We start from the raw sequence: 288,358 nt of genomic DNA on the forward strand, positions 1-288,358 counted from the left end.
CCCAATCATTTTCCCTTCCACCACTGGAAATGAGGCAGGCATAAAATAGGCTTGTGGATAAGGAAAAGTGTGGAACTATATGTTTGGATAGATATTAATGATTTATTTATTTATTTATTTTTGCTATGGGTGCATCTACTCAACAAAATAAAGTCCACTGTTTTTAGTTTTCAAGCAGCAGTCAAAATAATAGGCATGTGTATGAGCATCAACTAGAAGCACTACAAAATAGACTTAAATGTTTATTTGTTTACTAGCCATCCTCTGCCATGCATTGCTGTGGCCCAGTCTCTGTACATGTGTTTTGTGTGTGTGTATATGTTTGTGTATATATGTGGTTTTGCGCATGCGTTCTAATGTATTATGGTGGTTTTTTTTTTTGGCTTTTTGAGTCTCTTCCACTGTGTTTTCTGGTGTTTTATGAGTGATGGTCACTCGTTGACCTGATAGGTGTATTGTGCCCAAATTTGGTGTCAATTCACCCAGTGGTTTTGAGTTATGTTAATACCACAAACGAACATTACATTTTTATTTATATAGATTTTGTTTCAAGCATTTGTACCCCATCCTTCTCACCCCCACATCCTTATGCATTTTTAATGGGAGCATGTGAGGGTTATCTGGCTGCGACATCTATCACCCCATTGATCACCAGGGTTGATTCGGCTGATCTGGCTAGCTAGGCGGGTGTCCCCTTCCTCCTTCACCGCTCCATGTGTGTCCCTCCCGAATCTGCGTGCTCAGTGGAAGAGGATGACGTCCCAGGTATAGAAGGAGTGTTCTGCGGTCTCCAGTCTTCGGTCCCGGATATACGATAGCTGCACTTTCCTGCTAGAAACGCTAAACAAGCTCAAGGTCCATTTGTAGGAGAATTCTATACAAAAGCCTTCATTTTGCCATTTAACAGTTGCAATTTTACTGTGTCATTGTTGTATGTAATGAAACTTTAACATCCATGGTTTTTGGTATCCTTGGAGAGTCTTGGAACCCAACTCCAGTGAAAAGGGTCTCATTGTATAACCAAGATCCTTCTCTTTCTGGCTCTGAATTCAGGATTCCTCCCTGGATCTGGTACTTGGGACTCAATGATATTACTACTGTTAATAAGTAGCTATATTGATCAGTGAGTTATATATAGTAAAGTGTGACCAGTTTTCCATATCAGCAATTACCTGAAATCAGTCAGACATATTTGTAGAAAAGAAAATGAGTAAAGATTTATTAAATGCAATTAAATTAAGTACTAACTCTCTGAAGTTCTTCCACATTTTCAGCTCCCCAAACTCCAATGTCTCCATTTTGTCTCTTACCTTCATAACTCTAGTTTACCGTATCATTGTATTGTCGAAGACTTTCATGGCTGGAATCACTGGGTTGTTGTATGTTTTTGGGCTATGTGGCCATGTTCTAGAAGCATTCTCTCCTGACATTTCACCTGCATCCATGGCAAGCATCCTCAGAGGTTCTGAGGTCATTATATATCATTATTTCTCCCTTTAACAGCATCTACGTTATATATGTTTTCCATGTTGCACCCATGCCACCCCTCTTCACAGCATTGCCTAACCAGATTCACTCAGCTTCTGTCTTCTCATTCAGTAACACAAATGGCTCAAACCTGTGTGTATATATACAATTTTGAACCATTTGTATCAGTTCAATCCATGATGCCATCAAAATATCTGTCAGTGGAGAAATTTCATAGATCTATTGAAACAATAGCATGAGTGTTGCTTTACCAATTTCTCATTGGTCTTCTCCCATCAGAATCAACTATTGCAATGCCATCTAGTCATCAGATCTGACATAGTCAGAGGGTGACATCTAGTGAGCTACTTAAGAAATAACTAAACCATTTATTTCACTGGATTATGAAGGAAGGAACTGGCAAATCACCTCTGAGTGTTCCTTGCCTAAGATAACTTTTTGGATTTCAAATGATCACTATGTTAACAAGCAACTGGAAGGCTCATACACATAGAGAGCAATTTTGCCAGCTTTTGGGGGATGTGTGTCAAAGTGGCTTAAGACATCCACTGATAAGCTCATGTTTTCAGCAATTCATGGTGACAGGGAAGATGGAAGAGATTAAGCTGGCTAGGCTCCTGCTTTACAGAGGACAGTCCTGAAGGTCTACCAGAGGGCAGTTCTCCTTTTGAAGATGTCCTCAAGTTTTGAATGACTCTTTAGTCTGAATCTGGGAGAGCAGGGTCACCAGATTTTGTCCAATAACAACTATCACCTGAATGACAGCGTGAATAGCTAGGCAGGTTACCCTGTCATAGTTTTCACTATGATGAAGAAATATATTGTATTTGTATCCAAATTATAGCTGAATGGACCTCCCTCACCCAATCTGCTGGGTGGTTCTTAAAGTGGACTGGGGGTGTATTCGGATGAAGAGACTATGGGCCTGAAGTCACTTCTGGATATCCACAGGATGTTCAGGGACTTTCAGCCCCAAAGGTGGTGTAAAACCAGTTAACACATTTTTGTTAGTTAAATCAGGGAGTGTTCTGGAACCTCTATGAAACTTTGGAGAAAGATGAACAGCCAGATCAGTTCCAGTTTGAACATTGCTATCTTGTTTTCCCTGCACTTGGAAAAGGGGGTAGCATTATTGTCCTTTGTGGCTGCTACAAAGGTAATTGTGGCTTTCTAGTGGGGTCCAATTGGGTACAACCCGACTAGATGATTGGTAGTCTGTCCTGTTGCCACAGTGGGATGGGGCTAGTCCTGCACTATATGGCCTATGTAGATGGTCTATATCAGTGGTTCTCAACCTGTGGGTCCCCAGGTGTTTTGGCCTACAACTCTCAGGAATCCCAGTTACTTTACCAGCTGTTAGGATTTCTGGGAGTTGAAGGGCAAAACATCTGGGGGCCCACAGGTTGAGAGGACCACTGGTCTATATGTAGTTACATAGACATAAACAGTTGATACAAGATTCTGGCCATAGTTTTTTTGATGGTTACTTGTTGGTACATTATTGTTGTGCAAGAATGTTATATAAACCTGATTTAATTCTTTGTGTTGATCAGACTCAGAACTGAATATCAGACTATGCATTATGTTTTATCTGTCTAAATATAGGTAAAGGTAAAGATTTTCCCCTGACATTAAGTCCAGTTGTGTTTGACACTGGGGGTTTGTGCTCATCTCCATTTCTAAGCCAAAGAGCCGGCATTGTCCATAGACACCTCCAAGGTCATGTGGCTGGCATGACTGCATGGAGCACTGTTACCTTCCTGCTCAAGCGGTACCTATTGATCTACTCACATTTGCATGTTTTCGAACTGCTAGGTTGGCAGAAACTGTGGCTAACTTTGGAAGCTCACGCTGCTCCCCAGATTCAAACCTGAGACCTTTCGGTCAGGAAGGTCAGCAGCTCAGCAGTTTAACCCACTGCTCCACCACGTTCTTCCCTGTGTAAATACTTAAACACACTAAGCTTCAATTTATTGAATCTAAGGCAAATTTTTTCCTGTAGCAGAGTCGTACCTTATTGTGATGATAGATCTACTGCAAACGATACACCCAGCAATATGATAATGTACATATTTAAATAAAATACTTTTTGAAATAAATAAAAAAATGAGTTTCCATTGCTGAATTCTGAAAGAATAGCTAACCAAACTCATTAAAATATATTAGTATCTGTAACATTTTATAGACCATTAAATAAAATCTATTAAAACATAAAAACTGTCTACAAAACTGAACTGTTCTTACCCTGAGGGTCCCTCTCCTTGCAAACTATTTCAGACAACATGTTAGTGTGAGATTAATTACACAGGTGGTAGCATCATAATGGAAGGGGAAAAAAACACATTGGAGACAACTAGAGAAATAAAATCACAGCTAGGAATACTTTATAAATTCTTCACAATGAAAACTCGATCTAGTGAGCAATATAATGTACATCAAAGGGCAATAAATAATGTTCCTGAAAAGGATGTGGAATATATTTAAGAATAACAAAAAAGCAAGATGCTAACTTTACATAATGTTGTGAGTTATGCTTGATAAATATGAATTGTAAGCAGACTTTGATGCCTTCGGCAGGGAGCCTGTTGGTGCACATTAAGGACTTTGTTTTGGAATATCTCTTGACTTTGCTTATCCCAGTTTAAAGTGTGGGCAATGGGCATGATCATTAGTTTCTTTGAGACTTCTAACAGTTATCAGAAACCACTGGTTTTATTACTTACTGATTTGTTGTTGTTTTTTGTTTTTTTAAAAATGATGGTCAAGTAGGTGCCAGATTGTGCCTCAAATTGCAAGATTATTATTTTTGTGATTTACACTGGTGTGGATGAAGCCAACCCAAAAATCAAATGGTAGACAAGAAGTCCCGTACATTTGGGGGAATGTTGGTGCATTTAGAATTACAGGAAGTGCAGTGGTCCCAGTCCCCAGACAGACAAATAGAAACCATATATATTGATGTGTTCACATTCAGGCATACATATACACTTGATCTCCTGAATTTGCATGATCTTTAGATTGAGCACCAAAAACCACATTCAAATTGAAGCTTGCGTTAGTGTCACATTTGTCATGATACAAAAATATTTTCCCAGGCTGTGTATTTTGTGTTTATATGTGTACATGCATATTATATATATATGTGTGTGCTTGTCTGTATGAATATATGTGTGTATGTATGTGTATATGTATATGTGTGTATATATGTATATTTGTGTGTTCATGTGTATATGTATATATGTGTGTATGTTTTATTTATTTATTTCAAATATTTGTACCCCCAAAAGGGGACTCGTGTGTGTATATATGTTTAACTGTGTGTTTATATGTGTATATTTGTGCATATATATATATATATATATATATATATATATACACACACACACACATACATTCATGTGTGTGTATGAATGTATGCATGTGTATATGTATATGAGTGTATTTGTATATGTATATATGGTGGGGGTTTTTTTTGGTTTTTAAGTATGTTCTGCTGGGGGTTTTTTTGTGTGTGTTTTTGGGTTGTTTTTTTTAGGGGTGATGGACACTTGTTGGATTGTTAGGTGTATTGTGTCCAAATTTTGTGTCAATTCGTCCAGTGGTTTTTGAGTTATGTTAATCCCACAAACGAACATTACATTTTTATTTATATAGATTATTTATTATTATTATTTACAGTATTTATGTTCTGCCCTTCTCACCCCGAGCAAACATTCAATGCCGTTTTTTAAAAAACAACTAGACAGACAATTATACATAGATAAAAGGCTTTCATCCATCTTTCGATATCTTGGAAGGTGTTGTGCTTGGTTCTTGCCACAGGGGGTGCTGTTGCTTCATCTCCCTGCCAAAGAGCTTGTTCATAACTTCCTCCTTTTTGGATTGAATCACCAGCATTCCTTATGGATGCTCAGAACACCTCCCCGCTTTTTAAAAAGTGGTACCTATTTATCTAATCACAATTACTTTCGAACAACTAGGTAGGCTAAAGCTGGGCTAAAGGCCAGGAGCAAACTGGCAGTCTTTCGACTGACAAGGTTGACTACAGCTGGTGGTTTAACCTGCTGTGCTAAAGAATATGTTCTAACCAGTTAGTACATCTAAATCTAGGTTTCCTCAGTTCAAATGTCACGTAAGACATGTACTTAGTACTGGATTTACCATTGTGCTTAGATGTGCTTAAGCACAGGGCCCCATTGGTCAGGGCCCCCATCATCTCTTTTTGCAATGGGTTTTGCTTATTTGGTGCAATTCTAAATTTGAAGGCATTCTGTTTCGGAGCGATTCCAGAATAATAATAGAGTTCATAGTCTTTGGGAGAGTGCCACAAAGTAAGCAGTGTAGGCCTACTGGGCCAACCTCCTTCAGGACCCATATAAGTAAGGGGCCTCATAACTGAACTAGCACAGGGCCAGATTGAGGTACATGCAGAAATTCTAAATGCACTACTGTTGAATTCAGGAAAAGGACTTCTCACTACTTAGGAGCAAAGAATCATTTAGTACAGTGGGTCCCAATCTTTGGTCCTACAGATGTTTTGGACTTCAGCTCCCAGAACCCCCTGCCACCTTGCCCAACTGTCAGGAATTCTGGGAGCTGAAGTCCAAAACATCTGGAGGACCAAATGCTGAGAACCACTGCCTTAATCACTTTAATTAAAGTTTTGTGTGTGTGTGTGACGAGCAACTTGAGAAACTGCAAGTCACTTCTGGTGTGAGAGAATTGGCTATCTGCAAGGACATTGCCCAGGGGATGCCCAGATGATTGGTATTTTTTACTATCCTTGTGGGAGGCTTCTCTCATGTCCCCACATGGGGAGCTAGAGCTGACAGAGGGAGCTCAACCCACTCTCCCTGGATTCAAACCACTGAACTGTTAGTTAGTAATACTGCTGTCACAAGGGTTTGACCCACCATGTCATGGGGTCTCCTTTAATTAAAGTAAAGTAAATAAATAAATAAATGAACTCACTGCCTTAATTCAAATTTCACCTCCGATGTGTGTACATATTTGAAAAAAAATAAGAATCTCATGGTATCTTCAATTTTGAAAAGTACTGAATAATTACTATTTCTGTTACAGGGAAGACTGCAACAGCAATAAGTGAACAAGACTTTAAACCAAGTCTGAAGCCCCTTCCACGCAGCTGTATAAAATCCATATTGAGTTGGATTATATGGCAGTGTGGATTCAGATAATCCAATTCAAAGCAGATACTGTGGATTATGCAACTTGATATATTCTGGGTTATATAGTTGTGTGGAAGGGCCGTCAGACTAGCTCTCATTTGGAAGTTATCCTTGCAATAAAGACTGTCTGTATTTTTGAATGAATGTTTAAGTGGCAATCTCTTTTGTGGTGCCTGTAAGTCGATGCTCTTACACATGCATATTATTTTGACTTCTGCTGGGAAATTAAAAACAGATATAAATGTTTAGTAGTCAGTCATAGTGCATGAATATATTTGTCTTTGTACTAACTGAAGAATTAAAAGGAGGTTGCCTGCTTTGGGAAGGCAGAATTAGAGGAGTTGTATGCATGCTGTGATCCCACAATTACAATACTTGTGGTTACTATTGAACGATCGCAGTGTGCTTCCTCATTCCCTTTGATCAACACACATTTTTCTGCTGCAAAGAAAATGATTGTACACAGCCTTTTCTTCCCCAGATCAAACATCCTCGTTGCCATAGAAACTGCAAAAAGTCAGCCATGGAATTCTAATGGTACAATGGCATGTTTTTGCTAGAAAAATCATTCCTTGCCTGAATTTCTCCTATTCGAAATGCTTTGCTGTGGGAACTGCTTGGTGGGTTTGGAAATAGAACTAAAAATATGAAACTCCAGTGGTAAATGCAGTAGCCTCCCCATCCCCTTTACAATATGAATTTGGTTTTTGTGTCTGAAACAATATGACCTCCAATATGATATAACAATCAAATACCATCACCGATAAACCTGGAGGAAGTATTTTCAGCATTTAGTAACTTCATAAAAACGTAGCTTCCTGGCTTACATTGCATTTCGTTGATTTTAAGATATGCTTTCACCCTATACAAACATCTCTAAAAATGGGATGCATTTTAGAATTGTGTGTGAGAGAGAGTGTATGTGTGTGTGTATATAGAGAGAGTTTTTCTGATGGTGACACTTAAATTAGTGTGCGTCTCAGAATACATGGTGTCTTAGAATCAAAGAAATACGGTAATTTCACAACTGCTAATGTGGTATAACCAAGAATAAGCTATACTATCAACAAGTCTAAAGGAAATAATACAGGCAGTGCCCAAGTTATGAACAAGATAGGTTCGGTAGTTGAATTGGTATGTAAGTCAGAACATGTACATTTTTTTTTAAGTGTAACTTCAGCCATATGAGTTTTGGATAGCATAAGCAAGGGTTAACACACTGTGGCATTTGTTTTGCTGTATCTGCCTCTGTTCAGAAGATTTCGCCTCACTTTCTGTCCCTGTGATAATTGGATTTTGAATTAATTGACTTCTTGTGGAAACAAGAATTGGTGAGAAAGTTTCAGTGGAGACACCTTTACCCCACGATAACTCTTTCAGGAGTAAATTTTCCTTCCAAAGGGTAGATTTCTCTCACTTCCTGTTATCAGATCCCTATTCTTAACTAGGAGTTGTTTATAAGATACATTTTTTATAACTTTGGGACTGCCTGTACACATTGTGAAAACTAATAGGGGATGGTTAGCAGGAGATGGTCAATGTAAGATTTGGAAGGTCATATTTGAAGTCTTCATTAATCCATGAAATTCACCAAGGGTGCATCTTGACAGGGTAGAAAAAATGGTACTGATATGGAGTGGGGCTATTGTGGGTCAGTAGCATTGCCTTAAGCTACACTCTACACATCTGAGCTAGATTGGTAGTTGGATGAAACCTACATTCCATGCCCCTGAAGCACCTTAGTATCTTGATGGTGGCTATAGTGTCAAGCAACACCGGACTTGTTTGGCACTGCTCAGCCATGACCACTGTACATGAAAGTTGAACTGTTTGTCATTCAGCACCTGGAAAGATGATATGCAGAATGATGAAGCACCAGGGGAGAGGAGGAAGGAAGCACTTCACATGAAAGATTGAGGAGGACCATGCTCTGCCCAAGCTGCCTAATCACAGGGAAAGTGGGATGGCATATAATCAACTGTGTCACTTCCGGAATAATTACTAGCCACTCTGGAGTATCCAGTGACATCTGTTAACATGGTTCAAGGCTTCATTCAGCAATCTTGGCCCATGCTAGAGAGAATTCAAACATTTCAGAAGACTCTTCCATCTTCTTGAGGATTCCTTTTCCTTGCCTGGTACAGCTGCTTGATGCCTGATGCCTTTGGAAAGTTTTTTGGTTGTCCATAATCCTATATTTTGTTGTTCACCCAGGATAGGGTTTTCACATTAGGCAAAGTGAGGAAGTCATGATAGGGAAAAAAGATTTCAGTTATTTAAATGGTGACAAATATAATTTTATTTATGGGAATGTGGAGAAGTATTAATGGGTTTTTCTGCTGCCTTTGTGAAAATAGCTTGTCTAATTTTGAGTACTACTTTTCTTATTTGTTTACTTACTGTATTCATATGTGTTCTTTTTTCCAATACATAAATACAGAGCAGCTCAATCCTGTGCTTGATTTGGGTAGGCAGAAGACACAACTTGTTCAGGTAACAGGATTTAGAGGAACTGGGGAACTCTGCCAATGAAAAACATTGGTATATGTATTGAAGGAATGGAGCGCCTACCAACGGGCATTGACTCAGCTCTAAACTTCTAAACCATATGTGAGAGTTCATGGACAACTACCCAAAAAAGTACAATAACAGGTAAGTCACCTGTTGTTCTAAAGCAAGTCTTGAAATGTGGATTGTAGTCCACCATACGACACATTCTCTTGGCATATTCATTTAGACCCTGGAGAGCAATCTGTCCTAATATTCAGAAGACAATCCTCTACTTCAAGGGCTGACCAGTTCCAAGTCCAATTTGAAGATAAAAAAGAGAAGCCTGTCAAAAGGAAGATAAAATTTTCTTTCAGCAGTCAACACTGAGGCACACAAATCCCTGAGTAACAAGATAAGATCTCATCACAATGAATTTTTATTTAAGTTATATTCATATTTTGAAAATAGACTTACAGGTTGAATATTCCTTATCTGAAATGCTCGAGATCATAAGCATTTTGAATTTTGGGCAGGGGGATTTTAGAATATTTGTATTTACATATATGTACATAATGTGATATTATGGAGCTAGGACCTGTCTAAACACAAAATCAATTAATGCTTCATATAGCACATGTATATACAGTGTTCCCTCACTTATCATGGGGGTTCCATTCCAGGACCACCCATGTTAAGTGAAAATCTGCAAAGTAGGGACACCATATTAATTTTAATATTTATACATTATTTTATATGTGTTATATATTATTTTCTTACCGCGCTTCCTTACCTGTCTCCCAGCCCATCCTACAGGCACCTGCCTGCCTTCCCGGCCTCTGCAGACCCCGGCAGAGCCTTCAGAGCCAGGCAGGCAGCAGCAGGCCAGGGAGGCAGGCCTTCCCTGCTGCACCTCAGGTTGCTGCACTTCCGGGGTCCTTGGCCTCCACTGGATGTAAATATTTTCTATTTTCTATTAATATTTTCAAAAACCCACAAAACAGCAATTCCGCTAAAAGCAAACTGCGAAGTAGCAAGGGAACACTGTATACACTGAAGATATTTTATATCCATTATTTCGAATAGCTGTGTGCATGAAACAAAGTTTGTGTACATTAAACCACCAGAAAGCAAAAGTGTCACTATCTCAGCCATATGTGGACAATTTTGGATTTTGCTATGTTTTGGATTTTGGTCCTCTGGACAAGGGCTGCTCAACCTTTATCTTTTTTGCAACCTTTTGCCCCAATTTACTTTCCAGATGTTATGGAGAAGCTTTTTAAAAAAACAAGAAGTGAACAGGTACTTCGGCACACTTACTATCACTTTAAAAAGGTATTTTCTGTCTCCCCGCCCCCCCATGTTCCCTAGGAAGCATCAATGGGAGAGAAGGATTTTGAAATTTCAGTTTGGGAATGTTGCCCTATAGCTTTCCATATTTGCTCACCCCAATCTACATTGGACACTTTTCCTGCTGGTGCTGTCTTGACATGATGACCACAGTTTGGCTCTAGTTATTTCTGTGAATTATACTTGGAAGGAATCGACTTGGGGAAGTCTGTCTTAAGTCCTTCTGTGTGTTATGACTGGAATGGGGATCCATTTGAGGTGTTATTCCATTGGCAAATGTGCTGTGTAGTCATGTGTTTTAAGATAGAAACCTCAAGAACATTTTATTCACAAGCATATTTTGAGAGTGAGAATGGCTGCCACATAAGCGATTTCAAAAAGAACACCTGAAAAAACAAAGACAGAAACACCAAATACAATAAAAAATGAAGTTTTTATTCTTTTGGCTCAACTGTAATGTGGCTTACCGTTCTTTATGGTAATAGCATTTTCCTGCATGCAGTTCACCAACACACAAAGTCAACAGTTTCAGTAAAAGGAGGAATTAACATTTAATTTTTGCTTGTGAATGGAATACAAAAAAAATATATGTCCTGATGTGATCCAATATACAAGTTCGCTACTTGGTTCTTGTGGAGGGGAAAATTATAATTGTGGAACCGCATATAATATTTAGAAGACTTCTAGTGCAGCATGAATCAACAAGAATAAGAATAGTCTATGTAAACAAACACTGGAAAAGATCAAGGAATTTATGAATTAATAAGACTAACTGCTGATGCAGGCAGTGCTAGGATATCAAACAAACCTTTCCCACCACATTTCAATTACAAGTTATAGCTATTTGGAAGCAAGTGCATTTTGGACTCAGTTTGAAAGAAATCACAATAAGATGTGTGCAAAAATACAGTACTAATTAAAAAAGCAATCCAGGAACCTACCATTGTCCCATTCTCTCCTTCCCTGTTATTGTTATTGTTATTATTTCCTACTTTTGTGATGGTCTTGAATTAAAAAGTGCAATGGACAGAAAATAACAACTGCCTGTGACATTGACCTGAAGAACAGTTTTGTTTCATCGTTTATGTACAAAATGCTGAAAAATAAAATCAAATGAGATTTGTACACTATTTATATATATATTTCTTTCCCCTTTAGAAAACCGCTAACCATGTGTTTTGAACAGATTGAACTGCTTTGCAATATGACGTGTACAGCTGGCTACACCCTGTACAATAATGCTCACCTAAAGTTCAAGAGAAGAATAAAACCAGTTAAGGGCAGAGCAAGAAGCATTCCCCTTCCTGCCCCCTCCCACCCCAAACAGATGCAAACTATTGCTCAATGAAATGAGGAAGGGTGGCTGGTTGAACAAATTGTTTCGCTCCTACCACTGACATATGGCTTCCCATATTAGATCTCTGAACAAACCCGAGAAGGAAAAAAAAAGAAAGAAACACAGCAGCGAAGGCGAGATAAACAACATGCTTCAGTGAGAGCCCCCAAACTACTTATAATGGTACAGAATACATCATATTTTCCTGTTCAAGGCTTGCAACCTACACTTAATTGTGGTACATATTTGATGCCCTAACTGTTGTGCACAGGCCATCGATTCCTTTGCTCAAACATGCCCCCTTAGGGTTAAAATAACTATTTACACAGACAGGATTGTCTCATTGACACATACGATGTCAACCTTGCTGAGAGTGGAAGATGGCTAAACAGGAGAAATTAAGAACAAACAGACGAACAAAACATATAAATGCCTGGTATTTCTCCCCCTTTCTTCTGATCGGTTTGGCATCCCAAATGACTGGAAAGCGGGTGCATTTTGTTTCCTGCAGAACGGCATATATCAAGAACACCCCCATCCCATCTGCCCACCCAAATTTTCCATTTAGGTTGCAATCCCTTACACACTTACCAAGCAGTGAGTCCCAATAGACTCAAGGGGCATTTATCTCAGCTCTGGTGACCGAATGGCATATGTATGTTCATGGGAGGAAGGGGGGGGGGCACCTTTGTTGAATAACTGTTGATTTTATGAGACTTACAGGCACATTAAGAATTGTCAGGATGAGACATAAAGATGTACACTGTTATTAAGCACCTCAGAATCTGGAGCCATCCTGAAACATGGAAGTCTTTAAAACTCTTGTGCAAAGAAGTCTTATTTGTTTCCATGCATGGTCTATAAGTGCAGCATGCCTTCATGCAAATCACTTCTGCCTGTACATTACAAGAGAATCAGACAGAACAGCTGGTCCTCGTATTTCCCCAAGACCCTGCACCCACCCGCCCCGAGAACAGAAAACCCATTTACAAAAATAGTCACATATAATAGTAAACAACCTGTGAATTAAAAAAATGGCAACCTCACCAACACCGATTGCTGTAAAAATATGGCAAAAATGTGGCAGTTGGAATGCAAACAGTGGATTACAATTATTGTACTTGAGTGTTTCACATTAAGCACACTTAACCGCTCAGTTTGCACCTCTTGGACTGGTCCCTACAGCCTGGGTAGCCATTTTTCCCTCCCTTCTTCAGCAGTGTCAGCTGGTAATGAAAACAGTAACCTCCTGTCAAACGTGCCACCCTGTTTTACAGAGCGGTGTTTGGATTGGCGAGGGGTCACTGTCTTGTTTAATAGGCACTGACCTTAAGTAAATATCTAACATTTGTATATATATTTATAGATATTTGTGTGTGTGTGTGTATGTGTGTGTGTGCAAAAACAGTCAGTTTGGCATTAACCTCCTGTGGGAGTCCTTTTGAAGTAACCCTCTACTTTCTCAAACTGTAAACGATGTGTCACAAAGAGAACCTTCTGTTTTGCTCATTTTTTACTGTCTCTGCTATCTTTCCCTTTATCTTCTTTTTCTGACTTGTCCTTTTCATATTTCTCTTTGTCAGGCTTTGTAACACTATCGTAGGATGGCGGGGAGGTGGTGGAAGGGGTCATGTCGTTTTTCTCAGGTGTAGAATTCTCATTGAGCTTGTCAATAATCATCTCTTCTTTGATATGGGTGTCACCGCCATCTTTGATTCGATCTTTATTAAAAAGGGAGGAAACTTTTTTAACTTTTTGCCTTAAGAGGTAGCTCCTGAAGGCTCGCTGGATAATGACAGCTGATACTTCCTCTTGCTTTCTTTTCAGCGTGGTGGTGATTGGTTCATAGGAGGCTTTGGAAGGATTGGCTTGCATAAACCGGTCTTCCATTTGTACTCTGAGTAAATCCATTTCCTCACTTTCTCCCAAAACACGCTTTGTAAAGGCAAACAAGATGTCAAGGCAGTGAATCCTGTCCCCGCTTACCATGGGCAGATCCATTGCTATAAGCTGAACTTTGTTTGGTTTTGCTATAAGAAGAGGAGGATCCAGTGAAGCAGCAAAATCTGAGAGTTTACAAAACTCGATGAATTGGGTTGCATCTGGATCAAATTTCTCCCAGACCTCATAGAACATCTCAAAATCATCCTCGCTGAGAGGTTCAGCACTCTCTTCTGTTGCCACACTAAAGTTCTCCAAAATGACAGCTATATACATGTTTACCACCACTAAGAAAGATATGATGATGTAGCTGACAAAGAAGAAAATCCCAACAGAAGGGTTGCCGCAGTCTCCTTTGACCGAACTGCCCGGGTGGTCTATCTCTGGGTCACAGTCCGGGGGCCCACTGTTGAGAATGGGGGCCAGGAGGCCATCCCAGCCTGCTGAGGTGGTGATCTGGAAGAGGCACAGCATGCTGTTGCCAAAAGTTTCAAAGTTGAACATGTCATCAATCCCAACCTCTCTCTTCACGTAGGCAAAGTTGGACATCCCAAAGATCGCGTAGATGAACATGACGAGGAAAAGGAGGAGGCCAATGTTGAACAAGGCAGGGAGAGACATCATCAAGGCAAAGAGCAGAGTGCGGATCCCTTTAGCCCCCTTGATGAGACGCAGGATCCGGCCGATCCTGGCAAGTCGGATCACACGGAACAAGGTGGGCGATACAAAGTATTTCTCAATGATCTCTGCTAGGAACATACCTAGAAATAAAGTTTAAGTAGGTTAGTCAAGATTACACAAACTCTATTAAGTATTTGATTCACTATGTGTAAGGTTACAAACAAGAATGGGAATGTAAGCATATGTATAGGCCCCGCCCCAATGTTCCAAGCACCTTGAAGTAAACACATTCATTTGAACACAGTTGCAGAGTTTTCATCACAGTACTATGATCAAGACATGAAGGTTGGATTTAGTTTGACATGCTTGACAATATTTGGGTCAGGGCTTACATACCACCCCTATCCCCAGTTCATTTTCCATGTATGGTCTTGTAACTAAACATGTAATCTTTGTAAAACTGCAAACTGCAAGTTTTAAAACAGATACTGATCTGTTGACATTTGTAATTAGAAGCTAATTGAAAATTCATTAATGAGGCAGAGATTAATTAAATCCTTGCTCAATATATTAATTGATAGGTTTATATTAACTTTCCAAAATTGTCATTGTCGTATCAATCTTGTACTGAAAATGATTTTTTCTTACCAACTATGGATAAAATTACAACCACAAAATCAAAAATGTTCCAGCCAATGGTGAAATAATAATAGCGGAGTGAAATCAGTTTTAGGACACACTCTCCAGTGAAAAGGATTATGAAGATCAGATTAATTCGGTATAAATTGGTCTCCATTGCGTCAGTTTGGTCATCTGTTTCTACCATCATGGTGACCATGTTAAGGCAGATAAGAATCATGATGCTGATGTCAAAGGCTTGCTTTGTTACAAAGTCAAAAACCATGCCTTGAAACTTGTTCTGTAGATGGAAGAAACAATATATTATTCACCCATCACAATTAACACACACTAGTCCGAGAAAAGGTGTAACATCATTTTTTTTCCTTCAGAAATATTCACCACTTAAATTCTATTAAAGGATATATAGTGTCAACCTCTCATTGCTTCTTCCTCCAATCCAATAATGTAACAAGGCCACGTGGAAAGAAAAGCAATACTGTTGTTAGGCCATATCTACACTTACTTGAATACAACAAGTTAAAGCTCTCTGGAGCTGCTCTGGTGCAGGCTGAGACAATCCCCAGAGCCCTTTAGCTGTCCACATGGTTGGCTGGGACAAAGCTGCATAGGGGCCACTCTCACTACCACCACATTGCCACAAGCAAGATTCTCTCTGGGGGAGGTTTGCTGGCAATGCCACATTCTGGTCACATGGCTTTGTACTCTGATGCTACAGATTGGGCTGGATCCTGTCAGATCCATTTGTCCACAACTTCAAAACTCTGGGAAATAGAGTAGAGAACTCTAGAGCAAATATGAAATTCCCTTCACTTCCAGTGCTCTTGCTGAGAATCCATGCATTGTTTGGTCTTCCTGTAGCAGATGAGCACCGAGTAGACTTTATTTTGGCCAAGTAGACATGGCCTTTGCAATCTTTAGCCTTTCTGTTTGGTTTTCCACTTTCTTCCTGCATGAGCCTAACCTGCAGTCTTCTTTAGTTTTCTTCTCTCCACTCCCCCCGCCCCCCCAAACAGATGAAGCATTTCAGTAAAGTCAATCTTATATGCTTTACAAAGATTAAATTTATTTATTTTCTCTGTTAGGCCATGCAAGGGCCCAGGGTCAGGGGTGGGGTGCGGGGAGTGGGAATAAGTCACCTTCTGCTTTGCCAATTTGAATTCTCTGCTGGATGATAGAAGTACTGCTTCTTGTACTTCTATCATCCTGAGACAACATTGGTACCTGGACAAAATCCATGTGTGGTGTCCTATGTGTCGTATCCCACCCATTACCTGAATGGTACACCCATAATATAAATTCAACCAGGTGTAAATCCTCCTTCAATTATATTCCAACTACAACATGCATTTTAAAAGTGCAAGAAATAAATAATGGGAGAGGAAGTTATCATGAGCTTACTGCTGGCCTTGGTATAGGTTTTTGTGGTTTCTTGGACCCCAATTTCTTCATTGCATTGTAATATTTCTTCTGTTCTTCTGTCATAAAGATGTCTTGACCTCCAAAGTAAAAGGAAGAATGCAAAACTGGTTACAACCAGTTGTGTTTTGTCAAAATAAACATTTTCACATTTATTCTTATTTAATGGTTATCTTCTTTCACTTGACCTCTTGCTTAAGCAACCGGGAAAGACAAAAAATAAGGCAAGACTTTCAGACATATCTGTATCAAGCTACATGATTCATAGTCCCAAGCCCAGTTTTAATTTCTTATAGGTATAGGAACTCACTTATATTACGGTTACTGTTTTGCCCCATTCTTTTGAATGGAGAAATCAGGCCAGTTGTTTGCAGGAATCATTTTTCTTCTGCATAGCAAATAAACTTCAATATACAATTCTGTTTCCACAGTTTGGATCATAAGGCTTTCAATGGGCACTCATTTTTCATTTGCATTCCCTTTGTCACCACGACTAAGGAAGTGAAAATACAACTTTTCTCATAGGAAGGCAAAGAGATAGAAAGCTGGCTCTTTTCTGGAACATGTCCAGAGAAAGGCAACTAAAATGGTAAAAGGTCTGAAAGCCAACTCTAAGTGACTTAGGAAGTTGAGGTTGTTTAGCCTGGAGAAGAGAAGGTTAAGAGGGAATATGAAAACCATGTTTGAATATTTGAAAGGATGTTGTACTGAAGAGAGAGCAAGGCTATATTGAGCATCCACACAGTTCTACTTGGCATATATTTTTCATTATCTGCATTATTTCTATTTCTATTATTTACCTTATTATTATTTGAAGTACAGGTGGGGGGCAGAATTATTTGTAAATACCTGTGGTAAACACATCACAACAGCTGTTGAGTAATCAAATTTATGTTTAGAATGCAGTGCTAGAATACTTATCTTCTTTTTTTGTTGATTGAAATTGTCTATGATGACACCAATAAATAAATTCAAGGTGAAGAAGGATCCAAAGATGATAAAGATAACGAAGTAGAGATACATATACAGATTATCTTCGTAATGGGGCTGCTTTTCCACCTACAAAATAAGCAGACCCTTTAAAAAGCAAAAATACTGAGAGACAGAAAGAAAACATTATCGATAATACAAAAAATGAAAATAGGTAGAAGGAACAGGTCCTATGAAAGCTAAAGGCTTCCATTTACTCCTCAAACAAAGGTGAGTGACTAGTCCAAGATCTCCCAGTGAATTGAATGACTCAGTAGGAACTACAGCCTAGAGTTCTCAAGTCCCAGATTGATGCTCTTGTTGAGACTTGCCAGAGCCTCTTCCTGACCCTGAGAATGAGGCAGGGGAGGTGGAGGATGATGGGTTGTTGCCTATAACTCAGCACCTCCAGTTACGGATAGTGCCAAAAAAAGGCAATTAAGGTTTTCCCAGCGTTTGAAAGATAAACAATGGGATTCCAGGTGTTAGATTGATAGCGTCTCCATGGGAATAAATTCAGTTTCTTAAGTAAGCCCCTTGAGTTGTTCTGTATGAGAGCAACTTTGACTTTTCAAGAGAAAATAGCCTTTTTCATGTTCTCCGGGACAGGAGCTTCTGGTCTTGTTTTCATGTCATGTTTTCTTGTTTGGTATCGGGAATCATGTTTTGGATACAGATCTTTGTCTACATTCTATGGCTTTTTGGTGTTTCTTTAAGTATGGGACTCTGCTGTTTGCTGCATCAAGAATATTATGACTGTAACCTATATTTTGGAATGATTTTTGAAGCCACTATTTGGGATGTACTTCTGCTTTTTATGTAAATTTTTGAAATACTTTCTATTTGGTATTCTGAAATGTGCTATTGAAGTATAGAACACTCTTTTCTTTAATAAACTTTAAAACAGGTAATTAATTCCTGTTGTCTGAGCTATATTTGGCCTAATTAGCTCTTTGTTTTGGGTGAAAGGGGGTCACATAAATGACTGGGCTGCAACAGTTCTAACTACTACCACAACAACATGTGTGCTTTGCATCTGAATGCATGATTTTTCTTTCATCAAAAGCCAGAGTAAACAATCTAATCTGGACCAAGATCTCAACTGGAGCTGGAAGGGAGTAGACTCCAACTCTTTTCCCACTGCTGCACTTCTGACTCAAGATTCGGGATTCTTGTCTAAACTTCATACATGAAAAACCTTTCCATTAGCATTAATTAGCTTCAGGTACCAGGAAGAGAAATCCCTGGAATCAGGAATCAGAACTATAGCAAAGAGGAAATCTCTGCTTAGTAGGGGACTCCATTCCAAACAATTCCATATTAGCTATTTGTGGGGAAAAAAGGGGGGGGGGACCCATTCACTCAGGAACAAACTGTATGGAAATTTACACAACAGAACTAGACTGGAAAAGAATAAATCACTCATGAAATGATTGATGGATGGTATAATAGCTGTTTATGTGAATGTATCACAGTAATATACTTACATTCCGTGAATCCACAGCTGCATACATAATATCCATCCATCCTTTGAAGGTGGCCTGCAAGGAGAACACAGGGGTAATTCCTGTTCTTCAAGGTTAGGATGGCAATTATTTTCACACTGAGGAGCACAAGCAATGATACTATGCGTGTTTTGTGTGTGTCACCTCTTAGGCTCTCCTAATTTTGGTTCCATTCCCTCCTCCCCCAGTTCTTACCACATACAGTAAATTAGAGTTTCTGGAGCCAAACTGAGCAGCTGGAAGCTTCACTTCGCCCTTTCATCTTTCTACTGACTTTCCTGAAGTGATCACGACTATTCCCCAGCTAATTTCTTTCCTCCTCATCATATGAGCACAGCAGAAGTAGTGGCAGCAAGTTGAATGGCAAAAGGAAGTTTTGCCCTGCTCTCACTTCTTCTTTCTGTCTTCATGATTGTCCAGGGTAATGTGATTTTACATTGTAATTCCTGGAATGTATCGTATGTAGGGCAATGATGGAAGGCAAAGGAAAGTAGAGAGGAGAAAAGGGATGACACTCTCATTTCATGACTGCAACCATGGCTCTCATGGTATTGAGGGAAGAGGAAGGGGGTGGGTGCCTTTTTGTTATGTGGGGTTTGAGGAGATGACTGTGGGTTCAGGGGAGAATGGCAAAAGCAGATGGTACAATAGGGCTTCTTCCCACTCATGTTGTCAACACCCAGAAGAGGATTTCAAGGTCAAAAGGGTCAAATTTTGACAGTATTTGGCTCTCCTGCATCTTCAATTTGACCCAAACTTGGTTGAAGTGATGTAGCATCCCAAGATGCATCTGCAAACATGTAATGTATCTGCCTGCTTGCATGCCTATCTCTTTATGCAAGAATACAGTAGTTTCAGAAAGATCAACAACAATATGAAATCAATAACACCTTTAATTCGTAATGTGAATACTATAATATATATTTCTATACAGCGTAATAAACAAACTGTCTAATGATTGTTTTACGTAAGAGTCAAATTAGACACCAAGAGCAAAATTGAAACACATGGCAATGTTAGTCTAGATTGGATATCAGTATGCAAAAGGATCTTGTAGGTGCTACAAAATCCCTTTGTATATAGAAATTAAGGGGGACATGTATTTCCTGCATTTTTGAGGTTTTTCCTTGTTTCTAACAATGAACTTCCCAGAAATAGGTTCCCGTGTTGCCTTACCAATACTCAGCCATGAATCAAAGCACAAAAAATGCAATATATAGCTGGAGAAAAGCACATGCTGCTACCAATTGACAACTTTCACTTGAGCAAACTATTATTCTGGACCCATGCAAAATGTATTGTTTAGTTTGACTTTACTGACACAGTAGAGTGGAAAACCCTATGAGAAACTGAGAACCACATCACACTAGAGCATGGATCCCCTTTAAATCCAGTTTCTGCCTCCTGCAGGATTCTGGGGCTTGTAGTTTCAGGAGGGGCCTTTAAACTGCTCAACCAAAGAAGTCCTGGTCCTCTCTAAACCACAAGCCCCAGAATCCTGCAGGAGGCAGAAACCGGATTTAAAGTGGATCCATGCTCTAGTGTGATGAGGCTGTAAGAGAATACAAAGGCTCAGTCAGTGGAATCTCCAGGGTCATTTCGCATCTTTCAAGAATACAGTTGCCAGGCACAATATGGCTCAAGGCTGTCGCATCTTTAATGGTCATGAAGAAGAAAGTGTTTTATGGGGTGGTTGCTTGCATTGACACATGCAATTTGTTTCAGTGTTGCTCTCGCATGTGCATGTATGTTGCATTTTAATGACTAGAATTCAGGGCTGTGCAGATAAAATGTTTAGATAATTAATCCAATGTGGAACAGTGTGTCTTCTGGAGCCAGGTAGTCCAACTAATTTGTTTGCCTGACTCATCTTAATGGATCTGTTCAAGTAACAACTAAGACCAAGTCCTCACAGTGACAGTGGAAGGTAAAAGTGTATTTTCTCAGCTATCTTTCTTGTAATTCAAAGGATTTATTAAATCTTGGTCTGGAATGGGCAATTAAGATGCAAAATCTTTACAAAAGAAGCAATGGTAAACGCTAACATGATCTTGCTGGCATGGACGGATACAGCTGCCAACAATTTTTGTTTGTTTACTGTCTTTGAATACATAGCAATGGGAACAGACATGATGAATACATGTACTTTAAAATGTACCACCCTACAATTTCTTAATGGTATTTTTTTGAAGGACAGCACTGTTGAAAGAAAACATGAGGTAAGGGTTTTTTAAAATTAAATTTTGAAGAATTTAAGAAGTATAGGCTACTCACTACTTGCAGCAAGGAGAGATAACCAAGTCCCACATTATCGAAGTTGACTTTCACATTTTTCCATCGGGCTGTTTCGTTTCTCTCAATGAGCTCCTCGCATTGAGTCTGATTGTCAACTTCATCGATGCTAAATATTTCCCCCGTTGTGGTATTAATACAATGATAGAACTTGCCAGCAAAGAGGTTCACTCCCATAATGCTGAAGATCAGCCAGAATATAAGACATACGAGGAGCACATTCATGATCGAGGGAATTGCTCCTAAGAGGGCGTTCACCACCACCTACAGAACAAATGGTGTAGAAGGAAAGTGTGAATATTGATGCAAAATAAGCACTGCATCCTTTAAGAAAGTGGGATGATAAAGTGATATGAAGAAGGATTTGTGAAGTGTTCTGATCCTATTCTCATGTCAGAGAACATCAGGAAGCCATTTGATGGAATCAGTTCCCGCAGCTCTCTGAAATCTGGCTGTCTATTTTGATAATATACATAATCCAGGAGTGATTTCCCAAATCACTTCTTCCTTAATTTTTTCAAAGACATCTTCACCATACTGTGATGTTGCTTAACCACATATGCCATGGTTTTCATATGTGAGACATTGGAGGATGTGCTTTAATGACCTGGATGCCTCTTCAGGCCAGCATTTTTTTGTGCATGAGTGCATTTGTTTGAATGTAGCTATGAATTTCACTGGAGTATGTTGGAAATCAGACTATTGCTAAGGGCATGGAAAATGAATTTAATGACTGCATTCTTAAAGGCTGGCTGACTGGTAATTATACACTGATGGACTGGATGAAATAGCATGATAAAGATGGCAAATCTTTGCCATATAATGCAAATAATAAAATATATTTTCGGAGTCCTTAAAACCATTTCCTATACTTGTCTCAATTGTCCTAATAGTCACATTGTAACATGTATAAGCATCATATTGAAGGGGGCAGGCAAGTAACACCAACAGAAAATGGCTAGAAAACCTATTGCCGAGGAGACATTTGCATCACAAAATTCCTGATTTATAATAGCTTTCTAATTTCTGTTGAAGGAAATAATAGTAATACAAAAATTATGAATAAAGGTATTTTGAAAATACACAGGCTTTCCTGAGTTCTTTTGAGCACAAGTCTCTGAAGCAATTTTGATCTAGAGAACTCCAAATTCCAGGCTCAGAATGAACCATGATTTGCTAGAAGTCACTTTCTGGTCTCTGAAGGGCAGGTTAATCTCTGGTTCAGTCCCTAAGATTTCTAGCTGAGGGGATCATAAATAGCAAGTGTCAGGAAAAAATGTTAATCTGCTTGCCAAAGTAAACAACTTTGTCTAGTCTAGTCAGGTTCTTCCCCTGCTTCTTGGCGGGGAGCTGGACTGGATGGTCCTAGAGGTCTCTTCCAACTCTATGATTCTATGATTCTAGGTATATGTCTGCTTTCTATTTTCCTAACATTTATGCTCAATGAGAGCCAGTGTGGTCAGTGCTGGACTGCAGCTCAGGAGACCATAGGGCAGAAATGACTTGAAGGCACATAGCAACAACAAATAGGCTCAGTGCTTAACTCAGCTCTGGCAGATATAAAAAAACAAAATAGGTTCCTCTAAGTATGCGTGACACACATTTCCTTGTCAGTTGCCTCTCTGTGCAAATCTGGAGAGACATTTTATAGGCAAGAGGGGGTAGATTCCACAGAAATTTTTAGCAGTAAGATATAAAATAAATATTCTCCCAGATTTGGCATTTCCTACATGAGCAGATCACCTCCTCCATAAATTTTGCAACAATTTCTGTAGTCAACTGAGAAGGACAATTATTAGGTCATAGATGATTTGCAGAGGAATATAAAGGCTAATTTCCCAGCCTGATTAATATGTTGCCTTGGCAGCCTGTTTCTGTGTTTTTGGAGCTCTGATAACTTAGATGGTATCATGCCGATAACATGCATGGAAACATATGGAAGCTATGGCCACATGGGTCATCCAGATCAAGCCAGTGCCAAGCGTGCCAGATGGAACTGTGGACTGTGAACCACATGATCTGAGTGAATCATAAATTTCCTGCCTGCCTGCCTGCATTACAGATGCTACACAAAATTGACAAAATGGGATTTTGGCCTAAATCTTGGAATGGACTTGAACTGTGGAATGTTCTTTGAAAAATTAACCCCTTTTAGAAATTGCATATGATGATGATTATTATTAAAAATACACATTCACTCAACAGCAAGGATGAGCAACAATACTATTTCATAACTTATTTGTATGTTTTTCTGTCTTCTGAAAACAAATGGGTTACTCATCTTCAGAGATATCATATGGAAACAAACAGTGTAGTATTATTTATTCATGGTATTTGTACACCGCCTTTCTCAATCCCAATAGGGACTCGGGATGGTTCACAGTGTTGGCAACAATTCAATGCCATCGATAAAAAACAGTATAAAACATCAACACTGACCCTCCCCTGATAAAACATTAAACATTATTAAGCACATCACATAAAATAATATCACATATCACACAAAGACATAGCTGTTGTCTATAAACAGTTGTAATAGGCACATGGTTTCACGGCACGTACAGTGACAAGGCTGATGGATTTTGGCCTCTCTATAGTAACTACATAATCAGCCATGTGTTACTCTTTCCACAACCCTGACCTATATTTCCTCTTTTCTGTAGCTATAGCACCCACTTGCAGTATGAATCCTCAGACAAAATTCAAACTGTAAAAGGCTACATATATGTTTATCATCACCAACATGATAGACGGTGTGTGGCACTTAACAGACTTTACATTTAGAAGATACAGTGTAGAACAATGCACATTGTGTTTTTAAAACAAAAAAATGGTTGGTTTTTGGTGAATCCCCCACCCCTTGGTATTTTTAATATTAAGGAAGAATCATATCTCATCTACATTTGGCAAAAAGAAAATGATTTGAGTATAGAATGAAAACAGTATGGAGAAACTCTTGCCATTAAAAGCTCTTGCTATTCTGTCACCTATTGCCTGTAAACCTGGATTCTGGCTCACTGCTCAGTCTGACCCCAAATGCAAATACAAATCCATCTGCAGACCTTGTTGGGGATGTAAAATCAAAATGACTGTAATTTTTATGCAATATTTCAGAAGAAAAATATTATTTTAATAAACGAATCCCTGTAGTTTGGTGTTGTTGTTGTTTAGTCATTCAGTCACTTCTGACTCTTTGTGACCTAATGGACTAGCCCATGCCAGAGCTCCCTGTTGGCCGTCGCCATCCCCAACTCTTTCAAGGTCAAGCCAGTCCCTTTAAGGATAACATCCATCCATCTTGCCCTTGGTAGGCCCCTCTTCCTTTTTCCTTCCATTTTCCCCAACATCATTGTCTTCTCCAAGGTATCCTATCTTCTCCTTATGTGGCCAAAGTACTTCATCTTTGCCTCTAATATCCTTCCCTCCAGTTTATTTATTTATCGTGTCATCAGCAACCATTGTTTTACAATTCTAACAGAGCAAAACAAACACAGAGATTAAAAAGAAAAAGAAAAGAAAAAAACCACACAGATTTTGTAAATTTGGTATTTGGTTAAATGTCCTTTGACCAGTATCTGGCCACTTGGAGTGCCTCTGGGGTTGCCGCAAGAAGGTCCTCCATCGTGCATGTGGCAGGGCTCAGGGTGCATTGCAGCAGGTGGTCAGTGGTTTGCTCTTCTCCGCACTCGCATGCCGAGGATTCCACCCTGTAGCCCCATTTCTTAAGATTGGCTCTGCGTCTCGTGGTGCCAGAGCGCAATCTGTTCAGCGCCTTCCAAGTCGCCCAGTCTTCTGAGTGCCCAGGGGGGAGTCTCTCATCTGGTATCACCCATGAATTGAGGTGCTGGGTTTGGGCCTGCCACTTTTGGACTCTCGCTTGCTGGGGTGTTCCAGCGAGTGTCTCTGTAGTTCTAAGAAAACTATGTCTTGATTTAAGTCGTTGACGTGCTGGCTGATACCCAAACAGTGGATGAGCTGGAGATGTCTCTGCCTTGGTCCTTTCACTATTGGCTGCTACTTCCCGGCGGATGTCAGGTGGTGCAATACCGGCTAAGCAGTGTAATTTCTCCAGTGGTGTGGGTCGCAGACACCCCGTGATAATGCGGCATGTCTCATTAAGAGCCACATCCACTGTTTTAGTGTGATGAGATGTGTTCCACACTGGGCATGCATACTCAGCAGCAGAGTAGCATAGCGCAAGGACAGATGTCTTCACTGTGTCTGGTTGTGATCCCCAGGTTGTGCCAGTCAGCTTTCGTATGATGTTGTTTCTAGCGCCCACTTTTTGTTTGATGTTCAGGCAGTGCTTCTTGTAGGTCAGAGCACGGTCCAAAGTGACTCCCAGGTATTTGGGTGCGCTGCAATGCTCCAGTGGGATTCCTTCCCAGGTAATCCTCAGAGCTCGGGATGCTTGTCTGTTCTTAAGGTGAAAGGCGCATGTCTGTGTTTTAGATGGATTAGGGATCAGATGGTTTTCCCTGTAATAGGCAGTGAGAGCACCTAGAGCTTCGGAGAGCTTCTGTTCTACCATCTCAAAGCTCCCTGCTTGAGCAGTAATGGCACGATCGTCAGCATAGATGAAACTCTCTGTCCCTTCTGGCAGTGGCTGGTCATTTGTGTAGATGTTGAACATGGATGGAGCGAGCACGCTCCCCTGAGGCAGGCCGTTCTTCTGTTTCCGCCATCTGCTTCTCTGGCCCTGGAACTCAACAAAAAAGCTCCTGTTTTGTAGCAGGTTTCCTATGAGGCGGGTGAGGTGGTCGTCCTTTGTGATATTATACATTTTTCTCAGGAGGAGGCGGTGATTCACAGTATCATAGGCTGCTGACAAGTCTATGAAGACAGCTCCTGTGATCTGCTGCCTTTCAAAGCCATCTTCTATGTGCTGGGTCAGGTTCAGCACTTGCGATGTGCAGCTTTTGTCTTTTCTGAAGCCAGCTTGCTGTGGGATCAGACAGGGGTCTATATTTTCCATAATTCTATGCAAAATAAGTCTCTCCAGAACTTTGTAGAGGTGGCACAACAGGGAGATTGGTCTGTAGCTTTTTGGGTCATTACGGTCTTTGCCTGGCTTCAAGATGGCGATGACTCTTGCTTTCCTCCAGATTTTGGGGATCTGACAGGATGCAGTGCAGTTGTTCATCAGCTCCAGCAGCCAGCGCCTTGCTTTGGACCAAAGTTCTTGATTTGTTCCATCCGTAGATCATCCAAGCCAGCTGCTTTGCCATTCTTACATTTGTTGAGAGCCATGTCCAATTCAGTAGATGTAAAGGGTTCATGGAGGTTGTTGTTCTCAATCTCTGGTTGTCTGGCTATTGGTTTCTTTCCTACTTTGGTGGCAAGGTTGGGTTTCCCATTCTTCAAGAGTTGGTGTGCTATCTGATCTGCCTTTATGTTGGCATGGGTATTAGTTTGTGAGGGATCGTTGCTCAGCCGTCTCAGCAGCCTCCACGCCTTCTGGCTGCTCCTGCCCATGTCGACCTCTGTGATCAACTTGATCCACTGTTCTTTCTTGGCTTCAGAGATGGAGGACACAATGCTCTGCGCTGCCTGAAGGGTCTGCTCACTGAATGGGTCTTCGTTGTGGAGCCTGTAATAGTTTTCCAACAAGGCAGCTGTTTCAGGAGTAATGCCCTGGAGGTAGTGGGTTCTGCAGCCTCTCGGTATGGAGGCCCGTGAGCAGGTTTTCACTATTTCAATAAAATGTTCGTATTCCTCAGGGACTGGCGCGACCGATGTGATCATGTCGTCTAACATGTCTGAGAATTTAGTCCAATCTGCCTTTCTGAAGTTGTATCTTCGTTTAAATCGAACTTTCTGAGGCCTTATGGTTGGGAACAGTTGGCATATTATTGGTCGGTGCTGTGTGTTTGGGATTGGTGGTCCCACTGATTTGGTGCATTGCTGTACGATGCTGTCGCTCACAAATAAGAGGTCTGGGTTATAACCTCGGTGCCATCTCCCGCTGTTGTAGGATGGTGGGAGCTTGCTATCATGGATGAGTGATAGTTTGTGCAGTTCAGACCACGACAGGACAGCCTCTCCATTTCTGTCCTCTTGGGCATAGCCCCATACATGGCTATGGCTGTTGAAGTCACCAATTACTACCGCCCTTTGGTGCCTGTCAAAGTTCTCGGGGAAGGAGAAGCAGAAATCTTCATTTGGGGGCTTGTATACAGAGGTGATGGTGATGTTATTAAGCTCTACTGTTATAACCTCGATATTGTTTTCTTCAGTGTTGTGGGCACTGCTGACTTGGAGGCCTGGTTTGACAAAGACAGCACTTCCATACTGCGCATGTGGTCTTTCCGCTACTAGGATCATTCCTGGAACTTTGGGTCGTTTCTGTCGTTCATCCCTGTGTGTTTCTTGGACACACAGCACGTCACATTTCTTATCTCGGCACAGTTCATAGAGCAGTTGTTCTTTGGCAGCTGACATGCCTTCGATGTTGATTGCGATTATTGTCATGGTTGGTCCTGAAAAGGACCGTTGGTTGTTTTGCTTCCTTGTTTGCATGCTTCAAGTCGTCTCCGGTTGCTTCTGGGTTGAGAGAATCGGCCGTCTACGAAGACGTTGCCCAGGGGACGCCCGGATGTCTTGCAATCCTGCGAGGAGGCTTCTCTCATGTCCCCCTCCAGTGAGCAGTTGGGCATTATTTTTTGGAGTATGAACTGGTTGGATCTTCTCGTGGTCTAAGGCACTCTAAGAATTTTCTTCCAACACCACAGTTCAAAAGTGTCTGTCTTCCTTTTCTTAGCCTTCTTTATGGTCCATCTTTCACATCCATAGGTTATTACGGGGAATACCATTGCTTTAACTATGCGGATCTTTGTTGTCAGTGTGATGCCTCAACTCTTTTGTAGTTAGGTATAACTACAAAAACATTTGTTATAAGCTCAGCTTACTCATAAGGCTAAAACTTTTTCAACTTTCTAAAATGCATGTGCTCTGGTTAAAGCATTACAATGACACTTCGGATCATATTGTTTGCCTGTATATGCTTTCATTGTTACTTTTTAAAAAAGTAGTTGCTGATTTTGTCAAATGTTCTGGTGCATTAGCTATAATATTGTAATCTGGTCTGCTATGGGAAGAGATCCATAGGGGTTGAGACCATGAGATACCACACTAGGTGACACCAGCCACTATACTAATTATAGCTCCACTTGTACAGCATAATTCAAATGTTGAAACATTAGCTCAGTTTTCACTGGGCCATTCTGGGAGATTAATTGTGTTGCCCCTCCTCCATGTTTCAAAGAGTAAGTGCCACACTACCAATGAGATTTAAACTGGATCCTCTGCACCTCACATTCTTCATACGTCTTCAAGAAGATTATCTGAATAGTTCTGCTTCATGCATACATCATTTCAAGCTCTTTCATGTATTTTCCCCCTTACCCTCATTCCTTCAAACCGTGACAAGGCTCTCAGAGGTCTCAAAGCTCTTAAAGTCCTAAGCGATTTAATTGCACCAAGCTCAGAGTAGCCCAAGGCATTAGCTGTTAAGCTAATTAAAGAAACCTACACATGAAAAGAGAAAGAGAAAAAGAAAGGAAATTAATTCACTGGATGAGTAAGACCCACCATGCTCCAAAATCTTTGCTATAACTTTGCAGAGATCATTCCAGTTAGTGATGGTTGAAGAATACACACGTTAGAAGGGCATCCTCTGATAGAATCAGGGCAACACAAAAGAAAATGTCCAATTCTTATTACAGAAGTGTTTGAGAATTTTTTTCACTAGCAGCAGTGTAGGCCTAGCTGGTGACTTAAGAAGACTACCTGCAACAAAGCAATATATAAATTGCTGCAAAGGTTAACAAGGCATTATTATTTTACTTTTATAAAATGAAATGACAACCTTTCGTTTAAGGCTACTGGTTCCTTGCTAATAATAATTTTTCGAATGAAGAAAACTAGTGTTATATAAACACGGAGCAAAAGCAGGGTTAAAATTACTTAGGCTAGCCCAAAATATTTTGCTGCTTTAAAAAATGGGCTGCTAATATAGCAGTTGCTCCATGCTTCTTCACAAATGGAAACAGGATACCTCCTCTAACCCAAGAATGTGTTATATTTTGTAATATTTCACTTCAAGTGGCACCAATAAAAGAGAAAATAACTACACATGGCCCAAAGTGTTACTCTTTGAGAGCTGGATCCATTGCCATGTGAGACTAACAGAGTGAATTCAGATATATAAGATGTAAGGCTGCTTTAGGAACACTCCATTTTAGGTATCACCATTAGTAGGCATATCATTAGTATTAGTCCTGTGTCTGCAGAACTTTTCTAGAGTTTCCCAAAGCAGAAGCTCTGATTCATCATCTCTCTCAAACTCTCTTGTGGTGGTTAAGTAGTTTTTGCATTGTATCAATTTGCAATGAGTTTGAACGGTGCTCTATGTTACTCCTGTGTTCCTTTTCTAGAAACTATGGGTTAATAATTTAATCATGACATAGAAATAGGAACAAATGCACCGCTGTATGTTTTAATGAAACACAGGATACATACATCCACAATGAGGAAGTCCAGCCAGCACCAGGCATTCGTGAAATACACCTGAAAGCCATAAGCCACCCACTTCAGAAGCATTTCCAGGATGAAGATGTACGTGAAGACTTTGTCCGCATATTCCAACATGGTCTTGATGGTCTTGCGCTGTTCAATATATATGTCTTCAAAGGCCTGTGAACAAAGGGATAGTTTTTTTCTTTGAATTTTGATATGACTTTCTTGTTAATCCTAAAACCAGGTAGGTTCACATAGAGAAATTCAGTTCTTCAGATAATGTACATCAAAGTTGTATACTGCTTTATAAATCGTAACTAGCACCTTGGATTGTGCTTAGAAATTGAAGGTTAGCCAATGATTTTCTAGTAACTTTTTGAGATCTTAGCAACAATCTACTGGTTACATTCTGGGCCTGCTGAAGTTTCAAAACACTTTCCAAAAGTGTGGATCCTATCACAGCAATCATCTCAAGATGTAAGAAAGACATGTATCACTGGACATGTGCTTTCTTTCCTCAGAGGTAATATTTTCCATATTATAATTATTTTCATTACCCTCTCCTGAACCAATTCCAGTTTGTCTTCAACCCCACATGCTTTTCAAAGTATGGGGTTCAAATATTGGCAGAATACTTTAAATGAGGTCCAATGATTTTAAAATAAAATGGCATGGAAAATATCCTTGGGAATTCATTGTATGTAGATACACCACACTTGGACCCATGTTTTGTTTCATTGTATGTGAACTGCTTTTAGGAGACAGAGGCAGTTCCTCTACCATGTTCATCGCTATGGACCTAATAACATTGGGATATAATCTGTTTATATCAGTATGCATCCCATATTGTTTTTAGGTTTGAATGCATATTGTATTGCGATGGGATGCATATTCTCTTCATCACACCTGATTATTATGGTTCTCATTATTTGAAAATATTGTGCTTTGACTCATCGCACCATGGAAGGCTTGCTCCTCCCAATCCATTCAAAGCACCCCCTACATCACTCTATGACCTTTAAAAAAGTGTAATTGCTAATGGGATGCATACAGATTTTTTCTATCACACACAAAAATAGTACTTCAGCAATGGAAGAATCTGTAGTATTTCAAAAATTTCTGCCCGCCAGTAACCCTTTCCAGCAACGCTTTGGAGACAGATTCCAATGAAATACTGATGGGATGGGGCATTCAAAAGAATTCTCAAACAGTCTTAGAAATGGAAGATTTCCTAATGTGATAAGGTCCTATATCCTAACACACTTTTTTGTTCTACATTTTAATCTGCCCGATCCTATCTTTAAATGAGCAGTATGATATTAGAGGGCTTGTGAAATTATTTCCATATGGTTCACATAATATAAGCTTTAACAGAGAATGACCCTGTACCTTTAATGGGTGTATAAAAGGGCAAATTTCAGCCAAATTTCAGCCAATCACACTTTTTATCTGTAATGCCCCCCCTTTTTTTACGAAGTACAGTGACCCTTTCCAGTTTTTAGTTTGACAGTCCTTGTACAATCTTCTTCCTTATACTGTACTCATGATTTCTATTATAGTTTATAGACAGAGGAATATACTACAAAATTAAAACAAAAAGTGCAAAATGAATTTCAAAATTGAATGTTAAATATCCAAACATTTTATTGTTTAGCGTAAAGATACTTGCAGGGAAATTCCCATGTGGAATTATGGAATCACATTGACCTCCATGATGTTTTTCATGTATTTTCTATTTCTAACACAAAAGCAATTTAAAAATGTAATTAAAAAAACAAGCAAAAATGAATGATGAAACCTCTCTGTTTGATTGGACACAAAATGTCTATTGTGTGAGTAACTGTAAATTTCACCATGTTGGGACAATTTAGATCTCTGCTACCATTTTCCACTCCCTTTAAGGGAGGATGTATAACTGATCCAATATTTATTTTGCTGAAGTGCTTGGAATATATACACACACACACACACACACACGAAGCAACATGGGAAAACTAAATCTCTTTAGCAGAAAAATAAAATGGAGCACCAAACTCTAGATCATTCTAGGGTGGGATTCAACCCTACATGAGGGCCAAATATCACCTCCTGTCATGCATATATCTCAATACTTGATAATAGCACATCAAAATTGATTCATTATCCCATCTCCATGATAAAGAATAGTTTTCAAATGTTCAGAATTACCAGAGCACCACTGCTGAGGAGAATCATGAAGACAATAAAAGTCTCAAACCAATTATGTTCGACTATTTTGTAGCACGTCTTCCGAAGATTCCACCACTGTTTTCCTTTCCCATCTTCAACACTGACTCGACAACACTCGAACTTCCGCATGCAGCCTGGAAAAAGATGGCAGGTGAGTGTCATAGGTGAAGAGCAGAATAGGTTATTCCCCAGCAATAGCTAAAAAATCATTTATACTATAGACAGTCTCATGTAGAATATACTCTTAAGTTTGGTCATATATCTAAAGCCTGACCTGACATGTTATGTGGCAGTGCCTATTAAGCAGCTAAAGGACCAGTTCTTCATTTGGGGGGAAGGGGGATAAACCAATGGTGATTCACTGCTCTCCACCTTGTCTGCTGCTCTTCAAAGATGTTGCTTTGTATTATGGGAGCATATGTAGGACTAAATCCAACATTACCACAGGCAGTCCCCAAGTTACGAACAAGACAGGTTCTGTAGGTTTGTTCTTAAGTTGAATTTGTATGTAAATCAGAACAGGTACATTTTTAAGTGTAATTCCAGTTTTGGATAGTGTAGGGAAGAGTTAGCACCCCTGTGGTGTTTGATTTGCTGTCTGTGACCCTATTCAGAAGATTTCACCTCACTTTCTGTCCCTATGGTAATTGGATTTTGAAAATTTTGGCTTGTTGTGGAAACAAGGATTGTTGAGAAAGCTTCACTGGAGACACCTTTTCCCCATGATAATTCCTTCAGGAATAAATTTCTCTTCCTAGGGATAGATTCCTCTCACTTCCTGTTGTCTCACCCCCATTCATAAACTATGAGTTACTCATAAGTCAGATGTTTGTAATGTGGGGACTACCTGCACTGCCCAAGGAAGACCTGTTGAAATCAGATCAAGTTAAATATGGCTTCATCTAGATTCAACATTTAATCCAATTTGATGAAGTTAGCTAGCTTTGAATTGCAGTAACTAGACACCAAACTTTCACAAAAGCATGCAAAAGAAAGTCCTTAATACATATCAGTGCACTGTGTAATCATGATCCAGGGCTCAGACTGCTTTCAGGATCTCCTGTGTAATCATCTGCCATGCAAAAACATTTTCTTCAATATTGGTTTGAAACTAACTTAAGTGGTTGGTGTAGTTGTATCCAGGATGCTCAAGTTCTACTTGTTTTAATAGGTCGACTCTAGGTCAGACTAAACTGGATTTAAACTTTCATGATCCACCTTGAGCAGTCGACAAAACATCTGGTTTGCACATCAGTGGAGCACTTCGGATATCTACAGAACTCTACATTCTGAGGTCCGATTTCATCCAGTGATGTGGTTTGCACCACAGCACACTAATGCACATTGAGAGCTACATTTCCCCTGATGTTGTTTGTGTTGTGTAGCTGCTGGCTTTTGGAGATACCTTGAAGTAGCATTCAATAGCCAATGTAGATGGGGCCATGTTTTCAGGTCAGCTGCATTGTGTGGACTCCAGCCCACTGCTGCATTATGTTCTGGAGGGCCAGTCTCTAACAGTCTCCGACAGGTCCTGGATTCACCAGCCAATGTTGACATGGCCTCACTCACCTTCAGTAAAACAGGCTTCTGGTTCAAGAGATTCTTCAGGCTCAGCTTCAGGCTGCTCTCCCACTTGGGGAACTCCAACATCCACTGTGCTGCCCTCAGATGAGCTAGTTGCATTCAATTTCTGCAAATAAAGCCCCATACAAAACTGTTAATGATTCTTAAATTGCTAGAGCCCTGGATATATTGAATGCATTCCAAAATGCTCTCCCGTGTAAAATGAGAAGCAGAACCCCTTACACATATATGTAATGCCAGCCTGCTTTCTGTATGTGAGGTTAGAAAAATTAAAAATATTATCCACATTAGTTTTCCTCATGATGTCAAGAATCTCAGTATATTCCATTCAAGGAAACATAATTTTGAAAAAATGTAGCCAAGTCAGTTGAATCACATACAGGACTGAAAATTCTGATTATTTAAAAAATGAAATTATATATAGAGAGCACCATGAATTGCAGCGTTTCCCCAACCACAAACCATGGCTATACCAACTGAAAACTAAAGGATGTATTTTCATGTCTAATGTTGGAAGAATATGCATAATGCAGCAAACTATATTTAACCTTTTATTTCCCATTGACATGAAAACACAAATTATCTGTGTGTAAGTATTTCTGAGTTTCTCTAGTTTCAGAAAGGAAAGCAGCATATTAATTCCAGAGCAAGAGCCATTGTTTTGCATTCTCTTTTGCCAATGCATTTGCACAACCGACTGTGCATTTTATAACTACTTTTTATTCTTAAATGGTACACATATATATTCTCTCAGGACATATTGAAATCCACATATTTGTACCCTGACAATTAAAACACAATGAAAACCTATTTTGCGGTGAAAGGCATTGTGCCAACGATGAAAAATGATGTCATCGAAGCTTCCCACTCATTTATTGACACCGTCAAGCAAAACTAGTGGAATACTGCATCAATAACTGCTGACAATATGAGTACCATAGTGAATAAAAGTAGTGTTGGTTATTGCATTTGGTAGCCTTATACAATGTTATTACCATGTATAACATCATTAAAATGGCTGCATTGGTAAGTTGCTATCTTTACGTGGGGAATGATGTAAGCAGATGGTGAATAATGCATACTTGTGTCAATGTTTAGTATAAAAGATATATTGTTTATGTAACATACCAAACAAATTCATTGGCATTAATCATTGGAATCAAGCTTTTTTTTTTTTAAAGAATTAACCAGCTAAAGCATTGGTTTGATTAAAAATGTACTTTACCAGTTTTGTTCTGTTCCAGTTTGAAAATTCTTTTTGGTTTTAAACAGCAGAAAAATTTGGTTACCATTTGGAATTTTGTTAGGGGAAAAAAAGTGTCTCAGTTGATCCAAGCTATTTTTACCAATTCAGAAGAAGAACCACCATTTCAGTTTATTTCAGGTAGTTTTCCTAAGTTATGTTTAAACTAATTACATTTCTTTCAGTTTGGTTTAATCCATTTCTCTGATGCTCAAAAAGAATTTGTTGATTTGATCAGATTATACCTGCCCTCCCCCTAAAAATATAACATTAGGGAGAAACAGAATTAGATTCAAGGCAATTTTGAGATCATCCTAGTTTCTAGTTTTTATGGGAATCCAAACTTTTGAAACTGATATTACAGGAAATGTAATCTGATTTTTGTATTTGTATGTTATGGCCAATAAACACAAAGAAATTTAAAATTACAGAACAATTATACCCATGTAATAAAAGTAAGGTCATTGGCACCACATAAAGTTCACAGAGATAGGTTATAAAGCATCAAACATTTCTGCATAGTAGTGACAAATGAAAGCCTCAATAATGAACACGTTAAAGCAGTAATCACAGTTTAAAAAAATTACAAGTGACTTTCTTATAACTGTTGAAAATAGCAACCTTCTTCAAGCCTCTACAAGTTGGTCGTTTGTATATAATTCAGATTGCTTACTGCATTGTATATGTATGTATTGGTATGCTGTTTCCTTAAGTCTATGTTGTGCGAGAGGCTGCAGACCCTGTGACCAGATCTGGGACTATTCAGATCTCAGACTTCATTTTAGAAACAGAATGGTTTCAGACTTCAGTAGAAACAGTATGCTTTACAGAAGTCTGGAGAAACAGAATACTTTAGAGACTCTATTTGACTCTCAGACCAGAGAGATGCTTTAGACTTTGGACTGTTAAGACTGTAAGAATGATGCCCAGTGTTATCTGCACAGAGAAACTACTTCAAATCCTATCTGTAACTTGATTGATATACAGTGTACCTGTATGCTGAATCCATGAAGTTTGTAAGTAAACCAACTATCTTATTTTAAGAGAGATTATTTTGTCTCTTGAGAGCATGATATAAACCAAGATGTTTTAAAGGAGAGTAGATGTTTTTGGGCAACTGAAAAGAACACTTCTGAAACTTTGCTATATTTTTGTGCATTGGCATATCTTTCTTCCTAATAGTTCAAAGAGATGTCTAGGTATATCAAATGAAAAACCTAAATTGCCTTGCTTGAGAGCTAGTGGATATTTACCACTAAGGAGAAGGTTGACTCCAACGAGTTTTAACACTTCTCAGGGATTTCCCAAAAGGTTATGGAGACTTCCATTTTCCAAAAATAACTCCATGTTAATTTTTTAAAAATAAATTACTCTAGGTAAAAAACTAAAATTATTTATTTATAACTAATGTTATTCTGTAGGCCATGTTTTGATTGTTTGATGGAAGCTCTATGAATACATTTGTTATTCAAATGGGAGGTAAATTTTCATTCTGGGGAAATCTAGCTTTTTTAGGCAAGTTTCATATGTGTTTGGAAATTTGTGATATACAGCATCGTTTGTGAAAAGCACATACAGATAAACTATTGCCATTTCCTTCCAAATGTATATATAAAAATACTTTTATTCAGTCATCATCTTAAAACCAAGGGACTACATGTCCTTCTTTAATGGCATTATATACTGCAGTTAAAATTGTATTTAGTACATGATCTGTGGTTAAAATCCACTGCAATTAAAGGGCTAGCTTACGATGTGCAGTTACAACACTGAAATGCCAGAGAGCCCAATGGCATAGACATACAGATTAAAATTTAATAATCAATACACCAAGTGAACACAAGTACCTTGAGTATAACTTTCTGTCCCATTCATTCCAATGGAAGGAGCTAGTTCATATGTGCAGGAGAATGCATATGGAATATCCCTATTTTAATCAGTAATAAGAAGTGAATGCCATTCTCCAATCGAGACCCACACCAAGTTATAGAGAGGCAGGTTTCTATCATTTTTCATTATGTAAGCAATCCAAGGTTGTAGGGTTAGTCAAAATGCATAGGCCAATAAGCCATTCAATTGAATGGCTTATTGGCCTATGCATTTTGACTAACCCTGTATAATAAATTAAGGACCATAACTTCCTGACTGCTGATTTTATAATTTCAAATTGTAGAATATTTCGCTTGCATCATTCCATCCTGTGTTTTATACTGTGTTTTATAGCATTAATACTGTTGCAAAAGCAGAGCAAAAAGCCAAAACCATACACACATACAAAAATCGTTAAATCTTTCCCAGAAAATAAACTTGTATTTTTGCTTGATTTTACTTTTTGAAAAAAAAAACGCCTTGTTAGCAAGTGAGTCAAGGAAAAAACAAATACAAATTTGACAGTATTGCTTTTGTTTGATAACTTTTGGAAGAATGTGCAATTCATTCATCAAATTAGTATGTTAGATATTTTGCATGCAAACAAAATGATCAAGCCACTCTACATTCATGTTGGATGGAGGATGAGTCCAAATTTAGCATGTTGAAAATTAAACCTTTCAGGTTTTCTCAATCAAAAATCGTATGGTTCTTGTAATGGATGGATGATGGATGGATGGCAGTTAATAATTATAATCATCATCATCATTCTCTGCATTAGATACTGCACATATACCAAACAGTGAAGAAAAAAAGCACCCAAAGCCTTAAGAGACATATTCAGCCCATTTAGGAAATCTTTGTAATTGAACCTGGAAACTTAAGTATCTTTGTTTATTTGATGAGGCAAGTCTGATAGAAGTATATAACAGAAGGCAGCCAAATATTTCTGCTTTTCATCACAATGGGAATGAGGGTCACCCAGAAAAATATCAGAGACCAAGGACAAGAAGGAGAAGCATGTGAAAGGGTCAGGTGAGAAAGGCTGGAGCACAAAAGTTAGAGAATGCACACAGGATATGCTAGAAGCACTCATTTTTAATCTGCACATTCTTAATTCCAGTTTACATGGGAAAGGGCATATATCAAGTTAAAACTGGTGCCCACATGGCATAAAGGGGTGTACTCCTTTTGGGTTAAAATTGTGAAAATTGGGCTAAGGCAGCTACCGTGACTGCCCTTTCCAGCAACTGCATTCAAAAGCAATCCTTCTGATAGATTATAATGTTTAGAACTTGAAAAAATGAAGAAAATATTGTAAAAATATGGAGAAATCATGTTACACACTGTCTGAGTTTAAGATAATATTAGAAAAGTAATTAGTTTCACTGGGCCCATTTATACAGCACTGGGGCAAATGGATTGTGTAGTGTCCACACAACACACACAGTCCATGTTCGTTATTGCCTTAAAAATCGCAGGATACCCTGAAGCTTCCCTGAAGTTCAAGAGCTTGCCTGAAGTTTGAGCCAGTGAAAACAGTTGGGCTGCTTCCTATTAGGAAACAGACATCTGTTAACATTGACATCCCACTTTCCCTAGACTCAGGTAGTCCAGGAACAGGAGAATAGGGGATTGCATTTACCTTCCTCATTGTTTGGGTCTTTGTAGTGGCCACTGGGCACGAAAATCGTAGTGGTCACCATCTGGTGCCTGTAGTGACAAAAACTGGAGCAACAAGGCAATTGGAAAAGGGAGGAGAGAAAGGAGGGGTGCTCCTCCTTTCTAGCCCTCTCCTTGTCAGTCCGAGCAGTCACCAACACAACTTTTGTGCCCAGTGGTCATCACAAAGCCCTGAACAATAGGGGAAAAATATGAGTGGTCTTGTAATGGTGCTGAAGCCATTTCAGAATGGAAGGGTCATGTGGATGCCATAAAACCACCAGGCTGGCTCAAGGTTGTGCAATTAAGACACCTCCCAGCCCAAGCCTGCTTGACAGTTGGCCATGCTGACCATGGCGATGCTGATCCGCTATTGTAAGCATCACCATTTGTGTCACATGTAGATGGCTCCTAAGATGGTCTACACAGAGCACATGCGAGTAGATCCTGATGGCTTATCGCAGTGGCGGGCAATTGGAGGAGTGGGCCCTGTAGATGTTTATGGATTTCACTTCCAGCATCCCTTTGACATTGGCTGTGCTGGCTAGCAACTGCTGGAAGATACAGGCAAAATAACATCTGGTTGATAAAATCTAATTATAGTCCAGGGGTTAAAAGAAATAGGCCATACTGTATAAGCACAGCAGTCATGCATGCCGGGTGATATAGCTGTATTTCTTACCATTCCTGGATTGTGACTTCCTCTATATTTTTTGAGGGAATGACATGAAAATTATCTCTACCACCTGTTCTTTGCTGGCTTCTGCTCCCAAACAGCACTCCAAATACTTTAATTCAGGTTTACAGCTAGAAATCCTAAAAAAAGTACTGGTCCATTTAAAGGACGGTGGGTTGATCTGAACTCTAGATATTCCTCGTTCTTGTAAAATCAAAATTAGAAATTACAATTACCATATAGAGATCACAGGGAGCTTAACTGTTGCACTATATAACTCTTGATTCTATAGACATTGTTATATTGCCAAAACAATAAAAATAATAATGCAAATGAACAAGTTAACTCCTCGCCCCCAGATTTATCAAACACTTAGAACATAATCCAAACTATGTTTACTGAGATATTTTACTGGGTTCAGCAAAATTTAATCACAATGAAACTTTTTGATTTAAATAGTAAAAACGACAAAAGGCTAGTAGGTGCTTTTAAAATAGTGGAAGGGTTTCTTCCCACATCACATTTTAAGAACTGTTTTGCAGTACAGAACGTTAGTTATAAAAAACCTTCAAGACACATGCCAGAGCAGGAAGATTTTCAAGCAATAAGCTATGGAAAGGACACCACATTTTTCAAAAGACGATTACCATATTAGAATTCAGGTTTTGGTTTGGCATGTTAGATACATCAGAGGATATGCTATTAACAAATAAATAAGTACACTCTGGTCAAATGTTAATACAGTTTTCCAGTATCTCCTATTTTCATATATGAAAAAAATGGTGCGAATAGTTAGCATGATTTGAAAATATTCTCATGCAGGTACATGTCAAATTTGTTATCATGTTTAGCGAACTGAAGCTAGTCATAGGCTTTGGTGGTGAAGGATTTATTTCAGAAAAAATAAAACAAGCCTAATTGATTACATTTAAAATATTTTTTCCAAAAACGAATTGTGCAGATGATTTTCCATAGTTATAAATATTTACATTACCTTCAACCCTTTTCAAATTTAAAAGAAGAAGCAGAAGCAAAACACAGAACATGCCAACAGTCTTCATTTCATTTTTAAAAACTGAAACTCTTTTAGCAATCTAGTATGATGTGGAAATGAAATAGAAGAGATGAAAAGAGCTACTCAAGGAACTGAGAAAGGGAGAAGCCAATACATACAAACTGATTTCAAATGATTTCAGTTAATCATGTGTCTATGGAAAAAAAATTATACAAGTGAAAACAATGCTTCCTGAATTATTTTTTATTATCACGCTTTGCCTGAAACACTATTTGCACCTTTTTCTAGCATTGGAAGACTAGAAACCTTTTTCCTCTTTGGGATGGGACGTGCCAAGCGTTATCAAACAATGCTAATTTGGTCCCACCCTCATTACTCCCAAAGTGGAGAGGAAGCATTGGAAGATGCTTCCTCTGCCACAACAGAGAGGAAAGTGTTTTTTGGCTAGCTCCAATGGAGCTATCCACATTTTCCACTCCTTTTCCCTATATGATGGGGGAAAGGGCAACAGAGCAACACGCATTGCCGCCCTTTCACTCATCTAATGGTGACAGGGACAGGGCACCAACATAATGTGTCCCACCCCGTATGATGGGAGAAGGAGGGAGAGGACGCAGGCCACCATAAGGTGCCCTGTGTGCTTGCTGTTTAGTCAGCACAGCAAGTGAAGAGGTCCTTAAAGATGGTAATGTATTCATTTGTAACCTCAAGGTTGGATTTCTGATATATGCTGTACATAGCGCTACCTCTGAACCAAGTTTGAAAATTCCAAATCATTCAAAATATCACAACAAATTGGTTAAAAGTACACCAAGGCGTACAATATTAAAATAGCTCCACTGGTTGCACTGAGTAAAGTGCAACGTGTTGGTTATAATCTTTAAAACCCTGATTTGGGTCCAGGTTACCTTCAGGATTGCCTTCTTCTATAGAATTTGCCCGATATACTCAGTCATCTTGAGGACATTTACTCCAGCCAGCAAAGATTAAACTGATTACTATCACCCAAAGGATGTTTCATCGGCACCCCCTGGACTGTTAAATGATCTGTTGGAAAGGATTCGACAGCTAAACATGCTTTCTGAATATTATAATAAATTTAAAGATGTGTTTTCTCTGGCAGGCCTACCCAGTCAAGTATGAATTTTAAATTGACATTGTAAAATGTATGTGATTGTAATGGAGATTACTCATATTTTAATTATATGTTTATTCATTTTTAATCTATGTGTTTTAAATTGTTTTATGTATTTTTAGTTATACTATATATTATATTTTAATTTCACTTGTACCCCACCTTGAGCCTTGGAGGAAAGTGGGCAAGAAATAATAATAATAGTTTGATAATAAATATTTTTGACTAAAATGATTAGATAAAAATATTATTCAACCACGGCAACTGGCAGACAGAAATACATTTCTGTATGTTTTTTGCAATTCTGCTGTGGTGGGAACTGTATAGCACATGGACCACCAACAGGGCAAATGGCCTCTTCTGTGGTCCCTTGGGGTCCCCCAATACTTTAAAAAAATTCAGAAAAAATGGAGAATCATACCTATGAATGCTTCCAGTGAGTGCAATTTTCCTACTAATGTTATTCTTTCTTACTACCCTGACTTTTTTTCAAGGGCCCAGCTAGTATTTCTGACATTAGTTTTGTCAAAAGGGGAGAGAATGGCCTGCAGATCTCCAGGGGGTCAGAAATGGAGCAGTTGACTCTCAGATCCAACCAGTTATATGCAGAACAGGCTGCTACACAAAAGGCAGAAGACCACATTGCGCAATGATGCTTTGTGTCTTTGTGTCTTTGACAGAACCTGCTAAGGAGCTGTATATACAGCTCCCCCCACATTTTCACAAAAACCAACATCTTTGATTGAGATGTATGATATAAAGACAAAACTGCAGGTAATGTTGAATTTGTAAACCAACGACAAAGAAATAGCTTGATCTAGTTGGGTTTACAACGAGGATCTAGGTCATAATTTAGCATTGTATTTAATTCATTTTAAAAGTGTAAGTTGCAGCTGAGCATACAAAAAAGCTGGATACTTATGCTTAAAAACTCAAAAATCATGCACAATATTAATTGTTAAAGAGGATAAAGTACAGCCCTGTTTGATTAAGCAATGACTTCTTTAACTCAATGCATTTTGTTTCCTAGCCATATCTAACTAAACAAAAGCTTTCAAAGCTGAATAGATAACAGCATGCACTTTAATGTCTTGCCATAATTAAGTGGTAAGGAACGCAGATAAAGTAGAGCCTGAAATCCTGCAAACATTGGCATTGCCAGTCCTGCCTGGCCATGCTGTGATGCGAGTCATCCGAATCTACAGAGAGCAGCCGTGAAGGTTTCTACAATATTGCAATGGATGGGGAAGGAAGATGGCTGAATAGCATGCAGGCCAGTCAATATATTCATTTAAACAGTGATCATACAGAGGTAGAACTTGGTTAGGTAACCTGTTTAAAATTGGTGCTGCTCGTTGCTCTGTCTGATAAAAAAAGGATCAGAGCTGCATTCTCGAATGCTCCAGCTTGGTTTTAATCCTGCGAGAAGTAAGAATGGTAGGAAAGGAAATTTATGACACAGTATCTCCCGTTTCATCTTTGGATTATCATGTATGATTTACTTATAGATATTACTGCATATCTCTAAGATAACATTGGAAAAGATGTAGTCATTTTCTTATTTAAAAGTGTCTAGCTTAACCCTAAAAAAGCATGCACCATAAAATCTTATGCTTTTATTACCCAATACATAGATTAATTGGAGGTGAATCTGCAGAACCTGCTCTGACTTCTTGCACTAAGATTTTTGCACTGCAATCCTGAAATTCATTTTGAGATCATAAACACATTCAAGACATAGCCTTATAGGTTCAATTGAATATCAGCAGGAAGCAGGAGTTTCATAATCAAAATTTAGAATCAAATGCAATTCAGCTACTTGAGCCAAAGAAATGTTGTAAGATACAAACTTAGGCACATGCAACTGAATTGAAAGAAATTGCTTCACTACTCTCTCTTCAAAGCAGCCACTCCACATAATCTAAACATACTATGTAGAAGAATATGGAGGCTTGCCAAATGGGGTCAACTCTGGTGCAAGGGACTGAAAGTGGATAAAAAAATCCTCCCAAATCTGACCAAGGCATCTCCTGTGTACAGTGGCTAAATATGGAACCGATCCTATTACTCAAATCAACAGTAATAATTCAGATGTTTTCAATCTGAAGACTTCACCTCACAAATTATGGCAGAATTATCTGTTCTCAGAATGAATCTCTCATTTCCCTTGAGAAGACAAAATGTTCATGATGTGAGTTCAAAGCTACAGAATCAAATCAAATTTCTGTCCATTATCAGTGATTATAAAGAACAAGAGTTGTTAGTCTTCAGCGAACTAGCAAGTGACCCTGGAAGATTCAGTCCATGGAATGGCCCCTGCAAATTCCCAGTGGAGACAAGTGGCAGTGGTAGGAGACTTCCTGCTGAGGGTAAGAGAAGTAGTGGTTTGGAGGCCTCACATAATGTCTCAAGTGGTGTGTTGTCCCTTGGGGCAAAAATCTGATGTAACAGAGAGGTTGATAAGACCCATCAAGATTGCTGTCAGCTTCCCCATCCTTTGGGACCATGTGGAAATAATGAATATTTCACAAAGGATTACTAGTCATCTAGATTACAAGGCTCTTGCTAGGAAGCTGAAGACCTTGATGCACAAGTTGTCACTTCATTACTTCTCCCAGATGAAGGATATGATCCAAGAAGGGAGAGAAGAATAATGAAGGTGAATAACTAGATGGTCCTTGTGGTGTCTTCCACCTCTATGATTCTATGAAACCATGCCCACACTATGTATCAATCAAAAGAGCAATCTCAGTATGTTTCAGGGATGACTGGGAGGAAGTGTGGGAACAATTATGTCAAGTTAGTACTCCAGGCACAAAAAGGTTGATCTGTGATTAACAGCTGTATTATAATCTATATAGATAAAGTGATAGTAGAAACACTGCCCAGTTGCAACAACAAAAATGGGCATATAGTCAATTCTGAAATGAGCAGAATGAAATAGCTGAGTTCATCATCTTGCCTTGAGTTTCAGAACCTGGTTACTGGAGGCTAGACAAACCTAGCCTCAGAGCAAAAAGGCCAGATGGATTTTAAAGCAAAAATTCATAGTGGCTACTGAAATCATGCCAAGCTCCACTCCTCCACCTTCCCTCCCTGGATCCCTAATAACCAAGATGAAGGTCGGTCTCAGTATCAAAACACCAGCTGATTGGTCACCAAATTACAACACAACATTTTAAAACAAGATGAGGAACAAGTGCATGCCATTCAGATCATTATCAGTAGAGGATCATACCTAAATAACTCCAAGGGGAATGGTAGAAATTCCTAATTAATATATATTTCCTTCCAAGCCTAGAGCTTGGAAAATTTACATTTTATACTATAACTCCAAGAATTCCCTGGCTATTGTGGCAGTTGTAGATCAAAAATGGTAACTTTTCCAAGCATATCTCAAAAACAAACAAACAAAAACAACTTAGCTACCTGTACAGCAAAAAAATCCAGTTCACTCATGAGTGTCGTTAAGCTATTTCTTTTCACAACTATTCAAGGGAGGATACGCCTAACAAATTACATGATTATTTCCAAGGTAATATCCAAGATAACTTCAGAGCACAAAATACTCAGGGTCTTTACTTACCCAGGTAAGTAAAGGATTGACATGGTATCAATACTTTAGGCTCCAATTATGATGTAAAGGACCTCCCTCTGTGAAGGGATTAGACTTTCATTGTGTCAAATGCAAATATCTGTTCATTCAAATTTTAAAAAGTCAATGTTTTCGGTGTGCTTTCTGAACTGTTTCCTAAAATTAACTTGTAATTAGCATGGCCATGGACATTAGCCACACATAATAACACATGGAAGTGAGATAAAAGAAGGTTGCCACTATCTGCCTTGGCCTAGCACGACAAGCTGTTTCAAGCATAAGCACTTCAAGGAACAATTTGTAATGACTTCCATACAAAATCTCACCAATTGTTACGGTAAAATGAAACAATTTATATTAGTTCAAAGCATGAGTTTGTTGACAGTCCCCTCGAGTAGTCAGCTGGGATTTACTCACACCAAGTGTGGAAAACTATGCAAGGGAGGGAGGCCACCACTCCAAACCAACACGTTTAGTCATGTCTAAAGTGGACAAATCACTTCCAGCCTACTATTTGGCTGATTTGTGCCCAATTTTGTTTGTTTCAGGGTGTGTGTGTGATGAACTCTCAGATGTTAGAAGAAAACTGTTGCATTTCAGGTTGTTTTGGCAGCTTTCAGGCAAGCTTCTGCAGACCATCAGGAGTCTGAGGCTGGGGATTTAGGGTAGGAGTCTGGTGTTGTTCCTGAGGATTCTGGGATTGTCAGGGCAACTGTGGATGTTCAGTTAGAGACAGATTCGGAGGCTGACAGGTCTGAGCTAGCTTGTCCAAGAGAACCAATGTCGGAATTTGAAAGGAATGTGTTAATTGGAGATGTAGAGCAGTGTGACTCCCCTGAGTTAGATAGAAGAAAAGAGATTTGTCAACAAAGACAGATGGTTGAAGGGAGACGCTGTTCTCTCAGACTGTTATCTAAGAAAGGCCCTTCTCAGACTTCTCAAGGAAAAAGACATTATTCTTAAGTATAAATGGGGGTTGATTTGGGTTGATTCTTCAGAGGAATCAACATCTAGTAAAGGGAACAAAGCTTCATGGGCCTTGGATTTTTCTATGTGGTTTTTCATGGTTTCAAGTGTTCTTTATGGTTTCTTGTATTGTTCCTGGATTCAAGTGGCATCATGGATTCATGTAACTCTTTGGATCTTTGTTATGTTTATCATGTACTTTTAATCCTCTGGATTGTTTTGTGTGCCAAGTCTTCAGTTAAAGACTTTGCCATGGCCTTTTGGATTATTGCTTTCAAGTTTTAAAGTTACTTTTATATGGACAATATTTTATATTATTTTAAATGCTTTTATTCTTTTGCTGAAGCTATTTTTGATCTTTAATAAACTGCTTTGCTTATATACTGAACTCTGGAGTATGAGATTGGTTAAAGGGTGCCTTCCCAGCCCTGGTGTGTGACAAAACCACTGCTCTAGATCCTCCAATACAACTTTATGGTATACTGGGACTGAAAGTTAGATAATGTAATGTTTTCGGTCATATCTCCGAGTTCATGTAATTGTGATCCATCTGGGAATGTATCCCTTGAAGTTTCAGGAGTCTTACTGTACACTATTGAAATGTATTGTGGTAAACGTACTTTAAATAGGAATTGCTTACAAGCTATACTTTTACCATTATGAGAACAAATCATGAGACTTAACCTTTTTAATGGTTTGTACTTGTGACTTTCTTGGAAACCACACACTGATGTGCTTTAAGTAGAGAAACAAACACAAAGTCTGTATAATGCTCAATGGTAAGAAGATAGAATATACTTTTGAGTAATAGCTATACTGAATTAAGTATTATTTTCTAGGAGATATGCTGCAAAGTCATTATTTTAAAATTCTGATTTCTAAAATGGTTTTACTAGATTATGTAGCTGCAAAATAATGGTAAGAAAAGCAGTATTAAAAGTTCAGTCAGGCTCATAGGAGAAGAGCTAATACAAAATGACATTTCTGGAGAGCTGGAGCATTTGTTTCTCAACCAACTTTTAAATCAGCATAAAATCAGGGAATTATGTAATAAATAGTTCATGAGTATAGATGGTACACGGCTGATGAAAAGACACTACTTAAGAAACATTCTAAAGCTGATAAGTTTTTGGAAAGGGGAACATGTTAAAATCAATACATTACATATTCCACGGACATTTCTTCTTAATATTGCAACATTTTAAAAAGAAGTACTTCAGAGTTTTAAAGGATGACATAGCAAGTTCACATATCTACAGAAAAATGAATTATAAGCACAGTTCAACTCAATTTTTCCAATCCCATTTATTTCCATGAGATTTGAGCAAGTTACAACTCCTGAACCAAAAGAAACGGGGATATGAAAGATGCAGTCTCAGGCCCCTTCCAAACAGCTGAATAAAATCCTACATTTTCTGCTTTGAATTGGAATATATATGGCAGTGTGGACTCAGATAACCCAGTTCAAAGCAGATATTCTGGGTTATATGGCTGTGTGGTAGGGCCCTTAGTGATATTCACTGTTTTGTGTGATTATCAGCAATAGATTATGCAAGACATTAACATTTTGACAAACCCTAAGTCATCAACATATAAATTAGTGTACATAAAGTTTGCATGATGTGCTTGTTTTAAATGTAATGCTTTTAACCAATTTACATCATACTGGGCAATTGTTGACGATCTCTAAAAACAAAATAACTGAATGGTTCTATAAGTCCTACAGATTTTCCCAAGCAATACATGATCATTAAAAACAGAATAGATTGGTGAATTAATTATGGAAAAAACTAGCATTTAATATGCTCTGAAATGCTACTGTCGATAGAAGATGGGTAAAATGATAAAACTATAAGCTGTTCATTTATTTCGTAAGTCTGTTAGAATAAAAGCCTAGAACACATAAAGTTAATATTAATCTTCACAAAAGTCTCAAAGTATCCAAATGGTCTTAATGAACAATGATGTTAAGAATAATTATCACAATCTACAATACTTTTACATTTATGGTGTGGCATTTATTTATAGAGACTGTAAAACAGTAAAATGTAAGGTCAAAGAGAAAATGTTTAGTTAGCACAGGACATGATTTTGAAGCACTGCAAATATTGTATATAAAAAAACCTACCTCTTTGCTTTCTTCCAGATCTGACTCACTGCTGAACTCCTCGGTGTTTAAGTTTTCAAAATCTGATTCTCCAACCGCAATGGGCACAGTCACAGTAACACTTGGGTTGTTTATGAATGACATGTAATCACTTTCATCAATTATGTATTTTTCCACACTGCTGCCTATGCCACTAGTTGTTCCATTGCCATCTTTCAAATAGTTGAAATCTTTGCCAATATCTACAATGGTATGGTTAGAAATGCAGCTGTCTTTCTTGTTGTTCAGATCCTCAAGAGGTTTGATTTCATCCAAAGCTTTCTGCTTCCTCACAAAAGCCTTTTGGACAAATTCACGTACTTTTCTTTTCACGTAATCGATTCCTCTCTGAATCCTCCCCACAGCAATCTGGAGGTTGTTCATTTCATTGTCATCATCAGTAGCAGCAAGATTGTCTGAACTAAAAGAGCTCAGCAGCAAGGCAAGAAAGAGGTTCAATACCTAGTAGTGGAAAAAGAAGGCAGATGGTTTTTCGTAAGTGACGTAAAATGATAAGAGCTGTTTGAAGAAGTTGGTATATCAGCTTTGGCCCCTTATACACTACCATATAATCCAGATTATCAAAGCAGATAATCCACATTATTTGCTTTGAACTGAATTATATGAGTCCACTGCCATATAATCCAGTTCAAATCCAATAATCTGGATTTTATATGGCAGTGTAGAAGGGGTCTTTGTTTCATGATTACTCTCAGGTCAATGACATTCCATTATATGCTTTTCCTAGTCTACAATCTGAAGGTCCAGTTTGCCATCCTGAATAGCAAAAAAAAAAAAAAAAAAAGGGGGGGGAGTTATGGGCCTAGACCTTTGCTAAACCCTGCAGTAAACAAAGCTGTGCTCTCAAAAGAAAATAGGCCTTTCAGAAATGTGCACTTTCAAAGAGATATATCTGGCAGGACATAGATGCTAGGAGAGATGCAAACAATTATCTATCCTTTGGAGAGATTCTCTACTCACCTGTCCAGTTTATGGAAAAATTGTGTATGTGTGTATATATAAAACAGACTCAGTACCATACAAATGAGGCCACAAATTATTTATAGTAAATCTTGGGCATCTTTTGGGGATTTTTTTTTATTATAGGTGTCCCCTACTTATTTAACTAGTTAGGAACCAGAGCAGTCAAAACAAGAAATCATCAAAATGTGGAAACCTTTGTCATGTTTTGAGTTAATTCATTTTCATTTGAAACATGTTGTATTTCACATGCATTTAAACTTTAATTTGGGTTTAATTTAATAAAAGATGACCGAGCAGACCATATGCATATGGTTTCTGAATATAATTCAAATTGGTTGAAAAAGTGGATGTCAAAAAGCAGGTTATCAAAAAGTGAGGAGTGTCTGGATACACAAATTATTAAAAGGGATGGAAAGTTACAGAATCAAGCAGCAATACAATGTTTGACTTAAAATGTGGATTGAATGGATACATACCACTAGGTTTCCAATAACCATGACCATCATGAAGACAGTAAGGCACATGGTTTGTCCTGCAACCTCCATACAGTCCCACATAGTCTCTATCCATTCTCCACAAAGTACCCGAAAGACAATCAAGAAAGAGTGGAAAAAGTCATTCATGTGCCAGCGTGGAAGCTCACAATCATTTGAGATCTTGCAAACACATTCCTTGTAGCTTTTGCCAAACAGCTGCATTCCAACCACAGCAAAAATGAAGACTATGATGGCCAGGACCAAGGTCAAATTTCCCAAGGCACCGACTGAGTTGCCGATAATCTTTATCAACATATTTAATGTTGGCCAAGATTTTGCCAATTTGAAAACTCGAAGCTGAAAAATAAAAGCACAGTGTTCAATATCAAGACCAGTGTTCATTCAATTTTCATTTAATTTACTAAATAGTTATCTTGGTCTAAAATGGGAAGTTGTCCCTAAGCATTCTTTTTTTACTTCTGTGGTTGTTAAAGGTTATGAAAAGCAGATAATTACTAGTGACTTGGAAAGTGAACACTTGAATCTTATGCACACTTAATCTGGAGAGAAACAAGTTTAACTGGATGATATTGACTTCTTAGTAGAGGTGTGCAATTCAGCCAAAAGGCATGCCATTTCAGGGTTTATTGTCAGCTGACCTCTCAGTCTGTTTACTGGGAAGTTACTTGAATATAAAGGGATGCTGCCGTTTTCATTCAGCCAAAATTTGGCCTGTTGGCTACAATGGGAAAATTACAAGGTTCAGTCCTCAGTCATTTTAAGAGCCTATCTGTATGAAACCTGCTTCACTTTTAGACCCCATTTACAACTGCAGGTCTGCCAAGTTTCAAAACAATTCACCAATCCATTGATCTTTTGGAATTATTTTAATTTTTAACCATAACATATTTTTAAAATAAGAAACATAAGAATGGGTTCTGGGAATTGTAGTCACTGCTTGTGTCCATTCTCAGCCAATCAGAGTGTGGACACAACCAGGTTTTTATTGGCAGAGAAACAGAGAAAGAAACTTCAACTCCCATCATGATCTGAGAGGAACTAAGAGACTTTTCAATGCCCACCCCATGCAAGTGCTGTTGGGAAAGCGAGTTCCCATCAGGGCTGTCTATGAAGATGGAGGAGCCTAGGAAACCTTCCAAAAAGAAATGGACGGGTGTTGTGTCTGCTGGGGAGAAAGGAAAGATGCTGCAATCATCTCTAGGAGCCCCACATAGATCCCTGTCTCAGGTATATTGCAGACTTAACTCCTTCCTCTCCAGGACCCCATAAAATCTGGCTCTCTTAATCCGTTTTGCTGGGTTTTTCAGCTCCCTCCTCCCTGTTCTGTTTTCGGAGATTATATGAAATGGACCACAGAATATTACAAATCATTTTTGTTCCAACTGATTTGGGCCCATATCTACTTCTTAGTAAACATGCATTGACTGTGCTTTCAGAATACCGCACTATTGTCTGCTGATTCATTCATAAGCACTCCAATCCTTAGATAAAATGCAAACATGAGTAGTAAAATAATATAGCATATACATTAATAATCCTATATTATTTACCAGCCTGAAGGATCTCAGGACAGAAAGTCCTTCCACATTTGCAAGACCCAGCTCCATCAAACTCAGGCTGACAATGATGCCATCAAAAATATTCCAGCCTTCTTGAAAATAATAGTAAGGATCCATGGCTATTAGCTTTAGGAACATCTCTGCTGTGAAGATGCCAGTGAACACCTACACACATAAAAGTATGATTTGTCATAATCCCCTGCCACATTCATCAAAACTTGCACTGAGAAGGAGAAAATACAAGCAGCAACATTATTTTTTTTTTAAAAAAAACCTCCAAAAGTGAATTTCTTCATCATGATCTTGAGAAGTAAACCATCTTTTCAGCATTTTAAGGTTATGTTTTTTTTACTAAATTAAAGATCTTACTATGGTGTGGTATACACCAACTTGAGCCTCTGAGCTATAACTTTTATTATGATATAGATATATTTCCTGCTGATTTCAACAGAAGATTTAGGTGCACTTACTTTCCTTTGAAATTAAAAGGAATCATGGTAAGGCATTGACTTCAGCTGGACCTAAATGTGAGTACTTCGTCTGGATGCAGCATGGCAAGTTCAACCAATTTCAGTCATTTTCCAATAAATATTTGTTTTGCTGTACTTTAATCAGCAAATGGGAGACTTACCAAGTTTCCAACAGATAGCACATTATTAAACTGCGGAGTCATTGGGTAATGTTCCATGGCCATAAACAAAGTGTTCAGAACAATGCAGATGGTGATAGCCAGGTCGACAAATGGATCCATCACAATCAAATTAACAACATGCTTTACTTTTAACCAGGAATCACAGCAGTCCCAGATTAAGCACATGTTAGCAAATTTATACCAACATGGAGGGCATTTCTGTCTGGATTCCTCAAGTTCTGAGGGAGAGTGAAAGAGAAATAAGGCATTAAAACATTTCTAGAGTAATCCAGTTAATTCAACACAGAATCACGTTTGAGACCTACTTTCTTCTATAATGTGTATCTATGATTAATTAGCAATCTTGGTGTTCTGAAAGACCATCTTAAGCAAATGTGGTCATAAAAAGTAACTGAATTAAGGGGACAGCAAAATGTAGATGAAATCAGCAAATCCTCCATGTGTTATTTGTGGTTATGCTGCATACTGGACAAAAATTGTTTTTAAAGCCTTCAACAGTTCCCTAAACTGAATTACAATCCTTTATTTATTCTGCCAATATTATACAGGTTCCTGCAAAGCAGCATACAATTTAAACTAAACAATCCCAATTTGAATTCATAGGTTTATCAGGAATCTTCAAGACATTGTAGTTCAACAGGATAGGCAGCACAGAGCTTCACGTGTCCCCACTTGTTTTTGCAGCTCCTGGCTTTCCCTCACTAACAAATTTGCCAGCACTTTTGGTAAATTCTGACACCATTTCAGTAGGAGAAATCTCAAACTTCACCTTTAAAAATGCTATGAGGAATGTGTGCCTTATTTTCAAACTAAGGCTGAATCTACACTGTTTTAAAATCCAGTTTCAGAATGTCGATTAATTGCATTGATTTTGGATTATATGGCAGTGTTGGCTGATATAATCCAGTTCAATGCAGTTAATCATATGCTGAAATTGAATTATAGGGCAGTGTAGATCCAGTCTGAATGGTCCCTTCAGAAGCCTTCAAAAAGCACAATTCATCTTGAAAACAAAACAAATCTTTCCATGTGGCTAGTTTAAACTGTTTTCTTTGCCCCTAGTGCTGTGTTTCATTTCAGTGGTGCCATGCCAACTGGCTATTAGCAATTAGCCTTCTTGCTGATGCTGGGACACTTAGAATAGTTGGTACTTGTGATGCAGAATGCCGCAGGACAAAGATCAAACTTCATGCATATCTACAGAAGCTCTCTGTTCTGACTTAATAGCCCCTCTTCAACCATGTTTTCAGTCCCTTCACATTGGAAATGCTGGTTTTGGGGACAGAAACAGCTGGAGGAGTTGCTGAACTAGACATTTGCTTCACAATCACCAGTGAAACACCCAAATCAAGGGTTTGCTGCACTAAAGCTGCGAGGGTCTATTAGCCAAGAGTGGGCAAAACATAACTCTGGTCACCAGAGATCTCTAAATGAAACTTTGAATTGCCATGCATGCAAAGAACATCAGTGGAAACCAAACAGTAGGTGCAGATAAAGATAAGGAGACATTTAACAATTTGCCATTTTAAAACAGAACTCCAGTATCTCTTCACCAGGTACTGGAAAACTATTAATAGCTTAATTATACTAAAATCTCTCTTTTCCTCGAATGGACCCAGGTCAGTTGACATGGCTGTCCTCCCCCCACCCCTGGAATATTCACATAATAATCCTGTGAGACAGGTCATGCTGGGAAAGACATGACTGGCCAAGAGACACATCATGAGTTTCCAAGTTTTGTGGGGTCTCGAATCCAGTTTTCCTAAGTCTCCGTCTAACACTAGAGACACTACACTTCCTTGCCTCTCAAGTCTACATACCTTCCATTGTGTTGGTGAGTATACTGGCTATGCTCATTGCTCTTTGTCTTGCAGTAGGATCAGAGAGAAAATCCATGGACATATGGTAAGAACTTGATCGTCTTTTCCTTAATTCTGTTTCTGTGGTAGTACCCTGAAAATAAATTAGTTATGAATGTAAAATTGTCACCTTATCTTGTAACTCTAAGATGTACAAACCAATGGTACCATTAATATCCATGACACTTTTTGGACAGGTTTCACAATTCTGGGCATGTGGTAGAGATAAACATTCACATATCTTGTTATTATTATTATTATTTTACCTCTGGCAGAAGTTGACCTGTGGGTGACATAAGAACGGGAGGCCCACCAACTAAGGAAACCACTCCATTGCAGTCAACTGTACTATGCATTTTTCCATTGGCTGGAAGGACAGGCACCATCCTCGATGAGCGACTGGCCTGGCTAATGTTACTGTTGCGCCTCTCGCCATGTCTGTGAGGAACAAAGAGGGAATCTCTTCTGCTTTCGTTGTCTTCAAAGGTGCTGTGCTCATCATCCGCGAAGTCATTCTCTGATCCAATATCCTTTGCTCTGCCCCTGAAGCTGAAAAGACTTGCTCTACTGCTGCGCCTTGGGGAAAACAGGGAGCCACGAATGCTCAGCAAAGACTGCATGGAAATGAGAGAAAGCAACCAAAGGTCAGGAACATCCACAAGTCTCACATGAGAAGAAGGGGAAGAAAATAAATATCCCAGGTCAAATCCCAGACCAAGGGCTGGTTTGAAGCAGAAATGCTTTCGGCCAGCTCCAGACTTTGTGGCTCCTGCAGGTCATACTTGGGAGTAAAACTCAACAAATTCAATGGGACTAATTTTAGCAATGGTCAGTCTACGCCCCAGTAATTCAATTGGTTTACTTAAAATATTTCTAAATAGGTTCGTGACCTTGAAGAGCTCTTTTAAATTTGAACAAAGCCTGGAGTGGATTCACCACCATACAGACACAGGAGCCACTAGACACTATGAGGCAGACTGATGAAGTAGCCACAAGGCAATAGAATCACAAAATCATAAGAGTCGACAGGGACCACAAAGGCCATCTAGACTAACTCCTGCCATGCAGACACACCAACAAAGTACTCTCAACAGATAGTAATTCAACTGCTATTTAAAGACCACCAAAGAAAGAGAACCCAACCTCTTCCATTTTTGGCAATCTGAATCCACTGGTTTGTCTTCTAGTTTCAGGAACAAATGAAAACAGGCTTATTCCATCCTCAATATGTCATCCCTCCAAATATTTAAGAATGGTTACAATAGCTCCTCTTTGTCTTCTCTTCTCCAAGTTAAACATTCCCAGGCAATTCCTCATAAGGCACGATTTCAGATCTAATACCACCTTGCTCATCTTACTCTCAACACGTTCCAACTTGTCACATCCATTCTGAATTATGGTGCCCAGAAGTGCACAGTATTGTAGGCGAGGTCTGATCAAAGCTGAATAGAATTGTACTCTTACACCCCTTGATCTAGACCAGGCATGTGCAAACTTCTGCCTTTTAGGTATTTTGGACTTCAACTTCCAGAAATTCCAGCCAGCTTGCCAGCTGTTAGGAATTGTGGAAGTTGAAGTTCAAAACACCTGCAAGGCGTAAGTTTGCTCATGCCTGATCTCGACACTATACTGTTGATGTAACCCAGATTTGCACTGGCCTTTTTGACACCTGCACTAAATTGTTGACTTATGTTAAACTTGTAGTCTCTTTGGGTTCGGTCCTTGAACCAATAACAAATCCTTGACCAGCTTGTCTGTACAAATATTGTGGCAGACCTTATCAAGATCAAAAAAACTCTGTCACTGATAAACGCACTAAGGAGAGATTAGTTATGTGGGCAAGCAAAGGGGGAAGAGAGGGTACAAAAAAGAACATGTGAACCCAAGATCTGGTTGTATTGTATGAGACCATCATTGGGCACAAAGTGATCCAGAGCCTCATGGCACCAAAATGTAGAAGATTTAGTGGCTTATTTTAAAATAAACACATAAATAAACAAACAAACATACCCAGCCATACTTCTGAATATACATTCAATAGATGGAGGGTCACACATTTTCCAGTTGGCCCAATATTAATTAATATGTAAATAGAACACAACATGGTCTGAATACCTGATGTGGAGAAGAGAATCTTTTCTCATAGGTCAATCTGTTCCCTTCAATTGAGAATCGAAAGCCTTTCCTTCGGATGCTATCCTCCGATTCAGATTTGTGAAATTCATCCTCGTCCTTTTCATCTCCTTCAGATTGTTCTCGCTGTTTCCTCTTTTTCCGTCTGTTTCTCCTCTCTTTTGCACTTTTCGAACTCAGCTTTGATGTGGCTGACGAGCTCTCCGAGAACCCTCCTACACCACCAACGTCACTGAACTCCCGGGATTCATCTGCGGCAGCAGCTAAAGCAGCTGCCTGTTGTGTGAAAAAGTTAAATACATTTAAAATGCACAGTGCTAATCTGTTAATACTATTATTGGAGTTTCTTTTTTAAAAGAAACAACTCTGATGTTCATTACACTAATCCAATGTTCCAAGGGAAGAAGAATGAGCTTACAAAACAATTGTGCAAAGGTTTAAAAATCCAAAGAAACAGTCCAGGACATTGCCAAATTTACCAGAGGATGTCACGTTCAGCTCTGACCCAAGGAATTTGCTGCCTGAAGCAATGACCTCCCTCAGCCTTGCTAGGAACAATAGATTTTTAAAAATCTTGATGTAGCATTCATCTGTATCAATCCTAACCTCATTTCTCTCTCTCTCTTCATCCTTAGGATGCCACCTGAAGCAGGCCACTTCATTCTGCAGTTCTTGCCAAATTTACCCTCAAATTACTAGATTTCACTTGAGGAACACTTCCCTTTTCTAGCCTGCTGAGGAGAAAAGGAAAGTGGCCCATGCCTCCCCGGTGGTACTGGGCATCAGTGTCTAATCCATTCTCTGGTAATTGACAGTCCACAAGGAAAGAAGTGGACACCGAAATGGTATTTGTGTTCTCTTGCTGGACAGGTCAGGCCTATTAAAAGCATGTATCTACATAGAAAAGTCTGAATACTGTCCCAGCAAAATGTAGAAGAATAAGGGGCAAAAATCTCATTACTGCATCTGACCAAGCACCACCATAAAAAGTGCCTGTTCACTAGGTCTGGTCCCACAGCTTGTCCCTTTCAACAGAAAGGGTGAAATGGGGAAAATGTTAAATCTGTAAAGCCAAATTAGAGTCAAGTACAAAAAGCACACTTTGTGATCGGTTATTTCTATTACATATTTTTCTGGAAGAGGCTCATTTTGTGATGGGAGCTTTTGGAGAGTGACCCAGTGAAGAAGGAACAGAGCTCTTACAACAGTTCTGCCTGAAACTTTTGCCTGAGGGGGATTACTTTACAATCATTTCATTCCTGTTCAAATGGTCCTCTCTGCCTCCTATTTAAATATTCTACCAAGAAGTTATCCTGAAATGTTTCAAGTTCAATAATGGTTGATGTTAAAAGCTAAAAGAATCCTAATTCAATATTGTCATGAAATATATTATGTATCTTTGAATGGAATTGTATGAAATGTGTATGAATGGGGCCTAATTGGGCTGAAGATACAACTATACTCAGAAACTGCAATTAAAAGTTGTTGAATGGCTGACATTGATAAGAACTGTGACAATGATTAACTGTTGAACTTTTGGGAAAAACAATGTTTTTACATCTGTTTATCGGAGACAATGGCTCTTTTAAGTTAAGGAAATGTTTAAAAGGTTCCTTATATTAAGAAGGAAGTCAACACAAGGCTGCTTATGTTTGCCAGCACCAATTACAAAGAGTCAAAATCTGTTCAGGACTTGATGGAACCAGGATGTTTCAGATTGGAAAAACATGATGCAACTTTGGAACAACCTCAGAAGAAATGCTTCTATATAAGAGACCTTATTACAATCCAAAAATTGCGACCAGCAGAGGCGCTGTTCATCTGCCATGCTCTATAGAGAGATGGTGTGTGGAGAGTGTCAGATCTACAATGGAAAGCAGGATTCTGGACACTTGCTTGGCCTCCTTTTCTCAAGTGAAGAGAAAGGAGTGTGATTTAGGAAGTATTGTCATGATATGTTTGCGAGGAGTCAGTTTCTGATCCTTGGCATTGTTCTTAGGGAAAGAGGATGCATTTTGGCGTTTTTGTGTTTTGGAAGCTTCAGAAATATTGGAAATCTGGCCTAACCAGGTGCTTCTCCAGGAGGGAGAAAGAATATGGTAATATTTGAATGTATGCATGGTGATGGATGAATATTTATATGGGTAAATGAATGCTAAGTAAATATGTAATTCCCCTTTGTTTGTTAACTAATATAACTGAAGGCTGTTTGTGCATTCAATGTAGTTACATAGAATCTGTATGTCTGTATATCTAAATGTTGTTCTGAAAAGTTCTGATACCCTTTCTCTTACTGGAAAATTGCAATAAAAAGAATCTATGCTTTAAAGTTATTGAAAATTTATTCATAACAATATGATACATCATTATTTTTACACACCATCCCAAATGAGCAGAAAACGAACCTACACATGACTATATTTCATCTTAAAGCTACCTGAGCTTCTTCTTGTTGCTTTTTGAGCTGCTCAAGCATCTGCTGAAACTCTGCCTCTTTCTGCTCAGCTTCTTCCATTGTGGCTTGATTCTGCTCTTCATAGGCCATGGCAACAACAGCCAGGATCAAATTGATCAGGTAGAAAGAGCCCAAGAAGATCACCAGAACAAAAAAGATCATGTATGTTTTGCCGGCAGCTCTCAAAGTCTACAAAAGAAAATAAAGTATACATTATTTTCAAGTGAGAGAGCACATCGCTATTCATGATAAAATGAGCACTGGCCATATTCGTATTAGCAGTGGGGTTTTTTATTCCAAATTAGCATACTGCCATATGTTGCTCACATATGTTGTATCTGGAACCCAGCAGCCAAACTCTGTTTTAATCTATGCAATAAATATGAAGCTACTGTAACCACCACTGCATTGTATATTAATGTATAAATATACAGCAGCTCTTTCCTAGCATGATTCAAATGAACTTGTAGATATCAGATGTAAAAATGTTCAATTGTAATTGTTTTTAAAGCAAGGAAGTGGGGACAGAGGAGATCTCCAAAGAACTGAACCTGGTATATAAAGCCATAGTAAGAGATAAAAGTCTTATTCTTAATGGTACTGCAAATGTAATAATCAGGAATAATCATATCCATGGTAATCCCAAAACAATTAGTTCCCTAGGACAATGGATAAGATGACATCTCCTCCCATTTCATATCTAGAAGCTGACTGAACTGGGAGCTCAAGCTTTCTTCAATACCTCAGAAGTGATAAGATAGATTTCAGTATACTATCTGTGACATGGTAATAGAGCTTATCTTTGTCATAATATATTTTAATCTTTTTTGTAATTACTTCTTGTTTAAGCTGCCCTGAGTTCTTTAAATAATGGACAGGATAGAAATATTTGAATAAATAAATAAATAAATAAAGCAATATGCTTACATTCTCAATGTAAAGGGTTGCTATTCTATCAGCCTTGATGTGATTACTAATCACTCCTTTTTCGTAAAAGTACTCACCAATTGGTAAAGATTTTCCCAGTAGTCCTGAGTCATCAGTCGAAAGAGTGACAAGAAGGCCCAGCTGAAGGTATCAAAACTTGTATAGCCATAGTTGGGGTTTCTACCGGCCTTTACACACATATAACCTTCAGGACATTGACTAGAGAGAGGAAAACAATTGCACCATTATCCTAACAAATGCACACTTTAATAAAAGCTGATACTTCAACAAGTGATGAGTCAGTTGTCAGCAACATCAAAACATGTTACAACTGTCAGCTTATTCTGTGTAACATTTCAAGATAGCCAATAAGAGGACCAAAATGTTTTCAACACTGACTATTGTAACTAAATATCTCTCTCAAATCCTTTTTGTACCCCATTATGGAGGGATGGGTAGCTAGTAGCCCTAAAGCTATTATTGGATTCCAAGCATCGCTCACCACTGGCTATGCTGCCTGGGCTTAAGCTGACTTCCAAAACAACTGTTGAACTACATGTTTCCCAATACTGGTCAACAGAGATATCAAAAGTAAGTCAAAACCATACGTAAGAATAAGGAATTGGGGACAGTGTGGAGATATTACTTTAATGTTCTTTGGGGAACAACATACCATATATTCTTATGTATAAGGTGACATCACATATGAGCTGAAGACATGTTTTGGAGCCAAATTATGGATTTTTATATGACCCGTGGTTAAGTCCAAGGGCATTCTGCGGAGAGGTGAAAGCACCAATACCAAACCATGGACCAGCTGACATGAACATTTCTCCACCCAGGCATTCAATAAGGCCAGCAGCGGTCCCATGACAAAGAGAATTAAGGGAGTTGGAGCATCTTTTAGGTTCTCCAAGGATGGACTAAGCCCTTGCCTTTTGCCACTGTACTCATTGGAGGGAATGGTTCCCTTTTTTGTTAATAGTGAAGATACAGTATTCACAATCATCAGTAGATAAGTTGACCCTAGTTTTGGGGGTTGATTTTTTGAAAAAAAAATCTAGACATATACAAGAATATATAGGGTAATAAATACAGTCCCCTTCATAAATGTTGAGCAGTAGTCTTCTGCTAGAAATATTACAGATTTTAAAGGGAAAATTTAAGTTGTTTCATTTCAATAATAACTGCTGAACCCAATAACTATACAATAAAAATGAAATAAAACATTTTCTCACCCTGCATCGGAGCCATTGCCACATAGCAAAGCATCATTTTGTCCTTCCAAGAAGTAAAAGTTATCTGGTTGGAAAGAAATATTAGTTACTATTCATCATAATTGAAAACAACAATTTAAATGGAATTGACTAATTCAGCACTTGGGAAATGTGATTTTTACAGCCTACAGTTCCCTGAGTTCTGCAGCCACACTGATCAGGGATCATTCAAGCAGTGGGATTCTTGGAACTATCATGCAACCCTCCTTTCCCCACTTTTTTTTAAAGGTTTTGACTAACTAACAAAATAACTATTGAGTGTTGTGGCTCCTTTAAGATTAATATATTTATTTTGACATTAACTCTGATGGCCATCAAAGCCTGCTTCACCAAATATAATTAGTCATGTTTTTGGTACAGTGAGCTAAAGGTAAAGAGGAATGTCACAGTGAATTCATTCTCTTTCTTAGATGCACACCTTACTATGCTGAGTGTGCAGAGAGGTTGATAATAATACTGTCAGAAGACCAGAATCTAGCAAGAGCCTAGGCTCCAGTAGGGTCATCCAAGGTGGAAGACCCGGAGTGGAAACACCAAATGGTTGCTTCAGAAGAAGAGAACTCATTGTTCCACTAGTGAGAGTGATGGAGAAGTTCCAGGGCGGGAGAAGTTGTGGGAGCTCTTTTAGAGACAACAACAGTTAAATCTTCTTCATCTGTATGGAAGAATTATTATTATTATTATTATTTATTTATTTATTTATTTATTTATTTACTTTATTTGTATACCGCACTCTCTCAGCCCGTAGGCGACTCAGTGCGGTTTACAGCCAGGTCAATATACAAAGTGCACAACATTAGCATTTAAAACAGTAACTAAGGCAACTAAATAAATATAACAATACATCAATACATCAATATAACATCAGTACATCCATATAGAAGGCAGTGAAAACCCTCTGATGCAATAATCCAAAATGATACAAGTAATAGTGCTAGGAGATGAGACCCTCAGACAGGCCCGTAGCCAGGATTTCGTTTCGGGGGGGGGGGTGAATTTTTTTCAGGGGGAGTTTCGGGGGGGCTGAGTTTCGGGGGGGGGCTGAGTCTGAGTGAAAGAGGGTCTAGCCTAGCAAACCTTTTGTATCATTACCCCAATACCCCCATGCATATGGGATATATTGAGTATGGTGATCAGATCATGATATGAATAAACATAACAGTTTAAATAATGCACCAGTAAGGCCTTTTCGCGAACCACCATGAGAATTTCGGGGGGGGGGGGGCTGAAGCCCCTCAAGCCCCCCCCCCCCCCCGGCTACATGCCTGCCCTCAGATCAGAAGGTATTCAATCAGCTACAGGGAATAAACAAAGGGCAAATCCAGTTGCATTTTATGATGCAACTGGATCCAAGCCAAAGGACATTTGGCTGCTGGCACACTAAGATATGAAAGTCAAATTCAAAGCTGCACAACACATATCACTGGAATCTAAATTATAAGAAGCATAAATCAGCAGAACCTATAAATTGTAAAACATGTATAAATATTGCAAAACTTGGGATGAGCTAATTACCTTGGACAGGAATGGAAGATTTTCAATCAGATAATTACATAGGGTTTTATTCTAGAAAAGACAATCTAAGGCCTCTTCTACACCGTCCTTATATTCCAAGATCTGATCCCAGATCTGATTTGAACTGGATTATATGAGTCTCCACTGCCAGATAATCTGGGATAAGCAGATAATCTGGGATTATCAACTGGGATATAGGGGCAGGGTGGAAGGGTGATAGCATTTATAGTGAGATGTGATGTAACAAAAGCAGTTGGCAGATATAATGAAAAGCCTGACTAAATAATATTGTATGGAAAACATATTACTTTAATCATAATGTAAGATTAGGTTTAAAATCCTAATGTAATTATCAAGTGACTTCTATAAGGGAACAAAGAGAAAAATTATAATTATCAATATAAAAAAGAAGACCACAAAAAGGATAGAGAAAGAGACCTCTTTCACAAAATCTGAGAAATTAAAGAGAAATTTGAAGAATTGGGATGTTGAATGATCAACAAAAGAACACATTATATCCCCAGAGCAAAGTAAAAAGACAATGAACACAATAAACTGAAGAACTATATTAAAGAAATGACAGAACCATATTTGGGCTTTTTTATGATTTACAATTTTGGAAAGTAAAATAAAAACTGCACCTAAAGCACACAGAAGAAATAAATCACTAAGAATAGATGGCTTACCAAAAGAACTGTTTCAAGCCATAGAGACAGAATCCAAACAAATTCTAAAATACGACTCAAAACCAAATAATGTCCCAAAAACTGAGAACACTCAATATATATTTCAATTCCCATGAACGTGGACACAGGGCTTATGTATAATGGCAACCAAACAATTGCACTAGCCTCCCAAAACAAAGTCACAGTCAAGATTGTATAACACCTTTTACCACATATGAAGTGAGAAATGTAGACACCCAATCTGGGTTCAGAACAGAAGAGGCACAAAAGAGCATACTGAAAATATTAAAAATGTACAGGCTAATTGGGGACACAAATAATTTCTGAAGAAAATCAGACTGTGCTTTATAGATTATAGCTAAGTCTTTGACTGTGTACATCATGTAGATGTATGGACTGCTCTAAAGGAAATGGGAATGCCATAACATTTTATTGTCTTAAGGCATAACATGAACTCTGGATAAGAGACCACTGTCAGGACACAAGATGGCTAAACAAATGCATTCTATCACCCAATCTGTTTAATTGGATAAGCATAAAAATGTCATACAGCAAGCAGAATTAGATTCACAGGAACCAGATGCAAGAATTGCACCAGCAATTTAAGATATGCAGATAACAACTTCGTGCTAGCAAAAAGAGCAAATGTTTGGAATGAATTTTGATGAAAATTAAGAGTATAAGTGTAAGAGAGCAAGGTTATAGCTGAATTAAGAAGCAAGAATAATATGTTCCAGTAAATTAAAGTGGATGATGAAAATATTGATTTTTTAATATCTTGGTTATTAATCAAAATGAAGACTGTACTCAAGAAAGTAGAGGAGGGCTAAAACCTGGAAAGGCAATGATGAAAAAAATACTTAAATGTAAAGAGGGGATGGGCAAGTGAGTGAAGCAAGCAAGTGGGTCTTTGGGCGGGAAGATGGAGGCTTACACCCATAAATCAAGGGTGCAACTATTATGTGAAGAAAAAAGAAATAACAAAACAGGGACCTCAAAAACGGGGCTGTGGCTATTACACAATGGTGACTATTGTGCAATGAAAAATGATAGCTGTGTGAATTATTTTCCCCCCTTTGCATCCTTCTATTGCTCCACGGGACTTGAGGGGGCGTATCTATGTTGCAAAGCAATCATTTCTGGTTCTTCTTACATCTGCACTTTATTATTGATTTAGGATTTATTGATTTGCACGCCCTATCCTCTCTGAAAAATTTCCATCCCAGTTATATCCTACCTTGCTCATGCCCAGCACTATTTTTTTACATTTTAAATTTTAAATTTGGCCCAGCCATAGGTTTTTAATGTTTGTTGTGTCACTGTACTGCTTTATTTTATTTTATTTTTGTTTATGAGATGTATTTTAACTGTTTTTGTATTGTTTGTTGCTATTGTTTTAATATTGATGTGTTGTGGGCTCGGCCTCATGTAAGCCGCACCGAGTCCCTTAGGGAGATGGTAGCGGGGTATAAATAAAATTTATTATTATATTATTATTATTATTATTATCTGGGAGTGTGAATGATATCTTATTTCTTCATGTGGCAAATTAGACAATTCTCAACTGAGGATTTAATTTAAATATTAATTTATCAGTGGTTCTCAACCTGTGGGTCCCCAGATGTTTTGGCCTTCAACTCCCAGAAATCCTAACAGCTGGTAAACTGGCTGGGATTTCTGGGAGTTGTTAGCCAAAACACCTGAGGACACACAAGTTGAGAACCACTGCTTTAAATTACGCTGGCATTTTGGTCTCATCATTCTGCCTTTGGCCACATCCACCACTAGAATGTGTTTTCTCTGAAATTGATTTTTTTAATGATATTTTTTTTTTTGCGAAATGAGGTTCTCTAGTCTTGCTGCAAGTAGAGTTTCTCTAACAAGAAACTATAATCAGAGAAAGGATAGGACATGTTTTTCGCATTTTCTCCTTCCACCTGCAGCCATTGGTGCACCTCAGTTCTAGGGAGATGGAAGACTCTATGGCACAGGGAGGTGAATGCAAGTGATGGAGAATTATAAATGAAAGTTGTCCATCATCTTCAACCATAGGGTTCCTCCATTTGATTATAAGCCTTTCTGATAAACTTCATTTTTCAGAAGGAAAATCAGGGCTTTATCTATAGATTAAAACTAATCTAAACCACCCACTGTGTTACAAATTCATCAACATAGTTATCCTCCTCTACCTCTCCCAATGTTAATGCCTCAAAAGTCGTAAGATTATGGTGGAATGCACAATCAAAATGACAAGCCTGAGGACCACAGTTAGACTACACTGCATAATTTTAGAACATCATGACAATGCTCCATGGGATGGGAAAGTACATTTTATTTTTTAAAAAACTGAAGAAATAATGCAACTCCAATACTTACTATCATCGCTGACATATTCTGCCCAATTAAATGTGGTCACGGTTGTATTAACATAGGTGCCATTTTCCCCTGCCGTGCTGTCAAAGTAGGAAGTGATGTTTATTTCAAAAGTAGAGTTGTCTGGTGGCCAAATCAGACATTTGTGCCTCAAATTGCCCATGAAAAGCTGTAGCCCAATTAGCGCAAATACGCTCAGGCAAAAGACCGTTAGGATCATGACATCTGAGAGCTTCTTCACCGACTGAATGAGGGCTCCTACGATAGTCTTGAGACCTGCAATGGGAAAGCTATTTGTTATGACATGTTGCACACTTAATACATTAAGATGTTATGAAGATGGGCTCAATTTAGTTTAAAAATTTTCATGCAGAATGATGACAGAAATGATTATATTTGTGAGTTTTATGAGAAGCCTGTGAACATGAATGAGAAGCTGTTAGATTTATGCCAATCAGAAACAGTGTATGAAAATAAAAATAGCTATATCTATCTATATATGTAGTATATAACTGGATAAATACTGCTTAAGCAAACAAAGAAGTGATTTTGCTATCCATGCTAGATCTAAGCCTTCTGTAGAAAAATACATTGCTTTATTTTGCTGAGGTCTCTTGCCCAAACCATTACTGCAAAGTCATTATTTACAATTTTTGACAACATAAATAAGTTTATATTAAGTGAAATGTTACATTATGATACTGAATTCAGACTTATTGAATAAAAAAAGAAAAGGTTTGGATAAGAAGGACATCTTTTAGGAAATCCCCATGCATAGCCCATGCTATCTTTCATTTTCTGCATATCCTACTGCAGAATTTCAAAACAAATAAATAAAAACACGCACACATACAACAGATTGCAAATTTCAGTCTGAAGTGCCTGCAACAAATGGTAAAATTTGCATCACTATGAAAGCCTCGTTATATTGACCTTTTATTGAAAAGTAGAAAGCTTGATGTCATAAGATGCAAATCATATAGCCACTTACTGCAAATGTCTCATGCAAGAATTTGTTAAACTCCAAGGCTGATTTAGAAACAAAATTAAGCTGTAATTTTTTTAAAAAAAGCAAGGAATCACAGCTGACTGAAAACAATGTTTTCGATTCCTGCTTTTTATTTTTGTTTTACTGTGCAGCAAGCAACATGGCTTTGGTGTGCGAAATGTGATTGCATCTTCAATGGAATTGTCATTAGTCAGCCTCTGTGTTTAACCTCGCTCTCACCTGGAATGACTGATATTGTTTTCAATGCCCGGAGAACTCTGAATGTTCTCAACGCTGAGACATTGCCCAGGTCCACAAACTCTGTCACATATCTGTAATAGGGGAGTCCACACACAAACACAATGACAGCACACAAGAAACAGTTGGAGGTACAAGGGGCCTGGCACTTGGTCAAGCCACTCCACTTCTTACCTGGGATTACAGAAATAGTTTTCAAAGCTCTCAATACTCTGAAAGTTCGAAGAGCTGAAACATTGCCTAGGTTTACAAATTCTGTTACATACCTGTAGAATTAAATCACAGTTATTCAGAATTGAGGCAGAGCTTATTGCTAATTACTTGGGATCTTTCATCTAGATCTCACCCCGTTTTGCTGCACTGGTGCTCAGTAGCTTTTTTTGGCCTCTGAATTAAATTTGGAAATGTCAGTGAGCAGATCATGTCATTTTTATTTATTTATTTCTAAAAGAAACCATGAGAGCTTGCTTCCCTTCTGGTGAACAGAATGAAGACAAGATATGAAATTAGCTTATCTTTAAGAAAGACTTAATTTCAGATTTATAAACAAAATACTGTATTTGATTTCTACTGCTAAACTGTATCTGGTCTCTAGTGCAAGATGATTGAAAATATATTGTATTACTCATAAAAAGAGCTATTATTATAACAGGAAATTCTATCTGTAAATAACATTTCTACCTGAGGTGTCTACTGACTGACTAATAAAATCTATCAATGACTTTAAAAAAACAATACTTACGCAAATGTAATAACTGTAAAGTCCAGCCAATTCCAGGGATCCCGGAGGAAAGTAAAACCTTCTAAACAGAAGCCCCTTGCGAGAATTTTTATTAGTGATTCAAAGGTATAAATTCCAGTGAATGTGTATCTGAGGAAAATATCAGTATGAGAGTTAGCAGGGGGAAAATGATTTCAACAGATAATTCCCATAGTAGTTTACAACTAAAAAGAAGAAGCATGCTTGAAATCTTACATAAAATGGCAAAAACTACATCCCACCAGGGGCAGGGGACATATGAGCTCTCTCTCCTGATAATAATCCAGAAATATAAAAAGCAGTTGTAACTCTGCATTGCTATATATGCTATATATGCTATATTCGCTATGTCGAGAGCTGAACCACACATTCCCGGAAAACTCACAGCAACCCACCGTTCTGTCATTCTGTATTTCCTAGGCTCAGGTTGTCTAGCGTTATAGAATGGCACTTATGGTATCTTCCCATTCTCCATGTCACCATGGTCTCCAGCCACAAATGGGTCTTACTGGTTAGTCATCGCCTGTAGTAATGTTGGCCAGAGTGGCAGGTAAATCAGAGGAACAGAAGAGGGGACAAGAAATGAGGGATGGTTATTCTTTCTCCCCTCTGCCTCTCTGGTCCTCCATCGACCTGGTTAGTGACTGCAGGTGATGACCAACAGGTATGACCAATTTGTGACTGGAGAATGGGAAGGGATGGTAAAAATGGCTGGGTTCTGCATCATTGGGCAGTCAAGATCCCCTCCTGTTTTCGCAGAAACTGGGATGGTGCCTGTCTGACCCAATCTGGGGTCGATCCAGTGTACACCACACTGGATTGGCCCCTGGATAGTGGACCATTGTAAATCCACACCACATCCAACACCCTGCTATGAGGGAACACAAGTAAGACAGTCCTGAAAGGTGCCCAAGCAATCTCTGTTTAAACATCACCTCAACTTGCAAAAGGTGCAAGGGATCAAAGTGAAATACATAAGGATGAAACTATGGGACAGTTTTTGCCCTTTATACATCTTTTTAAAAAGCTTTTCTCTATTTAATTCAAAGTAATAAACATGAAAATAGTTTGACCATTTAAGGAATCACTGTCAAAGATTGCCGCTTCTAGATTGCACCAAGAATCACAATACAGATATTACTCATGGATTGTACTGCAAGCAAGAACCCCTAACCTGTAACATAGTTTATTTATATTCATTGTAGTTATACAGAACACAAAATAACTATTATGTCAGCAAGAACGATTCAAACTCTATGTTGTGCTGATATCTGTAATAAGTCAACCCAAAAAGTACAAACAACCCTGAAAGTTTTCGTGATAATCAGCTCTCCCTGTCAAGAAGGCTGCTTTAAAACATTGGGAAGAGGAAAGAAAAACTGGAAGTGCTGGGAGGAAGACTTCACATTAAAAAGCAGTGTCAATTGCATATTGCCTATGGGATGCGGGGGGGGGGGGGGTAGGTAGGGAGAAACTGGGAGAACAATGGGCAAAGAAATGTGCTAAGGGAGAAAAGAGTTCCCATTTTCCTGCAGATTTAGATATTGGTGTCTTCTTCTTTGAGAAGCCTTTAGAACTGCCTAGCAAAAGGCATCGGTTTCTCTCTACTGGTGAGCACTATGAGGTTTCTGATTCTCATTTGCACATTCCCTTGTTGGCGTCTGATGTGACATCTCAAGCTACCCATTTCTACTGAATATTGTATTAGAAATTAGATTCTGCCATCTTTCTGTATTTCAGATGGTACCTGCATTTCAGAAATGACATGAAATAGAGAGGGGGAAAGCAGTGAGGCAGACTGTGATTCTAATTCCATGGCAGAGATAATGAGTTGAAGTACTATAAACTACAGGATCAAACCATGAACTACAAGTACACTGTAAAATATACAGAATGTATCTATGCTGCCCTTGGATCCATTTTGTTTGAAGTGTTTAAACAAAGATGTTTAAAGTGCACATCCAGCCTTGCATTCCAAATATTTTATTGCATAGTGCTATAGATCAGCCAGAGACTGATCATTTAATTGATGATTTAGAGAGAATTGTGGGCTTTCCTGTGGCACAAAGTGATGGCTCCTCAAGTCTGGGAAATTCAGGTCTGGGAAATTATATTTTTCTCTTTGAAAAAACTGGCTCAGAAAGTGCAGGGCCTCAAGGCCAGTCAGAGGAGCCAGAAGGAGCAACAGCAGATAAAGAATCAAGTGAAGAACTGGGTGATAAGGAGGGTTCCTGGGAGAAACCACCTGTAGCTACTGAGATCAACAAAAGTTTTCATTTACAAATCAGAGCCGAAAATAGATTACACTGGTCTGAGAGACTACACAGGAAAGTTGTGGAGAAAATTCACGGGAGACATAATGCTTCCATGGGTATCTATTAAACAACAAGTTGTTTACTTTAAGGGCAGTTGTGGCAATGCTGCGTTAAAGTGAGAACCTAAGCCTGAGTTCTCTTGTTTCTGGTTCAAGTCAAGCCTTGGTTTTGGATTTTAATATCCTGGAAGTTTTCTATGTTCTTTTTCATATTTTACTAGTTATACCTTCTTGCTTGTGGACTTATGCTGTATGTGTGATTTCTGGCTGTTCCTGGACTTTGTCGCCTCTAGAACTTTATGGGACATTTGCAATATTGTTTGGTTATCACCTGTTGCTAAACCTTTTTGGATTATGTAACTTCCTTTATTATTCTTGCTTTTTATATGCTTTTTATGAGTTTTACAATAAACTGTTTGTTTATATTCCTGGACTTTTGTGTGGTGTGATTGTTATAGGTGTTTCCAGGCCTGGAGTGCAACACACAGATTTGCATTACAGGCAGAACCATGAAAGGATATCTTTTTGGACTTAAACTCCCCAGAATCCTCCAGCACATATAATCACTGCCCATTCTGAGTAGGGGAGTTTGGGCTAGGTAGTCCAACAAGTAACTTTATCAAGCTCTGACTATGGGTTGTTTGCTACCAGGTCATATGGAGACATACACTATATAACACAACAAATAGTAATTAGACTTACTCTACATTCTTCGTCCATTCCGGAGGGTTACTCATAGTCATAAATACACAGTTGGTTAAAATAGTGCACATAATAAGCATGCTGAATAATGTACACTAAAGTTAAGGAAAATATATTTGAGAACATATCATTAGAACAACCGTCACATCAGCAATGTTATTCTGACTTACTTCCACTGTCATTCAATCTTTAGTATGTTACAGCAACACATAGCATCTCAAAACTTTCTTACATGTTAACTGAATGATTAATAAATAACAGTAAGATATTCAAAGTGACTTTTTGAAATAGAAAGAAGTAAAACACATTTTAAAAGAAAAAGAAAAGATGTAATACGGAATTAGTCTTCAGGTTTTAAAAGCAAAACAACTAGTTTTGAGTCACAGCTGAGCAGCTAACATAATACTAAGAAGTCAATATAAGTTGAGGGAGAATAAAAGAAAAGTAAGAGCAATTATAAGCAATTATGTGCCTTGTACAGACAACTAAAACTTCAGACTCACACTTCAGAATAATAGTGGACATTACATGGAAAATGCAGCTGAAGACATGGTGAATGATGCCAAAGATGTAAAATAGAATGGATGATTAATGCCAACTGGCCACTGGGTTCAAATACAGATTTAAATATTGTCTGTTTTAAGTTGATCTCAGATATGACTCATAAAAATATCATAAAAGATAGGGGTGTGTGTGCAAAAACTGGGGGGCAGAGATAGAGGTCCTAATTTGCATGAAGAAGGTCTCTGGATCAACTCTAAACATATCCACATCAGGTTGAAGAATACTTTCTGCCCAAAATCCTGACTTCATAGCTGACAATATTGAACTACAAGACCAACAGATTGAGGGTCCTTCCACACAGCCATATAACCCAGAATATCAAGGCAGAAAATTCCACAATATCTGCTTTGAACTGGGTTATCTGAGTGAATGGCTAAAGAAGTGACTGTTTACAAAAGCTTGGCCATTTCTCAAAGAGGTGAAACTTTTCCCTATGGAAGACTGGAACAACAAAACTAGCATGAGAACCATCTAAGGGTGCATCTCTACACTGTAGAATAAATGCAGTTTGACACCACTTTAACTGCCATGGCTAACTAATATGGGAACACGGGAGTTGTAGTTTGGATGAGCATGAGCTCTTTTTGGCAGAGAAGGCAACTATCATTTCCATTATTCCATAACATTGAGCTATAGCAGTTAAAGTGGTGTCAAACTGTGTTAATTCTTCAGTGTAGCTGCATCTTCAGAAAAGAATCTTAGTTTATGTCATTATTAACATTGATCAGAACTAGTTTCATACAGCCTTAATGGATACTTCGCCCTCCATTACTCAGAAAAGGTATAACCAAAATCTGCATCCCCACCTATACCTTTGGCTAGACACGACACATATAAGATGGCCACACGATGGCACCATAAACTAAGATATATTCAAACCTGCATTATTTAAGGTTGGGCTAAATCTAAGGGCTAAATCAGACTGCTAGCCCCAACTGCTATCCCAAAGCAAATTAACAATGTCTGAGCCTTACTGTCTGTAGTTTGTTCATTTCCCCCACTCTGTTGCAGAATGTATTTTGAGCAGTAAAACCTTCAATTTCCAATATATTTGTCTCACCCTTCTTCTAAAGAGCTTAGAAGAACATCCTTAACCTCTAGACTTGGAAGAGCAGACTTGCTGAAGACCTCTGATGAACTTTGCATCTGAGTAGAGAATTGAACCTGAATTCCTGGCATCTTGTTCAAATGTTTAGCATACACACAGCACTGGTTCTACATTTTTCTGACTCAAAATCTATCATGATCTCTCTTGATACCTATGACTTAAATTGTTCAAAGGTGCACCTGCATTGTTGAATTAATGCAATCTGACACCACTTTAACTGCCATGGCTCAATAAGTTTTAGCACATTTTACAACAATTTTTGGATGGCTTTTCCCCCATTTTACAGCTTGTAAAAACTTCATAAATGTGTGTGTTTTCAAAAAAATAGTCATGTTAGTCTCTTTCAAGCTTTTTCCCCTTTTACATTTTTGATGATGAAAAAATGGCTATTCTTTTCTTTCACAGGAGTAAAAACACTTTTCTAAACGAGGGGTTTCAGATGTTCTCAAGGACAATAAACTCTGCGTGTATATCTTTACTTCTCTACTTAGGGGACATACTCAGTTCCATGGCCTTCAACATTTCACAGATGAAAACTGGGAACATGTGGCCATGCAATACTCTCCTCTCCCTTTGCCCTCAGGTGAGTTACCTGAGTATCCTTTGAATTTGCAGCAGCTGAAATAAGCTGAAGACAAAGGGAGAAAACAAGTGAAAGAAAAAAACTAGGACAATTTAAAAGCATCTGGAAAAAAAGGAATACAGATTTAATAAGGACTCTCCTTGCCAGATCTGAATGATTGGATGGTATATGTGATCCTGGTTGGGTCATACAATTTGAAAGTGAGAACATGGCATAAGGTAGGAGTTAAGCTGGATCTACACTGCCATATAATGTAATCTGAACTGCATAATAAGGTCAGTTTACACCCATACAATGCAGTCCATAGGGCCCTCTGGTGGCACAGCAGGCTAAACTGCTGAGCTGCGGAACTTATTGACTGAAAGGTTGGCGGTTCGAATCCGGGGAGCAGGGCGATCTCCTGCCGTTAGTGCCAGCTTCTACCAACCTAGTAGTTTGAAAGCATGCAAATGTGAGTAGATCAATAGGTACAGTTTCTGTGGGAAGGTAACTGCGCTCCATGCAGTCATGCTGGCCACTTGACTTTGGAGGTGACTATGGAAAATGCTGACTCTTCAGCTTAGAAATGGAGATGAGTACCACCCCCAGAGTTGGACACAACTAGACTTAATGTCAGGGGAAACCTTTACCTTTATCTAATTCAGTCCATGAGCCTGCACGACCACACAAAGATGTTCAAACTGCATTATATGGCAGTGCAGATCCAGCCTTTGTATCTCTTTGCAGAGACTCTCATAAAAGTCTAAACAACCCAGCAAAAGGCAAACACCTTAACATGTAAAGCAATGTGCCTATGTTTAGAAAGTCAAGAAAGAATAAGGGACATTTAGAGAGAATGCGGGACAGTTGGGTGCAGATATATGAAAGCAAGGGGAATGAAGAGCAAAGTAAAGCAACGAAGGGGACAGCAGAGTCAGCACTTCACATTTAGGGCTCCTCTGACAGTCTTCCAGCACAACTCTGCAGTTTTAAATGTATTTAATGTTTATAGGCAGTATTTAATGTTTATTGCTTTTTAGTTATTTGTTTTAATGGATATGTTAATTTTTAATGTCTGTTGATATGGCATCAAATTGCTGTCGATTGTAAGGCTGCTCTGAGAAGGGCAGGATGTAAAACTGCCATTGGAAGCTAGTTTTAATACTGAAAAGTTCTTATTGCAGAGTAACCTCAATGAATTATTCACAGGTGGAATTGGATCTTAGAATCATTGGAAGTTGGAAGAGACCTCATGGGCCATCCAGTCCAACCCCATTCTGCCAAGAAGCGGAAAAATTGCATACAAAGCACCCCCGACAGATGGCCATCCAGCCTCTGTTTAAAAGCCTCCAAAGAAAGAGCCTCCGTCAAACTCTGGGGCAGAGAGTTTCACTGCCGAACAGCTCTCACAGTCAGGAAGTTCTTCCTAATGTTCAGGTGGAATCTCCTTTCTTGTAATTTGAAGCTATTGTTCCACATTCTAGTCTCCAGAAAACAAGCTTGCTTCCTCCTTCCTATGACTTCCTCTCACGTATTTATACATGGTTAACATGTCTCCTCTCAGCCTTCTCTTCTTCAAGCTAAACATGCCCAGCTTTTCAAGCCACTCCTCATAAGGCTTGTTCTCCAGACCCTTGATCATTTTAGTTGTCCTCCTCTGGAAACATTCCAGCTTTTCAACATCTCCCTTGAATTGTGGTGCCCAGAATTGGACACAGTATTCCAGATGTGGTCTAACCAAGGCAGAATAGAGGGGTAGCATGACTTCCCTGGATCCAGACACTATACTCTATTGATGTAGGCCAAAATCCCATTGGCTTTTTTTGCCACCGCATCACATTGTTGGTTCATGTTTAACTTGTTGTCCACGAGGACTCCAAGATCTTTTTCACATGTACTGCTCTTGAGCCATGCATCCCCCGTTCTATATCTTTAAGTTTCATTTTTTCTGCCTTAGTGGAGTATCTTGCATTTGTCACTGCTGAACTTCATTTTGTTAGTTTTAGCCCATCTCTCTAATCTCTTCAGATCGTTTTGAATTCTGCTCCTGTCTTCTGGAGTCTTATAGTCTCGCGGGTGGGGGGGGATCTAAACAGGAATTCTCTTTAGGATTTCCTAGGTCCCCTATAGTTAATTTCTGGAGAAGTCGAGCAAAGGGTAGCTTTGGAGGATCTGGAAATTCTTAGAAATAATAATTTAAACAAATCAGTGAATACTGTAATCAAATCCACAATGGTGTTAATGTGTAATTAGTATGTCATTTGAAAGCCCTATTCTCTAACAATGAGCAGGGAGCTGCAAATGGGGAAAAAGAAGAAACACAGAGGTGGGAAAAAACAGGTGAGAAGGAGACAGGAGAAACATGGGGTTCTCTGTGCCCATGAATAATCATGTTATTAAAAACAGAATTAGCACTTTTTTCATGCATTGGAAATCAACCACTTGAAAAGGATATGAATGTACCAAAATTTTAATAGCTATTTTTCTAAGAGGGTTGAAAGGAGTTAACAGGTACACGGCAGAAGTGGCACTGAATCGGAAGATCGCCTTCCCTCTATTCAATACTATAAATGTCTGGAAGAAAAAGGAAAACAGAATGGGCTGAGAGGAGAAGGGAGAAAATGAGAATCACAGCATGTAATACATTCACATTTACAAAGAGAGAGTTCAGGTTAGAGAGCAGAAGACAAACGGGGTCCATTTCCGTTCTGTCTAATTTGCTAGTTTCTGGACAACTATTCAATCAGCCAGGATTCTTTCTCAAAGATTCTTCTACATTTGGGCCAGGCAAGTACAGGCAGCTCAGAAATAAACATACACTAGCACTCACATTCAGAAAGCAATGCATATTTTTACACAAGGCTTTTCGCATTCAGTAGTAAAAGGTGGGTTGTAGTGAGGTGGAATTGGTGTTCTCTTCTACAGCTGTGAGTGGAGGCCGCCTTCTCAGTGGTGGCCCCCCACCTGTGGAATTCACTCCCCGGAGAAATTAGGTCATCTTCATCCCTCCTCGCCTTTATAAAGAAGTTAAAAATGTGGATGTGGGACCAGGCCTTCGGATAATTAGGTGGACAATGACGACAATGGCTTGGAAATGGACTACGGATAAGTTTGATGAAGTATTCAATCACAGAAGTTAGCTAAATAACAGCCACCAGACTGGTAATTCTTAGTAGTTTTTAATTGTATTGACTTAATGTTTTTAACTATTTATAATTATTGGTTGTTATGTATGTTATTATGTTTACATAGAGGCATCAATTTGTTACCAACTAGAAGCCGCCCTGAGCTCCCCCCCCCCCCCATTTTATCTTGAACATGCGACCTGCTTATTGTCATTGTGGATATTGTATTTTTATATTGCTTATTGTATTCATATGTTTTATGTATTTCACTGTGTTGTCGTTTGTGTCTTTGGTTTTTATTTTATTGTAATTTGTTCTTTGGGCTTGGCCTCATGTAAGCCGCCCCGAGTCCCTGTTGGGGGAGATGGTGGCGGGGTATAAATAATAATAATAATAATAATAATAATAATAATAATAATATTGAGAAGTGTGGGGTACAAATATTCAGAATAAATAAATAAACAAATAAATAAGCTGAATTATGAAGTTCCTTACCAAAGTCTCTGACCCTATGCCGATTAAATGGGATCAGGCAGAGCAATCTCGATATAACTTATTGCATAGGAACAGCAGATACAGGATTAGAACTATAGCTGTAATTAATTACTTAATTTTTTCCCATTTTTCCCACTCTTTTCTGTTTAGACCACCAGACACTAGAATTTGTATTAGAAAGGCATTCTGTGTAAACAGGTGTGTCCACCATAATGTTTTTACCGCAGTTCTTGTAGTTTAAATTTGCACTTTTGGGAAATCACTAAGGAACTCTATTTTCAAATAGATTTTCATACTATATACCAGTTATTTGTGATGATCTCAATAATTTGTTTAGTGAAAAGTATATTTACATGAACCAGCACTAATGGCAGTTTTGGTGGCTAATTTGGTGAAATAACTGATGTGGTATAAGTACAGCAGAGTAAACTGTAGCAATATGTCTGTTGACAGGAGAGGGGAACTAGCCATTTGAATGTACAAACATTTCTCATACATTTTCTAGAAAAAGTTCATACCCAATTTAGTCATGTGTTTATTAACTCCAAGTGATCATTTTGAGATAGCTTCAGTATATCAGATGTCTAGTCAGACTGGTTGCCTAAGCAACCTCTCATTTTGTGGAGTCGAAGAATTGCGTTTCCTGCCATCCATTCAGTTCAACTGTGTTTTTAGGCAAATTGGGACCACTGTCTGTATCAAGCAGCCAGAATTGTTTGGAAAATGCTCCCACAACTTTGTACTTGATCTCAGATGAATAACTTATCCCTAGATATAAAAGTGAACATATGCATGGATGTTGATTGGTTTGATGGCTTGTGTCACAAAGGCCCCTACATGGCTTGATGGATCTGGACCAAACTTGGCACACATACATTTCAGTCTCCATCTTAAACTACTCATGGGTTTAAATTAAAAATTGGCAAGACCCTCGAAACTAATGCAGTATATACCTCAGAGGGAGAGGTAATAAATGAGGGTGTGACCAGGGAGACATTGTAGGAGCCTCTGGCGGCCCTTCCACAAAGCCCTGTATCCCAGAATATTGAGACAGAAAATCCCACATTTTTTGCTTTGAACTGGAATATATGACAGTGTGGACTCAGATAACCCAGTTCAAAGCAGATATTGTGGGATTTTCTGCCTTGATATTCTGGGATATAGGGCTGTGTGGAAGGGCCCTCAAAGGGCCAAAGCATGGCTATCGAGGCATTATGTGGGAGGCTTTTCCAAAAGGCCAAAGTTGGAAGCACTGTGGAGAAGGGAGAAAACAGTTGGTTGCAGAGATAGGAAGGGAGAAAGAAAGGGAAGACAAGAAAAAGTAGAAAATGTATATGAGGGAAAGAAAGGGAGGAAAGAAAAGAACAAAAAAAGGGGATAAGAAAAAATGGGAAGTGGGAAAGGAATAGTAATAAAATGAAGGAAGATGTGAGGGGAAAGGTAGGAAAGCAAGAAAAATAAGAAAGGAGGAAAAAAAGATGAAAGAAGTGTGTGAGGGAAAAAGGAAAAAGAAGGGAAGATAAAGGAAGCAAGGAAGAGAATGGAAAGAAAGAAATGGAAGAGGTGTGTGAGGAAAAGCAAAGGAACAAGGAAAGAAAAGAGAGAGGAAGAAAGTATACGAGGGAAAGGGAAGAAGGAAGAAATAGCGACAAAGAAAATGCAAATCCGGGGAATGTTGGGTATATATTGTTATAGGAAAAGTTCCTTGTTGAGGACTTGAGACTTGGGTAGTGTGGGGTTGAATTCCAACATATATATGCCAAATGCATAAAACTGTCTGGCAAACTGGTTCTCTTCCTTGCCCTGCCAAGCTATAGGGAAAATGTTATGACTTCTGTGCTGTTTCAGATTTGTTATCATGCTTGAAAGCACAGTGCTATCTGGTTCAGAACCCGGCAAAGACCATCACAGATAATCCTACAGCTATACTGAGGGAGCTGTGTCAGGCACCCAACAAAGTGAATATTATTTTCTTAGCTACTGTTGTACTTTCACTTATTTTCCTGCCCCATGCAGGAAAATAATTCAAGTGCATACACACACAACACACACAGACACACACAAAACCCTTCATGTGAAAGCATTAAAAAGTGGCTGCCATACAAGATCTGGCTTTGGACATACAAAATAATAATAGTTGACTATGTGTAGCATTTGATCAGAACTGCGAAAGGACAGAGATTATTGTCCTGTAATATAGCCAGAGGTTCAGTTAGTGAATTTTAGACTTTACACACTGGGATTTTTGTCTTTCTATAGTGCTGTATATTACTTTATTTCGAAATGTAGTCCAGCTGAATTTGCCTCCAACCCTGGCTTACCCTGTTGAGGAGGGCCAGGACTTCTTTCCTAACTCCTGCCTTGAGGTCTGACCACACCTTTCCTATCCTTGCATGCCATTGCTTTCTTTAAATCTAGTGCATTTAAATCAAACATCACCTTTAAAAGTCAAGCAGCTCACAATTCTGGGAACAGAACAATGGTATTCTATACCACTTTACAGAAACACAACCAGTAACACTTGGTAGTTGTTATGCTACTGGCGCACTGGATTCATACCAGGTTTGAATCCAAACTTTAAAAGAGTGCCGAACTTTATTCCCCAATTACACCCATAGTTTTGGATAGTTTCATTACAATTCAGACTAAATATCAGATCAGATGCATTTAAAAGCCCCAGATACTACTGGAAGCAATTTCATTTGCATTCAGTGAGCTCACTGTCTCATAAATATGTTTACGGTTGCAACTGAGGTTCAGTTGCAGAGACTTATTTTATTCATTAATATGCTACTATTTAGCCTATTTACCTCAGGCTGCACATAAAGCCTTAAATCTTCATTAGAATTATTCATGAGGGAAGCCAACATTTTCAGCAATAAAACAAGGGACTGGATTGCTAAACTGCATCTGTCATATTTTAAGTGATGCCTCCATCCAATGCATGATTACACCATTCCAATATGAATAGTTAGCAATCACTTTTGATTATTCAAACTCCACCACAAACTTAGACCATGAAGGTTTCTTAGTTGCATTTTCTTGTCCCTTGCTATAGGAATATTTTTCATTACTGACAGCCTACTAGAATAGATACTTGTGCATCTGCAGTGGCTGTTTTTCCCTCTGCCAAAAACTACAGATTCTGTTCCTTTGCCAGGTTTTTGCAGTTGCTTATAGCCTTCTTTTGAATGAACTGCATATGATTTAGCTAATGACAGCACTGAAATAATCATTTATATTTTATTCACAAATCTGGCTCTGGCAGCCTTATCACATCTTAATTTTCTTTTTCTTTTTTCTTTTTAAAAAAGCTTTCTTGTTTAGAAAGGAGGGGAAAACTTCTGAGCTCAACCTTAATCTGAAATGCTTAGTTCATAGTCTTTTTTTATTTGGACAAACAGTAAACCTTTGACGGCCAATCCCATTCTTGCTCCGAGATGGTGAAGCTTGGGAACTTCTTTTCACTCTGCTCAGGCAGGGTGAGGCTTTCCCTCTGTTCAAGAGGCAGCCATGATGTGAACATTTGCTCTTCTTGGCTGCCAGAAAGACCGGCAGAATGGTATATCCCTGTGGAGGCATCAAGCAGGCATGCTGGTTTCACGCAGGCTCTACTAAAACAGGGACAGCCCTGGCAGCTGAGAGCTTTCTTCACCTTTTATGCAAGAATAGCTATGGTTGATTCTCCCCACTTCCTGAATCCTTAGGCACACACCAACTGTGTTCTCCTCCTCTTCTGGCCATAAAAACCTTTTCCTGCAACTCTACATATGTTCTGATTTTTTAACTGCAGTCTTAATCTCACTCTCAGGACTCTTTTTGGAATAAGACATTATAATGAAGCTATATGGATTGATACTATATGTCAAATGTTTACATTTAGTCTTCAGAGTCTTTCATCCTTGGACTTGCATCCTGACATTCTCATCTGCCCCCTATTTTCCCAGAAATATTTGTAGAAAGCACCATTGCCAGATCCAGGTTTGGAGGGTCTTTAGGGAAGGTGTCAATAATGTGTTTCTTGTTGTAGGTTACCAGCAGTCACAGCAGCCAGGCCTGATGGGTTCACTGATGACTTAGAAGAGATTGTGAGCCTTCCTGGGATTCATAATGATATAGGCCAAGGGAATGATACAGGCCAAGAAAATGAAACCGCTTCAGATAGTGATGCAGGCCCTGAGAATGTAATTGCCCCTGAGTCTCAAGGCCAGTCACGTGAGTTGGAATCGTCCTCCCTAGATAAGGGATCAAGTGAAGACAAATTGACAGGAAACTCTCATGTGAAAGCACCTGATGATACAGACCTAAGCAAGGAAGCTTGTAGATTAGGGCAGACAGACAGCTTTGTAGATCAACATGACTTTATGGGAAACAGAAATTCTGTGGCAGACATAGTAATTTCATGTCTGTTTATTAAGAGCTAACATACACTCTGACTTCAGTTCAGGCAATGTAGCATTCAAGTTAGAAGCTAGGCCTGAGTTCTCTGATTCACGTTTTAAGCCTTGGTCTTTGATTTAAATATCCTGGAAGTTCTCCACATTCTTGTTTTGTATACTTGTTTCAGTTTTGCTAAACCTTTCTTCTGTTTGTGGATTAAAGCTACCTTTGCGTTTTGAGACTATCTTTGGACTGTGTTACCTTTGATTTCATGTTGGGTTATCATCTATTGCTGATCCTTTTGGATTATATACCTTATTTCCTTATACCTGTTTCTTTCATATACCTTTTGTGTGTTGTGTGTGTGTGTTTACAATAATCTGCTTATACTCTGGACTATTGTATTGGTGCTGTGGTCATCAGTGGCTTCAGGCTTGGGGTGCAACATCTCTTCCCTTGAATAAGTTCAGCCCAAGAATCAAAACATGCTTTTAAAGAAGAAAGACTAAAATAACTTGTTGAAGTCATCCGTAAGTGAGCAGCAGCAGGATGAAGACATATATCCCAGAGAATTATCCTATATCTGTTCAGATATATGTGGCTCTGATAAATCATTACATACAAGCTCTGCTAAAAGTAATTCTCCAAGTTCTGTCTGCTTCTACCTCTGTGGTCACTGCCCTTCTTGAACCCAGTAGTTCATTTTCCCTGTTTATTTGTTTAGATAGGGCAAGTAAATCAATCAGTGACAACACAGAGAAGGATAATAGCAGGGCCAGCTGAAACACTGGGCTAACAGGAAAACAGGAAAACAAATTCAGTCTTGGATGTCAGGCCTAGCGAAATGCAAAGGGGCAAATCTGAAGATGTTGTGTTGTTCTGTGCCTTCAACTTGTTTCTGACTTATGGTGACCCTAAAGTGAACATATCATTGGACTGTCTTGGCAAGAATTGTTCAGTGATTTACTTTACCTTCCTCTGAGGCTGTGGCTTGACAAAGATCAACCAGTGGTTTTCCATGGCTGAGTGGGGATTCAAATCCTAGTTTCTAGATTCACAGTCTGATATTCAAAACACTGCTACACACTGCCATATTACCAGTGCTGGGTAAAGCATAGGGCATTGGTGGTTTCTGTACCATGGGAACAGTGAATCAGCTTTATGTTATTAGTCCACATTTAAAAGCGCTCTTCAAGGTGCTGAAGTTACTTGGGAACCAGAGTTCAATGCCTAGGATAGCTTCTTTAAAGGCCCCATCTACGCTGTCATACAATGTAATTTCATAATGTATTTTAACTGTTGTCAACTTGCCTCTGTTGTGCTGAATTATGGTGTCTGTAATTATTCTTTCTTGTATTATTATGATGTTTGATAGGGTTTGCATTACTCTATATTTTATTGCAAAGTTGGTTATCGGTCCTACTTAACTTTGGTTATGCTATATTTTGCATCTTTTATCCTATTCAGTTTTTTGTTTGGTGGTTTGCATTTTTTGCCTTTTCATGATATTTCCTGTTGGTCATTTATTTGTTTCGAGACCTATGTTAGCGTCTCACCCCAAATCATCAGGACACCCACTCAGTAGCTTATAGATATCAGGGTGGGGATCTGTCACACTCCAGACTCTAACCACTCTCCCTAGCCAGCCACTGCTAAATAATAATCATAATCATAATAATATGCAGAGGCATAACACCATGGTTCAGATGATTCATTGGAACTTGTGCCACAAATGCCATCTGCCTGTGACAAAGAAATGGTGGGATCACAAACCGGAAAGAGTTACAGAGAACGAACAAGTCAAACTCCTCTGGGACTTCCGGATTCAGACAGACAAGAGTTTTGGAGCACAATACTCCTGACCTCACAATTGTGTTAAAAAACAAAGTATGGACTGTTGATGTCGCAATCTCAGGTGACAGCAGGATTGCAGAGAAACAACTGGAAAAGCTGACATGATATGAGGATTTAAAAATCGAACTGCAAAGACTCTGGCACAAACCAGTAAAGGTGGTCTCAGTGGTGATCGGCACACTGGGTGCAGTTCCTCAAGACCTTGGCCTGCACTTAAATACAATCGGCACTGACAAAATTACTATCTGCCAGCTGCAAAAGGCCACCTTACTGGGATCTGCACGCATTATCCACCAATACATCACACAGTCCTAGACACTTGGGAAGTGTCCGACGTGTGATCCAATACAACAGCCAGCAGAGTGTCTGCTGTGGACTCATCTTGTTGTGTTTCAAATAATAATAATAATCTTTATTTATATACCACCCCATCTCCCCAAAAGGACTCAGGGCAGCCAGAGAAGCTGATTCTGGGGGGTCAGACATTCACTCATCAGCTGGAAACCTATGGCACCCCATACAAGCTCTATAAGGCCAAGAGGAGAACCACAGTGCTGCCTTCTAGGAGAAATGCTGCAGTGTTGTTTTGAGCTATCGTATCCAAAAGGATTGGTTTATGTTTAGTCTTTAAATGGTAAAACCTGAGCGAAGGCTATCAGTGGGACTACACACAGCACTTCCCTGAAGAGTTAGCTTGGAACATCATTTTTCTGTTTCTAATGAAATGGCACATTGCTGCCTTAATCAAATCAATTACATAATGAGGCCAAAATTATAAAACCTTTAAGTTGAGGTTTTGTTTTTTTAATTTATGGGAAAGAGATAGGAAGACAGTAGCCAAGCACTTCTCATGTTTTTCAGATATAACCATGGATATAAAAACTCTCAGGTTATACTTCACTACATTTCTAAAAATCCAGTTGCATTCCCATCCCACCCTTCGTTTATAAACAAAATGTGAGAGTTGTTTTTTCATTCATACATATTTTCCATGGGTTTCTGACTTAAGCATTTTCCCCAATATACACCAATGTCTGAATGTCAAGTGACTAAAAGATGTTTGTGCAAATTTCTCAACTGTGTATATGATAGGGCATTTTTCCGCCCCTAAAGCCCATCATATGTTCACTTTAGAGCAGCTATAAGTTAGAAATAAGCTTGAAGGCACATAACAACAGCAAAGTTCTGTTCCAAGCCATTAAAGAGTACTCCTTCACATGTTTTGGACTACAGTTCCCAGAATTCCCTACCACTACCCATTTGGTGGGTTATTCACTCACTTTTTTGTTAAGGTAGAATGGGTCCAGGTCTTCCAAGGGTTCAGATACCATTCCCGGAGGTATGTCTCCATATATAAAGGGCAGTGATTTGCCAGCCTCCAAGTCACTGTTGGGTTTTGGTTTGTTCTCATCATCGTCGAGGTCTTTGCGTTCCTGTTTGGGCTTCTTCGCTTTTTCCTCGGCAATGCGCTGTTCGATAGCTGCCAATGATTCTTTTGTGAAAAAATGGAAGCTGTCAGGTCCTGGTGGTACCAGCACTGATTGTGCCATCTTTTCATCCTGCACCTCTTAATTACAGTTGTGCCCCATGCATAAAAAAGTGCTAGAATATAGAGAGAAAAACATAAGAGAGGATTAGTGTCATGAGTAAAAGAGGGGAAAGGAGCATGCTTGCATATTCTTGTCTGCAGGGCATCTTATTGACTGGGAGAACTTGTCTTTTCTGTCGATGTGTGCATCTATCTCTCCTGCAGCCAATTCCCCTCCTCTTTTTTGCATCGCTTTCATCAGCAGGGAAGACAAGAAATGCCTCACCCCAACTCTCAAAAGTCCTTCCCTCCACTCTAGCTGATTTCTTATGAAAATCAATGTACTCACAATCATTTCAACAATGCTCAGCAAAACTGAGCTGAATTTGTTCTCATTATTATTATTTATATGACATTTTTTTTCAAACCAATATATGCAAATGACATATTGATGTCCCAAGGCAGTTAAACTCTACGTTTAGTCAGTGAAGGATAAAATAATAATAATAGTATAATAATGAATTTATTACCCGCCTCTCCATGCATCTCGAGGCAGGACACAACATCATTAAAACAAGAGATAAAGCACTATTAAAAGACATACAACAAGATACACTGCAATAAAATGCATGTTAAAATCCACTAATAAAATCCAGATTAAAATCCATAATTTATAATTGACTGGGTAGGTCTGCTGAAAGAGATAGGTCTTCAGGTGTGTTTTAAATTATGACGCTGATCTAGCTATCGAAGCACTTTCAGCAGGTCATTCCACAGTCATGGGATGGCTGCTGAAAAAGTCCTCTGGGTGACAGTCACTAGTCAGGTTTTGGCTGGTTGGAGTAAGTGTCCCCCAGAGAACCTAACTGTTCGGGGTGGATTGTATGGGAGAAGGCAATCCTGTAGGTAACTTAGACTCAAACCATGTAGGCAACAAAGGGAAAATGGGGGAGATATCAATGGGGTAAATATCATTATATTGTAATTCAATCTAGATAGTACCGCATAAGTAAGAGAACAGTTATGCATTGGAGCCAGACCGAGTCATAGAATGGGCCCACTGAAATCAATGGGGTACACATTGCTCTTAGCCAACTCATACCCTATTGATTTCAATGGGCTGCTCTAAACATAATTAAGTCTGGCCTCAACCTGATGATGATAATAATATTTGGGATGTTTTATTACTTTCTTATTCTGTTATGCTATGTATATTTTTTATACAAAGTGCCTTGCTTCAGTATAATTAATTTTGTTTGTTTGTTTGTTTTTTGTTTGGGATTAAGGGGATGAGTTGAAGCATGACAGAACTCACTGTCAACAGAAGAATTTCAAAATTTGCAAAACAATAACAACAACAATAATAACTTTATTTTTATACCCCGCCTCCATCTCCTCAGAAGGACTTGGGGCGGCTTACATGGGGATGAGCCCAAAACAAACATGGTTAAAATATAACACACTAAAATATTAAAACAACAGCATAAACCAGAATAAAACAACAACATTATAACAGAACATAAGAGCAACCATCAAACCAACAACCAAAGAACCTGCAATAATAAACCATTTCTGGACTGAATAATGGAAGAACAGTGTATCTGAGTATATGCACATAATCACCAGCAATTTCTACAAAGTCAGCTTTAAAGCAATGGCATTGGCAGGTGACCTGTGGCCTTTCAGAAGTTCTTGGATGTGAGCTGCCATCACCAACAGAGATAATAAAAGTTACGAGAGTCACCTCAGCTTCCCCATCCTTGCATTATAGAGAATATAACTTTTCAGGTAATTCAACATTTCCATTTAGGGAAACAATGGCTGCCAACCTAACTGACTAGTTGGCTTTATGTAACTTAGTATATTGAGATTTAAACGCATTTCCTCAGACCTATTTTCATCAAAGTCTAGTTCAGTAGTGTACAACCTGTGGCCCTCCAGGTGTTTGGGACTTCAACTTCCTGAAGCCTTAGCTAGCTTGTCCAATGATCAGGAATTCAGGGAGCTGAAGTCCAAAACCACTGGTCAAGTTGGATACGTAGCTGTCACCATCTGCCACCTGAGGACACTACTTCACCTTTTCTGGTGTAAGACTAACCTCCCTTTCAGTAGGTCTCTTGCCCATATGAGCAATATCTTTAAGATTATAACCAAGGGTACAGCTACAGGGGAGCAACATGAAGCTTTTGGCACCATTAAAATTCTTCCACCAATGAAATTGTCCTTGAGTTCCCAAATTTGAGATGCTGTTCACACCAAGAACTGCTATATTTGCTATATTCCCTTAAAATCCGGCTTTTTTCAAATTAAAATCTGGCCCTCCAACAGTTTGAGGGACTGTGACCTGGCCCTCTGTTTAAGAAGTTTGAGGACCCCTGTGCTATGAGATCATGGGAGTAAATGTAGTCCCCAAGTTACAAACAGATACATTCTGTAAATTTGTTCTTGAGTTATAGCCAGAAATATATATTTATCCAAGGCTTGTCTGACCTTTCTCATTTGTTTGTGTGTGTGTGTGTGTGTGTGTGTGTAGAGAGAGGGAGAGAAAGAGGGAGAGAGTCAAAGGCTTTCATAACCGGAATCACTGGGTTGTTGTGTTTTCTGAGCTGTATGGCCATGTTCCAGAAGCATTCTCTCCTGACGTTTTGCCCACATCTAGGCAGGCTTCCTCAGAGGTTGTGAAGTCTGTTGGAAACTAGGCAAGTGAGGTTTATATATCTGTCAAATGTCAGGGTGGGAGAAAGAACTCCTGTCTGTTCGAGGTAGGTGTGAATGTTTCAGTCTGCCACCTTGATTAGTATTTATCAGGGCTACCTAATCACCTCCCAACAAAGAATTCCCCCAGGCAGTAAGAAGCCAGACCCTGAAACTGCTGGGCCATTAAATGCTAATCGAGGTGGCCAACTGAAACATTCACACCTACTTGGAACAGACAAGAGTTCTTTCTCTCACTCTGGACATTTGACAGACATATAATACTCATTTGCTTAGTTTCCAACAGACCTCACAACTTCTGAGGATGCCTCCCACAGATGCAGGTGAAATGTCAGGAGAGAATGCTTCTGGAACATGGCCATACAGTCTGGAAAACTCACAACAACACAGAAATATATTAGTTCTAGCTTTGGATAGCGTAGGAAAGGGTTAACAATCATTTGGTGTGTCCTTTGCTGTCTGTGCCCTTTCAGAAGATTTCAGTCCCATTTCTGTCCCTGTGATGAATGAATTTTAGAAAATTTGACTTATTGTGGAAACAGAGATTTGGGATAAAGCTTCAGTGGTCATCTTTTCCTTGTGAAAACTCTTTCAAGGGTGAAATTCCCTTCCTAGGTAGATTTCTCTTCCTGTTGTCTCACTCCCATTCTTAACTATGAGTCATTTGTAAGTCAGATGTTTATAACTCGGGGACTGCCTGTATGTTGTAATTTTTGTTTGGCCTAAGGATTCACCTGCCATACATTCAGAGGCCGCAAGGGGATTGCTCTGTGACAGGGAGAATGCTGGTGTGCAAAAGGATGGACGCAATAACACCGAGAGCTGCTTCCAATCGACACTACCTCCTTGCTCTAATATCAATTAATACGTCTCTTCAGCCTGGTTTTCCGGTGTGCTGAGTCAACTGACTAAAGCAGGGCTTTGAAAAGGAGTGTTTCCTGGCTGCAGCAAGCGGCAAATAGCCTCCGGAGGGCCTCATTAGTGGAGAAAGCTGGAGGCCATTAATGTCGCCTGAAAGATTCATTTGGTGTGGGGCACTCCTTCCGCTCCCAGAGGAACATGCGACAGCCAGGGCGAGAGTGGCTCATATCCTCAGAACTAGGAGCCCAGTTTGGATATATGAATTTGGCCACATCCTACCTGAGAGCATTATGTATACTGTTTTTTTTTTTAAAAAAAGCTGCAAAACTCTTTATTAAATTATGAGTCTGCGAAACCCAATGCTGCATCACTACAGGAGTCTCTCAGTTCACTGGAACGCAAGCAAATAGGGGGGAAAATCAAAGAAATAATACTGCATTCGTTTATTGTATCCGTTTGTTTGGTTGTAAGCCACCCCGAGTCCCTCCGGGGAGATGGGGCAAGATGTAAAAAAGTTTATTATTATTTATTATTATTATTCACAAAGCTATTTTTATAATACAGCAAAACTGTGAGGCATTACGTTTGCCTTATTTTGCTTTTAATTGCTGTATTTCAACATTAATACCAATTCAATACAGAACTTGTGGTATGGTGTTGTACTGGTTACAGTATAAAAGGTAAAGGTTTCTCCTGGCATTTATGTCTAGTTGTGTCTGACTCTGGAGGGTGGTGCTCATCTCCATTTCTTAGCCAAGGAGCCAGCATTGTCCGTAGACACCTCCTAGGTCATGTGGCCAGCATGACTGCATGGAGTGCTGTTACCTTCGTACCAGAGCTGTTCCTATTGATCTACTCACATTTGCATGTTTTCAAACTGCTAGGTTGGCAGAAGCTGAGGCTAACAACGGGAGCTCACCTCACTCCCTGGATTCAAACCACCGACCTTTTGGTCAGCAAGTTCAGCAGCTCAGCAGTTTAACCCGCTGTGCCACCAGGGGTTTCTTGGTTACAGTTAACATTGGGCCTATTTGTATTCATTTCTACAGATGCAGCCTTCGTGGGGATTGGTAGATGCCAGAAAAATGTAGTTTGTGGTTGCTTGGGCTACTATTAAAAATAGGCCTGAAGGTTACAGTATACATTAGGCCTATTTTTAACTGTAACTCAAGTAACCACAAACTACATTTTTCTGGCATCTACACTGTAGAAATGAATGCAACTTGCCATGGCTCAATCCTTGGAGGGGTAATTGAGCACTTTCTGGCAGAGATGGCTAAAGACCTTATCAAGCTACAGTTCCCATGATTCCATAGCATTGAGCTGCAGAAGTCAAAGTGGTATCAAACTGCATTAATTCCACAATGTAGCTGAACATTAAGCGTCTATTGTATAGTTAAGCTTATTACCGCTCAATGTAATGCAGAAAGGGAGAGGGGATCTTTTCAATGCATCAGATCAACTAAAAATACATATTCTCTCTGCTAAGGATGCTTAAAGATTAAAAATCTCGAGTGTAATCTTTGCCACGTCCTTAAATACAGATTTTTTTTTTAACAAAACAACAACTGCAAGCTTGGATCAGCAAATCAAGGCGCATTATCCTGGCAATTAAATAGCAACAGCAAGAGATTTAACAGCTTGGGTGCGGGATGGCGGACCGGAAAAGATGTTAAGATTGCAGCATTATCTGATCCGGGACCTTACAAAGTCTTCCTCTTTCACATAGAAATGATTCTGTGCAGAGAAAGTGCCAAATGCTTTTGCAGACTGGCGAGGGGGAAAAGAGCTGCTGCTGCAGCAGAGGCTTTCTCCTGGCGCGCGCGCGTGCGCTCGCCCAGACTAGGGCGCGAGCGAGCGCGCGCGCCTCCCCGGCTCCTGCAGGTGTCCTCATTGCCGCCTGGAGCCCAGTCTGCGCGCCGCTGCCAAAAAAGAAGCCCCTCTTCGCCTCTCCTGTCGGACCCGAAGGCTGGGGAGGGTTCTTCCCATTGCTAGGAAACAGCGCACACGTCCTTTTGTCAGGGCTACGGCTCTAGTGGGAGAGAGGGAGGTCTTGCGGGGTTTATTTTTTCCCTTCCTTCCTTCTGCAGACCACACCTAACTTCCTCCTAAAGGATCTCGGATACTGAAGTAACAGCTCGCCTTTCCTGTGCCAAAGGAACTCCTCAGCGGAGTGGGCGGGCAGGCAAGCAGTCAGGCGCCCGCAAGGGGGCGCTCGCCTCGAGAGACAGGCCTGGCTGCGGGCAAGCAAGCAAGCAGTTCAGGGGGTGCTTTCTCTTCCTTTTGGCGTTTCATTTTTTTCACCTTCCCTTTCTTTCTTTTTTTTTGCTTTCTCCCTCCCTCCTTTCCTTTGAAGCCATCAGGCTGTGGGTTTCCCAAGTCTGGGTTTGATGCTGCTCTTTTTCAAGATCCTCCGTCATGTGTACCCAAGAGCATCTAGCACTCAATAACATTGACCCATCTACTGTTTAATACAGTTTTAAACCAATACTGGTTTCATAGAATCATAGAGTTGGAAGAGACCACATGGGCCATCCTGTCCAACCCCCTGCCATGCAGGAAAAGCACAATCAAAGCACCCCCAACAGATGACCATCCAGCCTCTGTTTAAAAGCCTTCAAGGAAGGATGGGTAATAATATGATAGCTGGGTCTGGAAGCTCCGAGCGTTACAGAGAGCGCTGTTTGCGCAAGACAGGCTTAGCTAATGTAAGCCAGGCCGGAGACAGATAATAGAGAAGGAGTGGAAGAGTTCTTTAATGGTGAAACCCTATCTGTAACCCTAAGCTTAACCCCTTACCCAAGCCCTTACCCTAAACCGTACTCTAACCATACCCCCAACCTTTACCCTAACCATAACCCTAACCCAATCCCTAAACCTTGCCCTAACCCTTACCGTAACCCTCCTTTCTATCCTTCCTTCACTCTCCCCGCTCTCACCCCGCCCCCTCTCTTCCCTTACTCACAGTCGCCTTTGCGGCATCTCCGTAACACTCGGAGCTTCTGGACCCAGCTATCATACTATCACCGAAGGATGTTCCACCACATTACGAGGCAGAGAGTTCCACTGTTGAACAGCTCACAGGCCTCTTCTACACTGCCATATACTCCAGATGATCAAAGTAGATAATCCACATCTGTTTTGAACTGGATTATATGAGTCTACACTGTCAGATAGGCCCCCTGGTAGCACAGCAGGTTAAACTGTGGAGCTGTGGAACTTGCTGACCAAAAAGTCAGCAGTTCGAATTCTCAGAGTGGGTTGAGCTCACATTGTTAACTCCAGCTTCTGCCAACCTAGTGGTTCGAAAACATGCAAATGTAAGTAGATCAATAGGTACCGCTCCAGTGCAAAGGTAATGGCGCTCCATGCAGTCATGCGAGCCACATGACCTTGGAGGTGTCTACAGACAACACTGGCTTTTCGGCTTAGAAATGGAGATGACCACCAACCCCCAGAGTCGGACACGGCTAGACTTAATGTCAGGGGAAACCTTTACACTGCCAGATAATCCAGTTGAAAGCATATAATCTGGATTTAATTTGGTGATGTAGAAGGGGCCACAGTCAGGAAGTTCTTCCTAATCTTTCTAAGATATTTTCCCAATGGAAGGGTTAGCATTGTGTCATTACCACAATGCTGTTTTGGGCATCATCAGGTCTTAGGTTGGCAGCACACATGGATTCGTTGATGGTGCCCATCCATCTTTTCTTTGGCCATTCACATGGTTGCTGTCCTGCAATCTCCAGGACACGGCCATGTCATGATTCTCTTCTCATTACATGGCTGTACCGCCATAGTCTTGCTTAATTCTTCCTAATGTCAGGTGGAACCTCCTCTCCTGTAATTTGAATCCATTGCTCCAAGTCCTACTTTCCAGGGCAGCAGAAAACAAGCTTGCTCCTTCTTATGACATCCTTTTACATATTCATACATGGCGATCATGTCTCCTTTCAACCTTCTCTTCTGCAAGATAAACAGACCCAGCTCTTTAATCCATAGGGATTCATGGTCTCCAGACCTTTGATCACTTTAGTTGCCCTCCTCTGGACACCTTCCACCTTTCCAATATCTCTTCTAAATAGTGCTGCCCAGAACGGGACACAGTATTCCAGGTGAGGTCTAACTAAAGCAGAATAGAGAATAGTTCTTTCTAATGTCAGGTGACATCTCCTCTCCTGTAATTTGAATCCATTGCTCTGAGTCCTAGTTTCCAGGGAAGCAGAAAATAAGCCTGCTCCCTCTTCCTTAAAACACCCTTTCACATATTTATACATGGCTATCATGTCTCCTCTCAACCTTCTCTTCTGCAGGTCAAACATACCCAATTCTTTAAGACGTTCCTCATAGGGATTCATGGTCTCCAGACCTTTGATCATTTTTGTTGCCCTACTCTGGACACCTTCTAGCTTGTCAATATCTGTTTTGAACTGTGGTGCCTAGAATTGGATACAGTATTCCAGGTGAGGTCTAACCAAAGCAGAACAGAGATCTGGACACTGAATCCGGATACCGAACTCCTTTAATGCAACCCAAAATCCCATTGGCATTTTTAGTTGCTGCATCACGCTGTTGGATTAAGTTGATTATTACAGAAGAAATCCTGGAATCTATTTGAAGCCTGAGTGGTGATTTCACAAACTACAGAGCAATAATGCACGCTAAGAGCTTTCTTTTGTACACTTTTGTGGGAGTTTGTTGTCGGGTCACAGCCAAGCATGTAGCCGGGGGGGGGGGGGGCTTGAGGGGCTTCAGCCCCCCCCCCCCTGAAATTCTCATGGTGGTTCGCGAAAAGGCCTTACTGGTGCATTATTTAAACTGTTATGTTTATTCGTATCATGATCTGATCACCATAATCAATATATCCCATATACATGGGGGTATTGGGGTAATGATACAAAAGGTTTGCTAGGCTGGACCCTCTTTCACTCAGACTCAGCCCCCCCCCCCCCCCGAAACTCAGCCCCCACCCCGAACCCCCCCTGAAAATGTTTTAGCCCCCCCCCCCCGAAACGAAATCCTGGCTACGGGCCTGGTCACAGCAATTTGAAACTAGCTTCAAAATTCACTAATGCCCAGTGTAGAGGGGTGCCACTGAATTAAAGTTATAATTATGGTCAAATGCCATTAAATCAACAATGTAGATGCACCCCAAAGGTGGGTCCAAGCTATGCTGATGGTTACAGGCACTCTGCAAAGAAAGCTTTGAAAGCAACATACTTGCTTAGGGTTGCTTCCAGATGATGGGATTTTAAAAAAATCTGTTTCATAGAATTTTGTGACACAGTGGGACCCATCCAAGCTAATCTGAAAGCGAGCTGGTGGGCACAGTGTAGAGAAAGTGGCAAGGATGAGAAGGCCTTTAAAAAAAAATCCTCATAAAATATTCAGATCTTGGCGGCACCCAATCAAAGGGATTTAAAAAGCACAGTGCATAGGTAATAATTTATGGAATTCGCTGTTGCAAGAGGTGGGGGTGTGAAGCTGCTTGAATGGAGCAGTAGAAATATTCAGAGTGGTAAATAGGAAAATACCTAAACAGAACTTCCAGGGTCAGGAGTGCCTTTGAAAACTAGGTTCCCCTCCCTCAATCTCTCCCTCCCCCCCCCCCCCCTCTCTGCATGCAAATGATACAGAATGGATTCCTTCGTTGCTTTTGGACTTCTTGGTAGCATCTTCCTATCTTTGGTGGTAGACAGGATGCTGGACCAAATAGACATTTGGGGCTTTTTCAGCAAGATCCTTCTTATGGGATGCCACTACAATGGTAAATATATTCTTAAAAGTATTTAGCATTAACTGAACCATGGAAATCGTTGGACTGTTGGGTGCAAAGCAAAATTATTTGAACCTCAATGTGCACACGTTTTTGCTTTTTGCATGACTCCCGCTGTTCACCAAGAATGGCCTGACTGGTGCCACTGGAGCTACTTGTTGTTCATTCGTTCAGTCGTCTCCGACTCTTCATGACCTCATGGACCAGTCCACGCCAGAGCTCCCTGTCGGCCGTCACCACCCCTAGCTCCCTCAAGGTCAGTCCGGTCACTTCAAGGATGCCATCCATCCATCTTGCCCTTGGTCGGCCTGGAGCTACTACAGATGTTTTTGTTTCTTTTGTTAACTTAATAATGGATGGCAATATGCTATGTTATCTTATTTTATCTCTTACCTCTTATCCCACTAACAACTGTCCTGCAAGATAGGCAAGACTGAAAAAGAGTAACTAATTCAGAGCTACATGGCTTGACTAGATATCTGAAGCTAAGTCCCCATAATTTTTTCCAGGATACATTTGCTAAAATCTTACATCTACTAATGGTGTGGGTAAACCATCTCCAAGCAAGAACTCTCAAAATAGTAGACTTTAATTCCTGTTATCTCCAGACAGTATATAACTAGATGGCACAAGGCTGGGGAACGTTTTATTTTTAAATTAATTCAGAGTTATTTGCAGCCCAACAATAGTGACATTTGAGATGCTACTCTTTAAATGCCTCTTTAATCATATATTCCTGGAGTATATCTGTATTTTCAAATAGATCTTAGCTATAGATCTTATCTGTATTTGAAATCTTCATCTGTGAATGATCTTTCTTACCACTAGGTAATTTATACTACATGGATTTTGTGAAGATTGGCTCATGCTCGTTGTAATTTGCACTGCCAGGATTTCATCATGCATCTGTTTCAAGGGAACCTAAAAAGCTTACCTTGCTATAAATGAAGAAATATGGCTACTAACATGCAGCATAACATATGCACCAGGCTCTAGAGGCGAAGAATAACAGCATGCCTCATTTGACAACCATGTTCTGCAATGCCTGGACTTTTTGGGTCCCTATCAAAATAGCTGGTGGAGGGAGTGGGTGGCTAGACTGCTGCAGCAATGCAGCAAAAAAGCCAGATCTGCCCACCCTATTGACTGTGCTATGCTAAGTGACTGATATTTTGATGGATAACAACATTGAGCAGCTGCTTAGGTTTGTTTAGAGCAGTGTTTCTCAATCTGTGCTCCTCTTGGTGTTTTGGACAATTAACACAGTTCCCACAGTTCTTAACACCTGGCAAACTGGTTGAGATTTCTGGGAGCTGAAGTCCAAAACATCTAAAGGAGTGAGAAACTAATATTACAACAGGGCCGAGAAACTGGTGGCTTTCTACACATTGAGACTCCCTCAACCTATGTTAGCCTGGCTAGTGGTGCAGGATAATGGGAGTAATAATTTATAATTTATCCAAAATGTATGGAACTATATTGTTAGAGAATACTGTATCTTGATTTTGCGTCATAGTAATTCTCAACTTCTGGTCCAGCAGATGTTTTTGGACTAACACAGATAATCTCATCTTCTTTCCTATACTATCTGAGTCTGGAAGGATGGGTGTCAAATTTCCTCATGCTGCTATCTATACCTATATGCATACAGTATATTTAAATTTCTAGATACCCATACAAGTTGAATTTCCTTTATCCAAAATACTTAAGACCAGAAGTGATTTTGGACTATTATTTTGTCTTTGGTATTGCACTGAGGCATTGAATGTTTGCCTTTTTGCTTGTTTGGAATCCGCCTTGAGTCCCCTCGGAGAAATAGGGCAGAATATAAATGAAGTTGTTGTTGTTGTTGTTGTTGTTGTTTGGACTTCAGAATTTGTTCTGCATTTTAGAATACCTGCATTTGCATATGCATCTATAATGAGATATTTTGGAGATGTAACCCAGGTTACATAAATTCATTTATGTTTCACGGGCACCTACAGGTAATGGTATACCATATTTGTAATAATTTTGTGCATGAAACCAAATGTTTTTACCCTTAACCATCAGAAAGCAAAGGTGTCACTATCTCAGCCACCCATGTGGACAATTTTGGATTTTGGAGCATTGAAGAATTTCAAATAAGGGATGGTCAACCTGTATCCACTTTCTCCTCAGGGTGTCCTTATTGCCACCTGCCCTCAAATTGCCATTGCTTCCTCTCTGTTTTCTTTTGCCACTCCTCAAAAACCAGAATGCTAGTTTTGCTCATGCAAAGGAAGAGGCAGTCTGCCCTTCTCTCTTGTACGAAAAGAGAGGTTGCTTATGTGCAAATGCATGGTTGTTAAAACACTCAGGATTATCCATGCAGAAATTTACACACATGAAGAGATTCAGTTGTAGCTCCCCTAGAAACGCAGGTCCATACATTAATAATCACTCGGCTTTTCTTACGTAACTCTTGAAAATTAACTACCGTGGGGAAAAAGAGCTTGGTATTTTATAATGCCAATTGGACAGGCCTGAAAGTGCTTTCTTCAAACAAGCAGAGGTTTCTGAAGCAAGGCTAGCCTATTCACCAAGCCTTACCTCCCTCATCTCCCATGTTATCTGCAAGGCTCCACTTTTAAATTTCTTTTTCTTTTATTATATGTGCATTATTCCTCCTCCTCTTTTTCCTCATTCTTCTGCTGCCCCTGTCTTGCTTTGTTGTCAAAGCAACAGGACACACAGTTATAAAGACTCACAAGATTGCAGGTTTATATTCTATAACCAACCAGAAGCTAAAAGGGGGGTATATAGAAATTGGTAGGAAAACCACCCTTTTGTTGTTGTTTTTGTTGCTATAACTGGGAAACATGTCATATTTCTTATTCTGTCTGTTTCCTGGTCTAAATGGAGAAGAACCAATAAAAGTAAATGTGAATCTAATTGAGCTTTATATTGATTTTGGAGAATTTATACTGATCTGACACTGAACATTGTTCATAGCTAGAACTCTACAATTTTCCATGTTTGCATTTCATCGGCTGCCTTGGCTGACCCTTTTTCCCTGGATGCTTAAACTATTTCCATGTGCTCAAGTGAAATCTGAAATTCTTTCAATGCTAAGAATGTGAATGCTAAGAAGGAGAATTTTTCAAAACTCCGACCCTGACAGTCCCAAATACCACACACCCCTAAATCAGGCCCCAAAACGCAGGCACACTTACAAATTCTAGCAGTTTTCCATTACCTGGGCAACAGGTAACGAGGACTGAACTGCCAGTACAAGATCAAATTACAGTCTACTCTCCATATTATCAGGTTTTGGATCCATGAATTCAACCAACCACATTTTGAAAATTTCAGGGAGGAGTGTGGGGTGGGAGTGGGAGAGATCCCAAAAGCAAGCCTTGGTTTTGCCACATGCCAAGCACTATCCTAATGTCTACTCATATCCTGCTATAGCCTTCCAATGTTTCATACATCTCCTCAGGTTCTCTCTGGCATTTGAAGTTTGATATAAGGGATGATGCTTTACTACACTATTGTATATAACATGGCAAGCATTCGTGGATTTTCGTATCCATGGGGGTGGGGGTTCTGGAACCAAACATCTGCGGATACTGGGGGCCCACTGTACCTCAATGTACTTCATATTACAACCAGTTCATAATTAACAAGGGGACTTCCTCCTCAATAATCTGAAAATAGTAAAAATCTATTCACAGCTACTCTTTGAGTCCGGAATACTCAAGAACATCTAGATCTGAATGAGAAACATGAACATACAGATGTTTTTGGAACACCATGCAAATGGGGAAAAAAGTGCTCAAGAATATTTACAACTGTATCAGTGCTGGGGGCAGTTATGTGTCCCTTAGTGACCACTGCTTTTCAAGATAGATATTTGTAGCAATGCAGATTACTATTATCTTTTCTGCTCTTGTCAGCAAGCACAAAGAAGCAGCCTAAAGCCAGGCAGGCAGACAATAAATATTATCAGAGAGCAAAGGCACTCATCCAAGAACAGTCCAGGGGAACTCTCTGACTTTCCACAGCTAATTTGGGCCAGGTGTTGCTGTCTAGTCCTAGGGTTGATTGGTTTTTTATATATATGCATTTGTATCTACAATCCCTAAAATGTATCATTAATCTATTCTGTATATTGGAGGTACAAATTAGGATGGGTCTGTGTTTTATGGCAGGGTTGGACAACTTATTATGGCCTTCCAGATACTGTCCATAAGCCTTAGCCAGCAAATTCTGTGCTAAAAGATATTGGGAATTATCACTCAGCAACACCTGATCAGCACTATGATGGTAGACTAAGTATACAAGGTAATCATGAACAAAGCACCTGGATAAATTCATCTTGAACATAAATATCAAAAATGGAGTTTTCTGACAATCACTGTGAGGAATACACACACACACACAAAAGCTTAGATGCTGCTGGAAGTACAATGAAAATGGTGCTTTTCTAGTAGGTTTGTGCTGGGTATGTCATTGCCTCACTGTTGCCTGAGAATAACTAGCAGCCAAGGCACACACTAACCATTTAAAGCAACAGAGAACATTCTCTCTCTATATATATATATTATATATATAGGAATTCCCTGATTTAATGCACATACAGTTGCAAAAACAGATAGATGATGGGAAAGATCCTTTGTCCTATACCCTAAAATATAGTAAGAAATAGGGAACTTTTGGGGGGAATGCCAGTCTTATCATCCCTCACCATTGCCTATACTAGTTATAACTAATGGGAATAGAATTCCAACAAGGTTAGGTGAATCAGCAGTTACCCATCCCTGTAATACAGTGGCTCCCAATCTTTGGGCCTCCAGGTGTTTTGGACTTCCAGAAATCCCATCTACCTTACCAGCTGTTAGGAACTGTGGGAGCTGAAATCCAAAATACCTGGAGGCCCAAAGGTTGGGAACCACTGCTGTAATATATTCTGCTGTGATGATGGAACATACAAAAGTATGCCTAGTATATATAGTGGCATAGCTATTCTGAGAAAACTTCTCCAAGACCTAAATTCATGGAAATCTAATTTCACAGCATTACTTGACTTTAAGTTAGAAACATTTGCTTTTAAAAGTCATGCTAATTTTGTGATTGTATACATCTCTGAAAAATACTAAAAAGTAGCTGTACCAAAATGAGTATTGCAGGGGTGATGGTGATGAAATCAATGAAGTGAATATTTATGCTCAGCTTCACTAGAACAATTCTAGGGGTGATGCCCTGTCACTGGAAATATCATTTTAATGCATGCTATAAATTTGCCCTTGGTTGGCTTTTTCTGCATTTGAGAACAGTGAAGGAAACCACAACATTTCTATATGAGCTGTCTTCATGTTATACACCAGTGGTTCCCAACCTTTTTTAGATCAGGGACCACTTGGTCAGGGACCACTCTCCAATATTAGTACCAAAAGGGTTACAGATAAATTTTTGGTCAACTTCAGATTCGGTTTGATTCAGAATATTGCATTGGACAGACCATATCAGCTCTAGTTTCTGACCCCGAACATATGCCATCCAGTAGTCGCCATCTTTATTATATAAACCATATTTACTAAGCCTTGGCACTATATCAGGGTTATGTGAGACCAGTCGCTCTTGTTGCAATTGTGTAGTAATGGTGAGGCAATGGACCATAATTTAGTTTTTGTGAACCACTGGTGATCCATGGACTACAGGTTGGGAACCATTGATATACACACTAGGAACTCTGGTTTAGTTCTGCCCAGAGAAGCCAGAGTCATAGACTGATTTGTTCTCATTTTATGACTATAGTTTGTTCAAAGAGAGACATATCAGAGTCTCCAGCTCATGTGACAAAGCACACCATAAAGACCTATGGTTTGTTTAATGGCTCCTGGTTGCTGGAGACACCAAGTGGCTTTGCTTGGGAAGCAGGCAGTAACAAACAGTTCTTGGTAAGTTCAAAGGTATTACCATTTATTAGGGTGAACCAATAAATCTAGTTAGTTCAATAAATATATGAAATGAAGGGAAAGGAAGGCTTCCATTTAGAGATCTATACTATCTGGAAAAAGGAGATTTTGGCACCTTCCGCACAGCTATATAAATTCCATCTTGAACTGGATTGTAGGCAGTGTGGATTCAGACAATCCAGTTCAAAACAGATATGGTAGATCATCTGCCTTGATCTTCTGGATTATATGGCTGTGTGGAAGGGCCCCTATTGTTGACTAAAGAAGATCAATCCTTCTACTTCCTAAGAATATGTCCCTTCTTATGGATTTTCATTTAAAATTAATCTTTTGTTCAATGAGGGCTTATTCCCAGATAGGTTTGTGCATAGTATAAGACCGTTAGTAAAGCACACTCAAGGGATTCATGCAAATGGACCTTGAATTGTACAAGGAAGGGTGAAATGTCCTTCACATTGACCTCTGTAACCACCTGGCAGGGACCTCTGATAATACTCAAATCAGCATTTGCACAGCAGGAGGAAAGGGGAAAGAGTCAGGCAAGGGCAACTGCACACTTAATGCCTCCATGTTGCTATGCTAACAATTTTCTCTTGTTATTAATTATTAGTAATTAACATTTATTTAGCATCATATGCCTGGTAAATCCTAAAGCAAATGCTAAACCAGCAGTGCAGTTTCTAAGTCAGCCATTTGTCTGGAACACAATAAATCAATCCCACCTTACTGACTCCCCACTTTATTCTGCTGCTGCTCTAGTAGCTTTGGCCTGATTCCTAAAGTGTTTTGAAAGGTAGGCAGAAAGGGGTAAACTGCAAGGTCATTTTTTCATTTTCTCTACTACAGCATAATAAACATTCCCTCTCTGCCACACATGAAAGGCTTCTGGTTCGATCTTGGATTCAGCATAAACACACGATTGGTTTCAAGAATGTATTTCCTTTTTTAAAAAAGTATCAAAATTTCCATCTGCTTCATAAGTTAAGCAAAAAGGAGGGAAGAGAGTTAGCAAATAAAGGACAGATTATGGATGAAGTGAGACCTTCTGTAGAGTAAAAGGATTTGACCCATTAAATTTCACACTTAAATGCAATTTAAAAGTGCTTTAAAAGCAAAGCTCTTCTGAGTAGAAAATTTTATTTAGGTGAGACCAAGTTTGCAAAATTTTGAAGACTCAAAACAACCTTCCCTCCCTTCCCAGACTTGTGCCTTCCAAATGTGGTGGGCTATGATCCCTGTAATCAAGCATTGGCACCAATAATGCAAGTATTTTCTAAATTCACTTTTTATTTGCAAACAACTGGTTAAATTTTTCTAATTCTGAAAGGGCGTTTGAAGATATTTTTTAGATTTCCAAAGTCTGTAATCTTTATATTTGTATATGCTCTAATGGCTTCCCACAGTTCTTTGCAGGAACCCCATGCCATCTCTCTGGGCCCTTCCACACAGCCATATAACCCAGAATATCAAGGCAGAAAATCCCACAATATCTGCTTTGAACTGGGTTATCTGAGTCCACATTGCCATATATTCCAGCTCAACGCAAAAAAGTGGGATTTTATTCAGCTGTGTGGAAGAGGCCCTTGACTCTGGTGCTTCCATCTCATATCAATCTTTTTGTGAAAGATTTGCAGTAATCTCCCACCATCTTTTCCATTGCAATGCTATACAACACAACACTTACTTGCTGCTTTTTTTTTTCAATACCCAATTTAGCTTCTTCCATTCTTATTCTTGTTTTTCAGGCTGCAGGCCTTTGCAGCCCAAAGAAAATGGCAAAAAACCCATTCCCTATGTATGCCCCCGCCCTACCCCCAAACAATTTTCACAATTGACAGTTATACAGTTATAGAATCCAAAATGTGTACAGATTATACATATGTGTGTGTGTGTGTGTGTGTGTACACATACATATGCATACACACACAAATACCCCAAAGCACCATCTGTACCCCAAAGCACCACCTGTATTGTTCTGTCCTGAAGAATATGAAATAACTAATATTATCCATTGTACATTTTAGGTGGGCTGGATTCTCAATACTGAACAAAGTTAGGACACAATATTTATTTTTGGCTGGTCATGTGGCACCTCCAATGCTTGCTTGAGATGCTCCCTCCCTTCCCGCTTCCCCCCTATCATCTATGTGACTGGAGAAGCAGGCAAGCATTCACAGCAGTGACTGACTGTCCGGATGGAGAATGACTAGATGAGATAGGACAGTTTGTGCTTGTGGAAAATAGAGCAAATGTAGACTCATAAAAAACTTTTACAGTCTGTGTATTTTGCTCCTGCTTTCTTTCTTTTCCCTCTCAGGGCCCTTCCACACAGCCACATAATCCGGAATATCAAAGCAGAAAACCTCACAACATTTGCTTTGATCTGGGTTATCTGAGTCCACACTGTCATATATTCCAGTTCAAAGCAGATAATGTGGGATTTTAGTCAGCTGTGTGGAAGGGGCATCCGTTCACTCCCCACCTGACAAGAAGAAAAAGAGCAGGACAAAGAGGCTACTTATTTTTTTCCCACTTCTACCTTTCTTCTTGTACCTAGTTTTCCCCACCTGATGTGGCTGATGAGATCCATGCAGGAAAGCAGATTTTGCTAGAAGAGAGGCAGCAGAGCCTAAAATCAGCTGTGAATATATAGATGTTGCCTATACTCATTGCATCACTGTTGACAGCATGCACACTTGGGTCTGCTGTCAAATGTCTGTCTTGATGTGGATGATAATTTAGGCATTCAGTGAGAAAAATACAGCAGAACCAGACAAGTCACGTATGCATCTGGGTGAACACTCAATTTACCCCACTGTCTTGTAACCTATGAAAGGGCATTCCCCTTGCAATTTCAAGAATTATATAGTGAGGAAGATGGCTGGCTAGAATAGAGGCAGGGTTCCCGGGATAATTCCTCTTGTCTGCTCTATTACTCCTTCACCGACAGACAGATGCTCTTAAGCTTGACTTCACTTTTTCCTACATACCTCTTGTCTTTCTTTCTCAGCCATGTAGCAAGTAACAGAAAAACCCATCTTTCTCTAACATGCTGTTCAATGCAATGCATGTCCTGTGATGACATTTTGTTTCTCGATTATGCAAAGCATTTGGATTGTCTCATCACAGGGTTTTCATGGGAAAAGACATTCAAAGGGGATTTATTGTGTCTCCTTCGGTGCAGTGCTAGCAATTATATGCTGTGGTGCCACTACTGTTGTCTCTGAGAAATCCTCCAACACTGTTGCTGCACCGTACTGCCGTTGCCATTTACCTCTTTGGCACATTCAGCCCGGTACTTCAACAAAAGTCTGTTGGATAGGGAGACCTTACCAGCAGCAAGACATAGCTTCTTGCCCTGTAGGAGCGTGCAGTTTTACAACATGGGGTGGCATGTCATGGTGGGATTCCAAAAATGAGGCTCCAGTAAATCTAACACAGAAAAACACAAGTCTGTCATTGCAGCCAATGCTGACTCACGTGACAGTCCCAATTGACTCTTCTGTATTTCTCATTTTTTATACCAGCAGCAAAGTAGGATGAAATGGACACCCTACAGGATTCTAGTGGAGTCAGAATGAGTCATCCATTCATTAATTTAGGATTCTCTCTGCCACAAAGGGAGTGTCACCGGAAGAATGTGAATCCCTGCTTCTCTGCTATTTGCCAGATGCTACCAACCAAATTTAAGGGACACTTAATTAACCGGCTACTGAGAGCCTCTGAGGGGAAGCCCAAAGTATGGCTGTCTGTATTTCTTGCTGCCTCCGTTTTCTTTTCTTGTTTATTTGTTAGTAATTATTTGTACAGCACTTACAGATTAAGATTTTCAGAACAGTGTGCAACAACAGTGACCCCTTTACTAGAGAAGCAACAGATTAAATATTTATATTATTCACAATGTGAACCCATTATTCAGTGTTTACATTAACTCCACAGGGAAGACTTACAAAAATATGTGAGTTACCAGTATGCACCTAAAATGTTTTAAAATGTTGGAGTTCATGTCATATCAGAGAGAGGAAGATGCTACACACTTGGTGACACTACATTAAATGTCCTCCTCCAAATGATCGCAGAACAGTTACTTCATTAGAGTTGGTGCCATCCAATGCAGTAGTTCATAGTGTCATCTCTATGGACCGTCCTCCGTGGACCTTCCCCCATACAAAACTATACAGAATCCTTAATACTTTTTTAAAAGTCATGTTACCCTTAAATCATAATTTCCATATATCACTAAATGTAATGACAAAATCAACTATAAGAAAAGCAAAACAACAGTGCATGCTTACCATAAGATTAGAAGCATCACTGTTATGTGGCCATGATAGCTCTGACCAAAGCACATGTGCATGATATGGTTCAAAATGTAAATCAGCTGAGTTTTATCCCTATAGGTATATTGATATAGTACATGTAAACCCAACTTAACATGCACTGCAGAAAACCTTTATAGACAGTAACTCTGATGGTGTCACTTGGTGTGGTTTGTACCCTGAGACCCTGCAAGTGATAACACTGCTGCAGACCAATTTCTGAAGTATATCAAACTAGCAAGAAGCCTTCCCTAGATGATTTCAAGGACCATAATGTTATTATAAATTACCTCTCTATGTCAATGGATTTCATTCAACATCACTACCATATATTTGAAAACAGAAGCCTACCCTCCTCCATTGGAGTGAAAGTGGAATTGAGCTTTGAAACTGTATATTGCAGAATGAATCTAGGCTGAACCTTATTGTTGCCTTCCTTTTTCAGCTCTAAGCTGAAGAAAAATGTGTTACCATTGTTGACTTGTGATTTGGTGCCAGTCTTCTATACAACCAGGCACTGGGGTTGACCCATTTTAAAAAAAAACCACACACACACACAGCAGGACAGAACACGTGCCATATGTGTCTCTCCATCTGTGAAAATCACCCCTGGTTCGATTTGGCATTCTCCCTGCTTTTGGCACTCGGTGGAAATTTTGGGTGCTAGAGTAAGAACTGAAGCGTGTTCCTGTACCTTTAATGTTTTTGAAGAAGAAGGGATTTCAGCAGGTGTCCTTTGTTTCCTGGCTTTGTGACAACACCTGTTGAAATTTCCTTTTTACACAGCAACAACAGGTATAAGAGCCCACGTCTATTTTCAGTTTGGCATTTCCAGACTGCAAATGTATATAGAACCCTTGCTTTAAAGCAAGGAGTGTGGTGGTTTTCTCATTATTTTTATATGCTTATGCCTTTAGGGCAGGAATTCAGCAGGTGTGACTCTTCCAGTTGAGTGCTTCTGTGGTATGCCAATTTCACAGGTGCAAGCTTTTCACATCATTGCATCATGATACCGGATAAAATCACACTCACCAAACTTCCCTCTTATTTTGCATCTCCTAAAGACTCAAGAATCCTGTTGTCAACCTACAGGACACCGGGGAAAGAAAGTACGGAAACTACTAAAGGAGTTCAATGAGATTATGTTTTAACTGCATTTTAGCCATGATGAGCTTCTGTACAAGGTCTTTCATCTACATCAGTGGTCTTCAACTTGTGGGTCCCCAGATGTTTTGGCCTTCAACTCCCAGAAATCCTAAACAGCTGGCAAACTGACTGGGATTTCTGGGAGTTGTAGGCCAAAACACCTGGGGACCCACAGGTTGAGAACCACTGATCTACATCTTGGGAGCCCCAAGTGGTGCAGTGGGTTAAACCTTTATGACAGCAGGGCAGCTAACCAACAAATCAGTGATTACAATTTGGGGAGATGTGTTGAGCTCCCTCTGTCAGCTCCAGCTTCCCATGTGGGGACATGAGAGAAGCCTCCCACAAAGATGGTAAAACATCAAACATCCGGGTGTTCTCTGGGCAATGTTCTTGCAGACGGCTAATACTCTCACACTAAAAGCGACTTGTAGTTTCTTAAGTTGCTTCTGACATGGAAAAAAAATCTACATCTTTTCTGTGACATCCACTGGAGGCCTAGGAAACATGTGGCCCTCCAGATGTTGTCATATGGCAATGCCAACATGAGCCAGCGGGGTATAATGGTTTGAGAGTTGGATTACAATTCTGGAAATCAGGGCTTGATTCTCTGCTTGGCTATGGAAATCCCCTGGGTAACCTTGGGTTAGTCATGAAATCTTAAAACCCTATGATAGGGTTGCCATAAGTCAGAAATGACTTAAAGGCACAACAACAATGCTATCTGCAGAACAGCATTTTGTAGATGAATCTATCAGGTACAATGGCAATAAATGAAGCACTACAATGTCGTAGGTGCTTAGAATGACCTGGGAGGCATGATCTACAATGCTTTTAATACACAAACAGATGAAGATAGACCCAAGTAGAATGAGTTGAAGGTACCAGAAGCTACATGTGGAGCAAATTGAAAAGAAGGGAGATTTTGCAAACAGAAGGCTTTACTGGTAGACTGCTGCCTTTCTGCCAGCCCCCTCCTTTGGCTTGCAGGCATTCTGTTTAAATTCTCTACATTTAAAAGCAGACATTGCTCCTGATTCGTGCCTGGTGGTTCTTTTGCAATGTCACCTGAGAATGCTAACCCACAGCCACAGATGGGATTAGTCATCTAGCATTGCTAAAATAGTAGGTGAATAAATGCCGAGAAAGAAAGGTATTGAAACTCCATCTCCAGTGTCATAGAGAATGAGGATGGGAGGGACCGCTTCCATGTCTCATTTGTGGGATGACTTATGTGGATAACATAAAATACTGTTCAAAGTGGGTGTCCATTCTCTTTCATTTGAGGCCAACTGTGCAGCTCTTCTGAATCTTGGTCATAAGTTATGAGTTTATACATTCTTGAACTACTCTCCTTACAAACAAAAGGAAGATCTATTAAATATACATATGAATTGATACGAGTATGTACCCATTATCTGTCATCTTTAGCTTTCCAGCAATGCTGAAAAATGTTGAAAATGAAATGGCAGATGAAACACAGTTGCAGAACCTGCAGCCTGTTTGACTAAAGAAGCTAGAGCTCTGTTTTCATTACCTTTCCTTCCATCCTGCCATCTCCTGCCCTGATTCCAGGAAACACTAAAGTAAATGTCAGAGCTCACATGTGCATCAACTACTGTAAAAAGAGAGGAGAAAATGAAAGCAGTTGTTTTAGTCTCATGCACTGAGTGGGGGTGTAAGAAAAAGTCTACCTGTTAATTCATAGCGTTTACCTGATAATGTAATAATTGTCTATTTTTGTGTATTAACAATTCAATTTAATGTACTTGGGACTGCATTTTTAGATTTTGTAAACCTGCTATGCTCACCATCTTGCAACTAGTGGCCTCCGCATACAACTCCCATCATCCTAAACCATGATAAGAATGGTAGTACAACACTTCTGGAGAGCATTCTGTTGGGAAAGGCAATGTTAGATCAAGCCATGCCATTTAGGGGGCTTTGTTTAAAACAAGTCTAGATCTGTCTCAAAGAAGATAATGGATTTCATATTTAGGCTCCACAAGATTTGGGCTAGGAGAAAAGTAAGTGCTTTGAAAAGAAAGGCTATCAGCATTTCACAGATGAAAATTATAGGACATATATGGCCAATCTATAATATAGTTTGGACACTATGGCCCCATCTACACTGCCATATAAAACCCAGATTATCTGCTTTGAACTGGATTATATGACTGTAGACTAGTATAATCCAGTTCAAAGCAGATAATCTGGATTATCTGATTTGATAATCTGGATTATATGGCAGTGTAGATCCAGTCTATGGAAAAAAATCACTGAGGAAAAACACACATGTTAGCAGGGGCTGCAGCAGATTGTTTTTGTCCTAGCCAACCGGGAAGGGTAAGATCCAACTTCCTCCTCTCTCCTCTGCTGAACTGAGGGCACACTCATGGCCCTTGCATATTGCCCTTTATCCCAGAATCTGATCCCAGATTATCTACTTTCAGGCCTGTAGCCCCGCTAATTTTCAGGTTAAAAAAACCCTGGTTTACTCATGAATTTTAACTAGTTACCCAAATCCCCATGCTAAGTCTATGAGATGCAAAAAATTAAGAGTCCCTCCAGAACTGCAAGCACTATCTCAAGCAAATATTGACAATTTATTCACACTGTCATTACTTGCAGCAATAGCTGCAAGCTGTAGTGAAGCAATCAAGTTGGGGAGGTGTTGAATGCTCATGAAGGAGGCCAGACTTGGTGGAGGTGGTTGACAGGGGTGGAGCTGCAGGCTATGGAAGGCTGCTCTGCCCCCTGCTGTGCTCTTTGCTTCATCATGAGCTAGGAGGCAGGTTTCAACCCCCCCCCCTCCCAAATTTTCAACCCTCCCCGAAATGGCCCTGTCTGCTTTAAACTGGACTATATGAGTTCCCACTGCCAGATAACCTGGGAGAAACAGATAATCTTGGATCAGATCCTGGGGTATAAGGGCAGTGTGGAAGGGCCCTCGGGCTCCATCTCACTGCCATATAAAATCCATATCATCTGCTTTGAACTGGATTATATGAGTCTACACTACCATATAACTTAGTTCAAAGTAGATTATCCAGATTTTGTATGGCAGTGTAGATGGGGCCTGAGTTGATAAGAACTGCATTTGCCACATCCAATTTATTTTGGTTTCACCTTGCGCTGTTAGCAATGTAGAAGGGGCCTATAAACTTCATGCCACTTAACATGTCAAGTTTTTTGGAAGAGTAGATTTAACATACAGCTCAGACTCTGTTTTGAAACAGAATGGATGGTTTTCCTACCTCCCTCTCAATTTTCTCAAAGGGGCATTTTGGTTCTTCCCACAAATTGTGTAACCATATCATTTTAAAGCTGAGAACAACGAATACCATCACATGACAGAATTGGCTATTTTGCCTATCTCTATCCAGATAATTTTCAAAAATGTCTCTTGCCAACCACCTTCGAAAGTGTCTTAGAAAGATAGCCCTTTGCACCCTTTTAAAACACCAAAATATCTCAAACCTATACTTGAAGCTTACATTATGAACACAGTAGGTTTCCATTTCTTAAGTAGGTGGTTCAGTAGTATTTAATGAATGTGATAAAGTGGTATATCTGGATATAATCTCAATTCCAGACAGAGATATCTCTCTTTGGTAAGCACAGATGCTGCAACAATAATGTTGAATGTGTTGTCGAAGGTGTTCATGGTCGGAATCACTGGGTTGCTGTAAGTTTTTTGGGCTGTATGGCCATGTTCCAGAAGCATTCTCTCCTGATTTTTCACCTGCATCTATGACAGGCTTTCATGGCCGGAATCACTGGGTTGCTGTAAGTTTTTGGGTTGTATGGCCATGTTCCAGAAGCATTCTCTCCAGATATTTCACCTGCATCTATGACAAGCTTTCATGGCCAGAATCACAGGGTTGCTGTACGTTTTTGTGCTGTATGGCCATGTTCCAGAAGCATTCTCTCCTGATGTTTCACCAGCATCTATTGCAAGCATCCTCAGAGGTTGTGAGGTCTGAGGATGCCTGCCATAGATTCAGATGAAATATCAGGAGACAATGCTTCTGGAACATGGCCATGCCGCCCCAAAAAAAACTTACAGCAACCCAATGATGTTGAAATTCTTCACATAGGGAAACCAATACAGAGGAGATCATAAAAGCCTTGTAACCTGAGCAGAAAATTAGGGTGTACCCCATTTTCTTTCTCTTTCAGAGTTGCAAAGTAAAATGTGCTTGTGATAAGTGACAGACCTGAGCCAATGAAAGCAAGGTATGTCAGTCAAAAGGCTGCGAGATGAAAAGGTAAGGAGAGAAGACTTCATTAGCCAGCAGAAGGAGAGGCTGGGGTGGAGGGGGAGGACGTGTTTGCCATGGTGCTTCTTTCCTGTGAAGAAGGGCCTGGTAGCAGTCAGGCTGCACAGCGAAGGGAGTGGGGAACGGTTGCCTAGCAACCAGCCCTGGATGCTGCAGCAGGGAATTTTGACCTGGCAGCAAGATGAACAGTGGGAGGAGGAGGAGGGAAAGAGGGGGGACCCAAGGGAGCTGGTTCTGTTTCATTCTGGGGTGGGCCTGCCCTCCCTTTCCCACCATGTACACCACTGGTTGTTAGGCGTTAGACCTGTTTCGTCATGCAGAAGGTTGTCAGTGCCATTCTCCTCCAGTCAGCTGCAGCAATAGGTGCTATCACTGACGGAGACATCGCATTGGAATGATTGGTGGCGATGCTGAAATCTTTTTGCAAAGGTATGCTACAATACAGCAGTGTCGCACCACTTCGGGGGGTTGGAGAGGCATATGTTGTAGAACTGGACCAGAGCACCTTCAACAACACAAACCCACTGTTGCATCCACTTTTATTAGCCATTACAGCCAATGCAGGCAGACTCTGCTATAGAAATGGGGGGAATAATAATGAAAACTTTATTTATATCCTCCACCTATCTCTCTGAGGGAACTCAGGGCAGTTTTCAACAAGAGAATGGCAAACATTTAGTGCTGTCAAAAAACCAACAAAAACAAATGAACAACCCAACCAAATTCACACAGAACACAAAATGATAATGCATAATCAAAAATTAAATAACAACATAACCTGGTTATGAGCCCCTGGTGGCACGGTGGGTTATACTGCTGAGCTGCTGAACTGGCTGACTGAAAGGTCAGTGGTTTGAATCCAGGGAGCGGGGTGAGCTCCCACTGTTAGGCCCAGCTTCTGCCAACCTAGCAGTCTGAAAACATGCAAATGTGTGTAGATGAATAAGTACCGCTCCAGCAGGAAGGTAATGATCATGCAGCCATGCCAGCCACATGACCTTGACGGTGTCTACAGACAACACTCTAAAGCACCTGTGATTCTCGGATGCACCCCATTTTCAGAGATGTTTACATGCAAAAAATGTGTCTTCCATAAAATACAGTATTTATTTTTGTCCCACCTTTCTCTCAATGCAGGGACTCAAAAACCATCAATTTATAATACAAACCTATTTACTGTGTTATAGCAACATTTAGGGTGATTTTCCGTGAAGGTGAAAATGACAGCATTATCTTATAGCTTGTGCAATGTACCATATGCATTATCTTATAGCTTGTGCAATGTACCATATGAGCTACTGTATTGGAAATGAGATGATACCTAGGCCCCATATACACTGCCATATAAAATCCAGATTATCTGATTTGAACTGGATTATATGGCAGTCTAGACTAGTATGATCCAGTTCAAAGCAGATAATATGGATTATTTGCTTTGATAATCTGAATTATATGGCAGCGTAGAGCCAGCCCTAAGGAGTGCCTTATTGGGTCAGATCCCACCACACCTGATGCTATATTTCTGGCAGCTGCTAGTCAAGCATATCTGGAGGGATGTGTATTAAGATAATAATTTTACTATGCTTGCCTCCAGCATCTAGCATTCAGATATATATATCCCCTGAATAAGTAGGTCCAATTCAGTTATCATGCATACCAGCCACTGATACATGTGTCTGATCTTCTACCACCTTTAGCTCTCCAGATGTTTTGCATTTAAATTCACAGAATTCCCAGGCAGCACTGTCATTTTTTTTTTATCGTGTCAGGAGCGACTTGAGAAACTGCAAGTCGCTTCTGGTATGAGAAAATTGGCCGTCTGCAAGAACGTTGCCCAGGGATCGCCCGGATGATTTTGATGTTTTTATCATCCTTGTGGGAGGCTTCTCTCATGTCCCTGCATGAGGAGCTGGAGCTGATAGAGGGAGCTCATCCGCCTCTCCCTGGATTCGAACCTGCGACCTGTCGGTCTTCAGTCCTGCCGGCACAGGGGTTTAACCCACTGCGCCACCGGGGGCACTGTCAGTGATAAGGGACTATATCAGTGGTTCTCAGCCTGGAGTCCCCAGATGTTTTTGGCCTTCAAATCCTAAAAGCTGGTAAACTGGCTGGGATTTTTTGGAGTTGTAGGCCAAAAATATATGGGGACCTCAGGTTGAGAACAATTGGACTATATGAACTGGAGCCTAAAACATTGAAGACCTAAAGTTCTCAATACCTGTTTTCTACATTCTGTGATAGTGAATCCTATATACTGGGCATGCTACTCAGATACAAGTTCCATTGGGCTCAATGAGATGAACGTTTAAATGTGTTGAGGGTTGTGGCCTGAACTGTGATTATTAACTGTGATAACTACATTCTATGGGAATACATATCCTATATATTCATGTATAAGTCTAGAATTTTTAGTTTTAAAAGCCAATCCCAAAAAACTGGATTGACTTATCCATAGGTCAATGTGAGTACTGTATGTTAACTCTCTTTTTTCCCCAAAAAGGGAAGCACATTCTTCTCTGGGTAGAATGGTGAAATGCATTAGCTTAGCCTATCTCAGGAGAACCCAAAAGAAAAACCTACCCTCCCTCCTGTCTCTGCCATTGTGCCACTTCTGGCCTTTTTGAATTTCTGGGTGGTGACATGACAGGGGCAGCCTGTGGTAGCTGGTGCACTGAGTCAGCATTGGTGCTTTCTCCTCTCTGTGAAAAAACCCTCAAATTATTCACGGGTCATGCCAAAATCCATCATTTTGGCCCCAAAACCTGCCCTCAAATTCTACATAAGGTCAAGTTATACATGAGTATATGTGATACGTTATTTTGTCTCTGTTATTATTTGAAGCTGCAAGGCCTTCTTCATTATTTACTTTGAAAAATTCATCACCTTCATCTGGACACAGGGACCAAGGAGGGTTAAAACCATTTCATGCATTCCAGATATAAAATGTTTTAAAGGGTTTTCAGCTTTAGTGATGCTGTCACTGAGATGTCATGGGATATAATTTTCTTCAATAAATATGGAAGCTACAGTTGAGAAAGGACTTGGTCTGTGTGATGCTGTTTGTTGTGAAGAAACTGGGTCACTTAAATATGCATGTGCGATTCACAAGGGTGTTATCATGTATGAGATGAAGTGCAAAGACAGCTGTAGTAGTAAAGTGTTAAAACCTGGACATTTTAAGGACAATAAGAAGCCTGCTGGTTTGGACCACTGGCCATCTCGTCCAATACTGTGTTTCTTATTATGGTTACCCCTCAAAGACTATGAATAGGTTATATCTTATTTGTTGCTCCCTACTCTTTTATTGCATGGTACTCGTATGCTGATTAAATCAGGGAAGTTTGACCACCCAGAAATATTGGACTACAGCCCCCACACTCTCTCACAATGGTCTTCAGGTCTAGCCTATCTTTGAGACTGCTTCATTTTCTATGAACTGATGTGGGCCCTAAGACCTGCCAGGGAGGTCCTTCTCTCGGTCCCACCTCCGTCTCAAGTGTGGTTGGTGGAGATGAGAGATAAGGCCTTCTCGGTGGTGCCCCACCCCTCCCCGCTTTGGAATGCCCTCCCTAAAGAGATTAGAGTAGCCCCCAACCTCCAGGTTTTTTTTAAAAAAAAAATCTGAAAACATGACTTTTTATACAAGCTTTTGAGCATGTTTAGGAATTAGGAACATGTTTAGGAATTAGGACTTAGTGATTGGTCACTGTTGCACCTTATGAGGACAGATATTGTACATGGCCACTATTTTATAGCTTGTCGGGTCTTTAAGTATCTTTAATTGATAGGGGTTTTATTGTTGTTTTATGTATAATGGGGTTAATAATTTTTTATTAATTTAACCTTTTATATTTTGCTGTACATGTGTTGCACTACTGAGTGTGTCCTGTGAGCCACCCGAGTCCCTCTGGGGAGATGGTAGCAGGATACAAATAAAGTTTTATTATTATTTTATTATATATTATTAATGTTGGTGGGTCTAATGGGAGTGGAAGATTCTTAATCAGATATATATTACTATCTCTGAGCATATCCAGTGCATTTTTGCACTGTTTAATAATTGCATTCTCAACCTCCTCATGCATTTAAAGTAAAAAAAAAAGCATGACTTGTTAGTTCATAGTTCAATTTAGCTAGTTATTTGTCAGACCTTAATTTGATATTAATCAAATTAACTCATGCATGCCTCATTGGAGGAATGAGGAATTAATTAGCCAATTACTAGTTAAAGGTAACTGGTTATTTCCAGGTTCCATTTGCTGTCATTACATTACAAACAAATCATTAGGTTGGGACTGTGAAAGATGAATGGGAAAGGAAATAGATACCAGGACAAGAGGTGTGAGGATAGGTTCTCTCTTTTCATTCTATGCACCTAATTTTAGTTTCAGATGCTGTGCACTATTATAGTTCTAAAGACTTGCTCCCCAGTGCAAGTCTTAAAACGGAACATATATCACCATAAAAATAGACTGTGGAGCTTGGGAGAGTTAAAACAGATTGACTTCATATACTAGTGGTTCCCAGGTGAGTTGGATTTCAGCTCCCACAATTCCTAACAACTAGTAAGATGGCTGGGATTTCGGGGAGTTGAAGTGCAAAACACCTGGAGGCCCAAAGGTCGGGATCTACTGTCATATACTAATAGTTCCATCTTCAAAGGTAGGGAAATTATTATTCCCTTCTGACATCTTTTTTATGTAGAAGATAATGGAATATATTTTGTTGAGCTTTAATTAATTGATTTCACCAAAGCAACATTTTTAGTATGTGCTTCAAGTCAGCTCTAACTTATGGCAACACTCTTACAAGGTTCTCGTAGTTCAATGCATGTGTCTACTTAAAACCAATGACTTGCCCCAAATAGAGTGTATGCATTTAATCAATTGGCCTTGCATAAATATTAATACATAATTCAACATTTACTTGAAAGGGTTTACTCTAATTGAGACTAACAATCGGATTTGATCATAATTTTGAAATCAGGCATTTGGGGAAGGAAGACTTAGAAAAACTGAAATGTGTAAGATACTGGAGGCTAGAAGGCTTTGCATTTCATACAAGACGGTTGCTTTTAAGTTAGCTGCTCTATAAACATATGGAGAGCTCACTATTATCCCACCCTGGAACAACTGACATTTTTATGGATACTAAATGAAAATTCTCCCTTGGGAGTCAAGTTGCTAGTGACAGAGCCCCGCAGCTGCCCAGTCCCAGCTGCCAGAGAGTTAATTCTGCTTGGAGTAGAATTAACTGAACTTCGTAGATAAACACGTCAGATCTAGTGGACATGTTCCTTTGCTTTCTTCACCTGGTTTGGACATACTGCAAGCAGCTTGAGCCATCTGTGGCAAAGGCTGCTCCCTGCTTCGGCAGATTGCCAAGCAATGAGAAGGAAGGAGCCGAAGTCCCAAACGGAAGTCAGTATCATGTTTCTAGAACATAAACATTTCACTTTATTTCTACACTAGCACCCTGGTTCTTACATTATTTCCTATGGCAATGGCTCTCATTACAATGCAGTTTTACAAATGACCCAAGTGAAATAGGTATACCATGCTCCTCAATAGGATTGCTAGTGAGATCACATTGTATTCCTCAGCTGATTCCTAGAGACATGTTCAGTCAAGCTCAGTTTCTATTTCTTAGTGTTTGCTGCTGTTTTATTTATTGCATGTATATTCCTGTATTTCTCCAATGAGCTCATAATGACAAACCTGATTTTATCCTTAAAATGACCCTGTGAGGTCATGTTAGTTACTCTGGAAGTTCCATGGATTACATCTTTTTCTGTTCCTGGTTTGAAAATGTTTAAAGTAAATGTATGGTATACTCCAGAAACTTTGTTTTTGTAGCTGCCACAAACTAGGTTGAATTGGCCGAGACTCTTATGGGATATTCATTGAAAAACATAACAAAATGTGCTGCAGAATGTCCTGCAAAAACAACGTTTTTGTAGTTTAATAAAGATTTGCCATGTTTTATGAGATAGCTAATTAGGAAATGACATTTATAACCCAGGAACAAAAATGTGTTACATAGAGTTTTGGGGGCTTTGAACCCAAACCTTCCCAGCTAGTGACACACAGCCCATTCTATACCTGGTTGCATAAAGAGTTCTGCATTCTTCTCATTCATGCAAGGGAGCATTCAAAGCCTCTGGACCATGCCTTGAAAGGCAGTGGGGTACAATGTGGCCAGCTGATGTGATGGTAAGAGTGCTCAGCACATCTCCAGAAATCTTGGATGTAGAGCAGAATATAAAATAATAAATTCATTAATAAATACACCCCACAAGATGCAACAGGACACTAGCAAATTGCCATTCACAAGCTGGACACCTCCTTTCTGCCTCCCTGCCCATCCCTATACATCTATGCCATCAGATCTTCTCACTTCACTGGTATTAATAAAGTCTTTGCCCCAGTCCTTTAGTTTAACTCCCACATGCCAAACACAAAGCCCATGGGAAGCATCATGTCATTTTGTGTGGCCCAAAGCCAAGGCAACATTGTTACATTCATAGTCTTCCAATTACAAGCAGTCTTTTGAAGGCAACCATAAGGCGGATGTGGCCCTTGTTGAAAATGAGTGTGACACCCTTGGTCTGAATCATCACACTGCACTGACTGAAGAGCAGGGAGAATTCACAACCCAGGGCCCATCCAGGCAGGCCGATAACCTGTCCTGGGTCCTGTCCCAGGGCCCAATGACACCTCAGGTAAACCTGAATTAATCCAGAGTAAACTGGATAATTGCAGTTCTTCCCAGGATTTAGTCATTTATGGAAGGGCCAAGTCCACTAAGTTTGATCCGCTAAGACAGAGAAGGAGAAGTGCCAGAAGAAAAAGCTCCAGTAAGAGCTTCAAATGTGTTTCTGATATTAAGAGCATGTCTGTGACCTCTAATGTTATCAGACCTGCAGTTATCTATACAGAGGTGAGGTAGGGTAATCTGGCACCCTGCCTCAAAATGATTCCCAGTCCCTACTGTAGTCAACAGTATGTACAATCAACTGTATACAAGGAAAATGTGAACTATGTCAACTGAGCTTGCAGCACAATGCTGCTTATTCAGAAATATTCTCCATCTATTTGGTGCTTCTTCTTACCTTGATATGTCTAGGATTACAGCCTCGAAATCCCAACAAGAGAGGGAATATGCTTCTGAGAAGGTGGATTAGAACTGACATTGACAGTAAATTAACAGCCAACGTATCTCCTTCAGGATTGGTGTACTGTTGCTGTACTGTGCAGCCATCTGGACACACTTAAAGCTCTGTCAACTATGTTCTGCATTAGCAGAAGCTTCCAGGTTGTGCTTCAGGGCAGCTTCAGATATAATTTGTTATAGTATTCTAATCAGAAGGGAAACAGATCAATAAATCACCATGTTCAGGTTCATTCTGTTCAGGAATAGTCATAGCTGACTAATCAGCCCAAGCTGATAGAAAGCAATCTTTTCCAAATGGCACCTTATCTGAAAAATCTGGATGGAGAGATCTGACTCCCACCCCCACCCCTTAATTTTAAACAGAACAACTCTATTAAGAATAAGATACATACTTCCTGGACTGAAATGACAGAGAAAAATAGAGTTGGTTCTCAAGACCATAATTTACTTCAGCCTTTCACATGACCTCTTAACGTGGCTTCCTGTAGATGTTAAAAAGGCCATGGAATTTAAAACAAATTCTCTAGTCCTGTCATGTGAAACTGATCCTGCAAACAGGTGTTCTTCTGGATGACAGTGCAAGTAGCAAGGAATACACCATCTGCATTCTACCAATTGTCCAGATGATGCCCATAGTTAGCCCAGAGGATACCTAGAAGTGACTATGTTAAAAGACTATTCACAAATTCACAGTGAGACCAGTATTTCATCAAGAATAGTAGCCTTACTAACTGGACCCTCTCCATTCAGGCATCCTTCAGATTCCACGGTTCTTCCATGATGGACTAACTTGGTAGGGCCACCACCACAGAAGAAGGGATCAGTAGTTGTTAATTCAAACCCCTCTTGAGCATCTGTTAGTTCCTAAGTCTCCTATTTCCACAGAAGATAACCCCACCTCCATGTCACACGACTGTATACCCCTTGGTTGAAAATGTCACACGACTGTTAACCTTGATTTCTTTAAGATCTCATTAGTAGAAATGTAATTATAGATATCAGTTCACAATAATCCACAATCTTAAATAGAACTGGGCTGCTTAATAGTGATGACTTGGAGCAACTCAAGCTTAGCCTATATAAAGGTATAGAAGCTGATTTAATAGCACGCATCTGGAGTTTGGGATTACAGGAAAAGTTTGGGATTTTTTGGAGGAGATTTTGTAATACCTCTACTTGAATATATGACACTCAGTACTAAACAATTTAATAATTTTGTGTGTGAAAAAAGATGTATGCATGAACACTGGGGAGCAAAACTGTCACTATCTCAGCTACCCATATGTCCAGTTTTGGATTCTGAAGTATTTCAGATGTCTGGATAAGAAAATTTAAAATGCTTCAGAAAGCTGTATGAGAACTCTTATAAATAAAATAATAAATGAGTTCCAAATTACCAAGACACACTTGTGTAGGTTAGAATATTACCTATGCAGTGAACTTTGATCCTAAAACATTCATTAGTACTCTCCCAAACATACTCATGTACTCTCCTACATGGACTATTACATGAGCATGTACCTATGCACAATATGCATGGGTGGTTAGAGCAGGGGAAGTGACAATACAGACTGGTGACTTCAATAGTCCACAAAGCTGTGTGTGAAGTCCAGAACTTCCACTACAATTTTTAAATTTCTCAAAATGTCTCCTTGCAGCTTCTAAAGTAGAAGTGGACAAATTGCAGCCCTGAGGTCACATGCAGTATGAGAGATAATGACTAATTTGTAAGTCTAGAAAAACAGTTACTCTTGCTCACAAAAGAATGCATTTTGAATCATAGAAACCAAAGCCTGGCAACACATCCATTGGGGTATAAGAAAATAAATGAAGTCATGTGTATGTGTATTTGGATTTTAAGAGTATGTGTATTTTTAAATAGAAAAGTGGATTTGTATGATCTGCCTGATGACACATTATTAGCACTCTAGATGCCAAGCTCCGTTCAGGGTTAACACTTTTCTTTGGGAGTGATCTTTGTCAAAATGGGTCTCTGTTGGATACCCAATTCATTATGCCATGTTCTTGCACCTCTTTTCAATCTCTCAGGGGCAACAAGGTTAATCAATATTTCAAAAATATGAAGTGGTAGTGTTTGTCCTGTACAGCTGAAATGTAATGTCTGAAGTAGCTGATGTTCTAAGGAAAGGTGAGGTTCTTGAACCTAATCTTTCAAAATGAGGACTAACCATTCAAATAAAGATACAGCTCCACAGTTTGGTACAAAGAAGAAGAAACAGGAGGAGGATGTCAAAGAGGAAACTAAAAGGAAGTAGAAGAAAGAGATGCAGAAGAGGAAGAAGAGGGTTTGTTAAAATCTGCATGTCCCACCCTATGTCTGGCTATCTCAGAGTGGAATACAGGCAATAAAAAGAATTATAAAATGACTGGAACAATTCAACAGAATGGAATGAAATGGAAGCCATCTCACTGTTTCTCCCATCTGCATTAAATTCAATCCATCATCTTATAAAAGAAAACATGGGCAAGAGAACATTCAGATCCATTGTGAGACATGTCTCTATAGACACGCCTGTGTTTAGGGCAGTGGATCTCAACCTGTGGGTCCCCACATGTTTTGGCCTTCAACTCCCAGAAATCGTAACAGCTGATAAACTGGCTGGGATTTCTGGGAGTTGTAGGCCAAAAACACCTCGGGACTCACAGGTTGAGAACCACAGGTTTAGGGTAAGGGTCAAAGCCAAATCATATAGCATTATTAAAATAAAGTCTCATGCATATACATATATAATAGTTCACTTCAGGAAATAGTGAAAACAGGGCTGCTGAACAGTTGATGGATCACAGTATACTTCTCTGTAGGTTTTGCAGAAACATAGAATTGAAAAAGGCCATCAGTCCAAACCCATTCTGCCATGCAGGAATGCACATTCAAAAGTCTCCTAGCTGATGGCCATTTAGCCTCTGTTTTAAAAGGTTTTATTCATCTGATGTCAGAAATCATGCAAACCCTGGAACTTATTAAAAGGAATTATTTAATAGCCTTCAGCACAAAATGGTAAGTGGGTCGTTAAGATAAGACCTTGGAGCTCGATGTCTTGTTTTACAGAAAATATTAGGCAAGTCCAACATTCTCTACATAGGTATCCCTCTGAAGAGTTGGAAATGGAAATTGATGCAAGATACCACCATTGATGTGATATCATGTACAGTCTTTCTTCCAGATTTGTGATTTTGACTTGTGTGCATTTGATTATTCAAGGATTTGTTCTCTCTAGAAATCTCTAGATTCTCCAGTGTGCCTTTATGGTCAATTGGTTGGAGGAACTAGAGGTTTCTACAGCAAAACACCTCTCTAGAAATCTCTAGGTCCTCCAATGCATTTCTGTGGTCATCCTGGAAGACATAGACATTTCTAGAGAGGGGTTCTCTAAGGCAAAAAAAATATAGCAATTTTTTTATTCCTGCTATTTCACTTTTATGGGGATTCTGTGCTCTTAACCACAGTTAATGTGAAGCTTTATCTAAGTGACTTTATTTCTAAGCTCTACTCAAAATGCTGCACTGAAGCAGCAAATGGCTCAGACCTGGATACCTAAAGTATTACTTGTGTCTTTTTGGTGTTGTATGCTGACTAGGGACCTCATCAAATTAAGGTCCAAAAAGTGAGCGACAGTGGAGGGGGGGTTTACCAAGCAGCATGGCAAATCTGGCAGGCACAGGGTGACACGTCGGCCCATGCCCCGCATCGCCCACATTGGTATTTTCCTAATCCCACGTGGGAAAATGTTGCCACTCAGCTCCCCCCCCCCCCCCCAGTGTTCTCCTTGTTCCTTCGTAAGATGCTTTCAGGACATTGAGAGGATGGAGCCTCGTCGGAAGTAGCCCTGTGTCATCTGATAAGCCCTGCCTGACTCCGTCCTCCCAGCATCCCGGAAGCATCCTAAAATGGGAGAAAGACTAAATATGAAGAGGCAGTAAGAGCTTCAGATGTTTTGCACCATATCCCTACACCCATTCACTAAGTTCTGACCGGATGATAAGGCCACAGGACATGGCCTTCCTAGTGTTGACTCTGGAACTTGCAGTCTTGGTACTTGTCCTGAGGCTCACTCTCTTCTCCCTTTTTATGGCTCACTGGAAAACAATTGTTCTTCCACATTTTTTATTATTCACTGAATCTGTTGCCTTGGTTCCCTGATGATTATTGCCTTCTGATTTATTGGTTATGAATCTATTCATGTTTTTATATTCTATTTGAATATATTCTGGAAGCCACAGACCATAATTCTGTATAAAATCAAATATTAATAAAAGGAAGAAGAGTAAGTAACATGAACTGCTTACACTGCTGCTTTGTCTACTTTTGGCAGTCTGAGAAATAAGCAAGATAGGAAATCATTTCAAATCAGGAAGCACTACCAGAGAAGACGCTGGAGAAAAGTTGTTCCTTTCTTTGTTTGTTAAAGTCAAGAGCTTACGTTGGGAGCCAAAACAAAAAGGATTAGCAAATTTTGGGGTCCATTGCTCTTTAGGTGCATCTATAATATAGAATTAACACAGTTTGACATCACTTTAAAAGCTGTGGCTCAGATCTATGACATCATGGAAGCTGTAGCTTTACAAGGTCTTTAGCCTTCTCTGGCAGAGTGCTGGTGTCTCACAGAATGATCCAATCAATGATTCCATAGCATTGAGCTATGGTGAAAGTGGTGTCAAACTGCATTAATTTTAGTGTAGAGCTAGCTCTTGATAAAAGGAAAGCCCCTTCAATTCTTTCATAGTTTGCTTATGCTTTTGCCATTCTCATAATCCAAATAATTTCTGAAACCTGTGTTGCCACTGGGCAGAACTTTTACATTTCCACCTCTGCATCTTGGTTAGAATATTTGTTACACAGAGTAATGAAAAGCTTAGACAATAAAGAGTGTGGTTATGAAACATTAAGCTGCTCTTTATTGAGTTTGTCATTTTTTTATTGGAAGGAAAATTGACTGGCTAATTGGCCCACAATTCAATTTGTTAAAATGCTGCTTTTAAAACATTTGAAACAGCTGGCTAGACTTTGCCTTCTCATGCCATCCATGTAGCTTGTGGGGATGGCATGAATTTCTTAAAACAGATGGAATAAATTGTGAATTCATACAGGTAAAAACCCTTAAGATGTAATACGTCCCATAGGATTGAGAAAAAAAGTAGAAAGGCAGTGTTACGTGGTTACATTAGGGGAGGACAGAAAAATAAATGACATTTTTGTTCTCAGAGGAGATCACTGAGACCTTAAGAAATGAAAACATCCAGAGGTGAAGCTGTAATGAAATAAGCTGAAGGAATAAACCCCAGGCATCTTGAGATTTTAAAAATATGCTTGATACTGGACTATGAAAATATATCTTGCCGCCTGATCTGAGACCTGCTTGCTCAGAAAATAAATTTGATTATGGGTTGTTGAAGGTTTTTGTGGGCTGTATGGCCATGTTCTAGAAGCATTCTCTCCTGACTTTTCACCTGCATCTGTGGCAAGCATTCGCAGAGGTTGTGAGGTTGTCACAACCTCTGAGGATGCTTGCCACAGATGCAGGTGAAACATCAGGAGAGAATGCTTCTAGAACATGGCCATATAGCCCAAAAAACCTACAACAACCCAGTGATTCCATCCATGAAAGCCTTCGACAATACAAATTTGACTATGTTTTGTAGGATTTCAGCCTTGACCTAAAAGTATGCAGGTTATTGTTGATGTGATGGTAGGGAAGAAATCTAGGAAAGACTTCTTCAACAGGCACTGATTGTAGGTTTTTGCTTGTTTCTATACACTGAAACCTAAGAGAGACCTGATTCTGTTTTTACCAAGCCGAACCTCACCTACCCGCTATAAATGAGTCTATCCAAAATTCAAGAAACCTTCTAGTTCTGTAACTGAAGCAGATTCCGCTGATTTTTATGGGGTCATAAAGTGAGGAGGTGAAATTTCTACAAAGTAGTACTTCTATAAAAAGTTATAGGATTTTGAAACGCTGATCGGAAAGCTAATTCTGCAGACTTAAAAACAGTGACCCTCCACAATCACCTTCTGCCATCTCATCAGTATTGAATTATCCACGCTTTGTATTGAACCCTAAATGTGGGTGCAATTACTGACATAAGATTGTATGGCCAATTGACTAAAGCAGAGTTGGCTTTAACTGCAGTAATAATAACTTCTTATGTGCTGGGTAGTGGGTACATGACCTGGCTGTAAGCATATTCATAGTTGGCCCTCCACATTTCTGGGTTTAATTTTTGCAGATTTGATTATTCAAGGATTGGATTAAAATGTTTCCTCATTGAATTTCTAGTTACTCAAGTGAAGCCCTATGGCCAATATCCACCAGAAATCACCAAAGAATCACGTTGGAAAGCCTAGGCCCCTTTTACACTGCCATATAACCCAGATTATCAAAGTAGATAATCCACATTATCTGCTTTGAACTAGATTGTATGAGTCTACACTGCCAAATAATTCAGTTCGAAGCAGATAATCTGGCCCTAGATATTCCTAGGGAAGGTTTCTCTGAGGCAAAAAACATTATTTTTATTTCAGGTTTTTTTCTCATGGAGCTCTGTCTTGATATTTTAGTATTTTAATCTCTCATTGTTAACTGTCCCTGTTTTTTCACATATTGTGCATCATTGATTGTTTGCCCCCCCCCCCCCCACACCCCAGCTAAGGCCAGAATTTCCAACGAATACAAATGTGTAATATTTTTCTTTGTAATTTTCTATAGAGACTAAAGATTAGAAATATAAACCTGCTCATTGCCTACTGTAGTTTTGGATCTACTTCTGAGTACTAAATACATATTTTCTGTCCAAGTTTACGGTATGTTACAATATATTACTGTCTTTATAGAGGCAGTCCCGAAGCTACAAACAAGATAGGTTCAGTAGGTTTGTTCTTAAGTTGAATTTGTATGTAAGTTGGGACAGGTCCATTTTTATGTGTAACTCCTGCCATATATGTATGCATGTAGTTAGGTAGGTGTGTGTGTGTGTGTGTACCCATGGAGTTACATATAGATGGAGTTAAATAGGCAAGTTTTGGGGAGCATAAGGAAAGATTAACACCCCTGTGATGTTTGTTTGCTGTCTGTGTCCCTGTTCAGAAGATTTTGCCTTTCTGTCCTTGTAATAACTGGATTTTGAAAACTGTGGCTTGTTGTGGAAACATGAATTTGTGATAAATTTTCACTAGAGACAACTTTCCCCATGATAACTCTTCCAGGAGTGAATTCCCCTTCTGCAAAGCAGATTTCTTTGACTTCCTGTTGTCTCATCCCCATTCTTAACCATGAGTCATTTGTAAGTTGGATATTTGTAACTCAGGGACTGCCTGTATTCAGGTTTGTTTTTGGGGGTTTTTTTGCGTGTTGTACATTGACAATGATACTACCAAACTGCTCTTGGTTTGATTACCGATGCCCAAATACATTGTCTTTGCTATTTACAAAAAGATTGTATTATAGTTACAAAAGCTGTGATGTCCTTGGTATGTTTTTTATATTAAACTGGGAAATACTTAGGGGAATGGAGGAACTTCATTAAGAGCATTTGAGACTGCAGTTATTCTGTAACTGCTTTACATCATTTATATTGCAGTCATAAAGGCACACAGCCTGATCCTACATGTGTTTCTTTTGAAGCACTAGGGAAACACAAAATGGGATTGGACAAAGTACAAAAGGGCTTTCTCCCAAATAAGGTGTTTTTATTGTGTGTTCTTGCCTGGCAAAATTTTGATGATGCTCTTATGGTCTCTTCCAACTCTATGAATCTATGATTCTATAGTTCAGCAAACCTTTTTAGCCAAAGCTTGCATTGTGCACATGTGAAATGAAACAATCAGGTATGCATAAGTACACAACAATATTGGAAACCTTCTAGAGCAGTGGTTCTCAGCCTGTGGGTCCCCAGGTGTTTTGGCCTACAACTCCCAGAATCCCAGTCAATTTACCACCTGTTGGGAATTCTGGGAGTTGAAGGCCAAAACATCTGGGGATCCACAGGTTGAGAACCACTGTTCTAGAGACAGCTGAAAAGTTTCTTACAAAATGTGTCCAGAGATGATTTTTTCCCCCTTTTATCAGCCTCCACCTTTCTTTTTATTTCCATTTTGGTGACCAGATCTATAGATCCAAGAATGCTAGAAAGGATTCTTGGAGCAGCAGCTCTTTACTTTTTTCCAGAATTGGCTAGAATAGAATCCCATCCTTTCCTGGCTCAAGCTTTATGGCCCACACAGTGCTGCCAACCAACAGCCAAGGTCTCTGTTTCTCCAGCCTCTCTTTACTATCCTCAACATTACAAATTCTGCTAGTTGAACCGCCCTAAGGTTGCCTAAGGGCTGAGAAGGGCGGTATACAAATATAGCAAATAAATAAATTATAGTTGGAGGATGAGAAGGAAAATGGGCTGGTTGGGGGCTGGATGTAAATGTGCGGGATGTAAAAAGGAATTTAATTGTCAAATGCTTTCTTAATTGAAATTTGCCTTCATAAACATTTTAGTATAGCAAGTCAGCGTCAAAGTTACCTCTTCTCAGTGAATTTTTTTTAACACTTCACTATACTCTCACTACCCCTCATACAAAAGACTTTGCTCCATCTCACGCTATTTTATCCTTGTCTTTATCTCTTAGAATTATAGAATCAAAGAGTTGGAAGAGACCTCATGGGCCATCCAGTCCAACCCCCTGCCAAGAAGCAGGAATATTGCATTCAAATCACCCCTGACAGATGGCCATCCAGCCTCTGTTTAAAAGCTTCCAAAGAAGGAGCCTCCACCACACTCTGGGGCAGAGAGTTCCACTGCTGAACGGCTCTCACAGTCAGGAAGTTCTTCCTCATGTTCAGATGGAATCTCCTCTCTTGTAGTTTGAAGCCATTGTTCCGCGTCCTAGTCTCCAGGGAAGCAGAAAACAAGCTTGCTCCCTCCTCCCTGTGGCTTCCTCTCACATATTTATACATGGCTATCATATCCCCTCTCAGCCTTCTCTTCTTCAGGCTAAACATGCCCAGCTCCTTAAGTCTTCAGTTTCTAACTCTCCTTATCTGACCAGTTCAAAGCCAATATTCTCCTTTTATATTCTTTCCTTTTGTCCTCCCTATGTAGAATTACAAGAGTTGTGACCAGCTGCCTACATCTAGGTTTAGAAAGATCCTATAGTGGTATTCAAATACCTAGCTTTCAGAGCCTCAGAAATCACTTAAAGGAAGAATTAAGGATTAATATAATACATGGTGAAACCATTCTAGGTTGACTAGTGGAAAGAGGATGTTGTTGTTCCCACCCACAGAACAGTAGCAGATAATATCTCCAGTTTCAGGAAGGTGATGAATTTACTCCACATCTTAACCTATAGGCAGTCCCCAAGTTACAAATGACTCATAGTAAAGAATGTGGTGAGACAACAGGAAGTGAGAGAAATCTACCCCTAGGAAGGAAAATTTACTCCTGAAAGAGTTATCATGGGGAAAAGGTGTCTCCACTGAAGCTTTCACACCAATCCTTCTTTTCACAACTTGCCAATTTTTTCAAAATCCAATTATAACAAGAACAGAAATTGACTTGAAATCTTCTAAACAGAGCAAAACAAACATCATAGTGAGTTAACCCTTCCCTATGCTATCAAAAGCTAATAAGTATTTTTTGGAGTTACACTTAAAAATGTACCTGTCCTGACTTACATACAGATTCAACCTAAGAACAAACCTACAGATCGTGTCTTCCTCGTAAATTGAGTACTGCCCTTATTTTAAATGAGCTCATGACAGTGCTAAACATTTTTCTCTAAAACTAGTTCAGCACCTTGGATAGTCCCCTTAATCCATTTGGTATTGAAAACTTGTTGAATGGCTATTACACATTAGCTAGAGATCTACCACTTAATCCCAATCTACCTTCTAATCATCTGCTAGATGGAGACTTGTAGTTCAAAGATGTTCAGCTCAGGCAGCATGCTTCCAATATCGAATATCTAAATATTTCCACTGGCCTATTGATGAGGTTTTGTTTACATGTTAAAAAACAAACCTGATATTTATGCTAGATTTTAAAAAAATCTTCTTGGCTGCACATTGCCACTTAAATATCTGTCCAGAAAAATTCTGGAAATGATCTGTTCAACACAGGTTGCTTGTATACGTCTGCTGTGAATCAACAAGAGACTGGATGAAATCAACTTGTCTCAGATAATACGCAAGCACAACTGAAGCCAATATACTCTATGTCCATTCATCACTGGCATGTTTGCACGAATAATCAGAATACGAAAAACATGATGACTTAGCACTATTTCCCTCCCTTCTCATATTTTAGCAGACTGCAGACTGCTTGAAAGATAAATTGATCACTTCAGCATCTGCATTGCACAGTCAGCATATCTCCATTTTCTTTTGGAATTTTTTTTTTTTGCATGTGTGATCCTTATGTTGCCAATGATTCCCTGAGGCACAGAGGTCATCAGAGAATGTCCTTTCTCTGACTGTCAGCTTTCACCGTACTTTGCACTGTGTGCAGTCTTGTAATATGAATTATGTGGTAGTAAACTCATCCTCTGATTGTTGGAAGTTTCTCATACCATCCTGTAAGAAATCACCCTACATGGTAGTTAGAGGAGAGGAGTGGAAAATGCTATATCAAGTTTATCATTGGCCAAACAGGCTTTTGCATGGCAAATGCTATATTTAACCATTCAGTCACTAATTAGCAATTGTTTGACAAAAGACAGGACATTGCAATAGCACCCAAATCAATACAGCTTTTTTTTTTTGGTTTGGCCTAACAGAAAAATAATTTCTTTGCCACTTTGCAACAGCCCCCTTATATTGTTGCTGTTTGTATTTCTTCCTTTTAATTTGGAGGAGGGAAAGCTATGTATTCACGAACAGTGGATCCCAACTTTCACCATCCCTTCAATCATGGTCAGTGGGGTGGGATTATAGGAACTGTGATCAGCAACATCTGGAAGGCCATGGGTTCCACTCTCTCATTTGGTCAGATATTTTATTTTATTTTTAAAATTGCCTCTTACATGTGTAGCTCATGTTCTTTAAGACATTTCCTAGTAATCATCCCTATTCCATTCAGATTGGCTAGTCATCCAGACATAAAGACTTGTCAGCTGCTTTCTTCTAATCTGATAATCTCGAAATTATCTCCCTCCTCTGTGATTCTCCTCTAGTCCCTTTTCTTTTATGTTTTTTTTTAGTTTGTAAACCTTTCAGGAGGCCTGTTTTGTTGTTGCTGTTTTTATAGACAGTATGACCCCTCTATCCATGAGGGATACATTCCTGGACTTCGCACGCATATGTGAAACTAGGGTCCAACACACATCTTGGTGCCTCAAATGTTACACCTGTTTCTGGGTAATTTTAACCTGTTGGTTTGAAAATGGCACAAGATTCCCCCTATTAGGTCTAGCCTTTGAGATATGATATCATAACTCTTGCAATGCTAGGTAGGGACATATGCCACATACCAATCTTCATCTACTTACCCATAGAAAATAATGATAACCATATCTAAGAAACTAGAGCTGGTGTGGTCTATCTGAATTTTCTGAATCAGCACCCCAAATAACCCTAGGAACAGGCCTAAAAACCAAGATATCAACACATTTTTTTGACTGAGCTGTTATTTTCAATTTGTGAAATGCTGGAGGTACCAAGAAGAGGGTGTGCAGAAATTAAGTTAAGATGTGGATAAGTGAAGCTATGTGTATCAGTTCTGTAAATGAGAGGTTGCACTCAACAATACCTACCAGCAGCTCACTGAAAGTTAACTCCTGTCTTCCCACTTAATGGATCATTGGAACCCCCCTTTTTTTGTGGAAAAGATAAATGAGCCAAAGGAAAAAAAATATTTTGATACTATCCAATCTGATGCCCACTGGCTATTATGGATTATAGTACCTATCATTCCCCAGATGGGGATGATGCGACTTGTATGATATATGTAGTTGATGAAGACTGAAGGTATCAGGATCCAGTTCTATTGAACATTTTATGCTTGACTGGCTATTCTGACCTGGAAGTGATTAGTGCAAAAGTCATCTAGCTTTGTGCTTAATACAGCAAATTGGATAAAATTTAAACAGCTACACTTGAATATATTTTAGTCACTCATTTGTTCTTGCAAGAGCAAATGGTGAAAGTATTAAGGCACTAGTATATATCATTTTTGATGTCTCAGTGCTGGTAATTGAAGAAACTAAACTATGCTGGTGATTGTTACTATAAAAATAGGAGTGAAGGCATTCCAAATGATTTAATCCCAGACCACATTTCTGAGAAATAATAATAATAATAATAATAATAATAATAACTTTATGTTTATCTCACCCTGAGGGGACTCAAGGTGGTTCACAACAAGTAGTTCACAAATGCTATTTATAAAGTGTACAAGCAATTGCCTAAAAACTAATGCCCCTATTCTCAGTTAAATGTTGCATGGTAAACTTACACAATTTCTTTCTTGTACAATGCCTTTATACTCCAGTGAACAACATACCTGCCTAGAACTATGAAGCAGGGTAAACAATAAAAAGTTTGTGAATTTGTATTTCCTTCTGAAGACATTTGCTGGGAACTTGTAGTCAGCTCCCTGCATATGAACATTGCGGAATAACTATGCTAGCAATGCACACGTGCAACCATCTTTCATGTGATTTTCATGTCATCCCCACCTTGACAGGGATCCCTTCGAGTTCATTGACATTGATTTCCTGATTGTACATTTAAATCTGTCAACAGAATCCATTGAAAGAACATTGTGTTAGAGATCTTAGGTATTATATATAAAATGGTTCATCTACACCAGGGGTCCTCAAACTTTTTAAACAGAGGGCCAGGTCACAGTCCATCAAACTGTTGGAAGGCCGGATTATAATTTGGAAAAAAAACATGAATGAATTCCTACACACGCTGCACATATCTTATTTGTAGTGCAAAAAAAAATTAAAAACAATACAATATTTAAAATGAAGAACAATTTTAACAAATATAAACTTATTAGTATTTCAATAGGAAGTGTGGGCCTGCTTTTGGATGATGAGATAGGATTGTTGTTGTTGTGTGCTTTCAAGTCGTTTCAGATTTAGGTTGACCCTGAGCAAGGGCCGGGTAAATGACCTTGGAGGGCCGCATCCAGCCCCCGGGCCTTAGTTTGAGGACCCCTGATCTACACATTCAAGGCATCAATGAAAGTGACAGATGTAAATGAGTGCTCATGTATGAAGTAAAACCAACCCCTGAAAGGGATTAAACAAATGAATGGTCCAGTATAATCTTGTGATTGGGTTATGGCTAGAGATACATCTATACCATACATGCACAAACTTTGGCCCTCCAGATGTTTTGGACTTCAATGCCCAGAAATCCCATCCAGCTTACCAGCTGTTTGAAATTGTGGAAGCTGAAGTTCCAAACACTTGGAGGGTCAAAGGTTGCCCATGCCTGATTTCTACAGTGAAGAATGAATGCAGTTTGACACGATTTTAACTGCCCTGGCCCAGTGCTATGGGATCCTGAGAGTTGGCGAGGCACCAGCATTCTTTGGCAGAGAAGGCTAAAGACTTTGTAAAACTACATCCCACATGTTTCAGAACACTGAACCATGGCTGTTAAAATGGTGCCAAACTGCATTAATTCTACATTGTATAGACACTCTGGGAGTATAATAAGATAACCAATAACAATAAAACTTTATTTGTATTCTGCCCCATCTCCTCGAAGGGACTCAGGGCAGATATCACAAAAAACTGAATGAAATACTTAAAAGTTTGGGCTGAGCAGTGCTTTCCTTTATCTGTCTACAAAGAACCCATTACCACCTCTGTGGCTTCCACTCCCTTCCTTCACCAACTCCATATCCTGCACCGACTGTTGGATCTTCTCTAGTGGAGTGGATCATGAAATGAATCCAGTATGCTGTAAGATCTCAGAATAAGAGACACCAGACCCCAATCTTCACCACAAAGATGCCATAAACTGCTAAGTTCTAGTTCTGGTAGAAGATGTTTAGTGCTTTTACTATTCACTAACAAAATTGGATCAAATTTCAATAGGAAAATATTCCACTTGGGAAGTGGACCATGCTTTTTTAACCCTGGGAAGCTCCTGTGACAAATACAGTTCAAGTCTGTTAGCATAAATTGTGCAACTCACAAGCACACTCCAGCTGAATTATTCTTTTCTCAGGAAATACTAGCACACATATGGCAGCATGATCATTACCTACAACTTAACCTCAATGCCAGCCTACCTCTTGCTAGCTTAGCTCCCTTTCACTTTGCAGTCTCTTTTCAAAATACCTAACTTTCTTTGCAAGTGAATTTCAAAAGAAAATGATTATGCTTTGCCGGTTTCCTTCATTACAACTTACACCAAATCCAAACTTTTAGGCAACAATTGTAATTGTATGCCCGAACCTTGTGAAGCATCAAAAATAAATTGATGCAGGATTTACATGTAAAAAGATGGTATTTAAAATACTAAAAAAACAGAGATGCTAGACTGGACATTACACTATGTAACAAGAGGCTGTATGCCATGGTTTCTTGGTCCATAGATTACCTTTGTGGCTTTGAAGAATCCCTGAGCATTATGGGTATCTGCCAGGTGTTGGATTTCTTCGGCCTTCTTTGTCCACCAGATGTTCTTGAGTTCTCTTGTCCTTCTTTGGACCTCAGCTTTTGCACTAGCATAGATCTTTTTCTCTACGCTCATCAGATGGAACCAAACTCCTGAAGGACCAAAACTCAATTGCACTACGTTGGAAAGAACACTACCAAAGCCTCCTGAACCGCAGCTCCAATGTGGCCGAAGAAGTCCTCTCACAAATCCCACAACAACAAACCAGGGATGAGCTTGCAGCACTGCCTAGTTTGGAAGAAGTCAGCAATGCCATCAGCCAACAGAAGAATAACAAAGCCAGTGGACCAGATGGGATCCCTGCTGAAATCTTTAAAGAGGGAGGACCTGAGCTAACACACCAACTCCACCAGCTCATAGAAAAAGTGTGGGTGACCGAGAAAATCCCAGCAGATTTCAAGGACGCCACCATCATCACCCTCTTCAAAAAAGGGGAAAGAACAGACTGCGGAAACTATCGAGGTATCTCCCTTCTAACCTCCGCTGGGAAAATCCTCGCAAGAATCCTTGCAAACCGCCTTCTGCCCCTCTCAGAAGACACCCTCCCAGAATCCCAGAATGGCTTCCGCCCCTCCAGAGGAACCGTGGACATGATCTTCACTGCACGACAACTCCAAGAAAAATGCAGGGAACAAAACCAACCCCTGTACATGGCATTCATCGACCTTGCAAAGGCATTTGACACAGTGAATCGCAGCGCTCTCTGGACCATCCTCCACAAAATCGGGTGCCCTAACAAATTTGTGAACATCCTGCGGCTCCTCCATGATGACATGATGGCAACAGTTTTGGACAGCAGTGGCTCCCAAAGTGACCCATTTAAGGTGGAATCTGGTGTCAAACAGGGATGTGTTATCGCCCCAACTCTATTCTCCATCTTCATCGCTATGATACTTCACCTTGTTGATGGGAAGCTTCCCACCGGAGTGGAAATAATCTATCGGACAGATGGCAAGCTATTCAACCTCAGCAGACTGAAAGCCAAAACCAAGGTTACAACAACATCTGTTATAGAACTCCAGTATGCTGATGACAATGTCATCTGTGCGCATTCAGAAGAAGATCTACAAGCCACTCTAAACACCTTCGCAGAAGCATACGAGAAGCTGGGCCTGTCACTGAACACTGAGAAAACCAAGGTGCTGCTCCAGCAGTCACCAGCCGTCCCCTCTCCAATGCCAGTAATACAGCTTAATGGTGTAACATTAGAAAATGTCGACCATTTCCGCTACCTTGGCAGCCACCTCTCCACCAAAGTCAACATCGACGCCGAAATACAACACCGCCTGAGCTCTGCAAGTGCAGCATTTTCCAGAATGAAGCAGAGAGTGTTTGAGGACCGGGACATCCGTAGGGAGACCAAGGTGCTTGTCTATAAAGCCATTGTCCTCCCAACCCTGCTCTATGCCTGTGAGACGTGGACAGTCTACAGACGTCATATGCAACTCCTGGAACGATTCCATCAGCGCTGCCTCCGGAAAATCCTGCAAATCTCCTGGGAAGACAAGCGGACAAACGTCAGTGTGCTGGAAGAAGCAAAGACCACCAGCATTGAAGCGATGGTCCTCCAACATCAACTCCGCTGGGCCGGCCACGTTGTCCGGATGCCTGACCACCGTCTCCCAAAGCAGTTGCTTTACTCCGAACTTAAGAACGGAAAACGGAACGTTGGTGGACAGGAAAAGAGATTTAAAGATGGGCTGAAAGCCAACCTTAAAAACTCTGGCATAGACACTGAGAACTGGGAAGCCCTGGCCCTTGAGCGCTCCAGCTGGAGGACAGCTGTGACCAGCAGTGCTGCAGAATTCGAGGAGGCACGAGTGGAGGGTGAAAGAGAGAAACGTGCCAGGAGGAAGGCGCGTCAAGCCAACCCCGACCGGGAACGCCTTCCACCTGGAAACCAATGCCCTCACTGCGGAAGAAGATGCAGAGCAAGAATAGGGCTCCACAGCCACATACGGACCCACAGGGAAATCCATAATGGAAGACCATCTTACTCGTCCAACGAGGGATCGCCTAAGTAAGTAATGTAACAAAATTTGAAACATTTTCTGTTCCTGGTTTGAAAGTGTTATTTCAAGTGCTTCTCCATGACTCCTTTCTGCTCAGCAGTGTTGGAGGAAAAGAGGGAGTAGGAGGAACCCCTTTTCAGACCCGAAGAAGATGAATTGTGTATCCCTGTGAATGGTCGTTCAACCCCCATAGGGGTTGTGACCCAAAGGTTGAGAACTGCTGTTCTAAAGCCTTGAAGTTGCCCAACTCTGGACCTCCCAGAATTAAAAATATTTTTAAAAGAAAGTATTATTTCCTATTTAATTGTGTGATACTTACTTTGAAAGTAGTCAGTTGTTATACTCCAGAAACTTCTTTTTTGTGGCTGCCAAACTCTGTTGAATTGGTTGAGACTCAATTCATTGAAAACTATATGTTGCAGGGTGTCCTGCAAAAACAGTGTTTTTGCAGTTTAATAAACTTTCCCCATGTTTTTATGATAGAACCAATTAGAAAATGACATTTATAACCCAAGAACAAAATCCTTTTACATCGTGTTATAGGAAAAATAAGAACAGATAAATGATTGGTCTGAAAAATGTTCTAAAATACTCATTTTTGATTTGTGATATTTTGGCCAAATGGTTATGAGGTTAAGCATGAGCTTCCAGTTTAGGTTCAAATACCAACTATATATCACATATTCATCTAGTGAATATAGGCATATTGCCATATATTTTATTTCTGTGGTGTAAAATAAGAGTTCTTCCCTGTAACTGCAACCCTGCATTTAAGAGACTATAACCCTGGATTTAATTACTGATCCCTTTTATCTTTTTTATTTTATAATCCCATTTATTCATATTTTATGGGGATTTACTATGTCTTGATGTTGCTTTGGGAGCCTTTGTCAGAAAAGCAAAATGAAAATGTTTTTAATTATTGTTGTTACTAAGTACCACTGAAATCAATGCAATCTGCTTCCAAATGGCTAGTGACAGGAATGGATACAAAGCAAAGATTATGAAGAATTTTAAAAATTAAAAGGTCTTGGTTTACAAACCCAAAGCATGAAAGGCTTTGCAATGGAGGAAACAACCGACTTCTGTTACAAATACAAGCAGATGAGGAGGGGGCTGTAAATGTTTTTAAAAGCTGTTCAAAATAAAATACCTTTGCCTGAGAACAGAAAGATAGCAAAACAGCAGTTCTGGTTACAACCCAAGGAAGGCCCTCATCTGTGGATTTCACTGTATTGGCAGATTGTGTCCTGGCTCTGAAGAAAAGATAGGATGATAATGATGATGCTGATGATGACACTTTGATACAGAAAAAGATGGTCCAGCAGATATCTGTCCTAAGTTTTCAAGGGCTTTAAATGTAAGGACGAGGATTTTGAATGCTAATATGAACAGGAAGCTAATAAAGCTGTTTCACAATAGCTGGGAAGTTAGAACCCAACCTTCTAAACTACTACCACCACACACACAGAGACACACACACACACACACAATAATACTGACAGTATAACTATTCTACATTGATGTGTATTGCTTAGTAATGGTACAGGTGGAAATGGTTTGGAGAGGATGTTAAATACAGCTGAAAAGGAGACTGCTTACGTCATGTGGGCCTATGTTTAATTATTTGAAAAGCATTCACATTCCGTATTACATTTTGTTGCACTGCCTATGCCTGGGTGCAGCCTTATGAGACTTGCATTTACAAGATGAGAAACAAGAAGATTCCTATGAGTGGAAAGAGATGTGATATGACCTCTTTGGGGGAAAGAACAGAGTAGGAAAGTAACATGATATTATTTCCATGATCCTTTATAGCAGTGGTTGTCAACCTGTGGGTCACCAGGTGTTTAGGCCTACAACTCCCAGAAATCCACGTCAGTTTATCAGCTATTAGGATTTCTGGGAATTGAAGGCTAAAATATCTGGGAACCCACACGTTCAGAATCACTGCTTTATAACAACCTAAGTGCTTCCTAGTATTATTCTCCTCCTGTTGAATAATACTAGGAAGTAATGGTATGTACATTTGTGAAGAGAGCAGCAAGAGGTTTATGTGAACTTTTTGAACTTCATGGCTTTTTGTCCTTTTATTCAACATGTGGTGGTCATAACTACTGGGATGCGGAAGGGTCCAGGTTCAACTGCTTCTCCAATCAATTACATGAAACATTGAAGATTTCCTTTAGCCTCAATGATACTGCTACCTGATACCTAAGCATGAGGCCCATAAAGAGTGAGGTAGTGGATAAGAAAATCAGTTACATTACATTTCTTGTAAAAAGCACTGGATAATGCCAATTGGGTCTTCTGGACAAAAGGAGGCAGAGTGTCCATCTTGTGATTTGATGTGAGCTCTAATCATAGAAGTTTGTTTCACCTGACTTCATGCAAGGCATGTTGCCTTTGCTGCAATGGAACAACTTGGCTACCCATCTCTTAAGTAATTCCAAATTACCAAATCAGAAAGTTTCCCCACAAAAACATACATGTCCAGGCGGTGTTCCCCCTTCTACAGTCCATGTTCCTTTACAGTCTATGTTTAAGAGAGAAGTTAAAGGAGAGACAGGCAGGCCAAACCCACATAAACAACATTTGTTTTGAAAATCCCTGTTCAGAAACATGGTCACATATCCAACTGTAGTAAGACAAATGAGCCCATGGACCCATGAAATAACTTCCATTGCCACATGGGAACTGAATTCTCCCTTTGCTCTGTTCTTAAGAACAAAATGTATCCCTAAATGTAAGCACAGAGGCACAGGGGATGTGCATCAAGCTCAACAGAGCATTCATCCTTTCTGATATACCAAAGCCAATCCATGGCATCATCATCCAGGAACAACATTTGCGCCTCCTCCCTACTTCCTGCCCAACAAGGGCGGATCCTTTACCATCTCATGAAGACAGCTGCATTTTCCCCTCTAGCCATGACAGTGCTGTTGCTCACAGTGCCCACCAAATCCGCACCACTCAGCTATGGCAACAATCTAGCACAGATCAACATTTGAGCTGGGAGGGAGGAGAGGGTCGTGGTGAAAGGCAATACTGGCCCTGCCACTACCACCCAAAGCCAGTGTGAAATCTCATTAAATTTCATATGTGCCAAAGGCTCCCGGAGGCCAAGGTTGATCCTGCTTCCCATGCAATCATACTAGCAAAACACTGTTGCTTTGACAGCCTCGCTGACACCAGAATACTGATTACTGTTGTTTATTGCTCAGGGAGATGGAAAATGGTGTTTTTCTATCAGCTTATATTGCTGATCTGTTATTTCTGAGCCTTTATGAAACCCACTTTGATTTTTCACCATTATCTCATCTAACCACCCACCCACTCCCCACCAAAATAGAGAGAAAGAGAAGGGAGAGAAGATGTGTCTAGAAGCTACATCAGTATGCTACCTGCTGAGAATCTCTGTTGTTTCTCACTATCTCAACTAACTGAATAATACATAATGTAGTGGGAGCTCAGAAAATGAGAAAATATGGAATCTAGTCTTTTAAATGTAAGGCTTATCTTGAACCTATTTGTAGATCTAGCTTCTATAGTGCTGTTTCACCTGATATGTGCCCCCCCCCCCCCCCCGCCATCAGTTCCTCCTATACAGAAAGGGATATTTCACTGGGGAAAAATACTGCAGCGAATGCAGCATTCCTTGAAGAAGCAAGCAAATGAACTCATCTTGCGAAAGCAGGATTCTGTCTACTGAAGATGTTACAGGAAAGCAGCAAACCCCCAAAACCTTCAGATTTGGTAACCCCCTCCCCTTGTTTTCATGGTCCGCTTCATGATTTCTCACCAATTTTTATCATGCATAGAATAGCCATGGAAGCTTCGATGGAGATATGTTATTAACACTTGTAGCTGATCCAACATTGGTAAGCAACAACCACTTACAGCTACAGGGATGCCAGAGGGAATGTTCTCCCAGGCGATTTAGGAAATGCGTACCATAATTAAAAGCACATGACAGATAATCTGCTCAATATTAAACCACTTGCCACTTAGTATGGCACAAAACCTCATACATTCAGCCAACAATGTATCCCTTTGTGTTTCAGGCTCTTCTTGTTGCATCTCCAATGAATGGGCAACAAGGTGCGCCAGCAGGAGACAGGGACAATCAATAACATGGCCTGATCAAGACAGTACAAAACCACTGACGAAATATCCGTTTAAATCAATTTCCTTACCTGAGAAGAAGGAGGGCAGGTTACAAGGTAATAAGGAGTACCATTATCCATAGGACTGCATGTAAAGGTTTCCCTGATGCAGCTGTTCAGGTTCCTCAAGACAGCAGCTTCCCAAAGTCTCCCATTTTTACACTTGTCTCCTTGGCAATATGATCCACCCCACCCAAACCAAAATCTTTTTTGCAGTAATCTTCTGGCCTGGTGTCTTCCACTGAGAATCTCCCTGCGTTTCCCAACATCCGTAAGGGGGAAAAATGCTTGTGAGGGGGATAATCAAAAAGAGAAGAAAAAAGGGAGGGAGGGAAGAAAGAGTCAGATTCATATATAAATAATGAAATAAAAATGAGGCAGCAAATTAAGGGATAGCCCCATCTACTGGCAACAAGAATGAATGGTTTCCTGCCACCTTGTTTTTACACTTCATGGCAGGAGCTGCATTGTTAGTCACATATAATCATTCCTGGGGCTAAAAATACACCGGCCTTAAAAAAGAAGGGAAATGGCAAACATTACATCTGATTACAACATTTCAAATGGGGAAGTGAGCTACAAAGTGATATGGCCCAATTTTAGCAAATCCGGGATGATGCTCCATATACAGGGATGTGCAGAATTAATGCTGTTGGAAAAATCAGGATGGAAAGACAAGATGCCAAGATATTTTCTCACCCTGTTGCCAAAGGCCTTTCATGAGATGCTTTGCAAAATGTCAGGTTGGCATTCAATCACTAAGGAGTCTCCACATAGAGGAATTCTACAAGCTACTAAAAAAGGCAGAAGCAGGGAAGTGAGTATTAAAGATTTTCATGAAAAATCACTTAACAGGTCACATACCTGTTAATTCCCCTTTTCACTATTTTAATATTTGCAATTACAATGTATACAGAACAATGAAAAAGATGAAAATGTGAATACATAGTTACTGAAGATAAAGAGACTTGAATATCAGGGCACTGATATTTGAAACTACAGGTAACATTACTCTCAGTTAAATGATGTTGAGTAATGCAGTGTGGTTTTATGGATGGTCTGTGATGGTTTGGCCTTAAGCCATTTTGCCCTTCTAAGATGCAAGTTCCTCTTAAGTTGTCTGAAAGTTCAACCATTTTGTCATGCAATATGCCCTCCTTGGCTCATGATGTCTTCATAATGTCAGCTTGACATTTCATACATAATGTCAGCTTGGTATTATCACTATTATTTTGTTTTTAGAGTCCACACAAGAAAGAAAATTAGGTACTGGGTAAACATGGAGGAAGAGATTTTAGATGGTTCATGAACTCTTTTCAGCTCTTGTCCAGTAATTAGATCACAGTCATTTCAGCTTGGTCTTCAGCTTGGAATCATCACATAACATTCTGAAATAGTCTAAGAGATGCCTAAAATGTTTATCTGAAAACATATTGCTCAATGCTATTGCTATCAAGATCATGATCATCCTCATGATTTTGTGATCAGTGGTGAGGTTCAGGCCAATCAAGTACATGTTTGTTGCAGTTTGAACGGTGATGCTTTCTCCAGGAAGCAATCAGCAATCAGCACCAAGGACAGCAACATAGTAGCGCTCTATTGCTTCTGAGCTTCTGAAGCTGCACACTTTTTTGATCTCTTCCCCTGTTCTTTTATGTTTCATGCATCACTTTTCGGTTAATACGCAGAGCGCACTTTGAGGCAGTCTCTTTGTGTTCCAGAAATAACCTTATGTGTGAAAAAACTCTTGCATTTTGTCAGGACCGGGGAAGGAGTGAAGGATGGTTGAAAGAAATTTAGCAACACCATGTAGAGTGTAATAAACAATGTTATAATAAAACCACAGTGAGGACTAATAAAATATATCTCATGTAAGGAAGATCCCTAACAAGAGAAACATGTTTGTAATTTGATTCTGGACTTTAGCAGAGAGATATTCAGCTCAGGATTTGAAAACAGGATAACCACACAGTAACACATATTCCTTTCTCTCAGTGTGCTGCATGCACTATCAATGGATGTTTGTTGTCACCAGGTAGAATTGATCATTCCTGTGAGCATCTTACATAACTGCATTGAACACTTAATTCCTGTGGATTACAGATATGTAAGATACAAAGTGTGAAACAGAAGAAGGGATGTGATGTATGTGAAAGTGTCCCACAGAGTTTAATGCAGGTGAAAATTGCTCCATTGCATGGGAGCTTGAAATGTCATCTGTCCTGAAGCTATATTTTATAATGACTGGTGGAATTGCCATAATTGGAATGGCATATTGCAGTACTCAAGAGGCCTCTCTTGGCAGAAGTCAAGCTACTTAATGCCAGACTCCACTCCAGCCTTGTCTTGAAGTTCTTTATTTCTCCCCAGTTGGATTAACGCTTTCTCCTTATATTGGGCAAAAGCCAGAATGTGCTTGAACCACTGTATAAAATAATGTGTCCATGGCAGAACACCGTGAAAGTGCTTGCTTTGTACATATGAAAGGGTTCGCAATTTCACAGAACATTCTAACTGTATCCATGTAATACAGGTTGATATCCCTTCCATTATTGTTGTTTGATATCCCTTCCATTATTGTTGTTTGCCTCCAAATTGCTTCTGGTTTATGGTGACTCTAAGATTAAACTATCAGAGGAGTAATTGGGGCTGCCCCTGATGAATTGGGAAACTTGGAAAGCATGCTTTTACATGCCTTCTTGCTAGACAGGAAAGGGCTTTAGGAGATCTCAAGTGCCTTAGGATATTGGAAGCAGAATGCGTGTGCTTGTACCTGGCCTCTTACAAAGTTTAAACTTTCACCTGTCATAGGGCTAGAATTTTTTTCAATAAACTTCTAAATCTCAAAAGATGGGAGAGTGGGCAATGTTTGCCACTTATGATAGAAGTGTCCATTGCTCTGGTTTCTCAGGAAATATCTCTAATTAAACATGGAGGAGTTTTGAATTAATCAATTAAAAGGTTCCTAAACGCAGGCTCCTTATGCTTTTGGGGATCTAGGTCAGGTATTAGAAAAGTGTAACACATTGACCATATGTATTTCCCACAGTGCTTCTCCCAAATTCACTAAATGCTCCAAATTGTCCAAAATGTCCAAAAGGTAGACATGGGATATTTCTACCACATTTTGTGGGCCTTTTTTGAAACTCATAACATGGTGGAAATGCCCCCAAGCCCACTGTATGCATTGAGGGCCAACATTCCTGACTGATTTGTTTATCTGGTTTTGCGGCATCCCCAAGATCGGCTAGGGGCCAATGTGCCTCCCTACTCTTCCACAGTTGCTCAACCCTGAATTACAGCCACTCTACAACATAAATGATAATCCATCCATAATAAACAAAATATTTAAGTCAACAGTAATTCATTTGATAAAGATATCATGTGGGTTAATTGTGTTAAATTTTATTCATAAAGAAGTATGTTTGACACCACAGGATCCTATGGAATGACAAAAATGGCCCTTGGGGGTGTATTTTGCCAGCCCCTGTCTGAAGCTTTTTTCATGTCAGGATCAGCTTGAGAAACTGCAAGGTGCTTCTGGTGTGAGAGAATTGGCCGTCTGCAATGGCGTTGCCCAGAGGACACCCGGATGTTTTGATGTTTTACCATCCTTGTGGGAGGCTTCTCTCATGTCCCCGCATGCGGAGCTGGAGCTGACAGAGGAAGCTCATCTGCGATCTCCCCGGATTTGAAGCTGCAACCTGTTGGTCTTCAGTCCTGCTGGCAAGAGGGTTGAACCCATTGTGCCATTGGGAGCTCCCCTGTCTTAAGTGATGGCTAGAGAAATTATTTAACTGGTTCAAGCATGGTAGAAGTGTTGTCTTCTATTATAAATCCCCTTTTGTATCCCAGCTCAGAGAATCATGAGGAATCATCTGCATAGCATATAAAGCTTTTTATTAAATCATGCAAAGAATTTCACCCAAGAGATAGCGCAAAAGGTCAGCCTTGGCTTTTACTGCCCATAACACAAGAAGCTTAAAGACTGGTTCTGCTAGTTTCTGTAGCCAGAGGACTTTTGTCTGGCATTGCCCTTGTACTTGCCTCCCATATGTGATAAATTAATCTTCTCAAAACCATAAGTAAACCCCACAGTTTTGCACTGGTCATGCCCTCAAGCAAGCCATGAAATTTCAGCATTGATTCTCTGTAATGCTCAATGCAATCTGTGAGCAGTTACTACTCAGACTTGATCCTGTTGAACAAGGCCAGATTAGTTGCTCCTCCACCATAGGGATCTTGTACAACCATGCCTTCAGAACAAAGCAGCGATCTTGGAGAATTTGCCATATTGAAGTGGGGCACAGTCCTCTACTTACAAAATTTGAAAACTGGATAATGAGAATTTATTTTTAAAACATTCTTCACTTAATCAGATCAATTGTATGCATATCCAGATTAACCAAGTAGATACATTCTTGAGAATTACTTCTTGAACAGAACACTTGGTGCCAAAACCAAAATGACATTTGGGGGGAAGGGAGGGAGGGAGGGAGGGGAATAGCACCATCACTATTTAAAAAGCAGTTCATGATGTTTCAGCAAACATTTTATCCAAAACAATCAAACAATTTCCACATGAGAAGGTCTGGTAAGCCTTGGCTCAGTTTAAAAAAATTCCAAAACATGAATCACTGGAAAGTTTCTTTGTATTGCATTCCAGGATGACCTTTTCTTTCATTAGACCCTTGTTACAACTTCCATTTTGGTGCCAGACATAGGGGCCATCCACACATGCCACAAACAGCAATACTGATCTGGAGTGGGGTACACTGGAACAGTGCCACTGAAGTCCAAAATCTATACTTGGATTGGATATAGAGAACACATAGGTCCAGTATAATCAGTTACACTATAACCTTATTCTTTTCCAGCTCAGGCCTTGTTTATTGCTTTATTTACTGGAGTAATACTACTGTAAATTGACCTAAAATCCATGTTGCTCTATCCCCCCCCCCCCCCCAAAAAAAAAAAACAACCCTGCTAGACATGGAACAAGGAGGAAAGGGAGCATGGATATGATAAAAGCCTTTATAAAATGGGTAGGATAGGGAGTGGTATCAATATATTCTTCATTTTTTGTAAAAATATTCTCCATTTCACAAGCATTTGTTGTGTTTTTCCATTCCATAATATCCCAAGATGTTTGAAGCATGTTGGAGTAAATCAAGGTGTGGCCATGGGCTTTATGTTTGGGATTTTGAAATCAGCCTCTCCAAGTCAAAGAAATCCACCTTTAAATCGATTGCTGAATCCCCCTGCAGTGTCCTTAAAGAAACAGACTCCTTGCATTTTCTGTTATTTTATCTTTAATTTTGGCAGTCTGCATGGCTTTCATGCATGGCAAAAAATTAATAATAATCTGGTTTCCAGACCTGCCTTGCCTGTTATATTGAGTCAGATCTCTGCTCAAGGAGCCAAGTAATGACTAACAGTGTTCGGTTGGCTCAACCCCACTCATAGCTCTTGAATCACTGACATAAAGTCATTTATTAACTTCAGTTTGGGCATATGACAGGTTGACAACTAAAGTTTCCAAATTCATATGCATAAATACATTTTAGTAATTTGTATGATCCTCATTATCCCTGACACTGCTATTTTGTTACTATTTTTAATGTTCTCATAACATCTTTCTTGACTAATGTAGAGTATGGTATATAGAACTTGGGAAAATAACCATTCCGCCTTAGATCTCTCTAGAATTGTACTCCAGAATAGAAGGATTTCCAAGCCCAGAATCAGTGTATGTCTGACTACAACATACATTACCTATGGTAGTCATTTAACACCAGCTTATTTTGCAGCATCTACTGAATCCTGGCAATGGAGATGGTCCATACACTTTTGGTCATTTATATATTGAGGGTTAGGGTTCAATGTCATGGGCTTTGGGCCTCCACTGTTAGGGTAAGGGGCGTTTTGTGGAGCTGTAATTTTGTTTTTTGTGGATGCTTATATGATTTAACAGATAGCTTCAGCTGCTGTGGTTTATATTTACATTATGATCTGCCTTGAGATCTTGGAGAGCAGGCAGGATACAATACCTAAAAATATAGAAAGACATTAGCAAACTGTTTTGATATTCTATCAGCTGGGGAAGACATATTTCTAGGCTAGGCAGGATATCTGCTTAGCAACATTTTAGAAGGTGACCTTTCAAAAATGGCAACTTAAACATTGCCAGATACTTCCGCATCTGGATGCCAAGGCCAAGCATCTAGCAGCTATGATGACTAATATGGATGTTATTACACCAATGGCAACTGATTAGACAGCAGACTTTAAACTCTTTTAAAGATAGTGTTTGCTCTATTTAATGCAGGATTGCTAGATCACATCACAGCTTTGGTTCCCTGAGATTTCAGGGTGAAAACCTGAGGTGAGGAAAGGGAGCGGTATGTTCTTATGAAATCATTGGAAGCAGAGCTTTGCTGAACAATTCTAAAGTTAGATGTACATATGTAGATGTGTTTCTATGTGCATGTGAGAAGGTAAGGCAAACAGTATGAATTTCTTGTACCAAATTTTAAACAAATGTTATTGCTATAGTGTAACGGCCCTGGCTCTATACTGGCTAACACCACTAATACAAATGCATATGATGCACTACCATGAACCCTTAGTATTTTTGGGATTTGGTTCCAAAATCCTCTATGGATACCAAGATCTGTGAACACTCAAGTCCCTTTAGATACAATAGTATAGTATAAAACAGTGCCTTGTATAAAATGGCAAAATCAAGATTTGCTTTTTTGGAATTTGGGGAGGAGTGGAGGGTTGGAGTATTTTGAAGCTCTGGAAGGTTGAACACATGGATACAGAATCTGTGAATATGGAGGACCTAGTGTAATTTTACTGTGCCCCAAAAAGAATTCTGCCTTAGATACCTCAAGACCATCTTTCTGAAACATTGCTGAAACATTGCTGACAGAAAAGAGTTAAGAAGACTTTGACCCACACACCTTTGGTTTTGTTTTGATTTTCTTTTACCTATATGTAAGGGTCTTGGTTGGTTGTAGGAACCAAACTAAGCCATTGGCAGTTGTGAAAAAATGACCTTAACCTTTTTTTTTTTGGGGGGGGGGGTACTCTGGTGACTTTGGAAGGGCTTGAAGGACTACAGAATGGAACCCAATAGTAGCCCATATGCTGTACTTTGGTTACTTTTGCTTTAAGGTTGTGTGCAACTTGTCCATGGCAACTTGTCCATTGTTTCATCAGCTTTACTTAGGCAAGGAAAACTCAGAGGTGCTTTTGTCAGAAGCTTCTTTTGAAATATAGCCTAAAGCACCTCTTCCTCACAGAGTGACATTGCATTTTTCTTCTTTCTACAGCATTCACTCTGACCTTTATCTCCCACCCTGGACAGCTGGAGAAGCATGGCACTTCTTTGAGGCTTTGAAGAATGCTTTGAATTTAACTCTAAGTAAAGAACCCAACAAGTTGAAATAGCCCTTAGATTGATGCATTGGAGCCCTAAAAGCTATGTTTTTCAGCTGTTGGAGCTGAAAAATTGTGCTAGCTTTGTCTGAGTGAAACCCTAGCCACTGAAATCTCTAGGTATGTAGGTCTTGTAGAGCACCTTGAGAGGAATCTGCATCCCCATGTGGCCATTTCTGTCTCTTGGGCTGCTCCCCTTCCTCCAGCTTCAAACTCTATTGACTGCCAAACAAGACATTGGTTATACCAGTCACCCCCCTCAATGCATTGTTACCTTGTCATGTTGAGGGGGCTTGTGTGTTCCAATGAACCTGCAGGCATAACCGTCAGAGCCATGTACTCCCAGGATGGGCAGCAGGAGAGGATCCAGACCAAGCGCAACCCAAAGACCTGAAGATCTCAACAGCAGATCAAGTGGAAGAAAACATGGAACATGTTACAACAGCTGTGAAGGTGGGAGAAAGCTGCAACAGAATGAGAAGCCATTGTCATCATGTTAATCATGCTACTGGTTGGGACCCTCACTCTGTGAAGTCTGTGTATTGATTGGCTGTGCACTAACCTCCACACATTAAAAAACTCATGACCAGGTATCTTCCAAGAAATTGGAAGGCCATCATACTCAGACAATGAGGGTTCACCTAAGTAAGTATACCAGTCATATATTCACTGAAGATGGCACCATCAAATACGCAAAGACACTCAAATTAATCAATGCCTAAAAAAATGTCATGTGCTCAACTAAATATCCTCGTAGTATGCATGTCTTAGACATCTTGGGCTTGTAGATAGGACTCAGACAGATAGACACCATCTTCTGCTGTTATATTATTTCTGAATCATTTGTATTTTATTGTATGTTACTGTTTCCCTGTCTGCCTTCATGTTTAATTGATAATACCTTTCAGGACTCTTAGGCAACAATATCAGACACATGTTTTTTTCTAAAATTGTTGCCACCAACTAAAATAGGTTGGCTTTTGTTTTGAACATCCTGCTCTATAACATAGCTGACATCCTTATGCAGTTCAAGCGGCTTTAAAGTGAGGATTTATTGTACAATAGTCAGCATTCGTATCACCAATTTACTTTATTTGTCAATACTCTTTTGTGTGAGATAAAAACCATGTGGTGCAATGCTTGGAGTGTTGAAATATAACTCTGGAGACCAGGGTTCAAGTCCTTGCTTGGCAACGAAAACCCACTGGGTGACCTTGGATGAGTCACATACTGTTTGCCCCAGAAAACCCCATGATAGGTTCACTTTAGCCATAAGCGAGAAATGACTTGAAAGCACACAACAAAAAAGCCTTTAAAACAATAGTGAAAAGTCATTTAAATAATTAGTATGTTATGCTCTTATAATTCTATAATGTAATATAACCATTTTGAAAGGATGAAAAGCAAACCCCTCTCATGTTCCTTTTACCACCATTTTGCTAATGTGGTTAATGGCAATGACCAGAATGGTCTTTGAAAAATAACCTTCACATTAGCCTCAGAGTGCTATGCTACTATATTCTTACAATGCTATATGACTACTTTAAAGAAAATGCACATTCTGCCTAATGGTAGGGCCAGCTCTGCAAATAATACACTGATATGAGTCAAGTAGTACAACAGCAGCAATTACAGTGTGAATCCAATAGCTTTTAAAACTTAATAATGCTCTCCCAGGGCATGCAAATAAAAAGATTCCTTTCACAGCCATATCCATTTATTGCCACAGAATTATGTGGTTTAATTGGTCAGGCTAACTGCTATCATCTATTAGAACAGACATAAGGTTTTATTAAATATACATCTGCTTATTGATTTGTTTGTTTGCCAATTCTTTCTTAAAAGCTTAGAAGATCACTCGGCTTTGTCAATTATCCTTGTGGATCATCCTCTTTCTTGAAAGCATCTCTACAACGTACAACATATTAAAGGTTTTTTGAGCTAAATAATTATTTTCACTCTTGAAGTTATAAAATACGCTGAGCCATTGTTTTTCAGTATTTGATTCTCTAGATGTTTTGGACATTTAACACTGAGAATATCCAGCTTGTTGACACTTCTATATCAAGTAGTTCACTAGAATGCTTTCCTAATGGTTTTGAAGCAGCTTTCCAGTTTATGGTGTCTACCTATAAGAATGTGAAGCATCTGAGCACTCCATTAGATAAGCTGGGAGGACCAAGAAACAACAAACAATATTTTGCTATTTGAATGGGTTGATGCAGAGTTTGGGATTACTGGCATTCAGTTTGCTTAGTTAATTTAACTACTATACATTCACCACAAACCCAAAAGTGTTGGTTTTATTGTATTACTAGCTTGGGGACCCGGTGCTGCCCGAGTTATTAGAGAAAGTGGGTAATGGCGGTTCTGTATGCCAAGTTTGATCTTTATTGGTCATTGGATGATGGTTGCATTGTTTTCAGGAAGTGAGTGAAGTTACTTGAAGTCCCATCATCCATGGTCCACCCTCCTCCAAACAGCAGCAGGATATAGAGTGGGTCATGGGGGCTCTGTGTGCCAAGTTTGGTCTTGATCAGTCATTGGATTAGGGTCGCAGTGGTTTCAGTAAGTGAGTGAAGGTACTGCAAGTCCCATCATCCATGGTCCATCCTCCTTAGAACTGCATCAGGATGTAGAGTGGGCCATGAGTATTCTGTGTGCCAAGTTTGGGCCTTGTCTGTGATTTGTAGGGGCTAAAATGTTCTGTGGGGACTGAATTGGGTGAAGGTACTGCAAATCCCATCATTAGTGACCCATCCTGCCCTGAACTGCACCAGGTTTTAAAGTGGGCCATTGGGCCTCTGTGTGCCAAGTTCTGTCCTGATCCGTCACTGGTGTGGGCCACAGTGCTCTACGGAAGTGAGTTAAACAACTGCAAGTCCCATCATCCATGGTCCATCCTCCCTCAAACTGCACCAGAATGTAGAGTGGGTCTTGGAGAGGGAGCATGTCTGTGTGCCAGATTTGGTCTTGTTCTGTCATTGTTGGGAGCCACAAGGTGTTTTGGACTGTATAGTGCTAGGGTATACTGCTGGTATAATGGTTTGAGTATTGAACTAGGATTCTGGAGATGTGGGTTTGATTCCTTGCTCAACTGTGGAATCCTATGGGTGACCTGGGGCAATAGGTCCACCTTAGGGTTACCATACATTGGAAATGGCCAGGATTTAGCACAGCAGGTTAATTTCCAAGCAGCAATAAATCTTGCCAACTGAAAGGTTGACAGTTCGAAGCCCGGGTCAGGGTGGGCACCTGATCTCTGCCTACCAGCTTCTGCCTAGCAGTGTGAAAGCAAATGTGAGTATATACTGTAAACAGGAACTGCATTAAAATGGGGAGGTGTTTTATACATGGCATTTCAATCAGAAAAAGGAGGAAGTTTATGAACAAAGAAAGTTCTTCACCAAGGAGATGGAATGAAAGAACCCCCTGGGGCTAGAACCGAGCACAGCCTCCAAAGATGCCTAAAATGGGAAATACTGTGTGTGTGTGTATGTTTACACACACACCTCTCTGTTGTCTGTCTTGTCATTGTATAATCGACATTGATTATACAATGGCATATATGTGTTCTGTGATCTACCCTGAGTCCCCTTCAGGGTGAGAAGGGCAGAATATAAGTACTCTAAATAAATAAATAAATGACCTAGTGGCACACAACAATCACAACAACGAGACCTAGTCATCCTTGTTATAACAGTAATGTAGGCCACATCTACACTGACCCATTGTCCCAAAGGAAGAAGGAGCACAAATGAGCTCTGTGGTAGCTGCATGAAACACAGGGCTAATTCAGTTTAATATGGGCCAAAACCACTTAACACAGCCTTGAACTGCATTAACAAATGTCACCGGTTGCTTTGAATTCTCCCCAAGACTTTGGAGCAAATCACAATGTTGGGCCTGTGTAAGCAGTTGGACCCATTCCAAGATGGAACTGGCACAATTATTTTAATGACCATCCCATACATATATTGGTTTAGCACCACTGGATTTTCTTCCCACCCCTGAAGTGGCTGGGAGGCCATTGATCAAAACCATTCTGAGAGTGATCCAGCATTTGCTACTCCAGATTGAGATAAAGAGTCTGTGTAGAGCTACCATAAGCATCCAATGTACGTTTTCTAAAGTTGGCATTGAGCATATATCTTGAATGGCATTATAGAAGAGGCCTTATCCCATATCACCACCTGCTGCATTTCCTTGGTGGTGGAAAAAAAATCTCTCAGTTTTAAGAGCTCAGAGAGATGTAGCTTCAAATACCTGAGTCTTAAGACACTCCGACACTTAAGGTCACTCAGTAGCAACTTGAATTCACCTTAAAAAAACAGGTCTAATTCTTGCATTTCTTTCAGAAGAGATATTCCTGGTGTTGTTCTTGTCAGCATATGGCAGACATGCAGTGTAATATCTTAGTCATTCTCAAGAGACGTTATCAATCATGGCATTTTTCTGGATTGTCTTACAAGAACAGTTCTGGGAGCCACAGTGTTATTCTATCTGCATTGCATAGGGATAGATTTAAGATGATGCAGAGAGACTCCTATTCAACCTCTGTTTTAGCAAAGGGCCTTTGGGGTGCTTTGAAGTTCTTACAGTTCTTCCCTTGCTTTCTAACTTTAGCATGAAATTGCCAGGAGAAGTCATCTCATTTGCACATGATATACAACCACACCTCCCTGGAATTTGCTAGCCCATTGAAATTGAAGAAATAATGAATAAGTGTCTAGAAGATCAAGGATTGAGATAAATATAGGTAAAGTTGAAAGTTCTGTGACTTGCCAAATCAAATAATCTCAGTGGAATTAGAGCAACTTAATTTTGGATTAGGTTGCTCTAATTCCAAAAGACCACCTTTGAACAGGGTCACATGAATCCCGAAAAACCATATTTGCATGTTAGAGGTCCTCCTGAATTTGGTGCCGTTTGTGGAGTTGGAGTCTGGTGGCTCAGGATGTTTTCAACAAAACCTGGAGAAAGCAGTTCTTCCTTGAAGCTAGTGATGCACAGGCTATATTCAAACTAGACTTTTGTAATGCATTTTACATATGGCTGTATTTAATGGAAATGCAAATGATGTGGCTGTATTTAATGGAAACTCATCCATTACAAAATGCAGCTACTGATCTGGTTTGGTATTTCAAATGTGTTACATCATACTGTACCAATTATACTGGCTGCCTGGTGATTAAAGGTCTAAATCATCTCACATGATTCAGACCTTTAAAGTGGGGAAAGGTTATGTACCTTGTCCAGACCTTTAAATTGGCCACATAGGCACAATTTTGCATCCCCACCATCCAAATCTGGGAGACTCATGGGCACTCGCAAGGATTTTTCTATGTATAGAACTTTCTTTAGAATCATAGTGTTGGAAGAGACCTTGTGGGCCATCCAATCCAACCCCCTGCTAAGAAGCAGGAAAGTGGCATTCAAAGTAACATATATTACCTGAATTGTTGTGTTGGCTTGTAGAGTGCTTTCATTATGACTCTGGTTTTTTTAAAAAAATACTATATGTTTTCATGTTGATGGAAGCAGCATTTGATGGGCTTAGGAATCTGTCTATCCATTAATTTAATTAATTTAACTGATTTAATTGATTTCTATCCATGCACACATTTATACACAAACATGCATTTGCCTTTATTACCGATGGTACAAAATAGTATGAAAAATTGTATATTAGCACATTTAGAAGGCTGCAAAAATACTAAAATTAAAGCAGCAGTGAGACAATAGTTGAAAGAAGTGAAAGGGATATGTTACATGCATGTGATTTTAGAATATTTAGAATTGTCAATTTAGGAATTTGCTGTCTGCTTGGCTTAGTGCCTCTTGGTTTTGGTATATTTGCAAATGTATTAATTAATTAAGTTAATTAATTACCTGCTTTTCCAGACAGAGGCCCTGAAAAAGCTTACAATGTAGGGGGAAACAAAATACAACTAAATGCTTTTAAAAACTTAAATAGGTAATCCAATTTAAATGTAATCAAAATTTGTTTAAAAACATATCTAAGAGTGAATCTACACTGTAAAACTTATGCAATTTGACATCACTTTGATTGGAATGGCTCAATGATATGTGGAATCCTGTGAGATGTAGTATGTTCAGGCACCAACACCGTTTGGAAAACCCTGTTTGGCCACATTGGACAGTCACTGTGTGTCATTTTTCATTGCCATAGCAGTGACATTTAGCTTCAGAGAGCTGCCTGTCACCCAGTGCCTTTGCTGATGTAAGCAAAGATGCCTGTGCGACTTGGGGGGAGGAGTGGGGTGATCCCCCTTCTCTCTCCTAGTTGCAAAGGCAGCTTTCCTGGCTTCAGCAAAGAAGCCACACAATGTCCAGAAGCTTGCTGGAGCTCCATGGCCACCACTGTGGCAACAAAAGGCAACTCAGGAAATTTGCATCCCCTTTTGCTACATGCCACCGAGCATGAGTGGCACTGACCCATGCAAATAGTGGGGCTTTCTGAATGAAGACTTCGCTTACAAAGAGCAAGAACACTTGCTTCACATTGGAGGGTTTTTTGTTTTTTGTTTTTGTTTTGTGTGTGTCTGGAACCACTTGAGAAATTGCAAGTCACTTCTAGTGTGAGAGAATTGACCGTTCACAAGAACGTTGACCAGGGGATGCCTGGATGTTTGATGTTTTACCATCCTTGTGGGAGGCTTCTTTCATGTCTTCACATCAGGAGCTGAAGCTGACAGAGGGAGCTTAACCTGCTTTCCCTGGATTTGAACATCCTGCTGGCACAAGGGTTTAACCCATTGCACCACTGGGTGACCTTGGGCAAGTCATTCTCTCAGCCACAGAAAATCCCATGATAAATTTGATAGGGCTGAAAATAACTTGAAGGCATGAGGCTACAATAATTATATGTGATAGAGAGACAGGCCCCATAAACACAGACACAGGCCTGTTGGAAGCAGTTCTGAAACACTGTGTCTTGCTTTCCTGTTTTCCGACTTATTGTGTGCTTCTAAAATTGGGACCATGACCTTGGCAAGGAAGTAGAAAAGAATGGAGAGGGGAAAAATCATACAGACATATCTTACATGCATGTTTGATGTTTTACCATCCTTGTGGGAGGTTTCTATCATGTCCCTGCATCGGGAGCTGGAGCTGACAGAGGGAGCTCACCCTGCTCTTCCTGGATTCGAATAGCTAACTTGTTGGTCAGCAGTCCTGCCAGCACAAGGGTTTAACTCATAGAGCCACTGGGTTAATTTCACCTCCAATCTCACATTAGAGGTGAGATTTCCCCATATGTCTATGGCCCATGTAGATGGGCCCTAAGTCATGGAGTCAGAAGGTAGTGAATTTCCCTACACTGGAGATTTTAAAACTTCAGTTGGATGCCCATATGCCAAAGATGCTTTAGCTATGACACTCTCAGTAGGTTAGTCTAGATCTGGGCATCTCAAACTTTCTGAAATAGGGGACTGGCAATTTCCCTCCAAAGCACCAGGGAGTGATACTGTATTTATGATCATTGTTTGCAATTGTTTCTTTTTGTTTCCCTGGAAGCTTTCCAGGGACTGGTAGCCAATGGCTTGGTGACTAGCACCAATCCATGATGAATATCACTGAACAAGAGCATCCTTGTGGGGTTTCCCCCCAATGTCCCAATTATGTGTTTATGATAGCTAATCTAGCAATACATCTGGAAACCCTTGTCTTCCAAGTGACCAACTTCTACCTGGTCAGCTCTCCCCATTATAGATAACTCAGTTTTCCCCATCATACACAGACTCTTCCTTATTCTTGCATTTTTTTCTCGACTGTAAGTGCCTAGAAAGATTGTACATCTTACAGAAACTAAGTCTCATTTTGTTACGGTGATACTCACTACAACACCCACCCCCCTTTCAGTCTTTACACACCCACTGTACTCACCTTTCTTTTTCCACTGTCTCTGCCCTTGGCCTGCCCCTCAACCTATGATTCCTCTTGCTCTCAGACTGCAGCTCACTTCCCTGTACTGAAAGAACCCCCCCCCCCCACACACACACACAAACTACCACCATGTGACTGCATTAATATCATGCTGACTAAAAACTGGGACACAGAGATGTCTACATAATTTTCCAGTGTTCACATTGAAGCTTGTAGTAATGCTGGGAGCTCTCTGAACAAGATTTCTGGAGTCTGAGACCTAACCTGAACTGCAACTTTCTATTCCATCTCTTAAACTCTTAAATTATGCACACACAGGCACATGTACATACACACCCATATGGATACAGAGGTAATTGACGATTGACAAAAGTTATTACAAAGCCAATCTACAAATCAGATTTGTCCTGAATCCCAGAAGAATGCATTCAATATCTATCTCTGTGTGTCTGTCTGTCTGTCTAATCCATCTAATCTATCCATTCTATCATCTGAAAGTTTCAAAGCAGAGTTAAACATCTGTTAGCAGTTTTTTTCCCATGTTTTCCTGCATGGCAGAATTGAGTTGGATTGGATTACTCCATGATTTTATGATCCATGGTTTTATTGTCCATTTATCTTTTCTATCTGTTTAGATCAAACTAAAACATTTTTCTCATTGAATAAATAGATGCATAGATAGGTAGGTACGTAACTGAATGCTTATAATGCTGTTTTTAATTAACACAGTTACTATTGTCGCCCTTGGGCTGAGAATTGCGGTATATAAGAGCAGTAAATAAATAAATAAATAAATTGTGTTAATTGTAACTGTGTGTTTTAATGGGTTTTTTTTTTTTTTTGGCATCTAATGACTGCCTGCTGTAAGCCGTTCTGAATCCCTCTTCGGAGGGGAGAAGGATAGGATAGAAATGTCTGAAATAAATAAATAAACAAACAAATAGGCAGGCGGGCAGGCAGGCAAACAGACAGACAGACGGTTAAGAGACAGATATTAAATGTATATTTCTAGGATATTCAGGACATACCTGAGAGAAGAGGTAAACTATCTATCTATATAGTATCTATCTATCTATCTCTTCATGCACATATTTCTCAAATGAACAAAATATTTCAGTTTGAACTCCTTCAGTTCCTAAAGAAATGGTTTTTATAAACTGCAGCCTTGGTTGTAATTAAGTTTCATCATTAGCAACATAAGAAGGCATAAGCCAAAACATTTTGTTCTGATTATACTTTTTATTTCCATTTGTTAAACTCTCTCTCTCTCTGACAACACATACACACAGACACACACAATTTACTAAACCCTGGATTAATTTACATCTAGTGATAAGCCTATTTTAGAATATGCAACAGGTTCTGCTTCATGTCATATTTAAAAGGATTACCTCTCATGACTCTTCTGTTATGTGCTTTGTAAGGAGACCTTTTGCAAAGTTGTATGAATAAGACTGAGGTTCCCATTGCTCAAAATTGTTCATGGGCTTGATGAACTCAAGGATTTCTCCAAAATGGTGAAAGTGCTGGAATTTGGCTGGAGTTATAGTTGGAATTTGTCAATTATTGCCACGATGTCCTTATGATTTTCTTTTTGTCCCATAATTTCTTTGTGAAGTTCCAGTATAATGTGTATGTGTGTGTGTGAGAGAGAGAGAAACTTGCACTTGTGGTGCAGCTGGCTGAGAGTCAGCTGTATTAAGATCACTACTGACTGAAAGGTCGTGATTTCGAAGCCAGCCCAGGTCAGAGTGAGTTTCAAACCATTCTGTGTAGCTTGCTGTTGACCTTTGCAGCTCAAAAGACAGTTGCATCTGTCAAGTTGGAAATTTAGGTACCGCTTATGTGCGGAGGCTAATTTAACTAATTTACGAAGCCATAAAAATCTCCAGCAAGCAAACAAGCAAAGAATGAGGAAGTACTCCATCAGTGTGTCAAATGGATGGTGAAGCGACAGCTCCCCTGGTGGCCAGAATACCCTCATGAAAGCTGGAAAGTTAAAGAGCCTATGTGTGTCTGTCTATATATGTTTTGTGTCTATGGCATTGAATGTTTGCCATGTATATGTACATTGTAATCTGCCCTGAGTCCCCTGCGGAGTGAGAAGGGCGGAATATAAATACTGCAAATAATAAATAAATAAATAAATAAATAAAATAAGAGAGAGAGGCACCTCGTCGTCGCCTGGGCCCCTCCCCTGCTCTTTTTCTTTCCTCTGGGGATGGCTCTCCTTTCCTTACCCTCATTGCGGGCCCAAGCGGTGGCAAGAGGCCCAGATGTCAAAGAGGTGCCTCTTCTGCCACTTCTGGAACAGCAGCAGTCACGGCACCCGGGCTAGACCGGTTAGCAGGAAGGAAGGCAACGTGGAGGAGGAAGGTAAAGAGGATGAGGAGGGAAGAAGAGCCACTCCTCGAGGGAAGAATAAGAGCCAAGGAGGGGGCATCCCTACTTCGTGGAATTTCACGTGGAATTCGGTTGCTGGTGGGACAAGTGCATCCTCTTATTACGGGTCCTCCTGGAACATAACACCCATGATAAGTGAGGGAACACTGTATTATCATTAACTTTTAAATTTCACTGCAGGGTGTGGATTTCCTTTTTTTACCAGAAGTTTCTAGTACAGACTAGGACAAATGCCTCACCTCTGTATCTGCTATCTCAGCTCTTCTCACATTACTTCCCCCCAACCCCCTTGATAAGATTTGGAATAAGCCCTTTGCCACAGAGGTTCTTAAGCAGAGACTGGGTGGCCATCTGTCAGGAGTGTTTTGAAATTGTGTTCCTGCATGGCAGAATGGGGTTGGACTAGATGGCCCTTGTGGCCTTCTCCAACTCTGTGATTCTATTTCTCTAAGGAATACTGCCCATATGAACTGACCTTATGGGAACTCTGGATCCATCCCATAATACACCAGGAAATGTGGCTTTTAAAGAAATCAGAGCAGAAACTCCAGGCAGAATGACACTGCTGCTGATAAAGGGCCCATAGGGGAAATCACCAGGGAGATTTTCAAGGAAAAGTCTGCTGCAAAAGGGCCATTTTCACAGAGTAAGGAGGAAGTTCCAGCGTGTAGACACAGCCATAGAAACAGCTGAGCCTCTCATTTATTCGGTTGCTGGTGGGACAAGTTCATCCTCTCATTACTTTACAGTGCATGGATGGTGCCAAATGCCCTCCCTGAGGAGATTTGCCAGGCCCTGACGTTTTATTACTTCAGGCAATTGGCCAACACATGGCTGCCCCAGAAGGGCTTTTAACTAATTACTTTTCGTAGATCTTGCTATTTCGGTTTTATCTTCGCACCACTGCCTCCGTGACTGGTTGCTGATTATTTGATTTTCACTGCATTTTATATCGAACTTGTTTAGCACATTTTAATTATTTTTTATCATGTGAGCCACTTCAGAAATCAATTTGTGGAAGGAAAAAGTATGTGGGTGTATTGTTGAAGGCTTTCATGGCTGGAATCACTGGGTTGTTGTAGGTTTTTCAGGTTGTATGGCCATGTTCTAGAAGCAATATCTCCTAACGTTTCACCTGCATCTGTGGCAAGCATCTTCAGGAAAAAAAAACTCTTGTCTGTTGGAGCTAGGTGTAAATGTTTCAGTTGGCCACCTTGATTAGCATTTGATGGCTTGACATTTTTTACGTGTGGCTTGTTACTGCCTGGGAGAATCTTTTGTTGATATCATGGTTTAAGCACTGGATTATGAATCCAGAGACTGGTTGGAGGCAGTTCTGAAACATTGTGTCCTGCTTTCCTGTTTACCAACTTATTGGGTGTTTCTAAAATTGGGACCATGACCTTGGCAAGGAGGTAGAAAGGAATGGAGAGGGGAAAAATCATACAGACATATCTAACATGCATGTTTGATGTTTTACCATCCTTGTGGGAGGCTTCTCTCATGTCTTCGCATCAGGAGTTGGAGCTGACAGAGGGAGCTCAACTTGCTCTCCCGGATTTGAACCTCTCACCTCTTGGCCAGAACAAGGGTTTAACCCAGCGTTTCTCAACTTGGGGGTCGGGACCCCTGAGGGGGTTGTGAGGGGGTATCAAAAGGGTCTCCAAAGACCATCAGAAAACACAGTATTTTCTGTTGTTCATGGGAGTTCTGTGGTGCCAAGTTTGGTTCAATTCCATCATTGGTGGAGTTCAGAATTCTCTTTGATTGTAAGTTAATTATAAATCCCAGCAACCACAACACCTGTGTGGGAAGTTTGGCCCAATTCTATTGTCGGTGGGGCTCAGAATGCTGTAAGTGAACTATAAATCCCAGCAACTACAACTCCCAAATGTCAAGGTCTATTTCCCCAAACTCCACCAGTGTCCACATTTGGGCATATTGTGTATTCATGTCAAGTTTGATCCAGATACATCATTGTTTGAGTCCACAGTGCTCTCTGGATGTAGGTGAACTACAACTCCAAAACTCAAGGTCAATTCCCACCAAACCCTTCCAGTATTATCTGTTGGTCATGGGAGTTCTGTGCACCAAGTTTGGTTCAATTCCATCATTGGTGGAATTCTCTTTAATTGTAGGTTAACTATAAATCCCAGCAACCACAACTCCCAAATGACAAAATCAATCCACCCCAACCCACTAGTATTCAGATTTGGGCGTATCGGGTATTTGTGTCAAATTTAGTCCAGTGAATGTAAATACATCCATCATATCAGATATTTACATTATGCTTCATAACAGTAACAGCATTACAGTTATGAAGTAGCAACTAAAATAATTTTATGGTAAGAGGTCACAACAAGATGAGGAATTATATTAAGGGGTTAACTGTATTAACATGAAGAACTGTATTAAGCATTAAAAAGGTTGAAAACCACTGGTTTAACCCATTGCACCACTGGGTGACCTTGGGCGAGTCATACTCTCAGCCACAGGAAATTCCATGATGGATTTGATAGGGCTGAAAATGATTTGAAGGAACACAACTACAACAATTATGTGTGATAGAGAGACAGGCTCCAAATACACAATCGCAGGCCTGTTGGAGGCAGTTCTGAAACATTGTGTCCTTTCCTGTGTGTTCCTAAAATTGGGACCATGACCTTGGCAAGGAGGTAAAAAAGATTGGAGAGGGGACAAATCATACAGACATAGATTACATGCAAAGCAGGTGTGGGGCAGTATCCTGCCTTTGCAAATCCATTGGTGTTATGTTTATCTCCCAATCTCTCTCTCTTTCTCTCTGTGTGCCTGTGTGTTTGCCTGTTTGCCTGGAGGAACACAGCTAGGAAGCTGTTGATTCAAGTCTCAGCTGAAAAAACTGGTCCTTTGCCTGTATTGACTCCCATCACCAGGAGGTGGCAGTGCCAGGTTAGGTGCTGCCTCCCTCTCCTCCTCCCTCCCTGCCTGCCTCCATCTCCCCATCCTCCTTTCTCTCCCTCCTCCCCCCCCCCTCTCCCCTCCTAAAGAGCTCTTTTCTGCTATATGTTGGGTACCATAGAGTGAGGCAGAGAACAGGAAGCGGAGGCAGGAGCAAGGAGGATTCTGGAAAGCTCTCTGTGAGGGTATTTTCCCCCCTCCTCGCCTCCTTTTCTAGCTGTGAATGCAGAAATTGAAATGGAGAGATAGCTAGAAGGCATTGTGGCCAGAAACCTGGATCCTCCTCCCCATAGGAAGACAGTGTTTGGTTTGGTTGTATCTATGTATATGTGTGTATTATTCCCCCCCCCCCCCCTTTTCCATGATCTTGCTGGATGCTGTGCTGTGATTTGTCCCTCCCATTTCATCAGGTAAGCTGGCAAGCCATTTCCTCAGGCAGGCAACGGGATCTTAGCAACCAGAAATCTCTGAAAAAGAAGGGGCCCTGATGCTCAGCTTGCGGTGTGTGTGATAGAGAAAATTGGGAGAACGGAAGATCACTTTGAGACAGACCAGTGGTAAGGATACTGCTGGGCAGGTGGGAGGTTTTGTGGTGTTCCCTTCACTCCTCCTTTTCTCCTTCCTCTTTCTCATATTTCCTCTTTCCTCCTTCACCTCCCCTTCCTTCTCTTCCTTTTCCTCATCCTCTTCTTTCCACCTGATCTGCTGTGCTTGCCTACCTGTGAGTAAACCCAATTGAATTTCAGGATGCTTATATCTGGAGTAGACATGTATAGTCTTGTGTTCTAAAATCTGGTCCAGGACTAGAAATATTGCAAATTATTTCTTTCTCTTTCCTCCTCCTCTCTGTGAAATCAATTTGTCGAATGTGATATACAGTTTTTTCAAACCATCAGCACAGGATGCACTTTAGTTTTCCAGTGGAGGTCATGTTGATCTTGAAAGAGAGAGAGAGAATAATATGTATCATTGGTGCCTTAGCATTAAAAAAAATCAGATATGGTTGTGAACCTCTCACAATTCAGGTACCACAACGAGAATACTCATGCTATTATAGCTCATCTATACCCTTTTAAACTGTACTGAAAATTACTCTTTTAAAAGAGCAATTTTGGTTTCTTGTGTATCTATAATGTTATAATCATGTATGTAATTTCCTTCTTTTTTCTACCATGGCACATGTCTCACAAGGGGAGGAACATATTATCCAGATGAGTGATGTTGAAGGAAGGCCCCATTTCAATCTATAATGTGAACACCCAGCCCCTCCCTTCAGACACAAGGCCTGTTAGGAAAGCAGACCATCATATGTATTTTCAATGTGCCAATTGTGTGAGGCTTTATTGATGTGCATCCTTAGGCAATGCTAATCATCATTTGTTGTGGCTAGATAACAAACCTCTCTTTGGACTGAGACAGGTAGCTAATCATAACCAGCCTATTTTGCCTGGGGCTACTGAAATTTGTGGTCTTGCTAGTTACAGTGCCTCGCTTTATTTTATATTTTCCCCTCCAGTAGGCTTACTTCCTATTAGGTTTGGAATAAATTGTATGTTATGCATTGCTGTCAAAATAGGGTGCTATCCTGGGTGTGCAACAGGAGCTTTTTGGGAGTGATCGCCTAGATTGTAGGTACTGGACAAAATGTTTGGATAACATCACCATGAGGATAAATTAGTTTAATTTCCCCCCTGATATTTTGGGTAGGGTGTGTAGATCTAGTTTACAGATTGTTCCCAATTTTTGTACATATCCAATTATAGATTCCTGCTTGCTTTATTTGGCACCAATTTATTTTTTATTTTCTTTTACTTTTTAAATTAAAGGATCCATAGATTTCTGCTTCTGTTTGTGCTGACACTTCAGCATATTTTGCTTGACATGGATCTCAATGTCTCATGGAGCATGAGAAATCTTTGCCGGAGGAATGTTAATTTTCTCTCAGTCAATCTGCCTTCTAGCTGGTTTGTGTGTTACGAAGCCGATGCTGCTTTGTGGTGCTTACTCCTTTCCTTACTGTACCTAAGGTTATGCTTGCACTTTATCCATCTGCTTGCTTTCAGACAGATAATATCTGCAATTGACTTAGGCGCCACACAACTATGGAGTAGAGGCCTAGAGATTGCGCCCCATATGCCTGCATTGATTACGTAGGTATGAGTTGTTTGTGATTTGCAAAATATCTTGTTTTATTGTTTTGTTTTTAGCCAAGGGGCAAGAGTGAGATAATATGTCATAAGCAACATGGATCACTGATGGGAATACATTGCTAATTCACTATGTCTGCTCTCTGTCAGATTCTTATCCAGGGTGAAGATTATTGCTCCTAGGATAATTAGAGTACTTTGGGTTTATCCAGATGATCAGTTCAGGGCATGACACTAGCATATTTTATTACTGATGAGTCTAGAAGTCTTTATTCAAAGACTGTCTGGGAAGTGTTTATTCCAACAAGAGTGAGAACTGCATGGTTTCAAGGCAAAGAAGCTGAATGGGATAAAGGCCAAGAATCTATAATAGCTGGCAATGTGTCCCATAGAATTGGTCATCCATCTTCATCAGTAATCAGTAATCCGGGGTAGGGAGCGAACAGTTAAACGTGTTGTAGATTTAAAGGCTTGACATCAAGCTAAAATATCTATTTTAAGAGGCATCCGGTCAATACTGAGTTTAATAATTGTGCATAAGATAAGGCACTGTTTATTTATTTATTGACTTAAGAACTCATCTTACTTTTCAATTCATTCAACTTCTCAAGGGAGCTAACAATAAACTGGCGATAAAACAGAGCATCATTTCAGTCCAGCCTCATGGCAGTGTCATTTGACCAGAATAGAAGGGTATTTTGGATGCATGAGGTCATTCCAGGCAGCCTGAGATTATAGGAAACATCAGGATCTCCACTGTTTTGCATAGTGGGAACTGCCGGGTGGGTCCTCAAAATAGATGGTGAGATTTCCCACATCAAGGATCTTCTTGTTTTGAAGTTCCTTGGATATATGTGCATGTGTAAGTCAGCTTTTGTCCCTTCTGCCCGTTTTTTGAGAGATATAGACTTTTTCCATTTGCAAACCAACATATGAATATACTAACTCTCAGGTATGTGAGAATCTGCTATGATAAAATGCTACTTCAACACACTAAAGAATGAATCCACTTTAAATCCTGTTTCTGCCTCCTGCAGAATTCTGGCATTTGTAGTTTAGTGAGGCTGTGAAAGGCTCCTGCCTAAACTACAAATCCCAGAATTCTACAGGAAGCAGCAATCAGATTTAAAGTGGATTCATTCTCTAGTGTAATGAGGTTCATGGTCATAGCAAATACTCCATTGAGTCTCACACTGATGTCAATTGTACTCACATGTAACTGTAGGAGTGCAGCTTCTTTTACTGGATGTCTGGGCTTACACTCTGCCCAGTCCCACTCTAGCATTGTTTTTTTCATGTCAGGAGCTTCTGGTGTGAGAGAATTGGCTGTCTGCAAGGACATTGTCCAGGTGACACCCGGATGTTTTAGCATCCTGTGGGAGGCCTCTGTCATGTTCCCGCAAGGGAAGCCGGACCTGACAGACAGGAGCTCACCCTGCTTCTTGGATTCGAACCACCAACCTTTCAGTCAGCAGTTCTGCCAGCACAAGGGTTTGTCCCATTGCACCACTGAGGGCTCACCCACTCTACCTGTCAGTTAGAGGCAGAACTGCAGTTATTGAATCTATCCATATAGTGAAGCCGTTCCTCATTTGTTCCTGCTCTCAGAGTGGACCATTGGAGCAGGGCACAGTGGCAGCTTTCCCCTTCACATCAACTCACATTGTTGAGTTTTGCCTCCAAACTGGGAACATGTTCAGAGTATAGTGTTGTGAATTGCTTTTCTAGGTTCTGAAAAGAAGAGGGCCATATTCCCACCAAATGTGAGAGAGGCTCTCTTTTCATTTCTTAATGGATCAGAACTTAGGGGGAAAAGGTATCAGCAACCTAGGCTCTAGTACTCTGAGAGTATCAGATCTTGTTGGATCTTGTTGGATCTTGGAAACTAAGCAGAGTCAGGCCTGGTTAATACTTGGATGAGGTACCACTGGTGAACACCGGCTGCTGTATGTTATATTCGAAAATTCTGAAAACTTCTTGCCTTAGAAGGCCCTAGGAAATTCATGACTTGAAGGCACACATACACTCAGATTTTTGAAACAAGAGAAACCTGTAGTGCATAACCTGGTTGCTTCCATTTCCGCTGTGCTTAAGTTGCTATGACAATTAGAATTATGAGGGAGTGGGATGTTGCCACTTTTAATATGTTTTATGTTGTTTTAAAAGTAGTATTCGTTTTGTAGTTATTACAAAGTTTGCATGTATTTTTCATTATTGGAGCAACAGAAATTCAGAAAGGGAAGGTTTCCCTTTCACTCCACACTAGAATGTCTCCGCCTGTTGAATTTCTGTATGTCATAACTATAAAAGGTAGTGACTCTAATTGGATTGTGTATAAGCTTGAAAATCAAATTTGCATGTGGAAACCCAAATTGAAACTGTGCTATGGTGTTCTCGTCAGTTCATGCTGCTGTTATTATCAAGTTGATAAGCACATATGAAAAGTCAAAACAGGTGACAAAGCTTTATGTGCTTATAGAGGGCCACTTGCTTTATTTGTTTTTAAAGGTCTGACGTGTTTTGACCACTATCAGTGTTTGCTTTATTTTAGTTTGCAACACTAAAATAAAGCTATCATCCTATTTAATACATTAACAAAGACAGCACAACATTAGTTGAAATAGATTTATATAATACACCCTCCAAAAGAAATAGACCATTACACAAATGATCCTTATGCATGGACTCAGTTAGTAAAGAAGATATGACAGTCAACGGAAGGAACATGTAAGGTGATTGCATCATATAGCTTGCAGTTTCTCAAGTCTCTCCTGACACACACACAAAATATTGGATAATGGAATCTACATTATTTCAAAGAATATAACTAATTTGTGTTGTCACTGGCAATGTATGAAATGGAATTATATTTGCCATTTTTACTGTAGCCACTGAGAAAGGCCTATTCTGGTCATGGCTGAAACACATTGGACATTGGACATTAGAAACAAATAGGGCAAGTGACTATCCTAGTAGCATGTAGAATTTGCCTTCTGATTTGCTTTGACTTTGCTATTATTAGCAGCACATCCTAGTTAAATGGTCGGTATTTGCTCTTATTGTGTGCCTTCAGATCAACTCAGATTTATGGCAAACCATTCATGGAGTTTTTTGTAACATTTCTTCCCAGGGAAATTGCCATTTGCCTACTTAGGTTAAACGTGACTTTTCGATGGCTGAGTAGAGTATTAAACCCTAGTCTCCAGAGTCAAATCCAGTGCTCAGACCTCTACTTGGTCTATGCACTATAAAGGTAAAAAAACTAGCTTGCTCCCGCCTCCTTATGACTTCCCCTCACATCTTTATACATGGCCCTCATCATGTCTCCTCTCAGCCTTCTCTTTTGCAAGCTAAACATGCCCAGCTTTTTAAGCCGTTCCTCATAGGGCTTGTTCTCCATACCCTTGATCATTTTAGTCACCTTCCTCTAGACACATTCCAGATGTTGACATCTCCCTTTAATTGCAGTGCCCAGAATTGGACACAGTGTGATTCCAGGTGTGGTCTGACCAAGGCAGAATAGAGGGGTAGCATGACTTTCTTGGATCTAGATGCTATATTTCTATTTATGCAGGCCAAGATATCATTGGCTTTTTTTGCCGCCGCATGACATTGTTGGCTCATGTTTAACTTGTTGTCCTCAAGGACTCCAAGATCTTTTTCACACATCCTGCTCTGAGCCAAGCATCCCCCATTCTGTATCTTTGCATTTCATTTTTCTGCCTAAGTGGAGTATCTTGCATTTGTCCCTGTTGAACTTCCTTTTGTTAGTTTTGGCCATCTCTCTAATCTGTTAAGATTGTTTTGAATTCTGCTCCTGTCTTCTGGAGTATTGGCTATCCCTCACAATTTGGTGTCATCTGCAAACTTGATGGTCATGCCTTCTAACCCTTCATCTAAAGCATTAATAAAGGGACCTAGTTGCTAGCAAGTAATTAATTTTCAACATGCTTTTATCAGTATTAATCAAAGCTTCCGCGTGAAAAACAGTAGAATTGTGGTTCTCCAGATGTTTTTGTATTGGAGCCCCCAGTGTCTATCGGGCGTGTTGTTTAGGATGATAGAATTTGAAGTTCAATAACATTGGGAGGACACCATACATTTTCCACCCAGTATAAAGAGTTATGGTGAATCCTTCCACTGCAGTATGGAAATACCATAATAGTGCGCATATATATATATATATATATATATATAAGAGAGAGAGAGAGAGTTGAAAGATTTATGTTTGTCCTCTTGAAGGAAAAAGTAGCTGAACATGTTAATTCCTGTTTGCAAATAGCTGTTAGTAATGGATGTAAATAATACAAGTTATTTGGTTCATTTTGCTTAAATAGCCATTTGTGAATTCAGATGTGTATATGATTTAAATCAGCTCTGGTCTGCCTCAATGTTTATTTAAATATGTTTGCCCCTGTATTCATCTTCCTCCTTGTGAGAATGCCACCTTCTTCTTCTATTTGCAGTCCATAGCAGGGATATCTGTCATGTGGCTTGTCCCACATTTACTACCTTATAATGTAAATTATGGTCAAGATTTGTCCAAATTGATATGCAGTCAATTCAGCATTTGAAGGCTGGCCACTGGAGTAATTACTTTCTCTTATTTATCTACCTCTTGTCTCCGAGATCTTTAGAGAGGTACACAGTGTTCCAGTTTGAGGAAAATAATCTGAGTATCGAGAAACAGGCCTCTAGTGAAGACGATGTGACTTACATATGCCTTCAGGTTATCTGCGGACTTATGGCAACCCTTGAATTTCATAGGGTTTTCTTAGGCAGGAATACTCAGAAATGCTTTTGCCAGTTCCTTCCTCTGAAATATAGTCTACAGCACATTATGTTGATTACCAGTCTCCCATTGAATTACTGTCTATTTTCCTGCTTTTAGTGTAATTTCTAAAGTAGGACTTTTGTATGATTCTGCCTTGTGTTTTAAATACTCCGTCTTGCTCGTGGAAGTGAGTGTTTTGTTGTTATCGGTGGTATAAAGATTCAAAGTGATTTCTGGAACTTATTTATGTCAAATAGTGATTGTTTATGTGAATGAGATAAGGAACTTTGGGGCTTTCAGATGTTAGGTTGTTGTAGGGTTTTCGGGCTGTATGCCCATGTTCTAGAAGCATTCTGTCCTGATGTTTCACCTCACAACCTCTGAGAATGCCTGTCATAGATGCAGGCAAAACATTTGGACAGAATGCTTCTAGAACATGGCCATACAGCCCGAAAAATACAGCCATACAGCTACAACAATCCAGTGATTCCGGCCATGAAAGCCTTCGACAATAATTTCAGATGTTGTTGAACATTACTCCCATCACCTCTAGATAGCATGCATGACAGTGAGAGATGATGGGAGTTGAAGTCTAATTTTATATAGAAAGCTAGTCCTCTTCCTTGGACTAAAATTAGATAGAAACTTTTGTATAGTTGGGTTGAACACCAGTTTTCTTGAATGCTCCCATCTTTGAAGATGACTATTATAAATTTCAGTGAAGTAACTCGTATTTTAATCTTGTGAAGTGTGGTACTAATTATTGCTCCTTCTTTTCAGTTAAGATAGGAAAAAGGAATTTCACATTGCTAAACATCTGAGGAGACTGTGGGAGTTAGAACTGATGTAATTATTTTCTTATAATCAATGGTTTTGCTTCTTAAGGAACCCTACATAACGCTCACCTCAGAAAAGCAAACTGTTCAACTGATGAACTGCAGGTTTCCAACTCTCAGCTGAAACCCCACAGGGACAATTCTACTACGTACCAATTCTATACTCTAAGCTTTGCACAACCTTCACTCTCGTTAAATTTGATATAACTTACTCCCTCATAGAGGATACTTAAATTTATGCAAGCACCATGCCATTTTTGCACATACGTGCCTGGCCTTGTGAGTTTTATTGAAATTACATGGGACAGTTTGGCAGGAAAGAGGTAAAATATGGGAAGTAGGTTCTGTTTCCAAGGTGAAAAGTTTGTGGCCTCAATGCAGCAGATTGTGTCTTCTCAGCAGAACCCCCTTCCTCTTGCCGTCTTTTATGTATTCTGAAAACCAGCTTCAGCTGGCTAGGAAACCCTCTAGCACCAGTTTTCAGGAGTGAAGAGAGAGGACAAAAGTGCCGTCATGTAACTCACTTCAGCCTCAGTTTACATCACCAGTGATGACTGATCATGGGAGCTGAAATTCAAATAATCTCAACCAGAACTTTAAAAACTTTTCCACTCCCTTCAGGTCCAAGAAATGTTAGCATGACCCCAAATATTAGTTATATAAAATAGGTATAAAATTGAACATTTACTGATAATAAACCAGCATTTGAAGGGCTTGCCAAACAGGCTGATTTCCCTTTTTGTGAAGTAGAGCTGAACTACTGGTTGCAGAGTCCACTTTAAATGTTGTTACTAATAGCTTTGTGTAAATGGGTGCCATTCATTAACCTTTTACTGTTGCCAAATTTCTTGTCACCCCAATATTGAGGTAAGGGGATCCTATTTGGGGTTGGGACCAACAGTTTAAGAAGCAGTGATCTGGGATCAGATTCAGACAGGCCTTTATCCCAGAAGCATCCACGTTAAAATAACACAGATGTTTCTGGAGGGCTGTCCACACCCAACCCAGAAAGCGTGCGCTTTCTGGGGTGGGTGTCCACATGTTCTCTCGGACTAATCCCGAGAGAACATGTGGAGGCCCTACCCCCTCCCCCAAGCCACCAGGCCCCTTAGAAAACTAATAAAAACTTACGTGCCCTCCATTAGAAGCCTCGGCCGGCTCTCCCAGTGCGTAGAAATGATACGCTAGGAGACCGGGGGGGGGGGCATTTTCCTCCCTCTCCCCCCCCCCCCCATTCTCCTGGTGCACCATTTCTATGCGGCAAGAGAGCTGGCTGAGGCTTCTAATGGAGGGCACGTAAGTTTTTGTTAGTTTTCTAAGGGATCTGGGGGCTAAGGGGAAGGGTGGTGGGTATTCCCACAGTTTACCGGCTTATTTAGCTTGCTAAACTGTGGGAATACTGTCTATAGTCCAGACCCGGAAATAGTGGATTTATCCCGTGTCTTCCAAGAAGGTGCAGAATAAATCCACTATCAAATTAATTAGCTACAAACCAGGGTTTTCCTGGTTTGTAGTGAATTAATTTGGGACTGTCCAGAATGTTATCTGGACAGCCTCTCCTTTATTGCAGGAGTTCCCACAGTAAAGGTCCCGTCTGGACGGGCCGTAGAAAACACCAACCTGGGAGAAACTGCATTAGAAGATCACTGTTATAACGTTGCCAGGTTAGATATCAGAACAGAGGAGATCTTTCATCTCAATTTGTCTCCATGTCTGATTAGTTTCGCCACGTTTTCGAAACAGCAGTAAGGAATAGTTGGAATCCATGACATGCAATATTGACAATCAGAAAGCAGGAATTGGCATGTTTTTGATCTACCTAAATATCAAATGAAAGTATTGATTTCAGTTAACTTAGCCATGAAAAGTCAGTCTTCCATATTTGCTGGGGTTAGTGACACAGGATCCACATGAATATAGAAAACCTGTGAATTCAAAAAATGTTATTTTTTTAACCTGACAGAATACCTGTGCTCCTTGATAGTTATCTACTGTCAGATGTTGCCCATCAAATCACACTGGAGGACCTAGAGATTCCTAGAGAGACTGTTTTAAATATTTTAATCAGATCAATAAAAGGCAAACCTGCAAAGTAGTGGGCAAGACTAGCATGGCATTCTATTTTCTTTGGCAAAATAAAGCTCATTAGAAGAAATGCTTCTTGTCAGTGCCTTGCAATGGCTCCACTATATGACAGTATATTAGATAAAAGGACTACATCCAAAGACACTATCTCTTGCTAAGTAAGACATAAGAAAAGTAGACAGCAAAAAGCAGTAAACTAAAGAAATGAAAGCCAAAACCCAAACTTATTTCTATTGTTGTTGTTCTGATTTGAAGGCAATTAGCTCTTTCAAAGGCTCCTGATAGTGTGGTGGATCTCTACAATTTTATTTATTAGGTATGAAGCGAACAAGAATGATAAAAAGGAACTATTTTTCACAAAACATGTACATTTCCTTGGATTGCATATGCATGATGGTCTGGCAGCTGTTGTACATTGAGAGGATTATGTGAGATAGAACTAACATTTATTCTAGGAAGTATTCCCGTGGCTTACTAACAAAGTGAACAACAAACAATTCTTCCACCATGGGATTTATCTCTTATTCAGGCGGCTATTCTTTCAAGGAGAAAGCCGTAGTGAAGAAAGTTGCATTTCCTTGCAGGCGGCTACCCAGTTAACCAGAAGAGCAAAGAAATGGAACAGTTAGTACCGAAACTCTATTAAAATGTCAGACTGAATTCTTCATAAATTCCCATATTAAGCACATTTGTATCTCACATTTATAGTCAAGGATTCCAGCGAGGATAAAATTAAGTGTTATGCCCTTGTGGTTCCTTTGGGAAGAGGTTGTACATGCACTTGTTCTATTTGTTATTGCTTTCTTTCCAGGAATTCAAAGCTATGTAAATTGTTCTTTACTCCACTTTAAGTATCTTATTCCCACAACCATGTGAGATTATTTTATGTGGAGAAGTAGTGACTCACTTAAAATCACCTCTCAGATTTCACAGCAAACCATGGGCTCGACCTTGAGTCTCCTTGGCACACAATTGGATCCTGATTTAAACGCTTGAACTTTTGTACTATATATTTTAAATTTATTGGCAAGCCAATGCTGATATTGTGTAAGCTTAATGGTACTTCTTCTCACCATGCCTTCCTATGGGGCTTTTTTTAGGAAATAAAAGAAAAAAAGTAGCCAGGAATTGTGGAAGGAAGTTATCAGATATAATCAAGTATAAGGCACCATCAATAGCTTGCAAATATAATGTACCTATTGACTGCTAGAGAGCATGCCCCACTTCCCTGTTTCCCAGGCCAGCAAGCCAGCAGCCACCAACCACTCAACCTCTGGTCTTTCTGGTGCCCCAAGCCACCTTCAAGACCCATAGGACACCCCACTTCCATAGTCCACCTACATGCATGGCTCCCTTTTACCTGCTGCCAACCAAGTGTGGACCTGCATAGCCCCAAAACATCATCATTTTGGAGTGTTTAGAAGGTCCTACTCCAAGGAGAATGCAGCCTTCCTCTCCTCCTTCCCCTTCTTCTCCTCTTGTGATGCTTCTACCCAGGGATGAGGCAGAGGCAAGAGAAGGGGGGAAGTGAAAGCCCAGCCTCGCTCTGTGAAGCAACCTCGAGGCTATCTGCTTTGTCCTTTGAGCCTAGGTGTACTAGTGTTAGTTCCTTGGGCTCTCCCCCCACCCAGTTCACAACCTTGGGTCCTCCCTTCTTTCCATGAAGCTTGTTGTTGGGTCTACTTTCTTGAGCTCATCACCAATAATGAGCTTAATGGGGAGAACCAGCAGTTCTTTGCTTTGGCTCAAGGGAGGCCAGGATCCAATTTCTTTTGTGTGTTTTTTGGGAGTTTGTTGTCTGGCTACTGCAGTTTGAAGCTAGCTCCAAATTGCATTAAATGGTCAATGTAGATGGATCCTAGGAGTTGTCAGAAATGTCTTGATGGCTTAAAACAGCAACAACCACATTTTACATTGTCTTAATTTTAGCTTTGTGTTGGCTACTGGCTTAACACTGTTTTATTAAATCATACTACCATGGTGTGTACTTCACTTGAGTACCTGGAAGAAATAGATAGGTCCAGGGTTAATCTCCAAGAAAGAAGTTCTCTTAGCTCAGACGTCTAAGGGACCTTCTTACTTGTTATACTTCAAGTAAGAAGGTGGCCTACTATTCATTCATGACCACCTTCTCTATAATTCCTTTAACACGTTCTTGTTAGAGTGCCATATTTGACATTTAAGATGCCAAAATTTGGACTGTAGCTACTTTTCCTTCCTATTTCTTTCACTCTTTAGGAAGGAGCCACACTGCTGCCTATTTCATCCTTCACATTTCAAGTTGGTCTTGCCAGAAAATGAGGCATCAATGTCTTAGTAGCTTCATGACTTAAAACTCGTTTACCAGGGGGGGAAATGTACTGATATGCACCCTCGGTTTTATATTATTCTTATTCAGGAATAGGAAAGAGAACAATAAAGATAAGGTTAAGGGAAGAAAGAAGAAGAACCAGAAATAAATCTCACACTGACTAAATTAATTGTGGTAGGAACTATCTAGTGCCACTGGCAACAGACCATTATTCTTATCTAAATTGAACAAGTAATGCAGTTGTATGATTTAAATAGCATTTATCTAAGTCTTTCCTTGGATGTAAAGATAAAGGATCTCTACATCCAATGAATTGTTGTCAGGAATGTCTACTATATGAGTTATTTGAAACATAAAACACAGTAGTTCTCAACCTCTGGGTCCCCAGATGTTTTGGCCTTCAACTCCCAGAAATCCTAACAGCTGGTAAACTGGCTGGGATTTTGGGGAGTTGTAGGCCAAAACACCCAAGGACCCACAGGTTGAGAACCACTGATATAACATGTTTTTAATCCATCTTTATGGAGTGCATTGGGAGCCTAATATTGTTATATTAGGAAATTTTCAAATGTGCGGCTGGTTGTGTCGGATGTTGTGCAAGACCTTGGAGAGCCACTTTCCCTCCTGTCTCTTAAAATAGTATTTTTAATAAACATTTTTAGAATTTTAAAAACTAAAAATGTTTCACACACTAGATAGCTATGGATTTCTCCAGTTTTGCCTTTACTCTCAGCATGGTTCCATGAGTCAGCTTCCTGCCTCAGAGAAAACCAAAGCATGCTTGACTAGCCACTTGCTTTCCTCTGCAGGTGGCTGGATGAGCCTGCTTTACTATTCCCTGAAAATGAAAACTTCGTGATTTGTGGCACCAAAAAAAGGCACCAACCCCTCAATAGAATGTTTCCTCATTTTATTCTCTTCCTCTCTAATCAATGAGAAGTTTCTTTCTTTCCAGGATGGGTTCTTGGGTACTTCTTCCCTTTGTATGTGAGGTTTCTCTATGTCACAGCACTGCCATGCCCACTTTCCCTCCTTGTCCTTCTCCTCACCACTGTTAAATTCCAGGTCTGTTTTGGTAATGATTTGCTCACAAATTTCAGAAGATGGTTTGGTTGATACCATCCTACAGATATTTGACAAGAGGTTTGCTCAATCTCACCAATGGGGAAGGCCAGTTAGTGGAGCCTTGGTGACTAGTGTACATCCCTGGCATAGCTTTCTGAAAACTGAGCATTGTTAACTTCCATATACCATTAAAATTAGCTCACTGTTTGGATTAGGAGAATCTAAGGCAGGGGTCCTAAAACTAAAGCCCGGGGGCTGGATACGGCCCTCACTCAGGGTCAACCTAAGTCTGAAATGACTTGAAAGGACACAGCAATAACAACAACAGCAACAACAATCCTATCTCATCACCCAAAAGCAGGCCCACGCTTCCCATTGAAATACTAATAAGTTTATATTTGTTAAAATTGTTCTTCATTTCAATTATTGCATTGTTTTAAAGTGTTTTTGCACTACAAATAAAATATGTGCAGCGTGCATATGAATTCATGTTTTTTTTTCAAATTATAATCCGGCCCTCCAGAGTTTGAGGGACTGTGACCTGGCCCTCTGTTTAAAAAGTTTGAGGACCCCTGATCTAAGGCATAGTGAGACAACTCCAATAGGTCTAGAGAGTAATTTTCTGTTCCCCACCTGGACTTGTTGTTTAACATATCCCTTTAAAAATGCCTCCCTCTCCCATTATTCCAAAAAGCTCCACAAACAAAATAGAAATTGCTTATTTTTGGTTAAGTAAGCCTAGGCATCTTGCTTTCGAGGGGAATTGCTCCCTGGTGTTTTAAGAAACATTATTTCTTTTACTTCAACCCTCGTTTCAAAGTTCCTCTGGTTTTCAGGTGGGCATCCCTGGCCTCCGATGAAGTGCCAAAACTGAAAGAGAACTCTGTTATCTGTCAGTGGTTTAAGGGATTTGGTAGTGCTGACAGTGGGCTTTCTAAAAGTGAACGAACCAAAATAAGCACGTTTCCCATCTATGATTGCACAACTGTAATGTCACAATAAGAGGTAAGATGAAGAACTCCAGCAGCTAAATTGTTCCTAGAAAGGCTTGGAGCAGGAGAACTGCTCTCAGGTGGCAAGAGGTTAAGAAGCAGAGCATGTGCATCAGTCATAAGATTTGGTTTGGATCCCAGTTTGATAATTTGTTCTGCTTGGCTAAATTCAGAGCTGCCTGATTCTGCTCAAGTCCAAAAGCACATCTTGGTTTGGTAGCTCCTTCTTAATGGCCAATGCTTATCAGTGGTGAAATGTGTCTATTCTGTTAACCTTTCCAGAACATTTTACTCAAAGTTTAATAAACTAGTTTATTACAATGGTAAAAAGAACATCCAGTAAGCTGTTCTATGGTGACATTTGATACCATAGGTGGAAATTAATCTTCTCCTTTTTATCCTAATGTTTTTAAGGTCCTTCAGTATTAATTTGGACAGCAAGTGGCCATGTGTCTGGACTCTAGGAACCTTTTCTAAATAGACCTTCTTTGGCTGTGCCATAATGGGAGGAAACTGCTGACAGGAGGAGTGTTTTTGTTTCAACCAGTGATCAGGATGGGATGTCTTGGGTTCATTTTATCTCTCGAGGAAAAGAAGATTTCATAGGCCACAACTATTTGAAGATCTGCCACTGCCCAGAAATAACGAGGTACAATGCATTTATAATCTGTGCTCTTCAGCTGTATTTCATGTTTGTGAAGCTTCATTCACTGCCTCATTTTTGCACCAACACAAACCATTTGGCCCTTGCTGGATTACTTGGTACCTCCCACAAGGATTGTAAAACATCGGGGCATCCCCTGGGTAGCGTCCTTGCAGATGGCCAATCCTCTCACACCAGAAGTGACTTGCAGTTTCTCAAGTCACTCCTGACACAAAAAAATCTTCTCAACTGCAGTACTTCAAAGGATTTGTATCTTGCATCCATTTAAACTTCACATTTGGTCTGATTTTCTCACATACTTTTGTTCTCTTAGGTTTCTTTCCAATTAATTGGCTCATCTTCCCTCTTTTCCTTCCTCTATATCAGTACAGATTTTGGCTATTTGTCTACTATGTCTTTCCTGAGCAGCAAAAGCATTTTCACCTTGGCGACATATGATTGGGCTGCCCCATTTGGGATCTGGCTTCTAGTGATAATTTCAGGGCTGTCCACACCAAAGCACTGTCACACTTTAGATGTGACTCAAAAGTAGATTTAGAGAGGGCAGCAAATATAACAAGAGGCATGTACACATGGGGAAATGTGTTTGATTGTACTGTGGTTGTTTTTATGATGCTAGCATCGTATGATGCTTTTGTTAGGCCATGCTGAGTCCCCCTTCGAGGGGAGAAGGTCGGGGTATAAATATAGGAAATAAATTAATAAATAAAATTATGAAGGACTTGAATATGCTCAGTTTGGTGAATAGAACTCAGAGGAGAAATGTTTTACTCTTTACATACCTCAAGGACTGCCATAGAGAAGAGGGTACAGATTTATTCTCTACTTCCCTAGAGGCCAGGACCAGGCCAAATACTGTGAAGTTACGGGAGGGTAGTTTTTGATTGCCCATTTAAAGGAACTTCTTAATAGTAAGATCAATTCGACAATGTAACTAAATCACTAGAATATGTTGTTGAAGGCTTTCATGTCTGGAATCACTGGGTTGCTGTGAGTTTTCTGGGCTGTATGGCCATGTTCCAGAAGCATTCTCTCCTGACGTTTCACCCACTTCTATGGCAGGCATCATCAGAGGTTGTGAGGTCTGTTGGAAACAAGGCAAATGGGTTTATATATCTGTGGAATGTCAAGGGTGGAGAAAGAACTCTTGTCTGTTTGAGGTAGCAACCCCATCACTAGAATAGTTGTGGGGGTCTCCTAGATGTCTTCAAAAACAATGGAACAATTATCTGTTGCGGATGCTTTAGCTCAAAAATTGATGACCCACAAGTCCCCCTTCAATTCTATGATTATATTTGATTGCAGGTATCTTGTAAAAGCATGTCATAGCTTCAGAGATGTGTCTTCATAGATATTTTTAGGGCACATCTAGAATTATTTAAATGGCCAGAAAGCCCTGTATTTTGTTTCTGTTCTTTCCGATTTTGTTTTGGTGATTTGTATACATTTTGTTTATCCTAGAATGTTTTCTGTTAGCTCCCAGTATGATAAAAGCCTTTTTATATCAACACCACCGGACAGTGTGCGAGCCCAGTATAAAATTAAAATAGAAGTGTAATCTGGAAGTCTGATGCTTTCAGAGATGTTAGTGGCTTTTCTGCTTCTGACTTGCTAGACCTTTAAAATAGGAGGTTGACCTTGAAAATTGTCCTGATAGCTTATTGTTAATGATGGATGCAATAAAATGTTTTCCTATCTCTCTCCCCTTTTTTTCAACAGGTCCTTCTTATGCCATAAGCAAAACATAACTTAAATGTGCAGGATGAAAAAATGGCGCAGGCATTGCTGGTACCACCAGGACCTGACAGCTTCCGCTATTTTACTAGAGAATCTCTTGCAGCTATTGAAAAACGCTGTGCAGAGGAGAAAGCAAAAAAGCCCAAGCAGGATCACTCGGATGCTGATGATGAAAATGGGCCAAAGCCAAATAGTGACCTGGAAGCGGGGAAAACACTTCCATTTATATATGGAGACATTCCTCCAGGAATGGTGTCAGAACCTTTGGAGGACCTTGACCCATACTATAGCAATAAAAAAGTGAGTTTTCAATCAGATTGGCTGGATTTTGGCTGTCTCTGTTAGCCTCTGCAAATGTCTATTCTTACATTAATCTCTGAGGCCTTTTCACGGTTGGTTGGTGTCAGCAAATTGGTCTCTCTTTATACTTGGAGATGGTTTGGAAATAATTGGAATTTCACAAAAGAAGTTTCACTGTTTGCAAGACTGTTTTGGGGTACACTCACAAGCATTTTGATGGTTGTTCATGCTTTGGCGGAAGGGCTAGGTACCTCTAAAAGGGTCAGATGCAAAGAGTTTCATAGTTTGCACTATTTCTCCTTTACCGAGTAAGTGGGAAGTAGTAGTGAGGAAGAAGAGCTGATTGCAGATTGATTCACTCACCTGTCACGCTTCTGCCGGGCAAGGATAGAAGCAATGATAAGTGAGGAGAAAGCAGACTCATGGGTGGGCTGAGAGCTAATGAATGTATGTTTTACCAAGAGAGCTCACAAACTTGAACCCAGCACTGTATTTATGGCTGACCATCCAGCTATCTTTGTGGTTTCTTATGGTGACATCTTTGATAGAGAGCCTGGCTGGTCAGTAAGCTGTTAGATGGTCTGCACTGCAAGCTGTTGTTTCCTATTGACTAGGGTGATCTCAGTTTGATTGCCATTCAGTGAGCCATGCAGATACATTACAGATGAATTGGAGGAAAGAAAAAAAACAAGTCAAGGGAAATATGTTTCCAGGGCAAGCATCCATTAGAATGGAGGGAAGAGGAGAAAGAAGGTTATGGGAAGGAAACATGAGGAAGGGGAAAAGGTGAAATAATAACAGATACTTTTATTTTAAGAAACAAATTAAATACTATGTTTGCATGCATCTAGCATTTCTACCTTTGTGTGCATTTAGCACAGCAACCTGATAGATTTATTTTGATGTACTCATTCAATACCAAAGTTATATGAAACTTGGATTTAGCCTTTGTTAATGAGACAACTGCTGCCCAGCAAAATAAACAGAAAGTCCTAGGAAGAGGCCAGCCAAGTAGCTAGAGCCTGAGGCTAGAATTCAGGAGATGGCCAGAATTGGTGCTACATCAGTAAGGAGACATCACCGAAAGAACTTTCGGGTGGTCCTGGAGTCCCTTTTCTTGTTAGTTCACTGGAAGTAACACTGGCATCAGGAAGACCTTGCACTCTACACAAGTTGGACTTTCTGCTCTCTAATGCATATTTTTCTTGGGGTTATTAATGCCATTTTGTGTGTGTACAAAATACAAATAAATCAATACATAATAATAATACTTTATTTCTAGACTGCTCTCTCTCCCCAGAGGGAAGACTCTGTAGGGTTCACATTATGGATTCTCTGCCACTTAGCCCCTTCCACTCTGCCCCTATATCCCAGGTTTTGATCCGAGATTATCTGCTTATCCTAGACTATCTGGCAGTGGAGACTCATATAATCCAATTTAAAGCAGATAATCTGGGATCAGTATCTAGGATATAGGACAGTGTAGAAGGGGCCTTCTTCTTGCAGCTGCTGCATATTGGAATATCTTCTTTGACCTGGAATAGGGATCCCACTGAATCAGCATCCTTTTACAATGATAGCCATTCTGAGTCAGGCTCTAGCAGCTGGTGAGACGTGACATTTGAACTGACAGTAATGAGAACTCATGGCCTTATAAAAATGTATCTTGGTTCACAAATATATAGTGGCATGTCACAAAATGGATTTACTTGTTCATTGAATGCTTCATCATGTTCCAAGTCATTGGTCCTTGTATCTTTACTCAGCCTATGTTAGGAGGATGAGATAGTTCATGACTTGAATCTGAGAATACTGACATTTCTGGTTGCCTTTAAATTCTTTAGGTGGGATACTTACATAACCTGAATCACATTGACATTTCTTCTAGTGCTTGTCATTATTATCATTGTGGTTGTTATATTAACTCACTTGGACCGTCTTTGAACGCACTTTCTAAAAATGATATACGAAGACTAAGCAGGAACTGAGATCTTCCAATAGTGTGTGGAATAACAAAATTACTAACAGGAAATTCATTTTTCATTCTCTGCTCCTTTTGTTTTCCAGACCTTCATAGTATTGAATAAAGGGAAGGCGATTTTCCGATTTAGTGCCACATCTGCCTTGTACATGTTAACTCCTTTCAACCCCCTCAGAAAAGTTGCTATTAAAATTTTGGTACATTCATATCCTTTTCTTTAAATATGAAAAATGAAATTTGAGACAACTTTCTTACAATGTTGAAACAAAGGGTCATAATTTTTACAAATGTATTTCCTTGCTGGTGGTTTAAAACACATTTAGAGCATTTGTGTCAGCACAGATATATCCACTGCCAGTTTGTCATTCTATCCTTTGATCTTTACATTAGAAATTTCACAGTGATATCAATAGTTTCCTATCTACGCTCTATAATGAAATTCTGAACTTTCTCTGGAATACATATTTTGTCTCCAACAGGCAAAACTATAATAATAACTGAACCTACTATTAGCCATTAAAGAGTGCATACATTTTTGAAGGATAATAAACACAGCGGACCCCTATTGTTGCAGCGGGTTAAACTGCTGAGCTGCTTAACTTGCTGACCGAAAGGTCAGTGGTTCGAATCCGAGGAGCGCCGTGAGCTCTCATTTTTAGTCCCAGCTTCAACCAACCAAGCAGTTTGAAAACATGCAAATGTGAATAGATCAATAGGTGCCGCTCTGGTGGGAAGGTAACGGCACTTCATGCAGTCATGCCGGCCACATGACTACAGATAACACCGGCTTTTTGGCTTAGAAATGGAAATGAGCACCCCACCCCCAGAGTCGGACATGACTAGACTAAATGTCAAGGAGAAACCTTTGCCTTTTAACTGTATGGATGTGTATATAACACAATCATGAACAATTTATGACCATGCAAACTTTCATCAGGATATGTGACAAGGCACATTTGTGTTCACTCTAAAGCTTTTTCTTCATGGATGCACAAAATTTATCCATGGATGAGAGTCATGTGTAAAGAAAAGGATTCACACACAGAGACCCACATATGCATATACAGTGTTCCCTCACTTATCGCTGACATTACATTCCAGGATTACCCACGAAAAGTGAAAATCCATGAAGTAGGGATGCTACATATGTATATTGCGTTCCGAGGGTGAGGCAGAAGTGAGGAGAGATTTAAAGGCACCGCACACCTTTTTTTTTTGCTAGCTATCTCTGCTTTGTAGTCTCTCTTGATTGGCTGCCTCGCACCTGAGGGGCCGGGTGAAACCCCCTTTCACACTCCATCATTGTCAGGAAGCGAAATTAGAATGCCACTCTGCACAATGGCAACCATTCATAAACTGGGAGGCAAAAATTCGCAAAACAGCAAGTCCGTAAAAAGCGAACCGCGAAGTAGTGAGGGAACACTGTATTTTTAACACAATAAATTAAGATGGTTATTCTTTTGGGATTTTCACCTTCAAGATAATATGTTCAACTTGTATAGATTAGCTGAAAGCGATTATTAAAATGACTGCTATAATTTGTTTTATAATTCAGTATCTGACTTAATAGCTAACATTCCTTGACTGGATTTTACATTATTCAGCATGCTTATTATGTGCACTATTTTGACCAACTGTGTATTTATGACAATGAGCAACCCTCCAGATTGGACAAAGAATGTAGAGTAAGTAATTTTTTTTTACATTTTTAAAAAGTTATAATTTAGTTTGGGCTATTGTGATTTCATCTGTGGATGTTGAGGAGCTTTTTAAAATGATGATATTTTCCATTTCTCTTTTTCTTCCAAAATTTTAATGAACATCATAAATGAGAGCATGATATTGTGTGATTGTTCGTTTGCTATCATTTTTTTTTTACTTTCATCTATGGAATGCAAGGCAACATACCTAGTTTTCATCATGAATCTCCTAGGTCTTGGCTAGATTAAAGGCCTAACTAGACAAGATCATTCTTATTTCATAGATGAGATAATTTGTGCCATTAGCAATAAATTAATTAGCAACCAATTTGTCAATTAATTGTTCAATGTCTGAATGGCAGTAAAGGTACCGCTCCATTCTGCTTTGATCAGACCTCATCCAGAATACTGTTAAGTCCAGTTTTGTGCACCACAATTCAAGAAAGATATTGACAAGTTGGAACGTGTCCAGAGGAGAATGACCAAAATGATCAAAGGTCTGGAAACCAAGCCCTGTGTGAGGGAGCTGGATATGTTTAAGCTTGGGAAAAAAAAGAAGACTGAGAGGGGACATTATAGCCATGTTTAAATATTTGAAAGGATGTCACGCTGAGGAGGGGCAAGCTTGTTTTTGCTACACTGGAGACTAGGACATGAAACAATGGATTCTATCTGCAAGAAAAGGAATCCCAATTGAATACTAGGAAGAACTTTCTGAGGATTAGAGATGTTCAACTGTGGAGAATGCTGTCTGGGAATGCAGTGGAGTCTCTTTCTCTGGAAGTTTTTTTAACTACTTTGAGTGCGATTTTCCTGCTTCTTGGCAGGTGGATGGCCCACGAGATCTCTTCCAAATCTTTGATTCCACTTCCATGCATGCTCATGCAGGGAAATCACAGTCTTCATTGAAGCATTCTCATACATCACCCTACATACATAACTTCAATCTCAATTTCCATTTGAACATTTGGGGAATGGAACACAAGGATGGCAAGGATGCTCAGACACAGAGACGTGCATCTCTCCACAATAAAGGCTGGAGTGGCAAATGAAATGACCATTTGTTGGGAGTGCTTTGTGTATTCCTGCCTGTCAGAATAGATAGACCTTGTGGTGTATTACAATTCCATGATTCTACATGGAGAAACCTTAACACTGCTGAAATTCCACTGACTCTTCTCTTCCCTTGAACCTATTTTTCAGATTGGCAGTCGAGAGGGAATTCTATTAGAGCAAAAAGTCACTTTATGTTACAAATAACACAGGGAGCATAATCCGGTCAGGAATGTGGAAGAAAACAAAAGGTTGCCCTCTTTCCTTTCCATGCTAGGGTCCCAAACTTTTTGCCCTCCATTTACTTTTAGCAATTAGCAACTGCTAATTGCAGAGATGGTCTAGTTTGGCTGCCAGAGTTATTCAGCTTCAACAGGGTTGCTATCCAATGCCCCTTTGTGCCAGGTCCTGAGGGAGTAAGAGGCTCAGGCTTTGAACCTATCAAATGGTGGAACAGAATGGTTTCATTACTGAAATCTTCCCCATTCTTGTGGCCAGGAGGATTATCTTTCAAGATTACATTTGCTGCTGATGTCATCGCAATTGATTGATTGATTTCGTCCTCTTGGTAACACGATGTACAGCTTGATGGCATTCACGTTGTTTCTCTCAAATGTTCCTGCTTAGGGTAGGCATTCACTTTTGTTTAATTCTCTGGCACATTTTTTTTTGAGGAGAAGAAAAGATTCTTGGTCTGTACAGAAATCCCATAAGTGCTGCCACTCCAGCCTTTCTTGTATGTATGGCTGTGTGTCCGAACATGCTTGCCATTCTTGTGTCTCATTCCCCAAATGTTTACAGAATCATAGAATCATTGAGTTGGAAGAGACCTCGTGGGCCATCCAGTCCAACCCCCTGTCAAGAAGCAGGAAAACTGCATTTGTTTACATAGAGATAAATACACACATTGCTTCATATGCTGCAAAACTACTGTTCCCCTCCCACATCAAGAATTGACCATGAGATTGAAGTTATGTATATATGATGTTACATGAGAATGTTCAAATGAAGACAGCGATTCCCTGCATGAGCATGCATGGAAGTAGTTATTTAACTGGGTGTTGTCATTTGTTTCATAATATAGTATCTGGCTTCATGGGCAACATTCCTTGCCTGCATTTTTCAGCCCCATCTACACTGCCATTGAACTGGATTATATGACATTGCAGTCTCATAGAAGCTAATTCAATCTACATTATATGTGTCTACACTGACCATATGATGCAGTTTAAACTGCAATATACGGCAGTGTAGATGGGCCTTGGATTATTCAGCATATTTCTTATGTGCACTGTTTTGAGCATCTGTGTATTTATGTCCATGTGTGGTGGTCCAGACTGGGTCAAGAGTAGCAAGTAGAACTACTACAAGAAGTAATAGTAGAAGCAGAGCAGCAAGCACTCTCAATATAGGCCAGCCCTATATTTAAGGAGTTGGAGAGGTTCTCACAGCACCATCTGAAGTGTATTTCAGAGATGAAAAAAAAGCTACCTATTGTTAGAAACACCAAGATCGATATGTCTAAACATGTCTGTTTGTCTATTTATCTGTCTTTTAGCAAGTAAGATTATTTTTTAACTAAGTCTTAAGTACTAGACATAGCAGAAGGCACCTAAATGCAATAGCTATTGGTATGATCAGTGGCTGGAGATGAAAAAGATAGAATCTTATCCCTTCCATAAAAGGATTGTGGTGTCTACCAAATATGGGCAGAGAATATGATTAAAAATAATTCTCTTTTCACTAAGAACAAGTGTGAAAGTGGTGCAAACAATATACAAGTTGTGCATTCTATTACTTATGAGAATGAATAACTTGTACATTCTGTTCTGCATCAGATGGATTAGACAACCCGTGCATAAGATAATAAATAAACAGTAGGAAAAAGGTTAGCAAAAGTCAAGGAGTAATGGAGGTGTACTTTAGCTGAGGTTCTTATGACAAGTGGAAGCTTGTTTGTTTTTTTCACTCAAATACGAGAAGTAATGAGTCATAGGTAAGAAGGAAGAACTTGGTGCAGAATAGGAAAGCAGCTTGAGAAGTAGACAAGAAGAACCTGGGTGATAGAAAAGTGAGTGTAATAGTTTGGGACAGAATGAAGATGGTAGGAAAAATGTATAACAAGCAAAATTACAAATTAGATTGTCCCTGAACTGGATACCAGTCACTGGACAGTGCCTTCTTACGGCACTTTTGCCCATTGACCAACCGATCTGAGTGAACTGTACTGAAACAAGAACATTTTTATACAGGGCAAACTGTGGTTCTTTCAAGTCTGTTACAAACTCTGGTCTTCTGGATGTTTAGGACTTCAGCTCCCAAAAACCTCAGTTGCCTTGACTGATGAAGAGGGCTTCTGGGAGTTGAAGAGCAGAGGTGGGAAGCACTGCCACAAGCCTACTGGTACTGCCTTGGATGGGAATTGTGCTGCTTTGGCTACCTAGAGATCAAATACCCAGTTTATTATGTGGATATACAGTTAAGATGGATTCTGGCTGTTTCCTGTTGCTTTGGAGATTAGGACACTAGGTAATAGATACAAACTGCAGAAAAAAGAGATTCTAATACGAGGATTTGTTGGATGCTAAGAGCTATTTGAAGATGAAATATGCAGCCTTGGAATGTGGTGGAGTTTCCTTCTTTGGAGGTTTTTTAACAGGGTATGGTGTCTCTATGCTGAAGGTGCTTTGGTTGTGTGTTCCTGAATGGCAGGACAGGGTTGGACTGGATTGGTCTTGGGGGTCTCCTCCAACTCTATGACTCTACATATCTACTTTGCTGTCAGCATAGTTGTGGAGAGGATGATTTGACATCATCCTTATTTTATGTTAGCCCCTGTATGATAAAGTGCCTTGTACTGCAGAACTTTGAATGCTGCCCTGATGATTTCATTGGCCAATAAATAGCTGACATATCTCTTCCATATGAGGCCAGTGAGGCATCTTAGCTGCTCCATTAGATCATAAATAGGAAATGTCAGATCTTTTTGAACATTGAAAATGTGATCTGATTAGGTTTTTATTTATGTATGTTTTTGTTAGCTTTGCTCAGGGAAAGCAGATACATTTGAAACTTGTGCTTTTATCAGCCATGTCTTACAGAAGATAACATGAAAAAAGATAAGGTTTTGAATGTAGACAAAGCTGTCGATGAAAATATTGGGTAATTTTATAACAATCAAATATGTTTGATGGATAGGCGTTAGCCTATAAAGCTCTAAATGGTTTGGGCCCAGCTTACTTAGCTGACTGCATCTCCTCCTATGAATCCACATGAGCCCTGAGGTCCTCAGGAGAGGTTCTGCTCTCGGTCCTGGCACTGTCTCAATCAAATTGGGAGAAAAGCAGGATAGAAATAAAATAAATAAATAAATAAATAAATATCATCATCATCATCATGTGTGAACAGGAATACAGTACATGTATTTGTGTAATCTGTGATTTCCCTGAGAAACAGATTTGTTTAATGTTTTTATTTGTATGATTTTAGGTACACGTTCACTGGAATTTATACCTTTGAATCCCTTATAAAAATTCTTGCAAGGGGCTTTTGTTTAGAAGGTTTCACTTTTCTACGGGACCCATGGAACTGGCTCGACTTCAGTGTCATTTTGATGGCGTAAGTGATTTGACAATTTTAAAACCTTTTCTAAGGAATGAGTGTTAACTAGCGTTAGATTAAAGAAAGTTGTTCAATTTGATTATATATTAACATGCAGACAAATGTGCCATATACTCCTTTGTTTACCGTTTAAGAATGCTCATTCCATGTCCCGCATTCTTTATGTGCGCTAGAATGGATATCATCACTTAATTTCATGCTGTTTTAATTTACTGTAGCTCAGCTTTTCAGAACTAAAATGGGATGTTTCACATCAGTGAAATATACGTAACTGTAGATGGTGATAGGTAAATTTAAATCTGTTTTTTTGTTTATAAGACTATGAAAGATGGAAAAGCCCAGAGTGGGTTTTTTGTGTGAAAGATCCCAAGTAATTAGCAATAAGCTCTGCCTCAATTCTGAATAACTGTGATTTAATTCTACAGGTATGTAACAGAATTTGTAAACCTAGGCAATGTTTCAGCTCTTCGAACTTTCAGAGTGTTGAGAGCTTTGAAAACTATTTCTGTAATCCCAGGTAAGAAGTGGAGTGGCTTGACGAATGCCAGGCCCCTTGTACCTCCAACTGTTTCTTGTGTGCTGTCATTGTGTTTGTGTGTGGACTCCCCTATTACAGATATGTGACAGAGTTTGTGGACCTGGGCAATGTCTCAGCGTTGAGAACATTCAGAGTTCTCCGGGCATTGAAAACAATATCAGTCATTCCAGGTGAGAGCGAGGTTAAACACAGAGGCTGAATTCTTAGTTCCAATTAAGTAGAGCACTTTTTTTTCTAACGTTAAGTCTCATTAATCACAGCTCATGTTACTAAAAGGAAGGAATCAGAAGATCCCTTGCCTTTTTGAAAGTAACATTTATTTTGATTTGCAAAATCGGCCTTTGCGTTTAACAAGTAATTGCATGAGACATCTACAGAATGCACAGCCTATACATTTTTTGTTTGTTTGGGGGGTTGCTTTTTGTCACCACTGCTGCATTTAAAGAGGACAATTTACCCCCATCTCCCATATCAAAAAGTCTTAATGCTGTAGCTTTAGTAGTGCAATATTTTTTTAACATTTACTGCTCCAGATTGCAGGCCTATATACATTTATTATACAATAAACTCCACAGAAAGTAGTACTATTACTTGTGTGGTAAATATGCATGGGACGGTTGTGCCCAATAAGATTTGAAATCATATTTTGAAACAGTTTTAAACCTATATTTTCAAAAATAGACAAACAAGGACTTTGCTTATTAAACACATTAATGAAGGTCAAGATAAATATGGCCTATAATATTGTTGTCGCCCCCTTTTGTATATCCCCCCCCTAAAAGTAGTTCTGTATTTTAAGAAAGATTAGCTAATTATGGAAATTTACCATTTAAGCAAAAAATAAGGCATTTTCATGCAGTCCTTTTGTTTCATGCAAGCAATCCATAACAGACAGAAATGTCCAGTTTTGTAATACAATGTGTACATTTTGATGAAATGTACATAGCACATTCATAAACAGACAGCTTTTTGCTCTTCATACATTTTCTCAAGTACTGGTGCTGTTTATGAAACTTTTACTATTTCACAAACACAATATTTTTGCTGTTTCTGCATGACATCATCCATGCGATGGACGAATATGTGATATGTTTTAATATGCCTCTCCATCCTTTTTCACTTGCAGGCCTGAAGACCATTGTAGGAGCCCTGATTCAGTCGGTGAAGAAGCTCTCAGATGTCATGATCCTGACGGTCTTTTGCCTGAGCGTCTTTGCGCTAATTGGGCTGCAGCTTTTTATGGGCAACTTGAGGCAAAAATGCTTGATCTGGCCACTCGACAACTCTGCCTTCGAAATAAACATCACTTCCTACTTCAACAGCACAGCAGGAGAAAATGGCACCTTCATTAACATAACCACGAGCACCTTTGACTGGGAGCAGTATATTGAAGATGAAAGTAAGAAAGATGTGTATTTATTTATTTATTATTTATTTGGAGTATTTCTGGACCACTTTTCAGCCACCAAAGGCTGTCAGAGTGGTTTCCAAATTTACAATTTGACAGTTTCCTGCCCTCAGTCTTGCAATCCAAGTAAGACATGACTCACAGGGAATAGGAGATAGAGGAAGGGATTAAATCAGAAGATACTGTCTCTTCTTCTTGTGCCCCGAAGCCAGAGCAATGGCAACCAGGATGGAAGGAGAACCTTTCCTCTCCTTCTGGGCCTATGCATGATAGATTTGTGTTTGCCTCTTCTCTCCCTCCAAAGTCAGGGCAGTGGACTTTCCCTCTGCTTCTGGATTTAAAACAAGGGAAACTCCACTCCTTTGACCAAATTTTGCCAAGAAAACACTGTAATAGTTTCACTTCATTGCAAGATACAGCAACAACAACAACAACAAAGTATCTCAAGACTATGTCTGATTCAAATATGGCACCCATCCACTTGTCTATGATAGAATTACAGATTAAGCTTATTTGACTCAAAAGCATTTGATTATTTCCTCCCACTTAATCAAGTAGTTTGTTTCTTTGTATTTTTTGTAATCATCTGTGTCCTTACAAAAGCCATGGGCAACAAATGCCATTAGAGAGGTATTCCTCCCCTTCTTTTTTTAACAGAAGGAAATGACTTTTCTAAGGGCCCATCCAGACAGGGCACAAAACATGCACCTTTCCAGATATTCACAGGGGGTGTCCAAACAAAGCCTCAAGAAAAAGCAGGAAAAGTCTGCTTTGTGCCAAGATTATTTGATAGTGGGTTTGATCCATGACTTCTTGAAAGGCATGCAATGAATCCACTATGAATCCACTATGGCTGCTGTCTGGACTGCCCCCTCAGAAGTTCTGGATTTCCGAGAGGGCAGTCCAGAGACCAACCACTTTGAGTCCACCCAGGGGTGAGAAAGACAATATATAAATACTGTAAATAAATAAATAAATAACCTCCCTCTCCAACCCCCCATCCAAAAAAAAAAACCCTTTCAAAAATAAAATAACTTACAGGGCTGTCATTTCCCTGCTGTTGGCCCTCTCCTGACGCTTAGGACTAATGCTCCAGGATCAGAAGATGGGAGAGGAAAATCACTCCTGTCCCACTTCTCCTGGTGCATCATTCCTAGGCGCCAGGAGATGGTTAGCAACACTGTAATAACTGCCAGGTAAATTATTTTATTTTTGAAAGGGGTTTTAAAGAGATTTTGGGAAGGGGGTTAGGTTGTCTGGGTGTTCACCCTGAAGGTTCAGGGAGCGCATCTAGACACCAAGCACCTAAAGTGTGGGCTTTCGGGCCAGTGTAGGGACAGAATGCTGCCCTGATTTGGTTTTTTTAAACCCATTTTGGCGTGGACTTCTTCCCTGTCTGGAACTGCCCTAAGAGGGTCAACTAGGTGCATCTTGGAGAACAAAATGCATTACTCCCAAGCATAAATCTTGTTTGTAATCATATACATTTTTCTCATCTATGAACATTTATGAGTAAATAATTCACAGTACACCCTTAAAACATGGAGCTTACTTCCAGAAAAATGGACAGTCCCAATACATTCATTACCAGGAAACCTTTGGTCTTGAGGTGGGCCATCGTGGAAGGTTGATGGTGGGGATTTTTGGCTTTTAAATGTAAACCCTGGTGGTGTTTGTGTGCCTTTTACAAATGTTTTATTTGGACTTTGTTTGCCTTGTTTCTTTTTGTATATCATCAGAGCTAATTTAGTAGCAACAATAGAAAAATAGTTATTTATTCTTCCCCATCCCCTCTTCCCAATTAGGTCATTTTTATACTTTGGAAGGACAAAGGGATGCCCTTCTTTGTGGCAACAGCACAGATGCAGGGTAAGAATTTTAAGCGATCTGTTGATTTCTCTATCGATGCAGTCAAGTATCTGTACACCAATCCACAGCTCTGTGAACACAGGCCAGGGCACACGGACCTTCAGGGTGAGAGGGAGTTTCTCTTGAAACTCAGCCCCACACAGAGATCCCTCTGCATGACTTGTAGTCATCAGAGTTCAGTGTGCACACTGAAATGACAATTTCCTGAGTGTTTTCCCCTAAGGATTTGTGCTTTAGTTTTTAGATTTTTTTTTATTTCACTTTCCCAGTTCATTAGCTGAACAAGATCAGTTTCCTTACAGTGGCAGGTGCAGACCCTGGCCATTTAGATGTATTCTGACATCTCTTCCATGCCAACTTTTTTACCATGACAAGCAAAAAACCTCCTATTTCTGCCTTTCTTGTTCTGGAAATATGCCTAATGCAGAAAAGCAAGAGTGACTACAAAAGCTAAGGAGGAATGAAAAAGCACCAAATTGGTCAATTGTAGAAGCACATCTCTACAAAATCTGAATCCTTATGCTATTACTATAGCAAAATGGCAAATTAGAAATAAAAAAATAATAGTACAAAGGTAGGCAAGGTCTGGCCTCCAATAGATATTTACATTTTGGTTAAAATCTAGCCTTTGAAGTAATGATGCATATCTAATTATTAGTCCAGAAGAATAGCAGCGCTAGCCTATTGCATAAAAAATGATGAGGAATCCTACTGTTAATTTTCAAATTGCTCTTTGAAGAGAGAATTATACATTTATTTGGACAGATGAATAAATGCCATTGCACTAATCCAGAGATTGGAGACGTTGTTTTTTTGGGTTGGAACCTCAAATTAGTATTTTTTTTCTAAGTTTTGAATTAATCTTATCATGTGTAAACTGTATCCCATTGACATTCACTGCAAGATAATGCTTTGTCTCAAAACGGCCTTACAAAGCATAATTGATACACAACCTCATTTCTGAAGGACACATCTATACTGTCAACTTAATTCATGTAGAAACTGATCAGCCCTACAGTTTTCCATCCCTCCATTCCCCAAGTCTTTTTTGTGGGTCACATGACCCAGTAAAAGAAAGGAGGACCCCCAAGGTCAAAGCAGGTGGCCACTTCACTGCTGCGAGAGGGTGCCAAGCAATCATTGCCAGTGTAGAATCACCCTAAATCAACCAAATTTAGGTCTTATTACCAAACTAATTAGAACGTAAACGTAAATTGACTTTGACAGTCTTCCTAGGTAAAATCATCATATTATTGACTTATCCTTCTATAATTCCCTGTTCTCTGTAGTTCTTAACCATGACAAGGTAGGAACCTGTGTTGCTGCTGGCATAGCTTTTGAAGCCAATTCTACTCTTACTGGAATTACTGGGACAACTGAAAAATCAAACACATAAGGTACTAGGGATTATATGGACCTACCAAAGCCTAGTTACACATCATGTATACAGATTCACATTCTTTTCATGTGATAGATCAAAATAGAAGATGAAGGTGCAACCATATGCTATTTTTCTTAATACAGAAGTTACTTACTTTCCTCTATGGCTTTTCAAAAGTTATTCATGGCCAATAATATGTAATATCAGTTTACAAAACAAGAGTTGAGATGAGAATAAAATTGTAATTTTGAAAATATAACACAGTGCAATTATCCAACATAAACACGCCATCAGAACGTTAGATAAGCAAAACTGTTGGATAATAAGGAGAGATTAAGGAAAAGCCTATTAAATGTCAAATTACATTATGATTTTACAAAACATCATGTTTTACAGCAACTCAATAGAAAAAGCAGTTCAATACACTGTAATGTTATGTAATTATTACTGTAATTAGTGTGGATCCAGGTGGGAGGCAGACTGCATTGGATAATACAGAACGCTGGATGAGCAAAGGTTGGATAAATGAGACTAACCTGTAATATGAAATCATGTCTGATATGATTTGCTTTTTCATAGTCAATGTCCTGAAGGCTATACGTGTGTAAAAGCTGGTAGAAACCCCAACTATGGTTACACAAGTTTTGACACCTTCAGCTGGGCCTTCTTGTCACTCTTTCGGCTGATGACTCAGGACTACTGGGAAAATCTCTATCAACTGGTGAGAATTGCCATGGGGCAAGCTTCATATGTGTGAAAGTAGAAGGGTTATTTTTGAAGAGGGAGTGATGGGCTGCCTGCCTGATTATTTAAAACATCCAGCTAGAATCAAACAAAGCAAATTATTGCTATAAATGTATTCAGTGTTTCAATGCCATCATCACTAGATGGTTCAGGTCCAGTCTGTTTGGCCGACGGCATCCCCTTGTATGAACCTGCCCTAGCTTTGAGATCTTCAGGAGAGGCCCTTCTCTCAGTCTGACCTCCATCTCAAGCTTGGTTGGTGGGAATGAGAGAGAACAGAGCCTTTCTTCTCAGTGGCTGCTCCTCAACTCTGGAACTCCCTTCTTCTCAGGAAAGCCAGAAGGCCCCCCTCCCTGCTGTCCTTCCAGCGTCAGGCTAAAACCTTCTGATTCAGACAGGCTTTTAAAAATGTTTTTGAGATCGTTCAGGGGTTGCTGTGGTTTTTAATTCAGGGGGGTGCTGTGGGTGGGATTGGGGGGAATATGAGTTTTAAATGCCATTTTAGTATATCTACTGTATTTTAATTTTGTTTTTAATTACTTTGTTTTTATTCAATTGCTTTTTAATGGCTTTGAAACTGTTGTATTGTACCTTTTAAAACTTACCTAGTCTGGAGTGTTAGCTGTATGAGGTTCCTCCCATACCAGATCACACCAATTTGAAAAAAATCAATGGCCATAATAAGCCAGCAGCAATGCCTGATGTTTATGGCATGCAGAAGAAACTATATGATTTAAAGCAGCTTTGCAATTTTGTAATAAGGACAGATCTGACTGGAGTGCATGCACATTAGAAGGTTCAAAAAACAAATTAGCATATAGTTTTAGCCTTGTTGCTTTATTGATATAGAACATCCTTTGTGGTTATATACAACTACTGGAGTATTTTTAAAAATAAAAATAAAAAATGATAAATTTTAATGTTACCGTCTCTGGTGGTATCATCAACTGTGGTTCATAACCCCCCGCACTCACCTCGTGACACGACTGCAATATTTATATGATCATTGTTACTTTTGTGTTTCATGTTGAAGGCAGTGTTGTCATTGACAGCTGTTTGTTTTACCCCACTCCATCCAGACATTACGAGCAGCTGGCAAAACATACATGATCTTTTTTGTCCTGGTGATCTTTCTGGGCTCTTTCTACCTGATCAACTTGATCCTGGCTGTTGTTGCCATGGCATACGAAGAGCAGAATCAAGCCACAATGGAAGAAGCTGAGCAGAAAGAGGCAGAGTTTCAGCAGATGCTTGAGCAGCTGAAAAAGCAACAAGAAGAAGCTCAGGTATTTTTATATTGAAAATGTACTTCTGTTGGTTCTTCCAGCTAAGTTCAAAGAAGGGAGAACTCTCACTTACTGTCAGTTGGTGCCTCTTGATGCTGCTTCTAGATATACTCGGGTCTCTCAAGGCTTTTTTGGTGTCTGTAGAAGCTGGCAGGCAGCGTGGCAGAATGAAGGAAGCTGTGTGATAGTGCAGGCAGCTTGGCCAATCATCATTCACATCTCATGGCATTGTACACAATTTGCTCAATTGCCATTCTGATTTCATGACACTGTATGCAATTTTGCTAATCAGCATTTGGATTTGAGTAACTTTACTCACAATTTGCTCCAGATGTGGAATACCTTCTTTTTAAGCAGTCTAACATTCATTATGCAGACTTCAAGAACATTCAATTCCATAGTTTATTGTAGTATACACTAGCATAAAAAGATGATATTTTACTTTAAGGTACATAAAACAGAATGTCCCCACATGCTATTTAGCATCTATGTGAAACTGTTGGAGAAGTCATCTGGAGTTTTGGAGTGTAGTGCCACCTACATGCAGATGACACCTAACTCTACTACTCCTTTCCACCTAATGCCAAGGAAGTTGTCCTGACCCTAAACCAGTGACTGTCATCAGTAATTGACTGGATGAGGGCAAAAAAAGAAGAAGAAAAGATGAACAGGAAAAGTGTGTGGCAAGAGTGAGAATAAAAAGCAGCTGCTGAAGCTGCCAGATCATTTTTCTATCCTTTCCCTTTGAGGATCAGAGAAAGTGGGTGACAGAAGCAGATAAAACAAATCTGTATCAACATGAACAGGAAACAGTTTCGCATACATATCATTAAAATACAGCATGAAGAACCTGTCTGAAATCATAGGCCTTTTAAGTAAGTCATATTCCAAGAGCTAAGAGAAATCTCAAAACACCAATGCCTCACTTATCAAGGTGGATATTTACAAATGCAATTAATAGTTAGGTTAACAGTTTTCTCTATTGTAACCTGGGAGATAACAGGAGAGGAGGGGTCACGCCGGAGGCTTGTTGTGCTAAAATATGAATCGGGTTGGATTTATTATTGTGTGCCTTCAAGTTGAACTTCTCTTGGAGATTTCTTGGCCAGATTTGTTCAGATTAGGTTTGTCTGTCTCTGACTGTGAGAGTGTAATTTGCTCAGGTCACCAATAGGTTTACATGACCAAGTGTGTATTTGAACCCTGGTCTCTAGAGTCCTAGTCCAATGCTCAAAACACTACACCATGCTGGCTCTCTAAATAATTGCTACCAGACAGTTCTATTATTTTTTCTGCTTAAAAAATATTTAACATCAAGTGCTTACTAGGTGTTCAACATGCATCTTTCTTTAATGTCTTCATCTCTTTTAAATACTTGAAACTGGCTGACTCTATTTCCTTGCCTTCAATGAAGAATTTCCCTCTCATTCAGCAATGTAGTACAGTACGGTCCCTATATCTGAAGGGGATATGTTCCTGAACTTACCATGGCAACAGAAAATGGTTGATAATAATGGACTCTAATGAAATGAAAGATTTCTGCTGGGAGATACCATAGTGCCATTCTGAAGACCTAGAAAAATCCCTAGAGAGATGTCCTCTATAGCAGTTTGCTAGGTCCTCTAGGGTGAAACTGTGGTAAATTCCAGTGGAAGCATGGCATAAAGTCACTTTGATCAGATGCGCCAAACTCATTTTCCCCAAGCCTTACGGTTGCCTTCAAAGGCTGTTTGTTAATTGTAAGACTGTATAAATATAACTATGTTGCCTTGGCATTGAAAGCCTCATTGGCCATATAAAATGATGTGGTGGGGTAGATTTGGCCCACAGGCCTTGCATTTGACATGTATGGCCTAGAGGACCTAAAAATGTCTGTTGAGGACATACTTGGTTGGATAAGTGTAGGTGAAACCTGAGGTACCAGTCCTGCAGATACGATTGTATTGTATTTTCCACTTCAATCATTATACTAGCCAGCACATAAGACAATTAATTAGAACTGGTCTAGGACCCATGTGACTTTCTGGATATTGTTGAACTGCATCTCCCAGCATTCCTTTCCACTGGTTCTGTCAGTTAAGGTTGCTCTCTCCCCTTATACACAGTATGGTATAAGCATACATAGCTGGAGGAAGATGTATTGGCATGGCACATAATTTTAAGTGATAAATGATTTGTTGTATTTTTAGTCTTTAAAACTAAGAGATGGTGATTGGAACAAGGTCACCAGTAAGGTTAATGGAAGAGTGGGAATGTCAATCCAGGCCTTTCCAGTTCCAAGCCATATTGCCGTTCATGGTCTAGCACAGGCTCTAGGGTAGTTGCTGTTCCAACTCTGTAGCCTTGCTGCCTCACAGGACATGACTTTGCCATATGATGTGAGGCTTATCAGAATGTGAGAACATATATGGCATTATCTCAGTGATTCTTAAGCAGTGGGAGTCTTATATTACAGGGACATTCTACGTGGGTTTCCCATAGTGGCTTGGGGATTAGTTGTCTCACACTCAGAACCTCCAGTGATAACTGTGGAGGCTAAAACTGGGAACAGATGAGGTTTGCTGTGTTTCCAGAGAATTTCATTGATTTTTTAATATTCCATTCCAAGTATTCCAAGAAGACATTAAATGTTGATGTTAGAGTATGATTGCTTTGTCGCTGTTTATGAACCTTTGGCTGCAATAATGAATTTCTCTGTGATCATGGCTATTGAGATCATCCAACTAATTCTAATTACCTGGCACTATAACCCAACAGACAACAGCAGCAGTGGCAGCGGCATCTGTTGCATCGAGAGATTTCAGCGGCGTGGGTGGATTGGGGGAACTCTTGGAAACTTCTTCAGAGGTGTCTAAATTAAGCACCAAGAGTGCTAAAGAAAGAAGAAACAGGAGGAAAAAAAGAAGGCAGAAGGAGCTCGCTGAAGCAGAAGAGAGGGAAGAAATGGAAACGTTCCCCAAATCTGAATCAGAAGATAGCATCAGAAGGGAAGCTCGCTTGTCCTATGAAAAGAGGAGCTCGACTCATCAGGTACAGGCAAATTCATTTTAAATAATATAAGTCTACTTTTAATGTAGCTTTTTCAGATATACAGCATGGTCCCTCAGGGGATAAGTTCCTCATTTTATCATGGTAATAGAAAACTGCTAAGCATTGCCATACAGTCACTCTGGAGAGGACATACTTTGTCAGATGCAGGGAAGTACAACAATACCACCTGCTTATCCATGGGGCAGGGCGGGGGGAGGTTCTTGGACTTACCATGGAAACCGGAAACTACAGGTATGGGGTTGTACCATATTTCAGATTACTAAGGTTACTAAGAGATCTAATTAACAAACATGAGAACAGAAAGCTAAACTTAGAATTGTAGAAAGACTTTTCCACAAAGGATTAAGGATTGTGAATTCACCTAAGTGAAACAGAGTCTTGCATAATGGATGAACCATTATTTTCTGAAATTAATTATTTTTAGTAAGTGACACACAAATGTTGAGATGTACATGAAATATCATTTATGTAACATATACTGTGGTCATAGCACGGTTCAAACAAACCTCAAGTGCATGATAGTTTCAAATTAAGTTGCAATGAATTCTAAAAGTTAAAATTTAAACAGCCACCTACAATATGTAATGGGATACAGCGTAAAAGCAATCAGAGTAGATGAAAACTACAAAACAATCACAAGTGAAATTTGGCAAATCAGAATTTGTTATAATGACATAAAAAGATTGTCCTTATGGACTATTATTTTCTGGTGGTGCAGTGGGTTAAACTTGCCGACTGAAAGGTTGGCAGTTCAAATCTGGGGAGCGGGGTGATAGTGCAGGCTGTTAGCTCCAGCTTCTGCCAACTTAGCAGTTTGAAAACATGCAAATGTGAGTAGATCAATAGGTACCACCTTGGCAGGAAGGTATCAGTTCTCCATGCAGTCATGCTGGCCACATGACCTTGGAGGTGTCTATGGACAATGCCAACTCTTCAGCTTAGAAATGAAGATAAACACCACCCCCCAGAGTCAGACACGATTACACTTAATGTCAGGGGAAACCTTTACCTTTACCTTTTACTGAGTAATGTATATCTTGATTCTTCCTTAAAATACTGCTTCAGTGTTTATTGAACAATGCATCCAAGTCAAGTTATGGTTTTTAAATGATATTCTTCAGAGTTCCATCTGCCCTCTGTACCCACAGTGTCTGCATTTATGGATCAACCATTCCCAATGTGGAAATAGTCACAACTCCATCCCCCACTATAACTTGATTTTGCCATTTTATATAAATGACTCCATTTTACTTTGTCATTGTTTACAGTGGGACTTGATCATCAATGAATTTGGGTATCCACAGGGGATCCTGGAACCAAACTCCAAGGATACAAAGGGCAATTTCAGGCTAGTTCAGAGATCACTATAGTAGCCAGATCAGAAAGCAATTCTAAAGCTGAAATATTAAGTCTCAATGTAAGGATCCCTCCATCCCAGCAGTAGTGATGGCTTTATTTATTCATGACTAGTGCTAATGAGATTGCAGGGAGGGAGTAGAATTCCATTAAGGAGTTACTTGTAGTGCAATTAATAAAAGAATGACCCATTGATTATTCCTGTTTTCGAAGGCAGAGTAACCATCTCCAAGCCTCTTGTGGCTGCTGAACATTGCTGAAAGCATTAATTGATGAGACAGTATGATTAATATATGATGAATTAATAGTAGAGTTCTAATTAAGTGGATCCAGCCATTGGGCTTCCCTTATAAACATAAGCAATAGCTGGCTACTTTAGTCAGCTTATTTTGTCTCAGGACATATCTGCTTGCATTTGAAATTTCTCATTTGAAGGTAGTGCCTTGGATCTATGGAGAAGTGGTTGTCTATGGATATGTGAGTGAGTGAGTGAGAGAATTTTTATCAAAGGATGATGTATTGCCTGACAGTCAAAGATGAGTGAGTCATCCCAGGTTGTGAGAATCTGTGTCAAATTTGAAGTAAGGAGCCTGAAGAATAATAATATTTATTGCATCAGTTTCTGTCCTGCCTTCCTTTCCCTGAAGAAGCTGTCATTAGTCGTGTAGCATGTTAAGCCCACAGGAAAAATGTCTCATATATCAAGTCAGACTATTTGTCCATCAGATGATGCCAGGCTTATAGTCATCTTGTATTTATTATCATATAGTACTTAGATTTAATATCTTCTACAGTGACTGCAAGCAGAATCTCAACTGGGGGGGGGGGTCTTCTCCATTTCTTGCTATCTCATCTTCTAGCTCAGTGGTTCTCAACCTGTGGGTCCCCAAGTGTTTTGGCCTCCAACTCCCAGAAATCCCAGCCAGTTTACCAGCTTTTAGGATTTCTGGGGGTTGGACGCCAAAAGATCTGGGGCCCCACAGGTCGAGAACCACTGTTCTAGCTGGTAATGAATCTGAGATCTTCAGCATGTAAAATGTAGGCTCTGCCACCAAACTTGGGCTCATCCACACAGCCTAGGGCCTTTCTACACTGGCTCAAATGCACAGAAAATTAGAATTTAAAATTCTGGTTTTCTGTTCATTTCTAGGCCACACAGGACCCCACCAAAACCCCACCTTTTGTCAATGGAATGGCCAAACACCTGCCCCCTTGCCCTCTCTAGCACCCATGTTACCATTTAAAAAACAAGGAAAGCCTAATTTAAATATGTCCAGAAGCACAGGAAATACCCAACTTTGGTAAGGGGACTTTTTTTTTGCTTTTTCAATAACGAAAAGGGTGCCACGGAAGTGGAGGATGGCACTGCTATTCCAGCTTCACAGGCTGCCCGAGAATTGCCTCTTAGGATCCCACATCTTCCCAGGTTTTTTTTTTAGCCTGGATTAAACCTGGTGTTCCATTTTTTTATCCAGGTTATCCAGGTGTAGATGGGGTCCTAGTTAGGTGCTTCAAGTCCCTTATTGAGAGATGGGGTGGGATATAAATAAATTTTGTTGTTGTTATTGTTATTTTTATTACTGCCTTTGAAGACTGTTCGGAAGCTCCAACTGGTCCAGTGGCAGCCAGGTTGCTCACCAGAGCGGCGCTCAGGGAGCATACAACTCCCCTGTTGCGTCAGCTCCACTGGCTGCCAGTATGCTACTGAGCACAATTCAGAGTGCTGGCTTTAGCCTATAAAGCCCTAAATGGTTCTGACCCAGGCTACCTGTCTGAACATATCTTCCCCTATGAACCAGCTCAGAGACTAAGATTATCTAAGGAGGCCCTGCTCTCGGTCCCACCTGCCTCACAAATATGGCTGGCAGGGACAAGAGACAGGGCCTTCTCAGGTTGTGGAACTCCCTCCCTAGCAACATCAGATCAGCCCCCTCTCTATTAGCCTTCAGGAAGAGAGTCAAAACCTGGCTCTGTGAGCAGGCTTTCAAAAATTAGGGCAAAGCAGTACTCTGAATATAGAATTATGTGCAATTTGACCTTGGAATGGACATTCAGTAGACTTTGAACTCTGGATGGCGTGTTTTTAACTTTGAATGTATTTTAATCATGTCAACTATTTTTAGGTTAATTTGTTGTTTTGAGGCACTGTGCATGTGCCATTGTAAGCTGTCTTGAATCCCCCTGATAAGGTCGAAAAAGGTGGGATATAAATATGGCAACTAGATAAATAATAATAATAATAATAATAATAATAATAATAATAATTTTTATTTTTATTATATTATAGAAAATGACAATCTTTGACAGAAACCAGATTAAGAGGCTTCTAATATATCTAATGGACTTAAGATATCACACGTTTATGTTTAGTGGTATAAAAGACTCATAATTTAATTGATGAAACTGTATTGCTTTTCTTGAGTATAACAAGGTCACAACTTTAATTTAAAACAGCTACATATTGTTTGTTAGCAAAAGGACTAGGTCTGGAATCAGACAACCTGATGTCATCCAAAGACATTGCCTCTGGTCTGACTGCTGGAAGAAACACTGGAGTGACGGCTGTAGAATCCACATGGACAACGCCATTGCATCTTTTTTTTAAAAAAAGCAGTTATTGCAATAGTTTCTTAGTCCTAAACACTAACTGTGTTCCTTTTTGTTTCTTTCTTTCTCCTCTCTCCCCTGCCCCCCTTAGTCTTTGCTGAGCCTTCGTGGCTCCCAGTTTTCCCCAAGGCGCAACAGCAGAGCAAGTATTTTCAGCTTCCGCGGGAGAGCAAAGGATATAGGATCAGAGAATGACTTTGCAGATGATGAGCACAGCACGCTTGAAGACAACGAGAGCAGACGAGATTCTCTCTTTGTGCCAAACAGACACAACAGTGAACGGCGCAACAGTAACACCAGTCAAGCAAGCTTATCATCCAAGATGGTGCCATCACTTCCATTAAATGGGAAGATGCACAGCACGGTGGATTGCAATGGGGTGGTGTCCTTAATGGGGGGACTTACATCGCTCCCCTCGCCCACTGGACAACTTTTGCCAGAGGTGACAAATGCTCTGTTCCATTCTAGCATATCTGTCATAGATGGCATGTAAGACTGTCAGATTTGTGTGACATTTCATGAGTGGAATAAGCAAGCATTGAGCAGAAAATCTGAAGTCCTCTGCCTTGCTACTGCTCTAAAAATCTTTCATTGAGGAATAGAGGATCCTTAGAAAGAACCAGGCATGTGGAACAGGGAGGATGTGGGGAAATTACAGTCAGGATAGCTCTTTTGGTCCTATGCTCTGTGCAAGCTTTCTATACATCATTATCCCAGATCTTTCCTATCAATGTACATGTGTAGGTCTTGCTTATTACAAAAGCATACACATACATACAAGCAAGTGCCAAAACAATTTTGTGATCGTAAGAGTTATGAATGGTTTTCTGAGTGGGAAGGATGGTGTTTCATTAATACAGACATGTCCTCTTCATTGGTATGGCATATTTGTTCACAATAATCATAGAATCATAGATTTGGAAGAGACCTTGTGGGCCATCCAGTCCAACTCCCTGCCAAGAAGCAGGAAAATCGCATTCAAAGCACCCCAAATATATTTATCATGTACACATTGCTGTAACGTTGCATCAAGACTGCATAATCTTGAACACTATTTTGACTCCTCTGTTATGCCTCCCTACCTGTGGTTAAGTTGCACAGTTCCCACATTAATTCAACTTACATAATTTTATTCTTGTGTTTACAGCCCATTTGTTTGAAACTCAGAAATAGGTGCGTAACATGATTTACAATGCAAAGCAGGTAATTAAATGCAGTGATCTTGCTAAATAAAATTAAGGAGATGCACAAGGCAGGCCAAAGCTAGTTCTGTCTAGACAAGTGGTTACACTTAGCTTTGCAATACAGTGCTGAAAGCTTCTAGATTATAAAATGTCTTTCTGAATATTATTTTTAATCTTCAAAAAGTAATATATACATTTCATCTTCTTTGAAATACCATATTTACCCAAGTCTAACACTCATTTTTTAGCTAAATTACACTGCTAAAATTCAATGACATGTAGAAACATACACCTAAACCCATCTGTGCTGTTGTGCAAGAGAGCCCAACTGGGAAGAGAAGAGGGAAAGGCAGCTGTGGCCATGCAAAGGCTGGTGGGAAGTTGATGGTAGCTGCAAAAAAGCTGGTGTGAAGGCCAGACACAAAGCCCATCAGCATTTTCATGGCCACCACTGCCTTGCATTACATTGGACAGCAAATCCTTTTTTTATTTTGGTAATGCATACCTGGCAAATTATGCTCAAGTAAATATGTATAACTGTTTTAGGTTTAGCCTCTCTTTTTTAAAGACTGAAAGTGGCAAACCCCCCACTTTTTTGGTCCAGTTAAGTTCCAACAGAACTTACATTTCTTGGATTTTGGGGTTACAGTTGTTTTGGAAATATACTTGACAGTGTAAATTGTCATGGAGTGATTGCTGCTTGCACTTTCCTGCAGAGTGCATTTTTTCACATCAGGGATGGTTAAAATTAGCTACAAATTACATGAGTCCCCCAAGGCTACTTGTGAGCCCTGTGTCAAAATCATTTTTCATGGAAATTGGTATTTTCATCTCCTGGAGATCTCTAGGACTGGGCTTAAAATAAACCTTAGCCTTCCACCCCTGAGAAGCCAATATTTTCTCAATCAGAGGGAGATATAAGGTCACTTGTGCTTTTGATTCAACACCAACCCATGCCACATTTCTTGTCTGGTGTGGCCACAGTCAGGGCAGAAACCTGGCCTACAGAGCATTGAAATTCCCCATCCTGGCAACCCTAGTGTGTGAGAATTGGCCCTAATGTTTATAGCCCAGGTAATGTAACTGCAACTGAAAGATGTGTTGGCCATAGAAGGTTTAGGAATAGGCAAGAAGCATGTGTGCTGGCTGAATAATTTCCCTCTTCCAGATGATCTCAGTGATGAACTGGCACAGGGATCTGCTTGCACAACTGCTCTGCTCACAGAGATTAGCCAGCAGAAGACCCAAACAAGGAGGCAAAGCAAGGGAGCACCTAAGTTTACCAGATCAACTGCTGGGAGAAAATTGGGGCAGGGCAGAAGCACCCTGAATAATTTCCAGTTGGCTCAGACTCAGAAAGGTTTTAGATGCAACGCAACTTCAGATGGCTTAGTGTTAGCTCAGGTGGCTTTGGCTTACTTCAGGTAATGAGCAGTCCTCATAAGTCTTCTTGTCTGAAGCGTCATTTGTTATCAAGGCACCACTGTCTGACTGTCTCATATTTCTTTCTAAGGGTGCTTCCAGACAGCATGAAAATGTGGGCTTTAAATGGAAGACAAAAAATTCCAGCACCTGAGAGCAGGTCCCCACACAAACCTGTTTCACGTGTTTTCATGAGTGCAGGAACATACAGTGATTAGAATATTCATATTTTTCGGCTGGAATTGGGATAAAAAGGAACCTTTTTGCCCTGTTTTTGTCCTTTGCAGCAAATCAGTGCAGATTTACCACTAGCATCAAAGGGGCCAAGCAGAGAGCATAAACTGGAATGGAGTGACTGAAAACCTATACACTGAATATTTTGTTGTAGTTTTCATTTACAGAATTAATTGCTCGAGTTCCAGGAATTATTTCACAAGTGTTGTATTTTCAGGGTACCACTACAGAAACAGAAATACGGAAAAGAAGATTGAGCTCTTATCAGATTTCTATGGAATTGATGGAAGAATCAGCAGCACGACAGAGAGCTATGAGTATAGCCAGCATACTCACTAATACTATGGAAGGTATGGAAAGACTCATCTATCTGCATGCTATATTCAAACTACACACACGGTAGAATGTGGTTCCTTTCATCCTAATAGAAAGTAACACTCTTGCTGACAAACCCTAAGGCAATGGACAAGCATTTCCTATTTTCCTCCATGACAAATTTCTGAATATAGTTGATCCAAATTTTGTAAAACTGCCCTTTTTTTCTCTAATGAATTTTCAGGCCAATCTTTGTCTCTTTGTGATTGATGGCATTCATGACTTCACTGAATAGTGACTGTTTTCAATATACCAGGGGAAGTTTTTCTTCCTACATGGGAAATATCATAACTGGATGTGGATATTGAATGCTAAATCATCAAAACATCAGGAATTGGAGTGCTTGATATTGAGGGAAAACATGGATATTGTGATCATAAATAGTAGAGTGAAAAGAGATACTGAATATGGTCATCTCTGCACACAAACTATGAGAAGGACAGAGAAAGGCATAGTGGAGGTAGTTTTGCTGGGTATATAAAAGAGGGCAGAATGTCAAACAAACTAGAAGTATTCATTGGACCAGACTACTATGAAAAAAAGGTTGTGGATGACAGTACTAGGGCTCCTAAAGTAATGTAGTAATGTGAATATGTTCTTGTTACCTTAACAAAGGTATTAAGGGTGTTTTTTCTATGCAGAATAAAGATGCAGAATGAAGCACTGTGATTCTATAGTATGCTTCTGGTCCAAGATATAGGATTCATTATTATCCACAGTTCCAAGTATCTGTGGGAGGAGCCCCAGGTAGTGCAATGGGTTAAACCCTTTGTAGCGGCAGGACTGAAGACTGACAGGTCCGCAGTTTGAATCTAGGGAGAGTGTGTTGAGCTCCCTCTGTCAGTTCCAGTTCCCCATGTGTGGACATAAGAGAAGCCTCCCACAAGCATGGTAAAACATCAAAACATCTGGGCGCCCCCTGGGCAGTGTCCTTGCAGATGGCCAATTCTCTCACACCAGAAGCAATTTGCAGTTTCTCAAGTTGCTCCTGACAAACACACACACACACACAAAGTATGCATGGGGTGATCTTGGAATATAAATTTCTGTGTATAAATATTGTGTATACTTATAGTTATGTGGTATATACTTCTCCCACTTGCTGCAGAACTGATTTACAAAAATGTGTAGTTTTTAATAAAAAAATTAATAAATACATAATTTGTTTTTATTTTCCTTCTCACCACCCAGAACTTGAAGAATCTAGACAGAAGTGTCCACCATGCTGGTACAGATTTGCAAATACATTCTTGATCTGGGATTGTTGGAGACCTTGGTTAAAAGTAAAGCACATTGTGAATCTGATTGTGATGGATCCATTTGTTGACCTTGCTATTACCATCTGCATTGTTTTGAATACCCTATTTATGGCCATGGAGCACTACCCAATGACTCACTATTTCAATCATGTGCTTTTGGTGGGAAACCTGGTATGTATACAGACAAGGGAGAATTTCTCTGTTATACTGAATCATTTTCATAGGAATTGTTAAAGCAAAGATTAAGCATAGCATTAAAGAAAATATAGCAGTATAGTCAAAACTTCAGACAGGATCCCAATAATGGGATCCTGTCCGCTCTCTCGATTGGAAGTGCTGATGTCAACAATGATTATGAAATGTTTGTGGGAAAGTTAAAAATGCAATTTGAACTTTCAAGTGAATTCATTCCTCCAATGAAGATTAGAAGAATCTGACAAGGCACAAAAACTCTTAATGGCAAAATTCAGCGAATAGCAAATAGCAAAGCAAAAGGAGAGAAGCACAAATAACTTTGCAACGAAATTCCTTCAATTTACTCAAGAACCAAAGCGGTTGTTTGAAAGGTCATCAACACAATGTTTTTATAGTCCGAATTCCCATGTTGTCTTGTTAATTTCTGGTTAATACCTCATCATAATATTTGTATTAGTAAATATAGTAAAGCCTCCACTTTTGTGGGGGTTCAGGACATGTGATCCTCGTAAAAGTGGGAAAACTACAATTAAAAGGAATAAAAATAAATTAAATAAATAAGTAAGTAAACAAATACTTTTTAACCTGCAAGAACACTCCTCCAACGTGTCTATGGTCAGTGTCCATTGGAGTCTGACTATTGTCATGATGGAAGTCTAGAGATTCCTCACAAGAACACAGTAATCAAATCCATCATAATAAAATATGGTAAAGTTGAAGATACTGGAGGAACAACTGTACTACCATTTAGCTAGTCCAAATTAATTATAATAAGCAGATTGCAACATATTACTTTGAAAGCCTCATTGATATCTCCATAAGTAGAAATCTTGTCTTTCTGCCTGTTTCCATATTCCTAGGAAACATGGCCATATCAGCTTTCAATATGAAAAATGAGTCCAGATAGTAATATGTTTATATTTTATTCTATCTCTCATCTTGTTCAACATGTACATGAAACTGCTAATAGCTGTCATCCAGAGCACTGGGAGCAATGTCATTAGCAAACTGATATCATTGCTGATGACACTCAGCTCCTTCTCTCTATTCCATTTGAATCTGGAGAAGGTTCAAAAGTGTTGGATAGGTGCCTGGAAGCAACACTAGGCTGGAAGGAGGCCAGTGGACTGAATCTAAATCCTGACAAAATGGAGGCACTGACAGTAGGTGGTTCTTGGGTCCAGGATTAATGGAAACAGACTTTCCTTGTCACATTACTTTTAAAAGAATATGAACATAGCCTAGGGAACCTCTTTAATTCACTTCCATTAGAGGTGCAACAGAATTTGTTGACAAAAATACCCATCCATGGACTTGAATTAGGACATCCTATCTTTAGTTCTCTGTGCTCTGATAATAACTGAATGATTGCAGTGTAGTCAACACAGGTGAGTCTAAATATCCTAAAACCTCCAGATTCTCTATGATCTTATAAGTTAAGCAGGGTTAGCTTTGGTTAGTACATGAATGGAAGACTTCCAACAAATACCTGTAGGGCTACAGGTATTTCAAAGGAAGGAACTGTCAAAACCACTTCTGACTTTTCCTTGCCTAAGAAAACCCTGTGAAATTGAAAGGGTCACCATAAATCAACCAGCAACTTGAAGGCACAAATACATGCAAAGAACATGGAATCATCCTTGCTCTCCACACCCCCAGATGACATTTTCAAAGACATTTTTTTTAAAAAAATGCATATATAATATGTCAAACCAAGATTTTAAGAGGTCACTTTAAATGCTGCACTTAGCCCACCCTTTTGCTAGAGGAATCATTGGTTTGAATAGCTATGCTAGAAATGGATGTATGCTGAAATGTATAGGAGGCCTCTGAATTAAAAGATTGTACACATACGTTAATTGGGAGCCCAAATGAAATATGAACATCTTGCCCACAGGTTTTCACTGGAATCTTCACTGCAGAAATGGTCCTGAAAATAATTGCCATGGATCCTTATTATTATTTCCAAGAAGGCTGGAACATATTTGATGGCATCATTGTCAGCTTAAGTTTGATGGAGCTGGGTCTTGCAAATGTGGAAGGACTGTCAGTACTAAGATCCTTCCGACTGGTAAATATATTAATAAATATGGCACTTATGTTCACAGTGTGGTATAATGGTTTGAGCCCTGGACTATGACATTGGAGACCTAAGTTTGGATCTTTGTTCAACCATACAAACCTCTTAGGTGACCTTGGGCAAGTTGTGTTCTTTCAACCTCAGAGGAGGGCAAAGGAAAACGCTCCTCTAAACCAATCTTGCCAAGAAAACCTTGTGCTGGGTTCACCTTCAGGTCACCATAACTTGAAGTCAACTACTCTACAGTGTTCTGTTTCCATATCTAGTTTCTAGTGCATATGTAATTTAAAAAATGGTTGCAACAGAAATGTTTTGGGAGCTACCATACATATGGTAATTGTAATGGAAATAATAAGTGAATTATGTTCACTTTATGATTTATGTGTAAATGAAAATATAGCTCCCAGACCTGAATACATTCCCTCTTCCTAATCCATATTCTAGTGAATGTATTATTCATTTGCAAATATTTATGTACTTCTTTGATCTGAAAATTTTGAAGTGGTCAGTATGAATAAATTATGAAAAACACACAATACACAAAATAAAATAGCAATGCAGTGCATGGTTCATGCACAAGATGTTAGGTTGGACTAAACAGCTTGCTTAAATACATGTGTATTTAACACTCATTGAAAGCTAAGAGTAATAGGACATGTCTTGTTCTTTTAAGTTTAAACCTTTACATATTGTGGCTGCAACTAGGATTAATGAACAACTTTGAATAATTGCTGAGCATGTTGTCCAGTGCTTTTCAGGCTACCTCTAAGACTGAATGGGTCTATGCAGTTCCTCAGGTAACCATACCTTGAGTTGTGCTGCATTGTATCAGCTAACAACAAAATTTTAACCTGACCCAGCAGCAAAAAGACAGAATATTTGGCCTCTTCTACACTGCCAGATAATCTAGATTATCAAATGAGATAATCCACATTATCTGCTTTGAACTGGATTATATGTCTATATCACTATATAATTCAGTTCAAAGAAGGCAATCTGGATTTTATATGGCAATGTAGAAGGGGTCTTTCTCTTAGCAAACATGTTACATGTTGCTAGTATGTTGGTCCACGTGGTAGTTTAGCCTAAGCCTTCTGTGTCTGTTGCAATTTCTGAACCATCCTTATAGTTTAGAGAAGTCATTGCTATAGTCCAGGTTGAAGATTAACACTGCCTCAGTCACTATAGTCACACTACAAATGTATGGCAGTATATACTTTTAAATTAAATATGTAAAGGCAGTTTCTGTCTTCCTCCCACTAAATTTCAACAATTTCTGTAGTGTTTACATTCTTTAAAAACACTAAAATATAAACTGTTAAAACAAATGTAAGCTGTAATTATGTTTCTTTGATATTATTTTGCAGCTTCGTGTTTTCAAATTAGCAAAATCCTGGCCAACGTTAAATATGCTGATCAAAATTATTGGAAACTCCGTGGGTGCTTTGGGAAATCTGACCTTGGTCCTGGCCATCATTGTCTTTATTTTTGCCGTGGTTGGAATGCAACTGTTTGGGAAAAGTTACAAGGAATGTGTCTGCAAGATTGCGGAGGACTGTGAGCTTCCACGGTGGCACATGAATGACTTTTTCCACTCTTTCTTGATCGTGTTCCGTGTACTTTGCGGAGAATGGATAGAAACCATGTGGGACTGTATGGAGGTTGCAGGACAAACCATGTGCCTTATTGTTTTTATGCTGGTCATGGTGATTGGAAACTTAGTGGTATGTATTTTATTGACTGTATTTTTATCCTTTCTCCCAATATTAGAGACTCAAGGCAGCGAACAATGAATATAAAATAGGGCTAATTGATAACCATACAAAGACAACAAATGTAAATCTAAAATGTTTAAAAATTACACAATTTCTACAGTTAAAAACATCAAACATTTAAAAATTGAAATATATTAAAATCTATACAAACCTTAAAATCCTGATGGCAGAGGAATGTTTTTTCCTGCTAACAAATGGCAAGCAAGATGGATTCATCTTGGCCTCAAAAGAGAAGGGGTTTCAAAGTCTGGGAGCAGCCATTGAGAAGACCCTCTCCCTTGTTCCCATCAAATGATCCTAAGTGAGTGGTGGGATGGAGAGAAGGGCCCATCATAGAGTTGCAATGGGCCATAAAACAGTGGTTCTTAACCTGTGGGCCATGTGGACGAAAATCTGGTCCGTGAGCCTCCTTCCTCTTTATTTATTTATATATGTTATTTCATTTATTTTATTTCCGCTCCTTTCATGCCGCCTGCCACTTTGTCCCTGTCGCTGACCATGGCATATGTTCTCTATCAGAAACTAGAGCTAATGTGATCTATCCAATGCAATTTTCTGAACCAGCACCCCCAACCGAATCTAAAGTTGACAAAACATTATTTTTACTAATATGGTACTAATGTTGGAGAGTGGTCCCTGGTCAAAGTGGTTCTTGGTCACATAGTCCCTGGTAAAGTAGTCCTTGGTCAAGTAATCCCTGGTCAAAAAAGTTGGGAACCACTGGTCATAAAGGGAAATATAGTCCTTCACATAACTTGGACCCAATTTGTGTAGGGCTTTCTAGGTCAAAACCATCATTTTCGACCTTGCTCGGAAATAGGTTGGCAGCTAATGGAGCTGTTTGCAACAGGGGAGTTGTGTAATCAACCTTTCTCCAAAACTGTATGCCATTATAATAAATTATTACTACTCTGGGCTAACATGTGACCTGATCCTTTATAGACATATGAATGGCTTCATTCATGTCTGATCCTTGAAAGAACACATTAGCCATTAAGAACCAGATGTAATTCTATTCATGGGAAAATAGGGGGGAAACTGAGTCAGAAGCGCTTCTCTGAGCCTTTTCCTTATCAGTTATTGGAGGAACAGGAACACCCTCCTGCCTTACTGCTCTTTTTTCTTCCCACCCAGTCTTCCTTAGTACCCTCTTCAAACCAGCTTTTCTCTCTCCCTTTCACCCCATTATGTTAGGAAAGCGAACTTTTATATTTACTGCATATAACCTGCAGACCGAATAATAAATAATCTGAGCACAGGAGTGGTCCCTGGAAACACAGAGAGAACATTGTTTATTGATTTTCTCCAAAGGCAATGCCTGTTAACAAATAGCAAGTCATCATTCAATGTTAAAAAAAAGTGCCTTGCCTTTTTGGAAAACATAATGATAGTACACTTCTATGATGTGCTGTAATCACAGTAATCTTTCCATAATGTACATTTTTTAGAAAATTACTGTCTTAGGTAAGATCTCGCCAATGCTGCAGGACTGGACTGAGAAGCTTTCATTTTGAAACAGGACATAGGAGAATGTGTTATGTATATGTCTGCGTGTGTGTGTGTGAGGGAGAGAGAGAGCACCTTGTTGAGTCAAACCAAAGGCCTATCTAATCCAACCCTGCGATTCCACAGTGGCCAGCCAGATCTCTGGAATTTTGTACATGAGTAGGCATGAGGACAATAGCACCCTCATGCTTGTACTTCTTAGCATATAGGGCCTTATCATACTATAGTGCTAGGTAAAGGTAAAGGTTTTCCACTAACATTGTCCAGTTGTGTCCGACTCTGGGGGTTGGTGTTCATCTCCATTTCTAAGCCAAAGAGCCAACATTGTCCGTAGACATATGGAATTCTTGAGTTTGTAGTTTAGCAAATTCCAAGAGCTCTCTGGCTGAGAATTCTAAATTTCCCTTTCTAAACTGCAGATCCCAGGATTCTGTAAAATAGTGTTACACCAGTTAAAGTGGAATAATAGTGTTATATGTAATGTGAGAGGGTCCCACAATCTCTGATATTGAAGACCAATAGAAGCCATAGTCATTATTAGCCTTATTCTCTACAAATGTGTCCAATTGAGTTGTTGTTGGGTATATAGCTTCATATTTGAAAGCTTTGTGTCTAAAATGGTACGTAACCATGTCAGAATTTTGATATTTCAGTTTGTTGCCTGTATAGACCAAGTCTGAAGTCTGATCCTTGTCATAATCACCTTCCATCTAGAAATTTGTGTCCTTGATATGAAAGAGCATGCAGAACCAGAAAGGATTTACAGTCATTCATGAATCTACCACCAAGGCTCTACCTCTGGAAGACAATCATACTCAACTATGAGTGATCACCCATGAGACACTGGATAACAAATCAGATTGGCCCCAGAGGTAGCCATAAGCACCTTTTCAAACCTGCTGTGGTGGCAGGTTGGCACCCACATTTTCCACATTTTTCATCATGGCCAACAGCCTTTTGAATCATCACCTCATCTTCTGTGTGACTGTTTCTGCACCTGGCCCATCAAAGAGCTCTGTGAGAGCTCCTGGCCATCATAAGTGTTCTGTTCTAATATCAGTAGAGGTGGTTGTACAACCAGGAGAAGGAAGGGAATGATCTCCCCTCTTTCCTCTTGGTTGTGTGGGTGCCTCTGCTGATATCAGGACATGATGCCTCTGTCAGCCAGGAACTGGTACAGAGCTCTGTAGCCAACTGGTAACAGTGAGTATATGGGCATGATCCTGCACCGATGGGCACAGGGAAAGGTTGATTGCAACAGCTCCATGTAGACAGTGGATCAGCACAAATGAGACCTGATCCAGCTGTCCATATTGCCCCAAGATCATGGGATGCTTCAGAGGTTCAAGCAGACTCCAGCGTATCCCCAGACATTGCCTGATAACCCACAACTCCTATCGAAAATACAGGAACATTGTAAAGACAACTAGAGTGTTACAGTATTCCCACCTAGTTTTGGCAATGACAATCTCTAGACTGCTTTCTTAATATGTGTCAGGCCCCGATTTATTTTCCCCTTCTATATATATATATATATATATATATATATATATATATATATATAAACCCATGCTATTTAGTCCTTTTTCTCTCTACATTCTAGGTATTGAACCTTTTTCTAGCCTTGCTGTTGAGCTCCTTCAGTTCAGACAATCTTGCTGCTACAGATGATGATAATGAAATGAACAATCTCCAGATTGCCGTGGGGAGGATTCAGAGAGGAATTGATTATATTAAGAAAAAAATGCAAGAATTGGTTCAGAAAAGTGTTATTAGAAAGCAGAAAGCCACTGAGGATATCAAAGCGCTGGAAGAACTAAACAACAAGAAAGAAATCTATATTTCTAACCATACCATGGTTGAAATTACAAAAGATGTGCATTATTTGAGAGATGGGAATGGAACCACAAGTGGTGTTGGCACAGGCAGCAGTGTGGAAAAATACATGATGGATGAAAATGAGTACATGTCATTTATAAATAATCCGGGCCTTACTGTGACTGTGCCAATTGCAGCGGGGGAGTCTGATTTTGAAAATATTAACACAGAGGAATTTAGCAGTGAATCTGACCTTGGAGAGAGCAAAGAGGTAGGACTTTATACATATATATTAATGTATAATAAATGTGTTATTTTCTTGTTGTCTTTGCACAGGTTATGGTACTGGAAGATCACACAGCTGGTTTTTATAGCAACTTTACTGGTATTTTAGTTTTTTTCTCATCAGGATGTTTTTCAGTTATTTGTAACATTTGTATTTATTTCAATTTGTGAAATTTTGGAATGATGTGTGGGATGAGAATGTACGGCATAAATTGAGCGATGGAGTGTGTTGCAAACAAGATCACTCCCCAACATTTCCAAGGAAAGAACTGGTTGTCAATCTATGGAAAGCCAATAGTCTGACTTGGTAGAATGCAATTTCCCATGTTCCTTTCCAAATGCACACCTCTTACAGCTTCGACTTATGCTCTGCTATTCGATGGCAGCAGAACATCATTGGGAAGGAGGTAAGCTTTTACCAGTGGTAGAAAGATTTGCTTCATATGTATTCTTTAGGAAATGTACTGGTCCTCTTTTTACTGTGTTCCAGTGGGCATTGAAAAATATCAGGAAAAGCCTTTGCATGGATGATATGAAGTCAGGGGAATTGGGGCCTCTCGGAGCATTCTCCTGGTATTTCTAGGAGTGGGAAGCCACTACAAAAATGTGTGTGTGTTTGTGTGTATGAGAGAGAAAGCAAAACAGAGCATTCTGCTTTGCTTTCCTGCAGCTAAAAGACAAAAAAAAATAAACTGTCACTGAAAAGTAAAAAGAAAATGTAGGCTGTTTTAAAACAGCTAGTACTAAACAGCAACCTTCTGAAACATAGCAACCAAGTCCTAATCTCTTCTGTTTATAAATTGGAAGAATGCTTGATCCACAGAGTACACAGGACATGAGTGTGTGTGTCTGTATGTACTTGCACGTTGTATTTCCTTCTAGTTGCAGTCCAGTGTATCACACTGGTCCAAGAACTTGGAAATGTAACTTTTGGACTACAACTACCATATTCTTCCAACCAGCATGGCCAGTAATGTTTTCAAGCTCTGTCTCCAGAGAAGATCAGTTGCTATGAATGGGGATCAAAAAAAGTCCATAAGGAAAGAGAAAAAAAGCTCTTTGGATCACATCCCATTCGTGAATAATCCTTGATGTATTTTAAGAACATTATCTAGACAGAAAGGATTCAACATTTGTTTTAGTATTGTTCAGTTTTGTCTTGTCTATGAATGCCTTTACAAATTCCAAATATATAAATATATTCCCACATAAAAGATGTTGTGTTTCATGATTGGAGTCAAATGATGTAAATTTAAGAAACCGCAAGTTTGTAGTATACATCTGTTTATGTTCTGATGACAGCTGAGATCCGGCATCATGACAGAATGCTTGTCAGTACTACCCCACAGAAACCTTTTCAGCCAGGCAGCGCCCCAGGTTTTCAAAAGGCTGCAGATAAGGATTCTGAGAAGTCACAATCACAGTGCTCCCTGGGGTGGGGTGCGGAGAGCCCCCTTCTCCAGTGGCTTGTGTCAATGTATCCTGTGAGTGAGAGAATGCTGTGCTTATTACTTCCCGCACTTTTCTGCAGTCCTTTAAAAGGTCTTTGGCCAGCTGAAAAGATGATGTTTGAAGTCACCTTCATTCATTAATGACTATAAATGTGAACCCCAAAGTCTCTAAGTTTGGCTAGCATTTTGTGTAGAACTACATAACACTATGCTAGCCATTGAAATGCATGATTTTCATATAGTTTATTGGAAAGGTACAAAAATGTATACAGTAAGATTCTATTCTTTGAGTTTTAGGAAGGAATCGAGTTGCTTGGGAAGAGTCTACTCCAGGGCCAGTCTGGAGCAGAAATGGTCACAAGCCACCTCCTGAATTTGCTGTAACAGTGGCTCAGGATCTTTACAGTTCAACTGGGTTTGGAGTGCATCAGTCCCATTGTACCATCACTTCACCATATGTGTCTCTGCCACTGCTCCCAGATGGCCACAGAACCACAGTGTGATGGCCAGGAGCTTGCATAGAGCTCTGTAACCATCTTGGAACAGCAAAGCTAGCAATATGAGCCTGATCCATCCCCTTTGCTGTGTGCTGATGAGTGGCAGCAATGCCCCATACAGACAACAGAGAAGTCTGAATTGGACCCTATCCTGCTGTTCACATTGTCCTGAAACTGCAGGGATATTCTGGAGTCTCAGGCAAACTCTGGAGCATTCCCCAACTATTTTAATGGAGTAACCTGGTTTACTTCACAAACCTTACTAGAAGTGGAGAAACTTTATGTGGACAGCCAGGAGTAAAGTCAGGGTGAGTCTGTGTTGTAATATCCAGGTAGATGAATCCTTGGTATCTACTATGTGCAATACCTTATGGGTTTTATTTTAACTATTATGTGTTAACATGCTTGGTTGTTCAATGAGGCACACATGGTCAAGTATGTATTTGAATGGCTGTACCCACTGGGTCGTTTTGACATGAAAATCTGTCTTCAAGATTTTCCCATTCTTCAATATGGTTAAAGATGTAACTCACTTGGAGTTATCACAAATTTTGATGAATATACTTCTGAACAGGGGACGCATATAATCCCTAGTGACAATAGCTGCCTTCTTCTAGATCAGTGGTTCCCAACCTGGGGTCCACAGATGTTTTTGGTCTTCAACTCCCAGAAGTCCTAACAGTGGGTAAACTGGCTGGGCTTTCTGAGAGTTGTAGGCCTAATACATCTGGGGAACCCATGTTGAGAACCATGTTCTAGATATTGCTGAACTTTCAACTAAGAATGTTTATAGAGCATTAACGAGGAAGTATAGTATTTGTTATTTTTTTCTAGAAGGATCAAAAGACAAATCAGAGCTATTTCTCCACATTGCGACACTATACAACACATTCTCTCAGTACATATCTTGTATTACTCTAATCAGTTAGTCTCTGTTTCTTGGTATTTGTAAGAAATACAGTATTTCATCTAGATACTATGGATAGCCTTATTGTCATTCCTATTCTGACATTTTATGAGCATTGGGATTTGAAAGTCCTGACTCTGGAGTTATAATTTCCTTTGGTGATTATGAATGACCTCTAAATGGCAGAAGTAGTTGCTATTTTTAAAGTAGAAATATAATACATCTCACCATAGTGGGGAAGATAGTCAACAAGTGAGCTATATTTGTAATGTTGACGTATTAACCTTCAGTAGCCGAGTTCAAGCCTTTTATATAAATGATTGTGTTTTGAAAAGTCGAATGTAGAGTAACCTAGCCTATTGGCTGAGTATTGGTTTTATTTACTTAGCTAGTGACTCATCAGCCAGTCCAGATGATCATATTTCAATTTAAGATGTGCTTGACACAGTACTTTTGCCCATGATGCAACATCCTTGCAGAACTGCAGTCTGAACAGAAAGCTTCTAATTAACTATAACTTTCTATTTTGTATGAACTGTGGTTACTGGTTTCAAAAAGGCCATGATATTTTATTCAGTTTCAAACTGTGATTTAATATCCTGGCATCTTCCAGTAGACTATACTTTCTCAATTCAGATAAAATGGAAAATCATGCTTAATTAAAAACTTTCACATGTGTATAATTTTGCAATTAGCTATTACTCTATCATAGTGTGATAGTGATGTTTTGCAACACTATTTACATCTACCTAAAACCATATCCTGTATGGTGCTACATTTATCTGCAATATGATGTTAATTTGCAAATTGATTTCTATTAAATCTAAAAAGAACTGTGTCAAAAGCTTACTGAAACATTTCTCTTTCATAGGCAGTAACTGTTGCTTTCTTTTGTTTTCTGTGAAAATCAACCTACTCTTAAACTAGATGTGATGCTAAATGCTCCTCTTTAAACATTTGTGAACCTTCTTGAACATAACAAACTAAAGCTATGGGGGCATATAAGGTTTGGAACTACCGTGGTTAACAGTTTCATGTCAAAGATAATGTAAAGAGATGCATTTGCCTTCATGTGTACTTTGATCTTTGAGCACCAGCTTGTTTAATTTTAAATACAGTTATGGCCATTATATTTCAACTGAGAGAGATTCTCAGTTTAGAATACTATTTGTAAACTTAAACTTTAATATGTGTCAATTTGTATAACATTCATCCATAGATAATCAGATTGTCTCGGACCATTGGCCCTTAATGTGGTGCTCTTGGGCTGGATGTCTACTGCTATATCATCCAGTTTGATGCAGTCATTCAGAAACTGGATTATATGACAATGTAGATGGGGCCTTAGATTGCAGTCCTAAGCATTCTTATGTGTAAATAAGCCACATTGAACTAAAATAGGCCTCCCTTGTGATATGAATGATATAGAATTCCAGTTAAAGTTTTGAACCCTATAGCTCCAGAAACACATATAACCAGATGTTTGATTTGTCAGGTTACCATTCTGCCCTTCTTTCTAAAATTCTGACAAAGCAGAGCAAAGAAAGTGAGGGAAGTAATTGTATTTGTGGTTTAGGGAAGGGTTTTTTTTAAAAAAAAATGTTTACATGTATTTGAAATTGGGGAAAATATCGGTACAAAGTCCTTTTAAAAAAAGTTTTAAGCTTTGTGTGTTTTTAAATTTAAAAATAATTGATGTGCTTTCCTTGCCTTCTACAATATATTTCCTGTCACACAGGATGGACAGTGCATAACTCTCAGGCTATATGAATCTTTCTCCTCCAACTTTTAACCCTTGGAAGTTCCAGAAGCTGCCTTCTCTAATGCTCTGAAAAAGGAGAGAGGTTCTGCTAGAAACTTTTACAATTTTCATTTCAAACAAAGGACATGGACTTGACACAGCAAAATCAGCAATTGACTTATCTCCATTTAAAAAGCAAAATCAGCAATTGACTTCTCTCCATTTTCTTTTGTGGGTTATTATGGCCTGCAGTGAGTTTCTGGAGGGCAAAATCGGTCCATGAACTCCCACCCAATTGAGTTCACATGTTTTCTAAAACAAAGAGGTTTCTTTTAGTAGCTGCAGCCTTATGCATATTTACCTGAGAATCAATCCCAGGTTAATTAAAATCTGAATGAACATATGGAACATGCACTTCCAGCCCAGTTTGACCAGTTTAAGTGTTTTGTATTTTTGTTGTTTTTTTAAAATGTTTTTTTTTTGCTTTGTTTTTTGCTTTTTTTATTGTGAGTCACGAAGCTGCATTCTTGATACTGTTGGCTACCTTGGGGCTCATCTTCTTTCCTGACAGTAGGGGATAGGAGTAGCAGAGTGAATCTTAAGGACAACTAGCTTCATTGAAGAGACATAAGCCTAATGGTTATTGCTTGTTGCTAGAGCTTCAGTTGGAATGGACTTCTGGCTAGTCTTGGGGCAGATTTCAAATAAGCTAACTGTTGAGGTTTAGTTTAGGTTCATACTTAGAGGAGTAGGATGTGAAGGGGGGATCAATCCATTGGTGATGGGAAACTTCCATGCCAGCGATATGGTGAATCTATGTGCATTTTGAAGGAGTTACCCAAGGTCTATTTTGGGGCTGCGGTTCTGGTGCCTTGGTGCAGTGGTTCCCAACCTTTGGGCCTCTAAGTGTTTTGGACTTCAGCTCCCACAGTTCCTAACAACTGGTAAGCTGGCTGGGATTTCTGGGAGTTGAAGTCAAAAACAACTAGAGGCCCAAAGGTTGGGAACTACTCTGTTTGGGCCAAACCCATCCACCCACCACCATGCCCAATTCATTCTGTACCACCCTGACATAGAGTCATCAGTTACCATTGCCACAACTGAACTAGTAGCATTTTGTCACCAGTGTACTGGAAAAAATGAAAGTTGCTGTATAGCATGTCCCCAATTATTGTTTTCACGATGGTTCTTATTGTTCTAATTGTGTGAATACTGAGTTGGTAGAAGGTTGATGGGAATGTGAGTTGAATTCTATAATCAACCTGTGTTTGTCTCCCTTTTTGGTAATTCTGTCTCTTCTTTCCCTTGAAAATGTTTTGAAACTGTTGGGATGCCAGTCACCAAAGAGCAAAAGATTGGAGGTACTCTGTCATGAACTTCATTGCCTGCCGTTCTTACTTCTCACAGGGGTAACACCAAGCTGGAGCAATCAAGAATGCAGCTCTGGTGCTTTTTAACCAGGTAGATCCAACGAATCACCATCCTTACACAGGTTACCTAAGCAAGTTATACCTCTATAATCACTTTCTGGTGACTTTTGACTGGCCTGCATGCAACTGAGCAATGTTTCCTTCCCTGTCCATTGCAAGATAGTCCAGACATTCACAGCTGCTCTCTGCTGAGTCCTGTGACTCACACATCACAGCATGGTCAGGCAAGATTGGCAACCCCCAACATAGATTTTGATTCTGCTAATGATTTTTCTAACTGTATTTAATTATCAGCTACTTTGACCAGCTACTGCATGACCTATAGGTTTTGTAAGTCGGAATATAAATGAATGAGAATGTTGAATTCGTCAAAGGCCAAGGGGGAAAAAAGGGAGCATGCATCGTTTTTACAAGCAATAAAAACAAACCCTTTTTGATTCAGCCCTTATAAATGTGGCATTCAGTTATTTATATTAACTTCTTCTGGAGAGAACTTTAATCAAATATTTCAAATTTTAACTGTTTCTTACTTTTTTTTTATTTTGGTAGCTATTATAATGTTCTTTCAAGATAATGTTGCTCAAAAAAGTTAACCACAGCTGATAACTTTTTCGAGTATGTCTGAGGATTAAATCTTTCAAATTTGTATTCATGCAAAATTGGTTATATGTTATAGAACAAAAAAGAACAATGTGCCTTTTTAAAAAAAGTGTAATGCATACTTCATTGAATAGTGTGATCAAAACAATGCAAGAGACTGAAAAGATGAAATTTCCGATAAATGAGTTGCTTTTAGCATTCATGATACATATACTGCAATGTCTATTATATACCAGTCAAGAATGGATTTTTTTTAAAAAAAATGTCCTAGTGTCACTTTTTTCAATTTTCATTTAGCTAAAGAAATGGCATTTGTACAGCCTGGTTGACATTTGCTGTTTTCGCCTATCTTTTCCCTGATAAAAAGTGGTATTGTGCAGTTTACTTTTTAAAATTCGTGTGCTACTTTGACAGTGATAATCACTAGGCAAATAGCAAGGGAAGAAATGGCTCTGTTCATTTTTTTCTATTTTGTGTATACATGCTTATTCTGTGGTTCTCAGTGTTATAACAATACAAAAGTTGCTGCAGTAAGGCAATTGATAATGCAGTTTCCAGAAGCTAGGAATTTATAATAGATATTATGCAACTCCAAGCTTTTCAAGCAACATGCCTAAAGGCAGAATTTGGTTGATTCAGATTTTATTCCTGTCTGATCCCAATACCCTGAGGTTTGGAATGTTAAAAAAATTGTTCTAATTCTGGGAGAACCAGCATGGTTTTGATGTGGGACTAGGACCTGTAGGGATCAAATTCCTACTCAGCCATGAAACCTCACTGAGTAAACTTGAGCAAGTCACACTCTCCCAGTCTCAGAGGGCCATAAAGGCAAAACCCACTCTAAGTGAACTTACCAAAATTAAACCCTCTGATAGAGTCACCTTAGGGTCACAAGTCAGAACTTAAACACACCAGAAAGAAGTGCACGCTGCTACGAGATGCTAAAGGTAGCCATCCAGTAGTGAGGTCCAAAGGCTGGCATTAAGAACCATCCCTGATGTTATTTTGTATTGTTGACTTAAGCATTTTTGTTGACTACGGCATTGAATGTGTGCCTTTTTATAGGTAAACCGCTCTGACTACTTCATCACACTAGGGAATTAATCCACTTTAAATCCAGTTGCTGCTTCCTGCAGAATTCTGAGGTTTGTAGTTTAGGGAGGAGCATTTAAAAGCCTCCTTGGGGAGAGAGGGCAGTCTATAAATAAAACTATTATTATTATTATTATTATTATTATTATTATTATTAAATCCAATATTTGAAACCCTTGATCAGTTCCAGGATAAAACCACGCTTCAACAAGGACTACTCTGAGATGGTTTTTCCAGTTCCTTCCTCTGAAATAGAGCCCACATCACCACCATTAACCAGGGTTGATGCTGCTTAGTTTCCAAGATGAGATGAGATTTGGTGCCTTTAGGGTATTTTCAGCTACTATTTAAATTTTAAAGATATTGACTTGACCTTTATCAATTTGAAGCAAATTCAGGGCTGTATTTGAACATGAACATCGTCAGGCTGTAAACTGAGGAATTCTTCAGTGAGTCCAAAAGGCAATTTGTGTCCTCCTCTGTGTGTAATTAAAACTTTCGCAAAAGTCAGAGATGAGGATGAAATGGGAACAAAAATGGTATATTTATCGAAACGTTTGCCACATCATAAAGTAATTTAGACTGCTGAAACAGCATTTGAAGCTAACTTATTTCTGATAATTTATAATGGCTGAATCCCTTTGTTTATTTTAATGTCACCTGAATCATGAAGTGGTTTGTAAAGCTTTAACATTTGTAGAAGTGGCCTGCTCCTGCTCCCACTGAAATAACAAAGAGCAAAAATCAAATGAGAGCAAGACTAGGCCATAGGTGAATGCTTCAATAAGGGAAATGGGCCCCACTAATATGCTGTTGGGCAAAGCTTATGTTGGTTATGATTTTTGCGGCTAGAATTTCAAGAGCTCCGCTAAAATCCAGAAGAGACTTGTAAAACTGCGGTCCCTTTTCCTATGCCAACTTAGAGGATAATCCAGTACTATCGAATGGTTATAATTCAAATTCTTTTTTTCAGATCATCTTGTTAAAAAAAATGGGTTTCTTTTCTTCTTCTTTTCTTGATGCAATTTCACTGGTATTGCATAGGCTTCTGCTCTAGTCAAGCATGTTGTTTTGCTGATTCAGGTCTTGGGAATGCTGCATCATCAACAAATGCTTTCCAGTGTATTCCTCGCAGACGTTCCCTCCCCTTGAGTGCACATTGGTCTCTCAAAAATATTGCCTGATAAACTTTGTCAAATGATTCATTGTTAAATGCAAATATCATTTTGGACCATAATAAACTCTTGTTATATTATGTGGGTTAGGAAATATTGTTCTTCTTTTTTGTTTTCTCTAATTATTAACCAACCATGATGTCATGACTTTATTCCTTTAAAGATAGTAAGAATTATGGAATTGATTAGAATATCTCAATATATTGCACCTTGGGCCTAGTTTTGCTACTTTTGAAGGCTGTACATCAATTAACAGCATATTTTCCAACATCATGTGAAGGAATAGCAGAAAGTTTAAGACTTACACATTTATCTTATTTCACACTGATTTTAAACTAACAAACTCAAGGAAGCATGGATTGGTTGTTTCAATTGTTTCAGAACAAACCAACATATGAAACCAAGAGACCATTGTGATCTTTTCTCACTAACAACAGTTTTAACAAGTATTCATGCCACTGGGAAGTCTGATTTAAAACTTGAATTGATCGTCTGCAAGGACGTTGCTCAGGGACGTCCGGATGGTTGATATTTTCCCATCTTGTGGGAGGCTTCTCTCATGTCCCCACATGGGATGCTAGAGCTGATATGGGATTCAAACCGCCAGCCTGTGGGTCAGCAGTCCTGTCAGCACAAGGATTTTAACCCATTGCACCACCGAGGGCTTTATGTGATGACATCATTAATGGTGTCACACCATAAACATAATGCAAACTTGTAAATCAATATATCTATTCAACCTGGAAGGCATTTTGCCAAAAATTTAATGAGCTCAATGGAGCACATAGCATCTTCCACAGAACTATATTGACAAAACATCATGGAAGTTTTGAAATGATAACTGGCTAAGAAATATAGTAAAATAAGAAATGAATTCTTAAGACTTCTATGACACAAGATACATTATCCCCTGAGGTCAAGATATACTTTCTTTTATATGTGAGTAAATAGTGCCTGTTTTTGCTGCTGAAATTGACTTTATATTGTTGTTAGAACCATGCAGCCAAGGAGAAAAAAGGACTCCATCAAGTCCTCCTGAGCCAAACCTTCCTCTACCTAGATCTGCGCTTTCAAAGGCTAGAAGATGGATTGGGCCAATATATGTGCCTCCCAACACTTAATAGCTAGCAGAAAAATATTTATTATGCCACTATTACTATATTGTAGGGTGTACACCTGTATTCATTATTAATGAATGAATTATAAATTGTGCTAATATAAAGCTAATTGGAAATATGGCATATGCTAGTGTTTCTAAAATGAAGTGTATATGCACTTGCAGGTGATAAAAAATTTAATATGTTATTTCAGGGAATGGTGTTTTCAGAAATCACGTTTCTTCTAGAATGGAAAAAAATGTGATCTTTAGTTCCCATTTCTCCATCTTTTGGAGAGAGAAAAAAGCAGTATTAATATTAAAGCTACCAAGGGCAGTGTGAAGACCGCCTGAATGAAACTTTCCACATTAGTCTGTCGACAATAGTCTGCCACTAGAGTGATTGGAGAAGTGCTCCTGGTCCATGTAATCCTATCATGATTCACTCTTGCATGTCTAAAGTTTCATTCTGCGCAGCCAATTGTTTAATAATAGATTTATAGCCATGATCCAGATCTTTTCAGTACAGGATCACAAGATATAAGACATGGTGAACAAATAAAGTCCTTGGTGAGGTTTTTGTGACTCTTAGTTTTTCCAGAATCCTACAACTGACCTTCTCATGGCTAACAAAGAGGGTGAATTTCTGCTCCTGGATAACTCCAGGAGCAGCTGTTTCTGTTTTTTAAGCATTTGAGATGTTTCATTCTGCTGTTTTGATATCAAAACGAAACAATTTTTGAAAACCAGAAATGGACTTTGGCGTATATTAGGCTTCTATTTCATTTTTCAGTTGTCTATATGACCTGTGTACACTTCATTTACAGATATCTGTGGTATCTATGTGCAAACAGATTAGCTAATTCAGATGTTCATTTTACTTTATAATTCCTAATCATACTTCTTGTGTTATTAATGCTGATATTTTATATTTATTCACTGCAGCCAGCTAACTGTTGGAGAGCGCTACCTATTATTTTAAATTAAAATGTCAAGCTCAAATTCTCAGGTGATGTAATTCTGCAAAAGTCCAGGTTTTCTTAGTTGTGCTATATAGCACAAAAACGATTATAATCTCTGGTTCTGTTATCAGTGGCATGGAGCTACCAGCCTATAAGTATTCTTGAGAATAAAGGTGTAGTCATATAAGTTTCTAGTTCAAATAGATCAATATTTCTACATAATTCTCCACATCAGCACTATTACCCCAAATGATGCAATATATCAGTCTATTTAATTGACAGATATTACCTAATTATACTGTATGATCCCTGTATCCACAGGGAATACGTTTCAAGACTACTCATGGATATCTGAAACTGTGGATAGTAGCAAACTACTTGGGCCCAAAACATACAATAGAATTGCACTGGAGGGCCTAGAGAGGAACACAAACACTTCCAGGGAGGAGACTTTTTTTTTGACTGTGTGGATAGTGAAACCATGGGTATGAACTCCATCGATCTGGGAGTCGCACTGTATGTCAATGTTACTAGCACTAATGCAAGCTTCATGGGAAATAATATGAACAGTTTGCAGTTATTTTTGTTTTTGCATGGAATTTTATAACATTTCTAAGAGCAGTAAGTTGAATGTAACATCTTTTTTGAAGTCTGAAGAGTAAATTTCGTATGAAACTGTTTCAGAACTTATGTAAAATGGTCCTAATTTAAAAAGCCATTTGTAAAAACTGTTCATAAGGACATTTTACCTACCATACTTTCAAAAATAAATGTCGCTTTAATGAAACAAAAGTTATTCACATGCCACAATGAGCTAATCACATATTTTACAGAGAATACTGAAAATAGCAAAAGATCTTCCTAAAGCAAACCTGCACAACTTGGCAGTAGGTAGAGGCCAAAATCAAAATAGGCCAAACTTCTTTCTTCTTTTACATCCTCTACATTTTTCATGGACCACCCAAAATCCTTTGGCAGGCTTCAACCAGCACTCAAGCTATATGTTGTGCAGGTCTGTCCTAATGATTACAAACTTTGAAATTACGGTTGCCAATATTTTAGGAAACCATGACACTTTGGACTAAGTACGTGGGTTGATTTTTCAAATTCAGATTGGGTTAGCAAATTTCTTTTGGTAAAACAGCAGCCATTTAATAATCTGAAATTAACAAGTAACACTGTGTGGATAAAATTTGCTATTTTCTACCATTTTTCCTGAACATATTACCTTACGACCATTGAAAGGTGTGAAGGAATACATATAACAGATACTGTTACTTATATATTCTGGAATATACGGTATTCCAGCATCTATAAATAGCAGTGTCTGTTATTTTTTTAAAAAATGTTGTACATAGATGTTTTTCTGCAACATTTTTATAAGGAAATATTCGGGTTTCTCAATTAAATGGAACACAATGGCAGTTTTAATATAATTTGTTCACATTAAACAACTTACTGCTCTCTATTACCAAAATAAAGTTGAAGGGAGCTAACATATTGTCAGTGCCTCCATATGAGTGTGGTATAGATTTACTGGGGAAAAAACATTTCTATGGGATTTTATTTTCAGAAGATAAATGCAACCAGTTCATCTGAAGGCAGCACAGTTGATATTGCCCCACCTGGAGAGGGTGAACAGGCAGAGATTGAACCTGAAGAAGCTCTTGAACCTGAAGCCTGTTTTACAGAAGGTAACAGGGGCAGGAAAAACAACAACCTCTGCTTGAAGAATCAAGGGTTGCTCTAAGCAAGCTGCCTGGGATTCAGCAATTTGCTTGGTATTGTTAATTAGAGGGCATAAATGCTGTACTATGTTCAGAAAGAAAGACAAGCAGTGAAACATTATCATCACAACTACATGGTTCAGGATCCTCTTTTTGTATATTACTTGTATATATTATGTGTTACGAAAAGTAGTTGTATATCTTTTTTCCCAACTTTGACTGTAAGAGCAACTTTACCAATTGAAATACAGCCTAGGGAGCTTCTATAGACAGGAGTAGAAAGAGAGATAGAGTAGAGTCTCACTTATCCAACCTTCACTCATCCAACGTTCTGTATTATCCAATTCCGCAGACTGCCTCAGCAATTTCAATACATTGCAATGTTTTGGTGCTAAATTCGTAAATACAATAATTACTACATAATGTTACCGTGTATTGAACTGCTTTTTCTGTCAATTTGTTAAAAATCATGGTGTTTTGGTGCTTAATTTGTAAAATCATAACACAACTTAAGATTTAATAGGCTTTTCCTTAATCCCTCCTTATTATCCAACATTTTCGCTTATCTGCCAGCCGTTTACCTTGGATAAGTGAGACTCTACTGTAGATGAAAAGAAGAGACTGCTTAACAACTTTCATTTCTAGCATTTTTGTACTCACATGGAGCTGTTTTCTCACTCACATGGAGATCATTTTTCCAAATAGTTATATGTTAGGGAGAAGTTTACTTATTTCCCCTCTTTCGTACCCTCAGTGCTTTCACTTCTGTGGCATCCCCTAAAAATGAGGCATGCCATTTGTCTTGTAGAGCTGCCTCAAACAAGCTGAAAGCTTGGGTGGAAGGAAATGCAGCTACCCCTTTGAACAGCACCCCATAATGTGTCACAGGGCTGCTTTTAAAAGTCCCCTCAGTTTCAAGTACCAAGGACCTGTCACCCTCATGAACTAATTGTGTCTTTCTTTCAATCTTGACTGAAATGTACTGCATGGGAATCACTTCTGGCAGGAAATTGCATGCATCTTGCTGCATGCTGTTTATCACATGTGACAAATGCACATATGAAGGACAGCTGCCACTAGTTATTTTCTTCCATAGTTGAATACAAATTTGCTTAGAAATGCTTTACTTGCCACTACAGCTCAGTTTTATTGGCTAAAATTCCATGCGCCACCCAATATTTGGATATAGCTTTTAAAGCTGAGTCATAAGAACAGCTGCCTCTTCTCTTCAAAGGTTATTCTGAGGATAAAGGCAAGAATCCAGTGGGCACACGGCTATGCTCATGGAAGTAATCGCTGGTGAGACAGAAAAAGGCTGCTGGCTCCATGCCATCGGTTTCCCAGATGTATGAATTTGGGGAGGGGAAGTGTTGAAGTTCTTCGGAGCCAAGGCTTACAGCAGATGTGGGCAGATGCCCCTCACAACACCTCAAAGGACTCAAAACTATGCCCCTACCCTCACAATTTTTAAAAATACTGTATATACTCATGTATAAGTTTAGACAATTTAGTCCAAACAACAACAATAACAATATTCCGCCCTTCTCACTCTGGGGACTCAAGGCAGATTATAGTACATATACATGGCAAACATTCAATGCCGCTTTGTATAGACAATACACAGTCAGACAGAACAGAAGGAGGTGGTTTGTTTCAATTCAGTGTTCAGCTGTTTTTTGGTGCCATTGAAGGTTGGGCTTGAGTCCAGGGGGTGCTGTTGCCCCATCCTCTATGACAAAGTGCCGTCAGGACTTCCTCCTTCCTTTTAGTCACCCAGCATTTTCTGATCTTCTTTCTTTATGGCGTCATAAAACACCTCCCCCACTTTTAGCGGTATCCAATTTCTCTAATTACAGCTAAAGCTGTTTTTGAACTGCTTAGGTAAACAATGAGCTAGGGTGACCGTTGGCAGCTCACGCCAATCTGGGGCTTCAAACTTGCAACTTTTTGATTGATAGATCTTATAATTGCTGGTGATTTACCAGCTGTGCTAAACCTCCTGACCAAAAGATTGACCAAAAGGATTGGGCCGAATTATCCACTGTGAGTACTATACCTTAACACTTTTTAAAAGGAAACAGTCTTTTCTCTTGAGTAAACTAGTGTAAAGGAAGAGCTTACTCTTACACTGACTCTACTCTACTCTCTCTGCCATGGCATCACTACTGGCCTTTTTAAATGCCTAGGTAGGGAAATTGTGGTTGTGGCAAGGATGGATGACCCTTTGGGTTGGCATAGACATTTTGCCCATGAACGATCCTCAACTTATCAATGGGACATGCCAAAGGATTTCCCCCAGGTAGCAACCAGCCAGGCTTTGAAGCTGCAAGGCCATGAAATGGTAATCAAGGTGGCCAATTGCAACATTCACACTTGCCTCAAGCCCCCGGTGGCACAGTGGGTTAAACCCTTGTGTCGACAGGACAGGTCGCAGGTGCGAATCCAGGGAGAGTGTGGATGAGCTCCCTCTATCAGCTCCAGCTCCCCATGCAGGGACATTAGAGAAGCCTCCCACAAGGATGGTAAGATATCAAAACATTTGGGCATCCCCTAGGCAACATCCTTGCAGACGGCCAATTCTCTCACACCAGAAGCAACTTGCAGTTTCTCAAGTCACTCCTCACACACACACACACACACAAAACAAAACCTTGGCTCAGTCAGACAAGAGTTCTTTCTCCCACCTTGGGCATTCCCCAGATATATAAACCTCACTTGCCTAGTTTCCAACAAATCTCTCAACCTCTGAGGATGCCTGCCATAGATGCAAGCAAAACGTCAGGAGAGAATGCTTCTGGAACATGGCATTACAGCCTGGAAAACTCACAGCAACCCAGTGATTCCAGCCATGAAACAACACAAAATCCATAATCGTTGTGTCAAAACTTGTCCTCAACTTATATTTGAGGACAACTTATACATGAGTATCTACAGTATTCAGAATTATTTTAACTGCATGGGGACCAATAACAGATTCTTCTAGTTTTGCAAAAAGGTTTCTCCTAGCCTCAAATAACCCAATGGGGTCCCAAATGTGGCAGAACAAGAAATGAGATAGCACTCAAAGAAAACAAGAGTGAGGCCACAAACACAGCATTAGGAGTCAAAAAGCAGTGAAAACAAAAATATTTCCATATTTAACTGTGAAATGTCATTGCAAACAGGTTGCATCAAGAAGTTTCCATGCTGTCAAGTGAGTATAGAAGATGCCAAAGGAAAAATCTGGTGGAATTTTAGGAAAACCTGCTACAGCATAGTAGAACACAACTGGTTTGAGACGTTCATTGTATTTATGATCCTCCTCAGCAGTGGTGCCCTGGTGAGCAAATGAAATGAAATAAATTTATCTTTTATCTCAAAATTTAAATTGTACATTGCATTGTTTATAGTGACTAGTGGATATTATATTTTCATATTACATCAATGTTGCAATATGAAATGCATGGAAAGAAAATAAAAAAAATATGCCTGGTTTCTTCCTTGCAGCTTCATTAGTAGAAAACGATGAAGTAAGATAACACACTTCACCATTAAAAATTTGGCTTCCTTTTCATGAATGATAACACAATACTTTCACCCCACCACAGGCTTTTGAAGACATATATATTGAACAGCGCAAGACCATCAAGACCATGTTGGAATATGCCGACAAGGTCTTCACATACATCTTCATTCTGGAAATGCTTCTGAAATGGGTGGCTTATGGCTTTCAGATGTATTTCACTAATGCCTGGTGCTGGCTGGACTTCCTCATTGTGGATGTAAGTACCGTATTTTAAATCCATAGTTTGTTTTTCTCTTCATTCATCTTACATATGCTACTTCATCACACTAGAGAATGAATCCACTTTAAATACGGTTTCTACTTCCCACAGAATTGTGGGGTTTGTAGTTTAGGGAGGCTGTTAAAGGCTTCTCCCTAAACCACAAACCCCACAATTCTGCAGGAGGCAGAAACCAGATTTTAAGTGGATTCATTCTCTAGTGTGATGAGGTCTATGGCATGGTTAAGTAATGTTGCTGTGTATACTGTCTTTCTTATTAGAACAGGGTTATTTATTTATTTACAGCATTTATATTCCGCCCTTCTGATCCCGAAGAGGACTCAGGGCTTTTTGGATATTTCTGCTTTAAAAAACTGCTTTAAATTCAGCATATCCAGCTGTTGAGTCTTTTTCAGGAAGTCATTCTACAATTCGGGATTTGCTGAAGAAACATCCTCTGGTTAACATCTGCACAACAACAACACTGACCACTTAGGTTGCCATAGAAGTGGATCAGTCCCACGGAAACCAGGCTTTGCACAGGTGTGGGACAGGGACACCTTACCACAGCTTTGCCCCGCGTTAGCTAAATAAGGTGGAAAGTCTGGATTTTGGCATAGAATTCAGGCTATCCCCTGACTTAGGGCCTGTGGGAACAGTTCAGTTGGTTTCAAAATGAAACCAGCCACAACTGTTCCCACTGCCATTCTCAGAAATTGTGAATTGTGCATCCCTTCTGACACCCAGTATTCTTCACTGTTGGTGTCCCACAATATCTAGAGGGCTACATGATTCTCATCTCTTAGGTAAAAGTAAAGGTTTTCCCCTGACATTATGTCCAGTCGTGTCCGACTTTGGGGGTTGGTGCTCATCTCCATTTTTAAGCTGAAGAGCCAGCATTGCCCGTCGACACCTCCAAGGTCATGTGGCCAGCATGACTGCATCGAGCGCCCTTACCTTCCTGCTGGAGCGGTACCAATTGATCTACTCACATTTCCATGTTTTCAAACTACTATGTTGGCAGAAGCTGGGTCTAACAGTGGGAGCTCATGCTGCTCCCCAGATTCAAACCTGCAACCTTTCGGTCAACAAGTTCAACAGCTCAGTGCTTTAACCCTCTGTTAAAGCACTGAGCTTTAACCTAAATTAGACAGAAAAGGGGGTTGATTTTGAAATAGTGTATCTTTGTAATGTGTCAAACAAGATTTACTGTTGAAAAAATACACCCTTTTGTGTATTCCTGAGAAAACTGGGAACCATGTGGCAAGGAAGGGTCTGTAGCATACAAGGGAAGGTTTTAAAAGGGAAAATTGGATGTATTGTGCTTTATGATAGATGGCCAAAGCATGTCTTCCAATTACTTTTTTAAAAAACTGACACTTTATAATGTAGGCCTCATCTAGCCGTTTAACATTCTAAATCAACATTAAGTCAATGCTTTGTTTGCAAATTTAGAACATGAATGAGAAAATGACTAAACTAAACATACCAGGGTCTGTCAACACAACGAGGTCTCCTAGTTCACTCACAGTTTTCACACTGTAGTGCTTAAAATATGAATTTCATAAATGTTTAAAGGATAACTTACTTCCTCAAAGTCCGTTTTATGGCTTTGTGCAACTATTGTTATGTATCTTCACAAAATGTCATTAATATTAATATTTACAATCTGAGCACAATTGGGACAAGTGTCTTGCTGTTCTTTAAGGCTATAACACTCTTCAGGCATTCACAGTATTTATTGACACTCTCTTGCAGATGCTTATGAAACCACAGTGTCCGAATCCTCTATAGCAGTCTAGATAAAATTCTGCATCTTGCTTTTTGTGGCATATGAGTTGTGTGGAGTCTAAATTATAATTAGGAGCGGAGTCTGTAAAAGTCCCTTTGTAGGGTAATTTGGACAATGTTAGTGAGAGTCCAGGGAGCGGGGTGAGGTCCTGCTGTTAGGCCCAGCTTCTGCCAACCTAGCAGTTAGAAAACATGCAAATGTGAGTAGATCAGTAGGTACTACTTTGGCAGGAAGGTAATGGCACTTCCTGCAGTCATGCCAGCCACATGACCTTGGAGGTGTCTATTGACAATGGCTTAGAAATGGAGATGAGCACCATTCCCCAGAGTCAGACACAACTAGACTAATGTCAGAGGAGAACTTTCCCTTTCCCTTAGTGAAACTACTTATGATCCAGCTTCATCTGGGAATTAGTATTTACTGAATAAATCAAGAAAAGTGGAAAAGGAAGCAGCGGCCATGCAGCTGTGGAAAATATGCCTGTTATTGCAGTTAGAGGCTATGGACCAATATTGTATCCAATAATGCTAGTGTCACTATGTCATATACATGGCATAGTGACCTTGAGAACACTTCTAAAATTATATTTCAGCTGAGAGAAATGGAAGGAAACATTGAGGGCCAAAAAATTGTAAATTGTTGCAGTAATTCGTGTCAGGTGTAGTTTTAAAAATGGGTATGAATAAGTCAAAATAAGGAGCTAAGTGATATTTATGCATCAAGGCAGAATATTTTAAGCTTATTCAGTAATGAGATGTTTTTGAATAATTATTCACAGAAGTTCAGATCTAGCAAGTTACCTGCAATGTTAGGATATTCTGCAACATTGTCAGATAAATGGATGTACAAAAATTTCGGCTACTTCCCATGTACTGTAATAATAATAATATTTTATTTATATCCTGCCCTATCTCCCCAAAGGGACTCAGGGTGGTTTCCAATGAAAGTAACAAATTGGCAATCATTCAAACAAATAACAAATCAAAACAGTGGATAAACAATCTTAATATAAAATTATAATTCAAAGGAGGCAAAGGGAGTCAAGTTGTTCATACATGAGTTGCATGGCAACCAGAAATGATTCAAGTTCTCTTTCAGGTCCAGGAGTGGGCCAACATGCAACTTATTAACACTGGTTTGAGAGAATTTGGAAGGGACTGGAAAGAAAAGGAAAGTTTTTCAGGTGTTTTTAGGCTGATTTTTAAGACTTTGGAGTTTCTCAGGGAAGCTATAGAAGCTGCATTTCTATATTCATGTAAATGGGGATAAGTTCTGTTTAACTGCATTAGGCTTATGTCTGAATAGCTATGTAAAGGATTGCCCTGTTAATGTTTTAATCAGTTTACAGATTATTTCTCAATAGACCTGCATTTTTCTTATAATTTCTTGATAGCATTTGCCAAAAGAATTAGACTTGAGTATTTCACAAATCACACCTATAATCTGGTATTAGCTATGTACTGCACAAATATTTTCCACATTTTTAAATCTGCCCTGTAAACCAAGAAGTAATAATACTTTGTCACATTACAGAAGAGTTCTAGGATTTCCATCTTAACTGGTGATAAAGTAATCTTAAGTCTTATGTATTATCTAAAGCATTTATTTTTTTCGTGATTAAAATTGATTTTTCTATCTCTGCTGTTCACCTCGTAAGTGCAGTGTGGCTGACTGAACAAATAACTAAACTTACTTTAGTTATATTGAGTAGATCAGCTAACCATAGAATCTTCTTGCATTTTTCAGATTTATCAACTTTAAACTTGTTAGTGTCCCCATTTTTACTTTGTCAGATCGAAATAGTCACTAAAGTGGGTTATTGTAGGTTTTTCGGGCTGTATGGCCATGTTCTAGAAGCATTCTCTCCTGACGTTTCACATGCATCTATGGCAGGCATCTCTGGGCGCAAGCTGGAATGTGTCCAGAGGAGGGCGACTAAAATGATCAAGGGTCTGGAGAACAAGCCCTACGAGGAGCGGCTTAGGGAACTGGGCATGTTTAGCCTGAAGAAGAGAAGGCTGAGAGGAGATATGATAGCCATGTATAAATATGTGAGAGGAAGCCACAGGGAGGAGGGAGCAAGCTTGTTTTCTGCTTCCTTGTAGACTAGGACGCGGAACAATGGCTTCAAACTACAAGAGCGGAGATTCCATCTGAACATTAGGAAGAACTTCCTGACTGTGAGAGCCGTTCAGCAGTGGAACTCTCTGCCCTGGAGTGTGGTGGAGGCTCCTTCTTTGGAAGCTTTTAAACAGACGCTGGATGGCCATCTGTCAGGGGTGATTTGAATGCAATATTCCTGCTTCTTGGCAGGGGGTTGGACTGGATGGCCCATGAGGTTTCTTCCAACTCTTTGATTCTATGATTCTGAGTATACTTTGAAACTTCCACATCTGTTGACATGTTTGCAGGCAATACAGGTAGATCATCCACCTCCAGTACCTTATACGTATCTTTACTCCCCCCCCCCCCCCCCCCCCCGCAACATTACTTCCTCCTTTCTCATATTTCTCCTCTGTTGCCTGGAAAAACCAAGGAAGAAATTGCAATGCAGGAAGCAATTTATGACACAGAGGAACATGCTGTAATCTAGATAATGTGTCATAAAATCATACAATGAAAGTACCAGCTTCCTGTCATCATGCTTTAGAAGGACCTGAAGTAATTCTTTCTTTCTCTCTTCCTTGAACATACCCAGCTTTGTTCTCCATGAATCATGGCACCACAGTTGAATCTTGCTATCAAACCAAAACTAAGCTTCATGAGTACATGAATGCATGTTAAGGTATCTTGTAACCACTAGTCTCACCAACTAATTCCTGTTGGTATGAGTCTTTGGTTCATAGATGAAGTAGCATGGGTAAGGAGAAGGGCTTCTTTTACCATTCGGATCCTTCCCCTTGAAGCTAAAAAAGACAGCATTTCTTATTCAAGAAAGAGAAGGGTGGATAGGAAGAGCAGAAAAGAACAATAACTGCTATAAAATACAAATGTAAGCCCAATATACTTAATTGTAAATTGCAGGCATTGTTTCAATCACACTAGTGGTGGACATTGGGTTGTGGTAGGTTGTAGGTTTTTCAGGCTGTATGGCCATGTTCTAGAAGCATTCTCTCCTGACGTTTCACCTGCATCTGTGGCAAGCATCCTCAGAGGTTGTGAGGAGCTCTGAGGATGCTTGTCACAGATGCAGGCGAAACGTCAGAAGAGAATGCTTCTAGGACATGACCGTACAGCACGAAAAACCTACAATAACCCAGTGATTCCGGCCATGAAAGCCTTAGGCAATACAGTAGTAGACATGTTTTTTCCATAAATTGACATGGCTATCCAATTATAGTGCAGTTATTCCCCTGAATTGCCATGGTTTTATTCTGTGGAATCCTGGAATTTGTAATTTAGGGAGAACCATTTGGGACTCTCAGGAAGAGCACTCCAGTACCTCTGACGAAACTACAAATCACAGGAGTCCATAGAGTGGAACCATGGCAATTGAAGAGGAATATAGGTTGAACATCCCTTTTCCAGATTTCTGAAATGTTCCAGAATCTAAAATTGTCAATATGAGTAGCTGAGACATTTTGCTTTCTGATGGTTCAATGTCCACAGACTTTGTTTTATGCACAATGTTATATTAAAAAAAAGTTATGTAAAATTATCTCCAGGTTGTGTGTGCATAAAGGTGTACATGAAACCTGAATGAATTTTGTGTTTAGATTGAGTCCCATTCAAGTGTTCCAAAAGCAGAGGGGGGGGGGGGGAATCTGAAATACAAAACACTTCTATGTTTAATTCCATTTTAATGTTTATATATTGTAGGTTTTGAATTGAAACTTGTATTGTTTCTAGCCACTTTGAGTCTCATTTACAAACAGAATGTGGGATGGTGACAACTATCATGATCATGATTGTCCCAAGCGTTTTGGATAATATGCAACCTGTAACTGGCCATAATGTGATTGGCTGTCAGGACTTATAACTACCGCTGGTCAAAGGCAGCTGTAGACTTTCAATTTTCCTAGATGGCTCTTATTTGATAGATGGGGAACTGAACCTCGACTTTCCCTGTTCAGACACCATCTCTTCTGAACATTTCTTTTCTTTGGTCCTCCTGATGGTCTCAGTTTTACTTCAGAGTTTTTCATCCAGCTGAATTTTCTTCTGGGAATGGTTCCTTTGAGAGGAAAACAAATCCTGCAAATATACATTAAGGACATTATGGGTTACATTTTTCACTGCAGGCCTCTCTGCCTCCCTGTTGCTCAGCCATTTCCCCAGCAACAGATGCATTGGAAGCAATAGGGAACATCCGTGATCGGCAGTTGCTAGGCGACAACTGGGAGAAGTTAGAGCTGCAGCTATGGCTGAATCAGGAAACCAAACCAGGCCTGCACATGGATGTTTTCTATCAGGGGAAACTGTAGTAGAGCACAACATTTCTGCAGAAGGCCACAGATTCAAGCTCTAAATAAGGCTGAGAAGAGCTTCTGTATATGATCGTGGAAAGCTCTTGACAATATTAGACTGTATTGAATGGCCTGACTAATGTATTGGTCTGCCAAGCAAGATTCCTTTCCATTATGAAGTTGCTAGCACATCAGTATATAAATTGATAATAATTTCATCAACAATGATACATTCCTATTAGGCATGTGCAATCCATGGTTCTAAATGGTTCTGAAGTACTTACAAAACTAAAGTTCTGGTTATGAAAACTAGGGGGTGCTGGTGCTTTGCTTCTACAGTGTTTCAAAATTTCATTATTATTTCATTATTTGTGCTATTTATGACAGAACCTATTAGGAACTGCCATTTATAATGAAATTTTGAAAGTTGTGTTAGAGTTCTGAAATTTTCACCACCAGAACTTTAGCAACACTGTAGAAGCAAAGCACCAGCATCCCCTAGTTTCCCCACCAGAACTTTAGTTTTGTAAGTACTTTAGAACCATGGATTGCACATGCCTACTTCCTATTCTTTCCCATAGGAAAATGTAGTTTTTCTTCAGTGGGTATAAAGATAAAAACAAAGTTAGAGTGAATATTCATTGATGGGTTCAAGGTATGGGAACTTGTTGCCTACCCCTTCCCTGAAAAAAGTCACTAACCCTGAAGGGTCTGCTGCGTTTTCAGATTGCGTTTTCAGATCAAGTCTCTACAGTAACTTCTTGAAGCATGAGCTGTAGTTACCCAATCTAGGAAATGAGCAAGATCTGTTCAGCTATCTTAAGGTACATCTGTACTGTAGAATTAATGCAGTTTGACACCACTTCAACTGCCCTTACAGAACCATGAGAGTTGTAGTTTTATGAAGTCTTTAGCCTTTCCTGCCAGAGGGGGCTGTGGCCTCACCAAACTACAAATCACATGATTTCATAGTATTGAGCCATGGTATTAATGCTACTGCATTAATTCTACAATGTAGATCCACCCTCAGTCTGCAAGTACTGTATTTCTTCAATTCTAAGACACACTTTTTGCTCTAAAAATTGGAAACATCTTAGAATCACAGATACACCTTATATACTGAAATTAGGGTGCCTCTTACAATCAGTGACATCTTACAATTGAAGAAATGCAGTATTTTTTAAAAAAATGTCAAGTTCTTAGAGGGGTCACAAGACATATTCTTTCTTTCACTCAGTTTATCTTTCACTTTCTTCTCTCTCTCTCTCTTTCTCTCTCTCCAGTTTTCTCAGTTTTTCTTTCTTTATCTCAGTCTTCCTTCCTTCCTTTCTTTCTTTCTTTCTTTCTTTCTTTCTTTCTTTCTTTCTTTCTATTCTCCTTATCCTTGGTTGGGAGACCTGCCCTGGTCCTGAACTCTGCCAACTCAAAATAAGGTTGATATGCTGCAAACCCTTGTTCTTTATATTTTTGTGAAGTGCCAGTAACATGTTGTACCTCTTCCCCTGCAGGTTTCCTTGGTTAGCTTAGTAGCCAATGCTCTGGGCTATTCTGAACTTGGTGCCATCAAATCCCTCCGAACACTAAGAGCTCTGAGGCCTTTGAGAGCCCTGTCAAGATTTGAAGGCATGAGGGTGAGACACCAATGAACAAACTTGAAGTAATATGTGCATGAATTGAGACTATTCGCGCAGAACAAGGAATGATAAATCGGTGCTGAAACGTTATGGTGTTTTCCATTCTTCTCTTGCTGCAGTGATCAGCATTTATAAAGGACAATCAACTGAACTATCTTTAGAGATGGTTTCCAATAAGTAAAGCATTTAATTCATCTTGGGCCTTGCATGTAGTTTGCTTAACATGATTTTGGGATTGCATTGTTAGCGTCAAGGCACAATACGAAGATTAGTTTGAGTGAGAGAGTGGGTGGAGCGTACAGGGCTGTGTCTACTGTGATTTCAAATTCAGAGTCCAACCAATCCATATTTTGTATCAGGAGAGTCTGAATTTGGAAACGCAAGCTAGGAATGACATATTAAGAATGTTTCCATAATTTCTCTCTTGCTTCAATTGTTCAGCAGGGTATTATAGGAAACAAAGGATTATGGAAGCCACACTGCACTGTTTTAGAAGTAATTGTTTGTATCAATTAGGAAAGAAACTTGGGGTGAATATGGATAATAGTCCCTTGTATATTTTTCTTTCTTTGAAATGTTATTGGCATTGCTACTATCATTCATTTCTACAGCAGCTGACAGTATACATGATGGTTTATAAATAAAACTGTATCAAAAAAAACAGCCAACCTTGCCAAAGAGATGCAAAGGAATGGAATAACTCTGCAATACAATAGTACAATAAATTTGTGGGGAAAAATAAGTTGTACAGTGAGATGTAAAAACAATGAGGGAAGGAGCAATCAGCAAATACTTACAGAGGCAATTGTATGGGTATGGCATTGTGAGTGAAAAGTACTAAACTGAGCCAAGGAAAAGCAAACTCTTGCTTAAGTGAAAAGCCTAGAACTCAGATCCACACAGGCAGGTAAAAAGAAAGAAGGTCTGAAAGATGTAGGGGAGCTGCCCAAAAAACCCGGTCTTACCCAGAGGATGGGGTGGCTACATGCCATCCCAATTAAAATCAGGATGGCATATAACCACACTGAAATCCCCCAATTTGGGGCTTGAGGGGAGAGGATGGGTGCCCGAACAGCTGAAATGGTTGTGTGGATTGGGCCCAGGAATCATGTCTAATCCCCACAGAGCCTACGCCTGATAAGACCCAGATTTCACTTGAAGCTCTGGATCTTACCAGATATTTAATTAATTTGGAACAAACCAAGGAAACCTTAGTTTGTTTCAAATTAATTTGGTTTTTCAGGAGGTGTCATTTGGATGCCTCTGGTAAAACTGAGACAGGTCCGGGGATATGTCTGGATGGGCCCTAATGCAATTATTTAGCAAAAAAGAAAAAAGGCAACCTGATTTCACTACAGCCTCCATGTGAGGGACAAAAGACATTGTCAAAAATAAAACCAAGATTATGTGCTGCTTTCAGTTGAGAATCAGCACTGTGCAATCGTTTGAGCTTTGTCTATGGCCCCATCTACACTGACATATAATGCAGATTAACTGCATTGAACTGATATATGACAGTGACTCATATAATCCAGTTCAATTTAGTATAGATGGGGCTTATGACTTTGGAGACAAGGTTCCAGTGCCCACTTAGCCATGGAAACCCACTGGGTGAGATTAAGCAAGTTACATTCTGTGGAACTTAGAGGAAAGCAGTGCCAATTCTCCCTGAACAAATCTTGCCACAAAACCTCCCGGATAAGGTTTTCTTAAGGTTACATTAAGTCAGAAATGGCTGGAAGAAACACAACAACAATGGGCTCCTTCACAGGATAAATGACTATAAATCTTTAGAAATCTGTTTGCCTGATCTCGCTATTTCCTTCCATCAACATGTTTTCATTGTTCATTAAATTCTTTAAGTGTGTGGCTTTGGTTTGGAATGCATGTGTTGTAGTGACATTGTTCACTGTGTGCCCTTGGAAATTACAATATATTTACAATGAATGCATTGAGACATAATTTAAATGCTAATGTGCACCAGATCTTCACTATAGACTCTCAGAAGATAAACCTTTAGAAGCTCCTGAATTGACTCAGAAGTTAGACCTTAATTTGAAAGCTAAAGTCAAATCATAGCAGACACTTTAAAAGATGTTCTCATGGAGAGAAAAACATATATTTTGTGAATTATTAAACATCAATATGTTATTCATTATTAATATGTTATTTCTTGTTTAAATTGGAAAGATATATTCTTCTCTCCCTTTCCATATAAAAGTATGGAAATTTCAAAAGCTACTTGACAATTTGGTTAACTGTTGAATGTTCTTGTTATACCATTGTTGTGAAGATTTGTTGTCTGTCTTACTGCATCTCAGGGAATTGATTTGGGGATTTTGCTTATTGATTGTTCCAATCTGAGCCATTCTTTGGTTGGTGCCCTATGTTTTTATGTTGTTGTTTTTATTCGTAAATTAATATTTTAACTTTTTTTCCTTTTCTTTCCTCCAGTGCATACAAATGTTTGATTCCATCTCACCACTATCAGGTTTTCTTTTAATTTTATTTTGCACCTTGTTGGATTTAGTTTCTGCTTTTTCACAGTTGTTGTTTTTATATTCTACCATTAGCAAAAGGATGTTCCCATATGTGTGCATTTATATATACAGTTATTTAAGATGATTCATTAACCACCTCTAAAAGATGAACTGAGATTATTTTCTCTTCCCCCCCCCCTCCCGCCCCACATTTGTGCACTAGGTGGTTGTGAACGCCCTTGTAGGTGCAATCCCGTCCATCATGAATGTACTTCTAGTCTGTCTAATATTCTGGCTGATCTTTAGCATCATGGGTGTGAATCTGTTTGCTGGCAAGTTCTACCATTGTGTTAACACCACAACAGGCGAAATGTTTAACATCAGTGAGGTTGACAATAAAACTCAGTGTGATGATCTCGTAAGCAGAAACCTCGATGCCCGGTGGAAAAACGTGAAAGTAAACTTTGACAACGTTGCAGCTGGTTATCTTGCACTGCTTCAAGTTGTAAGTAATTTCTTGTTCTGCCTGTCCAAGTACAATACAAAGAGAAGTTACTGTAGCTCACTTGGCTTTACTCTAAAACTCAAGAAATCAGGTTGTGTTTGCTTCAAACTGAGTCCAATATTCAAGGCAGAGGTAAAGACCTTCCAAACATTAGGAATTCATTGTGTACTTCCTGAACATACAAGGAGACCATGGATCAAGTGAGTAGATGACATTTGCCATTGCCTTAATCTAAATCAGTGGTTCTTAACCTGTGGACTGCAGGCCACCAGTGGACTGCGGGCCACCTGTGGGCTGCAAGGACAAAAATCTGGCCCATGAGCCTCCTTCCTCTTTATTTATTTTATTGAATATTTTATTTTATTTCTGCTCCTTTTGCGCTGCCTGCCACTCCTTCCCTGACGCTGACCATGGCATATGTTCTGTATCAGAAACTAGAGCTGATGTCGTCTATCCAATGCAATTTTCTGAATCAGCACCCCAAACCAAATCTAAAGTTGACAAAAAAAACCTGATTTGTAACCTTTTTGGTCCTAATGTTGGAGAGTGGTCCCTGATCAAAGTGGTTCCTGGTGAAGTAGTCCCTGGTCTAGTGGTCCCTGGTCAAGTGGTACCTGGTCAAAAAAAGGTTGGGAACAACTGATCTAAATTCATCTCCATCAGAGGTCAACTTTATTACAATATTGGGACAGACTATTTAGGTAGTGGCACTGCATTCATGTATATCATGCTCTATTTTCTTCCAGCACAGGACCAAAAGGCATTTTAGAACAAATTAAAGCAACTTATTATGCCTAGTACCAATTTAGCTGGCTTGTAGAATGAGGCAACTAAAACTACTTGAAAATATGTTATTAATATGATGAAATTTAGATTATCTGATTAACTGATTTTTTTAAAAAATTATTTAATCTGCATAAGTTGTATTGAAACATTGATAAAAGTCAAGAAATAGAATGTATAAATGAATAGTTATTATTCATATTTAAATTTTTTTTAAGTGGACAGAAAAGTGAGTCAAGAAGTAAATGCTTTAAAAAGTATGTGTTTTCAGATAAAAAGATGTAAGAACATCCTGTAGCATTTTTGATACAGCTGGAAAAAGAATTTTATAATTTAATCTTTTATAGACTCCACTTTACTTGTTCAGTGCATTGTAAATCACTCTAGTAATGAACTAAATATTTGTTGTTTCAAACATTACTAGCAAAATCAGGAATAATCAAAAATTAAATTGTTTCTTGCCTCATTGTCATACACTTATATAATGTAATATGAGAAGTGGTCTAAAATATAAAGCTGAGTTATCCGTTATCTATAACTTCTATCAGAGTAACTTAAGCAGCAAGTTTGAAAGCTGGAGCTATGTAGACAGTTCCTATATTCAAAAAATACAGCAAATTCATTCCATGTTCTTCGTCGTATTCAAAGGCTAATACAATCCTGATCAAAGCTTTTTCTAACACCAGGAGCCCATTCACATTACGCAGTTAAAATGTTGTGAATCACCTTTAACTGCTGTGTTTTCATCCTGTGCAAACCTGGGCTTTTGGATTTTAGAGAAAGATATTTCAAACTCTGAGGCAGAGAGATTATGTTGCCTTAGTTTCTGTGTTTACCATGTCTTCACTGTTGTTATCAAAACTACTGTACTAAGTAAGGTAGAAAGAATAAATATGCCAGTACGGTGGCTAAAGTATTGCTGCATTCCAGACACAAGGCTCTGGGGACCTTTCATTAGATCATGAATGCCAAATGATAAAATCATTCTTTAAAGTATAGATTTACCTTCTTTCCCAAATGATGGCATCAGCATTTCATGTATATATGCGAGATAACTAAGTTCACTACATCTAATATGCTGGCTGTTATTTAAACTCTGGTCTGATCTTTATCATGCTGTGAGCAAACCCACTGAAATCTCCAGGAATTAAGTTAGCTGTGATTAATGTAAGTCACATTTATTCCAGTGGATTTGTCCGAAGACTGCTAAGTCTTGATCCCGCTCCCTGTATCTTCACAACTATGTTTAATATTTCCATTTTATTTCTAGGCTACTTTTAAAGGATGGATGGATATTATGTATGCAGCTGTTGATTCACGAGATGTGAGTATCATCTACATCCATTATATATTATACATGGCATTCTGTAGCACATGAAATTCCATTCAATAACACCTACTGTCTAGGGGCACATCTACACTGACCAGATTTTTGTGGCAGACTTCCAATGCATTTAAACTGCATCCAGCAAAGTCAGGGGAAATTCTGAGTTAAACCCCTTAATCCAATTCAGCAATTAATGCAACACAGCACATGGTGAAATTGGCTCTACAAAATCTGAATTGCATTGTAGACACCCACCCTTACTGAAGTACTCTGTGGGCACTTCCACACAGGGCTTAAACCTGTGCAGAAGTAGGTTTAAATCCCCACAACCCACCCAAAACCCAGGCTTTCACAGGGAGGATGGCTACATGTTATCCCAATAACAATAGGGATAGCGTGCATCCACCCTCCTGACCCCCAAAATAACCCCTACAAAGTTTTTAAAAACCTTACCCGGCTGCCATTACAGTCCTCCTCTGGACAGGAGGGTGCCAGGAGGACCATAATGGCAGCCAGGTATGTTTTAAAAATGTTTTAGGGGTCATGTGGGGCTGAGGGGAGCCCAAAAGGTTTGGGATGGCTAATGGGGAACTCACTCTCAGGTATTCCTAGGACTACCCGGAAGTGAGTTCCCACAGGCCCAATACCTTTCAGGAAGGCCCAGATCTAATGAGGTATTTAATTAATTCAGAATAACCGATATTATTCCAAATTAATTCATTTTTACCAAGAGCATAATTTGAACGCCCCCAGTAAAAACCCAGACAGGTCCCACGTTTTCCATCCCAAACCTTTTTTTTTTTTTTTGCAATCATACTGCAGAAATTATATTTTTAATCAAGATCAAATTCAAATCATTGGTATGATTGCTTCCCCTCCTTATCCATCCCAAAATCTACACTTATATTATATATAAAACACATATACTTCAGAACAGTTCCTACAATAATTAGATGATTTCCCCCCTTACACCCCTCCTATTACAGTGACATCCTGTCCTTTGGGTTGAAGACATTCATATACAGCTTTGCCCTTCCATCCCAGTAAAACATTCACCCATTTTTCCATCTAGCACAAGAATCATCATCTAAAAATTTCAAGCAAAAGATTCTAACAAAGCTCAAATTATGGATTCTATTCTAATTGCTTTCCCTTCTTCTTACAAAGTTCAAAGATAGTTCCCATTCAGAATTCTTTTCTATTCCCTCCCTGTTTATCATGGCCAATTTATCCACATCCCTCCTTCCAAAAACTTTCACTATCCATTTTTTTACTTTTCTTTTTTTCTCTCCTTCCTGTCTAGCCCATCCCTTTGCCTTCTTCCCCTTCCCTTCTCTAATGTTGCATCCTCCTTTCTTCTTGAATCTAATAATTTTTCTAGTTCAAATTTGTTTCTTCTGCAAAACTCCCTGGCTTTCATTCTGAGTCGGGTACATATTGTCTATCTGTAAAGTGTGAAGATATAGCTCCGTACACTTGATCCCAATCTTTATCCAGGTCCATCTCCTCTCCTGATACTCACCAAAGTGCAAATCTTCCATTTATGTATATTTTCCACTGTTACTTCTTTTATGCCACCAAATCCCAAGCCTAGCATTGAATTGTTATTTTATGAAAAGAATGCATTAGTGCCTGTCTAGTGTTTCTGTACTGCGATTCTGTATTTTTTAATGGATTGTAGGTAGAAGAACAGCCACATTATGAGGACAACCTGTACATGTATCTTTATTTTGTTATCTTCATCATCTTTGGATCATTTTTTACCTTAAACCTTTTCATTGGTGTCATCATAGATAACTTCAATCAGCAAAAAAAGAAGATAAGTATTTCAACTATATCTTTGTGCTCTGGATTTAAAACTATGGATTGGTCCTGTAAATGGCCAAATCTTTCCTAGTATGCAAAATAACTTTGAAAGAATAGAAGAGCTGATATTTTTTTTTGTTATACAAAACAAAGGTACATCTTTACAGTACAATTAAAGGCCGGCAGGAGTGAGACTCAATGGGTCTTAGTGCCGCTCATCTCCACAACCAAAAACAACCTATTCTATCTATGTGACACTATGTCTCAGACCTCAAGACCTTCTGCTTTAGGAAAGCATGGGCAGAGATGGGCTCTTAAGATATATTCTCATGCCAAACCACTCTGGGCCTTGAAGGACAAGGCTGGCACATTGACTTGTGTCTGGCAACAGCCAGTAGAGTTGGTGTAATGTTGGAATATATTTCGTTTACTTCTCTTCATTCAAAAGTATTTTGTGGCATTTTCAACTGTGTGTGCTAAAATATGTTTGTTAATAATCATGTGAATTCATCTGTAGATATGGTTGTAACTAGTTCTGGTTTCATTTTTTTCACTTTGGAGGCCAAGACATCTTTATGACAGAAGAACAGAAGAAATACTACAATGCAATGAAAAAATTAGGCTCTAAAAAGCCACAAAAACCCATACCTAGACCAGGGGTAAGAATGCTTATACATTTCTCAGTTTGCTGATACATGTTTGCCTCTTAATATTTTAATTCAGAAATAAGCATGGTAAATGCACTTGTGACAGTTAAATTTGTAAAACTCTAGGTAGTGGTGCCAAGTTTAATATGTCTCTCAAAGAAATTCAGATGGATTTTATGTACTGGTTTCTTTTTTGTCTGCTTCCTATGTCTATCAAAAAAAGAAAAAGAAAAGCTATGATATTTATTGTTCCCTGAGAAAAGATAGCAGGAAGCAAATTTTAAATGCTTGTTCTTCAAAGAAAGAGGACACACTTTCTTTAAAGAGAAACTTTAGCACACTTGTAAAGAGAAATATGATTACATTCTTAACCTTGTTGTTGTTTTTACAGAACAAGTTCCAAGGCATGGTCTTTGACTTTGTAACAAAGCAAGCTTTCGACATCAGCATCATGATTCTTATTTGCCTTAACATGGTCACCATGATGGTGGAAACAGATGACCAAAGTAAAGAAATGGAAACCATTTTATCTAGGATTAACCTGGTCTTCATTATCCTTTTTACTGGAGAATGTGTGCTCAAATTGACTTCTCTTCGTCATTACTATTTCACCATTGGCTGGAACATTTTTGATTTTGTAGTTGTCATCCTCTCCATTGTAGGTGAGAACCAAATGTTTTCAAGAATGAATGGGAACTAGAGTATAATTATCTACTTTTTAAAAATGAAGTGGTGTTTTATGAAGATATTTTAAGGCCTGTCCAAACAGTATCTTTATCCCAGGAGCTTCCGCAGCAAACAGGAAGGTGGCCAGACACTGTTCCCTGTAAATGTGGAAGCAGTCGCTACAAATCGTGAAAATCACAAGATTTTCAGGTGCAAGAATACCCCGGTTCTGAACCAAAAATCCACATCTTCAAATGTTTGTATATCCCTGTTCTCGGGATATCACAGAATTTTTTTATCTAGGTTTGTTCCCAGGTTTTAGATGTTTGTTCTTGATTGATCCGTTCCTAAAAAAAAAGGTGGCAGTTGAGCAGAATGTGAAAACTTTGTGTGCCAGAAAATTCATAAAATGTGTGGAAGGCACATTTTCTCTGGCTAGGGCAATATTGTGGTCTCCTAGTCAACATTGTACAATGTTTCACAATAAGCGCAATCAGGAACAGACATGTATAACCCAGGAACAGCACCCTGACTGCACGGATGGCCCTTCATCTTATATAACCCAGGAACGGAATTCACACAATGATTTGCATATTTGCATCTTGAATTCTTTAAAAAAAAGCATCCCATGGTGGCCATCTTAGGAGCCTACAAATCTCGCAACAACAACGGACACAGAAATCCCGGGACCAACAGGTCTGTATGTGGACCTTTTCTGAAGTCCCGGTATTTTTTTGCTCCTGATTAAAACCTGTGATTTCCTGCTGTCTGGAAGGGCCCTTAATCTTTAGGACAGTAAATGTATAACCTAGAAAAGGATTAACTCATGTTTAATGGCAAACTCTTATATGATGTGGTGATTGTAAAGAATGAAGTCTCTCATTTTCTTCCCAGTCCTACTGCATATCCCATGCTTGATTTCTACTTAGTGGAAATCATTGCTTACTATTATATATGTTGGATCAGCAAACTCTGATTTGCATTTGTCCCACAACCCAGAATTATGAATAAGTTTATATATACTGATTTTGATATAATATAAAACAATGGCATTGAATAGGAGATAAATGAATTGGTGGAGGTCAAATGGAGGAAGAGAAGTCAGAAAGTATGTGCTAATTTGTTCATATCACCTGTAGAACAAAGATTTTGTGGTTGGGTGAATTTGTTCCCATCTGCATTGTATTTCAGGTAGAAATTTATAACTTTTTATAGACTGGAATCTCATTAAATTAGGAATGTAAACAGTATCCAGATCTTTTTCAGCTTGATTTGATTTTTTTAAATTCTGCTTGAGATTAAAAACACCAGCACTTTTTCAATCCATATTAGCATAGCCCAAAACATTATGTTGCACCAAAACATGTTTCCTGTATCATCATTGTATTTTGTGCAAAAAGCATTCACAAAATGTGTGCATAAATGGGCAAAACATCAGTAGTGTGCAAAAAACAAATCTTGCCAGCAAAGAAAATATTTACTCAAACATGTAAAAATAAATAAGTAAAGTTTTACATCCCTGCATCCAATAGGATGTTTGCATTTGGGCTGCACATACTTTTTTCAATCCAAATATACTACTTCCATCAGGAGACTAATATTTATTTTTCCTAATCTAGACATCTTTCCATTTGGTCACATAAAACATCTGCTGTACACAAAGTGCCAACAGACTAAAGATAAAAATTGTTGTCTAACTGTCCAGTCTTATATTAAGCGCTTCACACCTCTATTCTATCCTTAACTATTGACAGGTAGGAAAGGTGTAAAAATGGTCTCTGTTTAACAGTGTCTATTCTTATAGCATCGTTCTACACAGAACTGTATAACAAAATAAATGTGAACTTTGAGAGTCAACCTCTAAAAGCCCAACCTCACCTCATGCCATAACAGTGTGTCTCTGTAAGAATATCCTGTGATAGTGACTTGATGATACATGTAGTGTTACTGCCCACACAGGGGGCTAAAACCTCACCTTTTTGGCAAGGGGATGGCCACTTTTACCACCTATGCCAATTTTCAGGTTTTTTTTTAAAAAAAAACATGGAATAAACCTGGATTCTGGGTTAATTTATATTATTATGAGGCATTGTTTGGATAATAATGTGCCTCCTAGTCTACATTGTAGTGCAATGTCGATGGGACTTAACAGGATTGGGCAGCATCCTAAAACAAAAAGCCCTGGTAGGGCTTAATGGACAGCATTGAATATAGTACATGAAACAATGCAATTTACTTATTCCGACAGTCTCTTAGGTGTGCATCATAGAGCAGGTAAGGAAAGATAACTCTGAGCACATTACTCAGATTGACTGCATATCTGTTAAATTACTATGGAAACAGTTCCTTCAATTCAACAATCCTTTAAAACAAAATGCTGAAAGAATTATACAACACACATGTATTTTTGCATGATTAATCAATTTCATGATACAAACACAGAAGATATGATCAGTCATGATATCATTCTGTGTTAATACATTACAAAATACATGCTTATATTTGAACACATGGCAGTGTGTGAATCCTTTTCTTTACATATATATCATATCCATGGATAAAAGGTAAGAGTTTCCCCTTGACATTAAGTCTAGTTGTGTCTCATTCTGGAGGGTGGTACTCATCTCCATTTCTAAGCCAAAGAGGTTGCATTGTCCATAGACACCTCCAAGGTCATGAGGCTAGCACGACGGCATGGAACGTCATTACCTTCCTGCAGAAGTGGTACCTATTGATCTCACATTTGCATGTTTTCGAACTGCTAGGCTGGCAGAACCTGGGCCTAACAGCGGGAGTTCACCCTGCTCCCCGGATTCAAACCACCAACCTTTCAGTCAGCAAGTTCAGCTGAGCGGTTTAACCCACTGCACCACCAGGCACCCCTAACATACAGTTGTTGTTGTTGTTTATTCGTTCAGTCACTTCCAACTCTTCATGATCTCATGGACCAGCCCGCTCCAAAGCTCCCTGCCAGCTGTCAATCAGTCTGGGTTTTTTTTATGTTTAACTGCAACCCAGCTTTTGCACTTTCTTCTTTCACCTTGTTTAGAAGGTTCCTCAGCTCCTCTTCACTTTCGGCCATCAAAGATAAATACAGTTAGCTTTATAAAATAAAAGAATAAAAGATTTTCAGCACCACATACTCTGGGTTGCCTGGCCTCTTTATTCTTTTTCACTGTGATTATGTGCTTTCTAGTTATTTCTTTCATGAAATGGTAGATACTGAAAAGAAATAATGTTTTTGCAATAGCTAGTATCTTTATTAACTTGCACTTGGTTTTAAACTGTGTTTTGAGAAAGACTGAGATACAAATAACATAAAATAGAAGTAATAACAGAATCTTGGGTTTGATGGCAAAATATCAGTCTATGAATAATAATATTCAGACTATAAAACTAGTGCTGCATTTAAATATCTCTCTTTTACAGGTATGTTCCTGGCAGAGATCATTGAGAAATACTTTGTGTCGCCCACCTTGTTCCGCGTGATCCGACTTGCCAGGATCGGCCGGATCCTGCGTCTCATCAAAGGGGCCAAAGGGATCCGCACTCTGCTCTTTGCCTTGATGATGTCTCTCCCTGCCTTGTTCAACATTGGCCTCCTCCTTTTCCTTGTCATGTTCATCTACGCAATCTTTGGGATGTCCAACTTTGCCTACGTAAAGAGAGAAGTTGGAATCGATGACATGTTCAACTTTGAAACTTTTGGCAACAGCATGCTGTGCCTCTTCCAGATCACCACCTCAGCAGGCTGGGATGGCCTCCTGGCCCCCATTCTCAACAGTGGACCCCCAGACTGTGACCCAGAGATAGATCACCCAGGCAGTTCGGTCAAAGGAGACTGCGGCAACCCTTCTGTTGGGATTTTCTTCTTTGTCAGTTACATCATCATATCTTTCTTAGTGGTGGTAAACATGTATATTGCTGTCATTCTGGAGAACTTCAGTGTGGCAACAGAAGAGAGTGCTGAACCTCTCAGCGAGGATGATTTTGAGATGTTCTATGAGGTCTGGGAGAAATTTGACCCAGATGCCTCCCAGTTCATAGAATATAGTAAACTCTCAGATTTTGCTGCTTCACTGGATCCTCCTCTTCTTATACCAAAACCAAACCATGTTCAGCTTATAGCAATGGATCTGCCCATGGTCAGTGGGGACAGGATTCACTGCCTTGACATCTTGTTTGCCTTTACAAAGCGTGTTTTGGGAGAAAGTGAGGAAATGGATTTACTCAGAGTACAAATGGAAGACCGGTTCATGCAAGCCAATCCTTCCAAAGTTTCCTATGAACCAATTACAACCACACTGAAACGGAAGCAGGAGGAAGTATCTGCTACTGTCATTCAACGGACCTTCAGGCGTTTCCTCTTAAAACAGAAAGTTAAACAAGTGACGTCTCTGTTTAATAAAGATAAATGTAAAGATGGTGATATCCTCCCCATCAAAGACATGATTACAGACAAATTTAATGGGAACTCCACTCCAGAGAAGACAGATGAGAGTTCATCCACAACCTCCCCACCTTCGTATGATAGTGTTACGAAACCAGACAAAGAGAAATATGAAAAAGGTAAAGGAGACAGAGACTACAAAGGTAAAGATGTTAGGGCTAGCAAAAAGTGAAGCAAGCTTTGACTTGTTTTTGGATCCAAAATTTGTTTACAGCCTTTGAAAGGGGTGTATTTATCAGCAAAACTCCATTGGGAGATTTATGCCAAACTGCCAGTTTTTACCTATAAATATATTACATATATATATGTACATATATATTTTAAAATCTCTCTAAAGGTCAGTGCCTCTAATAAGACAGTGACCCTTGTCACAAGGCTGCAGCCCTGTAAAACAAGGTCTCAGCTTACCACTGTAGTCACTACAGGAGATTGTGTAAAAGAGAGAAAGGGTTTGGCTTCTCGGAGTAAGGTATGCAAAAGTAGGACATGAGTGTTTAATATATTGCAAGACACTTAGTACGAGTAAGTGTTCTCACTGTGTGTATTTCAGCTGCCACATTTGCCATATTTTTACACACACACACACAAGTGCACATGCAGTGTAGGTGAATCTATGGTTTTTTTAAAATCCGCAGGGCGTTTACTATTATATGTGACTATTTTTGTAAATGGGTTTTCTGTTACAGGGGGAGGGACAGGGTGGGCTTTCCAGGATCCAGCATTCAATTCCCTCATTCCAAAACCTACAGATATTGACACCATCTAGATCATGCATGGAAGCAAAGTGACAGAGTGTCAGGCAGAGTTTTTCACGACTCCTCTACTGGTCAGCTCGGAAATGTGTTTGGGTTTTTGAAATACAATTTCAGATATTCTGTTGACAAGGGGAACATCCTCTTTGCCTGCAGTTGATTTTTTTTTAAAAAGAAGATGCCAAAGGCATTTTTATGTGACCATTAAACCCACACACCCAGATACATCCACAAACATTTTAGGCCCAAGAGATTTGTTTGAACTCAGTCCATTACCTAAAGTATGTAACATCATTTCTGCACTGAAGAATCATTAACATTATGGGTTAATTCCCAATATAGATCACTGCAATTATAGCCTATCACAAAGAGGAGCAAACAATGTGTCCCATGCCAGAGGTGCCTGTCAAATTGAGGCTGTGGTCAAATGGCTGGGGGAAGAAAAGGACAGTTATGCATAAACATGCCCAGAAAAAGTTAAGAAATGGGCAGAAAGAATCTGTAATGGATTACATTGTCTTAAAGTATTGCATAGTTTTGCGCTTTCAGCACAGTTCATGCCTAAGTTCTAACTAACCTCATCCTGCCACAAAGCGTTCTGCTACATGATGTAGATACTCATTTTACACAGTTGTACATACTTGAGGTCACAAATTATCAGGCCACAGTGTGTTTTGGCAGACATGTGCCACAACAAGGCACCGCTTGCAAGTTCTTGAGAGATAATATCTTGTGTTCCTTACCATTTTAGATCATTTGGAGGGTGCTGATGCATGTGAATATTGCCTTTGCTACCGTTGTACTTTGATCCTTCCACTAATCACATTTTTATTTCTATGGGAAAAGGTGACATGAATGGAAGTTGCCTCACTTCTTTCTATTACTGAGTAGTAGGTTGCCGTTTATGAGCTTTGGTGGGGGAGAGCCTTTCAGAACCTCAGTCGGCTACTATGTGGTATGAACCAAGGTTGGGGGATGTGTGGCCCTTCAGATATTGTTTGACTGGACAGCTTAGCCAAGGGTGGAAGGTGATAGGGGTCACAGCACAACTTCTGGAGGGCCACATCTTCCATATCCCTTGTATAAAAAAGACTGCATACTGTTTAAACCTGTTGACAATGCAGTTAGCATATGTAAATAGTGTAAAAAAAAAACCAAAGCAGCATTTATGTACATAAAATTATGTTCAGATTCATGCAGCTTTCTTTTCCAAAGTCACTTTGTTTACTTTATACTCATTGTATCTTTCAACAGAGACCTCCACAGTACAAAAATAAAATAAAAAATGGATGAACATTTGTTGATGGCTTTGTTTCAGAACTCCTTCCTGATATGGGGATTTTGATATGAAATATAATAATATTTCACATCAGGATTGGTTTGAATGAGTGCCCCACAGGGCTTTTGGGCCTCTGCATAACAGCAGTAGTCACTTCTCCCTTCACAGATGCATGCTTCCAAAGACTGGGGTGATTATTTAAGTTTGCTACAAAACTGCCTTTCTTCCACTTAAATCCTCTATTATTTTCCCCATATAATTCATATTTGGGTAGCTTGGGAAGATTTAGTAGGGGCCATGGCTCTGTAAGTGAACATCGTGTTTTGAGTGTTGACTATCCCAACTTCAATCTCTGGTATAGGTGTCGGCGGTGGTACAGTGGGTTAAACCCTTGTCCTGGCAGGGCTGAAGACTGACAGGTCACAAGTTTGAATCTGGGGAGAGCACGGATGAGCTCCCTCTGTCAGCTCCAGTTCCCCATGTGGGGACATGAGAGAAGCCTCCCACAAGGATGGTAAAACATCAAAACATCAGGGTGTCCCCTGGGCAACGTCCTTGCAGACAGCCAATTCTCTCACACCAGAAGCGACTTACCGTCAAGTCGCTGCTGACATGAAAAAAAATCTCTGGCATCTCCATAGAGGCCTAGGAAAGGATCCAGTCTGAAATGTTCAAGATCTGCTTCTGAGCAGACTCAACAATAGAGTATCTCTTATTTGAAATACTTGAGGAAAGACACTTTTCCAGATATTGGAAGACCTTTGCTTACATATATCTACATAAGATAATATATTTTGGAAACTGGACCTAGTCTAAATCCAAGAAATTCATTTATTTTTCTAACACACCTTTAAAAGATAGCCTGAAGGTAATAAAATACAATATTGTAGTACTTTTTCATGAACTAGTTTGTGGGCATTGAATTAGAAGACAAGGGTATTTTCTCTGCCACTTATGTGGACAGATTTAGTTTTTGGAATGTTTCAGATTTCTGGATATGGGATGTTCAGCTTGTACTAGGCTAAGAGGGCCTAGTATTGTTGGTCTGACTCAGTGTAAAGGCAAATTCTTCTGTTCCCAGGACTATAAAGTTTTGAAAGTATCCATCTGGATTTTCTAAATTCCAAATATCTTAAAAAGTGTTTTCGAATACAGTTTTATGAATGAGATCTTTAAATGAAAATATATTGATTATGGTAGATTTTACTCATATATATGAGTAGCCAATGCATATAAACATGGGATAAATATGAGAACTTCCATCCATCTGTGGAATGTCAGCCTTCATTCATAATGTATATATTGTCTGGCATCTGCTACCGAATCTATATAAAATATACTATGAAATTCACAGTTTCTAGTTTTTTTTCACAAATATGTAAATATTTGTAAATATGTAAATATTTCAGGGCAATGAAGATAGCTTTCACATGGTCTTTTTGTCCCCAAGCTCCTTGAAAAAGGTCCCTAAAGGCCCAGAACAAATGATAAATCTCCCAAGTAGGTTTATATGCTCTGGCAAATATGTCCTTCTAGAACAGCATTTCTCAACCTGGGGGTCATGAGAGGGTGTCAGAGGGGTTGCCAAAGACCATCAGAAAATAAGTAGTATCTGTTGGGTCATGGAGGTTCTGTGTGGGAAGTTTGGCCTAATTCTATTGTTTATGGAGTTTGGAATGCTCTTTGATTGGAGGTGAATGATAAATCCCAGCAACTACAACTTTCGAGGTCTATTTTCCCCAAACTTCACCAGTGTTCACATTTGGGCATATTGAGTATTTGTGCCAAGTTTGATCCAGATCCATCATTGTTTGAGTCCACACTGTTCTCTAGATGTTGGTGAACTACAACTCCAAAACTCAAGGTCAGTGCCCATTAAACCCAGTATTCTGTGGGTCATGGGAGTTCTGTGTGCCAAGTTTGGTTCAATTCCATCGTTGGTGGAATTCAGAATGCTCTTTGATTGTAGGTGAACTATAAATCCCAGCAACTACAACTCCCAAATGACAAAATCAATCCCCCCAACCCCACGGGTATTCAGATTTGGACGTATCGGGTATTTGTGCCAAATTTGGTCCAGTGAATACATCCTGCATATCAGATATTTACAATTCATAACAGTAGCAAAATTAGTTATGAAGTAGCAACGAAAATAATTTTATGGTTGAGGGTCACCACAACATGAGGAACTGTATTAAGGGGTCATAGCATTAGGGAAGTTGAGAACCACTGTTCTAGAGTGTGCCATCTTTCTGAACAATGGGGGTTGGTGCTGTAGCAGCTGAAACCAACACTACTGAGCATCATGACCATGAGATTGTGCCATGCATTATTAAACTGGCCTGCTTGTTAGTTGGATTAAGCAATAAACTTTACACATTTTAATTTTGATCACTGCTTCTCATTCTTTTATTCTGGATCCCACTGAAAAACATTATTTTGGCACTTGCCAATTGATGTAATTTTGAATGATGGATTGAGAGAGTACACACTGACTCTGTAACTGCAAAATACCTCAGAACACGTATGCATGCAAAACACACACACATGCTAATACCAAACAATGACCTTGCTGACGTATGATCAACTAGGTTTATACTACTAAGAAATGCCTTCTAATCTGAATCCTTAGGAAAGAAAAATTATGTTGCTGTAACCTTAATCAGAGTGAACTTCAGTACATTATCATCTCTCTGGAAAGAAGGCAATCACACGCATCTTGGCTGCAAGATGGAGGTTTGATGCATATTTGGGAAGACATATCATGAACAATTTATAGCAGGCAGGCAGGCACGCCAAACAGTCTACACATAAGTAATTTCTTTGTTTAAATAATGTCATTTTAGGTTTTTCACATACACATTCAGGTCAGAAACAATAGAACCATCAACTCACCCACCCACCCCAAATCCAAAGTCACCAAAAAGGGCAATATTTGAAAATTCCTATGTGAAAAATAGATGCTTGGATTGGATTCTGATAGATGTTGGCAGAAAAGCATTGATACAAGGCGACTACTCCTTCTTCCTTCTGCACATTCAAAACTTCTTCCTAAAGAGCAGATGAACTTATTAAATAAGATAAGTTTCCAAATAGAAGCTGAAAGAGGAGTAGAATCTCATTAATAACAGCAACTATAACTAGAAGAAGGGTCACTTCATGTGAACCTTTGTGCCATTCAGGAAGGTCTCCCACCATTCAGAAGAGTCTGAGGAGGTGGGATGGGAATTCATCTTATCCTTCTCAGAACTCAAATCAAGCCGCAAAGGGTCTGTATCCTGTCCACTGTAAGCTGTTACCCAACAGAAGTTTACTACAATGCCGCTTTATTGTATCTTGGTATGTGCAATTCAACGTATGTAAAATGCAAACTGTGTGGAAATCTATTTGTTGGTCTACAGAGAGCGGACTGAGCATTCTGGTGGGCCTTGCTGTGCCAGATGTAGATGACCATAGCATATAAGATGGCTGGCTCAGTTTGCATTGGAAAAAAAAATGAATAAAAAGCAACAAGAAAGGAGTCAAAATGCAATACTCCCCAGCCCAGGGCCCTAGGTCAATTGCACCTCAATCCAGGAGGGTATCTAGATGCCACCCTGCCAAAACAGTATGGGTTTGGGCCACCATTTGGCCTCTACAATGTGTGAAACCAGCATTTAACATTCCAGTTTCACTCGCAAGTCAGACCTGTGTGGAAACTACCACTGTTATGGCTTCTAAGCAGTGAAGGAAATATTTGGACTATGGTGTTGAGGCTGGCCTTGATGATATCTTTGTTTTTGTGTACTCGATGGATCCATGAAATAGGAACAACATCGTGTCCACTGGCCCTGACACTGTCCTTTGAACACCTCTTAGTTGCTATTCCCAACTATGTACAGCTAATGTAGATGGGAGTACATCCCTGGTGATATATCTACATTCCAGTATGCATCTGGGTCTAGAGCTGCCAGGTTTTTAAACTAGTAAAAAGGCACAATCGACATTCATGACAGAAAATTAAAAATGGCTATTAGCACAAATATATTCTCCCAAAATACCCAATATATGACATTAATTTCAGTGAACTTTGCCATGCACTTCTCAATAAATTTAGTGTAATGCCCACATTCTCCATAACACATGGTAGTTATGATGCGCTTAATGAAAATCCCTATTTGGTTTCTTTTTTGATATGCAACAAGAATCCTTCATTTGCTTTAGTCATATCAACAATGTTTGACAACTGTGACTAAAATTCAGAAAACCTGAATCTCAAATTTGGTTAGTTACAGAACATCTGTTCATCTCAGCACTCCTACACATCAAAATATTTTTGGCATCTCATTCAGTCTACGTAAGGGACAAGCATTTCAGGCCTGACAGAAGGGCATCCCTTTAAACAAAGGGTCTACTGACAACCCTACATGCCTAACTACTAACTAGATAGGGTTTGACATAGATGTGATTGTGCATCATAATCTACATCCACCTGTAATGTTGTTGTTGTTGTGTGCCTTCAGCTCATTTCTGCCATAGGATCCTACAGCAAATTCTTCACAGGGTTTTCTGTGGCTGAGAAAGAGTAACTCATCCAAGATCACCCAGTGGGTTTGCATGGCTGAGCAGGGAATTGAACCCTGGTCTCTAAAGCCATAGTCCAGTGTTCAAACCACTATACTATGTTGGCTCTTACTAACAAACTGCATATGTTTAAAGCTGGATGGAGACCATTTTGCTTTAGAGGCACAGAGGGGTCATTTTTCTAAAACAATCAGAGTGAATATTCAGTAACACAACTTATAAATTTCACCGGCATACATGAAAGCTAAATATTTATGTTTTGGTTCCATTAACCTTTTACATTTTATGGCCTCCAGACAAACTGGGTAAAATTAATAGTGGTGCATACAATAAAATTGCAATGGATAAGAATTTTTTTCTAAAGATAAATGTTACCCTTAGATGTTATGACAACATTTTTCATTATAGGCAGTTATAACTCAGAATGTAAAAATTAACCAAAATGAAACACTGCAGTCTGAGTGCAAGCCATAGAGAGCTACAGCTTGGATCTGAAGCATTAACTTCAGTCACTCATTTTATCACAACTGTGATCTTGTAAGATTAAAAGCTGATAACCCAAACACATACCATAAAGGTAAAGGTAAAGATTTTCCCCAGACATTAAGTCCAGTTGTGTTTGACACTGGAGGTTGGTGCTCATCTCCATTTCTAAGCCGAAGAGCTGGTGTTGTCCGTAAACACCTCCAAGGTCATGTGGCCGGCATGACTACATGGAGCACCGTCCCACCGGAGCAGTACCTATTGATCTACTCACACTTCCATGTTTTGGAACTGCTAGGTTGGCAGAAGCTGCGGCTAACAGCAAGAGCTCACCCCGCTCCCCAGATTGGAACCTGCGACCTTTCAGTCAGCAAGTTCAGCAACTCAGTGCTTTAACCATACTTTGGTAAATTTACTTTTGAGGGCCAGTGATCATTCTCAGTGGAATATTCTGAAAGCTATAATCATAGACCTAAATCCAAGTGTAAGTTCCAAATAGGGTAGGTCCACTAAACCAACAGAAACCTACTTATTTATTTGATTTATAGTCAGTCCCCACATTCATTTAACTTTCACAGATTCGATTATTCATGACAACAATACCAGTTTAATTTCCTTCTAATAAATAAAGATTTGACCACTTTGCCTTAATGGTTTAGGGAGGTGTTTTTAGCATTCTCACCCAAAGCAATCCAATGCCTCATCAGCCAACAAGCTTGACTTAGCTGATCACACCTCAAGATGGACACCAGTGTTATTGAAGTCCTTATTAGAAATGGTGTAGGGGACCGTGAGGGTGATTAGAAATAATCTGTGGATCATAATTGTGTATGGGTACTAAAGATGGTTTTCCCAATTCATAGGGGTCTAACTCCTCTTTGTTGTTATTGTAGGTTTTCAAATCATTTCTAACTTATAGGTCAACCTATCATGGAGTTTTCTAGGAGCGAGGGTGCGTTACTAATGCAAGCTTACCAAAAGGGGTTTCCATGGCTGAGTGGGGGAATCAAAATCCTGTTCTCCAGATTCATAGTCCAATGATCAAAACACTACATCATGCTGGACAACCCTGGTGACTGTTGAAGCCAACTGTATTTATGTTATAAAAATTTTTATGCGCCTGGTGGCGCAGTGGGTTAAACTACTGAGCTGCTGAGCTTGTTGACTGAAAGGTCGCAGGTTCAAATTCGGGGAGCGGCGTAAGCTTCTGCTGTCAGCCCCAGCTTCTGCCAACCTAGCAGTTTGAAAACATGCAAATGTGAGTAGATCAATCTGGCGGGAAGGTAACAGGGTTTTATGCAGTCATGCCGGCCACATGACCTTGGAGGTGTCTATGGACAATGCCAGCTCTTCTCCTTAGAAATGGAGATGAGCACCACAACCCAGAGTCGGACATGACTGGACTTTACTTTTACCTTATTTCTCACCTGATATCCAAGGTCTCAGAGCTCACTTATATACATTTCATTAACTCAGGGGTGTAAAACCCATTTTCAACGAGGGCCACATGAGTCTTATGGCCCTGCCATCAAGGTCAATCTGTGGGCAGTCTGGAGCATAATATTCCAGACTGGTTTTGGATTAAACAACAAGTATAGATGTGGTCTCAATCTAAAGGGCCTGTCACCCATCATGAAAGATGGAGATCTGTGTCACTCATGAGTAGGATATTCCAGAATGACATGGCCAGCCCCTCCCACTCTTAAGCAACCACTCGGGACAGTTGACTGACTTTTAAGGTGAGTTTAAGGGTCATTTGCAGTCATGGTAATAGTGCAATGATCACAAATAAGAACAGGAAGCAGTTACATGACTCCAACCTAGGACGTTATTACTACTTATCATGATGGCCATTCCTACACTCTCTGGCTGAAAATTCTAAGCACAGAAAGAGCAGAATTCTTATTTCAAGGGAGCAATGCTCTCATTTGGTCTACCATCCTCTAAATATACACAGGGAGGGGGACAGTGGCGTTGCCTTGAGAAAACATTTAGCCCTACCTACATTATCATCTTTGAGGCACCCAGTTTGTGGAATTTCTCTCCTTCTAGTCATATATTCCCTGACAATTTCCTTGGCATTTATTTCCACTCTGTAGCTGACCTAGATAATGAATAGATTCAAGATGCAAGAAAAAAAGATTCCACTTCAACTTTACAACAAACTGATCAACAATGGAAAATACTTCACTGCATTGTAAGGAGTCTCCTTCTCTGGAGATTTTTGAACAGATGGCCATCTGTCAGGAATGCTTTGATAATGTTTTCCTCCATTGCAGAATGGGGTTCGTTTGGATGGCCCTTGGGGTCTCTTCTAGCTCTATCATTCCCTCCTAGTACAGTTCCATTCATAAGCCATCATCCATTCATGCATATATGATGAAATCCTGCCATCTGGTGGGTATCCACTGCTATAAAACAATCTAACCACTACTATGACAAATTCAATAGCTTATTTTAAAATAATTCTCCCATAATTCATAGCTTTTGTAAATCTACATACTGCTCCATTGAAGAGATGAGTTTGCATCTCTCACACAGCAGCATCTATGGAGAGATGCTTTAGCTGAAAGGTAGATTTATAAATTTGCTGTTACATTCTCTGCAACTATCATGTATTAACCCTTTGCCATCACACCTTTTCAGCTGCTTTAAAAAGGTCTCAGTTTTTCTCCCCTCCTCTCATTTTTCCATTTGTCCTCAGCTGAGCACCCTTCCACACAGCCCTATATCCCAGAATATCAAGACAAAAAAATCACATATTATCTTAGTGTGGACTCAGATAACCCAGTTCAAAGCAGATATTGTGGGATGTTCTGCCTTGTTAGTCTTTGATATAGGGCTGTGTGGAAGGGCCCTTACTTGCTGCAAACTAAGCCCAAAGTTCAAAGATATGTAGGCTGTATGGAAATAAACTCAGTAGGAGTTCTTAGGGCCCTTCCACAAAGCCCTATATCCCAAAACATCAAGACAGAAAATCCCACATTATCCGAGGGCGGTTCCAGACAGCCCTTTATTCCAAAAGCATATGTGTTTTTAAAAAGCGTATGTTTTTGGTGGGTTGTCTGCACCCATCCCAGCAAGTGCGCGCTTTCTGGGTTGGGTTGTCCACATGTGCTCTCAGGACTAGCCTGAGAGAATGTTTGGGGGCCCTACTCCCCTACCCTAAGCCCCAAGATCCCTTAGAAAACTAAGAAAACTAAGAAAAACTTACATAGTCTCCATTAGAGGCCCCGGTGGGCTCTCCTGGTGCGTAGAAATGACATGTCAGGAGAGTGGGGGGGGGGGGAGTGGTTGCATCATTTCTACCCACTGGGAGAGTCCGCTGGGGCCTCTAATGGAGGCTACGTAAGTTTTCAAAGGAATCTAGGGGCTTGGGAGGAGGGGTGGATATTCCCACAGTTTACCGGGCTTACTGGGAATACTGTGTCTGGACTGCAGTATTCTGCGGTCCAGACCTGGAAATAGTGCATTTACCTTGCACCTTTCAAGAAGGCACGGGATAAATGCACTATCCAATCAATTCACTACAAACCAGGGTTTTCCAAGGGTTTTCTGGTTTGTAGCAAATTAATGTGGAACTGTCCTTTATTGCGGGAGTTCGTCGACACTTCCAAGGTCATGTGGCCATCATGACTGCATGGAGCACCATTACCTTCCTGCCAAAGCAGTACCTATTGATCTACTCACATTTACTTGTTTTCGAACTGCTAGGTTGGCAGAAGCTGGGCCTAACAGCGGGAGTTCATCCCACTCCCTGGATTCAAACTGCCGACCTTTTGGTCAGCAAGTTCAGCAGCTCAGCAGTTGAATCTACTGTTCCACCGGGGACCTAAGCCTTTCCTAGAAGGCTTAAGCAAAAGCAAGCTGTGGCAGATTCTTCTAGTTTTTGTGTTTTTCTTTATTAATAACTTATGCCATCCTATCATACTCTCATTTGCTTGGCCAGACATATCCCGGTTTCCATCTATGAATTGCTGGTGGATTACTGTTGTTTTCTCCTGCCAAGAACAAGTAGATCAAAACCACCATGTACACAAGGAAAATCTTAATTTCTATAAAGAACAAACAAGAAATGCACCAGGTCTTGCATATTATTTCTTAGAAAACAACACTCTCTGACTGATATGGCCTAGTTTAGTAAAACAATTGATACAAATCTATGGAACAGATCCTTCAAATTGCTTTGTTGATATAGGGTCCCATTCCTAATACAAACTGTCAGTGAGGATTCTATCAAGATTCAGAAGATATCCAGTGACCAAAAGATCACTCAATGTCTGGGCAAAAGTGCAAAAGAAATAATCTAGTGTCTCCTCTTCCTCCCCTCCCCCTTTCTTCCTCTTCCTCCTCTTCCTCGTCTTCATATTTATATCCCACTTTTTCTCTCTTAACGGAGACTCAAAGCGATGAACGATGCCAAAAACAATAAAATGTACACTAAAAGCAATACAACATACATGTCTAATGCTCACTAAAACAATACAACATACCACTATTTTTAGCAGGATAGAGAGGAGCTGCGGTGGCGCAATGGGTTGTGCTGGCTGAACTGCTGACCTGAAGGTCTGAATGTCGGCAGTTTGAATCCACAAGACATGATGAGCTCCCATCTGTCAGCTCCAGCTTTCCATGTGGGGACATGAGAGAAGCCTCCCACAGGATGGTAACACACCCAGGCATCCCCTGAGCAATGTTCTTGCAGACGGCCAATTCTCTCACACCAGAAGTATCTTGCAGTATATTCTCTGGTCTCTTCTGATATGATTTTGGTTGGTTGGTTGGAAAAGGAACCCTACTAGTCTGGCAGTTGGTGATTCCACATAAACTGAGGCCATGAGGTTCATTTTTAACATGGAAGGCAGGCTATTTAGCTTGTGTTCTCCAATGTAGGGAGATGGCTGATGGCTGAGGTTGTTTCCCTCTCCCTTCATTCAAGATCTGCCACCTGAAATGACTGGTTCACTCTGTCTAAGGGTAAGGATAGCTCTGGGTATTGCCAGCCAGACACACTCATAAAAAGCCAGACCTAAGCTGCTATCAATCACGGTTGCATCAAATCATTTGTGTTGAAGGAGAAATGCCTTGCCTAATATTTCCCACAGAAAATTATGTAGGTAGAATATAGATAGACTGTAAACATTTTCCGTCTAATTTTGCCATTTTACATGTTCCAGCAACACTCCCTCTTCCCAAGCTGAGCAAAGGGGAAAGATGCAGCACTAAAATGCTGGGAACTGTCAGGCATGAGTCACAATGATAAGGCAACAAAATATCCCCAAGTTACAGTTGCTATGACAAGCAGGTAAGTGTATCTGGGTTTTGTTTGCATTGAAAGAAGATATTTCACCCCCAAAGCAATTCTACACCTTCTAGCAGACATTTCCCTTCATGGTTTCATCACACTGTTAGTAGCTACCCACTGCTTTTTCAGCATCGAGCTGTTGGAATTCCTCATTGTTGGAATGGTCACTCTAGTTGCCATTCATTTACTGTGAGTTTATAGAAGTGTGTGTGTGCTGTATTATAGTGAATCATTCCATATACCTGACTGAAACAGTTACTTTGCAGTGGTGAACATTCCTTCATTTCTTCAGTCACAAAAGGACAATTTATAGTGTGACTGGATTAGAAGAGATTTGATTGCGATTAAGATGAATCCTCCGTTCTTTAAACTCCTTACATGGGAAAATTTACACTAAAATGTTTTAAAACATCATAGACAGCTAGTGAATAAAACAAAAATTGAAAGACTATAGAGTAAAATGAGAATGTTAAAAGAGACCATATAAATCAAGTGAGCAAAAAAGTTTAAAAATCTAAGGAAAACAAATAGTTCTTTGTTTGATACTGGAAAGAGATCGCTGTGGTTGCTAGTCAACCATTGCTATGGAGAAGGCACTAGTACTGAAAAGCCCACCTCAAATGACAGAAGAACCCATAAAAGGGCTTTGGATCATGCTGTCAGTATTATCCAAAGCCATGTGGACAAAACCTTTGCCCAATCCAATGAGAGGCTTTGCTTTCAAAGCCAAGACTAGCATGTTGACTTGTGTCCATTGAAAGTTAGTGCAGTGAGCTAGATGCTATACAGTGGAGGTGGGCAAACATGCCAGGAACCCAATTTTGTTCCCACAGTTTGCCACAGTTGTACATTTTTAATCCCGGAAGTTACCAGAAGTAACTTCACCCTCCTATGTTCCAATCAATCTTTAGAAATTTGGCAGAGTTTGGAGGATATCTTGAAACCTAACACTATTCCAAGTGATGTCTGGGGGCCAGTTAATGGATATTAGGTGCCTCTAAATTGGACAGAAATAGAAAATGTAGCCACGTCCAATGCAAAGAGCAGACTATTTCTACCCATATTTTGCACTTTAAATTCACCTTTATTTCTCTTATATGGTGAGACATGAGAGAGAAACCACCACGGCATGACTCCTCAATCTCTTGGTGGATCCAAAGAAGCCTCCCCTCCCCGTGTCCCTTTTGGCCATTGGTTTGTTCTCTTTTCCCCAAATTTTCCTCCCTTTACTTCCTTCCCAAGCGACATTGGAATAATTAGCTAACTAGCTCTCTGAGAAAGCTTTTTTCCCCTCTGTGTGTCTTTCGCTCTCTGTTAAGTGTGGGTGTGTAAGAGTATGGTAAGTAATATGTAAGAATATGTTTTAGAGCAGTGGTTCTCAACCTGTGGGTCCCCAGACGTTTTGGTCTTCAGCTCCCAGAAATCCTAACAGTTGGTAAACTGGCTGGGATTTCTGGGAGTTGTAGGCCAAAACACCTGGGGACCCACAGGTTGAGAACCAAGAGAGAACAATAGATCCTTCTCAATAATATTAACTCATAGGTTTGTCTTTTTCAAATCCTGATTGTCACATGCATATAAGGCTATTATCACCAACTAAATAGCTAATATGAGTCCAAACATTTTATACATCAGAAAAGAAAGGTGAAGAAACAGCTTGCAAAACCCACACAGAATCATAGCTAGATCTTGGCAGGTAGGCAATGAAGGACTAAACATTTTTGGATGACTTAATTTTTTTTAAAAAAAGAATATTTCTCATGCACAGAGAAGCATTTGGAAGCATCCTTTGTACAATATGGAACACACAATTGGTGCATAAACAGGATGACCTAGTTTTCAACATCGGCAAGCCTTGGCTCAAAGCTTGTTTGTTACTAGAAAAGGCAATTAAAATTTAAACAACTACTGGGGAAGAATCCTCTTCATATTCTTTGAATTTCTACAGGAGATAGTTAGGTGTTTTGGTAACATGAAACACAATGCCATATGTCCTCATTTGAAAAAATGCAACAAAGTAATGTTCTACAGACCACACAATTCACACAAGGCATTACACCATGAGGCAATATAGGATAATACATTAAAATACATTCTGGCTACTTATTCTTTATATATATATATATATATATATATATACACACACACACACACACACACACACAGAGAGAGAGAGAGAGAGAGAGAGAGAGAGACACTAGCCATCCCCTGCCATGCGTTGCTGTGGCCCAGTCTGTGTATATGTGTTTTGTGTGTATATATATTTGTGTATATATGTATATGTGGTTTTGCGCATGCGTTGTAATGTAATTTTTGTGTTTTGGCTTTTTAAGTCCCTTCCACTGTGTTTTTCAGTGTTTTTATGAGTGATGGTCACTTGTTGGCCTGATAGGTGTATTGTGTCCAAATTTGGTGTCAATTCATCCAGTGGTTTTTGAGTTGTGTTAATCCCACAAACGAACATTACATACATACATTCATACATACACACACACACACACACACACACATATCACACAAAAACATAACTGCATGAACATCCATCATTGTATGTGTCTCCTCTCTGACGACAAAACTGTGAAACACAGATAATTAAAATTTTGCATGAATAATAAGAGACCATTCACATTGTGTATAGCCATTTCCAACATGATGCGAGTTCAGTTGTTTTGGGCTGCATCTATACTATAAAATCAGTGCAGCATGGCACCACTTTAAATGCCATGGTGCAATGCTATGAAATCCAGGATTTGTAATTTGATGAGGCACCATCACTCTTTGGCAGAGAAGGCTAAAGACCTTGTAAAACTACAGTCCCCATGATTCAATAGCACTGAGCTGTTGCACCTAAAGTGATAATAAGCCTGCATCAAGTCTACAGTATCGATTTTTTAATTGTGTCAGAAGCAACTTGAGAATATGTTGCAAGTCACTTCTGGTGTGAGAGAATTGGCCATTCTGCAAGGACGTTGCCCAGGGGATGCCTGGATGTGTTACCATCCTGTGGGATGCTTCTCTCATGTCCTTGCATGGGAAGCTGGGGCTGACAGACAGGAGCTCACCCTGTCTCATGGATTCGAACCGCCAACCTCCAGGTCTTCAGGTCAGTAGTGCAGCCGGCACAAGGGTTTAACCCATTGTGCAACCACAGTTCATTTACATTGTAGATGTACCTTGAGCTACAAACTCAATTCATATGGCTGATAGGAAAGAATTGTGCGAATTGAGTCCAAAAATATCTGGCTGGGGAATGCTATTATAATACATTCTTCCAAAACTCTAGCTGCACTGAAAAATATGGCTGATAAAGTAAGATTAAATATAATTCATAATGTATTTTAATCAGACAATGGTTTTAGGGTAGATAAAAATTTGGAAAGTAGAACAAAATGCATGATTTATAAGGCAGTTCTGTATCTCTCTCCATTACAAGTACACCACATGGTCTATGCAGCAAAAGGACTGGGGAAGCACTGCTTACTGAAGATATAGAAACATGTTCATGGAGCATGGTTGTGATACAACAAGTATGGGATGCAAGGAGCCATACAATAAAGGTGTCCATATCTGGTGTTGGAACCCAGTCTGACTCTAGTCCCTTAAACCTTTTCTGTGCGTGTGCCAAAGAAGGCACTCTTTCCATTCCAGAGCTTCTCACGTTAAAAAACAATCTTCAATGTGAATAAAATGCTTCCTTTAAGGCAGGCAGGCAGCCAATAATAAAATCCCAGAGCTAACCTTGCACTTTAAAAACATTTTTGGCTAACTGGTATATACAATTCCCCAAGGAGCATTTCATAAACTTGGCAGCTGCATAGTGCTTGGCAAAGCTAGCCTTGCATACATGTCCTGCTAGTCTGAAATTTCAAGCTGATTGAATTGGTTAAAATAAATTGCTATCCTGTGTGGAGCCCTGGCAAAGCAATTAAAAGACTACTTTTGGCTGTCATCTAACTAGCTTCGCATGTACTCAGCTCCCCTTACTTGTCATATATACGTTAGAACTCTGCAGATATCTTTTAAAGACTTTTACCTTTTAACAGGATAACAATACATTGGAAGTGAATAATATTTTTTGATCCCATAATCCCTCACCATTGGCTATGTTGTCTAAAGCTGACAAATATTTCTTAATACTGTTCTAAAGCATACAAAAGTTATTATTTTCACATTCAGGGTCATTACAGGAGAAAGGAAATGTTTGCTCTTAAATGCCCCCACAAGAGGCTCATCCAAAGCACCAGCTCTGGAGGTGATGCCTCCTGATAGACACTTTCCAAGCAACCAAGTATCTATCAATCAGCAAACTGTTTCACTGGAGGCTGCTCCCTTTGGGATGATGAATGAACTATTTGCTGGTTTTCTTCAGGCTGCCTTCCTCAGACTGGTGCCTTGTCCCTCTAGGCAGGCAAGTTACGGACACATTAGTTTGATTTTGTATCTTCGTACAACTGGGCTGAGATGACAGTTCCCTGGAACAGGCTTTTCACCATGACCATCCATGCTCCTCGATACAGCAAGATGGGGTTGTTCTTCACAAAACTTTCTCCTCCCTGATACATTATTTTTGATAGGCAAGGAGGAAAAGGAATCAGAAATATCAGAGCAGAAAAAGTGACTTTTTTGTACTGTAACTCCTATGATCCCTCAGGCATGATCAGGGACTGTGCTGACCAGGCATGTAGCCGGGGGGGGGGGGGGCTCGGGGGCTTCAGCCCCCCCCCCCCCGAAATTCTCGTGGTGGTTCGCGAAAAGGCCTTACTGGTGCATTATTTAAACTGTTAGGTTTATTCATATCATGATCTGATCACCATGCTCAATATATCCCATATGCATGGGGGTATTGGGGTAATGATACAAAAGGTTTGCTAGGCTAAACCCTCTTTCACTCAGACTCAGCCCCCCCCCCAAAACCCCCCCTGAAAAAAAATTAGCCCCCCCCCCCCAAAAAAAAAATGAAATCCTGGCTACGGGCCTGGTGCTGACTGGTCAGCTCTGGGAGTTAGGATAAAAAATAACTTTTCAAACATTCTGGTCAAGACTTACATTTTTATTTATACTAAGTCAGGGTAAAACAATCTGCTTTAACTTAGCATTCTGTACAGTTTAGCCTTGCTGAGCAAGAGTAGGACAATACAAGTCAGACTTGGCCATGGTGATTCACACTCTCGTTACATCTAGGATAGACTACTGCAACGCACTCTACGTGGGGTTGCCTTTGAAGACTGCTCGGAAGCTTCAAATAGTCCAATGAGAGGCAGCCAGGTTAATAACTGAGGCAGCATACAGGGAGCATACAACTCCCATGTTATGCCAGCTCCACTGGCTGCCTGTTTGCTACTGGGCACAATTCAAAGTGCTGGCTTTGGCCTATAAAGCCCTAAACGGCTCCGGCCCAAATTACCTGTCCAAACGCATCTCCCCCTATGAACCACCATGGAGATTATCCTTTGGGGAGGCCCTGCTCTCCGTCCCACCATTGTCACAGGCATGATTGGTGGGGACAAGAGACAGGGCCTTCTTGGTGATTGCTCCCCAGCTATGGAACTTCCTTCCTGGTGAGATCAGGGCGGCCCCCTCCGTCCTGTCCTTTAGAAGGATGGTAAAAAGTTGGCTGTGGGACCTGGCTTTTGGGACAGGGCAATAAAGCAGCAATAAAAAAGATTACCAGGCCAATTAGATTTGACGTGGATGACTAGGACGGTTTTGAATGGTATATTTTAATATTTTGATAAATGCTTTTAATGCTTATTTATGTATATAAGAATTTGTGACCCGGCATTGAATGTTTACCATATATATGCTGTGCCTCGCCCTGAGTCCCTTTCAAAGTGAGGACGGAATATAAATGTTTTAAATAAATAAATAAATAAATAGATCCCATTTAAAATATTAAGATGCTACGGGCACTTCCAGATATCCCAAAATGCAGATTTTAATAAGAGGATTAAAAAATCTAGGACCTCAGAACAGGTCCCCAAACAGATCTTCCCATCCTCACAACCTTTCTGTGTCTTGGGATAAAATGGAGGGTGGACGGGGGACATCCACCAGAAGTTGTTTTTTTTTTATTGTTCAATGATGTGCTAATACACATATGTGTGCATGCAAATATTATAATACAAATATGGAATGATTCCTATGTGCACATATAAGTATCAGCGCATAATAGCGAGATTTTTTTTAATGCCGCTGGATCTCCTTATTCCCCCAATTGCTTACTCATGATCTATTTAATATCATGAAATTTTAAATAAAAACTTCAGAGACCTCTAATGGCTCTTCGCTTCTCTTCTCTTGAAACCAGCTGGAAATCAGATGTGTCTCGATGGGAGCCCAAACAACGGATCAGCTGTTTCGGGCTTTTTAAAACCAGCACAGACAGGAAGCAGTTTCCACAAGGGGTAAGGAGGGAAATACTGAACTTTACATGACTGCAGGGCCACAAAGTTATGGGAAAATCTGCTTTTTTCATTGAGAACTGGGATAAAGGAGGACATTTTTGAAATGGGTTTTCTCTCCGTTGCTGCAATTAAGCATGCACTTCGTGCAATCGTCATCTGGCCGCCACACCCCCCTCCTCCCCCCCCCCCCCACACACTTTTAATACCAGTTCTCTCTTGAATTATAGGTATTCTGTGGAAGGGCCCTACAGATCGCATTTGATTTTGGAAGCTAGGTAAAGTTGTATCTGGTTAGAATGTGGAAGAGAGACCACCAAAGAATACCAGGTTATATAGGTTATATTTCAGAAAACAGAATTGGCAAAATTACATCTGAGCATTTTTTGAGTGCTCCTTTGAAATTCATGGGATCACCAAAAGTTGTTAACTGACCTGAAGGTGCATACACATACGCACACAGGGATCTGTAACTATTGACTACATGAAGCAAAGGCCTAGATAGATAGCCTAAAGACAACAGATCTTGTCTGATCTTCAAAGCTAGCATCATACATGTAGAATATGTATGTTTATGATTTGGGAGTAGAGGACTGTACATTTCCATGAAGGTTTTTCCCCTTCAGTTAGTTCTTACACACACACACACACATTCTCTATGTGTGTGTGTGTGTGTGTGTGTGTGTGTGCATTGCATTGAATCTAAGGCACCATAAGGTGCCTTTGAAGTTAAAAATTTTGAACAAAGATTTTTCTTTGAACATTTTTAGAATTTCCTCCGCATACACAGTATCTCAGTTTTTCTTCAACTTTTTTAGTAGCTCTATGGACCCATTGGGGAGACAGTGGAAGCAGAAAGCAGCACTTAGGCAGCCATTTTTGGAGCCCCTAAAGTGGTGGTAGTGGTGGCGGGGTGCCCCTTAGAATTGGTGGAATACAGAATACAGTTCTCCTTTTATGTGTGTGATTTTTTATGCGGAGGGACAGTTTTAACAATACCAGCAATACAATCCTGGCTGCTAGGCAGTGAAGACTATAGCAAAGACCTTATTCAATCTACCTCTTCAATGCATAGTTCAGTGTAGTGCTCCTATATGCACCATATATTGTTCTGTTGCCAATATATGATTCAGAAGATAAGATGATGAGACCTGATTGCCATTTTCACTGCACAATAGTCTGGTTTTTTTTTTCTCTTCAGAGTCTAAAAGCTTATTGCTAAATTAACCTGAGGCTGGAGCTTGTCATATATGGCACAAGTCCTTGACTTGAAAGCACAGTTTGGGGGTGGGGGGATTGGCAGGACAAAATTGGGGGATGTGAGTGTGGGGGAGAATTGTGTTTGCAAGAAAAGAAAATGAGAGAGAGAGAGAGAGAGAGAGAGAGAACTAGAAAATACTGTTTTTCATGAGGACTTGTGCAAAAGAAAAGAAAAAAGGAGAAAGGAGAGATACCGAATCTGGCAGACAACAGATGTCTTTTGATATCTGGAAAAAAGAGAGTTTTGCATGGAAATTCATTGCATGATCAAAACAGATACTACATTTCCCTAGACTGAATGGATGTCTATATGGTAGGCTAGTTCAAAGTGCTTGTGAAATGTGCTCACTGAGGCAAACGCTGAAACCATTATCTACCGCCAGTGGCTCCACCACTGGCTTCAGATTACAAGGGCAGAAAATTTCTAGCTACTGTTGCAGAAAACTGATGTATTATATACATCCTTACCACTAGGCAGAAAAGCCCCAATTTAATAAGTACACTGTAATGAGCAACACAAGAAAAAAAATATGAAGACTTAGTATATCCAGTATTTATTATATTTCTATGCTGCTTCATAACTAGCAGTCTCTGTGCAGTGTACATAAGGGGTTTTTTGTTTTTTTTAAATCAGATCTAAAACACATGGCAGGAATTTAACAAATGCTTTCAGGTAGACATGCCTACAACTCTGTAAAGCTCAGACCATACAAACTACAAAACCATACCATGTATTTTAAAAAATGGGATAAGCACCAAGTTAGAATGGATCTACACTGCCAAATAATGCAATTTGAACTGCACTTTATGATCAGTTTAGATCTATATAATAAAGTTCAATGCAGTTCAAACTGCATCATATGGGTTTATACTGACCATATAATGCAGTTCAAACAGCGTTATATGATAGTATAAACACAGCGGTAGTCTTTCTGGGGTAACATCACTTATGGTCCTTACAGACAGGCCTTATATTCCAGGATCTGATCCCAGGTTTTCTGCTTTAACCTGGATTATATGAGTCCGCACTGTCAGATAATCTGGAATAAACAGAAAATCTGGGAACAGATCCTGGGATATAGGGCCTGCCTGGAAGGGCCCTTAGTACACCCTACCCTTTAAAAGCGTTCTGGTGGATTGTGGTTGGCAGAGCACATGAAGGGCATTTAAAGAATGGCCTTCAAGACTGACATCAGGATCTGGACGGATCTATGAGAGGAGGTAAACATTCAGGTAATTTGGCTGCAATCTACTGATGGTTTAAAAGATAAATCCTAGCGGTTTTTTTTTGTTTTTGTTTTTGTTTTTGTTTCATGTCAGGGGCAACTTGAGAAACTCCAAGTCACTTCTGGTGTGAGAGAATTGGCCATCTGCAAGGACAATGTCCAGGGGCAGCCCGATGTTTTGATGTTTTACCATCCTTATGGGAGGCTTCTCTCATGTCACCACATGGGGAGCTGGAACTGACAGAGGAAGCTCATCCACACTCTCTCCGGATTTGAACCTGTAACCTGTTGGTCTTCAGTCCTGCCGGCACAAAGGTTCAACCCTTTGCACCACCAGGGGCTTCTGAGAACTAACGGTGAAACACTGGTATAATACATTAGCACTCTCCAGTCCCAGTGAACAACTTATGGCTGTATTGCAGAGTTTTGTGAGAACGTTAAATCAAAAGTCCTCCCTTGAGTTTTATGACATGCCTCTATTAAATGTCTTTTAACAGTTTAACATCTCTGTAGCAGTACCAGCAATCTCTCTCTACCTGGAAAGAGAACAAATAATCCTTTCTTCCCATTTTTGACAGAACTGGGTCTCTTGTTTATAGGCAGGATGCTCAAAACACATTCAGATTTCGCCTTCCCCCCCCCCCCCTGCCCATTTTGAAATCAGATAAAGCTGCTTGAAATATCAGACCACTCTATTGATGAAGCACCTAATTTTCAGCTCCATGGGCTCAGTACCACTTGAATTGAGGATATTGCTGGAAGTCTGAAACCTTATAATCAGCACGGTCATGTCTTCTAAGTACGGAACTACAAAAAGTAACAGAGGTCAGTTCCTGCAGATATGAAGGAATGAGTGGATGCTTTTGCATCACATCTTCCTAGTTTGTCTGGCTGATATGGACTGGGCAACATACTTCCAGCCAATGAGTCTTCCATGATTCTTAGGCTCCTATGTTCCATACAACCTAATTTCATTCATTGGAGGCCCCAGTAGTCCAATGGGTTAAATCCTTGCGCTGGCAGGACTGCTGATCAAAAGGTCGGCGGTTCAAATCCAGGGAGCAGAATGAGCTCCTGCCTGTCAGCTTCAGCTTCCCATGGGGGTCATGAGACAAGCCTCCTACAGGATGGTAAAACATCCAGGCATCCCTTGGGCAATGTCCTTGCAAACGACCAGTTCTGTCACACCAAAAGTAACTTGCAATTTCTCAAGTTGCTCCTGACACGAAAAAACAAATCATTCATTTCAAATGTACCTCAATGTCTTAGTCTTGTGCAAAGAATGAAAGCATGACACACTTAAAGATCCAATGGTGCCATAAAAAGGGGTGGGAAAAACGAGTCAATTCTGACCATATACTTTTTCCTGTAATGCCCAAATGGGACAGAATTACTTCAAAAAAATTTGTTGTTGTTTTGGTCAGGCCACATCTGGAATACTGTATCCAGTTCTGGACACTACAGGAAAGATATGGGCATGCTGAACATGTCCAAAGAAGGAAAACCAAAATGGTAAATTTATTTATTATTTATTTAAAATATTTATACCCCGTCCTTCTCAACCTCTGAAGAGGGACTCAGGACGGCTCTGAATGCAAAGTTCAAGGTGAAACAGCTTAGAAAATAGGTATGTTTGTCCCGTAGAACGGAGGGTTAAGAGGTGACATAATAGTCATGTTTAAATATTAGAAAAGAAGATACAGCAGGCTTCTTTTCTGCTGCTCTAGAAACTGGGATACAGAGTAATGGATTAAAACTGAAGAAAAAGACATGCCACCTGAATAGTATTAGAAACTTTCTAATGGCAAGAGCTAATGATAAGAGCTGTTCAGGAGTGGGATATATTGCAGTGGAGAATGGCATAGAGTCCTTCTTTTAAACAGAGATTATGACCACCTGTCAAGAGTGTTTTGATTGTGTATTCCTGCATTGACTAGATCAGTGGTTCTCAACCTGTGGGTCCCCAGACGTTTTGGCCTTCAACTCCCAGAAATCCTAACAGCTGGTAAACTGGCTGGGATGTCTAGGAGTTGAAGGCCAAAACACCTGGGCACCCACAGGTTGAGAACCACTAGACTAGATGGTCTTTGTGGTTTCTTCCAACTCTGTGAAGTTGCCATCTATATTTAATGCCTGGATTAAACAGGTATTTAAGGGGACAATATTTATTTTGTATCAAAAGCAGTGCAGAAATTAGTATAAAACTGATAAAAATAGAAGGAGCACAAGTGGCTAAATATCTTTTGACTAAAAATGGCCAACAGCGACCGCATTGTCTGTAGCCTCAAATAATTCTTCCTCTGTGCATGAGGCAGGACATTGCGGACAAGCACAGAGATATGGAGTTGTCTGTTCTGTTCCAAAGTCGCACAAGGTGGAAGGAAAACTGAAGGCTTAATTCATCTTATGCTGCTTCATAGAAATATGAAGAGGAATATTTCTATGAACAATATTCCGCACAACAGTAAAATATATAGTCACACTTTTCTCCATGATGGTGAAATATGTTACTTCTGTCCAAATGACTGTAATTGTTTTGGATTGTTCATCTATACTTATAAATTAGCTTGAGCCAGTTTTATACAAATCTGTGTTCTTTTGGAGGACACTAATAGCAACTCCAGAGCATTTCATCTACTTCACTGTAACACAGCTAGAACACATCGGTGATCCAGAGAGCTGTTAGTGAAAATAATGGTGATAACAGATTCTAAAGCACTGCATGAAATGACCGTGTGATCATTATGAAACCTGCCATGATCTTGATAGTGCCTCAATAGAAAGAATATGTATAGTAAACACTAACAAAATGATTAAAATATCCTTTCCAGCACCTTGAGCTGAGGAAGGGTTTGCAATTTCATAAACATTTCTTAGAAGCAAATCTTTCAAAACTGATTTTACAGGGAAAGATGAACACATCACACATTGTTGATATTATTTTCACTGTGTATAAAGCATATGGAGGCAGTAAATATTTCTCTTTCAGTGGTTACTGGGGAAAGACCTCTGAAATATTTTTTCTTAATTTTTACTGAAATTATGCAATTTCTCCCCTCTATTGTATCATGCCAAAGAGTAGTGACCAGGGAAACCTATTATTTCATAGATGCAAGATCTTCTAAAATCTTGCAAGAATGGTAGTTCAAGACTTCTAGACTATGTCACAACACAATATTGGGGGGGGGGGGGGGGTGCCATAGGGAGGCATTCAATATTGGGAGGAAAGTGCCATAGGGAGGTCAACCTTCCCTGGTGTGATGAGTCAAAGTGATGTATTTTCAGAAGGTAGTGAGGGATAGTATGTATCACGTGCTCTTAAAAACATCACGTGCTCTTAAAAACAATGGGATGTATACTGCTATTTCATTTCTCAGTGTTAAAGTGATGAGGTCTTTGATCTCCCATTTTAGGTGTGCAAGCTGCACACACACATTGAGTTCTTCTTTGGGTTCCTACAGATATGTTCCAACTAAGAACTCAGGACTGGTTCCTTCTGAGGTGAACAACAATTCCCAACTTTGGTGGCCATACTTGTGGGAGGGTTATAGTTATTATCTCCTCAAAAGCTCCAAATTCTGAAAATCCTTAAATCACACCAGTTTCACAGGAAGAAGAGTTAAGGATGGAATTTTAACATATCCAAAACTATGGCTCCATTTTGGATGGGAGAGGTAGGAAAAGTTAGTTTCTAACACAAAGCAATCTGGTCTTGGCAAAACAAAATTCTTGATAAGGGGTTATGCAGTACGTTCAACAGCAGTTTCAATTTCGTTTCAGCCCAGATCTGTTCAGAGAAAGCCTTGTGTGGGTAACAATCTGTGCAAAGTTAGAACTTGTTAATGTGGGCCCTGGATGTAGTTGCTAAAAAGGAACACTCTGTAGGAAGAGCCTGCAATTTTCAGTGCTATCTTTAATCCTGGAGGAATGCCCAGGATACTGACAAAACACAATTGTCGCTGGGTAACTTTGGAATCTAATTCACTAGCAAGAATATGATTAAATTGATTTTTTTTTTAAGCTTTTTTATATAGGTATGTTAAAATAATCTCTTTTCCCAAACACAAAATAGGAGGTTATTAGAAAGAATTATTAAGCATGTACCAACTGAAAATTTCTATAGTTATAAGCCCAGCTTCTACATAGGCCTCCCATTTTGGGTAAAGGAGGGATTTCCCAGGTTCCTACTTTAGATCCCAGATCTTCATATCCTGACCCTCATGCCTTAGTGATGTTGTCTAGCTTCCTATCAGCTTCTTCATCATTAACTATAAAGCATATAAAGCAAACGTTTCTTTAAGAGAGAACTTGGTCCACCCAGCTTACATCCTGAAGAGAATTGGCAGAGATAAAAGCTGTACTAGTGTAACAGATGGGATTGAGGAGAAGGTAGAGGTAGCCAACCTAACAGTGGAGTATCTAGCATCCACTGGAAGGTTTTTTCTGTACTCTGGAGGTCCATCAGTATGGGCCATGCTTGATAGGGACAGAGCTGGAGGAAGGGCAGAACTACGATTAGGAAACCAATTGCACAAGAAGATGTTGAATTTCTTCTGTGAGATTTCAGAAAGTGCAACCACTGGTGCAAAGTCGTTTTTCAGGCATGGTGTCTCCATAGGATCTTGCCAACTCTTTGATGATTTGCCCATTCTAGAGATGATGGAACGTGCAGTAGCATCAATGACTGCAACTTCTGTGTAAAGTGGGCAGCATGGTGTCGTGGAAGATCCTGGTGGTGCAAAAAGATGCCAGACAATGAAAGCACAACTGCAAGAAGTTTTCTAATTACAGTTTCCTTATTATGTAATTGTTGTTTTATCTGTTGTATATGTGAGGCATTGAATTGTTGCCAACTGTAAGCCACCCTGAGTCCCCCTTCGGGGGTAGAAAAGGGCGGGGTACAAATATTTTAAATAATAAATAAATTTGAAATAAATGGACCTGGGCAATTCCAGAGTCACATGGTTGTTCTGTTGATAGCAGTCCTATTTTGGGAACCAGTGAAGGAGTCTTTCTGAAACATAGATATGGTCAGTCCTGAGCATTTGTAGTTTTATGGGACACCAGCCATCACTGTCAAATACTATCTGAGCAATCAAAGAAAAATATAAAGTTTAATAGACAGCACCTCCATTGCTGCAGGCATTACTTTAGATTAACTCAGAAGTTGTTCTCATCTTAAAGAATACTGTGAACCAAAGGAAACATTGTTTAAGTGTAAAATGCCTACTCAATGGGACTGAAATGAATTGTGCCAGAAACTAACTAATTTTGTTTGTAGTTCAAAGTAGTAAGCATGGGCTGCTTGTTGACATGGAATCCTCAATTAGTAATAATAATTAAAAAGTCAGGATGAAGTTTAAGGAAGCTGAGAAAAATATAGTTCCTCGTCATATATCTTTGCTGTAGGCATTGGTATCTTTCTTGCAGAGTGCAGAAGGAGAATAACATATCTTTGAATAATTATTACTGAGAACATACTGTGTTGGGAGACAGAAAGTAGAACTGTTTTAATGTTGACAGCAAAGCCTAGGATGTTGAGAAGAGACAGCAGCTTTAGAAATCAAGTGGGTGGAAGTGTAACTAGGTGAGGAAAAGAGGAAGATTTTAAAAAAGAGAACATCATGGAGACAGGGAAAAAATAATCTCAGAATTAAACTATAACATTAAAGGGTTGTTGTATGGCCATGTTCTAGAAGCATTATCTCCTGACATTTTGCCTGCATCTATGGCAGGCATCCTCAGAGGCTGTTTGACCTCACAACCTCTGAGGATGCCTGCCATAGATGCAGGTGAAACATCAGGAGAGAATGCTTCTAGAACATGGCCACACAGCCCGAAAAACCTACAACAACTCAGGGATTCCGGGCATGAACGCCTTCGGCAATATATTATAACATTAAAAATGAAAGCTACTCAGTGCCTATACCTCTCTTGTGGTACTGCTGATGCAAAAAAAACATTAGGTGAATTTGATATGGTGGAACCTCCTTACATGCTATGTGGAATCACATTTTCTGAACCTCATGGGAGCAGCTTTGAGGGCACTCAGGGTGGGTTAATGGAAATAACATGATTATGGCCACTCCTTTGAGCAACTCCTTTGAAATGAATCACTGGTGGCCCATTTTTTGCATTCCCAGAAGTAGTTGGACTTCTAGAATGAGGAGTCCTCCAAAACACCATTTGGTAGCACTCGAAAGAGGTTTTGTCTAAATGGGTAAATTGTGGTGAGGGTGTTAAAATGTTTTGGCTCAAAAAAATGACCAAAACCTTGTGGGGAGTTTCCCATTTTGGGAGGCCCACTACGGCATCCTAATAGCTTTGCAGGATCAGCCAGATGACCTAATATAGATCATGGGCCACGTATTTCCTGTCTGTCTAAATGTCTACCTAGTATCTACCCAAACAATATATGCCACTAGCCTATTTTACAACACACTGGCAGGCCCATAGTCAGGATTTTAATTTGGGGGGGGGGGGGGAGAGAAGCTGATTTTAATAATCGTTTAAATAATGTACCAGTGAGGCCTTCTCGCGGACCACTCTCAAGCCCTCCCCCCTCAGCTACATGCCCGCACACTCGTAAATAGTAAGACCACACATATTCTAAATAATTTAAAAAATGTTACACCACATGGAAAATAACTGTATCCCTCAATCAGTTATAATTATTTTAACGGAATTATAATTTAGTAGTGAAATACAATAATGTATAAGAAGTAATTAATTGTTTGTCCTCATTTGTACTGAGGTAAGTATTCTCACATGTTACATGAGACCAGGGTTTGATTCCCTAAAAGCCATAGCATTGAGCCATATCAGTTATCGTGGTCCCAAACTGCATTAAATCTACAGTGTAGATACACCCTTGTAAGAACTTGGCATTATTGGCAGGACTCAGCACACATTTTCAGGAGTAATTACAACAACACCAAAATGGGGGCAGCTTTGAGGGCACTCGGGGTGCGTTAACTGAAATAATCAATACCTTGGCCCCTGGGGTGATGGCATTTGGGTAGCCTAGTTATGATATACAAAGCTGAGTGTCCAAGGGACAATTTAGGTGTCAATTTGGAACAACTGCAGTGGGATGTATTTATGAGTAGACACAGCTAAGAGTGCACCATAAATTGTGAAAATACTGTGATGTGCTTTCAGTTAATTTATTATTTACTTATTTACTTCATTTATACCCCATCTTTCTCACCTTGCAGGAGATTCTGGCAAAATTCAATGCCACATATGAACATAAAAATAAAAACATATCCGATCAACTATAAAACATTTAAAACACATGAGCAAATAAACTCATAGAACAATAAAACAGATTAAAATATTTAAAGTTAACCTTCTTTGTTTTCCAAATCAATCATGTGTCCTTAACATTATTCCATCTTGTGCTGTTACAGCTAATTCAAACCACACAAAAGTGCAAATAAATTATGCAGGCACTCCAAAAAAGAAAACAAAACAAAAGAAAACAAAACAAAAACCCGACAATACAAAGATATTTCTTTGCTCTCTTTTGTTTGCCTATGTTTATATAGTTAATTAATTTATTGACTGTGTTTAATAACCCCAAAGGGGAAAAAAGCTATCCCTTCCCTCTAACAAAGAAGCAGTCAACAAAAAATAACCACAAAACGGGACCAGCCTACTTCTGGCAGAAGCACTAAGCACAACAGCTGTGTAATAACCATTAATGAAATATATATTGCACTGCCAGATGGCATAAAATCATTAGCTAATCAAAGCTATCCCTAGACATAGCTAGGACTACTTTTATAATCCCGATCAGACCACAAAAGAGGGGAAATGAGTTTGGTAAAGGGCACATTTTTTGAAGTTCTCGGTAAGGATTGTGTAGTCTCAATATGATAATGTGTTACTGACAACTGCTGTTTAGAGTCAAGGAGTAGGATTCAACAAATAAATAACCAAACAACTATATATATATATATTTATCAGAAAAGAGCAAAAATAAGCATAAATATACATATTATAATAAAACAATATAAAAACATTAAAACAATTTGCCAATTTAAGTCATCATTCTAAAACCAGTCCATCATAGTCCATAGTCCATTAAAACCATATCTCTGCCAGCAAGTAAGTCTAATCCGTGAACGCCTGATCCCACAGCCAGGATTTCACTTTTTTCCGGAAGGTCAGGAGTGATGGAGCAGATCTGATCTCATTTGGGAGGGAATTCCATAACTGAGAAGGCCACCATGGAGAAGGCCCTGTCTCTCGTTTCCTGCCAAACGTGATTGCGATGGTGAGGGACTGAGAACAGGACCTCCCTGGACGATCTTAAGGTCCTAGGTGGTTTGTAGAGGAGATCCGTTGGGACAGGTAAACTGGGCCAGAACCGTTAAGGGCTTTATAGGCTAAAGCCAGCACTTTGAATTGTGCTCGGAAGCTAATAGGCAGCCGATGGAGTTGGCATAGCAAGGGCATTGTGTGCTCTGCAATCCTGTGGTTCTTGGACCAGTGCTTTGGATGCAGTAGGGCAGATCAGAAATCTCTCTCCAAGGTCAAAGATTATGTCCTAACCATAGAGGAAGAGATCCAGTCTCCAAGGGAAGATCTGTCAGTGTTGGAAATGGTGGAAGAAGAAGGCATAGTGTAGGCAGAATGGATAAAACTCTGGATCATGGGATCGAAGGCCATATTAAGTTGTTTAGCACACTCTTGACTAGGGAAGCAAGTGGAGACTAGTTTTGTTCTTCAACAACTTTTAGCAGTTTTCAATCCACTAAATGTTTTTGAGAACAGTTCCATTTTAAATATTAGTAACTATTTGGGATTAATTCTGTATTTATTAATTATTAATTCTGTATAATGGGGTATTTTTGTGCAGAAAGCAGCCTTTTTTGGGCAGAAAATGTTTCTGATACAAGAAACTGGTGAAGATGATGACAGATTCTGTGCAAAATTGAGATGTGGATATTTTTTGTTCCAGAAAACAGCATTTTCCTGTGCAAAATGAAAGAAAGAAAATAAAAGAAAGACATACAAGTTTTGTAAAGCACAAGTCCCAAATTGGAAATATCCTTGTCAGTCCTTGATGCTCCTCATCAAAGCTTCCTAACCCTCCTGACGCATTTTTTTCTATCAGTTTTGGATTTTTTTAAAATAATATTTCCATTCACTACTCTCTGGCTGGTCTAAGAATGAAGGTGGAATAAATTTATTCTTTGCCATTTCTCAAAATGAGAGTGGGTTGCTTTCCTTCTCCAATTGGAAGAAGAGAAGAAGACGGCACTCTGATTGCCTTGTGAATAAAACATTCCATAGACATGATTGTATCCTGTACTTTGCCACACGTAATTGGGTACAAAATGGCACGTACCTTTGGACTTCTGATTTTAACTGCAGCAGCAAATTATCTTTTATTCTTTTGTTTGGTTTCCTTTTAAAGAGCACACCCCGCAAAGATTTGACAAAAGTTCACTATTTTGGATTTGGATTTGATGTACAAATATTGTTGTTGTAGTTAATATAGATTTAATGAAGATATTAAATAAAATAAGGCTGAGCTAAGAAGTAGGGGTTTTTTAATACAGTGCTTGCTTGCTACAGAAAATAAAAAAGAAGCAAATGTTGCCCTCTAGTGATTCAGGGTGGGGAAATGAAGACGGTTCAGTCATCTGAATGCTCCTCCACATTCTCTTATGTTCCTCTTCTGTGTGACAAAAGAGACAAAACTACTATTAATTTATGAGCCATTGTGCTAACAATTTAGCAGCTGGATTAAGGTGATGTGTTGAAAGCAAAATGGCATTGGATGTCTCCAATGAGCTCATTGTTTATTATTATCACTGTGGCCCATCCCACAGGTTAAGGACAAAAGAGTTTTGAAATATAAGAAGCATCTGCATCACATTGGGTTACAGTGTGAATGCAGGTCACACTGTACTGCATCTGTCCTTGTTTCGGTTGTGTAAAAAAAAACCCTTGGTGATAGGGTCACCTCAGGACTGCCATAAGTCAAAAATGACTTGAAAAATACAACAACAGCAACAACACCGTACAAATTGCTCCATGCTGAGCCAGAGACTGCAGAAAATGGCATCTTACATTCATCCAAGCCAAATGCATAATAATATCCAAAGCCAGGTAAACTATTTTAAGACATGAGGCACAATATTCCATAATAATAACAACAAGAAGAAGAAAAAGACAAAAGACAGAGCAGAAGAGAAAACTGGCGAAAGAAGGCTCTCTATGGACAGCCAACAACCGTAGTCAAGCACAGTGGATGTGTTCAGAACTGAAAGGAAGGGACAAGGCTTGTGCAATGCGACTGCAAGGGCGAGGGTGATAGTAATATATAAGAGCCAGATATTAAGTTAGGGCTAGAAGGGCCAAGTCAATTAGTGAACTAATTAATCAAAGGCACATTGGAACATCCAAGTTTTGAGGTCTTTACAGAAGGTGGACAGGGTGGGCACTAATCTAATTTCACTGGGGAGAGAGTTCTAGAGCCAGGGGGGCACCATCGAGAAGGCTCTCTCCATCGTCCCCACCATGCTTGTGACGGAAGTTGGAGCAAGAGAAGGTCTTCCCCAGCAGATCTTAAGGTTTGCACAGGTACATAGGGGAAGATGTGATCATGAAGATACACTGGACCCGAACCATAACTACCTCTCCCTATACTTGGTAGTAAAAATACAAACAGTATTTTAATGTATTTGATTTTGCCATATAAAGTACTTAGTGCATTTGGCTTTGCCATAAACAATTCCAGCCCAGCTTACCTGTCCAAACGCATCTCTCCTTATGAACCTTCTAGGACTCTAAAATCTTCTGGGGAGGCCCTGCTCTCACTCCCCGCCGTCTTCACAGATGCGTTTGGTGGGGATGGGAGGCAGGGCCTTCTTAGCAGTGGCCCCTCAGCTGTGGAACGCCCTTCCTAGGGACATTAGATCGCCCCCCTCCCTCCTTAACATTTTGAAAGCAAGTCAAAACCTGGCTTTTTGAGCAAGCTTTTGTAAATACCGTGTAACTGGTAAATTTAGACCCACAGAATGACTGAACGATGTGATTGGAAAATGTGTTTAGTAATGAGACGCTGAGGACTTATGTTTTTACTGGATATATATGGTTTTATATTATATGTTAATTGTTTTTAATGGCAATTTATGTTGATGGGGGCATTGAATTGTGTTGACTGTAAACCGCCTTAAGTCGCCTTTGAGCTGAGAAAGGCGGTATATAAATATGGTAAAGAAATAATAAATAAATATAAAAGAGTGTCCTATTACGAGCCACAAATATGTTAATGGCACAAACAAGAAATAGGGTGGCAACAAGAGCTAAGCTAAAAGAGTGTAAAAAAAAATCAATAGCAGAGTTGTTTGTGTAACATCACTCTGAAGACCTGACAATCTGAAGACATGTGGGTGAGATAAAAGGCAGAAGAAAAGACACAAACCATATCGGAATGTAAGCAAGTCATAAGAAAGCAAGGCATGTGATGCATCTACATAAAAAAAGAGATCTCTTCTCTCTGACCTGCTTTATCAAGTGAATGAATGGTGTGGAATAATTAGAATTCTCACATAGCACATGCCAATGTCACATGGCAATTGGGTAAGTCTAGATGCCTTAATAGGCCACTTTGACTGAAATAAGCCTAGATATACTGAAGATTGTTTGAAATGAGATACTAATGCACTCTGCATGGGCAAAGGAGTTTTAAGCATGCAGAAAAAGCTGCTGCCATTCCATTACTGAGTCCTTCAATTGCCACTGAATGTTCTTTGTAAATATGGAAAATGATCATGCAAAGCAGAGCAAGGTCTCAGGAAAATGGCAAAATCGCATGGCTACAATGCTGTGGCAAAATATTGGTGGGGAGAATAGGAAAAAAAATCCCAGCACATGCATTAAATCAGGCAAACATGAGTAGGAACAAGCAACCAAGAATGCTTTGTTGAAGGTTTTAATGGCCAGAATCCTTGGGTTGCTGTGAGCTTTCCGGGCTGTATGGCCATATTCCAGAAGCATTCTCTCCTGACGTTTCGCCCACATCTATGGTAGGCATCCTCAAAAGTTGTGAGGTCTGTTGGATACTAGGTAGGTAAAGGTAAAGATTTCTCCTTGACATTAAGTCTAGTCATGTCTGACTCTGGGGGGTGGTGCTCATCTCCATTTCTAAGGCACAGAACTACTGGCGTTGTCCATAGACGCCTCAAAGGTCATGCGGCCAGCATGGCTGCATGGAGTGCCGTTATCTTCCCGCTGAAGCTGTACATATTGATCTACTCATTTACATGTTTTCGAACTGCTAGGTTGGCAAGAGCTGGGGATAACAGCGGGAGCTCACCCCACTTCCTGGATTCAAACCGCCAACCTTTCAGTAAGCAATTAAGCAGCTCAGCGGTTTAACCTGCTGCCCCACTGAGGACACCATGATAGTCTTATGGTTGCCATAAACTGGAAATTATTTGAAGGGACACAACAGCAGCTACCTATGTATTTATGTATGTGTTAATCTATCTCCCAATTTAGGGCCCATGTACAAAAGCTGACCAGGTTGGCAACTGACTCATATTCTAAAACTCATGACAGCAAATCACTGTCTCTGTACTTGAAACTGGCAGACTACATTTGGGAGCGCAAGGCAGCTATCATGACACATATCATTCTTTTACTCTATCACCTTATTTCCGGTTTCTACAGCCTGCCATTTGATAATGCCACCTTCCTCTGCCTCCCTCAAAGCTGGCCTTGCCAGAAACCCAAACGTAAGAAAGTGGTTTTGATTTGATGTGACAAGACGGAGAAATCATCGGAGATACTTTCTTTGAGAAACAACAGCTGCCGAAGCTAAATCCATTCTAACAAAACTGAACATTGTTCCAAATAGACGGTATTGTGCAACTGGAGCATTCAAGGTGACATCAGAGCTACTGAAAAAATATATCCAAGAATGCTGGCAACCTCAACAGCTGGAAGAGGAGAAGCTGTAAAGCAATGCCAGGTAACTCTGCCTGCCAATACAGGAGGTTTTTCTGTCTCTTTCTAGGATTGCAGTTTTCAGTCACTGCCAATCTGCTGTTCAGTGAATATAATAACACTATGTAAGAACATTAGAAAAAATCTGTTCCTGATTTGAAAATGTTATTTCTTGTTTAATTGTACAGCACTTACTTTGAAAGCAGTTGTTATACCCCAGAAACTCTTTTGATTTTCAGCTCTATTTGTTTTTAATAGTAACCTTAGTGGAAATTGTGAAATTGCTTTTAAAATAAACATTTTAATAAAATTAAATAATAAATTGTGATCTTGCACTGGGATATTGGATATATTGGGATCAAGCTTCAGTGCATTAAAGGGCTTAACTTGGACTTACTTGCAACTTTTTAAATGCATTGTGGCCCCTTTCATTTGTGCCACAGTATGCATTGGTGGTGTGCATCCGTAGGGAGACCAAGGTGCTTGTTTATAAAGCTATTGTCCTCCCAACCCTACTATATATGCCTGTGAAACGTGGACTGTCTACAGACGTCACACTCAACTCTTGGATTAATTCCATCAGTGTTGCTCCAAAAAATCCTGCAAATCTTTTGGGAAGTCAGGCAAACAAATGTCAGTGTCCTGCAAGAAGCAAAGACCACACCAGCTCTGAAGCGATGCTCCTACGCCATCAACTCCACTGGACTGGCCACGTTGTCCAAATATCTGATCACCATCTTCCAAAGCAGTTACTATACTCCCAACTCAAGAATGGAAAATGTAATGTTAGTGGACAGGAAAAGAAATCTAAAGATGGGCTTTTTTTTTTTTTTTTTTTGTCGTGTCAGGAGCAACTTGAGAAACTGCAAGTCTGGTGTGAGAGAATTGGCCGTCTGCAAGGACGTTGCCCAGGGGATGCCCGGATGTTTTTGATGTTTTTTATCATCCTTGTGGGAGGCTTCTCTCATGTCCCTGCATGAGCTGGAGCTGACAGAGGGAACTCATCCACGCTCTCCCCGGATTTGAACCTTCGACCTGTCGGTCTTCAGTCCTGCCGGCACAGGGGTTTAACCCACTGCACCACCGGGAGCTCCACACTAAAGATGGGCTTAAAGCTAACCTTAAAAACGGTGGCATAGACACCGAGAACTGGGAAGCCCTGGGCCTTGTGTGCTCTAACTGGAGGTCAGCTGTGACCAGCAATGCTGCAGAATTCGAAGAGTCACAAATAGAGGGCAAAAGGGAGAAATGTTCCAAGAGGAAGGTGTGTCAAGCCAAACCTGACCAGGACCGCTTTCCACCTGGAAACCGATGCCCTCACTGTGGAAGAACACACAGATCAAGAATAGGGCTTCACAGTCATCTACATATCCACCGCCAAGACACTATGCTTGGAGGGTCCTCATACTCAGACAATGAGGGATTGCCTAAGTATAAGTGTGTATTTTGTAGTTGCCATACTCTCAATCCATCTTGAAGCTGCCTTAAATGGTCAGTGTAGATGGGGCATTGTCTTTCCAATTCTGAGCCAGAGAATTCCTGTGGCTCTCCACACTACAAATCCCAGAATTCCACAGGATAGTAGTTAAAGTGGAATCATAGTGCTATAATTATCCAGTCTGAAAGGACCCTTCCAGATAGTTTTAAACTGCAACTCCTCTCTGCCCAAGTCAGCATAGCTGAGGCAGGGATCCCAAGTTCCCCATTTCTCACATATTATAATATCAGTTCACATCCCTTCCACCTCCCAAGATGCATGTAATCACTGCAGTCTTACACATGATAATAAGTCACACAGATATCACTTTTCACATGAAAATCTTCTCAGACAAGATGGAATGTTGTACTTCTGATGTTCAATGAGATCCGCCATGAATGTGTAAGACTGCTCACATTTTCCCCAGTGCTTTTTAACACCCTCTGTCTTGTGTGAAATGATTCCATCATGACCTCTGGAGTTTTATCGTAAACCAACCATACATAATCACAGTGGGAATTGGCACAAGGGGATCAGGGAGCAGCCTAGGCTGAAACTAAATGAAAGGTTGGACTCTCTCTCTCTCTCTCTCTCTCTCTCTCTCTCTCTCTCTCTCTCTCTCTCTCTCGGCTGATTTGGGCTTTGGTAAAACAACTGACCTCTTTGTGTCAGGTTGGGAAGAAGAAAGCATGGGATATATTCCCACTGCCTCCATTTTAAGTGAGGCCATCTGATCAGAGAAATAGATCAAGAGGCTGTTTTGAGACCCAAGGCTTTATCCACACACAAAAATTAATGCAGTTTAATAACAGGTTAACTACCCTGGCTCAGTGCTATGGGATCCTGGGTGTTGTAGTTTTATAAGGTCTTTATCCTTTTCAGTCAAAAAATACTGAACAACAGTTCACAGGATTCCATATCATTGACCCATGGCAGATAAAGTGGTATCAAGTTGCATTAATTCTATAGTGTAGAGGCATCCCTAGACATCTGTTGTTGTTCATTCGTTCAGTCATCTCCGACTCTTCGTGACCTCACGGACCAGCCCACGTCAGAGCTCCCTGTCGGCCGTCACCACCCCCAGCTCCTTCAAGGTCAGTCCAGTCACTTCAAGGATGCCATCCATCCACCTTGCCCTTGGTCGGCCCCTTTTCCTTTTGCCTTCCACTTTCCCCAGCATAATTGTCTTCTCTAGGCTTTCCTGTCTCCTCATGATGTGGCCAAAGTACTTCAACTTTGTCTCTAGTATCCTTCCCTCCAATGAGCAGTCGGGCTTTATTTCCTGGAGGATGGACTGATTGGATCTTCTCGCAGTCCAAGGCACTCTCAGAACTTTCCTCCAGCACCACAGCTCAAAAGCATCGATCTTCCTTCACTCAGCCTTCCCTAAGGTCCAGCTCTCACATCCATAGGTTACTACAGGGAATACCATGGCTTTGACTATGCGGATCTTTGTTGCCAGTGTGATGTCTCTACTCTTCACTATTTTATCGAGATTGGACATTGCTCTCCTCCCAAGAAGGAAGCGTCTTCTGATTTCCTGGCCACAGTCTGCATCTGCAGTAATCTCTGCACCTAGAAGTACAAAGTCTGTCACGGCCTCCACATTTTCTCCCTCTATTTTCCAGTTGTCAATCATTCTTGTTGCCATAATCTTGGTTTTTTTGATGTTTAGCTGCAACCCAGCTTTTGCGCTTTCTTCTTTCACCTTGATTAGAAGGCATCTAGACATCTAGAAGATAGCAAATCTGAGGATTTCTGTATACTCACATAGCTATTTTGTCATAGGACAGGATATAAAGTTGCAAGAAGAACAAGTGGCAAACAATTGAAAGGCAATGTATTGTCAAAGGCTTTCATGGCCAGAATTACTGGGTTGTTGTAGGTTTTTCGAGGTTGTGAGGATGCTTGCTACAGATGCAGGCAAAACGTCAGGAGAGAATGCTCTAAAACATGGCCATACAGCCCGAAAAATCTACAACAACCCAATTGAAAGGCAATTTAAACCAGTTTGGAGCAGAACTTGGAAATCTTTCTTTTGTGAACCACAATTCCCAGAAACCCCTACCTATTAGATCCTGAGAATTACAACCAGTCATGCTGGCCACATGACCTTGGAGGTGTCTATGGACAACGCCGGCTCTTTGGCTTAGAAATGGAAATGAGTACCAACTCCCAGAGTCAGACACAACTGTCAAGGGGAAAACTTTACCTTAACCTCACTGAACTACAACTCCCATGATCCCATAGTATTGAATCATGGCAGTTTAAAGTGCTACCAAGCTGCAAGCATTCTAGTTGAGATGAATTAAAAGGTCATGGAGAAATTAGCCCCTTTAAGGGCTGCACTTTGGACTTTTCCATTGGCTGTGGTTTTTAGAAGAAGGAGAAGGACTATCATGCTAAGTAAAATTTGAAAAAAAAAATCTCTTCCTGGTTTGACAATGTTATTGTGTACTACTTACTTAGAAAGTATTTGTTATACTCCAAAAACTTGATTTTTGTGGCTGCCACAAACTATTTGGTTGAGACTCAATGAGAAATCTATAGCAAAATGTGCTTTAGGATGTCCTGCAAAAACAAAGTTTTTTCAGTTTAATATACTTTTCCCATGTTTTTATGACAGAACCAATTAGGAAATGATGTTTATAACCCAGGGACAAAAATTGTGTTACATAGTGGATTGCTGTGAGTTTTCTGGGCTGTATGGCCATGTTCCAGCAGCATTCTCTCCTGATGTTTCACCCACAACTATGGCAGGCATCTTCAGAGGTTGCGAGGTCTGTTGAAAACTAGGCAAGTAGGGTTTATATATCTGTGGAAAGTCCAGGGTGGGGGAAAGAACTCTTGTCTGTTGGAGGTAGGTGTGAATATTTTAATTGGCCAAAATATATTAGTAGAAGTAGTAGGCAGTAGAGCAATTTTTGAGGCAACGTGATTAGTTTATGAATAATGGTTTTCAGCAATGTCAGTGATATTGTGGTTTTTCCAGAGCTTTGTGAATGTTGCAATTGATCACTTTGATTGGCATTGCAACTTCAAAGTTGGCTGCTTTCTGCCTGGATGAATCCTTTCTTGGGAGGTGATTAGCTGGCTCTGGTTGTTTCTTGTCTGGAATTCCCCTGTTTTTAAGTGTTGTTCTTTATTTACTATCCTGAAGCATTCTTATCTAATGTTTTGCCACATCTATGGCAGGCATCCTCAGAGGCTGTGAGTTCTGTTGGAAACTCTTGACTTTTGGAAGGCGTCAAGTTAGAGAGTGCCGTTTTCTTCAAATTTTATTATCATGTTTGTTTATCATGTTACATAGTGGTGCTACTACTACAATACACAGGAGCTTCAAAACTTAGGAAGGTGTCACTGCCTACTCATCTCCCCATAGTCGCTGGGACCTTTTCCGTTAGGCTGGAGGCTATTCAAGCCCTGGGTGCATCTCCACTGTAGAATGAATGCAGTTTGACACCAGTTTCACTGCCCTGGCTCAATACTGTGGAGTCCTGAGAGCTGTAGTTTGGTGAGGATTCAGGACTCTTTGGCTGAAAAGGTTAAAGTCCTTGTAAAACTCCCCATGGTGCCATAGCACTGAGCCATGGCAGTCAAAGTGGTGTCAAACGGCATTCATTCTCCAGTGGAGATGCATCCTCTGGATGGGGATCTCACTCGTTCAACTTGCCTGCCTTCTTCTTCGGCGCAGAGCCCTTTCCTTCCTCCAGGGGGCGCTGCTGCGTTGCCTTTCTACGCCTGACTTGAGTGAAACCTCCCGAATTGACCAGCCGACTATTGGAATCGCATCACTGCTTTTCTCCTGATGGCGTCCACGGGTGGGATCAGTGGATCCGGAGCTAAGGCACCCTTGAACAAAGAGGGCATGGAGGATCCAAGGGAGCAACAGCAATACCCATTGCCCACTGCGCCCAGCTCTGCCCATCAGGTAAGATCTCTACCCGGATTTTCTATTAAGGGTTCATCTGTCCTGGAGAATGACTGCAGGTTGGCACTAATCAGCTGCCCGGGCTCAGTGCTCTGGGATCAGAGGAGCTGTGACTTTGGAAACAATATTTTCAAGCTGTGGGTGTGTCATTGTGGATGCAGAATCCGTGGATATGGGATATCGGCTGAATTCTAGAGACATTTGGCATCCTAAATCTCCCAAACAATTTCCCCTGTAACTTGCTTTGGCATTTTATTTTGTAATATGTGATTAAGAGTGCACCTACACTTTGGAATTAATGCAGTTTAAACGCCATTACTCTATTTTATGAAATCCTAGGAGTTGTAGTTTTGCAAGGTCTTTAGCCGCCTCTGTAGCCTTCAAACTACAGGAAAGGAGATTCCACCCAAACATGAGGAAGAACTTCCTAACAGTGAGAACTGTTCAGCAGTGGAGGTGCCTACTTTGGGGGCTTTTAAACAGAGGCTGGATGGCCATCTGTTGAGGGTGCTTTGAATGCGATTTTCCTGCTTCTTGCCAGGGGGGTTACACTGGATGGCCCACGAGGTCTCTTCCAACTCTATAAGTCTACAATTCTACTAAAGAGTAGTGGCCCCTCTTCCAATAATAATAATCATCATCATCTTTGTGGGATTCCATAGCATTGAGTTAAAGTGGTGTCAGGCTGCATTACATCTACATTCTGGTTGCATCATAAGAGGGTTTTTGTGTGTGTAAAGAGTAAATTGTGATAAAGGGATTACATTCTTCCAATAGATTTTTAGAATATTTCAATTCAGTGACATGAAACATAAAAATCTTCTCAGAAGCACTAAAAGAAATTGCACAGGAACATGAGTGTCCACACGGAATCAAAGCTGTCCCAAGAATGTGAAAGTCTACCAGCTGCCAGCAATTGATGTAGAGAGCCCAGTCTTCCCCAGTTTGGAACTCTGTAATAATAATTACTTTTGCCACATCATGAGAAGACAGGAAAGCATAGAGAAGACAATGATGCTGGGGAAAATGGAAGAAAAAAGAAAGAGGGGCCGGATGGATGGATGGTATCTTCAAAGTGACTGACTTGACCCTGAAGGAACTGGGGGAGGTGACAGCCGACAGGGAGCTCTGGCGTGGGCTGGTCCATGAGGTCCAAGAGTTGGAAGCAACTGAATGAATAAATAAATAAATAATAATAATAATCATCATCATCATCATCTTTATTTATAACCCCCTCCCCAATCTCCTCGAGGGTACTCAGGGGGGTTTCCAACAAAAAGTGGCAAACATTCAATGCCATAATATAACAAACAAACCAAATCAAAACAATGAGTAAAACCACATCATATAAATTTATATTAACTAACTAAAAAGTAAATAGCTAAGTAAACATAATATATCTCATCCAATACGTTGGATGTGGCCCATAACGGTCTGGAATGAAATATATTATTTTTGGTGGGGAGGAAATTCCCAGAACCACATGACTAGTGGGGGAATTTTAAAAGCTGCTGAACTCTCCGGAATCGTGGCTGACATGATCACATGTTCGGTGGCAGAGAAAGCTAGAGCTTGGAAAGGAAGAGGCCAAGAATTGGCTACAGGGAATCAAGGAAATATGTTAGTTTAGGTTTGTGCCAAGTGGAGCTGTAGCTGTTTGATACTACTTTAAGTGTCACTCTATAACAAGCATGGGAAAACTCTCTAACTATTGTCTTTCTTACATGGAAGAGTGAACCTTAAGCAGCTTGAGATCTCTGATAACCCATCAATATCAAACTACATTAGTTATACCCAGTATTTTACACTGATTTGCCTTTTTCTGAGACTGATTTTGTGTGTGAGTGTGTACATGCATATATTATTATTTGATAGCACTTTCACTTTGTTGAAATAGGAAGAAACAGATGAAAAGACAAGCCTGCTTTGTAAACTGAGGCCTAAACAAGGAACTAGCAACCTTTCATCAGCTATGTTTAATGTTATCAACTCTATCATAGGATCTGGAATGATAGGTAAATATTTTTGTTCCATTGGTTTGTTATGCATTGGTATTTTTAGTTACAAATGATGTCACAGTATAAAATCAGGAAGGTCTATTAAAATTGCTAGGTAGGCTTTAAAAAAGATTAATGGATGTTTTCCACCAGAGTAGATTGTCATGGATACCTGTTCACAGAACGTTATTGCACAACATAATACAAGCCCAGAAGAATGGAAAATGCCTAACTAGGCAGTGGCTCAGTGCCCTCCTCTGCTTACTATATGAACATTTTGGAAAATCATACCCATTCTTTTGGGAACATTTAGCTTTTCTCCGCCTGTCGGTTATCTCCTTCCTCCTCTGTCTACACATGAGGACTCAGGGGAGGGAGAATTCACTGTAGCTACTTCTGCACAGGACAGCTAGCTGTTTGCAGCCCTGTTTTCAGGCAGTTTTGGCTTCTCTCCAAAGAAGGGGAGATATCGGCACATGTTAGGGACATGGTGGACTCAATTGGGTGCATACTTGGTGAACTGAAGCCCCTCACAGTGGGCAGAATGGCGAACATCCTTGCTTGTGAGACACCCACTACACCCATTTATCCATCAATAGATATATAAAGTTGAGCGGCTCTTTTCTCAGCCTGATCATGTTCAAATCTTATTTGATGTAGTGGCCCCAATTCGGCCATTCAAAGTTAACCCAACAAACAAAAAACAAACAATGCACTTTTATCTGGAAGATAGGATCTTTTCCAGATGCAAAAGAAAGGAGGGATGCCATCGCAGCGGAGGAGGTAGTGATAGGTATGGAGGTTGGGGATTAACTGGATGTAAAACATTCTGACTTTTAATAGTTGTGGTTTTGCTTATTCTATAGAAGTGGTTCTCAACCTGTGGGTCCCCAGATGTTTTGGCCTTCAACTTCCAGAAATTCTAACAACTGGTAAACTAGGTGGGATTTCTGGGAGTTGTAGGCCAAAACCCCTGGAAACCCACAGGTTGAG

General features: G+C 39.8%; 3 protein-coding genes across 5 annotated transcripts in view; 2 read left to right on the plus strand and 1 right to left on the minus strand.

The window, feature by feature from the left end:
- Positions 1 to 10,928: 10,928 nt before the first annotated feature.
- On the minus strand, positions 10,929 to 136,801 carry SCN2A (sodium voltage-gated channel alpha subunit 2). Of its 3 annotated transcripts, none has more exons than XM_067471896.1 (27): positions 136,479 to 136,801; positions 83,160 to 83,481; positions 74,479 to 74,599; positions 69,792 to 69,879; positions 66,758 to 66,886; positions 65,998 to 66,281; positions 64,773 to 65,045; positions 60,157 to 60,220; positions 58,996 to 59,137; positions 57,974 to 58,180; positions 55,519 to 55,812; positions 53,670 to 54,017; positions 53,365 to 53,497; positions 51,524 to 51,762; positions 50,884 to 51,057; positions 49,313 to 49,669; positions 47,835 to 48,314; positions 33,531 to 33,651; positions 31,941 to 32,095; positions 29,757 to 29,930; positions 28,641 to 28,763; positions 21,219 to 21,500; positions 18,927 to 18,980; positions 17,392 to 17,529; positions 16,453 to 16,557; positions 15,061 to 15,331; positions 10,929 to 14,552 (listed from the first exon to the last, which is right to left on the minus strand). In XM_067471896.1, exons 2-27 carry the CDS (start codon positions 83,427 to 83,429, stop codon positions 13,357 to 13,359), a joined length of 6,222 nt encoding a protein of 2,073 aa, XP_067327997.1. In that variant the 5' UTR covers positions 83,430 to 83,481; positions 136,479 to 136,801; the 3' UTR covers positions 10,929 to 13,356. The 3 variants fall into 3 exon arrangements, with proteins under 3 accessions (XP_067327997.1, XP_067328000.1, XP_067328003.1); XM_067471899.1 differs by having other exon boundaries at positions 65,998 to 66,089; positions 136,479 to 136,800; XM_067471902.1 differs by having other exon boundaries at positions 66,190 to 66,281; positions 136,479 to 136,800.
- Positions 136,802 to 157,199: 20,398 nt separating this feature from the next.
- On the plus strand, positions 157,200 to 247,760 carry LOC132776472 (sodium channel protein type 3 subunit alpha). The gene is given in 31 exon segments (XM_067471946.1): positions 157,200 to 157,324; positions 157,556 to 157,702; positions 159,209 to 159,299; positions 171,770 to 172,004; positions 173,739 to 174,056; positions 176,124 to 176,241; positions 177,632 to 177,722; positions 182,280 to 182,408; positions 182,837 to 182,949; positions 182,952 to 183,119; positions 184,076 to 184,348; positions 186,163 to 186,226; positions 188,187 to 188,328; positions 189,431 to 189,637; positions 192,395 to 192,667; positions 196,743 to 197,093; positions 199,709 to 199,841; positions 201,058 to 201,296; positions 203,218 to 203,391; positions 204,768 to 205,124; positions 208,285 to 208,770; positions 221,309 to 221,429; positions 224,627 to 224,781; positions 225,050 to 225,223; positions 232,933 to 233,055; positions 235,762 to 236,043; positions 238,097 to 238,150; positions 239,835 to 239,972; positions 240,514 to 240,618; positions 240,998 to 241,268; positions 244,702 to 247,760. Coding segments are annotated over 27 exon segments (6,201 nt in total). The 5' UTR covers positions 157,200 to 157,324; positions 157,556 to 157,702; positions 159,209 to 159,299; positions 171,770 to 172,004; positions 173,739 to 173,789; the 3' UTR covers positions 245,895 to 247,760.
- A 37,433-nt stretch (positions 247,761 to 285,193) lies between these two features.
- Positions 285,194 to 288,358, plus strand: part of SLC38A11 (solute carrier family 38 member 11) — a 21,261-nt gene continuing 18,096 nt past the window's right edge. The window contains exons 1-2 of the mRNA XM_060754979.2: positions 285,194 to 285,368; positions 287,266 to 287,383. Of these exons, the coding sequence (XP_060610962.2) occupies positions 285,246 to 285,368; positions 287,266 to 287,383 (241 nt within the window). The 5' untranslated portion in view covers positions 285,194 to 285,245. The remainder of the gene's footprint in view (positions 285,369 to 287,265; positions 287,384 to 288,358) is intronic.

This window comes from Anolis sagrei, chromosome 1 (genome assembly GCF_037176765.1).
Source record: "Anolis sagrei isolate rAnoSag1 chromosome 1, rAnoSag1.mat, whole genome shotgun sequence".
NCBI classification, from domain to species: domain Eukaryota; kingdom Metazoa; phylum Chordata; class Lepidosauria; order Squamata; family Dactyloidae; genus Anolis; species Anolis sagrei.

Bases quoted from the DNA above. Each gene is read 5' to 3' on its own strand.
- SCN2A (XM_067471896.1), bottom strand. From the start codon at position 83,429: ATGGCACAATCAGTGCTGGTACCACCAGGACCTGACAGCTTCCATTTT. The intron at 65,046-65,997 runs GTGAGAGCGAGG...TTCCCATTGCAG, and splicing joins AACAATATCAGTCATTCCAG to GTCTCAAGACTATCGTAGGA. The intron at 16,558-17,391 runs ATAAGTATTCTA...TCTTCCTTTTAC, and splicing joins TCAATCAACAAAAAAAGAAG to TTTGGAGGTCAAGACATCTT.